This window comes from Enoplosus armatus, chromosome 8 (assembly GCF_043641665.1).
Source record: "Enoplosus armatus isolate fEnoArm2 chromosome 8, fEnoArm2.hap1, whole genome shotgun sequence".
NCBI lineage: Eukaryota > Metazoa > Chordata > Actinopteri > Centrarchiformes > Enoplosidae > Enoplosus > Enoplosus armatus.
Genome location: NC_092187.1, coordinates 22,895,320 through 23,169,984, shown reverse-complemented (window position 1 = coordinate 23,169,984; position 274,665 = coordinate 22,895,320). Strand labels below are relative to the sequence as shown.

The following is a 274,665-nucleotide window of genomic DNA, read 5'->3' as shown; positions in this document are numbered from 1 at the left end:
GGGAACGAACAGCAACAGAGATGTTGAAATACAAGATATGAACATAATCTACTAAGCGAGGAGACTGCAATTTTCACAGAAAGATTACAAAAAATAAAAGATGACGGCAAATGATGTACATTTAAAATAAATAAATAATAGAAATACATATTCATTGAATAGTGTAGCCATTTCTCTTATCTATGTTATTATTGCTGGTATATATTACCTTTAAATGTATTATGATTTAAAACAGACTTATTCTGACAACCGTCCTCGGTCGCAAAACAATATCAACATGATCAATAAAATCGTTTATACATTTAAACTGGTGATGCATGAGTTTAGCGATAAAGAATCACAGACATGAACATTCATTTTTTTTTTTAAAAGGAGCTCCATGTTTTGTTTTGTTTTTCTTCAATACATTATGTGGTGAAATGATGCCAAGAACAGAACGGATGTATTGATACGGTACATCAGCTACTGAACCGATCAGCGCTTCACTGCTTCCTCGATGTGCAGAACGAAGATCTGTGTACCAGGATGAGAAAAAACGAAAGACAGGTTGCTGAACAACTACCAGGAGTGTGCTAATCATTAGCTTAGCCATGCGTTTTTGTAGTCCTGTATACATGAATTAAAGAGAAGTGTCCACAGTCAAGTCTGATTGTGAAAAAAAGTGAACAACCTATATTATTTGGGTGGCTTTTGGCTTCATGTTTATTGGGAATCCTGAGGAGAAGTCTATCATCCATCTTTCCAGTCACGACAGAGGAACAGCTGATGAGACGACATCATCACCACAATATTCTTGCGGACATCAACAGGGCACAGTTTCTTTTTCTTTTCCTCAAAAGGTGGCGGCGGGTCAGCAACAGCATCACAGTACAGCCAGCAACCAGGAGACGAGTTCAGAGCGGTGCTAGGTCTTAATGTCTGCGGATTAGAAGAGCATCCGGTCCTCTCCATGCTTGGCTGGATCATCCTTGGCTGCCGCAGGACGACAGACTGTCGTACAGCGAATCGCTGAGCGACTCGGGGGTCTCCAGGACCTGAGGGCGGCTCGGGGAGAGGGCTTCCTCCGGCCGCTCCCTGAGCAGCTCCAGCCCGGCCTCCCGGCTCATCTCGGGGACGCTGGGAGTTCGATTCTTTCCCCTGCGGCTCAACCCCGACTGGGCAGGGACGGGCAGGCTGCCCGGGTCAACCACCCGGCTGGAGGAGGGGCCGCCGGCCTTCATGCTCTGACAGGATGCAGAGGGGGTGGGAAACATTTTAGGTCATGTGTTTCATCTTATGTAACGCCTTCAGGTGCAAAAAAAACAAAACAAAAGTGGGTTACAGAAATCATCCAACTGTGAATATTTAATATTCAGCTGATTAATAATTTCTAAAGGGAGAATGTGGTTCTGTGTTTTTACATTATGTAAGATGTGAGTGCAGATTTAAAAATGTTTCTCTACTTTACTGCCTGCAAAGTATTTTCAGTCTGTAAGTGACCCAGATAATTCCTTCTTGCAGGCTTCTGCCCAGCAGTTTTTCAATAAGAAAAGACAAACGGTCAAATAAAACACCTTCATTTGGGTAGAAAACCAGAATAATATCATGCAAAGTTATGACTATGAGACATATGAGGTGTCGTGTGCTGCACAGATTGTAAAGACCCTCAAGGCAAATGTGTGACATCAGGCTATATATATAAAATTGACTTGACTTGGAAAGAAAGCTTTCTTTTCCAAGTTATTACACATTTTATCACGACATCTTAAGCAGCGGAGCACTCCTCCCCTGCAGATTTGAGCGTGAAAGATGGACTGGATTCATTTAGCTTTAACTCAACCTACCCCTCTGAATGGTGAGCCAAAGGACACCGCCTCCTCCTCTTCCTCCTCCACTGCCAGGTAAACCTCTGCAGGTCCTGCTGGAGTCTTCAGGTTGGGGAAGGTCCAGGTCTTCGAGCGGGGGGAAAACATGTTCGCTCCGTGAGCCTCTTTGTCTGCAGAGGGAGCGATTAAAGACACGTGTTCATCACGCCAGAGGGATTTTCTCTTTTGGGTTATTTACTAAACAGAAACTATCAACCGGAGCTCAAACACTGAAATCTAAATAAAAATGTTTCAATAATCTAAAATGTCAAGACATTCATGTTGGCCTGAGGAGAACTTTGGAGATCATCCTGACTTTTCCTCTAGCGCCACCATGAGGTTGACATGTGGTTTTTGATGTCTAGATGTGGCAATAAATGACTACATATGCAGATGTGCTGAATGTTGACTGAATAACTACGACGGGGCACAGCGACTTCGACGTCAGAGGAGGTTCAGACTGTTCAGTCGGAGAGATTATAAAAACCTTGGAGTGTCTGGAGATATGCTTGTTTTGGGAACTGGTGCTGACTGGATTTTGTTGTTTAGGGAAGAAGATGGCAGTAAGGAGGATCCATACACGCCCCTTTTCGTGGCCTTGTTTTCTCGTATATATCTCGACTAGTGGGGGAAACATTATCAGACAAAAACCTACGTAGCCATTGTTGTGTAGCGTTTTGCTTCCCGGCCAATAAAATACATTCATTTTAAGACCACGGAAAATGAACAACATTCCCATCAGCCTGAATGGTGCATTTTATGTTAACATGCTAACACACTAAACTGAAAGACTGAAGTATAAAGTATAAAAAAATCTATTCAGTTCTCATGTCATGACTGGAAGTATGTAAAGGATTCACTATCACAACAAAGGGCTGTATCTGGAGGTTATAAAAAGGTTTTATCTTTTGAATATATATTTTTTTTTACTTTGACACGCCAGTTATTACATTTTTTTTTGGACCTCAACTTTTATTTACGCCTGATTTTCTTTACGATGAGCATCACAGCCTCACAACATGCTTGTTTCAGTGCCACGCTTCAGTCTGAGCTTCAGGAACAGTTTTCTTTAAACTAGCAATACAAAGCATCCACACCTGAGAAGCCATCTTTTATCTCGTGATAGAATATTTCCCTATTAAAACTTCTTGTTGTAGAATCACTGCTTTTCCGTATATTTGAGTGCAGTAGGAGCACTAAGAACTAAGTGACCACTAATCATTAAGTGTACATTCAGTGGTTTGTTGGCACCTTCGCGGATGACGCCTGTTGAGCTTCGTCCCTCCATCATGGAGCCGTACTGAATGGTGGGAATGAGCTGTTTGTGAGGCACGTAGCACTCCTCCTGTGACGTCAGCTCTCTGTCCAGGGTGCGGGCCCGACGCCCGGCCCTCCCCGGGGAGCCGGAGGAGTGGTGCTCGGCCCCGGCCCTCGTCTTGGACAGGCCCCGTCCCGCTGCACCGCTGCTGCAGTCGGGCAGGGGGAACGTGCCGATGCCGCTGTCCAGGGTGTATGTGGACGCACCAGAACCTGCAGAGGAAGGAGGGAAGAGGGAGACCCAGTGAGTGACTGTCGTGGAAATGTATAAATGAATGAAAGAAACGCTCACATAAATTAGGAAACAAATAAATAAATAAAAAAAGGCACAAAAGAATGAAGTAAATGTGTGTACATTCTACTCTTATGAGCAGATGTTTTATAAAGAGTTGTGTGATGTTTGTTATTCATATTTTGTCTGTACTGTGTTTCACTTTAATAAAATATATATAAAAAAAGAAGTAAATGAAGGAATTAATGAATTCACTATTTATTTCATCTTCTACTGCAGCCGCTGAATCCATTTTCCTCGGGGGCGTGGCCTCGTTTATTTACCTTTGATATGCTAATAAAGGTGTGAGCCAATTAATTTCCCCTCGTTATGCAAATTCTATGTTTCAGTCAAACCCTTGTGGATTGTTGCAGATTTGCAGCACTGGAAGAAATACTCACATCCTTTATTGACGTAAACGTAGTAATGCCACAGTGTGATAATACATTACAAGTTAAAGTCCCTTAAAAAAGCAGTATACATTTGATTTATCAGAAAAATATACTTAAAGTACTACAAGTAAAAGTACTCATCATTCAGAAAGGCCAATGTTTATTGTTAAATATTAAATTATTGGATTATTGCCGTCGTTTGTTAAAAAGGATCCTCATCAGCTTCTTCCTGAAGTCAGTTAACACAAAAACGTTCATGGAACAAGATCTAAACATTCACCGTTATTAAAGAAAGAGAAGTTAGTTGTTTATATTACTCCATATTAACTAAAATATATTTCACTTTTGAATTAGAAATATGATTGACAAAGAAAGATTGGCGTCTTTCAAATAATGCATTAATATGAATGTTTCAGCTGGTCGAAGCTAACATTAAATACTTTATATAATGCATCATATTTAAGTAGATTTTATGGTTTATATGTTAAATATTTCATTGCAAAGTAACTGGTAACTATAGCTATGAAGCATAGAAGTATAAAGTAGCCTAAAATGGGAATACTCAAAGTACAAGTACCTTAAAATTGAACTTAAGTACAATACCTGAGCTACTTTCAGTTTACTCACTGAATCCAAACACATCACCTTGACTACTGCAGTACTATCAACATGTTGCTGAGTACTAATCAGTAAAATGTGTTCCTGTGAATACACTGAGTATTTGACCTCAGTGTTTTAATGTATTAATACCCTAAAACACTGTTGAATTTTTATAGATTTATTTCTCAATCATTAATTTCTCACTCCGTCTGTGAAATTCTTTACGCATACATTCATTTATCTGCTTCCAGACTCCCCACACACACACACACATAACGCTCGTAAACCTTCAAAAATGTGTGATATCGGTTTCCTGGCAGACTCCTCTTACCTGCGAAGTGCTGAGAGTGAACCGAGTCAGCGAGGTTTTCATCTGATGTGATCTTGCCAATTCTGTCTGATCCCTGCATGAAAGAACAACGAGGCAGCAGATGGAGGAGTGAATGTGCTGAGAGTCAGCGCTTCACATCAGTATGCAGGAAACTACTCCAACAAATTAGAGGCCAAGTTAAGGCTTGAAAGCCGACACGATGTGGAACAAATGTTACTGTAACCCGAGAGCTTGACGCGTTAAATCAAAGTGTTTTTCATGTCCTCCTCCCCTGTCACTATTCTAAATGTAAAAACACACAGTGATGTAAGCGATGACGTACCTTCTCCATATCGTCTCGACTGGTGATGTGAGCGATGACGTCGCTCTGCTGACCGAACACCGGCTTGGAGGTCTTACAGTCGAAGGAGAGCCGGCGTTGGGGCACGCTGATCATGTCCTTCCCGTCCACTCTACATTCATCAAAACACAAACTCTCAGTTAAGATGCCTTTAACGCATGAAAACGTGAGCATTGTCCTTCAGCTTAGAAAGAATAGTTCAACATTTTGGGAAATACACTTACTCGCTGTCACGCTGAGAGTTAGATGAGAAGATTGATACCACTCTCTGGTTTGTCTGTACGGTAAATATAAAGCTACAGCCTGTTAGCTTAGCTTAGCATAAAGACTAGAAACAGCTAGCCTGGCTCTGGACAAAGGTACCAGCACCTCAAAAGCTCACTAGTTAACGAGTTACATCATGTTTGTTTGTTTAATCCGTATAAAACAGAGCCAGGTTAGCAGAGCAGGGCTAGACTTTTCTTCTTCTACGAGGTTTTAGGCATCTTTGAATTAATTATCTTCCTTATTGTGGTCTAATCAGTCCAGCTGCTCTTAAAAAACACAAATATACCGTTATATTGTCACACTGGCCTTCACCCACTCGACTTTCTTTGGTATATTTTCTGCATATTACTAGAATATGTTCCACCAACCTGTGTCCTGTTAATGTTGCTGTGTCCACGTCTGTTAATTGCCTCATGCATTTTTGAGTGTTGCTTAATCCCAATAATGTTGATTTATTTTTCTCCACACTATACGTTTCCCCGGTGATTTGGAAAGTTTAATATTGATTTGATTTTTTTGCTTCTTTTCTCAATTTGTCTGCCTTGTCGTTTCCATGGATACCTGACTGTGCTGGGACTCACATGAATGTGATATTTTTCCCTTGAATAACTAATCTTGAACTGGTGAAAAAGACTTCATAAAGCAGATCCTGATGATTACTGGCTGTACCTCACACAGAATCACTGCAGGCTAGCTGCTTCACCCTGTTTCCAGTCTTTATGCTAAGCTAAGTTAACAGTCTTCTTGCTGCAGCTTCATATTAACCACCACCTTGGCTACTGGAATATTAGCAACATGTTGTTAAATATGTTGAAATTAAACTATCTATCTTATCTATAAAGAATCATGATTTCAATGTTATTATATATTTTATCTACTTATTCTAGGGTTACACCTAATGATTACTTGATTAATGTATCGATTCTTTTCTCCATTAAATGTTAGAAAATAGTGAAAAACGTAAATCACAATTCCCCAAAGCCCAAAGTAATGTCTTTCAGTTGCTTATTTTATCCGACCAACTGTACAAAACACAAAAATATTCAGTTTGCAATCTGAAGGATCATCACAGAGGACCAAACAAATCAAGCTAATTTTCATATTTGAGAAGTTGAAACCAGTTAATTTGGGCATTTTTGCTTAAAAAGTCACTTTAACGATTATAAAAACAGTTCCTGATTTTTTCAATCAGTCGTTTTAGCCTTGATTACAGTACAGACATGAGAGTGGTATCGATCTTCTCCTTTAAGACTAAGCCTCATAATGTCAAGCTATCTCTTTAAAGCTACGGCTTGTTATTATAGCAGCCTTAGAATCCACTTGTCCTTGTTGAGTCCTCACCTGTTCAGCAGCTGTTGCATGAAGTTGTCCGAGCGCGCTCCCCTGTACATGACAGCCAGCTGTCCCTGAGCTTGGTCCATCACCACCTCACAGGAGTGACCCCTGCCTGACCTCTCCACATACGCCCTCTCCTCCTCCAGGGCCCTCCTCAGGCCCTCGGCCTTCTCCATCAGAGTCGAGATGTTCAGACCCTCCACTCCTTCTTTACACCTGGTGGCCATTTTCACAGAGTCCCGGCCCACTGAGGGGATGTTGATCTTCCACTCCTTCTTCTCGTCCTTTGCTTTGGTCGCGTCGGTCTTGCGGCTCAGCGCAGGCAGCTTGCTCTTCTTCAGGCCGAACCAGCTCGCAATGCCATTGGAAGCTTTCTGCTTGACCTCGCTGGCCTGCCCTCCTCTGTCCTGCTCCTGAAGCTTCAGCATGTTCTCCTCGATGCCCTTCATCACCTTCTGCTCGATGGCGGATTGCGGGCTGGGAACCGGCTGCAATGGCTTCTCCCCCTCAGACGTTGGAGGTCTCGGAGGAGGAGGTGGCAGGCTGTCTCCGTACATTGGATTCTTCTTCCCTTTCCCGCCGATCTTGGTCCTCTCCTCTGATTTGGACGAGTAACGTGGGGCCTCTGTGGGCTTCCCCCCTCTGTGGACGGACGGGCCCTGGCAAGGTTTGGACGGCGACTTTGGGGGGATTTTGTTGGGGCTGTTGCTACTGTGAGGACCAACACCTGGTTTAAGGTTATAGGCCAGATTCAGGGAGCCAGGACACTTAATGTTGTTGCGCAGTACCTGCGGAGCATCTGCGTTGGGGGACGGCAGACCTATTTTACTCTTGGAGACTTCAGTCTTGGTCACACACAGTTCTTGTTTAACCACCGCTGGACCAGAAGGCTGAGATTTTACTTCATACAGCGGTGATGGCCCTGGATACTTCAAACCAACACTACTAACTTTGGGTTTACCATCCAAAGAGTCTGTGTATTTTGAATGTCTCTGCTCCTCTTTATGGAGCTCCATGGGCCTCTCCGACGTCTTACTCCTCTCTTCCACGTAGGTGCCCTCATTCACCGCGTCGACCGGCCTGAGACCGACTTGTAAATCCTCAGAGCTTCTCAGTTTGCCCAGCGCCGCCAGTCTGTCTTTGAAGGCGTGGTGACTAGAATCAGCCTGGGCTCTCGCTGCCCCGGCCGAAGGCCTCTTGGGGATGGAAGAGGAGTCGCTCCTCCTGGCTGGAGGCGGAGGCGGAGGCGGCGGCTGGGCGACCTCGGAGCTCTGCACCATGATCTCCCTTACATCGGCCTCGTGTTTCTCTCTGGTTTGTGAGTAGTTAGCTCTGCCCTGGGCTTTGCTGAGGGCGGATGAGTGGGGCAAGCTGTGATGGTTAACCCACACTGGACTGTCCGAATCCTCTTCATCATCTGATGTGGACTCTGACGTGGACGAGGACGACTGCTTTCTCTGGGGAGGGGGGTTGAGGACACTCTCTGGTAGCGATTTAACGAGCTTCCTCTCACCACCGTTGGCCTTTGTTTGGGATGGAAGTGTGGTTCTTTTCTCGAGGCCCTGGCTTGGTTCCTCCTCTCTAGAGCTGGTGGACATATTACAGACATTTTCATAATGAGGGACCCTCTGAGATACTTTGGGTGAAGAGGAGGATGTGGAGGAGGGAGCGCCCATCTTTGAGCCAGCACTGGCTTTAGGTGCAGAGAGGCTGCTGTAGCTTATTTCCTTAGCGGGCGGGGAGCAGACGTCTTCAGGCTGTGGAGGGGACGTTGGGGCAGAGTGTGTGGCAGGGTAGGACTCAGACCTGGAGGGTGGTGGAGGGGGCTGCCTGCACCTCTCGGTGGTGGTGGCTCTGCGTGTGGGAACAGGAGAGTGGTACACCTCATAGTTGTTGGTGCGACAGGGGATCCTGGAGCTGCGGGTGAGTTGGGGGCTCAGACGGACAGCAGAGGTCGAAGCCTGAGACTTCTCCCCTGTCGAGGAAATCTTTAAGAACTTGAGCAGTTTGGACGGGGAGTTGATGGCGGCGGCTTTGACGTCACTGAGACAGGAGGGGCTGGGGCTGACGGAGGCACTAGCTCTCACAGAGGAGGCCTCCTGATGTGGGCCGTCTGTCTCTGGGACGGCTGAGGGGTCATTGGAGGAGAGTGCTAAGCCATTGTGAACCCCATCACTCGTCTCCATGTCACAGTGGGAGATCTGTGCTCTCTCCGTCACAGAACTGGGCAGGTGGGAGGTGGGGCAGAAACCAGTGAGCTCTTCAGAGGCACTAGCGTTTAGACAACTCTCAGAGCTATCCTGCTCTTGCTCCACTTCCATCACCTCCAGGCTTGGATCGGCCGTTTCTGCCATTGAGGAGTGGGCGGTGGCGCCTGCTGGTTGCTGGTGGGCTTCATTCTTGGTGCATTGTTTAGACGAGGGAACAGACTCCACCGTTCTGCCCTTACCGTGACATTCGCTTGTAGCAGCTGCAGGAAGTACATGGCTCTGGGTGGCGGAGTTGGCTTTTGAAGGACTACAGACGTGGTTGCATGGCTTTGGAGGACTGTCTGGGCTCCTCTTGCAGTGTAAACAGCAGGTGTTCCCTCCCTCACACTTCACTGCCCCGTCGCCGTTGACATGCTGGTGTGTGTCAGTGTCAGAGCAGGAGCAGTGGCAGTGTGTGTGGTGGGATTTGCACTGTAGTGGAAGGGGGTCCGCAGTGGCCAAAACAGCCTCTGTGGACATGAGCACCTGGCTGTAGTCGCAGAAAGACAAGCTCGCAGTGGACGGGTGGAACTTCAGAGGGTCCGTCTCCTCCATCTTGCGAAGGACCTCCAGGATGTGTGCTTTCTTTTTGAAGAAGGGGGACAGGGCCTCCATGGAGGCGGCGGGGCCACGAGGGCCCGGTGAGGCATGTTGTGTGCGGTAGCCGTTTCCCTTTGGACAGAAAGAGATTTCTATCAGCACGCAATTCACTGCCGACGCTTCAAGAGCCAAACAATCAAGTCCATCAAGACCTTTAGAGTGTGTGCGTACAGGAAGTGAGTGCAGAGCAGATTAGCTGTCTAAAGCACAACAGTCGAAATGTCAGAGCACGTTATGAAGTCACACACACAGGTGGGGATTGTGTGAGGCTATGATATAATCCCACTGTTTCACTCTTAATGCTTGGTAAAGATTTCCTGCGTGGGCTTTGTAATAATCACCTTGGCTTGTGCTTCGGTCTGTGCAGGCTCCACCTGTTTGGCCGAGTCATTGTGCAGCTGTGCATTGTAGTCTGGGAGTGGTCCCGCCTGGACCTGTAACAGGAGATTCATGAGGCAGTTATGATGACACTGTATACACTGCAGGCCATTGTATACACAGACAACTAGGAGCTGCATTGTCCCAGCATATGTTGGAACAATATAGAGCAGAAGTGAAAAGACTGAGATCCATTACTGGCTCTCCAGCGTTTGAACAAATGAGGCCGAAGTAAAAAAGGAATTAGCAGCTCCATCTGGTCGTAACGTTTGAGCTTCTTTACTGGAGTACTTCCATTTTATGCTACTTTATACGTCTACTACAGTACATTTCAGAGGCAAATATTGCAGTTTTTACTCCATTTACATTCATCTGACAGCTGATACAGCGGTGGAAGAAGTTCAGAACGTGTATGAAACATTTATGAATCATTACAGAAGATGCTCAGTTGATTTACCTGGTAGTGAGCAGTGGGGTGGTTGGGCAGTTTCTGCTGAAAAAGCTCACAAAGCGCTCTGTTCTGTCTCTCCAGGTCAAACACCAACATCTTCAGCTTGATGCACTCCTCTCTCAGATCCTGTTCAGTGACACATGACGCAGTAAGATAACTGACAGACTTCAGTCTATGATGCTACACTTATTTAAAATACAAACACAGGTGCAGAAATGAAGCTATTTGTTACCTTCTGATTTAGCAGAGCTTGGACCACGTGGTTGGCCACCTAATGACGCAAGAGAACATTATATTTTACACAATGAGTTCACATTTCTAGAATAACTGTAGACTTTATTATTATACTTTGTTTGTAAATTCATTTATATTCTGCAGCATGAACTCACCTCATCCAAGCATCTCTCATAAGCTTCTCTCTGACTCTCATTTGCCAACATCAGAGCAGAGTTTTCTGCCTGTGAGCAAAAAAGGTAAAAAAACAAACAATAAAAGTTATTGATGCACATTTAATTGTCCAGCCCACATGGACTTAGAAGACACCAGAAACACAGTTGCATCGGTGAAACATTTGTCAGACATGAACACAGTAGCTTCTTACAGATAACAAACAAATAAAATCAGCCACTAAAAAAAAAAGGTTCTTTTCCCAAAACACAAATGTTTTCACAATCGTCCAATAATTAAATAATCCAATAATTAGTCCATAAGGGACAGTTCAACATTTTGCAAAGACCAGTTGCCAGGCAACCAGCAGAAACTCCGACTTAAACAAATGAGACACAACATGTTCACTTGTGAGCTTTAGAGGCGTTGGTTACCTTTGACAGAGCCGGGCTAGCTGTTTCCCCCTACGTCCAGTCTTTATGCTAAGCTAAGCTAAGCTAAGCGGCTGCTGATTGTAGCTTCATACTTATCCTACAGACATGAGAGTGGTATTGATCTTCTCATCTAAACCTCGGCGAAAAAGTGCATTTCCCATCATGTCAAACTTCTCCTTTAAGACATCATATAATGAGCAATAAAACATGAAACAGAATCTCACCTAAATCTTGTAACAAACAAGGTTCTTTTCTCTTAAACCTGCCTTTTTTTTTTATAGCCAATGGCAGACTTTTAGTTAAATTCTGCTTCCCATAAGACTCAATACTGTAGAGACAATATGTTCGTAATTCAGGTAACCTTTTTCGAAAATTAAAAACATGAATGAAGCATCCTAAATAAAGAAGAAATAAAGTGTTAAACTTATATCCTATTGTTCCATTGTTATCCACTGGGATAAAAAACCAGAGTGACTAATAGTTCCCCTCGTGTGCAGGCATTTAAGATCTTGTGAATGAGTTGTATACGTTGACTGACAGAGGATGTGAGGCACAGAGAGAGTGACCATCACGGCAGATTATGTGTCTCACAACAGTCACGCTCAATTAACTACTTTTTTGCATTCATTTAAATGTAATTTGTGAGGCAGAGTGTGTTTTGTTTGTTTACTCACCTCCAGCTCTCTCAGTCGGTCCACGAGCTCGCTGCTGTTGTCCTCCAGGTAAGACTCCACGTCTCCCTCCTCGCCCTCCTCGTCTGAACCAAAGTCCTCATCACACATTCTCTGTTCCGTCTCATCAGACATTGTTCTCATCTGAAACACAGGAGGCGACGATGTAACTATCACCGGCACGATCTCTACAGCAATAAAACGTTTGCTTCTGGCAACAACAACAACAACAACAACAACACGGCAATAAACATCACCGGCTCTGCTTTTGCTGCAACAGCTTCTGTATACAGTTTCATACGCGTAATTGTTTTATTAAAATCACACAGTGTTTGACCCAGATCTGATGCATACACTAAGTACAAACAGACTTGTTTAACGTTGGTAGGAGACCTCACAATTATCCTGCTCCTATGAACTGATATGCAGTGGAGGAAGTATTCTGATCCTTTACTTATGTGAAAGTACTAATACCACGCTGTAAAAGTAAAAGTCCTGCATTGAAAATGACCAAACGTAGGTAACATAGCAGACTGAAAAATGACAAAACATTGTGAAAAAAGTACATTTTCCAGAGCCCAAGGTGACATCTTTAAATGTCCAAAACCTAAAAAGAGATTTCGTATATAAAAAGGATATAAAAAAAACCAGAGAAACGCCGCAAATCCTCACATTTCAGAGGAAGGAAAACTGCATATTTGCATTATAAATGACTTAATTGATCATCAAATCGTTTGTATCTGAATCGTCCTGCTGCAGTAAACCCCACCCGTCTGGTTCTCCAAGCAAACCAAAACAAACACCGGGGATACCAGTTAACTGAGCCGAGGTCTGCCTCACATCAGACACAGTTTCTATCTCCGAGACTGACGTTAACATTATTACCACCATCACGTTCTGGTCACACTCTGTTTACCTGACAGCCACAACATCAACAACACTACTTCAGAGTCTCGTCCTCAACATGGACAGTCCACATCGACAGGGCTAAGACACACACTCTACATCACTGTACCTACTGTATATTGAGGATTACTGAGCAAACACATTAATCCATCCATGCTGCATTGTTTCAGATACACGGATTGTGCAGACAGATAAGCCTCTGTGTTCATATTCCTCTGCAGCTTCAACCAATCCACAGCTCAAACTGCAGCACCACGCTGAGCGCACAGGCTGCCCGAGTCTGTGAGCACGCCACGCCGCAGGACATATGGCCGAGGACCAGTCTAGTAGGCATGGCTCCAGGTGTAGGTGTGTGTGTGTGTGTGTGTGTGTGTGTGTGTGTGTGTGTGTGTGTGTGCGTAGCAGAGCACTGAAGGGCCGTGAGGACGAAGTAGGTGTGTCGACGTGGACCCAAATCCAACTGTCACATCTTAAGGTGTCATTAGAGCGGATGAGACGAGCCTGATTCTTTGGCTGGAGGCCAATCAGGAACTTGGACAGGTGACACACACAAACAAACCGCTGAGTACGTGTAAATGAATTCAGAACCAGTCAAATATTTAGAGGGCTGGGTATCAAATGCTTTATACTTATTCTTTGATCAGACATTTCCTATTGATTTGTGTATGTTTTGCTGTGCTGTTTTTGTTGTGCCATAGAGCTCCAAAAACTAAAACATTAAAAACACATCAATGGGCCTCACTGTTCCTTCATTATATGAACACACATACACTGTTGACACAATCCCACATACACCGTCCTGCTGCCGTAAATAATAACTACAGCACTGAATGTGTATTGATCAGCAGCTGAAAATAGTCCCCAATAAGTGCACCTCAAACCTTCTGGTTTAGAAATATTTGCTAAAAAAAGTACCTGACCTGCTTTTTTGTCTATTAACACATCCAGCAGACATGAAGCAACATTATCGTTCATCTGAAGTCTGAAATCATCTTTTTGGTCTCCACCAACTCCTCGGAAAAATATCTGTCTCTTTAGCTGCTAAATGTTCCACTATGATCACCAGCTCGTCTCTACCTGTGTCTGTCTGTAGTTTGGTGCTGAGCAGGTCGTGTACAGTGAAATGCTCAGTAGACAGAATAACTGCAGGAAAAGTTGGTAATTAATCAATTATCTAAATAATTACTGATTCATTTTCTGTTCATTGACTAATGATTTAAGTCATTTTTCAAGCAAAAATGTCAAACCTTCACTGGTTGCAGCTTCTCGAAAGGTAAAAATTATCTTTTATTCCTTGCTTTTATGTTTTTTATAGTGCATTATAGATATTTGAAGACATCACCTTGGGCATTTGAAAACATTTCACAATGTTTTGATGATTCATAGACCAAAAGATACATCGAGAAAATAATCAGCAGATGAATCGGTAATTAAAATGATCATTAGTTGCAGTCCGAGGATCATGTTGGTACAGAAACTCAAAAGAACTATGTGTACACCGAGTACGAAACTCACTAATGGGAAACGTTCAATAGTTTCATAAGAAATCAGCAGAGAGCTGCCAGGCCTTGTGTAACTGGAGCTGTTCGCAAAGCGTTTACAGGAAGATTATTGAACATCGCAGGCCTGTGGATTCTGAACGCAGCACCATCCAAAGTGTAGGGAGCTTATTGAGCTGCCATTGACTGAACGCAGCCAAATCTACACGTATAATGGAGGGCTGATCAATGCGGCCCATCTAAGAACGGAAACAGATATTAGCCATCTGTTTGACCTTGGATACAGGAACGAGACACAGAGGTTATAAATACCAGCTTTTCTCTTCACTAATGCACATTAAAGCTCCGGGCAGCAGCGCCGAGAACCACGCACACATCTCTCCGCATTCACATGGAAATTACAGCGTGGACCAAAAGACAAACAAAAGTGAGGCTAAATATAACATGAAAATGTGGTTCTGCCACGGCCGCTGGTGCTGTGGTTCCTTTTGATGTGCAGAGTTAACGTCACAAGCCTCACTGGAAATACCACGAGAAAGAAGCGTCTCTTAAAACAAGTCGTGTCCAGTTTTATCCAGAATCCAACAGACCTTCACATCTAAAACAACCGCTGGATGGAAGTCCTACTGTCGTCCGATCAAAGAGCCGATCAACTGAAGAACATGAAGGGGTTCAGTCATTATTAATCACACTTCACTCCAGATTTCAGATCTTTGCACAGGCTTCCTGTGTGTCAAAGATCTTTAAATACTACTGAAACGTACCAGGGCTGCAACCAACTGTTAATTTAATCATCAACTCAAAAAAAAAAACAGCGAAATATTTTCCTAGTAGTTAGTTTAGTCCAAGGTGACGTCTTCAGATGTCTAGTTTTCTCCGACCAACAGTCCGAAAGCAAAACATATTCAGCTACATATGATATAAAACAGAAAACAGCAGCAAATCCTCACAACGGAGAAGCTGTAACCAGAGTCCAAACTAAATATGGAGAAGCAACGTTTAGTTTTTATGCACCACAAATCTGGAACAAACTCCCAGAAAACTAGAGATCTGCTTCAACTCTCTTTTAAATCAAAGTTTAAAGACTTTTCAGTTTTTAGTAAATGACATTTGGGAATATTTAGTCTCCCATCGCCTTTTTATTATCTTGTTTTATGTTTTATTTATCTTCAATCTCATTTGACTCTTTAAAAACCATTTCTCACCATCAGCATTTACCTTCAGTATGTCTTTATATTGTCTTGTGTTTCCTTTATAGATCTCGTCTTAAAGCCTTTTTATGTCGTATGTGCAGCACTTTGAATATCCTTGCTGTATAAAGTTGCTATCCAAAAGACAAGAAACAGACAGAGAGAGAGAGAGAGAGAGCTGCTGGCAGCTTTGTAAAGTGCATTATTGTCATCATGGTGGTGGTTTCGGGGCCTGTGACTGGCTTGAATCTGGGCACACACAGAGGCTCATTGACGGGGCAGAGGAGAGGGTCAATGTGTCCCAGTGGGGCTGCAGTGCCAGGGAGCTCCTTCCACAGAGCTCGGCTGGCAGACTCACAGCCGCTGGAGCCGCTGGAGCCGACAGAGAGAAGCCACGAGGGGAATGCAAAGAGAGCTAATGTTGCTGCTCTGCACACCGCACTGCCGAGTGCTGGAGGAGAGATCCTTTATTTAAGTAAAAGTGCTAATACCACACGGTAAAAATACTCTGTTACAAGTGAAAGTATTGAAAATGTCACTTAAAGTATTGAAAGTACTCAATGCCTGACTGTTATATTATTATATATTATATCATTAGATTATTATTACTCATGCATTAATGTAAAAGCAGGATTTAACTGTTGTAGTTGGTTGAGTTGGAGCAATTAATAAAAGGCTGCAACAAATGTTCATCACGGATTAATCTGCTGATTATTTTCCAGATGAATCGATTGATTGCTGGTTTATAAAACTTCAGAAAATAGTGAGAATTGCAGTCACAATTGCCTTCACAATGTTTGTTTTGTCCCCTAAAAATAAATTAATAAATACATTAAAATGATTACAAGCAGCAAAACCATGTAGTGTTCAGGCGTTTCTGCATGAGAAAAGATTATTAAATGAATTATTTCTGCTGTTCTTGAATAAACTACGGCACTTTAATCTACAACAAAGCATCACATTTTATAAGCTCTTAATATGTTTTATATGTAAAATCTTAAATTTATAACTACAGCTGTCACATAAATGTAAATGAGGTACAAAGTGGCACCTCAATTGTCTACTTAAACACAGTACTTGACTAAATGTACTTAGTTACATTCAACAACCATCACTATTTTGTTTTTATCCCTCCACTATGAAACGATGAAATATTCACAGGACATCTGTAGTCATTAAAAAATCATTAAAAAACAAATGCCCGTTTATGTGTCTATTCTGACAGGACCAGAGACTCTGATGTGGGCTGTGCTTTTATTCACGTCTCACGAGTCTGAGAGCGGCTTCTCTTATCAGACATTTGATGGACTGCAGTGATGAGAAAGTATTAAAGTGTTAAAGGATGTTTTATAAACGTCTAATGAAGAAATGACCCTGATGATGTCACAGTGATGTCATCAGTCTGCGTTACAAACTGGAGGTGTGGAGCTCGAATGAAGTGGGCATTTAGGACTGTGCAGGGATGCTCTAATAAAGGACACTGTCCAGTTGCATTATGGGAAATGTAGGATCCAGAGACTAAAAGTCAGGATCTCTCAGCTTCGGCTGCAACGATCTTTACCGTTGTTTGTTGTTTGTTGTCTCTTGTGAGTCTCCAAACTTTATGAAACTACAATCGCTGGAAGAATATTGCAAATTTGATATAAAAATAAAGTGTTTAAATTTAAAATAAAGAAGGTAAAGACAGAAGAAAGCAATTCAACGACAAATAAAATGGCCTCATAGGTAGAGCTGCAGCAAATGAGTTGATTAATTGATTAGTCGATCGACAGAAATTTAATCGGCAACTATTTTAATAGTCATCCTTCAAACTAAAAAGCCAAACATTTGCTCTCAAATGTGATGATTTAATGCTTTTCTTTGTGACACACGACATGAAACTGATGTCATCTCTGACATTTTATAGACCAAACGATTAGTTCAATCAATAATCATCAGTTGAGATACGATCACAGGGGAAGTGCAATGTATAATAAGTGTAATATTTGATCTTATGCATGCCCAGTGACAAACCATCACGTTTGTTCTACAGAACATTTGCAATGATGGAACCTGTGACTATAAAAATGAAGAAATATACCAGAGAACACAAGAAAGGATGCAGGAATTGACAATAAAAGAAGGGAAAAGGAAGAAGACAAATAGAAGCAAACAGATAAGAGTGAAGGTCAAAGTCAACGCAGAGCTTTTTGTTTTTGAAATCCACCCTTCTCAGAAACACAGCCACTAAAGGCGACACTGCCAAGTGTAAACAAAGTGCAGCGAGGCTCAGCGTTCACGGCTTAAAGCTCCAATCACTGAACAACAACGAGAGGATCATGTGTTCGCCCCTGAGCCAAGAGAGCATGCGGAGCTTTTGTTCCTCCTGAAATGACTCAAATGGATACCTGTGCATGAAGAATGTGAGCTGCGGGGACACTGCTGCACATTCATCTGCAAACAAATAAAGTGCAACTTGACACCTGGAAAACTAACATGTCGTCTACGGTAAATAAATAGCCATGTTGTCCTTTAAAGAAATTACCCACCAGCGACTGCCGCAAAGGTCGGATTAACTTTTCATGGGTGTATGTCACCGAGACAGAAAGCTTCTTTTATTTTCAGTAAAGAATCTACTAACAAGCCTGATGACACACAAGCAGAGACGTCCCATCAGAAGAAAGTTCATTTGCAACTATTTTGATAGATAATTTCAGAGTATTAAAAATACCAAACATCCCCCTGGTGGAGTATTTTTGGGCTTTGAACTTTTGGTCGGACAAAGCAATTTATTGATTGTGTGGACAGAGAATTATTTTAGTACTTGTTTCAGTCATTTACTTCAGTCTTCTTTCTGGTTCTAGCTTCGCAAACATGAAGATTTGCTGCTTTTCTCTGATTTGTATCCTTGTAAGCTGAATATCTTTTGGACAAAACAAGCAACTGAAAGATGTCACCTTGGACGCGGGGAAATGTTGACAAGAAACGAATAACTGATCAATCAAGAAAACAATCGGCAGTACTCTGCAGATTAATGGATAATCAAGTGTTTTTTTTCTCCAAATGACTACATAATGAACACACTCACCTGCGGTTTCAGCTCTCGTTATGATCCTTGAAGAGGAGTCAGTCTCCTGTCAGGCACCTCTGTCTCCCAACAACAAAACCAAGGAGCTGAGGGAGAGAAAACACAAGGACACATTTTAATAAATAAACTCCCAGCCTCCTTCTTACTGGCCAAAAAAAAACTAAAAAAACCTTCCTGACATCTTTGCCAATCCTGTCTTGAATCATGAGACAGAAACCACAAGATTTGGACGCGTGTAATGAGATCTTGAAAAGTTTAATGGCAGGAGTTTTGGGTCGCCGGATGGTTTGAGACCAATGTCACCTCTGTTACGGGCTGCGGTGGGGAAAGGCTGCAGCTTTCCTCCGATCTCCGAGTGAACAGGAAACCGGGAGGAGAGGAAGACGCTCCATTGCCCTCGGGAGATACCAGCGCTCGGCAGACGCCAGCCATGCCAAGACCACAAGCCCCCACTCCTCTATCTCGCTCTCCTCCTCTCGTCTTTCCTTTCATCTCTGAGTCATTGTAAAGTGTAATGAAAGAAAGATGGATGAATAATTCAGCAGACACAGCGTTTAAGAACTCCCCTTTTTATGTCCTTCTGATAACGCAGGACTGAAGTTTTCAGTCTAATGTTGGATTCCCCATTAACGTTCACTTTCCACAAAGGTTTCATTTAACACCTAAATGGGACGCCCTGTCTGCTGCAGCGTCTCTTCGGCCAGCGTTTTGTCTGATCACTTCAGATACGTTTAGGCGCCGAGCTGCAGCATTAACCCTTCATTTACAAAAGCGGTCTATAGGCTGACAGGGCCTGATCCTTTTAGATCTTGTCAAACTGAAATGGGATTAGAGGTGTTGAGCATCTGCCCCCTCAATCTGGTTTTTAATAGAGCAAGAGCAGATGATCTGGTCTAGCCGTGTCCTCCTCGGTACACCTGGTCCTGGGAAAAGAAACAGACCGTGATCTGTGATCCGTGTCATGAAGCAAAGATCACAAAGACAGATCACAGAGCTCAAAAATAAACAGCAGAAGAGACTTCGACGACTGCGCAGCACCAGTATTTATTTACCGAGGACAGACTTTGATTTTTGACGTGCTGGATGCTGAGAAAACGATGAAATATTGAGTGAATCAAATACAGGTTTTCAAAGAGGTTTGGTGAGATGCTGCAGATGAGGATGAGTAGATGAGATTTCAGGGAATGAGGGCAAGAAAAAAAAAAAAAATTTCAAAGGCGACCCAGCCGAAGCAGAGAGAAGAAATGCACAAAAGCTTCTTAAATCATGTCAGTCGCACTCTTGGGGATTTGGCATAGGCAAGGCCGTCTCAGGATATGTCAAACACCACCCTTTCCATCTGCCAATCTGGAAAGGCGCAGATTGAAGTTCTTGCTGTGTAGGCAAAAGTGTGTAGGCGGGAGATGTAAACAATGTGACAAAAACCTAAATCCGCACATGGTGGAATTAAACAAGATCGGGGAAGACTGAATCTTTCCCCCCTCCCCAAAAACAAATGTAGGCCAAAGTCTGGTATTTCTGCAGATACACCATTACCATGCGATTGTCTGCATCATTAATAAAGATGCAGATAAATATCAAAGAAGGAGGGGAGATGTGGGTGAGACAGAATCAGGCTGGCGGACTCCCTCTGCGCTGCTTCCTGTCTGATGTTTGGCTATACGAACCGAGACGAATCAAGCAATATTTGGGATGAGGAGCGGAGGCAGAGGAGAGGAGGTGGGGGAGGGGGATGGAGGAGGGGAGCTCCCTTCCCAAAAGGCCTGAAAGGTTGGATGTGCGCCATGTATGTCTGAGAGCAATCAAACAGAAACGCAGGGATCCTTCTTAAATCTGTGCCAGGCAACCTCCACACCCTGGGAGGAAACGCATCACGGGCGCTCCATCTCTGGAACAACACAAACTGTGTTTTTGTTTTATCACACATTCAAACCACAAGCAACATTTAGGCTGCGCTCTCCACCACCACCGTACACATTTGGCAGATTTATGACACATTGTTAGCGGCAACCAAAACAATCCGACATGATTCTATGTTGGTTTAAGCAAAAATAAAAAAACGACACTGTGTGGTTACAGTGCTCGGTTAGCTGCTGTTCCGAAAAATGTAAGCTAGCCCACGGACATTAATGCTAACCTAAACACACACACAGAGCAAATCAAACCTGCCCTAAAGAGTCCTCTCAAGTCCATTTATGTCAAGTCAACACCATAAAACATGTGTCCCTTCACTGTCACATCACATAATTCTCTTACAAGTAAAAATCTGCACTACAGCTGCTTTATTTTGACACAGAAACGCCGTCACAACTGGCAGACACAGCGAGAAGCCCTGAAACACCATGTCAGCTGTAAAAATTGAATCAGTATTTACAGATTTACAAACAACCCCCCCCCCCACCCACCCACCCACCCACCCTCACGGCTCAAGCACACATTTTGGGTCAGCTCACCTTGCTCCTGCTGCCTTTTCAGTCATCCAGCCAGTGCATCCAAGATCTCACAGCAGACTGAAATGTAAGGCACCAGAAGGGAAATAAAGAGAGCGACAGAAAGGCCACAACCTTACATTTCTGTTTTCCGGCTGCGGAGAGGATTATTCTCCCCCCTGTTAAAAGTGCCGTCACCCTGCGAGTGAGGCGAGGAAGCCGGTTTCCTCTACGCTACAGCTAGAAAAGGCCTGTCCTTGGGCATGTGCATTGTGTGTGTGTCTGCAGAGGCTGCCATGTCTCCCATTGTTCCAGGGCGAGTGAGGCAGGCTTCCTACCCCAATAGACCCTGCCTACTACAACAGCTGTGGACCAGCCCCCACCTCTCTGCCGCTCTCCTTATCCCCTCCTCCTCCTCCTCCTCCTCCTCCTCCTCCTCCTCCTCCTCCTCCTCCTCCTCCTCCAACTCCTGCCTCTCTGCCTGTGCTGCTGCTGCTGCTGCTGCTAAACATTAACCCTGCAGCTGCCGGCTCAGGCCGTAAAGAGGTGGAGAGGGGGGTTGTGTTTCAAAAGAGACCCTACCATGTAGCGGACAAAGGAACGTAACAGGGAGAGGATATCCGACAGCCAGGCTGAACTGACAGGAGTTCTGCCATTCAGTGGCCTAGATAGAAAACAGGCTCTGTGCTAAGAGGATTGTCTTTCTCAATCACAGTGGTGGTAAGTGTTGGACTGAGTCCTGAGAGACGCCGCTGAGGAGAGGAAAAGTCACTGGAAAGCAGAACTCATTCAGAACAGGAGATACAGGGCTGAAACTAACAGTCTTCTGACAATTATTTTCATGATTCATAGATAAATTTGGTCTATAAAATGCTAGAAAATTGTGAAACACGGGTGGCCATAACTATTTCCTAAATCCCAAGATATTGAATCGACCATCACATGTGACAAGTAGAGCTGAAACAATACATCAGGCGATATTTGCTCATTAAAGACATATCGGTATCAGTGTATGTTGGCCGATTAGTGACGAGAAACTGCAGCACAGAAATTAACCAGTGACGCCATGATATAGTTTGACCACCAGAGAGCGCTGACAAGGTGATTTTTACACTGTAAAATGTTATAACAATAAAACAAATAACTATTAGGGATCCAAATCTAGATTTTTTGTTTATAAAATTAGATACACACACACACACACACACACATATATAATTTAACTGATAATTGATTAAATGTCATTTTCTGAGCAAAAATTCCAAACATTTGCTGGTTAAAGCTTCTCAAATGTGATGATTTGCTGATATCTGATTGTAAACTGATTATTTGGTTTTTTTTGTTTGGACTGATATGATTGCATCATCTCGTGCTGTGGGAAGTTATAGCAGGCTCCCTTCACTATTTTATGTACTGAAATACCGAGACTGAAAATAATCGTTAGTTCCTAGATTAATCTGTTAGTTTAATCTGATGATTATTTTGTCGATTTATTGATTAATTGTTATAAAATAAAAGCAGAAAATAGTGGGAAATGCTCAACTTGATTACCTAAAACCTGTCTTCTATTTCAACCAACAGTCCAAAACCCAAAGATACTCAATTTACTTTTATCAAATGAAAAGGCCTCACAATTGAGAAGCTGGAACGAGTGAATATTTGGTATTTCTTTGCTAGAAAAACAAACTCCATTGATTAAACCATTGTTTGTTTTCTCCAACCGACAGCCCAAAACCAAAAGATATTCCATTTACAATCATTCATAACAAAGGAAAGTATACTTGGAAGAAATGGTTCCACATTAACGGACTTTGTGAATGAGTATCACAGCCGCGGCATGCTTCCACAATCTGCGTCGTGTCTAAACTGGTCAGCAGCGTTAAGGTTTTCTAAACGTATCTCAGCACAGTGTCTCAGTGTGGTTTATCTCTGCAGGTTTTCACCCCGTGTGACTCATCTGCTCTCCCTGTTAATGAAGCCACATCATCCTCATTCCCCCAGACATACCAGACACACTAAACCAAGTCTGATGACAAAATGACTGGGCGCCAAGGCAACAACAACAGGAGGAGGAAAACACAGGTTTCATGACTTGAATGTGGGAGGATAATACAATAAAGCAATAATGGAAGGCAAAACATCCCTGCGACTGCCTCCGAAAAACTTTTTTTTTTAAATAAATCTATATGTACTAATTTGAAAGTTGAGCGACTCCTTTTTCAAGTTGACCCTAATTGAGTAGACAAGAGACCTGACCTGAATCGAGTTTGCCCCACACCAGACTTCCTATAGTCAAAATCAAGTGCCCCAGGGTGCTCACATGAATGTCAGTTGTTTCAAGCTATTGTCATTTAGATTTGACCAAAACAGTCTAGCCAGTTTGACGAGTATACAAACGTCCCAGATTCGCAGCAGAATTTCAATTTCCATGTGTGACGTGAGAGCAGGCGAGCTATGCTCTCAAGCAAAAAGAAACTGATAAATACAATATGGAAGATCAGGGGAAACCCAAAAACCCAGCTGAAATGAGCAGACCGCCTTAAAAAAAAGGCAAAACTGCACAGGTCATCATGAATTAACCACAACAAAGACCGAACACACGGCAGACGCTGAGCTTCTCATCAAAAATCACCCAGATCAGAAGGAGCTTGTGTCCAGTGAGGATTTATCCTCTTATTACAAACACATATGGCAGCCCGGCCCAGTCTGTCCTCATGGCCAGGCCTCTAATCTGTGTCCGCCTAGTGGCTGAAAAAGAGAGGACCTGCATGTGATCATCACTGCTTCAATTAAAACTGGTTTTAAACGTTTACAAGTCATCTTAAAAACAGTTTGTACTATAATATTAATACAATGCTCTTCCAATGTAGGAGTGCGGGGACAAAATCCACAACCTCTGTATCTTGAGCTGATATGAGACTTCAGCAGTCCGAGTTAATCAAATCAAGTGGCTATCTGTCTTTTTAGTATCAAAGCCTTTGTGTTACTGTCCCTCCGCTAAAGCTCAGCAAGGAAACTAAACTAAAAAAAAAGGATGGAATATCCCAAAAATACGTTTTTTTACGCTTGGCTGAAGAGGAAAAGTTGGTGTATCGATAAAAGCAAAAAGTTACTTGAATGTTGAACGGAAACAGACTGGATGAATAGATCATGACGCACATGAAGCACGCGACACTTGAAGAGACGGAAACATCACATCTGCGCGACAATGAGACTTCCTGAAATCAATACACAAAGTAAACATAAATGTTTTCTACATCGTTTTTGTTAGTTTGATGTTTAACTGATGTTCTTTTATTTGCGTCATCTTGCAGCAACTCCTAATATTCTCATTACAGTCGTGGATTGAAACGTGTATTCATTTGCATTTCCTTTTGCCAATTTTCTGGAAATTTGTATAAAATTGGAAGTGGGATGGAAACCTGGTTGCTGACCAGGGAAACACAAAGAGAGACTTTCGTCTTTTAATATATTTTTGCACAGACTCTGGACAGTGGGTTCTGTCCCCCCCCATCTCTTCCATTGAAAGTATTTAAGAAAGTGATCTTTTAACAGCCAGTATGAACAGGAGGAATGATTACAGCAAGCAAAACCTGTTTGATTGTTCATATGGGCATGTCCGTATTATTTTAAGACAAGTGAACCTATCCTTTAATCACCAAATATACAGTTCACATGGAGGAATCTGTCCTGTTCGTCACACGGCAGCGCAGCACAGAAACAGTTCACTGCTCCTATCACCTGAAAACAGCTGAATGAAGGACGGTGGGGGGATTGTCATACCTCTGCTGTGTCAGACATTAACGCACACAGACATCTGTATGGCATGAATGGGACATTGAGGGACTCGCTTCCCTTCTAAGAAGGTCAAAGGCTGAACGGGCCGACATGACCTGAATGAGAGCCGGTCACATGGTCCCCTGGAGCTAACACAAGGCAATGGAGGATAACTCTCAACATAAAAGGCCTATTGTCACCCGCTCCGCCATCCACTTTCCCCCAAGTGAGGATCTTCACTAACTGCTCAGAAAACTCAATGGTAATGTGGACATAAAGACAGCCGGACATAACAACGTCAAGGGGGCAATAAAATGTGCGTCTTAATGGAGGGAAACTTGCCTGGAAACCAGCTGGATAGAACTTCCTACAGGCAGGCCGGACCAGGACATGTGACTTGATTTGAAATTCAAAGCAAACATCATGTAAAGCAGGACTTCACGCTGACTGACACCTCTTTATCAAACAAGAAATGTACTCACATGCAGCTCCTCCTGTCCCGATTACATAAGGTGACACGGGGAGGCATTCAACCCCCGAAAACAAAGAACAATATCATCCAAACAGAAAAGCTTGGAGCTGAAACAGTCGACGCAAAATTAAGCTCCAACAATTTTGATAATCGATTGATCTTTAAGTCATTTTTTCAAGTACAAAGCACCAAACATTACCAAGGTCAAGCTTCCAAATGTTTTCCCTCGTATGTAGTAAATGGGAAATTTAATATCTTCAGATTTTTGACTGTTGGTTGGACAAAACAAGACATTTCAAGGTTTTAGGAAACAGTGATGGACATTTTTCACCATTTTCTGACATTCTGTAGCCCAAACAATGAAACGAGTAATGAACAAAATGATCAATAATGAAAATAAGTACCATAACTTAATTGACAACTTAACGATTTTTTCTGTTTTTCACTACACTACACCACTACGTTACATCACAGTAAATATATTATTTTGAGACAACACAAGCGATATGAAGACAACAATCCTTCACTATTTTTGGACATTTTATAGATTAAACAATGATTCAAGAAAACAACTGGCAGATTAACCAACAGCGGAAATAACCGTTAGTTGCAGGCAGCCCTGGTAAAGATACAGAAAGCAACATTAGCAGATGGTCCACCGTTTCTGTTTCTGAAGCGAGGGAACTGTCAGGGAAATTCTGAATTAAGAGTTGTAAATCAGACTCATGGGGTACAAACCCCCATTGAGGGGCAGACAGTTTAATGGGTAGTAATGTGCACAGCTCCATGTGAGGATGGAGAGCTAATCCACCTACAAGAAATGTGACACTCCGGCCCGAGGAGATGTGCTGGGTCTACAGCTGGGGTTATAAAAACCCCGGTGGTGTCGGTGGAGGCCTCTGGTGTTAATTTGCATGAAGCCTCGGCTTAGTCGGACTTCATTAGAGAGTCGGGAATTTGTAGCCAGCGAGCAATCATCAGTGGCTGCCTTCGTACGCAAATCCAGGAGTAATTACCTTCACATGTACAGCTGAATCAATCAATAATCGATTAAGAAATGTTTAAATAAAAATGCCAAAAAAAAATTCAGCTTTTCCAGCCTCTCAAATATGAATATTTACTGGATGAGCAATCTCTGACATCAAACTGAACACCTTTTGGTTCATTTGACAAAACAAACAGGCATATTAATCAATTAATTAAGACAATAATCGCCACATTAATCCATAATGAAGATAGAAGTCATTAGCTGCAGCCCTATTCACAACTTCAGAGGTAACTTTCCTTTTATCGCAGTCTCATTCCAGAGCTACGGTGACCTTAATAAATCCCTCACATGTGAAAAGATTCAAAGTATGCTCTCCAGTTCATGTCTGCAATCATAAAAGCCCAGTAATGAAAACCATTTGTCGCGGCTCCTATAAAAGGCAGGTTTCATACCACTGTAAATACTCCAGAGAGAGGTGGCGTCCCCTGCCAACCAGACTACGAGCTGCGTAACCAGACGGCATTTTGTCCAGCTCCACACTACATTTCCATGTGTGTCAGCAAACATCTTTAATACCTGATCCTCTGTGAGTCATATTCGTACTAAACTACTGAACCCTGACATGCCTGGAAAATATGTGGAGGTTGAACAAGACATGCTGGTGAGGCCAGACAAGCTAATCCAGGTCACAAGCAGCCATCGTGTCCAGTCTATAGAGCTGCTGCAGCAGCAGCATCAGCGCACTGTATGACAAAAAGGTACCACGAAGCGAGGTTAGTGGGTTATCCAGTTATCTTTGGGCTTAACTCGCGTTTTCTGGTATCACAACGCTGGCTCACTTTCCAACATGGTGGATTACCATGGTAACCGGGATAGATCACCATGGTAACCTGCGCCGCACGGATCAAAAAGGTGTCGACAGCCCGACCACTGACCAATCAGCTCACTGGCAAAATGGAGTCATTGTTCAGACAAGAGGAGGACACGGAGTTTACAGTAAGAGACAGAAACACACAACCATGTTTCCACTTAGAGATATTAAAGTTTTACCCATTTAATTTAGTATAGTTGGGAAAATAACGTTTTATTTTATTCCAGAGTCCCTTACAAGATGCCTGACGTTAATTGCATTTCCATCCACCTGTTTTTAAGCACATTTTCAATTTGAGCATAAAAAGGAAACTACAAAAATATTGCAAAAAGGTTTTTACGCTTGGCTGAGGTGAAAAACTTGCGCTGATAAAAGCAAAATGAGACATCCTGGAGCTGCTAGCCTCCATCAGAGACGAGGAGTGGGCTACAAAGGGCTGGTAAGCTCACTTGTTTCTAACTCCACACCCCCAGATTGATTCTTTTTCAGACAGACTGGATAAAATTACAAGTTTTACAGGATGAGAAAAGAGACAGATTTTGATTGAAATTACTTAAAAAAGATATTTTGACACATATTTAGCTTGTAACAAGAGATAAATGAACATTTAACAGAAGACAAAGTATTAGAACATGGAAGAAGTATTTGTCATTTCAGTGTGATGATGTTTCTTGTAATTAATAACTCAGGATTAGTAAACGCAGAGTTAACCGAAGAAGCAGATAAGCAGCTATCCAGAATCACCAAAACCTGCCAGGTAATCTAAAGAGAGCCGGACTCAGTTGATCTTTGTGATACAGGCTCCAGGCATTCAGAGAACAATGACACCAGACAAGAGAAGGTGCAGGAGGAGCGTGAGTGATTTGGCGATGGCCACATCTGGCCACCAGCCGCAGCGGCTTAAACTCAACCAGGACTCAGCCGAGCCAGGCATACTCATCATCCACATCCTTTTCCCAAGGTCTGGCCAAGAGGAAGACCTATTTATGGTACAGAATAAAGGATAATATAGGGAGGCGGGGGGGGTGGGGGGGTTATATATGGAGATCCTTGTTTAAGCCTCCAAACAATCTGCTCTCCATCACACCAACAAACACGGCCTCCATGAGAAGAGATGTTTTTCAAGGCATATAGGTTGAGCTGATCGAGAGCTTTCGAAACAGGAAGCTCATGAGAGTTTGAAAACACTGAAGCACCAGCAGTTCACTAAGCACCTTGTGGGAGAGGGCTTAGGGATTGAAAAAAGGGTGGTGGTGTGTGTGTGTGTGTGTGTGTGTGTGTGTGGGGGGGGGGGGGTTGCTTAAAGCCCCTCAATAACAACTTTATTTTAAGACAAATGAAAATAAACTGCAGGGGTGCACAAAGGAAGACTGTTCAGCACAGAGGATCCAAGACAGCCTGAATATAGACTAAACCTCCCACTGTTGCTGTTATTCTTTATCTGCAAACCTTAATCCAAGTTATCACGGGTCATAACTCAAAACATAAATCTGACAGCAGAATCTAATAGATCGTGTCAGCATAAAAACTAAATCTTCACTTTGAATTAAGCCTTTTTTTGGGGCCAAACAGGACGCGGTGGGGACCCGGTTTGCTTGAATTGATTAAAGCTACATTCCAAGCCATATTTTCTTTGGCCAGACTGATGAATTGGATGTTTGTTACAGCTGCAGCAAGCTAAAGCAGTGTTTTGCCAACTTCAATGTTTGTATGACCACAGATTCCTCTGTAGGGTGGATTTTGAATGAGTCCTCCGCACTTGGTTGCGAGCTCTTTGCTCTCTTGCATACTATTAGGATTCCTCAGGTATATACAATCATGCATATTTAAGAGGCCACATTTGATAAAACAGGCTCCGATATAGTTTATGTAAAGATGTAAAAACATGTGACATATTCTGCTAATATTCTCATATACAAACAAATCACAACAGGGCCTGAGTTGAGGTGGCTGGGCTCAAAAGGGACAACGCAGGCAAAGATACATTCCTTTGATCTAAATATCTGCACCGTGTAAACAGTCGTGATGATGATGCTCTAAGTCAGCCCCCCCCCCCCTGCTGTGAGCTCTCCTGTATCGCGCCGACTCCGTGGGGTAATTGATGAATATTTTGCAATGCTAATGCAGGCTCCAGAAGTGCCTTTGCTGAATAACCATGGTAACTACAGTACCTGCATGCATCAGACAGCGGGGCGATACAATGCTGAACTGATAGCTGATAAGGAGAGGTCTCAGCCCCAGCCGAGCCTATCTACAAAGCATGGCCGTTTATGCAAAAGGGGGAGGGGGGCCGTAGTGGAGAGATAGGCCGACTGCAGGAGGCTCTGACCTGTCTGCGCACCCCTACTAGACTTCAAACTGACTAAATTATTGTCCCGTGGCTCTTTCCTCCCTGTAAAACTGGTGAACTGCGACCCAGCAAAGTGATATTTCACAGAGGGACTGACCTTGAGAGTCTGTAAGGTCTTTTGCTCCATAAAACTCACATTCTGCCTCAAGATGCCAGAGTCAGAATCACAACAGACACTGGCTGCTACGTAGAGCCGAAACAATAACCGATAAACAGATAAATCATCAGGCTTAGATTCATTGTTTCAAGAAAACATGCTAAATATTCTCTGGTTCCAGCTTCTCCAATGTGAGAATTTGCTGCTTTTCTCTCTTTTAAATAATTTTAAACTAAATATCTTTGGATTTTAGACAAATCAAGACATTTGAAGACATCACATTGAACTCTGGGAACTTTTTTTTCTTCTGTATATTGACATTTACACTAGACTAAACGACTAATCAATCGATGGAAAGAATAATTGGCAGAATAATCGCTCATGAGATTAATCATTAGTTGCAGCCCAAATGGTATGTGCTGCTATGTATATTTTATTGTTGATTTATCTGTTGACTAGTTTCATTAATCGATTAATCAAGTCAGAATAGTGAAAATCACAGTTTCCAAGACGTCTTCAAATGTCTTGTTGGAAACCCAAAGATATTTAGTTTACAATGATACGAAACAGAGAAAAGCAGCAAATACTCACATTGGAGAAGCCAGAAACAGTTTGCTTTAGAAATGCCTTAAACGATTAATTGATTATCAAAATGGTTGATATTCATTAGCTGTCGATCGAATAATAGACTGATTGTTTCAGCTCTAAACTGACACAACTGCGAAGAAGAAACTCTGAAATCTGATCGACTATGATTAATTGCCTAAAGGTCTCAGCGTTTTATTTGTTAGTTAGTGACAGAATGTGGATCAGTTGTACAGGTGAAGAAGAATTTGCTTGTGATGGCGCTTCCTCGTTTCACTTCCTCTGTGACTCCGGCTTGTTTGTCATCAGGCTTGTTTCTAGATACTCGCTTTGATCAATTATATAATTATAATTGACGAGTATTCGACTTATCGTTTCAACTCTACTATATGTTTCGTGGTGGACTGCAACGCCTAATAAATGATTTAATAACCAAAACCAGTTAACAGAACCAACAGCCAAATTAAACACTTACTCCATGCCACGTTTCCTCTCTATAATAAAGTCTGAAGACCGTATGTGGCGACTGTGTGAGCCGGCTGCAACAAGATGTGGGACACAAAGGCGTGCAGAACATCTGTGAACAATTAGAGGCGAACAGAACGAGCAAGCACTTATACTGCCCATTACACTTGAATAAGTCACTGGCTCTGCTTTTCATGATGTAATGCGGCACAGCTTGGATATGCAATCTCAAAGTTGCACCGGGACAGAGCTCTCACAAAACTTCAATCGAGCTCAAACATGGGCACACAGACCATAAATGTAATCTAGTGAGCGCAGAGTGGAACCACATTTATCTGCAGATCCTCCCTCTGCGGCTCTGAGCTCATTTCCCCGGGATGAAACGTTCACAGTACCGGTGGGTCCTCGTGTTCTTGACCAAATATTGTTCCTAATGTGACACATTGACTCTTAAATCCTCGCAGCCCCCGAAGCTCATGTTTAAATTCTTTCAGTTAGATGCATCAACTAAAACTATTCCAACAATTCCAGAGTGAAGTGTACATTTACACTGCTGCATTTTTGCCCTTGTGGTTGATTTTAAAGTCCCGCTCCACTCAAAAAATGTGTTTTGTTTATTCTTAGTTCACTTCACTTCATGGATGTTTGACAAAATGATTTAATGCGAACATACACAGAGAATGGACTTCTCAGTGAAGTAGGAGACGTCCTGTTTCCAGCAGTTAAACTTTTGAAATATTTGGATATTCGAGTAGGCAATATTAAAAAGGTAACGGAACTTGTTTCTGGAAAGACACACCAGACAAATTATAATGAAAACCAGAGTGTTGTACATGTCAGGAACTCCATTGATTTTACACTTCAAAGTGAGTTATAGGTGTTGGGGAGTAGTACTGCATAGGGGTGGGTGACAGGGCCAAAATCTACACTCACGGTATATGTAATATTATATACGGTATATATAGATATCACGATGCATTAATTGTTCTGTTTAAAATAACTATACCGTACCTTGCAAGGCAGCTGGATTTGCAAGATAACTCAAGAATCCAGCTCCCTGCTGCCACATATATGTGAAAAAAGTGATGTCAGTTGAGTCAGCGTGGGTTGGTCTGAAGACTACATTTTTGAAAATGAAAAAAGTCTGATGGTGTGGAGCTTACCAGACGTCTGTAGCCTGCTCCTCATCTCTGATTGAGGCTAAAGATACATTAGTCGCTACTAGCATAACACACCTGAAATCTCTGACCGAACTGTCAGCGGTCAGGTTGCATTGTGGGTAATGCAGGCACCAGGTTTTGACAAAGAAGAAGAAGAATGCGTGGAATAAATAAATAAATCTCTCTGGATCTGCTGCATCAATTTTGATCCTTTTTGTTTTAAATGTGTCCAACACCAGTGTTATCAATAAATCAGTGGAATACTCACGTCTGAAAAGGATCAATAAGTATAGAAGATCAAAAGTTTCTCTCAACAACTGCTCAAAAGCTAAAAAGACTATCGAATTCCTTCTTCAGGAAACTAGTCCATCACTTTGTTCCAATCATGAAGTCACTGTTTCAAAGGGTCTTTGTGTCATAAAGTCTACAAGGATTTCTTACATGATATACGGTATTTGTCTTCAATTGCCAAAAACAACAAGCTACAACATTACATCAACAGACAATTTGGAAAAGGCACGAGCGATACGTCATTTCTTTTCAAAAGCAACATTAGAAAAAAAAAAAGAAAAGCAGCCTGCAAACACTAAAAGATTCATCGAGCATTTCATAGGAGATCTTCAGTGAAACTTAAATATTTTACAGCCTGAACCCTGGCCATCTCTGTGAGCCAGTAATTCAAAAAGGGTTCAATCAATCCTTCCATCCTCATTTCTTCTGACCTAAAGTTTGGTCTTCGTTCAGAAAACGATGAGACAATGAAAGCAGCATGAGCGTATATCTGGCCTTAAACCAACAGGCACAGATCATTAAGCGTGGATGTTTTTCCCCTACAAAAAGAACTCTGCAACAGCTACACAGCATTATCTTAGACGTTTTAAATCCTGTTTAATCTCCGAACAGGCCAACAATTTATTAAGATTACCGGCACAAGTTTTATAGCCAATAAAATCCTCCACAATTTGAAAACAAACAAGAAACAATCCACTCCTCGTGACCAGAATGCCATTCAGAAAATGTGGAAGGTATTGCATTTACTGAAAAGCAGCATTGTTAAAAGTATGATCCAATAACACGTAGTCACTGCCAATACCGCCCCAATTAAGTTTCTGCACTGGCCAGATGGGCACCAACCCAAACCAAGAAACTATTCTGATCAATCGATTAATTGTTGAAGTAATTTTTCAAGTGAAAATATCAAACACTCCCTCGTTACAGCTTCTTAGTTGCGACAATTTGCCGCTTTTCTTGCTGCTCTTTTAATTACGCCATGTTGCGTACGAGTAGTGGGTGGAAACGCACATTAATTTTTAGTTTTTGGTTAAACTTTGTGTTACATGTGGATGGAAATCTGTCTGACGACTATTTTCACTTCCTTTTCCTCTCACTTCGTGGTGTTTGGTGCTCCCTGATATATACAGCTATCGATAGATATGTCTGCAACAAGCTAATATTGGCCGATATATTGGTGAAGCTTCTACTTTTCTATTACAAATAATAGTCAATTCAATATCTTGGGTTTTAGGAAATAGTTATGGCCTTCAGTGAAAAGTCTCTTGTGTTGTGGAAGTTGCATATATTAGACCATGACTGGCTAGTCTAGACTAGACAAGGTGTGACGCTTGTCTTTGACTCAGATTTAAGATGAGCTCAGAGAAACTTTCCTCCTTCAGCAGATGTGTTTGAAACAACCTTTCAGACGACACATATATTATTCTGCACAGCGAAGGGCAAAAATCCAGAAAGTGTGTGTGTGTGTGTGTGTGTGGGGGGGGGGGGGGGGGGCTTTAAACCAGCTGGTAAAAATAAACCCAAAGAAACTGACATCCCTGCAGACTAGTGGTGCAGTGTTAAAATTAAGGTAAAGTCTGAAAGCAGGATGCTTCATCCTCCACAACATCCCTGCTGCAGGCATGTTCACGTCTTAATTCATTCATAACATTGTGACTGTGAGGCTGATTAAAGCCTGGTGCCTGTATCACTGTCTCCAATCACAGCCAGGATTTTTTGACTAATGTCCTCAGTTTATTGCCTCCTCTCTGCATCAGTGTGAGATATATCTATATATATATATATAGAGAGAGAAATGTACCGTTAGTAGACTCACGCACTTCCAGGACTGAGATGACAGTTCCTTTTCCAGGTTCCCCTTTCAGGTTTCAACCCTCAAAACGAGGCTAAAACTGCGACAGGGCTGTTACTTCAGCTAGCATGTAACGCAGTTAAAGAAGAAAAAAAAAAACGTACTTGGAGAAAAGGGATATGGCTCAAGTGTGATTTTTTCTTTTCTTGGGACAGGCCCTCAAAACCTACACCGAAATGTGTCCCCTCCGACACGGATAACGCCGTTACGCCCTTGCGTTTCTCCCTCAAACACGGGGAAAACGTTGGGAACCAAAGGGGCGTTTAACGTTAATAACATGCTAAAACAAGCTAGCTACGTGTTTAGCTTTATATCCCGTTCAGACCTCCACTTCACCGGTGATGTTAAATCAATGAAAAGCATGCCAAACGCTCAGTGTCGGTATTCCAGCAAATATCTCGACCATGAAACGACATTTTCTGGGGTTTTTTTTTTTTTTTAAACTCACCTCATTTGGTCGGAAGACGACGCTGCCGCACCATGATTAAAAAAAAAAAAAAAAAGAGACAGAAATATGCTAGTTTTTCTTTACAAATGTCTCTAGCTTGTGCTCATTTTGTTAGCGGTGTCGTCCTCTCCCTGCAGCGGCAGCCGCTTTCTTTCTCCGCTCGGCGTTTAGTGTTTTGGGTTGAGGAAAAGTGATGTCATTGCATGAAATTGCATTACCCGCCCCAATTTTTTTCCTCTCTCTCTCTCTCTCTCTCTCTCTCAGAGGCTGTCCCATGCTGCCAAACATAACTTCACCATATACTTAAAAAGCTGCCTCTATATAGTGGGGTTTTTCTCTGTGCCTTAAAATATGTTTCTTCTGCACTGATCATAAATCTGTTCAGATCTGGATATCATTAACAAAAGTTCAACAAAAGTATCACAAAATAGTTTATTTGTGGATGAGACAAGAGGGGCCCTTTTTTTTTATTTAACAGACAAAGTGATGCAAACTATTGAGCAACTGACTAGGTATACTTTTAAGGCAATTTAACCAAATAAATACACCCACATGACAAACAGAAGTACAATCAATGAATGTATAGTCTAATACTGGAAATGGCCTGTGAAGTTCTGAATGTGACCTCCAGCGTAAAGTCAACTCAGCGTCACTCTTTGTGGGAGTGACACATGTTCTTTGCATGATGCCGCAGAGGTTGTTCATCTGGGAGCATCAACTGTAGCCGGGTCTCTCAGTGAATTATCAGTGGCGTCTTCTTCGCCTCCTACAACCTCTGACACCACCTAGGTGGAAGAACAAGGAAGTTAGAGAAGATTTGCTGCAGGTAAAGGTACAGGAGCTCTGTTGCTTTGGCTGAACAGGTGTAATGTTCAGCCAAAGAATGCTTTGATGAGTTGTGTTCTGCTGTGGCTGAAATTCCTACATGTTAGCGTCGAACACATGACTCATACAGTACAAGAATGTATTGCTGTCTTTGTTGACTTGCTTCAGTGGCGATGGTTGAGAGAAACGTGGTGAAATCTTTGTTCATCAATCAAAAACAGGGGTCCTGGATCACTTAGGAAAACTAATAAATAAAAAAACCTGATTACTCATATCCCTGTATGTATGACCTTAACAGTATCCTGGTTTCTGATAGTCTGCCTGCAGGTGTGTCTTGATTTCTCATCATCTTGTTCTGTACCAACAAAGACCAGGACCCTAACCCTTAACCCTCACTGTAGGCAGAGGAATAACATCAATGAATCAAACAACGCCGATCTCTTCCTGCAGAGCCTGCGCAAAAACTATTTTTGTCCAGTAAATGTCTGCTGTCAGTCAGCCTGGTGAAGACAGTTCTTGCTGCTGGTTCTGAGGACAGAGACGGCTGAGCAGAGAGGTCTCCGAGAGTCCGTCTGGATTGAACAAACAGAACCAGCAGTCTCACACACACTAAATGGTATTCTCTTATATCCAACAGGGGATGTGACAGCACAACCGGAAATATGTACTGAGGACTTTGATAATCTCTTACGTTGTTGTTGTTTGAACGGTTCTATTTGAGTTTTTAATAGTTTAATTATTGAATACAGTAGTTTAGTTTTTGATCATTAATGTTGATTAGGATGGGAGCACTGTAATTTCCACATTTTTTTAATAATGTAAATAAAATTGATTCTGAAATGACTCCAGCTAACTTAACGCTAGCAGTAAAAAGCATTTTTTTGCCCATTTTGTGCCCTTATACTGAGGGCAGTTCATGGTCAGCGTCTCAAACCCCTGAGCAAACAGGAAACCCACTGAACCATTTACCTCAAACTCACTTGCTAAATTGCCTTTACCCTCTTTTACCGGGACACGACCAGCTAAAAATGCACAGAAATGCCAGCTGGTTTATAAGTTTTGCTAGTTTTTCAAAACATGAGTGGCGCAGATGGATGTCATCATTCACAGTTTTTCCAAATCTGTCTAAAATAATAGTCTGGTGCCATACGAACATGGGAGGAGCTTTTGCTTTGCACCAATAATTCCTCATGTTCAGAGATCACTTCCTTACAGCTTCCAAAGTAACAGATGTGGAACAAAAACCCACAGTCCTCGTTCTGTGCAAAACATATATTCCAAAGTTTATTTGAGGCTCCAGCAGTCTGAGTCATACAGATCAAGTGGTTATCTCTTCCAAAGTTACTGTCTTTTTAGCATGAAAGCCCCTCTTTGTGTTTCACTGCTGAGCTCAGAGGGACAGTCACACAAAGGAGGACCTTCGTACTACAAAGACTGACTTTGGAAGATATCAACGTGATTTGATGTAGTCAGAGTGCTAAAGCCTCATGTCAACTTTAGATAAAAGAACAAGGACTGGATTTTGTCCCCCATCATTTAGACTGGAAGCACTGTTAGCAGAGGATCTCTTAACAGCCAGTATGAACAGGAGGAACAAAACTGTTTCAATATACATATGAGCATGCGAGCATGGTTTTAAGACAGCCTTGAAAAAAATGTGAACCCATCCTCTAAGTTACATCTTTTTTTTCCCCATTTCCATCATAGCGCTATGATTCACCAGTCAATCATCTCACAATCTGACAAGCCTTAAAATTGATATCATACTGACACAGATTGTGACCAAGACTTTATTAGACCCATCTCGCAGTGTGACATACAATGAAATTGTAGGATTGTTGTTGTTGCAGTGTATTGGCTCCATCATTCAAAAGAAAGAATCAAGATGACAAAGCCCCTAAATGAGAGTTAACCTGGTCGTCCATGATGGCATCCACATCTCTTTCTGAGAGCTCCTGTCCTGAGGCGTCCAGGTCAACCTGGTCTGGGTCTTCTCCAGTCAGGATGTCCATGGGGGCCTCAGCGATGGCTCTGATGGTCTGGTCCTCCAGAGCCAGGGCCGTGTCAAACTGTAGGGGGGACGGAGGACCCTGCATACCATCCCCTTCCACATCCAGGTCCTGTATAACAGGGGATATTTATGAAATCTAAATCTTCACATAAAACTCGTAGGAACCATTTGCAGTTATGTGTTTATATTTATGTTAAGAGCTCCGACCAGCAGGCGGAGTGTTCTTGTTTTGGAATAACTGATGTAGATTTACTTAAGGAGTTCAATGCGATCAGCTTCAGGCGGTGCTACTCTGTATGTGAGAGAAGCATCCAGCTTTTGACCGTGCTTTTCAACTTTTGATTTTCTACAAACTGGACATTTACTGGAAGGACGCATCTCAAGTAAATCTCACAGTAGCAGCTCCTGAGTGGCTTTTTAAGAGTTACAAATAGTCACTACACTTGTCGTTGTATTTCAAGGTGTTCTCACACCTGAAGTTCTGTTCATTTGGTCCAGACCAAGTGATGAATAGATACATTTTTTTTTTTAGTTCTGACCTGGTTTGTGTTCACACTGACTTTCAGCCATATTAAATGACAGTAATTCATGGATAGGACAGTTTTTGTGATCTTCATCCTGCATCATCAGTGCAGCACTCTCCTTTTACCATGATTACCAAAGGATATTGCATAAATATATAGATCACTCTTGACAATTCACAATCAGCAGATGAATTTAATAGTAGTTTAGCTTTTGAATTCATGCTAATAATTACATATTAACTACCACACAGCGGACAGAGATCCTCCTTTTCAAGCGGTCTCTGTCCGGTTATTTAGTCCGCACCAGGGCTGGGGTGTTCTCAAACCTCTGTTGTTTAGTCCGGTTGAATCAGACTCTGGGTTTTTTTGTTCGATTAGTTTGGCCAGATCTGAATCGTCAAGATCAATAGATCAATCGTACTCGAGTGTGGACCAAAACAACCGCACCAGGAAGTGGTCTCAGTCTGGTCACGAACGGAGTGGTTTGTTTTTGGTGGGAATGTGATCCAACTCAACTACAAGATGTACTGTGAAAGTTTAAACTTAACAGCTCCCGGAGGCAGGTGCCGTTTGATGCAGATGAGCAAAATCAACAGATGCTAGCATTTAGCTGGAGAATGAATGGAGGTCTGACCTGGACTAGCAATGAAATACATTGCTTTCTTCATATTTGGGAAGACGGGACCATCTTCAGGACCCTTTTCTGTGTTTACTTTCTTGCTCCTGCCCCAGACACGTCTAACCATTGAGTGGAGTGAACCCTGTCAGTCAGCTTTTAGTAACGTATTCGTAAAATAAACCGAACCAACGGGAAAACGTAACAAGTTTACCAACTCGGACCGGAACGAACCACACAGGCATACGCACCAGAGTTAGTTTGAACCGCACCAAATAAGTTACAGTAGTTGTGAAAGCACCCTAAAACACCAGCAATTGATTATCTAACAGTAAGTGTGGAACTTGACATTTTTTACAATGCATATACATTAGAGGAGAGTGGTAGGGGAACATCATTTCTACGTACATCACTGAACTCTAGGGGAAGGCTCTCTGTGGGCTGAAGCTCTGCTGCGCTCAGATACATGTCTCTGCTTGCAGTGGTGAGCTGCTCCTGTGGTGGAGGTTCCTGCTCAGGCTGGTACATGGGGGGAGGCAGGGTGAGGTGAAGCGGACAGCGAGGATCATCAGATTGACCCATGTGCACGGTTCGGTCACATGGGACATCTTTCAGGCCTGGACACATTTTGAAAAGCACCTGATTGCTGTCCTGGTAGATGTCTGAGTGTCTGGTTGTCAAGGACAGTGACACATGATGTCCACACACAAACACAAACAAGGACCACAAGAATCAAACAGATAAAGAAAACAGCTCCCGTCTTAAAAAGTAATACCAAATGCTGACCTGTGGACACTGTGATTAAAACTTTAGCCTCACAAGTTGCCAAATTAGTATTATTGCAAGTGTTACAATTATTCCTATGAAAATAATGTTGTAATTATTTCTCAACATAAGGCTACTTATTGGGAAGTTGCAAGAGGCTTGATTGTATTAAGGATATGCCTGAGTGGTTTTGTACAACGAGTTAGTGACTGTCTGGGCATTAATACTTTGCAGGGTTTGAACAGCTTGCTCACAATGCATCACTGGTGTTAGGACACTGTTTAATCACCGTCCAACTAAAATGGCAATTAGAAGAACACAAAGTCCAGTACTTGCAATAAAACTATTTTGTTGTTCTTAGCCGATACAGGGACTACAGTGTAAATCCTGTTGAATGAAAAATATGAAAAGCACGAGACAACCCTAAATGAGGGCAGGTTGGGAAGGGATTTTGTTCCTTCCAACTGAATAGATTAGCCCCTTTGTAACTCTGGGAAAAATCAACAGACCACAGGAAGGAGTTAATGTAGGCTCCCTTTGAAACCAACAGCTACTGCAAGCTGCTGGTCTTGATCGAGGCCATGGTGAAGATGACTCAAAGAGAAAGATGAAGGACAGTTAAAATGAACAGAGGACCTCAGCCAATATCTTCTTTCAATGAATACAGGAAACCCCATCTGTGGTTTCTTGTATGGAAACAGACCATATTATTGTGGTTACACACATGCTGAAAACATCATTGAGGATACGTGAGACACAGTGACGGGTCATAGGCAGGCAGGGGTTGGTACATCGGGTTCCCTCCACAAAGGAGATGCATTGCTCACACACTGTTCTTGTGTGTGGCTACAACAGAAAACAAGTGTTAGATAAGGTCAAAACAGTAAACTGGGGCAAAAAAATATAAACTATACACAGTATACTATAAACAGTATTTTCTTCACAACTATAATCATCCATAAGAACATTATCATTCCTGGATGCCATAAAATTGTCAGATGAAAAGGCCTATAAAAATGAAATACTCTGGGTTTCTTTTGAGTGTCTGCCCGAAGTGCTTCATGTGATGGGGTTTTCAAATCTTAATTCCATTCTCCTGCACTCAAATATGTTGAGCATAATCTCAAAGCCAAAAGTATGTATTATCCCCCATTTCACTGCAGTAATCAACAATCTTGAGGACACTACTGCAATCTACATCATCTCTTTCCAGAAAGAGTGCCTTAGTGAATGTGGTTAATACATAGAGCAGTGCTAGGCAAACGAAAGCTAAACTTCTCACTTTTACAGTTTCCGTCAAAACGTTTACATGATTTTCATGTCATCAGACTTTTTACCATCTTTCTCTAGTCTGGTAGTGAAACACAGAATAGGATATATTTTTTGCCATTCTACTCTCCAACCATTATGGGTAGAATAACGCTGTTGGACACCATTCTAAAGCAAACTGTTCTATGAAATCAATTTATTCTTACATTAATTATATTAAATTATTATTCATATAAAGACATAACATATTGAGAACAGGTGTGCCTGTTTCCAACATGCCTGTAAAACATTGGACCCCCCCCCCATGAACAATACTGGAAAAAAGCCCATGGCTGAACCTAATTGCTGACCCCTGTGCTATTTTCATAGGGACTACTGTATTTCTTCAGTAACAATGTTGTTCCAGTGAAAACTGTTCAAAACTGGGAAATTGTTTCTGGGAAGACAAACTGCTCTGGAGTTTAAAACCACAAAAACTCTGTGCACACTGGGGTGGCCTCAGAAGTTTCAGACATGGATATTATGACTTGATACCACACGGAGAAAGTGAGACTGTTTTAACTGTTAACATTAGTTTAAAGTCTTAAACGCTTACTAGTTTTACTACTTTATACTGTGATGGGGTCACACCTGAGGAGCTCCTTCTGTCACAGCCTGCCTCCTCTCCCTCAGCTGCCGGTGCAGCAGGGCTTCCACACCGTACCGACGACGGTATCGGCGCAGAGCTTTGAGCTTCTTCAGGTTCTCCCTCTCCTTCATGGACAGACCTTCAGGCCCGGTCAGCAGACTGCTCCCTGATAACAAACAAATACAGATATTGCTGACGGCTGTGGGGCCTTGTGACATGAAAGGGTGTGGGGATGATGTCCCCAAAAAGAACTGTCGAACAGCTAAGTAAACAAAGCAAAACATGTTTAGTTAGTAGCCAATTAGTTGTAAATTTACCTAGAGTTTCGTGCTCCACTTTGCGGTTGTGCAGGTATCGACGCTTTTTCTCCTTAAGCAAGTGCTGCAGGCGTTTGAACTGGTCGATGTAGAGGGACTGGAGCCTGATGAGTTTTTCTCGAGTGATGAGTGCCACCTCCTCTGCTGTGTACACTCCTGCATGTCTGCGATTTGCACAGTAAATAAACAAATACATTCACCTTAAAAATCACAAGGAAAAGTGCTGTGTCACAGCTCTATTCAACTCTTCAAACAAGCTCCAACTAGTCTGACTACACAATCATGAATTAAGGCCAAATGAAGACATCTTACAACATAACTGTATACAGTATGTGCTATATGTAGGGTATACTTTTTTTTGTAATTAGTATACATGAAATCAACAGTTCTGATCATTTTGCAGTTTTATACCAACAGCAAATGATAAAACACATGTGCCTTTGGACAACATAAAACTGCGGATTAAACCTCACACAGCAAAAGAGAAATGCTTTCACATGCTTTCATGTCAGTATCCAAAAAGTAAGATTCATACAACAGCCTAAATCCGATGAAATGACAATGCAAGTTTAGATTTAAAACTTGGAATGGTCAGATAATTCAACTTACTTCAGAGGATCCTCATGATCACTGTCAACGCTGTCAGCATCACTGTCAGGGTCTCCTCTCCATGTTTGGTCTAGTACCAAGGGAGCCTGCTCCTCCTCACTCAGACTGTCCTCATCTGTCCAGAGGGGGTGTAGTTAAACATTAAAATCATGTTCATACATTTTAAAATAAACTGCATGAGAAATCACCCCTACTATACAACAGAAGAACAGTCAATGCACATGCGATTAACTGCAATGTAGGTGTCTACAGTTGACCAAGTATTTCCCAGTCTGAACAAGACCACTTACCTAGAATACGGCTAGCTTCAGAACGGCCTCCGTCGACGCTGTGTGTCTCTGCACGGTTGTATCCACTAAGTTGAGTCAACAGTGTCTCTGGGGATGGACTGCAAGACGGCTTTCTCATCTGAGCTCGGAGAGCCATGGCATTCCTGCGAGCATGCTCAGCACAGAATGTCACTCTAAAGAACAGAGAGAGTCATTGGAGAAGAGATGTCAGAAAGCTGCTTGGATTTCTTAATAGGTGTCTTGCGTTTGTGTCTAATGTTTGCCTGGGATTGACCTCCCAAACTGAGACAGGTCATAAAGCTGAGGTCCAACTTGTTTCTAACCGTGGCTAAAAGATCATTAAACGCAGACTGTCCACCCACCCATCTTTCCTCTCGACCTTTGGTGAAGCATTGGGGCAGCGCTTGCCATTCTTGGCAGAGACGTAGCTGCACTGTTTGTACGGGGCATTCTTGTCCTCCAAAATGTGTTTGATGCAGAACTCCAGGCCGTCCAGACGGGGCTGAGAGCATGGTCTCTGGGTGAAGGAGCAGGCCTGGGGCTCCTGAGGACGAGGTGCCTGGGCCACCCGGTTCCGACTCGAAGGCAAAACGTGGATTCGTATCCTGTTCATTGCAAGTCTGCAAAATAATCAGAGCTGAAACAATTGATCCATTAAATGATAAGTCCACTGACAGAACAATAATCCAATTGTCTATTTTGATCATTGGTTAACAATTTGATTTACTTTAAGAACTTTACTTTTTATCTGTCTTATGACAGTAAACTGAATCTCTTTTGGTTTTGAAACGTTAGGTGGACAAAACAAGACTTAGAAAATAATATAAAATGTCTGTTGTATTTTCTTTTGACATTTTATAGACAACACAATTAATCAAGATGTGGAATATGGAGGTTAGGGCTGCACTAACTACAAGAAGACTAATGAGTAGCCAATGAATCAAAAAGTATTCTGAAAATCATGCCAATCAATGAAAACATTTCCATGATTCAGCTTCTCAAATGTGAGGATTTGTTGCCTAATCTTTGATATCCATGGTATTAATGATATTAAAGTGAAAATCTTTGGGTTTTGTACTATTGATCAGACAAAATAAGACATTTGAAAATGTCATCCTTGGGCTCTGAGAAAATACAAGGGACATTTTTGTGTTATTTTCTGGAATTTTATAGATAATAGGATTAATAGAGTAATGCAATGTGGAGGCTAGAGGTACACGAACTATATATTGCAAATAAAACTTGGGCTAAATCTGTGAAGATCACAAAGAAATGCCACTGCGGACGATGCTTTAAGCCGGGGCTTTAACGTTACAGGTCCGCGTGGCTCATTTAGCCATTTAATCATGAATTGGGTCCTAAGGTCAGAAATGTTTAAGTGTACTAATTTTATACAAGCAGGATACAAACAGAACTATATGAATTTACATTGATGAGCATTGTGTTTACAACAGTTGATCGAATATGAATTAAAGGTAATGTTATTCTTATCAAATAACGTTAATGAAGGCGGCGGCAGGTCAGGTGGCTTGTCAGATTCGACACTGATAAACTTTGGTATAAGTTAATATACATAATGTACATACACAACAGTCATAAATATAAAAACACTTAAAGACTTACTCATGTAAAGGAGAAAATGCTTTTATTGCAGATATAAATCAAGCAGAAGTACATTTCTCCGTCTTGCTCAAATCTAACCAGGCGCCACACCGAGCTTTAGCCCGCCTCTCTTTACTGCGTCACTCTTTCAGTTACGCAGTCGCCATCTTTGCTTAGCAGTTGCTAATGCTAGCCAACCGCTACTTTTCAAAATTTGCGGCTAAGAAGATGATTTTGCTGGCCGATGGCAACAGACGGTCGTCTTTCTCGATATCATCGAAATTCCTCGACGCCAGAAGATGAACATAATCCTCATTTTTTTGTTTATAACTGCTTACCTTTCTCTCTGTCGTCCAATCAAGTCTAGCTCCCGAGGCACACTACGTCGGTTTTCCTGCATTCTCCAATAACTACCACAGCCACTGCAGTCACAAACTGAGTCCTCCCACTCCGAGCTATGATTGGCCAAAGTTCAAGGTATTTCATTGGCCAATCTAGATGCCAATCAAAGTGGGGCACCAAACTTACAATTTTCTTTTACACCCACAATATTGCAGCAGTAACGTTTTATACATATAAACATGTAATGCAATGAGCGTTTTCTTAAAATATTTATTGACTTTAATTGATAATAAAGCAACCACATTATATCAAAAAGAACAGTGTTCACATATAACCTTTTAACTGAAAACAAAAAATCCCAAAACGTTTCATTTCCAGACCTGAGTGTCACTGAAAACACCAAGACGTGAAAAAACATGAAACTTATTGTAGCTATATGATTTTGCATTGTTAGGTTGCATGAGTGTCTTCCTTTTTTCTCACATATGGGTTTGTTTTGAAATGTGTGTCCTTTTGTCTGGCTTTCTCACAGCATAAAGTTAATACTTTTTATTGGAAGATTTGTCCAGATCGAATAAAACAATTTTGAAAAATGGCAATGATATATTGGACATCTATTAGTCTAACCATTATACATGTAACACTTTGTCAAATTGCATTGTAGGCAAACCTACTGAGATAAATATTCAGTGCATTTACTGTTTCCCTGTTACAACCAAGAGTTGAATAACTAATAAAACCTCTGCTGCCTGAGCAAGGAGCTGAACTCTTTCAGCTCATCTTCCATAAAATCAAGGGAACAAAAATATTTTACAACTGTATGGCTGATTTGTAGTACTGCATTACTGTGAACTGCCTAAAACAAATGAGTTTTTGATTAGAAACTGATAAAAGAAAGCAGGTAAAGAACAGTAATACTATACAATCAAAACCATATAAAGCTTAGTATTAATTAAATGTACAGATGATACCCGATTCTCTTACCAACAAACGGCACCTCTTACACTATTTTGCTCCAACACAAATTCATCATTAATTCAAATTAATTAGACAGTATTATACGTCATGCTCATGACCCTGTAGTGGAGGTATGTGGATAACCTGCTTGCAGTGTATGATTTACAGAACTAAAGAACACGTGCAAACATTTCTGATAAATCATGGCTTGTGGATGGATTATAAACAACAATCTGAAGCTGAAAATCCACCAATTTAGTTAGAAGGTATGGAGTCAAAAGACAACTTTAACATGATTAAATCTCAGACCAGCATGAATTGACAAGTGTACACTGGGGGTTTACACATTTAAAAACATCCCCAAAAGGAAATGCATGAATGAAAGACGACCATAAAGACAGAAAGATGGCATTTGATTACTCTTTGATATTGTGTATTTTTACTTTATTGTATATGGTGCTCGATATGGTCACCACAAAGTGAGCACCAGCAGAAAAACATGTTTTTTTCCAGCACAGTTTCAGGGTGACTTATCAGACAGTGGGAGCTGCTGATGTCAATGTCGCTTAAAATGTAGTATATCCATATATGCTGCCTATTTCTGTCTGTGTATTTAGCTGTGATCACCCTTAATGACTCTGAATAAACTGGTGACAGTAACATATCAGCATTAAAATCTCACATTTATTCTCTAGAGGGATTTTTTGTTGGCAATTCCTTCATTGTGACCATACCGGGTAGATATGTTTGAACTCTTAGATAAACATGTATATCCTTGGTATGAACTTTGTCCATTAGTGTAGTCATTAGACAACTGAATGTGAATATTTTACAACCATTTAAAACAATGACTGCAACACTCAAAATCTAAAAACAAAAAGTACGAGCTTCCTTAATTTACAACCTTTTTTTTTTTGCAACTTTTCATAACAAAATGTAAAAAATATTTCATGTATGTTTTAAACATTTTACAATCTTTGTACAAGTTTACCAAATAATGCAGGAAATAAAATAGCTAAACACCACGGGTGGGGCAATTTTTTTTTAGGTTATGGTGTTAAAAAAAAAGAAAAAAAAAAAAAAAAGACAAAAATATTGAAAAGATGGCTTTGGAGACATGCACTCTCAAACTAGCCTGTACAGTCTTGATGAAGAAATATCCCTCTGCCCAAAACAAACATTAAGGAAAACCTTAAAAAAGGTAGAAAAGGGGACTATGTATTTTTTAAAAAGCATTCAATTAATAAATAACATACTATAAAAACATTATAAAAAGACAATCGTAAGAAGACCTAACAGGTATGTGATGGAAATCTTTTAGTTTCCTCATGATTTCAAGACAATGACTTGCTCCAAAAACAGTGACAGTAAAAATACCAGGTCCCATCATCACATTTCACTTGAGTTAAAAAGAAGAGAAAAAATGTTATCTACACTTTCTTGTAATTTTTTTTCCTCACATTTTGCAAGCTTTTAAAGCCTCTCATTATTGCCCCACAAGTGAACTGTAAAAAGAAAAAAGGTTGAAAACTCATTTATCTCACCAGTACATTTCGCTGCTGTCACACTGACGCATATAAAAAAAAAGTTGAGTGAGTTAAAAAAAAAACAAAAAAAAACAATACTTTATGTAACAAGATGGATGTTTGTGATGTCAAGTACAATGTACACAATACGTCTCCTGATCAGGAACTCATTTGGGTAACGGCGGCAGTGGGGGAGGTGGTTCTGAAGGCAGGGGTGGGGGTCTAGCATTGTTCCCTCTGGAGCCACCGCTGTACCGGTACTCCCCATACTGGGATCTGTAGTCAAACATGGATGGCTGGGCCGGCTGGACCCCCTGTGCGCTCAGAAGTGAGTTTAGCATTTCAAAAGTGTCCTGGTACTCGTTCGACTGGGCTCCTCCTGTTGCACCGTGCCCATTAGTGTCCGTCTTGTCGCCTTTGGAGTGCGAATAGCTCCCTTGGTGGTGGGGAAGGCCCAGTGCGGGGAGAATGTCAGGACCTTGCCCCAGAGTTTGACCAGAGGAGGAAGACAGGGACGGTAGCTGGTAGAGATTCCTAGAGGACTTGCTGACTTTAGAGGCAGCGTGAGAGCCTGCTGTGGGATCTTGGGAGTGTGTCCTCTTACGTGAGGCAGAGGAGGACGAGGAGCTTGTTCTAGAGGAGTCGCTGGGTACTTTTTTGCTGCTTCCTACTGCCCCACCGGAACTAGATGAATGTTTGTGTGAAGAGGAGAGTGAGGCACCGCTAGAGGAGGAATGGTGATGGTGGTGGTGATGATGGTGGTGGTGGTTAGACCGTTCCCTGTGCTTGTCCCTGCTCTTGCCCTCCTCTCCTGAACTCCCCCTTTGCTTTTCAGGCACTCGTATTCTGACTTTGATGTCCTGTTCCTGACCGCGGGCGCTGCTGCTGTGTCCGCTGCCTCCTCCCCCAGCTAGGGGCAAACGCATTTTCAGAGAGCTCCTGTCATGCCTCTCCTTCTCCAGGGGGATTTTCAGAATAATTGGTGACGGGTTGGACATGTCAGAGGAGGAGGAGCTGGACTGCTGGTGATGATGCTGCTGCTTCTCCTTCCTCTGCTGCTGACCAATGAGAGCCTGGGCAGCGTTGGCATATTCCCTCTTCACGCTGGCCTCCATGTTCTCCAGCTTCCTCTTCTGGGCGGCCAGGACGTCTGCGTTCTTGGCCCGGTACTCACTCAGTGACACCTTAGCTGGGGCGTGAACCTCGTTGTTGGGCTGCTGCTGCTCAGATCCAGCCTGACCCTTCCCACTCCAAGTCTGAGCGCTGCCAGATGCACCACTGTCCTTGTCTCCCATGGATGAGGAAGAAGACGCAGAAGGTGGAGCTGAGAGACTCATCAGGCCCGCCACAGTGCTTTCTGAGGAGGCCATAGAGATCATGCTCATCATGGTGTCCCTCTGGTCACCCTCCTCTTGGACCTTTGGCTTGGCTTTTGGTGTCTGACCTCCAGCCTGGGAGCCAAGAAAACAGACAATCAAAGAAAAGCCAGTCAACAACAAAAGCACAATGCAGGATGTCTTGGTTGTACCCCGTAGGTCACAAAGGAGCAATCTGTACCTTCCAGTTGCGAATCCGTTTCAACCGGCTGGGTGTTTTCTCCAGAATCTGCAGGAACTCGTGTGTGAGCTCTGAAAGAAGTTATGAAGAAGTGAGTGAAGACAAGATCAGCTGGAGAAAGTTCAAGAGCCCTCAGAATCCTCAGCATTTATCAGCTTCATCTGTAACTTGTAGGTCCCTTTCAAACACTTTTTTTCCTGCTTGTACTTGGAATGGATTGAATTACGAGGTCATTGACAGCACATACCATCCAGCAGCTCGAGGGTAACTGTGGGATCAACATACTCCCACCAGTGTTTGCCGTCTGTAGAGACAGGGATCTCCCAGTTGGACCATTTGCAGGCAAGATGGATGCACACACAGGCCACAACGGGCGGGCTATACTGCAGGCAGAACGTGGTCAAGTGCAGACTATGTGGCAGGATACGTCCCGGAAGGCAACAAAAAAACAGAAACAGGAGGAGAAAGAACAGACATTCAGTATATTGAGTTTGAGGATTATACACAATGGCTTATGTTGTACAGTGAACTGTGGGTATAATATACCTGTTGGTGGCCATAAAGTATGACGTTTGAGCCAGATCCTTACTCGCTGGAACAACAATAGAACAAAAAAACACACTTAAAACCTGCTAAGTAACAATTTAACGGGCAAATTTACAATCATGCTGAAATACCCAAAGAGAATTTCACAAAATTTAAGAGTCAATGCTCACCTCTTACGAGCTGAGTGCACTTGACAACATGAGTATGCGGATGGTCAATGGTGATTTCAAAAGCTGTAATAAAAAGGGAGAAAAAGACACAAGGCTTGATAAATGAAATTCAGATGTCAAACTAATATATGCACCACATATAATTCAATCCAATTTCCATGACACAGATTATTTCCCATTCAGCAGTAAAGATTTAGTCCCTGAAAACCAGAAAATGATTACTGTTATACCAAACTAAGTGTTGCAGAAAATAATGTGGAATATCACTTTGCATGAGGTCTTCCAATAACATCCTGGACAATGTGAAAACATCAACAGATGAACGTGAAAAACATTAAATTATAAGTAATTTCCCAACTCTTGCTTCGTTGCACAACACAATTTGGGGTTTTCAATTAAAGCCAATGTCATCTTCTTCAACTGCCTACTTCCAAGCTCGACATGCTAAAAGCCAATGTTCAGAATAATGCAGCAATTCCTCACATAGTCCTCAAACAAATGGCTTAAAAATACGTAGACAGTAAAAAAAAGACAGAAATGTAAAAAGTTATGGACATCACAGAAACAGAAAAAGGAAACAATGGCGAAGAGCTGCTAAAAATGAAGCGTGAATGTCTCTTTCCAGTGCTGCTAACTGCTTATGGGCTTTCTGTGGACAAAAGTAAAACAGGTTAGCACTATTTTTATATTCACATGTGTTTCTGGAGGGAAATCAAGGGACCCAGATCTTCTTTCCCAACTTACCCAAGGTCTGGAGTATTATGCTCTCAAGAATGACCAGGTCTTGGGCTTGTTGCAGGTAGGCCTGAGGTTGAGAGGACAGGCACGTTACTCACTGGGAGGCCTCTATCCGTTGTCAAACATAATAAACCCACCTTTCATGGAGAGTTGAAGGAGCCTCACAGATAAGTAGTGAGACGATTAAAGCCACATAGACATCACATTACCTGGACGACTGAAGACCTACACAGACACTGGGATGCAATTTGTCTTTTGCGCTATGTTTTAAGCAGCCTCAACCTTAGAGATAGCAACAGCTCAAAACACTGTCACGTAATTGTACACAGTTAAAATACAATGTGAAAAGCAAGAATAAAGAATTAACAGATGGCTGTTAACTTTATCCCAAGATACATTACATCGAAAAGCATCAGCAATGAGGCTGCTATTTTGAAAATCATCCAGTCGATGGGAAGGAAATTGTGATGGTGAGTGTCACAAAGTCAAAAAACAAAACATTTAGTAGCTTAAAAAGGTGAGTCTCCCTTAATTTAAGTCAAATTGCTGCCACAAACGAAGGTTTATATCCAAACTGTTGCTTATGAACGAACACAAAATAATCAGTAGAATTAATCACAGAATATCAATCTTTACAAATTCCACCGATGAAATACATTCCCTTTAACCCGTATTACTGTGGAGATGAAATCACCACCCCATCAGGTAAATACAGGAGGAGACGAAGCACAGTTGCAGGCGATTTTCACTACAGCCCAACACTTACATCACTGCGTACATCTGGTGAAGGATCCTGAGGATTGAGGCATGCATGGGCCACCTTGATAACGTGTTCCAGCTTTCGGGGCTGCTCCTCAACCTTTGCAGCGAGGAAGAGTGCGGCAGGAGAAATAACCTGGTGAGGGTAAACAGAAATAAGTTCATGAGTTGACTGACATAAGAACGTGTAGTTGCATTAGGGACTTGAGGTTAGCATGACAAACAATACTTACATTTCTGTGAAATCTGGTGAATGACTGGACCATGTAGAATCGATGCATGTACACTATGGCTGTATTAATTGTAAGTTGGGACCTGATACATGGTAGTTAAGGAAAATGCAGCAGTAACAGTAATAACAGATCAAAACACTTGCATTAATTGTGTATCGTGAATATGACTGGGGTCAATGGTCTACACGTGAAATAACATAACTTTGGCTAATGATTCATATCACATCAGCCTAACATCGCATCAGTGGCAGAACAACAAAGTTGAAACCCCAGCTAGCTACACACATCAGTCAGCGGTTAGCCGGAAGAAGTTATTTTCAAATAACACATATAAATGGTTGACTCTAAGGACAAAACATGTAAAATGCTTACTCAAAAACACACTAAAACACATTGTTTCTAAAGAACGCTGTTCCACTCTACATGTTTTCCTCACTAACATGTACAGTAAGAAGCAATGCTAATGCTAACGTCCTGAAGGCCCGCCGACCACACAGGCCTTCATGGCCCCGGTTTAGCTTACTACGCCGCTCTCAGATAACGTTAGCTTGCTAACGCTGACATGGTAAAACCACAAACCACCACCTGAAACAGACGAGAAACATAAAAACAATCCAAAGGCCTTCGAACAAAACACAATAACAAACACCAGCTATGCTCTCGGTCCGACCGGCTTCATGAGAAGCTAAACTTCGCTAACTAACAAGCTAATGTTGGCTAGGTGAGGCGCAAGCCGTCCCTCGACAAAAGATACACATTGAGCCGCTGTCCCATGTCCTGGAGCAGGTTCGCTGCCTGTTGTCTGTAGGACAGTTCCTTGTCAGGATCAAGTCCAGCTCGCCGAGATGGGCTGTTGTCGATCTGTTGTCGGGTGTAGTACCATTTGTTATTACAGCTTGCAGGGAGAGAACGAAACGAAGCCGCCATCACTGAGAAGGACGATAGTTTAAAATTTCTGCGCGTCACAGGAACATACGTCACACCGGGTAGTAACGTCGGTGTAATTCCATTAATGACCAGCAGATGTCACCAAAACAACCTAGATGAGATTTACAGAGAGTTGTCACCATGATAATGTGCTAATGGAGGTAGTGCAAATGTAAGGTTATTCAAACATAGAAACAGTACAAGAATAATGATACTAAAATAATATGTTACTATAATATAAGATAAATAATATATGGAAAATATGCTTTAAATTGACTCTACCAGCCTGTAGGGATCAGATCCCTCTTTTCTGTCATTTTCCCATATGATCCTTTATCGGGGAAGATTTGCTTCAAATATCCAGTGGAAAAAAAGTTTAGGCCTTGTCAAATCCAGTGATGTCTGTTTCAAACTACTCCAGCAAAAATAGTTTTTTGGAGAGGTTTCTCCGGATATATCTTTTCATTACTGTATTAAGATGCTCTTTGCTTTTTATGATATTTGCAATATAAAACAAAAACGGTATTATATAATCAATCTTTTTATGAACTTATAAAAAGTAACATAACTTATTTAAAATACTTACTGAATGCAACAGTACATTCAAACTATGCAGCAGGTACGCAACCCTCTAAGAATATACTTACATTGTTTATCTGAACCCTTTAGTGTTATTTTCTTTTCTTTCTCCTCCATAATTCTCTGGTGATTGTGATTACATTCATCATGTTTCACAATTTAATACAAGAAAAGTCACAAAAAGAAGAAAAGACGACTTTACTCTCCTACTAGACAACCTACTGAGTTAATAAACTCTGACTTCATGTTGTTTTATTTGGTAAATATTATAATAAGCTTTCATGTCTTTTGCTCCTTCTTTGTCGTACTGAAACAACTTTGAGAGAATCTGAAGATCTGCATGAATCCATTAGTGACAGAGGCATCAAGTCTTCATAAACAAACTGTAAGTCACTTGCAAGTCTTTCAGGATTTCATCTGGTCAAAACTTGATAACTTGAATGTTTTTGGTTCAGTCAAGTCTAAAGAAACTCAAGTCTGCACCTCAGTGAGGCGCCACAGAAATACTTAATTTATTAAATGCATTATTCTTTTGATAATGCAGCATTGTTGATTTGTCTCTTTTCTGACACATTGTTGTTTTTTCACTTATAATATATAAAACTACTAAAAAACAATTATACAACCACTCCCAAATGTTATGAATGATTACCCTGAAAGTAGGCATCAATGTCTACGATATCAAAGCGATTACATATGTGACAGTCGTAGTACTGAAGACAATAATACATAAAAAAATTATTACTCCGATTGCAAGTAAATAATGAATCATATTAACTTAGAAAAATCTCCACTCTCATGAGCAAGTCAGGTCAGTGACTCTCTGTAGAAAACTCCAAGTGGGTAAAACAAAGATATACAGATAAATATAAATGTATGAATAAATAAAGAATCAAACAAAGCAGATATCAAAAATTGAAAACAATTTATTTTAAATCACAAAACGTTATAAAATGGACAGATAACTGAAGCAGTGTACCAGTGGAATCCCAAAAAGAAAATAACAGGCTATCTGAGCAATCAAAAGTACAATTAAATACACACAGTTAATACAAACAAGTGAGTTAAAATGGATTATTAGAAATTTTTTTATTGTTTTACTTCCCATTAACAGAAATTTTGACGACCAAAATGTTGATATTTTTGTTGTACAAATGTATTTCACTTTTTCCATTTCCACTGCCAAACTTTCCCATTTTCCTTGTTGCAACTATAATGAGAAGGACATTTTGAGATGACGGGTTAATGTTAGTTCCTGCATAATGTAAGAGTTGTACAGTTTGTTTTTGGTTTCTATTCTCATCCCTAACCAACAAGTAACCACTGATTTCTGATCTGCTCGCCACAACTGTAACAATCTAAAAAGCATCAAAATGTTTTAATTTAGATGTAAGACAACTTTTATCAAGCAAAGATTTGTTAGCTGTTACACAGGAGCTAATATTGCCCATGCATTGTATAAACACACCTCTAATTTCTATATAAAGACTGAGGGAAATGAAAAATAACATGCTTGAAGGCCTCCCAGGACTGAGAAAACAGTGCTCTAATTTACATTATCCACTGACTAACTCACCCATTTATTTATCTTCGTATTTAATTTTACTTTTGATTTACAGGAATCCTTTGGGGATCTCTGTTGTGCAGTGATGGAAATGCTTTACAAAAAAAAAAAAACCAGGCTCTAAAACAGTCACACATTTCCAAATCTTTCAGCACGCTTCATTTTCTTTGCCTGTAGAAAAAGAGATGGAAAACATCGAGATTAATAAACTCTTTTCCTGCACTGTGATCAAATATAACCAAATCAAACAACAAAAATACAAGGAACGGGGGAAAAAAACCCTACCTCGACATCGGCTGCACCAACTGCACCTCCACTTGTTAAGGCCCCGAACCTCTCCTTCCTCTTTTTCAGCTTTTCATCTTCCTCAATCTGGGAAAAAAAAACATGTCAGTATTTATTTAATTTCAAGTTTAGACTCCTAAAGGGGCAGAACAACGATCTGTCAACTTAACGAGTGTAGTTACACCGTCCACTCAACCACACAAACTCACCTTTTGTGAAACGGACGAAACGTTCATGCCAAATCTTTCTGCTCTCTTCTTCAGCTGATCGACGTTGACCTTAATGAGACACAAAAACATCCCAATTAACATCATCTCATTAACCAGAAGAACAAAGGAATGTGTCGACGAAATGACGGACACTTACAGGAGCTTTGCTGTTTGCAACAAGACCTGTTTGGGAGACAGTGGAAGAAAAATGTGGGGTGAGAAACAGCAGGTGGAAAAGTGAGACCTTTAACGAAGCCCTGTCTTTAGATAGCGTGCTGTTAACAGGAATTGTTCTACTACCACCGAATCTGATGACTGTGAAAGAAAATGATAATAAACTTCATTTTATAATTTGTTATCCAGAGTTCAGTGTTTCAAATCAAATTTCATTTATGGTGAGAAATCCCGGACAAAGAGTGATGTATTCCTGGGACAAAATAACACACACAAAATCACAGGAAACCCTTTAAACCTAGTCCACTTTTGCTTCAGTTAGAAAATATAAAGTCAGTTTAGTAAAGCAAAGAGTTACTACAGACCTGGAGAGGGACTTGAAGACTCGGTGGAGGAGCCAAACCTGAAGAAAAGGAGCACAATCATTTCAACATGGGTATGAACTTTCACTAAAGTAACTACTAATGCAGTAATGTGTAGACTTTTATTTTGAAGGGTACAGGTTCACCCTATTTTTCCTATCCTTTCCAAAGTGTCAACAACATATTTTTGTGAGTGAGTGCGTTTTAACAAAAGTGTAGAGTTTGTTCACTTTTACCAGCTGAATGTGTTGCACTCCTGTTATCTGTACTTCCTCTTTTTGTTCTGGACGTTTCTCTGAGAAGGAGTGGATTTACTTTCTGTGTTTTTGCTACATATGTCAAGCTAATTACTTTAAAGAAATGTAAAAAATGAATGTAGGGATATTTTTACTAATTGGAGCTAAAAGTTTTAATTATTTCCATACATAAATGTGTTCATTTGAAGAAGAGTTGTGGGGGGAATGGCAGGGCTGCTGTGTTTTGATGAGACCATGTTGGCTTGTGTGAGGCATTTTGAATTTGAAATGCAAGAAAGACCCTGTGAATGCTTTGTTTCTGTACGATTGCAGGTATGTGGATCTATGCACAACCTCTGGTTATTTTGGTTATATATTTTTGTGATATTAGTGAGCATTTAATGCTTTCTCCCTCCTGCATTATATTGTCTAAACCACTTAGAGGTATGTTACGGCTGTATGTGTTTCCCTGTGTTTGTCCCGGTTTTCCTTCTGCTCTCTAGCTCTTCCCAGGTGCTACATCTAACTCCTCAACAAGGTGCACCTGGCCTGAGATGGAAGTGCATAAAAGATCCTAACCAGCATCAGAAGGGAGATGCTTCTGGCATAGGACTGCTGGGCTTGCTGCCTCTCAGCCTGGGATTTCTTTCGTGCCTTTTGGTCGTCTTTATTTAGTGTCTTGGTTGTTTGTATGTATTAACGTAATAAATCCCACGGCTTTTGTTGTTTTAAAGGTGTCTCAGAGTGGTTTATTGGGTTGGTGGTGGAGTTTTGTTAGTCCCATAGGGCTGCCAAAGGGTGAGACGTAACAAGGTACAACTACTACACTCAGAAGAATCCTGGGAAAGTCTTACCTCGCTGCACGGATGGCCTTTTTGCTTTCGGCTGATGCAGGCAAGTTGAAACGTTCAGCTCTCTTCTGTAGTCTCTGCTCAACAAAAGGTCACATTTAAAATCAGAACACATGCTGCTGGCAGGCATGTTGGTTCTGCTGATGAATATTTGCAAAGGTGGATGCGAACATGTCATACGTACTTCACTGGCAGATGATGGAGGAGTTATTTTCACCACCTTCTTTTCAGTAGGTCTGAAAACAAAACAAAAAGTGGAATTACCAATGATTGATTGATTATGCTTTAGTGGTGAAAACTAAAGATCCATTATAAACCCGTATTTATCAATCTGGGGCTGACTATGTGATCTACACCACACCTGATGACCAATAACACCTCACATGTGAAGCCATGATGTACACACATACAAGAGTACTGCTTATAGTGTAGTCATAAGTTTACAACCCAAACTTAAAAGGAATAGTGTGACATTTTGGGAAATATGCTTATTCACTTTCTTGCAGAGAGTTAGATGGAAAGATCAATGTCTGTGAATCCTCGATGGAGATAGAGGTGGGAGATGGTTAGCTTAGCATAAAGATTAGAAAGAAGGGGAAACGGCTAACCTGGCTCTGTCCAAATTTAAAAAAATGCATTAATGCGTCGTTTGTAAAAAAGTATGTGGACTAAATGACAATAAACGTACATTTCGCACTCAGTAGACTCCTTGTCGTCTTTTACATCGTTGGCACTCTCAACTTTAGTGAAGTCCTAAAAAGGAAAATGGAAACATTTATCATTACTTCACAAAATGGTGTGATGAGGTCTGAGAGTGGAAGTGAAAGAGTGCATATGGTGAAAAATCAACAATCACGTTACCTCTGCATCCTCTGCCAGCACATCGTCAACGTCCACATCTTCCTCTGTGGGATAAAGACATTTCCCACCAACAGAAAGCAGAAAGAAAAAGGGGCCAGAGGGAAAGATCAGTGTTTTAGTCACAATATGAAATGCATGAAAGATGAACTGGACACACAGTCTCATTGTACAGCATGCGCTAACAGCATCTCACAGCAGAAACAATTCATCAGGCCCACATGTGACCATAACAAGAATTATTTTGGCATTAGTGTTTATGATTACAGTCCAGCCATCTGCATATTTCTACCATGTCTAAAGTGAGTCACCATGTGAAGGGTATTTTGTCTCACCGTGCTCCTCCAGATAGGCTTGCAGTCGGGCAATGAGTTCTCCTTTGTTTCCCTTGGTGTCCAGACCTCGGGCCTCACACTCCTGCCTCAGTTCAGCGAGCTAAAACAGTGAGAGAAACAGAAACAGTACTTTTAATGCACCATTTACCAACCTTGCTTTTCTCTTAACACTCTTCATTGGGATAATTTCATTAGTACAAAGCAGTCCCAAATAAAACTGCACACAATGGAAAAGTCAGCAACATTTCTGGAAAGCAATGTTGCTGACTTTTTCAAATGTTATCTTTAATGCTTTGAGCACCAGAATTGAAATGCGGTTCACCTTCAGTGTATTGCGTTGGCAGCCAAAATGATCTGCAGAGAGATACAGCTAAATGAGAAAATAAATGTTTGTGTTGTCAAACAACAATCTCACCACAAGAGATTTCGATTGTATCTCACAATCCTCCTCAGCAGATGGAGTTGCGCCATGCTGACGTAGAATTTAGGGCTGCAACTAGCAATTATTCTCATTTAATGTGCCGATTAATTCCACAATTAATCATTTGGTCTATAAACTGTTAAATAATAATAAAAAACTAAAGCTCAATGTGACGTCTTCATGTTGTTTTGTTGGACTAACAGTCCAAATCCCAAAGATATTCCCTTATCTATCACATTACTCAAAGAAGAGGATCACATTTGACCAGATGGAACTTGGTCATGTTGGCATTTATGCTTGAAAATGTGACTTAAAAGATGATATTAAAATAGTGGCTGGTTAATTTTCTGTCTGAGCATTTTAAGGACTTCTCGTCCATGTTGGCTTAAAAGTTGAGAGTTTAAAGTTCATTTTTGACTTTAGAAACAACGACGCTATAAGACACAGCGGGAAATACTGAAACATGTTTTGATGGACTCGAAAGCAGGAAGTGATTCGGTTTAATAACCACTTGCTATACTTTTGAGGTAACGTTAGAGGATGTGCAGTTTTCCGGACAGCTTAGAAACTCAAACGTGGAACAGACGGCGTTTTGGCGGGCTAATGTTTAGCTAACTTTAACTATAAGCTCGATGGAGGTCAAACACACCTGGTTACTAATGCCGTCATTTTAGTTAGACCGGGGACAGAGATGGCGGGACACTTTATATCTAACAACAGGAGCTACGTATATAGTTTGAATTCAACATTACACGTTTATCTGTTAATTTAAACTCGTTCCCAGCTGCCAGTTAACCTAACGTTAAGTATTTAAGTTAACGTTATCTCGGTATGGTTGGCTAGGTTAGCTTCGCCTCTGAATGAACAGCGTGATCACACGCCGGTTGTTAGCCTTCACACCCGGCGGAGACATTTTGTCCTTTAAACATTTCAGTTATCCGTAACTCCACTCGCTGATATAAAAACTAACAACGGCTACAACATAATGTTTACTAATAAACGCACCTAATGTATGTAATAAATACATATTTAAGGCACTACCTACCTTCAGTTTCTGCAGTTCTATCACTTCGGCCATCTTTCTTTGTTGATGTATTACTTCCTCCAATCACACGGGAGCGGCTCTACTTCAGAACGCCTCCACTATAACGCTGTTATTTCACAGCGCCGCCTGCTGGACAGACGGACACACTGCAGGCGTGTGGATAAATAGGTTTTCAGTACTCAGATCATTAGTAAGAGTACCAATACAGCAATGCAAAAATACTCTATTACAAGTTACTTACTACTGCCACACTAGTGTACATGCCTGTACTATATATGCTTTCACATATATAAGTTGGATCTAATCTAATGTAAAAAAGCGCTTCATTCAAAATCCTACTTAAGTAAAAGCACAGAAGTATTATCAGCAGAAATGGAGTAAGTATCAAAAGTAAAAGTACTTGATATGCAGAAAAATCTCTCTAACTGAGTCTCTGTAACTGATATATGATTATACTGTTACTATATACTGTTCAAGCAGCATTTTACTGTTGCAGCTGGCCAGGGTAGCCTATAGTTTATCCACTTTATTTACTGTTGTTTGGTGTTGCCCATGTTAGACATGTATGGACATACTGTATATAAAGTATTTATAGCTACGTTAGATTTCATGATTTTTCTTTCTGTGTTTTTCTTTGGAGGAGAAACGATGGAGACAGCGAGATGGTTCACATTCTTGTTGCTAGGCAACAAGGTGCTAAACATATCTAGTTGGGCATCATGTTGCCATCAGATGCAATACATGAGGATTTATCCACAAATTGTCCTTACTTTTGTGAGGAGTTAAGTAAGAAGAGTTTTATCATATGTAAAATGAGTGTAAAAATAGATACATGTATAGTTGTTGTTGATGTTTTGTTATGTGCAGTTATATCTATTTAAGGGTATGTACATTTTTTAACTTTTTAACTCAATAATATCTTATACATTTTTTGTTTTTACACGTTTACTTCACTCAAACCTTTGTTTATACCCTCACTTTTAACCTGTGTTTCACTTGCTCTGGAGCTGATGTTCTAAACTAATGTTGTTTTGGTTGTTTTAAGAGCTAAAAATCATAATCTTATCAATCATTTTAGGAGTTTCCTAAAATCCACAAACGAAAGCAGAGATAGGTTTATCATTCCAGTTTTTTAAACCTATTTCCTGTCCTGCAGTCAGGAAATGAAGAAGAACAACAAGATGAGGAGCCTTCTGGGTCTTTCCGCCTTCTCTCCGTGCTGCAGCCGGATCCTGCCACCTGAAGAAAGGTGCCATCAGATTCTCTGAAGTCTTCTAAGCAGGTCTGGGACCAAAGGGTCAGAGCGTTAGATGAGAAGATTGATACCACTGTCGTGTCTGTAGAGTAAACATGAAGCCACAGCCAGCAGCTGGTTAGCTTAGCGTTGCATAGAGACTGCTTTTTCCTGTGAAATACTGCAAAGTTTCACCTCAAGTTGAAGTTGAAGTTGAAGTTTATTGTCACATGTATAAGTACAGTGAAATGCTCCTCCTCTGGCCTATAGGAGTCTACGTGCTAGCTAGTAGGTTATTACATAGCAATATATAATAGTATTATAATTTGGTTTGGTTTTATTTTTCTTCCATTTGCCCTCCTTTGTTAATTTGATAAGATAGAACTTTATTTATACCGAGGGAAACTGATGTGCAGCAGTTGCAGTCCAAAGTAGGAAAAAGTACAAGTAGATCTGATATTGTACGTACTGTACATAGCTATATGCCACTTCTATGAGCAACATATGATCCGTTAACATTGTTTATATTTTGTATATTTCGCACTTTGCACTCTCTCCTACTTTCTTTTTTGTACTACTGTACTTTTTTTTTTACTGTATTGAGGTGGCATGTTACAGTATGCTTACAGTATTAAGGTTATGTACATACATGTTGAGGCCTGAAGGGAGTTAAAGGGTTCATGTTCAACGACAGATGGAACGGGTTTGAAAAGGATTTGCTGTGAATGCTGACATTGTTTTAAAAGAGGTTTAAACAGTGTCACAGTTTGGCATATGATATGGAGACAAAATCTTTCAACAAAGTGAGTTTATAGTTCTCGGGGGGTGGAAGGACAAAGCCGGATGAATTTAGGGAGTCACAAGTGCTTCAATAATCCTCATTAACGTTGCATTCCTCCCATTTTTCTCTCCAAGCACACACAGGCAGACTGTGTGACCTATTGTTCTAATGACACAGAAACCAACAGCTCCTCGTTACACTTTAATATTTCAGACTTAATATTTTATCACAGCATCATATTTAACTACAGTACATTTTCAGTTCATATAACTTCGACCTAAATAAAACACTTTTTCCATGATGTGGATTTGACGGCAGATAATCAGCAGCAGCAACTTGAATTTCAGAGTAAATCCGCACATAATTAGGAATAATTAGACGGGCAGCCCAAAAATGGGTCAGGTGATATTAACAGAGATTTAGGTGACTGTTCATATTGTGTTTTAAAGCACATGCTTTGGTGAAGGGCCCCAAAAAAATCAGGATACTTTAACCTCGTGATCTAAATACCATCCTGTTGTTATACTGCTTTAAACAGTCAAATTGATCACGTTTTCCTTAATTTTAGATATTTTTGTTGGTTTTTATTATACTACAAAACTGCCAAATCAGCATGAGAAAAGAATAATTACACAAGGTTGGTTTTATTGTAAAATATTCACTTTGCCGCTATTTCATGAACGTAAAAGTCTGGCTTTCAAAATGTTACCTAAGTAAAAGTACAGAATATTACCAGCAAAATTAACTTGATTATGCAGAAAAAAATCCTTGTGAGTATTATATTATTATATATTATGTTATTACTGATGCATTCATGTGCAAGCAGCATTTTTATGTTTTATCTGGTCAAGATGTTGTTACACTGTTGGGTAATTTAAATTAGTCTACAAAGTGCTTTGAAATATAAACAGTACAACATTTTCCTCTCTGAAATGTAATGTCACAGAGGTCTAAAATGAGGTGCAATATTTAGGTGCAGTACCTCAGTAAATGTACTAGCTGCACTCCACCACTGACTATATTCATATGTATATCACTGAGCTCGGCTTAATAAGGTTCATATTTGTGTTCATATTTATGTGAAAGTTATTTCTTTTGTTCCGTTTATGCACACTCGAGCATGTCTTGTGATTCAATCTGTGGCCACTCAAAAAGAGCATGTAAAATATTTGCATTTCTTATGTGATTATGTGGAGCTTTCTCTTCTGCATGTGCGACTGTAATCCCCGATACATGCTTTTACTGTAAATACACAAATCACAATCAGTCCAGGTGACCCTAAAATCTGATTGGAGGAGGAGGGTCTGTCTGTCTGCAGGGCGGCGCGAGGAAGGAGGCGTTTCTTCTCCTAATACACTATGTGAGGTCAAACAGCAGAGACTTTATAAAGCCTGTTTTCTGTTGCCTGGTGCTAACAAAAGGGATATTTCGTAAAGAGGAGGTGCATTCACAATGCGGACGTCTGTTGTTCTGTTGGTGTTGTTGGCAGCAGCTTCACACACGGTGGCAAGTAAGTATTAAAGTATATAAAATACAAATTTAAGATGTGTTCATCAGTTATCAGTTATCAGTGGAGGGAGTATTCAGATCCTTTACTGCAATATAAAAATACTCCATTACAAGTAAAAATTCTGCATTCAAAATGTCACGTAAATGTGAATAAATAATGTGTTATACTATTATATATTATTCTATTGGATTATTATTACTAATTAATGAGTAAGTAGCATTTTACTGTTGTGGCTGGTCAAGATGGAGCTCATTTTAACCCCTTTATGCACAATGTTGGGTATAACATTTTATTAGATGATCATTTGTTTTGTATTCAAAATCTTCATCTATTGTGTAAAATAAGTGAAGTGCAGTAAAAAGGACAATATTTCCCTCTGAATTGTGGTGAAGAATAAATATAAAGTATATTCTTTATCACAATTGTTCCAGTACAGTAGTTAAAGAACTTTCTTAAACCTCCATAAATTACTTTATTTTAAGACAATATTCAGTAAATTGGCATGTAGTTCAGAGTTTCTATCTATAGCTCTGTCAACCAAACCAAAAGTTTGGTTTTAGCGAGGTAACCTTTACGTTTCAATAAAGCACTAAAACCTTAAAAAATTGCTCTAAGATTTAATCGATTCTCATCAAATCAACTCACATTCTGTAAAAGTTTGGGTCTATAAGATCTGAGTCTAGTTCAACATCCAGTTTTACATTTTTTTTCCCATGACCTCTTTACTCGACCATGCATGAATGTAAGTGACACAGAACGTGACCTTTGTAAAGCAAAGCAGAGACTATTGATCTTAATCCTCTGATTCTTAAATTAAAGGATATGTTTTCAAGTCTGTCTGGCCCTGAAGAGTTGGTATGTTCCTACGTTACAGCCTTTTACTACCAAATTCCCAAACAGATGAAAACAGCATCTAAAGGACAGAGAAATACACGTCAAGACAGGCACAATTTATCATTTTGGCAGCTGATTTATTACAGAGATTATTTTATTTTTCATTTTACAATTCAGCTGTCACCATTCGCTTCCGAAAAGTTCCGCCATGTCAGATGGGAAACGTCGTGAAGTTAAACCACAGGAAGGAGGGAAAAAGGAGAGTGATTACTCTGAATAATAAGCTGAATTCATAACCACATTCAAAAGCCTGATTTAGCTGGTAATTCGCTCTGTTGTCTGCCATTATGTTTAATCCAAAATCAGCCCTGTGACTTTGTTAATCTGTGATAAAAACACACGCACTCCTGCACACACTCAGCTGAGCATCACATGAGAGGGATCGGAGGGATGAGAGAGAATTGGATTGGCAATAAAACACCCTCGTTTGGGCCTTGGTGGGCACCTTCAGTCACATTTGCCTCATTATGACATAAACGTTTATATAAAATATATGAATTTATGTAAAAGTTAATTTAAACCCAACTGGAATCTTTAACACTCGTATATGTTGCATTGTATGTTCAGCTGACCCGCTGTGACTCTCTAGACTTAGAATAACATTCATTTCAAATGTACCAATTGAACACTGTCTCTATTTCTACTATAATTAGCACCAATTTACACAGTTATTTGCAGTTTGGAAGTTATTAGGAAACTACTGGGTGTTGCACATGTATTTCAATATGTTTATTTTTGACATTTCAGAGCCCAAAAACCGCTTCACTCGCTATCCGTCATGGAACACTAAGATGTACCCAATCTGGAAAGATGGAGACCCGCGATACAAAGACTCCTGGAAAGGTACAGCTACTGAAATATTGTTGGCATAATCATAGATTATGATGTTATATGCTCATATATGCTCATATTTGGAACTTTCTCTTAGATAGTGACAGTAGAGAGCTGACAGGAAATGAGGGGAGAGAGAGATTGAGATGCATCAAAGGTCCCTCGGGACATTGTGATTACATGGTCTTGCTAAACCTCTAATCCTCTCAAAACAAAATGTCAGAATTATTTAATCAGAGGATCATTGAACATATCTGAAGGACCCGCAGACATTTTGTGTCCACTGTTCAGTGTTTTCCTGTCTTCTTCGTGCAGGTGGAAGAGTGAGTTTCAATGTAGGGAATGACTCACCAACTCTGACTGGAGCCAAAGTTACCTTCACCATTGACTTGGAGTTCCCCCACAACCAAAAGGTGCAGCCTGATGGGGACGTTGTTTGGGCTGAAGACTGCATAGTCAATGGTAACACACACACACACACACACACTCACACACAAACATTATGGTGAAATGCTATGTACATACCCTGCACAATACACACTTTACTGTATCTTTAGCCACGATAGCGGCACGGTTGTAATACCAATGTCCGTCAATCGGTTCACCACTTTAGTCCTCATGAGATAGCTCAACAACTATTGGATGGATTACCATGAAATCTGGTACAGATGTTCATGTTCCCCAGAGGATGAAACCCAAGGACTTTGGTGATCCTCTCAGGTGTCCTCTAGCGCCACCATGAGGTTGACATTTGTGTTATTTAGTGAAATGTCTCAACAAATATTAGATGGATTTAAGTTAATCACCATAAGTTTGGTACAGACATTCATGATCCCCTCAGGATGAATTGTAATAAGTTTGGTGATCTCCTGACCTATCTTCTAGCACCATCATCAGGTCAAAATCTGACTAATTCTATGATGTGTCATGCTAATATGCTAAACTTAGATGATTGACCTGGTAAACATTATAACTGTTTTGCATTGTTGTTAGCATTTAGCATTAGTTAGCATTTAGCTAAGTACAGCCTCAAACAGCTGCTAGCATGGCTGTAGACTCGTAGTATCTCAGTCTCTAACTGTCACAATGCGCTTGCTTCTTCTACAGGAACAAAGTACCATGAGTCTGAGCCAGTATACCCAACTCAGAACACAGACTGGGAGGCTGTTTTCCCTGATGGGACACCAGTTAAGAAGGACAAGAAGCCGGGCTATGTGTTTGTTTGGAAGACCTGGGGTGAGTGGAGCTGTCATCTCTTATCAAACGCCTCTAAATTATGTCTTTTCTGAGGGACACAGAGTCACTTATGGCACCTGCCATGAGCTGAAATATGACCCAGGACGGATTATGTATGAGCCTTATCATACGATCAGACATGTCACTTTGCATGTCATCCAAAAAGTGTCATATTAATAAAAGAAGAATTTTACACACTTACTCTGTAAGCTGCTTGTTGTTTATCCATCATGTGTACTCATGTTAGCATTTATATCTTCTTTTCAAGCTCTGACCCTGAACGCATCACACAAAAAGTTTTTATTATTAGATGAATTACATCAACATGATTTATAGATATTTGTAGTGAAGAGGCAGCAAAGTGAACTCAGGCTCTGGATGCTCGTTTGGCAGGTCAGTACTGGCAGGTGGCAGACGACTCCTCCTCCTCCCTGACCATCGGTACAGATGACATCCCACTGGGCTCCTACACCATGGACATCGTTATCTACCACTACCGTAGCAAGGAGAAGTTCATTCCTCTGGGATATGCCTCCACTCAGTTCTCTATCACTGGTGAGTTAGGAACTGTTTAGAAAACTAGTTTAAAAAAGCAAGACAAAATTATATTAAATTGCACACAAGAAAGCCATCTTTCTGTAATTATTTAGTTGTTAAAGTATATAATAAATCTCACAAGGGAAGGCTGAAATACATGAGCTGGGAAAAAAACTTTCCTTATTGTTGTACTATAAGCTACAAACTTTTGTTGAGATCATTATTTGGTGTTGTCCTCAGATCAAATCCCCTTCGCCGTCTCCTTGGACCAAGTGAACGACATTGTGGTCGGCGACATGCGCTTCGTCCAGAACAGGGCGATTGCCTTCACCATCACCCTCCATGACCCCAGCGAGTACCTCAGCAACGCAGACATCACCTTCAACTGGGACTTTGGGGATGAAAGTGGAGCCCTCATATCCAGAGAGTTGACGGTCACTCACACCTACATCAACTCTGGCTCATTCAAGCCTCAGGTGGTGATCCAGGCGGTCATCCCTGATAAGGCCTGCGACCCAACCAAGGCCCCTGGTCCACCTACTGATCAGAGCACCACAGGTAAGGAACAGATGCTGTAGTTACCGCACTTAACCCTGTAAAACCACAACTTCTACATTTCTATTTGTGTACAGATTAAACAAACAATTTATAACATGTTAATTAAGATTTTGTGTTTAGTGCTAACACGCTAAAGTAAGATGGTGAATATGGCAAACAATATACCTGCTTAGCTTCAGCATGTTAGCAATGTCATTGTCCCATGTTAGCATGCTAACGTTAGCATTTAGTACCGTAGTACAGCCTCTGGACAAAGCCAGGCTAGCTGTTTGCTTCCAGTCTTTATGCTAAGCTAAGCTAATCGGCTGTTGGCTCCAGCTTCATACTTAACACACAGACATGAGAGATATCGATCCTGTCATGTAACTTTTGAAAGTGACTCAAAAATTGTGATATCTTATCTAAAAAACAAACTGTGTCGAGATAGAGGAAGAGCAGTCATTGGTAGAAACTAGTACAGACACAGTTAGCTAGTAGGACCAGCATTTCTAGCAGTGGCAGTAGTCAAAGGAATAGCTGGACATTTTGGGAAGTACACTTAGTCCTATTCACTTTATTGCTGAGAGTTGGATGTGAAGATACTACTCTCATATCTGTCAATATGTAGCTACAGCTCGTTAGCCTAGCTTAGCATAAAGGCTGGAAACAAGGGGAAACAGCTAGCCTAGCTCTGTAGAAAAAAGTGTAAAAATTACATTACAGTGACTTCCTGAAGATGTCGTCACCACGAGGCCATGAGACTAGCAGAGACTGCCAAGAAATAGTCCGGCACATAAAATCCCATAACACTGTGATAAATGTCATTTTTACACTTTGGGTTTTGTACGGATTAAACAAATGAGATATAACATGTTAGTTAGTGAGCTTCAGAGGTGCTGGTAGGCACATTTTGGTAACTTTTGACAGAGTCAGGCTAGTTGTTTCCCCCTGTTTTCAGCCTTAATGCTAAACTAAGCTAGGTATATATATTCCTCAGCTCCACATATGTACAGTACATCTTAAGCACAGACCTAACTCAACAATCTTCCCTGTGTGTAGTGAAAGCTCCTGCACTGGCGACTGCTGTCCCCTTACTGGTTTCCACCAAAGCAATTGGTCTGAAAGTCAACATGGTTCCTTCGGACACCGAGGAGGACAACACTGAGGATGAGGCCTCCACTGCCTCCACTCCTCAACCTGCCCAGGAAGCACCCACCGTGGCCAAGACTCTCTCCCCCGTCAACAGTGTCATGCTAGCTGACAGTGAGGCACGGACCAGACTTGCAGGAGGTAACCTGTTTTGAATAGTTGCTTTTACATAATTGGAGTATAATTTTACCGGAAGATCACTTGTTCAATCCTCACCAGAGGTATTATGTGCAACAACAGCAATGTGTCCTGTTAAACTGCAAAATACTGACCGATTGCCAGATGAACCAGATAGGAGCATCGGCCGATTTCCTTAAATGTAAATGTGATGTAAATCTTCAAAGAAGCACTTCCATTGTGTGAAACAAACAGAGCAAGTGGACTTTGAATGAATCGCTCTATCGTGCTTCCTCGTTTGAATTCTGATTTGCATGCTGAGTGAGAGTGGTCAGCTCAAATGTTCTTACTTCATATGATTTATTCATAAATACTCAAGTAAAGTACCTTGAATTTGTACTTAAGTATAGTACTTTAGTAAATGTAATTAGTCACTTTCCACCACTGGCGAACACAAATATTCTGTTGTTCTACCAGGAGCTGTTCAGACATTCACTACTACCAACACAAATTATTTATTATTATATCAAACCATTATACCAAAATAAATAAATGATCTATTGTCAGTGTAGTACCTCCCTGCTGCTGTTCATTCTCACCAGGTGCAAAGCGAACAGTGACTCTGACAGGCCAAGCTACAGTGGTTGTAGTTGCTAAGAGGGACGCTGAAGATAAACCCTCTGATGATGACTGTGTGATATATCGTTATGGCTCCTTCTGCACTGGCATTGAGGTGTTTGGTGAGTTGCCTTTCATTAGTACTACGTTCATCAAGAAGTAAAGTGAAAAGCTTTGAGATGGTTGTGAAGTGAACGTCCTTCCCTCTTGTCTTTGTTTTCAGAGGGCATTGAAAAAGTAGAGATAGTACAGATGGACAATGCTGTGATGGCAACACCTGAAATGGACAAAAATGTTTTGGATATTACTGTTACCTGCCAGGGAAGGTGAATGCATCTGCACTTTATCAAATAATCCCTAAATTCTGTTTCCTTTAAAAGCATTTTATTGTTTATCTTGACTTACCGGAGCATCTTCTTTCTGCAGCCTTCCAAAAGAGGTGTGCAGCGTCATCCTGGATGCAGAGTGCTTGAAGCCGATTCACACGGCGTGCAACATGGTGGAGCCCTCCAAAGAGTGTCAGCTGGTATTGCGTCACTTCTTCAACGACTCTGGAGTTTACTGCATCAACGTGTCCATGGCTAATGACGTCAGTTTAGCTGCCACCAGCGCAAAAGTCAACGTCGACATAGGTACACAACATAACCACCGTGCAACAGTCCACAAATGTTGGTTGTTTGGTTCGACAACGCGGCACGTTTCTGTTTCATCCTGCTCACTGACGTCCTTGTTTCAGGTTCAGGTCTGTCCTCTCCCGGCACTATCGCCATGGTGTTGGGTGTCCTGGTACTCGTTCTAGCAGCTGGAATAGTAGCTTATTCTTACAAGTAAGATCTGACTTTCCTTGTTGATGTTAATTTCCTACTAATTATAAACAATCTGATTCATTTACTTTAAGGGATAAGTTCGGTGATATTCGATATATGTCTTGTTGTAAATGAATCCCATGAAAAGACCAAAACCAACAATTAATTTATTCAATAACAAGTGTTTCCTGTGCAGCCAAAGCCCGATATAGCTATTACCCTGCCCCACATAGATCCACTGTTGTCCGAAAATTATTAAAAACTCAGGCACTGTAGTTCATTTTGAGTCCTGCTAATGAATACTCACTAGAGCTCAAAGTGTGTATTAATCCACGGCTGAAACTAGTCCCCAACAAATGCACCACTTACTCCTGTTTGAGTAACATTTTCTAAAGACTACGGCTGTAGTGTTGCCCAGCTGTTTGAGGAAATAATCTTTTTAAAGTGTCTAGAATCAATCAAGCGACAAGCTGGTGAGCATAGGGGTGCATTTAGCAGCTAAAGAGTCCGACATTTCCCTCAGGAGTTGGTAAAGACCAAAAACAAAGCTAAAAGAGAGCGAATATTGGACTAAATAGGCCTTGAAAGGTGATATGTCAGTGTTCTTCCCACTGGCCCCAAGTGATAAAAAGTAATTTCATGCCGGTTTAAAAATGAAAGCATGTTTTCATGATATGTTTTTAAGATTAAGTCTTCTGTAGGAATGAATGGACTCAGGGCTGAGAGCCACAGATAGATTAGGAAACGTAACACACAGTTGGTTTTGGTCTTTTCATGGGATTTTGTGTAAAATAACCAAAATATAGAATATTACCAGCCGCATCTGTAAAGCACATGTAATTTAAACAACCTGTCTGGACTTTGTGCTTTACTCAACAGGCGCTTTAAGTCCTACCGTCCTTTGAAGGAGGACATGATTGTATCTGCAGGCTCGCAGCCCAGCCAGGCTCACAGCGGCTCTGGAGCCTCGATGTTCTGGACCCTTCTGAACAGACGGGGAGCTGTGGACAACTGTCCTCTGCTGCAGGACAGGCCGGTGTGAACCATCACCAGCCTCACACAACCGAATACAAAACCAAGCAACTTCTGATTTGCAAGTTACAGGCACGTGGGATGTCTTTTTATACTTTTATACAACTAAATGACAAATTCATGAGTGTGTAATATTTAGGTTTTCAATCAAAGATTTTCTGGAATTATGATATTAGCCACACTCTGATCTTTTGTATCTACTTTAAGCAAGTTGGTTATAAAAGTGTGTACTTTAATTTGGGCAAAACTGAATTTGAATGTTTTTTTTCCAATAAACTTTGCTCAAAACAGTTCTGTAGTCTTGTTTTACAGTGATTCATAACACTTGTACAGTATGACGCAGGACAGTTATTGATAAAACTGCTGCACTAACAGTGTAGGAGAGATAAGACTCCTTAACCCCCCCAAAATACTCTGGTGCTGGACTCATCCATGTTTTATAATCTACGTTTTATCCATCTATAGAATTGATTTATTCTCCCTCTATAGAATACATTAAAAATGCTCTGTGGTACAGACTTATGATATTCACAAATTCACAAATATTATACAGCTTCAGAATTCAGTCGAGACATTAACATGTTATTTTTAATACATTTAACATATATTAATCAGGTTTCCTGCATAAATCATGGACCCTAAATGGAAAAAAAACATTGGATTGCTGTTGAGGGCTCATAGTCACTTCAACGACTTTAACTAGCTTATTTAAAACTAAACTAAACTAAAGTTTATTAAAGTTTATATGTTGAATTAATAACACACAAACAAATTCACATGTCAGGAATTTTATTCTGAACAGCCAAACTGGTAATTTCAGGAATGCATTCAAGAACACATGGCAATCAATTGTTTCCTGTTTAACTAGTGCCTTCATGTCCTGTTCAATACTCCTCTCCCTCCTCTTCTCCCTCACCCTCAATGGAGTCGACTCCAACCTCCTCATAATCCTTCTCCAGAGCGGCCATGTCCTCTCTGGCCTCAGAGAACTCTCCCTCCTCCATACCCTCACCCACATACCAGTGAACAAAGGCACGCTTAGCGTACATCAGATCGAACTTGTGGTCGAGCCGAGCCCAGGCCTCTGCAATAGCAGTGGTGTTGCTCAGCATGCACACGGCCCTCTGGACCTTGGCCAGGTCTCCACCAGGAACTACGGTGGGTGGCTGGTAGTTGATGCCAACCTTGAAACCAGTGGGACACCAGTCCACAAACTGGATGGTGCGCTTGGTCTTGATGCTGGCAATGGCAGCATTCACATCTTTGGGCACCACATCACCACGGAACAAAAGGCAACAAGCCATGTACTTGCCGTGGCGAGGGTCACATTTTACCAACTGATTGGCCGGCTCAAAGCAGGAGTTGGTGATTTCTGACACTGAGAGCTGCTCATGGTAAGCCTTCTCAGCAGAGATAACAGGGGCATAGGTGGCCAGAGGGAAGTGGATACGGGGATATGGCACCAAGTTGGTCTGGAACTCTGTCAGATCAACATTGAGGGCACCATCGAAACGAAGGGAGGCAGTGATGGAGGACACAATCTGACTGATCAACCTGTTCAGGTTGGTGTAGGAGGGACGCTCGATATCGAGGTTCCTACGGCAGATATCATAGATGGCCTCGTTATCTACCATGAAGGCACAGTCAGAGTGCTCCAGGGTGGTGTGGGTGGTCAGGATGGAGTTGTAGGGCTCCACCACAGCGGTGGACACCTGGGGAGCTGGGTAGATGGAGAACTCCAGCTTGGACTTCTTGCCGTAGTCGACGGACAGACGCTCCATCAGCAGGGAGGTGAAACCAGAGCCGGTGCCACCTCCGAAGCTGTGGAAAACCAGGAAGCCCTGAAGGCCAGTACACTGGTCAGCCTGAGGACAGAGAGGGAGAGACAGAGATCACATATGAGATACAGTTACATCATTTCATTTGATATTTTGAATCAAAATCCTGATTTCAAGTTACCCACCAGTTTGCGGATCCTGTCCAGCACCAGGTCAATGATCTCTTTGCCGATGGTGTAGTGTCCACGGGCGTAGTTGTTGGCAGCATCCTCCTTGCCAGTGATCAGTTGCTCAGGGTGGAACAGCTGGCGGTAGGTGCCAGTGCGCACCTCATCTGAAGATACAGATTCAATGAGCAATGACTTGAGCGTTTGACTTGATGAAATCAAGAGGCAACTTTGGCATCTATATCTAATGAGAGTTACCGATGACAGTGGGCTCCAGGTCCACAAAAACTGCCCTGGGGACGTGCTTCCCAGCTCCAGTTTCACTGAAGAAGGTGTTGAAGGAATCGTCTCCTCCTCCAAGAGTCTTGTCACTGGGCATCTGTCCGTCCGGCTGGATCCCATGTTCAAGGCAGTAAAGCTCCCAGCAGGCATTGCCAATCTGGACACCAGCCTGACCGACGTGGATGGAGATACACTCACGCTGCGGAAGGAGAAAACAGGGAGGTTATTTACCTGTTTGTATATAGTTTCAATTTCCGTTAGTTCTGACACAGCTGGCTTTTACATGAAATAATTGTAAAATAACAATAATTGTAACATAAATGCATCTTGAAATTGGTAACATTCAGTTGCTCCCCCTATCTGAGATCAACAAGCAGTACAGCAGGAGGCACCTCCCTGCACCACAATCTGCAGGGGACAGAGATGCCTGACAGCAGCCCCCACCGAGGCAGGACGCTGCTATCGTCTTTCCTCCAGTCTTTTTTGTCCTCTTGTCTTTTCACCCCACACTCTCCCTCTGCCTTTGCAAGCATAAGCACGAATGCAAATTCCTTTGCGCGTGCACGTGAATCTGGAATATTCCACTTGCTCTCGTGCCTTGAGGACGCACAATCACAGCGGACGCTCTGGAAATATCTGCCCAATCACCACTGTGTCATTTGAGATCACAGAAATCTGCATGCAATCTAAATGAAATGATCAGTTTGGATGAAATCAATTGAGAGATGGCTGATTATTTAAAGGAACCATTTATATTTCATTGTCATGTTTAAAACAGAAGCTTTGTGTTGCATCATTTATGATGTTTTAATCATGGATGAGATTAAAAATAGATTTGCTGCTGTATCCTATGAATTAAAAATGATAGCTGCAATCTAATGTCTCCATCCACCCCCACCCAACCTGCCCCTCCCAGCGTTGGAACAGGGTAGGGCTTTTGTAAGGTGTCTTATTTTAGCATATTGACACATTAAATTAGACCAAAATAAAAATATAAAGACAAATAATGCTGCTGCTGCTGGTTTATAGAGAAACCCAGATGGATCCTCCTGACTGCCTGGTACTGAAGCCTGAATGCAGAAAGCCAGTGTATTGTTCTCATCTCCACACAATGGCAATCACACCGTGCCACTGCTGCAGATCAGTCTGTGCATCAACATCATTCCACTTTCATCCCTGCATGACCGCAATAATGTTAAAATGACGCCATGGCTGTAAAGCGCGTGAGAACGCGGAGAGGGTTAACCGGAGATAGAAACTCCTTGACGACGTTGTGTCATTAACAACCGAGACGCTGCATCACCTTCATCTCTACCTCGCAAAAATGTCTCCGACAGACGGATGAGAAAGAGAAAGGACTTACCATGTTTTCGTCTGAGGTTGAAAGAGGGAGAAGAGAAACGAGAAAATGTGAAGAAAAAAAAAACTTTTGCGTCGCGTGTTGTACCCAACGGGGTCGATGCAACAACTGCTGAATGGGAGGGCGGTGCAAGCAGATTTATACAGGCAGGGTCGGGGGTTTGCTCCTGTGCACTGTGGAAAAAAAAGACTTTACTACCACCATTTGGCAGTGCTGTTTAAACCAAGCTGTTCCGTATTTTTGGACTCAAATTTGAGCAGAATTATTATTGTTGAACCTGCTCTTAAAGTGCTTTGCAATTAGATAAATATTACTGGATGGTTGGGTTTTTATTTTGGATGTGATTAAGAACATGAATATTGTGAATATATGTGATGGGCCTTGTTGGTCATTCTCAGTGAATAAAGGGCCGGCACAAACAAAGCTAATTTATTATGCGTTCAGAGGAGTTAGCAAAGACTGCATAGATCTATTAGGTGTGGCAAACTGTGAATCAATGTGACACTGTCCCATTTGTGAGCTAGCCATATCCTGGTGTATATAAGCAAATTCTGTATACAAATCTGTGACTCTTCTTTGCAAGAACTCAATGCACCTGATGCACGATACATGATGCAAAATGGCTGAATGCTTCTGCTGCACAAGATGCTTCCATCTCACTGGAGCTGGTATCAGCTGGGCGTCCATGTTGCTGAGGCCTGCCATGGTATCCACCCGGCATGCCAGCTCTCCTCCCTCTTTGTCCCAGATTCTCTGCAATGATGTCATTCAGTGGGCTGATCACGTGGCTGCACGTCTGCCTCTCTCTGTGTGCCTCTGCTGTTCAGCTGGACTGACGTTAGGGTGTGCTTCCTCTGGTTCTGTCTTGTTTGAGGAACTGAAACTGCCTGAATTGCAGTTTATGTGACATTATGGTTGAACTAAGGCACTTGATATGTGCATTGGCTACGGTCCTTCTTCACAGTTTGGGTCCTGCAGGAACAACATTAAATCCTTTAAGCTGTTTTGAATCCTGCAAGGAATGACAGCCATGTGAAAAGAGGCTTGCATAGTGCTTCTAACATAATCAGCGCCTTCCAAGTCTACTACAAGCCTGGAATAACTCCTCAATGCAGTATGAACCCAAAACTTTTTTGTTACCCACCTTAATGTGGGAGTTATCATCATGTATGCAGCAGGGAAGTGAGGATGTATTATTTACAACCAGCTTTCTGTGGTTGCTATACTCAATAACTGCAGGGGATGAAAGAGAAGGACAGGAAGCAGTCATGGCTCCCAGCCAGGACTTCTTGAGAGAACATTCTCCACTCCACTCCCCTTCCTCCTCCCCCTCCTCCTCCCCAGCAGCTGTGAGACAGGGAGGGTCTGAGCAGCTGCACACCAAGAGGAGAGAGGGAGGATGGGAATGCTGGAGAGATGGGAGTGGTCCTCCATTTCATGAAACTGACCGCACTGCATCCTGCAAAGAGAGAATATGATACCCAGTGACAAGGCATGTTTTCCATCTGTCACAGCAGAGTCCATGTGTTCAAAGTCTTAATGCAGGTACAGTCAGACAAACTGGGCCATCAGATCAAAGAAGAAGGTTTTGGTGTCCTTATTTATACAGTATATATGATATATTCTGGTTGACTGGTGTGAGGCTGCAAGGGTGGGGCAGAACCTCACTGGGATACTGTTCTGGAGATCCAGTTAGTGGCCTGACATAATAATACTGACATATGTTTTGGTCAAAATACAGTAGACGTTAGAACATGGACACACAGACATGAACACACATACATAGAATAGATGATCAGTTAAGCCATTTGTTAATAGATCTAGATGTGATAATTGATCAGCAAGTATTATATCATGCAGTTGAGGAATGTAGCTGAGTACTGTACTCAAGTACTGTACTGTACAGTTTGAGGTACTTGAGTATTTCTATTTTATGCTACTTTATACTTTATTGTACTTTTTACTTCACTACATCTATTTGATACTTTGGTTACTAGTTAGAAGACTTAGATCACAAGTTAAGGTTAAACTACCAAGCAGTAGCTTAAGTAATAAAGTAATTATAATTAGCTCCACCTTTACCAGCGGCAGCATTAAAGTAATGAAGTTATAATCCAATAATATAATATGACTCTGAAATGAGCCATTCTGCATGATGAATACTTTTGGTACTTTCAGTATATTTTGATGCTAATACCTTTGTAGTTTCACTTAAGTAAAGTTTCGAACGCAGGACTTTTACTTGTAACAGAGTATATCTGCATTATTGCTACTTTTACTTAAGTAAATGGTCGGAGTACTTCTTCCACCAGTGTGTATCATTAAGTATAGTGGCAGGAGGAAATAGACAGAAATAGAGAAAGAAGGAGACTGGAAAGAGGTGTGGAGGAAAAGGAAATAGCACATTATCAACCAGCAGAAACAAGGATAAAAGAGGCAACTGAGGAACAGAGGGAGACGTAACTGCAACACACACATGAAAGCAATGTGTTGATTCGATGGCATCCAAAAGGACTGTGTTTGTGGCTGCAGGTAGCCAACTGCTGCCGTCACTATATATCAGCTTCTCTTGACTTTGCATCTTGAAATCAGGGTTATTTTAAGCGGCTACACGCTCTTCAAAGAGGTGTCATTTCTGCCTCTGGGACAACTGTTGTTACAGAGGTTCCTTTGTTGTTAGCAACCAAGCCGCTTAACTGGACTGTTAGTTTGCTGAATAACAATTTATGGGCTTTCTCACTGAAGGTTGAATGTTTCAGACAGACACAGAGCTGCTACATTCACCCACTAACATTACTGTCTCCAGAAAGAATGAGCTTTTATGTGAACAACAACTGCCTTGATGAAATGTGTGAACAAAAGAGCTGGCCCACACTGATGCCATGCAGAGGCCACACCCCATCATCCTCCTGACAATTACATTTTTCTTTTGGTCATCAGTTTTATAAGAGGAGGGCACATGCACTTGTAGGCCAGAGCAGACACAGGACATCAGGGTGAAAGATTTTGGAAAAGAGGTGGCTGAGGCGCCTCACATCCCCCCACAGAGGCAGCTGCACTGCAGCCCATTAATGCTGCCATTTAAGCTGGGTCACGTGACTACCAGATAAAGGCGGTCTATGTGGATACTAGGCTGTATCCAGGCAACTCCGTTATTCATTTCCTAGCAACGGTTAAATCTTGGGAGGGGGGCTGGGGGTTGGGCGCCTGTGGATCTCTGTGGCCTACATGTCCCTCATCTATGACAGGGCAGTTTGGCCTCTTTTATCTGGGACAGACTGAAAATATAATCAGAATACTGGAAATAAAATCAACTGCTTCTACTGCTCAATAAAATCCACAGCCATCACGTAAACATATAATATGTAATCTAATATGCAGAATGCTCAACAAACTGCATGATGTATTACAGGTATCACAGGAGGCTAGAGAGGACACATAAAGTGTGCCTAAAATATAACAAATCTACCTGGAAAATAGGTTTCAAACTACTATTTGCATAAACTGCAGACGTATATTTCTTGATATTGTCTTTAGGCTGAATGACACATTATAGCAGCATCCCAATTATTGTGGAAGCTTATGCAGTGTGGAAGGCATGCATGAGTGTACAATTTAGGCAAATGGTTACCCAGAAGTGCCAAGATTTGTGGGAAGATGACTGATGAAGAGTTGCCTGAGTAATTTAGTACTGGCAGGTGTTCTATATGTGTATGATATAAGATGCCTACTAAGATCAAAGAAGCAGTTAGTCTGACTGTTGACAAGTTGCAGGCTCGTTCAACTCTATGACTGTTGTTTGGATTCTGTCGTTGTTAATGTGGAACTGCATACAAGCTGTTTACTGTGCGGTGGACTAGAACCAGCGTGCGGGAAAATTACACAGCACTTTCCTCACAATTAGAGGCGCCATGCTTGTTGCGGCACAATAACCGGAGGATGTCGGGACTCGGGTGGGGTCTGGGAGGAGGTCTTTATAGCGAGAGGGGCGCTCATCCAATAGAAAGCCGCGGACAGCTTCGGGACCTCAGACTGACAGGGAATTGACCAATAACGGCGTAGCGGCCACCGGCGCCGGTGCTGCACTTGCATATATACCTCTGTCCATCCTCATGTGCGCCATTATCTCTTACATCGACCCCATAACTGTCGAATTGTAAGACTCTCTGTCAAGGAGCTTCTGCAACCCTCTACTACAACAAAATGGTAAGAACTTTTATGAAGTTTGATTAATATGCATATTTGAGGTGTGTACATCTTGCTTCCACTTTTTAGGAATCTGACTTGAGGGTGTCACGAGGAGAGGAGGGTATCAAAAAGACGATTAAAGTCACTTCAGCGGTCTTAAATAAGTACATTTTGGTTTTAAATGTGGTTATAATCTGAGGTTTGGTGCGGGGAGATGCTCTGGTCCAGTGAGTAAGTTCCGCGGCGGGCAGACTGAACACAAGATGTTTTCATGAGATTGCAGTGTGGACAGGATGAATAGTGTTAACCAGGCTTCAGTCCAGCCGTCGCCTCTGCGGTGCTTCACTCTCTCCCTCGGCATGACTAAGCCCCGGTCAGCGCTGCCCTGTAGCGTTAATTCAATCTACGGGCAGGGAGGATGCGCGTAAGTGGTACCCGCCTTCAGATGTCCCACACTCAAGAGAAACCCTACCCGTGGGGGAAGTGGATGAAATGCACTGTTAGCATGGCCCAAGTCATTAAATATTCATGCTAGCTAGCTGATGGACACTGCTGAGTTGTCCTCCTGGTAGCTGCTGCGCGGAGGCAGAAGTCAGGAGTAACAACATCCTCTGTTGTTTTAACGTTAACGAGCTTCACCTATTTTACACTCTCTATGGCCGGACTGAGCCTTTTCTCAACATGTCGGGGGGGGGTTTAAGTTTAACATTGTACGTTTTTACACGAATTTTAACAAACGTCATCTGTTGCCACAGTGACGGGCTTGTCGCATAGCAACGTAGTTCCAGACATGATGAGGTGCGCCAGACACGAGCCTGTCATTGATTGGTGGTGTTTATCAATTTAAATTTCTATTGCCAACAAAACTGAAGAACTGTTAAATGATATATACTTTCAGCAACAGACATTTTCTCCATAATACAGGCTTAATATGTATTTTAGATTATATCAAATTTCAATCAAAAAGCCCACTTCGTCATTAAGTACAACTCATAATAAGCCTGTTTGATTTATAAATGATGAAAAAGCTCAAAACAATTAAACTGAAATAATATTTTTCAGTGTATAATATGTATATACATATATATGTTTTATTTTCCACTGTGACAGGTCTAAATAGATACAGGTGAATGACCTCTCTTGTGTTTTTTCTTTCCACAGCGTGAGTGTATCTCCATCCACGTTGGTCAGGCTGGTGTCCAGATCGGCAATGCCTGCTGGGAGCTTTACTGCCTTGAACATGGGATCCAGCCGGACGGACAGATGCCCAGTGACAAGACCATTGGAGGGGGAGATGATTCCTTCAACACCTTCTTCAGTGAGACTGGAGCTGGAAAGCACGTCCCCAGGGCCGTTTTTGTGGACCTGGAGCCCACTGTCATCGGTAAGTGTCATCTCGTCTGGCTGAACATTAATTTTGGCAAATGAAAGTGAAATATCTAATTGGTAAACCTGCTTTTGTCTCCTTAGATGAGGTGCGCTCTGGCACCTACCGCCAGCTGTTCCACCCTGAGCAGCTGATCACTGGCAAGGAGGATGCTGCCAACAACTACGCCCGTGGACACTACACCATCGGCAAAGAGATCATTGACCTGGTGCTGGACAGGATCCGCAAACTGGTGGGTAACTTGAAATCAGGATTTTGATTCAAAATATGAAATGATGTAACTGTATCTCATATGTGACCTCTGTCTCTCCCTCTCTGTCCTCAGGCTGACCAGTGCACTGGCCTTCAGGGCTTCCTGGTTTTCCACAGCTTCGGAGGTGGCACCGGCTCTGGTTTCACCTCCCTGCTGATGGAGCGTCTGTCCGTCGACTACGGCAAGAAGTCCAAGCTGGAGTTCTCCATCTACCCAGCTCCCCAGGTGTCCACCGCTGTGGTGGAGCCCTACAACTCCATCCTGACCACCCACACCACCCTGGAGCACTCTGACTGTGCCTTCATGGTAGATAACGAGGCCATCTACGATATCTGCCGTAGGAACCTCGATATCGAGCGTCCCTCCTACACCAACCTGAACAGGCTAATTGGCCAGATTGTGTCCTCCATCACTGCCTCCCTTCGTTTCGATGGTGCCCTCAATGTTGATCTGACAGAGTTCCAGACCAACTTGGTGCCATATCCCCGTATCCACTTCCCTCTGGCCACCTATGCCCCTGTTATCTCTGCTGAGAAGGCTTACCATGAGCAGCTCTCGGTGTCAGAAATCACAAACGCCTGCTTTGAGCCGGCCAATCAGATGGTGAAATGTGACCCTCGCCACGGCAAGTACATGGCTTGTTGCCTTTTGTATCGTGGTGATGTGGTGCCCAAAGATGTGAATGCTGCCATTGCCACCATCAAGACCAAGCGCACCATCCAGTTTGTGGACTGGTGTCCCACTGGTTTCAAGGTTGGCATCAACTACCAGCCGCCCACCGTAGTTCCTGGTGGAGACCTGGCCAAGGTCCAGAGGGCCGTGTGCATGCTGAGCAACACCACTGCTATTGCAGAGGCCTGGGCTCGGCTCGACCACAAGTTCGATCTGATGTACGCTAAGCGTGCCTTTGTTCACTGGTATGTGGGTGAGGGTATGGAGGAGGGAGAGTTCTCTGAGGCCAGAGAGGACATGGCCGCTCTGGAGAAGGATTATGAGGAGGTTGGAGTCGACTCCATTGAGGGTGAGGGAGAAGAGGAGGGAGAGGAGTATTAAAAGGGACATAAAGGCACTAGTTAAACAGGAAACAATTCTTAAATACATTCCAAAAAGAAATGTTTGTCTATTAATTACCGGTTTGGCTGTTCAGAATAAAACAACTGAAAATGTCAGTTTGGATGTTAAGTTCCTGTGATATGACACAACCAGGATGGAAGTAGGTTGGAGTTTACTCTTTCAAGGGTGAGGAAGAGGAGTATTAAAAGGGACTTAAAGCACTAGTTAAACAGGAAACAATTGCTTCAAATTTGCATTCCAAAAATAAATGTTTGTCTATCAAATGTTAGTTTGGCTATGTTCAGACTAAGGAATCCAAAAAATGTCTGTTTTGCCCTGTCCTAAATAAATTTCCTGTAACGTGTGAAGTTGTCTGTGTTGTTAATATAATGACATAATGTAATTTAAGAATGAAAAATAACCTCTCGTCAGGAGTGATTAGTCTTCCAAAATCTAATTCTGAATCCTGGATCATGTTATGTAATCCTAAGGACGTACATTTAGTTTCAGTACACCAGTAAACATGCATAGTGTACATACAGAACCTGCATTCTGCTTCTTTGAAATGAGGGTTATAGTTCGTAGTTAAAGCTATGTTCAGCATATTTGAAATATGGCTGCCCTCTACAGATTCACAGTACTTTTTTCAGTTATGATCTTTGATTTATAAAGAAAACTACGCTCTGTAGTTGACATAAACCTAAGATTTTGACTCGTGGCCAATTATACACGTCTGCATATGTTCGTAAGTCAACCTTTATAAAAACAAATTGTATGAATGTTATTGCTGCAGAGCTCCTAAATGTATCCTAAACCTAATGACTAAGCCTTAATCTGTGGGTTTTATATTAGGTCACTGTGTATGACCCTAATGACACTATGTGGTGATTTAAATGACATCATGTAAGACTGCTATGAGTTAATGCATCAGTATCAGCCAAATACATGAACTGAGAGGAGGCTGCCACTCAAAGCTCTAGAATGAATCTTCAGAAGATAAGAACATTCGATCTTTTAAAATCATTTTCTTGAATGAAACAAGTCTCCTAAAGCTGTGTAGGTTCAGGGGAGAATCAGAGAGGTTCTGGTTGGCTCAGAGCTGAACCATTTTGGGTAAGTTTCCAGCTGCTTTATTCGGTCATCACACCATCTCAGGACCCACCAGCATCCATCCTGAACAGAGACAGAAAATGTAAGCTAAATAAATAAGAAAAGGATGTATCTCTAACTGTTTAATATTGGGTTTTTCCTTATTTATCCTCGTAACGTAAACCCATTGACCTTGTGACCCTATGGTTTAGATATGAGCGGTAGTTGACAGTCACTATTAGGTGAACAATCTAAAAAAAGAAAATGTATATTTTTAAGTAATATTCTGAATTAATTAAGTTTCTATACGATTGAAAATGACAGAATGGGTGGACTTTAAACTCTGCAGGTGGGTTTATTCTCCTCTACATCTATTTGGCTACAACTTAACCAACAAGTAATTTCATTGTGCAGCCCTGTGTTGTAGCATTACTAATAAATGTACCTTGAACCTTGGTTATTATGTAAGATATAAGAGGCATTTGTACTGTATTTGCAGCCTGCCACTGACCAGGTCATAACATTCATGTGGTTTCTATTCCCCACAGAAAGGAAACCCTGTTAATCCCCCTGGACAGCACACTGTATGAGCACACAATTTGTTTGATTTGGAAATACAATTTTTATTACTGCATGGCCCTATAGGAGTTATGATGCAGATTTTAGTTTTGGTTATGTAAACATAACTTGAAACCCAAAGTGGTCCGGTGGTTTCATTGCACAAGAGAAATTTGTTAACCATCAAACTTAGATTGCAGAGATGGTAATTTAGTCAGAATATCACTAAAGTAAATGAGATTTACAATAGATCTTTCATTCATTTATGACAATAGCATTTATAAAGTAGCTGGATTAGCTACAGCGTAGTATGGTGGCCTTAGACAAAACACAAGCAAATGAAAAAAAAAGATCTTCAACAATTTGACAACACTCGTGGAGCATTTAGAAAAGAAATGCTGCAAAGACAGAAAACACAACAGATACATAAACACACCCAAATACAGAAAACACGACCGTGCTGAGCTTTCAGGGCCACCGTAGTCTAGGCCTGTGCAGTATGAACTTGGAGGGTCTCCTCCTGATTTAGCAGGTTGGACAATGTGCTGGTTTACCTTGTAGGCCTACCGTCTTTACCATCATCAGAATAGCTCTGCCCTGATAAGACCAGCAAAAAGCAGTAACCATAAAAGCAACTAGCCTTAGTTGGTGTATTTTTACGTGGTTCCACATGCCGTTTTCACAGAGTTTTAAATTTCAGCCCAACCAACGATGCTATTTGAAATGTGGTATAAAATGTGTCAGCGACCTTTATTTTAACCAGGTAAGTTCCAGTGAGGCTGGAAACATCTTTAGCATAAAATGTTGCAAACAAAACAATACAAAATCAGATAATAATACTAGCATAAGGTTAAAAAAGGCAGGCAACAAATAGACACAATTAAGAAAGTTTGTAATTTAAATTTGCCAGAGATAGATCATCAATGTCATTTTTCTTTTTTTCTTTTTTTTTGCATTGAAATTTAATTGGATAATTTGAACGTCCTGTAATTTGGACAATAGACTGGACAGCCCTGGACCAAACCATCAACCCATCACAGTCCTCCTGCCACAGTTACAGTATGTGGTTGTTCTGGGTGTGAAACAGTTACTGCGGCAGACAGAGGAGGAGCTTTTGCACACTTCACCCCTCCTCCTGAAGAGGCACAGTGTGGTGCATCTGCAGATCAGCTCCAGACACCGCAGACCTCAGACGCAAACACTCCTCAAGCTTGTCTCATTACATTGCATAATATCGACAAGCCATCATGGTATGTAACATTTTAAATATATTTTTTTCTAGAGTTGTATTGTTTGAAATGCAAGTAGGTAGCTCAAATGATGTTTCTCTGATGTTACCCTACCTTACCCCATTTGTTAACACATGATGGCTGTATATTGTTTAATTGTCAATATGTCCACTGTTAGACAAATCAATTATTGCTGATTTTCATATTTAGGAAAATGCAGCCTAATGCGTTCTTGCTCTGCAAATGCCTGATCATTAAATCACAAGATGATTTTATGATAAGATAGAAAATGCCACCGACTGTATTCAAAACCAAGCCATCTAAAGTATCTCTATTTACTGTAACGAAAAGTAAAAATTCATGGGAGATGTCTATTGAATGTGAATGTGGCTTTTTAAAGAGACAGCGCCCTACAACATGTCTGACCTAGATAATCCCCCCTCCCTACAGTAATCCAGTAGGACATAGACACGGTTTTATGTCGCAGCAGACAGCAGCAGAAAATGCATGGCTTCCTGTTAAATAAATGATAGACTGAACCTCAGTCAGATATGCTATCATAGAAAATAGACTGTGGAACAATAAAGGCTTTTCATGCAAGGAGGGCAGAATGAACTGAGACAGTTAATGACGCACTGCTTTTTTCTAGTTCATTTAAAAGCTATCTGACAAAAACACCTGCTATTTTTTGGCTCCTTCATGGCATCGTGGTTTGAATGGCTCTTTTAAAGGAGGTATATTTTCTAAGTGTGCAGAAGGCTTGAGATTTAAAAAAAATCTGTAATCCAAATCTTCTTTGTCTGCACCCCAGCGTGAGTGTATCTCCATCCACGTCGGTCAGGCTGGTGTCCAGATTGGCAATGCCTGCTGGGAGCTTTACTGCCTTGAACATGGGATCCAGCCGGACGGACAGATGCCCAGTGACAAACCCATAGGTGGAGGAGACGATTCCTTCAACACCTTCTTCAGCGAGACTGGAGCTGGAAAGCACGTCCCCAGGGCCGTTTTTGTGGACCTGGAGCCCACTGTCATCGGTAAACTCTCAGGAAATATAAATTCTAAAAACATAGTTGCTTGCCCCCCGCCCAGTTGATCAAACCGTCCTATAATTTATGCTGATTCTCCTTAGATGAAGTGCGCTCTGGCACCTACCGCCAGCTGTTCCACCCTGAGCAGCTGATCACTGGCAAGGAGGATGCTGCCAACAACTACGCCCGTGGACACTACACCATCGGCAAAGAGATCATTGACCTGGTGCTGGACAGGATCCGCAAACTGGTGGGTAACTTGAAATCAGGATTTTGATTCAAAATATGAAATGATGTAACTGTATCTCATATGTGACCTCTGTCTCTCCCTCTCTGTCCCCAGGCTGACCAGTGCACTGGCCTTCAGGGCTTCCTGGTTTTCCACAGCTTCGGAGGTGGCACCGGCTCTGGTTTCACCTCCCTGCTGATGGAGCGTCTGTCCGTCGACTACGGCAAGAAGTCCAAGCTGGAGTTCTCCATCTACCCAGCTCCCCAGGTGTCCACCGCTGTGGTGGAGCCCTACAACTCCATCCTGACCACCCACACCACCCTGGAGCACTCTGACTGTGCCTTCATGGTAGATAACGAGGCCATCTACGACATCTGCCGTAGGAACCTCGATATCGAGCGTCCCACCTACACCAACCTGAACAGGTTGATCAGTCAGATTGTGTCCTCCATCACTGCCTCCCTTCGTTTCGATGGTGCCCTCAATGTTGATCTGACAGAGTTCCAGACCAACTTGGTGCCATATCCCCGTATCCACTTCCCTCTGGCCACCTATGCCCCTGTTATCTCTGCTGAGAAGGCTTACCATGAGCAGCTCTCAGTGTCAGAAATCACCAACTCCTGCTTTGAGCCGGCCAATCAGTTGGTAAAATGTGACCCTCGCCACGGCAAGTACATGGCTTGTTGCCTTTTGTATCGTGGTGATGTGGTGCCCAAAGATGTGAATGCTGCCATTGCCACCATCAAAACCAAGCGCTCCATTCAGTTTGTGGACTGGTGTCCCACTGGTTTCAAGGTTGGCATCAACTACCAGCCTCCCACCGTAGTTCCTGGTGGAGACCTGGCCAAGGTCCAGAGGGCCGTGTGCATGCTGAGCAACACCACTGCTATTGCAGAGGCCTGGGCTCGGCTCGACCACAAGTTCGATCTGATGTACGCTAAGCGTGCCTTTGTTCACTGGTATGTGGGTGAGGGTATGGAGGAGGGAGAGTTCTCTGAGGCCAGAGAGGACATGGCCGCTCTGGAGAAGGATTATGAGGAGGTTGGAGTCGACTCCATTGAGGGTGAGGGAGAAGAGGAGGGAGAGGAGTAGGCCCAATAAGTAAATTTGACATGAGAGTCTCATTCCTTAACAATATACACAAGCACAATATCTTGAATTTGTATTTAGATGTGTAATTTTGTGTTTGTTTTCTTAATGTATTGCTTATAGTTGTAAACAATTGATGGAATGGACTGTAAATAAATTTGGGAAACTTTGCAGGCCTTTTTGTTCTGTTTTTCATGCTGCACTAACATCTGTGAGGACTTGCCGTATGACACACCTGGTGTAGCTCTCTCACTTTGCAGTCTTTGTTCGTTACTCCATTAGATCCTTCTTTGCTCTTTCCTCCTCTTCCATCTGTTGTCTTGGGCCATTCCTCTGTGACTTACGAATTCAATTACAAATCTTTTTCTGACATGTGATCGGATTATAGAGAGCGAAATAACTGCCAAACACGCATGACAATACGACAGCAACATGGCCACATATCTTTGTGCATTGTTTTGCGATCAAATTTAGACTGAAGCATTTCTTTGTTCAATTATAGTTTAATATTTTTTATGTGTGTTGCAGTGAAGTGATTGAAATACAAATGAAGTGGAACAATTATTAATTATATGGTGACCTCTGGTGGTAGTGTTGTGTGACAAGAAAAGGCTCCAAAAACCAGGTCAAAAGGAGGTATGAGACCCCAGCTGGCTACATATGCTGGGCAGTGATTGTAATGGCAAATAGGCCTGTATCCTGGAGGACATTTTGAGATGTCGTAGTAGGAAAAGCTTGGAGACGTTGCTTTTTTAATTAAGTTGTGATTTCCAATTATTCAACTCATCAGTCAAACTTTTTTCTTTTCATCAAGTATTGCAAATATTGGAGGCTCATTTATACAGTAAACATACTTCCATAATTTTTATCTGGAGCAACAGGTATAGACATAAAAAAGGTAAACCTTTGTACAATGATAAGGGGGAACAAAATGGCATCCGGTCCGACTTTCAATTGATGGATAATGGTGGGTGTTTTTGAAGAATATGACAGTTTCATTAATAAATATGATTTGAGCTGCTCACTTAGTTCACCTGTTTTAAAGGCATCTACTGCTGTAACGATTCTCGTGAAAGGCTCTTTAGTTCACTCATTTCAAGGTGCAATTTAATATTCTGAATTATATTATAATTATATTACAAATTATAATACTCGTCTAAAAGAGATGAAATGTGGATTCATCGGGAAGGATGATAATGCAGGATTTCTGAATGACACGTTGATTTTGGCAAAATATTATATAGCCTACACAAGTCTAGATTTTCCAAATGTTCACCTTCCTTTATAGCACAGTCTCGTGGAAGTTCATTATAGTCTAAGTCTCTTAATTGTGTGGAAATAAAATATGCTCGGTGTGACTGATTTATTCTATCTTTCTATTTATTTTTTTTTATCATACTCTTTAGTTGGGTATATGTGTTATGTTCTGCGTCTCAGATTCTGGCTTACAGCTCTACCTTTTGGACTGCATCACTGGAGGGTTAAAGAGACGGCCAACAGCTGTCGCACCGTCGCGGCGGACCGGGACGCTTCAGCATGACGGAGCCGTGATGATTGATGTCATTTGTCACACCTGTGCTTTAACGAGAAGTCAAAATGTCCGCTTAAACAAAGGCCTGTTTGACGAGTGAGTGAGTGTTTTCGTTTAACCAATAGAAAGGGAGCTCGTGTGACTCTCAACCAATCGGGTCCAGCTGCGCCTTCCTTCGGGTACAGCGAGTATAAAAAGCCTCCGCCGAGCGAAGCGCAGCAGCAGCTTCTTACACAGGACTCCTTGTAAAACCATCTGTGAGAGTTAAATTTGTCTTTTCATCCTTATTTCGACCCGTTTAGACACAGCGTCAGGAAACATGGTGAGTATGGAATAATGGGAGCTTTTTGTTTTTGATTTAAGCAGGCTCACAACCCACATCAATTAACTGTCAATTTAAGGCCTATTGATTGGCATTAGCTAACTGAACTTAGCTTCCCCCTGAATGAAAAGTCTAATGTCAAGAGGAGTTGATAAAGTTTCATGTCTTATAGACATGAAGTTGAGGTTATTGGTGTTTTCTTTCCTATGGAAAGCCCCAGGCTTTAAAAGCTGCATGTGTATGACAACTGTGACCACAGCTCTGTCTGCTCCTGGCAGACTGAAATTATGTCAAGATATTCTCAAGATCATCATTTTGTTTTGCTTATGTGTAGAAAATCAGCTATGTTTTGTGTCTGAATACATTTTACATGGGTAAATGTGCAGCATGTGATGGGTGACTTGGCCATGATGTGGTATCTGGTTCTTCACAAAGGGTCCTTTTTTTTTTTTTCTTTTTTTTTCTCCCCCTTTTGGTTCCCCCTCCTTCCTTTTTAGACCTCAGCTTTTGAGTTGTTCTCAACGTGTGATGAATAATAAAACATCTAATTAGAAATGGTTAAAACATGGATGTCTAGCAAAAAAGTAATGTTACAAATTGCTTTTGCTTTCCTCCAGCGTGAATGTATCTCAGTGCACGTCGGTCAGGCTGGTGTCCAGATTGGCAATGCCTGCTGGGAACTTTACTGCCTTGAACATGGGATCCAGCCGGACGGACAGATGCCCAGTGGCAAGACTCGGGGAGGAGGAGATGATTCTTTCAACACCTTCTTCAGTGAGACTGGAGGAGGAAAGCACGTCCCCAGAGCTGTTTTTGTGGACCTGGAGCCTGCTGTCATTGGTGAGCTCATTAAACTATAAACTTTTTTTAAAATTTTTTCTCCCCCCCACCCCTGTCAATCTAATTTATGTTAATTCCCCTTTTTTAGATGAGGTGCGCTCTGGCACCTACCGCCAGCTGTTCCACCCTGAGCAGCTGATCACTGGCAAGGAGGATGCTGCCAACAACTACGCCCGTGGACACTACACCATCGGCAAAGAGATCATTGACCTGGTGCTGGACAGGATCCGCAAACTGGTGGGTAAATTCAGAGCAAACATTTTCAAATTTTGTTCTAGAATATCAAATTGAATCTCAGGTGATCTGTCTCTCCCTCTCTGTCCTCAGGCTGACCAGTGTACTGGTCTTCAGGGCTTCCTGGTTTTCCACAGCTTCGGAGGTGGCACCGGCTCTGGTTTCACCTCCCTGCTGATGGAGCGTCTGTCCGTCGACTACGGCAAGAAGTCCAAGCTGGAGTTCTCCGTCTACCCAGCTCCCCAGGTGTCCACCGCTGTGGTGGAGCCCTACAACTCCATCCTGACCACCCACACCACCCTGGAGCACTCTGACTGTGCCTTCATGGTAGATAACGAGGCCATCTACGACATCTGCCGGAGGAACCTTGATATCGAGCGTCCCTCCTACACCAACCTGAACAGGTTGATCAGTCAGATTGTGTCCTCCATCACTGCCTCCCTTCGTTTCGATGGTGCCCTCAATGTTGATCTGACAGAGTTCCAGACCAACTTGGTGCCATATCCCCGTATCCACTTCCCTCTGGCCACCTATGCCCCTGTTATCTCTGCTGAGAAGGCTTACCATGAGCAGCTCTCAGTGTCAGAAATCACAAACGCCTGCTTTGAGCCGGCCAATCAGTTGGTAAAATGTGACCCTCGCCACGGCAAGTACATGGCTTGTTGCCTTTTGTATCGTGGTGATGTGGTGCCCAAAGATGTGAATGCTGCCATTGCCGCCATCAAAACAAAGCGCTCCATCCAGTTTGTGGACTGGTGCCCCACTGGTTTCAAGGTTGGCATCAACTACCAGCCGCCCACTGTAGTTCCTGGTGGAGACCTGGCCAAGGTCCAGAGGGCTGTGTGCATGCTGAGCAACACCACTGCTATTGCAGAGGCCTGGGCTCGGCTCGACCACAAGTTCGATCTGATGTACGCTAAGCGTGCCTTTGTTCACTGGTATGTGGGTGAGGGTATGGAGGAGGGAGAGTTCTCTGAGGCCAGAGAGGACATGGCAGCTCTGGAGAAGGATTATGAGGAGGTTGGAGCCGATAGTCTGGGAGAGGAGGATGAAGGAGAGGAGTATTAAACAGACATGCATTCCCTTCTATTGATCTCTGATCTGTGCCTTTTCATGTCAAATAAAGTTTGTTCATTGACTGCACTACTGTTTGCTCTTAAATACACAAACACGCCTTCATTAATTGTTAGTTGGAATAAGCATTTTTAATAGAGCCTGCATGTTCAGTTTCTGTTGTCACTGAGTAATAATACTTTGTTCTAGAAGTTATTCTGCTCACACTAAGCCACTGTTAAACGTTGAAACATAACCTGCCTCACCTCGAAGACCTAAAATGCTTTGACTATAGAGATCCTGATGCTTCACTCACTTTAGTCACTTTGGGGCAGCAGCATTCAGGTGTTTGAACGCCACACCATGCTGAAATTTCAAATTGTTGCAGGTAACCTGTAGTTTAACTAAGTTACCACCATGTGCTCTTAGTATACTATTTGCAGATCTCGATTTACTTTTATTTTTGCTTTCAGTAAAAAAACTGACTGGTCTGGTTTGAAACGGGGATCCAACAGATTAATGTAATGTGTGGGATATATGGTGAAATGTAATCTAACATGATGGTACAGCAATATTACAGAATAGTAACTAAAATATGGTATAGTATGATATATAAATCACTTCAACAGAGACAAAGGAAAGGGAGAGCAGACACTGGAAATTGGGTGTGTTTGTGATTTGGGGGGGTGGGGCAGGGTGGTCCGAGTGATGTCACAGTCTGTGGTCTCCGCTGCTGTTGTACAGTCTGCAGGCAGTGGGCACAAATGAGCTTGAAGCGCTCCGTTTTGCACCCTGGTGGGGTGATCCGGCGGTTGAATGAACTGCCCATCTGCCACAGCTCATCACGGAGTGGGTGAGAGGAGTTATCCAAGGGTTTTATCTTCCCCTTCATCCTCCTCCCTGCCACTGACCGACCACAGAGCTGAACCCCGCCCCCAAAACAGATGTATAGCAGGGATTCCCATTTAATACAAATCCTTAAACTCGTGTTTTTGCTCCAGCATTATACAACTACTATGAAAAAGAGAAATATTTTTCAAACTGATTTCTAACTGATGCAAAATGGAACAATTTCTCAATAAATGGGGACCTCTGGTGGTGGTAGAGGGGGGATGTGAAACGGGTTGAGAGCACAAGGATTCATACATCAGGAAGAGGTTGTGATGGAAAGTAAAACCACCAGGTGCCAAAGTAGTTTCTTGGATGTCAAATATAACAACAAAACGATTAAAATTGGCTACCACAAAGGATGTTTTTATCTTCCAGTTTAAAGAAATACGTCATTGCAAGATTTTACAAGAAACAACATTGTCAAAATAAGAGCCTGGACTAAAGTACCTAACTGTATATAAAGTAGTTAAAACTAGCTCCGCCTTGACCAGATGCATCAGCAATAAAATGTAATAATACAATATACAAATAATAGCAGTCAAAGGGCCCATGTTTCTGTAGGAGTACTTTTACTTTAAATACTTAAATTACATTTTGATCACAATACTTATGTAGCTTTACTCAAGTAGAATTTTGAATGCAAGACCTTTAGTTGTAAGTATTTCTACACTGTGGCTTTACTATTTTTACTTAAGTAAAGGATCTGAGCACTTCGTTCCACCACTGTTACTCAGATGCTTTACCTAAGTAAAAGTAATAATACTACAGTGTAGAAATACTTATCTTATTCTTTTACCTTTATATTTTTACATGCTTGTTGTCTGTCAGATTATATGTTTAAAAAAAAATGTAGCACCATCAGACCACGGCAAATTCCTTGTAATGTATGTTACTTGGCAATAAACAGTATCTAATTCTGATTCTGATTCAAGTCCTGCACTCAGAATTTTACTTAAGTAGAAGTACAAAAGTATAAGGATGCAGAATGGCCATTTTCAGAAGATGTATGTTTTAGCATTGGATTAAAATGACTGATGCATTGATTTGTACCTTACTTTAATGTTGCAGCTGGTAAAGGTGGGGCTAATTTTATTTGTTGGTTATATTTTGTATTAATAATGTGAATCTATAACGTAATTAGTAACTGAAGTTATCAGATACATGTAGGGGAGTAAAAAGTACAATATTTGCCTCTGAAATGTTGGGGATTTGAAGTATAAAGTAGCAGGACATTTAAATACTCAAGTGAAGTACAAGTATCTAAAAACTGTACTTAATGTACTGTACTTGAGTAAATGTACTTAGTTACTGTCCACCACTGCTGAGTAACCTACTTCTTCTACCACTTTATGGGCTAAAAAAGAACAAAACAGCCGGTTTGAGGCGAAACAAAACACAGGAATCAAAAATCCGTTTGAAAGAGATTCACTTCCGGTCCTGCTGTCAGTTACTGACGCGCACGTATGCGTGCCCCACTTTCCTGCAGGGCTCGTGGCGTGTTATAGCGGAATTTGACCATTTCGTTTTAACCAATAGGAATCCCCCCATGTGACCCTCCCAACCAATCGGATTGAGGAGAACTTCTCCGCCGGGTGGGGGAGTATAAAACACCCCGCCTAGCAGACATCATCAGTTACTTCTTACACAGGACTCATAAAGGCCTAGCTGTGAGAGCTAACGTCGTCGCTTTCCTCTTAATCCGAACTCCGAAGTCCTCATAACTTCAGGAAACATGGTGAGTATGAAAATATAGCGTTCGTTTACTTACTATGTGTCGTCACGTGGTAGCCTAGTTTAATAAACCATTATCGTCAAGAAGCGGCATTAACTCAGTTGTCCATGTTCTAGCTTTAACTAATCAAAAACGTTTAAAGATGTAGGACGGCTAACCAAAATTCGTCTTCAATGGGTCGTTTTAACCGGTAAATTCAGTGTATCTCGTCAGGCCACAGCCCAGATTCAAGTTCAGTTGGGGGTGCCAGTTTCCGGTTTTCCAGTCTGCACAATGACCCAGTTGGCGAAGGTTAACGTGCTCTCAGCCTGAAACATTCCTCTGTTTTACCGCCTGTTTGAAGCGGCCTGGCCTTTATGAAACTGCCACCACAGGCTTTCTAAACGAAACCTATTCACTAAAAGCCTTTTATAGGGCCTTTATATTTGATCTCGAATGCAGCACATTGTGTAGGCCTATTTTTTATTGTATGAAAGTATAATGCGGCGCTTGGGTTTGGTCCACCACATAACTTTGATGGGAAAATGTGATCAAAACAAGATTCTTTGTTTTTCCTGAAGCACATATGTGTCAATAATCAGCCTCCTTGTGATATTTTCGTTTCTAAAGGCTTTTCTGTTCAGAGGGTAGATGACTGTGCAATATGTCATCAGGTGACTTTAGTCATGATGCTCTGGTTCTTAACAAAAGGGCCTTTTTGTCTTCCTCAGATCTTGTATTCTCTCTACAGCACTCGACATGTGATGAATAGCCTTCAGCATCTAATTGTTGCAATTGGCAAAAGAAAGTCTAATACGTTTTTCAGCCAACCAAGCCTTTTTTTCCCTTTTTTTTTTATAAATTTGTAATTTGTCAAGCTTAATTTTTTCTTTTCCACAGCGTGAATGTATCTCAGTGCACGTTGGTCAAGCTGGTGTCCAGATTGGCAATGCCTGCTGGGAGCTTTACTGCCTTGAACATGGGATCCAGCCGGACGGACAGATGCCCAGTGGCAAGACCATTGGAGGAGGAGATGATTCCTTCAACACCTTCTTCAGTGAGACTGGAGCTGGGAAGCACGTCCCCAGGGCCGTTTTTGTGGACCTGGAGCCCACTGTCATCGGTAAGTGTCATCTCGTCTGGCTGAACATTAATTTTGGCAAATGAAAGTGAAATATCTAATTGGTAAACCTGCTTGTGTCTCCTTAGATGAAGTGCGCTCTGGCACCTACCGTCAACTGTTCCACCCTGAGCAGCTGATCACTGGCAAGGAGGATGCTGCCAACAACTACGCCCGTGGACACTACACCATCGGCAAAGAGATCATTGACCTGGTGCTGGACAGGATCCGCAAACTGGTGGGTAACTTGAAATCAGGATTTTGATTCAAAATATGAAATGATGTAACTGTATCTCATATGTCTCTGTCTCAGAATCAGAAATACTTTATTGATCCCTGGGGGGGAAATTATACTTTTTATATTTATTAATTTATTTTTTAATAATACTCTCCCTCTCTGTCCTCAGGCTGACCAGTGCACTGGCCTTCAGGGCTTCCTGGTTTTCCACAGCTTCGGAGGTGGCACCGGCTCTGGTTTCACCTCCCTGCTGATGGAGCGTCTGTCCGTCGACTACGGCAAGAAGTCCAAGCTGGAGTTCTCCATCTACCCAGCTCCCCAGGTGTCCACCGCTGTGGTGGAGCCCTACAACTCCATCCTGACCACCCACACCACCCTGGAGCACTCTGACTGTGCCTTCATGGTAGATAACGAGGCCATCTATGATATCTGTCGTAGGAACCTCGATATCGAGCGTCCCTCCTACACCAACCTGAACAGGTTGATTAGTCAGATTGTGTCCTCCATCACTGCCTCCCTTCGTTTTGATGGTGCCCTCAATGTTGATCTGACAGAGTTCCAGACCAACTTGGTGCCATATCCCCGTATCCACTTCCCTCTGGCCACCTATGCCCCTGTTATCTCTGCTGAGAAGGCTTACCATGAGCAATTAACGGTGTCAGAAATCACCAACTCCTGCTTTGAGCCGGCCAATCAGTTGGTAAAATGTGACCCTCGCCACGGCAAGTACATGGCTTGTTGCCTTTTGTATCGTGGTGATGTGGTGCCCAAAGATGTGAATGCTGCCATTGCCGCCATCAAAACAAAGCGCTCCATCCAGTTTGTGGACTGGTGCCCCACTGGTTTCAAGGTTGGCATCAACTACCAGCCACCCACCGTAGTTCCTGGTGGAGACCTGGCCAAGGTCCAGAGGGCCGTGTGCATGCTGAGCAACACCACTGCTATTGCAGAGGCCTGGGCTCGGCTCGACCACAAGTTCGATCTGATGTACGCTAAGCGTGCCTTTGTTCACTGGTATGTGGGTGAGGGTATGGAGGAGGGAGAGTTCTCTGAGGCCAGAGAGGACATGGCCGCTCTGGAGAAGGATTATGAGGAGGTTGGAGCTGATAGTCTGGGAGACGATGATGATGAAGGAGAGGAGTATTAAACAGACATGCATTCCCTTCTATTAATCTCTGATCTGTGAGGTTTAATAATGTCAAAAATAAAGTTTAATTGACTGCACTATTGTTTGCTCTTTTAATACACAAACACGCCTTCATTATTATTGGTAAGAACACCTTTTTAATAGAGCAGTGTAGATTGTTCTGTCTGTAGTTTCACTAATTCTAAAAGCATGCTGCTAATGTATGTACAGTTCTTAGAAATAATTTATTCTAGAAGAACCGTTAATCTGATCTGCTGATAGACTGACTATAGATTATCTTGTTGCTCCACTCACTTTGGTCACTTGGGGGCAGTAGTGTTCAACAGATGCTTGAACTGCGCATCATGCTGAAATGGCAAACTACTCTAAAATTAAAGAAATGTTGCAGCCTGTAGTTGAACTACTAAATGACTAACGGCAGGAATTTTCAGTATAAGTTTGCAGATCTCACATGAACTAATTTAAGGTGTGAGAACTGCCTGAGAAGAACAGAGGTCTGACCCTCCGTCTGGTTTAAAATAGGGTGTGGTATTCACTGTGGCCCAAGGGAGGGATGGGGGGGTGTCTCATGCTGGCAGACAGGTGGTGTTTAAAAATACTTAGTTCTGCTGGTTCTAGACTGGATTTCTTTAATAAATACTGCATGGGAAAAAATATAAAGCCAAGAGAGGCAACATTATGTGAAAAAGGTTAAGATGCACACAATGCTTCTATACCGATTGACTCCCCAAAACATAACACATTCACAAGTGTTGTAAAAGTTTTTATTTAATTTGAGCTTTGTAATTTTGACCACGTTTGGCTACACAAATGCATTTCTTCAAATTCAGCAATGTTATTTGATTTCATTAAAGGCACTAAAACAGACAAAACAAAATGGCTTCCACATTACACTGACCCATATGAATACTGTTTATTGCACTTACCATTGAGTTCATCTGCCAGTCTGTCTCTTCTGTTATTAATGAATGCATTGTTAGATTAAGGACAAACTACTGGCCAAACAAATTATTCCAAATATGAGATAATGAGATTTATTAAAACTGTAGATTTTCCTTTTTTTTTGTTTTTGCATGAAAACAATGCACAACCAGTGTTCTCTGTGTTCATTTGCAAACTCAAAGGCAAAACAGTTTCAGCTAAAAACCTCTTGTTCTTTTTAAAACCCATGCACTAATGGGTAAAAGAACAATGGAGAAATATTAAACGGCACACTTGGTGAGTGCTCTTCTCAATGTAAGACATAAGAACCATTCTGTATTTTTCTCCATCTCACAATCACGAGGCAATCGGACTCCTTTGGGAAATAAATACATTTAAGGTTGCATATTTCGTTCGATCAAGAATCCTACAACAGAATATTTTTGAATGTGCACTTCAAAATAGTACAAAAATACAGACACATACACACAAAGTGCCCTCATGCGTACAAAAGTTGAAGTCATATTTGGCTCTAAAGCACAACAGGCCCTGAATATAATGCGGTGGAACAGTTTTCTACATGGAAACATACATGAAGAACTCGCACATCATCCCAACCCACCTCCTGCTGCTGCTATTGTATTATTATAATTCTGTAGATTGAGCAACCTAACTACAACATACAGTGATTGTTTTAAATAAGGTAAATCGCAGCCTTCATTTTCTACCCGCCTTTTCTATTGCAAAACATACACAACTCTCATTTAAAACCACCTGGGTGCCAAACAGCACTGTATGACAAACACCACAGGAACATACAGCACATACACAAAAGCTGTGGCACTCATAAGCTTCCTATTTTCCTTCTCTATTTGGTTCATCAGCTCCCAAACCAAAGCAGTAGTATGACAATTAATGCATATAAATCCCAGTGAAGATAGAAAATTTCACAGTGTAGTACACCACAGTCTCAAATACAGATTTTGCAGGATGCAGTTAACCGAAATGTAACTCATGATGCTTTGGACTCTTTCTTAAGAGACTGAAGAGCAACAAGATGAAAACAATAACCTGGCTTTACAGTAGCGTTGGAGTTGCAGTTTGCAGTATTTTCTGGAGCGCTGCTTGATACGACACATTTCAAACTCCTACTTAATGAATCTCGTGTCAGCTTTTTAACCACATTGCAGATAATTAAAACAACGACAGTGGCAGTTATCACTCCCTAATCTTTCACACGTCTGCTGCAGTTGTCAATCAACAATCAAGTTTAAGGCATAGTGGAGAGAATATTCAGTCTGCGTATGTTATCAACATCCCTTCAGCCGGCGACTACATAATACAAACAAACATATCTTGTGACGAAACGTACTCATCTACTGAGTCTAATCTGCCTGATTCTGTGTTGTGACAGCGAGTTAGTGTGTGTCAATTAATGACTGAACTAAATGCTAAATGTTGACACACTGTGACAAAGTTGAATTGAGACTTCTTGAGTGCCACCTTGCTTTCTCCAGTGTAAGCACTGAGCACATACTCTACCATGCAGCCCCCCCCCGACCTTTAACATACAAACATCATCATATTCAGATGTACTGAATCGTTTCAGTCATTCAATGTCCTTCAGCTTGTCAAACCTCTGGAAAGAGAGGAGCTTCACAGAGCCTCACACAGTCACACCAACAAAAACCTGTAGAAGAGCTGCGGCTGTCTGCGTGAGGCCTCGTTTCCCCCTCAGCGGTATCTCTGATCTCAGGTCCTAACTGAGGAGGAGGCACGCCGTCTCTCTCCAACACTGCTGGTGACCTGCAGCAAAACAGCATTTGTCCTGACTCCGTTCACTGTTTATTTAATTTGTGTTTTTCATTTTGACCCCATATTTGTTACCTGAGGTGTTGGACAATGTCTCATGACAAAATGTGTACGAAGAGAATTGCCAGGCCAATGTTGAGCAGGATGACCATGCAGATCATTATGGTGTTTGGGCCCTTGAAAAGAAAGGAACAAATGAGATATCAGCTTATGTTTGACCAAAATAAACTCAACAGTAAGACTTTATGTTTACTGTTTCACACCATGCGAATGTGTAGGTGGAGAGGAGGTCAGGGGGCCCAGGTCTGTTTGACGACACCTGAAGTTGCTCAACGCCCTCCATTCTTCATATGTGTTGCAATCTATTCGTAATTTATTGCGTTGGTCTATTCTGTACACACAACATCTATTGCATGTCTGTCCGTCCTGGGAGAGGGATCCCTCCTCTGTTGCCCTTCCTGAGGTTTCGTTTTTTGTGGGAGTTTTTCCTCATCTGAATTGAGGGTCTACGTACAGAGGGTGACATATGCTGTACAGACTGTGAAGCCCCTTGAGGTAATTTGTGATATTGGGCTATATAAATAAAACTGACTCCATAAAGGAATTGTTTTACATTTTGGGAAACAAGCTTATTCACATGTTTCTGAGAGTTCAATGAAAAGATCGATACCTCTCTCATATCTGTCCGTTAAATACCAAGCTACAGCCAGATGTTTAGCTTAGCTTAGCATAAAGACTGTGAGCAGGGGGAAAGCCTGGCTCTGTCAAAAGGTAAAATAAATCTGTCTATCAGCATCTCTAAAACTCTCGAATTAACACGTCATATCTTGTCTGTGGGCTTTAGAGGTGCTGGAAGATGGATTTTGTTACTTCTGGACAGAGCTTGGCTACCTGTTTCCAGTCTTTATGCTAAGCTAAGCTAACTGTCTCCTGGCTGTAGCTTCATATTTAGCAGACAAACATGATAGTGGTGTCAGTCTTTTCATCTAAATCTCAGCTAGACAGAATATTTCGTTTTTTTTTGTTTTTTTTAAACAAATCTTTAATAGGGAAGTGTAAACAATCTGTACTGGTACAGTAGTTTTAAGTATCCCTGTATCCTCCACAGTATGTATCCCTCAGATACATACTCTGGAGACCAAACAGCTCTCATGTAAAGAGGGAGAAAGAGATAAACTTTTGCAACACACCATTCCTTGATGCCTTGTTTCCCAACACATTTTAAACTGCATTCCAGCCTTCACGCTACATAAAGTAGCACCTCCACCAGAAAACTGTATCCATCACAATGAATAAATTGACTTGACTGGCCTTATCTTAAAGAGTGTATCCTCACAATGCAGCATGACAACATAGAAATAGAACAGTTACTTGATGGAAATAGAAGTCATAATGAAGTGCTTGACATTCATGGCTTAAATGATGTCCAGACTTTATCTTGTCAATGTCAAGCTACATTTCTCAGTCAAACAAGGCTGAAAGTTAAAAGAGTCTACAACGATGCTAGCGGTTCTGTGAGGCAGTGGTGCGTTCAGCTAAATGCTAATGTCAGTATGCTCGCATGGACAATGCTAACATGCTGATGTTTAGCAGGTATAATGTTTATCATGTTCACCATCTCAGTTTAGCTTGTTAGCATGATAATATTTGCTAATCAGCACTAAACACACAGTACAGTTGTGGAATGTAAGTAGTCTTGCAGGTATTTGGTCATGAACCAAAGCATCCTGAGGGGACCATGAACGTCTGTACCAAATTTCATGCTAATCCATCCAATAGTTGTGGATCAAAGTGACCAATTGACAGACTGACATTGCCAACCCTATAGCCACGCTGCTAACATGCCTAAAAATAATCAGTGTGAGTCAGTGTTTATATTTACTGTCTTACCTCCAGCTCCAAAGACTCTGCAGTCACCTCATTACTTGACACCATGGCCTTCAGTCTGGCTTCTGCTTTGGGATCCACCTTTGGGGCTGGTTTGGCAACAATGGGTTTGGCAACAATGGGTTTGGCTTCCACTTGCTTTGGTACTGTTTTAGGCTCAAGATTGGGTGCAGGTTTTGGGGACAGAGCTGGGCTGGGTTGCCGTTTTGGTGGTGGCTTTGTCTCTGCTTTGCTGGAAGGCCTGCTGACCTCCCTGGACTCCACTTTGTTCTCAGAGACGGACGGCACCCGTTCGTGGACAGATGGAGCTCTCTCAGTTTTGACCTCTGTGGTTTTAGGTTCGGGGGTGACAGCTTTGGAGGACACTTTGGAGGTGGGGCGCGGTGCTTCTTCTTCATCTGGAGAGATGAGGCTAGTCCTTAGAGGGGCAGCAGCGACAGGAGTGACGTCTGGAGCTTTTGCCTCGGAGTCAAACTTCTGCAGGGGCTTGATCTCCAGGTCAGAGCCCTGCTCATTCTTGTTGCTCTGGCGGCTGGGGGTGCGAGAGGGGCCACGACTGCTGGGGGCCCCTCCGCCCTCAGGTGCAGCCGAGGCGGGAGCAGAAACAGAGGTTGAAGGGGTAGTGGGGCGACTATTGGGCCTGCTGTTGGGTTTACTGCTTCCCTTACTGCCACCACCTTTACTGGTTTTGTCTTCATTCCAGCTTCCTGGACTGAGGAGTTTGGGGTCTTCCTTGCTGATGATGCCTGGGCTAGGGGAGGGGGTGCGGGCTGGGGATGAGCCAGGCATGAGGCTGTCCAGTTCATTCATGAGTGGGCTTTCGGGTGGTGTGGGCAGGGGCTCCTCCTCAGCCAGCAGCGGCTCATGCATGACGGTGTCTGCGTTCTCAATGCCCTCCACGACCTCCTGTAACACTCTCTTCTTCAGATACTCAGGACCTGTGAGACCGATTCAATTAGTATATTAGTGTTTATTATATCACCGAGTTCAGAGTCTCAATATAACAAGCGCAACGATGAACACTGTTCTCTGACATAATTATCATGGAGCTTTCCTTTCTGTCTCCCCCTACAAGATAAATTAAAGCCGACAACAGTAGGAAATAAATACTGGACGTCATTTTAGAAACTGACTTTTTAATAATCCCCTGCTATCAACAAACCAGACTAATTTCCTTCCACAAAAAATATCAGGAAATAGCTACTGGGGGAGAGACTTTACATCTTGGAGATCAACGTTATAATTAGGCCATTCTCTACCTTAACTACACTAACTTCCTGTGACCACAGGAAGCAGCTACTGGGGCTGTTAAAGGTAGCAACCCTTTTTAATAATGCTCAACTTCAATGCACATTTTCTTTCACAAGTTGGTTGCATTATGTTCACATTTCAGACAGAAGAAAGTGTAAAAAAAATGCCAAAAAAAAACCTTCATCACAAGATAAACTGAAGGAAAAAAAGGAAAATGTTTATGTCAAAATAAAAGTGAACTTCTTAATATGAAAGGATAAGGCTGCCGATATTTAAAATGTTATTATTGTCAAAAGATCTCATGAAAAGACCAAAACCAATAATGCATTTATAATCTCTCTCTCCATAGTTTCTGTTATTTTTAATTCATATTTACTTCCCCAAGATGATTTGTTCCTACTGAAGACGCAAATCTTTAAAAACAGGTCACAAATATATACTTCACTATATCTTTAAAAGAAAGATTAAATAGTGAATTTGTTGGGGACTATTTTCAGTGGTGGATTAATACACATTTGGTGCTCTAGTATCCAGTATTCAGTATTTGGGGCAGCTGGACAATTGAGTCAAGATAAACTACAGTGTAAGTGTTCATGGTAAAGAAGGAACATGTCAAACAGTGCAACAGTGAGGCTCATTTATGTGATTTTTAAGTTTTTAGACAATAATGGAGCTCAGAGGAAGAAGATATATCAGCCTTTAGATACACAGAAAATACTTGCTCATTGTTGGTTTTGATTTTCACGAGATTTGTTAAAAATAATATCATATCACCAGACGTATCCTTTAAAGTGTGAGGCTAAAGAGTTGTTTTTCCCAGTGCAAATAAACCAGATGGTGCACACGCTGACGCTGTATGTCTGTGTTGTTGTCTCCTTGGTGAGAGATCTTTCATGGAAGAATGCATAGCAGGACTCAGCCAGGCCTCGTCCATTTGTAGTGTTAGTCAGAGACAATTCGGGCAGCCACTCAGAAAACTGGATGACTTTCTGCCTGTGTCTGATTCGTTTAATCTCTCTGCTGAGGGAGAAGGGAAGAGAAAAAAGCAAGAGGCTCCTGAATGGCTGGGCTGCTTTTGTGTCAATGTGTGAGCGTGTGTGTCGCCAGACTCGCAATGAAACTGATATGATCCCTTCGACCCAATAAGATGTTCCTTTTTTAGACATTCAAATGCGACTACCCTTGCTGTGAGCCTCAGCCAAGAATCTGCTAGCTCAAGCTGCAGCGACACATTATAAACTAGATATGTGGATAGCAGCTATCAGTTTATATTTGTGGTTTCCTTCAAAACACATCATACAAATAGGAAGTAAGAGTTGATAATGTGTGTGATGTGTGTGCTATTTGTATTGAGACCACAAATATAAAGCTATTGTCTGTGGTGTGCATTTTGTGGTGCATTGAAGTCATTTGGGAAAGAAGGTAAATATGACTCTCCTACTGTACAAAAAAAATGTATGACATCCAATTCCAGGTGAAATAACTGCTTGAATACATCTAAGTCTGTGTTTTGAGTCATCAAGTCTTTCATACAGTTGTTCTCATACTGTATTATCCTTTTTCAAAGAGGTAACATGGTGTTAATAGCTCTAAAGTTGGTACTCTTCCTCTCAGATGAGAAGTTGATGTCCACTGACCTGGCTGGTAGAAGGAAGGGGACAGCTCTTTGGCCACCAGTCTGGCGATGCTGGACTCACTGTTGGAGGCCTGAGCAGCCTGTTCAGCTGCCTCTGACTTGGCCTTTGAATGGGTCGTCCTGCAGGGGACAGATGCAACACAATTCACAGATCACTGGTGCTACAACAGTCGTCCAGATGATATACTTTCATCGTACTGTTAGTGGCATGAGTTATAATCTCAAAGTAGTCCATTCATGCATTGAAAATAGCAACTGTGCTAGTATCTTACACTGTGCGTTGTTTCAAATTCATCAATGTGAGTTTAAAAGAAGAGTACAATACCACTCTTGAATCTGTCCGTTAAATAAGAAGCAACAGCCAGAAAGATGGTTACCGTAGCTTAGCATAATGATTTGAAACAGGGGGAAACTGCTAGCTTGGCTCTGTACGAAGGTGACAAAATGAACACCTACCAGAACCTCTAAAGCTCACTAATCAACATGTTGTATTTTGTTGCTTTAATCTGTACAAAAACACATTAACTATGAAAGAGTTCCAGCAGCTTGTCATTTTTAAACTTCATCTTTTTGTTTTCCAGTGTTTATGCTAAGCTAAGCTAACCAACTGCTTTTTCCCCATTTCCCAAAATGTTGAGCTATTCCTTTAACAAACTCAGCTCTCAGAAAAGAGCCTCAAACCACAAAAATTTAATGATAATGATGATCAGATGAGAGGTTGTCACCTGTGTTAGCAAAACTCTTAAAACCTCATACACTTCTGGACTATAATAACGGTTTAATGGCACAATTCTGCCAAACATAATAAGACAATACTGAAAATAATTATTCGCAGCTGCAGTATGACAACTCGTGTTCTCTGAGCCATCAGGTTGCTCAAGAAGAAGACTGAGATTTGTTGATATTGCAGTTGTAAAATTGGCAGAATATAATATCATGAAGAAAGTGAAGGGAGAGTGAAAGCATTTGCATTACTAAACTTTGTTTTACTTTTATATGATCTATTCTACAGTATATTATTTGTCTTTATGTATGTTTTAATGCACTTTGACCTTGAACTTGCCCTTCCTGATCAAACAAAGTATGGACCTTGAATATAGACCCTTAGAGATGAAGGCTTAAAACTGTTTAAGACTGACCAAAAATACCTCAGCACAGGGCATGTTTATAGTATTCAATCATGTTGAACTGAAGGCCAGGGGTGGGTGGCTGCTGGTCATATGGCTCATTAGTATTATTAGCTATCAAGAGAGGAGGTGTCCTTTTCTGCTGCTGGGCTGGGCCAGAAATAAATGATGCTTTTATCGCCTCCCAGCAAGACAATGAGTTATTACTGAGGTTCCATCATCACACATATTGCTATGTAACAGGGAGTCAGAGAGACAGAGAGGTGGAAACAAGAGAGACAAGTCACTGGAAACGTTTGGACCAACCGTTTAAGATCGGGAGGATTTACCCATAATGCAACACTTCCTCTCTGTGTTTCTCAAGCTTTCCCCTTTAAGTCGTTGAAGAACAGGAAACAGAACCAATCTGGACACATAAGTATAGCTAATACAAATAAAAGAGACAAACCAATAAACAAATGAAATACAACATAAACACAACAAAAACAAATAGTGGCCATATTTACTTATTATTATCATGTTTCTGTTTTAATAAATTAACATGACGTAGAGTCTCTAGCTGCTCTTTGAGGCTGTACTTCCCGCCACAGCGTTTCTTTGAGCTAAATGCTAACATTCTCACAATGCTAACATGCTGATGTTTAGCAGATATATTGGTAACCATGGTCACCACATTAGTTTAGCATGTTAAAAATAATCCTAACATTTGTTGATTAGCACTAAACACAGTGTCTGTAGCTGAGTGATTACAGGAGTGTCAGTTTTTCAGGTATTTAGTCATAAATAAATTATTGGACCAAAGTTATTACACCATGGGCACCATGAATATCTCTATCAAACTTTGTGCCAATCAATCTTGTTGCAGTAGAAATGTTCAACTGCATAATTGCAAACACTTGACCTGCTGGTGGCGCTAGATGAAAAGTCACTAAAGTCAGTAGGCTTCATCTACTGGGGACCATGAATGTCTGTATGAAATGTCATGGCCACCCATCCAGTAGTTGTTGGGATATTTCAGTCTGGACCAAAGTGGTGAACTGACCAGTCAACAGACTGACATTGCCCTCCCTTGAGCTCGCGTGGCTAAAACTGACTGCTGAGAGTTCAAAGCTACTGCTATTTGTCCCACATTAACTGGGAGAATTACTGATTGTGATTACTCTGTGGATACTTGACATACTGTAACTTTACACTGAGCTGAAAATAGCTCCCTGGTCCACTTGAAGACTCAGTGGGGAAGGTGCTTCCCACTGGAACAATTAGAGACTCCTGAGGTTCCCTGTTTGAGATAGATGAGCTCCACCTGTCCACACACAAGTCAGCACCTCCTCTTCCAGGAAGCCCTACGCCCTGTTCTCTCAAACCTCACTGTTTAGAAGTACACTGAAATCATTCATTAAAGGTGGAGTTATAATAACAACAGCTGCTATTTAGCAACAACTCCCAATGCAATGTCAATCTTTAAAACTAAATCATACCCCACAAATACAACACACACACACACACAAAGCTCATTGGTTCCTACTGAAGACATAAATCTTTCAAAACAGGTGACAAATATATAGTTTCATTTAAAAAAAAAGGCTCAGTAATTTTTGTAAAACAGTTGGACGTTTTTAGAAAATGTTACTCAAACAGGCATTTGTTGAGGACTATTTCTAGCTGTGGATTAATACACATTTGGTGGGATTGAGTCAAAATAAACTACAACGTGTGTTCATGGTAATAAAGTGACATGTCACCCAGTGCAACAGTGTAGCTCACTGATGTGTTTGTGATGCGTTCAGGTACAGTATTGAGTGTAGGTGACCTGTATTTTGGCAGTGCTCAGAGCCCATTGCAACCTGAAGTGTACTTTTATTCTATTCTGTTCTGTCAGGTGTCTGAATCGCTTTCTGTGTAGACGCTGAAAATACTTAGTAAAATAACTAGTAGCTCCAGATCAATGTAGTGGCGTAAAAAGTACAACATTTCCCTCTGAAATGTAGTGGATTAGAAGTATAAAGTAACATAAAAAGGAAGTACTTTTACTTTCCACCTCTGACAATCCAGTAGCCAGTTAAAGCATCATCAAACCCATCACTAAAAAGAATAAAAGTAGCTGAAAGATGGAATCGGTATCAAGATCTGTATCAATGCCTCATTAATGGTTCCACCAGCACAACACAAGTAGTGCTAACCATCACATGTCCTTGGGTGTGGAGTAAGAGCTCACCCCTGAACTGCACTGCAAAAGGAAAAACAGATTTAACCCTAAAATAATCAGTCAAGTTATCCAAAGGTAGATGCTGCGTTAGTGTGTATACAGTATATCATTAAACCAGTGCCACCAGGAATTAAAGAGCAGCTGGGCGCAGTGCTTCCCTGATGGAGCCCTATATTTGTGGAGGGCCAGCAGTGTAATAATATATCCTCCACTGTGGTTATAGTTGCTAAAACCGGCTAGCATAGCTGCTAGTAGTATGGTAGGTGGCAGAGCTAATATGGAGATTGTTTTGACTGATGATTCCCACCTGACAAGAAATAGTTCAGCTGTTGTGTATTTCTAAACATTTGATTCCAAAAAGTTGTGTTTTAAGTTTTCCTTTTAAAGATATTCACTCTCGCTGTGGGTCTTAGACCAGGACCTAGAAACAACCAAGACTGACCAACTACCAGAGTTGAATCTATCAATTCTAAAACTAACAGGTCGCCAGTGCAGTGATTTTAAATCTGTGCTCTCCTTCTGGTCCTGGTCAGCACACGAGCAGCTGAATTTTGTTGAACTTTTGATATAGTTGATATACGCCCCCTCCTACAACAGAACAAAAGGATTCAGGCCAACATTAGCCAGAATGAGCCTTTAAGTTGTATAATTGCTGCAGGCTGTGTCGGCCCTCCAGTGCTTCTCTGCAACCAAACATGACATTTGACACTGTGACCTAAATACCCTTTATGCTTTTAGGGCTGCCTTGAGGAGACACTTGTACTCTGAGGAGAATCCTGAAGAAACTTCCTGCAACACCCAAAGCTACGAGATCACAGAAGAACTTAATTTAGAGCCTTTGCAAATGTAAAAGCCTTTCTTCAAACAGGTCCAACTCTTCCTCTGTTTTGTAACTGTTTGTTTTTCGTCACGCTGCGGTTGCCTTGGAGACTGCTGATGGCAAAAGATATTCTGTCATTCAGGCATGTGCCACTGGATCTTTGTGGAGGGTCCTTTTCAACAGCAAGTGTGCGCGAGAGAGGGAGCGTGAAAGAGTGATTTAGTTTCTATAAAAAGACGACTAAATGTTTCGGAGTATAATTAAATCACTTTGCCAAAATACTCATACATTAAGAGCTAATTGCAACCTCATTATTGCAACATTGCTGAGAGGTCACAGGACTAGCTTCAGAGCTTTCTTCAGTTTTTCTAATTATTGATCGGTTATTTTTTCCTCTGTGACGTTATTTCTCATTAAGTAAGTAGCTCATAAAATCATGCTGCAAATAGTCCTGAGCTCCGGTCTGAAGTGAACTTTGTTTACAAATGTTACGCCCGGCCGATCGCACACAAAATGCTCGTATCAGCAGTACAGTATGTAATCCAAGCTGCACAACTAAAGCTAGGTGTGGTACATATATACGCTAACCCTTTATACCCAAGCACTCGCTTATGAGCTGTGTCATATTTATATCCGTGGAACCATTTGACACCAATGCTGACGCAAGACGGACCCAGATCTGTGATCTCTAACTGTTGTCGGCTAGCAGTGCAGCTGAAGCACACAGCGGGTGACAGAAACGCTCTTGTTGTGAACCATTGGATGAGTATTTCATTTTGCTAAAAGAGGTCAGAGGTGAGTAAAGTAATGAGCCTAAAGTAGGTGTGCAAGCAAAAATAAAGAGCCACTGCGATTCAGCAGAAGAAAACAGTCCGTGTGTGTGACTAGACAGGAAAGATGGGGTTTGGAGGCAGGGGGAGGGGGATAATCAGCTGTTGCATTCCCCTGTGATTGTGATACAGCAACAGTGTGCCTGTCCATATTTAGTCAGGGCTCCTCTGTGACCACAGGGCCCCCGTGTGTGCGTCATTTACACCCTGTCCTGCCACACAGGTCCTCCTTGAGCCAGCCCACGCAACAGAACAATGTCCACAGAGGGTCTGTGAACGCTTAGCTAACTGGACCTGAAGAGGCCAGGTCTGGCATCCCATGCGGTGCACAGGTTGTACATGTATTTTTAACTGTCGACTTCATCGCCAAAGGATCACAGAGTGAGGAAACTACTGCCAGGAACAGATGTGTCATGTCTCCACTGCTTATATAACAACAGATTTCTATTTAACGTGCAGCACCACTCAAGAGCGACTGTTGTTTGCAGTGTGGTGGCAAAAGTATTATCAATAAAATGTATTTAATGTATCAAAAAGCAAAAGTACTCTTTCTGAAGAAAATGGCCGCTGTGACTATACTGTATTATTAAAAATAACATTAGACTGTTAATACTGATGCATCAGTGTAACATTTTACTGCTCAAGGTGGAGCTATGATGAAGATATATTTCCTGTGAGGTCATGTTGAGCCTGCTGAGCCTGTGGATGTGCTGTAGGTGAGCTTAAAGCACTGATTCAATGAACACAGGCCCATAACTCTTATATGCTGCTTATCCTTGGAGTACAATATTTAGATTTCAATCTGCTTGGGACAGGGGTCTGCGGTCCATCAGTGCAAGTCTCACTGCTGTAAACACTGAGCTTATTTCAGGTGCTGAAGATGTGGACAAAAACACCAGCGCCTTGTACGGTCACATAAACTGAAGGTAGACGTGTGCACGCATACGAACAACATACGACGTAAGAAAAAACATGTTTCCCTGCAGTTTGACTGACTGATTTCATATGAACTGATTTCAGGATGCACTGTGATCAGAAAGAAGTTAAAATATTCTCATATTCACTTCCTTTGTCAGACAGGAAATGGTGGCCATTATTCACAATTAGCTCTTCGACACGTCACACTGATATATGCTCATGGAACTAGTCTGTCACTAAGTTAAAGGAATAGTTTTGGGAATTATGCTGGCGATATGAGTAGATTGATACCTCTCCCATTTCTCTCTTTTCAAACGGTGCAATCATTGCAAAAACTAAACTGGGAAAAGTCCAAACAACTTGCATTAAATCCATTATAGAAAACCACAATAGGCTTGAACATTTGGTTATCCAGAGTGTGAAATCCTGTGTTTCAAACAGTGTTTCTCTGAACAGCCACTGCACTCATTATTTCTTATCTGTAATACGGTATTAAATAAACATAATGGCCCTTTGGTTGTGTTTTCTATTATGGGAATTCTTGAGACCAGCAGCCAGAGTCAGTAAAGGGAGTTAGAGGCTCTGATTGAATAAGTGTCTCTTTTTATTGCCACTGACTTTCATACACTGCCCTTTGAGTAAAGCTAGCCACATGTTGTGCCTCTTCGTGTATTTCCATTACATTTGAGTCACTAAACATCTGTTTTCCTGAAAAACAAATACTCTGTGATCTTTGAAAAACCCAGAAGGTTTTCTGACATTACTTTCTGATGTTCTGATGATTCCTCAAAGACTCCTCTAATCATCTGGATAGAAAAAATATTCCATCTGTTGCACGACAAAAAGTATTTTAACACATTTCCCAAGATGTGACTATATTATACGTATCGAGGTATTTGTAAAAGACATGTGTCCTTTCTTGTTTTGTACAACACAAGAAAAATATAATAAAACATAATGTCCTTTTGTCAAGCAATAGATGGAATACTAGTTTTTGAGTATTTTGCAAATATAAATTCACCTGTAAGTGTTGTTAAGTGACCTTTGGGGTTTTTCAAAGATCATTTTTCAATTTTGTTTTTGAAATGCTTTTTCATTTCCTCGTAATATGTTGTGTTGCCTCGCATTATGTTTTGCTTTCCCTCTGATCCACGGCTGAGCTGTATTATGATATAGTATAATGCAGTATCTAGCTCTCTCACACATTGAGACAGACTGTGTAATTATGACAGTTGCCATGGGATGACAAAGCTTTGGCCGTCGCTGTGGTTGTGGTTATAGCCACGGCTGTGCTTTTGTTGTCATGATTGTGGCTGCGACACAGTTGTATATAATGGGTCTGAAACCATTCGACTACATGCGAGGGTTGTGTGTGTGCGGTGAGTTGACTTGGTTGTGCTGGCTGAACTGTAGCCATATTCATAGCATCATCTGGTCAACCACAAGTGCAGCCGTAGTCCGAGCATTAACCAGATCCAAAGCCACAGCTACAACCAGCACGGCCAGGCAGAGCAGCTGCAGCCGTGCTCACAGCTAGTGGCTGTAATACTGTCGCAGCTCGGCCTTTTAAATGGAGTAATAAGAAATCTCTCCTGTCTGTTGTATCTGCAGAGTGTTCCCCAAAACTGGCAGCGTATTATAACTGGACTGGACCAGCACACTAACTGTTCCTGTGGATCACGGGGAATGCAAAACTTATTGCAAGGGAACGCAGAAGAAGTTCACACATAAAATGACCTCTATGGCTCTGTAGCACCGTGACTCAAATGTAATAGTAATACATGAGTAGTACAAAGTAGGGCTGGTGTAAACCCTGAAAACAGTCCTCAGAGGAGACTGCTTGTCTTTATAAATATTTCCCTGATACACAGGACGAAAAAGAAATAAGGAGAATCATCTCTCATCACTCATCTGTTCTTACCTGGAAGCAGCAATCTCTGCTTTCTGCTTGGCGATGGCTGCAGCCCTCTGAGCGCCCTCCACCGCCCGCTCCACCTTCTGCTTGATCTTGGTTCCCTTCAGCTGGATCACCCTCTTCTTGATGGCCTTCACCAGCATGTTGTTCATGTACTTGCCCTCCTCCTTCCCTCCCTCGGCGAAGGTGGTGCAGCCATAGCCGTGTCTCTGGTTGTTGAGCCACTCTCCTTCGTACTTCAGCCCGCTGGACCTTTCGCTTATTCCATATCCTGAGCGCTTGTCGTTCTTCCACTCGCCCATGTAGACCTCTGTGGTGGTGGCGTCAATATCGGCCTCCACTGGTGGGAAATCCTCGGCTCCGGCCAGGCTCTCGTCCCCGATGCTGATGGTGGAGTTGGTGTCGCTGGCGTTGGAGCTAAGAGCTGATTCCGTCCTCAGGAAGCTGATCTTACTCTTCTGGCTGGACAGCGAGGTACTTGAGTCGGACTTCTTCAGTTTACCCAGCAGGGAGCCCCTGCGAAACAGGCCTTTCTTCTTGGGTTTCACAGCCTCCGGGTCCACCTGGAGAGTGAGCGCAAAGCCTCCGCGGGACGGCCCCAGCTGGGTAGGGGTGGCGACGGGTGTCTCCTCACCTGAGGCGTTGGTGGTGGTGATGATGGGGATGTCTTGCTGCAACACAGTGCCGTTGCTGTGCTCGCTGCGTAGGGAGGTCAGGGAGGTACGAAGAGGGGAGCGGACAACTGCTGCCATACCATAGGGGACGCTCTGACGGACCCCATAGCCGTGCCGCATCCCGCCAGTGAACTGACCCTGGAAAGTACCTGCAAACATCAGAAAATAGGGATTCATTTTTTTCTAAATGCACCACAGACAAAACTTTTTAGCTACTTTTTAGCCGTGCTAGCAGCCTAGCTCTAGGGATAGCAATGTCAGTCAGATGGTTGGTTGGTCCACCGCTTTGGTCCAGACTGAAATATCTCAAGAACTATTTGTTAAATTTCCATGGAATTTGGAACAAACACTCCCTGTACCCAGAGGATGAATCCTGATGATTTTGGTGATCCTCTGACTTTTCCTCTAGCACCACCAGCAGTCCAAAGTTTTCATTTGTGAAACATATCAACATCTACTGGACGGATTGGCACAAAATCTTGTGCAAACATTAATTGTTTGCAGATAGCAAACCATACTGTGTTTGGTGATCCCTGACTTTTCCTGAGCGCCATCATCAGGTCAAAATTCAGTCTATCTGCAAAACTAATGGCACTCCCATCAACCTTACCTGTGCTAATTAGCAAATGTTAGCATGCTAACACACAAAACTAAGGGGCAGCATGTTAGCATGCTGATGTTAGCATTTGGCTCAAAGCCCCGCTGTGCCTAATAGCCTCACAGAGTGGCTAGCATGGCTATAGACTTTTAAACATGGCTAGCTAAAACTATGGAGTTTAAAATAGTTCCCTCCATATAAAACTACCTGCACTTTCATTTCTGCCAGATTGTCATGGCTATCTTTAGTGTGAAAAGTCTCATTAATTTATGCCCCCACTGACAAGTCATGTTGAAGTCTGGTCAACTTAAATTGACATGTGTGTGGATTATAGTGACAGCTAGGCCTCAGCCCGTGAGGCCAGGAGGGCACGGGGCTTGTGGGCTATTATTACATCCCGACATCTGGTGCTATCACGTCCCCTGCTGCAACTTCCACCAGACTAGGCTTAAAGCTGATGAGTCAGCTGTTAAGGAGGGGAACCACGGCTATTGTACAAGCAGTGATCGCGCCAATCGGTTGTATTTGTTTAACTTATTTAGTTTCCTCTGCACAGTCAAACGGATGAGCCGGGGGATATCGATGCACCAGAAGCTTCCAGAGAGTATCTAAGGATTAAAAACTTCTCTTAAAATGTTCAGGATTGTTTGTAACCTTGCTTTAGATAACCACTTGGTGTGGAGGAATTTCATTCAATCTAATCTAATCTGGCCGGCTAACAACAAACTCTTGATAAAGTTAATTTACTCAAGTATGCATAAGTATTTGATAGTAACTTTACCTACAACAAAGTGCTCCTTCCACAGTAATCCATCAGTGCTATAAGACAATAATAAAATATATAATAATATAACACAGAGAGGCACCATTTTTCTGCATAATCAGTCCCTTGCTTTTAAGACTTTAAGTACATTTTGCTCGTGCATAGTACTTTTACTGAGGTAACATTTTGAATTAAGAGCTTTTTCTTGTAACCGAGTATTTTCACATGTCAGTGTTCCTCCTTTGACTTAAGTTAAAGATCTGAACACGTCTTCCACCTCTGCTGACGATGGTGTAGTTTAACAAAATGGAAAGATTCCTGTGGGGTTTGGTTCCCAACAAGCTTTGAGCACCTCTTGACTGACAGCAGCAGAGTGATATTTTCTTCTGGTTACACGCAGACATAATAAACAACCGTGAGGATCATCGGGCTGTTTTCTCCTCAGTGATTTGTCTCCACGTCACCTGCGATGAACTTGGTGCAGTGGACCATGTGGCCACACTTGACTTGAGGGGTTTTAGACGGTCCTCTTAAAAATTAGCCACAGTTGTATTTCCATCTTATGCTACTAAATACTTTTTACTCCACTACACGTATCTGACAGGTACAGTAATTAGTTACTTTGCAGGTTCACGTTTTAGATGCACAACATTTGATCAACAAAAAATATATTGTGTTTTTATAGATCAAACTGCCCAACAGCATATAAGTGGTTAAAACTAGCTTCACCTCAACCAGCTACATTAAATACTGCATCAGTAATAACACTCCTATATAAATATATATATATATATATATATATATATATATATATATATATATATAATAACACTCTGCATAACAGGTACATTTACTTTGGATGTTTGTTTGCTGATAATATTTTTGTAGTTTTATGAAAGTGAGATTCTAAATGCAGAACTTTAAGTACAGTACTACAAATCTGAGGTACTTGTACTTTACACCGACAAGGGTAATTTTTCTGAATTATGAATACTTTTACTAATGATACTTTTCAATGCACTTTTACTTGCAATGGAGTATTTCCATATGTCAGTATTGCTGACCTGAATGCTTCCTCCATCACTGCTGAGATCTGCAGCTACAAGTTTAACTCACATTTCCAGATTTCATTTACTCAAGTACTGTACTTAACCTGCTTGTACTTTACTTGAGTGTTTCCATTTTCTCCTACTTCATACTTCTACTCAACCACATTTCGGAGTAGTTAAAATTAGCTCCACCTTTATCAGCTCCAACATTAAAGTGATGAACTCATTAATACATAAATAATTACGTACATTACTTTTAAATGCTCCATTCTGCATAATGAGTACTTTTACTTTTGTGATGTTCATACTTTTGTACTTTTACTTAAGGGAAATTTTGAATGCAGGCCTTTCACTCAAGTATTTTTACACTGTGGTATTTTTACTTTTACTTTGTCTAAGTAAAGGGTCTGAGTACTTCCACCACTGGTGTAATCACAGTAACTTAAAGCAGAGTACAAAGTACATTTACTCAAGTACTGTACGTAAAGAACAGTAGATCTTAAGGTACTTATTTCCATTTTATGCTACTTTACACTTCTCCTCAACATTTCAGAGGAAAATAACTCGTAACAGAGTATGTTTACACTGTTACTGCTACTCTGAGTACTTCTTTGCAGTATAATAAACTCAACAGTCTCGATCAGTAAATCTCACCTCCATCAGCATATGTCTCTGTCCCATATCCGTCCTGAAGCCCATTATTCCATGTCCCTTCGTACTTTGCTCCACTGCCAACACTGATCCGGATCCCATATCTCCCCTTGAAGCCATGAGTCCATTCCCCTTTGTAAATCCAGTGTCCTTTGGTCTCTAGTCCCAGACCGTGACGCTTCCCCTGCGACCAGTACCCCTCGTAGGTGTTTCCGCTGGGCCAGGTGTAGACTCCCACCACCTCGAAGCCGTAGTTCCAGGAGCCGGAGAACTCGCCCTGGCCTTTGGGTCCGGTGCAGATGCCATGGCCGTGGGCTTTGCCCCCCTCCCAGCCTCCGCAGTAAGCCCCGCCGTCGTCGAACTCAAAGCGACCTCCACTCATGCCTCACCGCAGCCCAATAACACCGACCAGAGAGTAAAGTTTCAGTCCGTTACCTGGCTAAAGATGAAACCTCCGTCGGTCTGCCTTCACCTTCACCTGACATCAAACCTGCTCGGAGGTGTCCTCGGTGCGCAACGTGCGGTGGTCTCTTCTTGTGGAGTTGGTTTGGGGATTTCTGCGCGTGTCCATGAAGCTCCGGTGCGCACTTTTACACTTTTAGAAACTTTTTATTTCGTTTTTTCTTCTTCTTCTCTTCCCCCCTAGTTGTTGTCCTCTTTCACTCCGGCGTCTTCTTCTTCTTGGATTCGTGGATTTCACTCATCAATCTACAGATTTCCTCCAGAACAAATGAAGCTGTGTTGCAAATTTTGGATAATTAAAAATCGAATTGTTTTCTGTGTGTTTCATGTGTTGACGAGCCAGGGATCTTACATGGCTTTTTTAACCAGGTGGCCACAGAGAAAAGCCCCTTTCCCCCTGTCCCTGCCACCCAGCTATCTCCCGACAGTCGCTGCTGTTGGAAATATTTCAGCAGACCTAACAAGGCGACCAATCCATACACACACACCCTTCCAAAAATACAACCCAATCCTTACTCTGCTGCCTGCAAGGAGCCATGCCAGAGTCTTGCCACCTCGGGGCTGAAGTACATGCCATTCAGGACACTATAGGTTTCCCCCCTGCACACACACACACACACACACACACACACACACACACACACACTGAGCACGCCCAGTTAATGCAGTTTGAACATAATCGTTCTCTAATAGGCTATTTAGCTTGATGAAAGAGATATCTGGAAGTAGATAAATCTCATTCATTCCCCATTGATGTTCCTGTATGGTCTCATGGATCTCCTGGCGTTATGTCAAACGGGATCAGGATAATATTTCTACAATATCCCAAAAGGACATTAGAGCCTGTGTGTCTGTGGTTGAGGTTATGATAACTTTATTTAACAGTATATGTAGCCCTGTATGTATATCTGTTATAGTATAATTCTATATTTTGTATATTTTGGGATGTACTTACTGTTTTACATTAACAATTGAAGCCTAAATCGACAGGATGTGTTAATTTTCATAAATAGTATTTAGAGTTAAAGTCTGCTGGATAACTACATGAGACTGCTTGCAAAATATACAATACATTGCAACCAATTTAATTTCGAAAACAGTGGGAATGATGTTTTTCATTATGGGGCAGTATTTGTTTTTACTGTCCTGCACTCTCTTCACTCCCTCTGCTGGGAAACGTCGGTAACTGCATCATAAATATTTCTATTCCCTGTAAACTTTATGAGCAGCCCTGGGAGAAGTACTCAGATACTGTACTGAAGTAAAAGTACTAATACATTCATGTAAAAAAAAAAACTCAATTAGAAGTAAAAGTCCTACTTCAGGAAGTACAATCAGCTAAATATGAGCCTATTTAAAGGAAGCAGGAAATGTACTCGTTCTGCAGAAAAAACAATAGAGGATGCTGTTGGAGGCTAGCAGCTCGAGGCTCCATTAGCTGCTACTAGCATAACACACCTGAATCCGTGTCCGACCTGTCGACGGCCGAGTTGCATTGTGGGTAATGTAGGCGCCAGGTTTTGACAAGGAAGAAGGAAGCTTAGCATATGCCTTCTTTAATATAGTAAATATTGTGGAATTAAAAGTATTTCCCTCTGAAATACTCAAGTAAAATACAAGTATTACTCACTTTCCACCACTGAAATTATAGGCCTACACACATGTTGACATCTCCTTTTACTTTTAACGCACACACACGTCCAGAGGTTCACCCCGGCTCTGGCCCTGCAGTCTACAGCCTCCATGTCCTTACACGGAGCCGCTTGACCTTCCAGTGAAACGCTCCCTCCGCGGGTTTCCACCGCGCATGTTTGTGCGTGGCTCATCATGTGATGTTATACGGTTACACGCTGGTTTAACTGTAAAGCAGCAGCATGCTCGAGTAAGTGGCTGTTTGCATATGGATTCAGCTGTGCGGTTGTTGTTTTTTTGGGGGGTAAATCTCAGTTTTCAACACCGGAGCTGTCCGAAACTGACGGATGCTGCTGCCGCGTGAACCGACGATGCTGAGCTCGAGCTGCTGAAATCCTCTCTCTCTCTCTCTGTCTCTCTCCCTCTCCCTCTCTCTCTCTTTCTGTCTGTCTCTCTCCCTCTCCCTCTCTCTCTCTGCCTCTCTGTCTCTCTGTCTCTCTCTGTCTCTCTCTCTGTCTCTCTCTCTCTCTCTGTCTGTCTCTCTCTCCCTCTCTCTCTGTGTCTCTCTCCCTCTCTCTCTCTCTCTGTCTCTCTCCCTCTCTCTCTCTGCCTCTCTCTCTCTCTCCCCCCCCCCCTCTCTCTCTCTCTCCTCTTCTCTCCCTCCTCGCTCCTCTCCTCCACACGCACAAAACGCTCTGTCATGGCGTCTTCCAACCATGTTACCCCCACCAACTGTAGCTGGTGGCCCATCTCAGCCATGGACGAAGACGGCAAAATCACAGACGGGGAGGAGTGCGAAGAGCCGACGGCAGAGCTCAAACCCTTCAATAAAGACAGGCTCGTGCTGTACCACTGGACGCAGTCTTTCACCTCCCAAAAGGTAAAAAAAAAAAAAAAAAAAAAGGAAGCTTGAAAATGGAGGTGGCTCCACGTCTCTGCATGACATGATGCTTCAGCCTGTTTGTTATGATCAAAGCATGTTTTTCTTGTGCATGTTTGTTTCTGCACATACCTCCGGAATATGAATGTGATCCTGCAGCTGGGCAGATCTCCCATTTGAGACGTTTGGAGGAGCGCTGCAGCATGGGGGCTCGTTTCCTCGACATGTAGCAGGACTGGTGGTCAATATTCAGATGTCTCTCACTCACCACTGCATGAAGATCACCTTTCATATCTTTTCAACAGCTTCCACCTTTTATTCACACGGTGAAGCTAGTTTGTCTCCTTACGGCTGGTACAGTGTGGTTACAACCTATGAGCTCTGACACATGACAACCTAAATAATTGATTAAAATGATGTGCAAAACAAACCTAAGGCCACCTTCCCCCCCCTTCTGCAGCTGAATCAGACCATATGTTGTTATTGTAATGGCTTCTTGAAGTCTTCCTTCGGTTACCTTGGCGGACACTCACCTGTGCCTTTCCTGTTGTCTTTTAGCTATCAAGCTATTCAGAACTCTGAAAACAGACATGATGGATTCACCATAATAACCAGTATGAACAGTATGTATATCATTTGTATATCCACAAGGCTTTGCTTCACAAATAGCATGTTCATTAAAGGAGCACCCCGCCGACTGAAAACATATAATATATAACGTCTTCTGTGGCTCTGTGGAAAACAACCCCTGTGATGTCATAGTGATGTCATCAGGGTTGTCAAGATTAAATGTTTTTTAACAGTCTGTGTTTCAAACTGGGGGGCCTGGAGTGTGAAGACATGGTATTTTTAAGGCAGGGAGGATCGAATAGCGAATAGTCAGGAATAGTCCTGACGTTAATGTTAGTCTCTGCTCCATTTGTCTTTTAAAAAAAAATGAAACTTGCTTTTGGGGGTTTACTTTAAGACAAACTTGGTCCGCGACAGCAGTTGCTAGCAAGCAGAAAAAACGTAGCCTGCGTGGTAGCTTGGTTTTGTCCACATCCATTAAATTCATGATCACTCTCTCCTCAAGTAAATTTCCCAACTTTTTACTTTCGTCTACAAACGTTTGGTCCTCTCCGTCCTGCCGTTATTAGCCGAGCTGCAACAATTAGTTGATTAATCGTCTCAGTCATTTTTAGTGCAAAAAAAATGCCAAATAGTAGCTGGTTCCAGTTTCTTGTCTTTTTGTCATATATGATTGTAGATTATATACAGATGGGTGACAAATTAAAGGAAAAACCAACATGTTTTAGTGTGGAGTGGCTCTCACCAGAGACAGTCACAGACATCACTGAATGGATTCGTAGAAAGTTCATGTTATATCATTTTGTGTATTGGTGATGGTGGTGGAGACCATTGTCTTACACATTGGTCCAAAATCTCCCACAGGTGTGAAACTGGGTTGAGATCTGTTGACCGTAAAGGCCTTAGCATTTGATTCACATCATTTTCATAATTCAACAAACCATTCAGTGAGCCCTGGTGCACGGAAGCATCTGCGTTTGATATGTTTCTACACTTTTGTATGTTTCTGTTTTGTACTGTGGTCGAACAAAACAAGAAGTTTAAGGACGTCACTTTGGGCTCTGGGAAGCTGCGACGATCGTTTCTCACTACTTGTTTTACATTTCACGGACTAAACTCTTAATCTATAATGCAAGTAACGGCTAGTTGTGGCTCTGGTGATTACAGACATGAACTAGCTGTGACCTCTTGACGAGAACATGGACTGTGGGCTTATGGGAAATGGGGTTCCTTAAAGGCTGTTAAAAAACTGAAATATTAAATAAACAAAGATGTAAACTTGTGGAGTGAACAACACGACGTTTAGTTATTTGGGTTGTTACAAATCTCAATGGGATTTTGAATGAGGTTTTATTACTTTAGTAACAGTTGCATGGTGGGAAATGTAGGCTCCCGTGCTTATGGAGTTGACCCCTACAAGGGACTACAAGTCAGGATATCTCAGCCGCCGCTGCTTCGATTCTGCCTGTTCTGTTTTTAAATCTGCTTCTTGTAAGTTTCCCATAATTCATTTCCCCTTTAGAAAAATGCACATTCACTGTTATGAAATGACAATTGATTCATCTCTTGTTCGTTGACCTCCATCTGTGCCTCCTGTGGACTCCACTTCTACTATTTTGATAAGTGATTAATCGTTGGAGTAATTTTTAAAGCAATAATAGCAAAAGGTTTCTGGTTTCAGCTTTTCAAAAGTCAGGATTTGCTTGAGTTTTTGACTCTTGAGAATAAACAGAGCGTCTCCTGAGTTTTGGAACAGATCAGACGAAACAAGCACCTAGGTTTTTAGAAAGTTGTTAAGTCATTAAACCAAACGATTAATCGATTCATCAAACAAATAATTGTGGTTAGATATTCCTGTCATAAGAAGTGGCTCACCATCCCTGCATACAGCCCATCATGTACTCAGAACAGCTTTAGCTCCGTCTTTACCAACCGGAGGATGGTGCTACGGTATTTTCCTCTCCACTGTAGACCAACAACCTTGAGTTGCTGCTCAGTCTCATGTCGGTACGTCAGATATAAGACTCTATTGTTGGCTCACAGCCACTGAAGTCTGAGCTGCTGATTGTGCCGGTTGTCACTCAGCAGAGGGTAAACACCAGGCTCACTGTCACGATTATCACCGTGATCCTGGAGCTGGAGTGGCTGAAGTGACTTCACGATCATGTGTGACCGTGCTGTCAATGAACAGACTGCTTGGCATGTAGTAAAACTGCAGTACAATTGTGGCACTAGATGTGCACAGAAATCATGATTGTATGTATTTGTTGAATTGTGAATGGCATTTGTTGTTATGCAAGCTGATGCTTTTAATGGCATTTTGGGGGGTGGCTTTTATGAGATTAAGAGGCCAAGCACTAGGTTGTCGACTCCACCAGAATTGAACTGAATATTTTGTGCCTTAATATAACACAAATTCTCGCAACGTGATCTTGAAAGATAGTGTTATATTTAGTCAATCTTGTGTGACGTGGGAAACGCTTTTCCTTTCTCTGAAAAGACAGAAATGAATCCTAAAGTAAACACTTTGACAAAGAGACACTGAGCTAAGTGATAATGACAAAAGAGTCACTTCTCCAACGGATCAACGTTATCAATGTGAAGACAATAACGTCGTTAGATGTTCAGGGGGATCATTTACAAGTGTGCGTATGCCTCAGCAAGTTCCTGAGGAAAGAGGGAAGCTGTGCTATTGAATTTCTCCTGCACGTGTTTTTCCTTCCTCTGTGTTTATAATGCTTCACGACTAACTGCCACTGTAACTGTGCTCCTATGGCCTGAAGTGGGCCATACAGTATATCTACCTCACATGAGTGATGCATTGTGGGCACAACAGATATGATAGAGACAGATGGAGCTTGATACTCTGGCGTAACAGCACATTTAGAGGCCAGCTTCACAGATCAATACAGCACTGGCAACCTCAAGGCCTGCGGGTTGGAGATTTACACCTTCAATACACCGTTTGTGAGACTGTAGCTGTTTTCTGTCTGTGTACAGGGCGGTGCGTCAGGCATCTGGTCAGTCGTTTAAGAATTAGCTTCATGTGGTTGTTTGTGTGAAACTATGTGAGAAGTTGGTGGAACTTCTGCCGATTCATAGAGTTCAACAGACAACAACACTTTTTTTTTGGTAAAGCCAAAAAGTACAGGAACCGCTCATTTGATCTTTAATAATGTGTTGTATTTTTTAAGTTTATCATGTGTTTTATATGTAAAATCTTAAACCATTGACTGGTCACTATAGCACATAAATGTAGTGCAGTAAAAAGTACAATGCTTCTCTCTGAAATTTAGTGGAACAGAAGTATAAAGTAGAATAAAATGGAAGTAAATGTACTCATTACTTTCCATCAGTGTTAACAGACTAACAAACGTAGTAGTAACATATATTGTTAAGTAAGAGGAGTTTATTTTGTGGCCTCCGGAGCAGCTGAACTACTTGGCATCATTACCAAGCAGTGACTAATATTATTATATAACAAACTCTTGTTGCAACGGTTACTGTGTTATTGTGGGCGTCACCGAGGGACTCCTGGGCAGTGTAAGACTGGGCCCTGAAACATACAGCAGTGTTATATAGAAACCCTTGATTTAGTGTGCGGCACTGGTGGAGATGTAAAAAGCTTTTTCATTTATTTGACTTTGCAGCTGCATTCACAGATTTGTTCCTGCTGTCTGAAGCTGTGGTCCTCCTGTAATTACTCTGCTTGTGTTACTAAATCATTCAGTTTTATTTCATTACGCCATGTCTGGCCATGTTCAGCAAAACTCCCATTTTGCCGTTCCTCCAAAGCAGCCAAATGTAGCACTTTGTACCCCAAGAGTCATCTCTGTTCATTAATCTTATTCCCACTAATAGCTCTCTGTGGACCTTGGCTTATCCTTCATCCCACCAGCAATGGACGCTGACTGTCCTGGAAGGTCTTTGCTCAAACTCGAGCATGCTGTAAAGCATCTCATTATTTTGCCAGACCACACAAATATTTCAGCTGAGCCTATTTGTTAAGCTTTGGTAATAATGCAATAACTCTTTTCAACAATAGAAGAAATGATATTTGTTGAATTTTGTTGTGCAATGTTTTTGTTTTACTTCAGATGAAATGGATCATCAGTCTTGTTTTTATGTTACCAACAAAATGTCCCCCAGTTCACATGTTTACTGATTCATTATAAAGGAAACGGTGTGGTGTGTTTAGAGCGCACACGAAGCTTTCTCTGCTCTCGTCACTTTTTTGTAATAAATTCATGCTTTCAATGTCTGATGTTTCCTGCTCATCGTGTCGTGCTGCGTGTGCTTGTGATTGCAGGTGCGTCTAGTCATTAATGAGAAGGGTCTGGTCTGTGAGGAGAGGGATGTGAGCTTGCCGCTGCAGGAGCACAAGGAGCCCTGGTTCATGAGGCTGAACCTGGGGGAGGAGGTGCCCGTCTTCCTCCACGGGGAATCCATCATCAGCGATTACAACCAGATTATAGACTACCTGGAGAAAAACTTTGTGGGGGGTATGGTACAATAATTATGTGGTTCCCATCTAATGATGCTGTTTCTCTTTCTCCTCTTAACTTTCAACTTTGATTTTAAAAGCACAGACAGATTAACCCGCTGTGAGGCCTTAATAAGTCTTCTACATGGACCAACTGGTGAGAAAGTTGACATTGTGCCTGGGACATGTAGCTTTAGCTTCAGTCTTTCAGTACCATATCATGTACGCAGCCAAGTGTATATTTAAGACCCCGTTGACAAGATTCTTGTTTTAAAAGTCAGCTTGAAACATTAAAAAGTCATTCGGTGGCAGCGTTTTCAACCCACTCATTGACCTCACGTAGCGTTAAAATCTGCCAGGGACAGCTGTCGTTTTAGGTGTTTCTGACTAAACATGAGAATCCTGCTTTAGCTCACTTCTGTCTGAAATCAAGGACTTGATTTAAAAATGGCCGAGAATATAGAAGCACCCGACAACATATTCGGGCCCTCTAACAGGCCGTGGTTTTACTGTCACATTTGTGAAACCAACTTGCCATTAACTGATTTGATTTGATCGGGTTTTTGGGTGCCTGGTTCGCCCTGTTGTTAATCCAGCGTTGCTCAAGATACGGAACATGTCAGGCTGCAGTCTCCCAGTGTGAAGCTGGGGTAGCAAAGACAATTGGAACCCGTTCGAGGCCATCTGTCGTCGTCCTTGTACAATGTGTGTCAGTGTGTACTGTACTGTGAAGCTCGGCAAGTTGTTGCAACAGTGTCTTTGCACCAATGTCACCAAGATGAACTCCCCTGATTAGATCAGATGAAATTGGAGTGATCTCTTGGGTGTGTGTGTGTGTGGGGGGGTATTCATGGCAGCCACAAACAAGACACCGACACAAACGCAAAAGCGAGAATTTAATGATTAAACAAGCAATTATCAGTCTAACAAATAAATAAGTAAAGTCAATATGTGAAGTGTGAAATTACTCTGATTCAGGTTTAACAGCCATCAATGTCGTCTGCTGCCTTTGTGGTTCTGAGAGTAAGCAAACGTCACGATGCATACTCTTAATGCTGTTGTCTCGGTGTGTTGCGTGTTATAGTATCTGAGACATTATGTCGTTATGTAATGTCCTCAAACCAGTAAAGGCCTGCAGGATGTCGGCTAATAACTGGAGAACTCCCTTGTCTTTGGTTTAGTTTGTGGTCACTTGTTCGGAGCAGCGATGCTTGAAGGCTTTGCAGAAGATCTGGTTCACTGCTTGCTCAGTAATGAAAGGCTAGAAGGCAATAACTGACCCTCATTCAGACCTGTTCATTTGAGCTATTTGATAGAGTGCTGCATGCAGGTAGTTTAATTCATTTCTTTTGGAACAAGTTAGTCTGAAGTCGTACTCGAATCTGCAGCTTTCAATATTTTGTGTCCAGGCGTAATTAAAGTTAAGGTGTATTTGTTTTGTATGTTAAATGAATCCACCGCATGTTTTAAAACCAGACCTCAAGCTGAACATGCTTTTAGCCAGAAGTCAATCTGCTGGATAAGACTCACAGACATGCTTTCTCTCTGCGTGTAAATCCCTAATGAAGGCTGGCAACGTGGGCTGCAGCTGGCCTGGAAAGTGCAGATGTCTCAGAAAAGAGACTCTTACACCAGTGCAGAGCAGCGAAGTGCCGACTCAGACTGCTTTACAGCGTTGTTGAGATGCAGCAGAGCTCTCTGTTTGTCGACTCACAACGATCAAACAATCGGTGGCTCTTATATATATTCTGTAAAGTGCACCACTGACTCCAGGACAGTTTGAGCATGTTCGTCAGAAGGGTTTGGCTCTTAGTTGCTGATGTAATATTTCCACCACCGTGCTGCAGCAGACCACCTAGAGGACCACTGCATGGCATGCCCAGGTCGGCATGCCGGTCCTGGGACTGATTACTCAGCTTTCTGGAGCTCTGCCAGATGCGGCTCCACCCTCCACAAGCCTCTCCATTGGCCCGAACGTCCTCAAGTGGCCAACTGACTATCAGTGTCCTGTCAGCGCTGCCGTCCTTGCGTTTGGCTGGCTGTGACCCAGAGATAAAAGCTCACTCTGCTCCGCTAACCTGTCTCATCCTTAATACTGAGTCTCAGCAGCAGGTCATTAAGTTGAACACCATCCCTCCCAGCCGTGCAGCATGTCGCAGCCTGCTGAGTAGAATTAGGACAGCAAAACATAAAAGCTGGTTCCCTCAATAGTAAGGAGTCGTCATTTTGGGAAATAATCTTTACAAAAACCCAAGTGTAAGAAGTTGTTTTATGGCGGAGAGTTAGATGAGATGATGGATACCACTCTTATATCTGTCTGTTTAATATGTAGCTGGAGCCAGCAGCCAGTTAGCTTAGCTTTGCTTAGCATAAAGACTGGAAACAGCTAGCCACGCACCAGCACCTCTAAAGCTCACTCATCAACATTTTATATCTTGTTTGTTTAACCTGTACAAAAATCGAGGTGTGAAAATTACGATTTGCTGTCATGTGCCAGACTATTTATTGGCTTTGAGCAGTTGCCAGGCAACCAGCGGAACCCCCTGTAAAACAACAAATTTGGGGTACGGATTAAACAAACAATATATGTGTTAATTAGTGAACTTTCGAGGTAGGTGCAGCCAGGCTAGCCGTTTCCTCCCGTTTCAAGTCCTTATGCTAAGCTAAGCAAACCAGCAGCTGGCTGCAGCCTTATTCTTAAAGGGACACTAATTTTACTCATCAAGACCAGATTATTAGTGATGAGGAGTACTACTTATCCAGTGAAAACAGTTGTGTAACGTTGTTTTTCTGGTTCTGGAGAAGCTTTGTCAAGTTTGAGAAATAAAATCCTGACTGATGCGATCAGAGTAATCTGAGCTCGGGCTCGAAGACTAAATGTCGATATATCTCAGCCTCTGCTGCTTCAGTTTTGACCGTTTTTCAAATCTGTCTCACACCTTCATGAAAGTTCAATATGAAAGCACTAAAGCATCCCTTTAACAGACAGATACTGTATCAGAGTGGGGTTCATATTCTCATCAACTCTCAGCAAGAAAGCAAATAAGCGCATTTCAACTATTCCTGAGTGACAGCAGATAAATAGAAACAGAGCAGGTTAGTCGGGGATTGGTGTTTAAGTTTATGGTGTTGCCTAATTAACCCGTGTGTGTTATGAAACTGTGGCCTTGTGTTAGTGTGCATATTGTGTTTTTGTTCATCAGGATTGTCCTTGAATTTCATTTTATGGGATTAAACAGTGTTTTTTTTTTATCTTAAACCTGTTTACTTTTCCACTCAACATGAATTCTGAGAAGCTTGTTAGTCTCCAGGAGGGTTTTTTTTTACCTCCAGATTGCTTCAGTATTGTTTAAATGTCAGACTTTGTGAAACGTGACCGGTGGTGTGTTACAAAGAGCGAGGGGTGTCATCTGTTACCAGGTTACCATGCTGCGCGTCTATCTGACAGCAGTTATTTTGGGGATGTGTAACAGTAAGCTTAATAACAGTTGCTTAGAAACCAGGTGTTCTGGGAAGTTTATGAAAATATACCAAGAATACCAGCGTGAGACTGTGCTCTAGATATAATTTTATTGTTTTGTTTACACGTCATGTGGAACCTGTAGCCAAGACCTGAGCTGCATTCAAATGTTTTGTCTCTGTTGCTGTTTTCACATCGGTGTTTCGCCCGTAGACACGGTGGCGCAGCTGATTCCTGATGCAGAGTCGCCTCTCCACGAGCGCGTGCAGCAGTACCGTCAGCTATTGGATGGCCTGCCCATGGACGCTTACACACACGGCTGCATCCTCCATCCGGAGCTCACCACCGACTCTATGATCCCAAAGTACGCCACCGCAGAAATACGTAGTAAGTGAAGCCAGCTCACCGTATTGTGTAGGCACGATTGTTTATAAGTCTGCATTAATTACAAGAAGAACACAGTGGAAGTGCTTCACTCAAAACAGAAAAAAGTATACAGTATTATTTTTTTATTATACTGTATACTAGACAAACATTGAATCAAATGCATTTTGTAATTCGACAGATAAAACCAATTCCAGTAATATAAAAAAGAAAAGTAGTAAAGTAAAATTTTATAATTCAACATTTTGGGACATTAGTTTATTTGCTCTCTTGGAGCCTCAAACATGTTACTCTTACACTTCAGCTTTTGAACAGATTAAAAACGATATAAAACATGTTAATTAGTGAGCTTAAGGTGCTGGGAGGTGGTTTTTGTTATCTCTGGACTGAGCCATGCTAACAGTTCCCCCCTGTTTCCAGTCTTTGTGCTAAGCTAAGCTAACCACCAGATGTGAGAGTGGTGTCAATCTTCTCATCCTCCATCCTCCATCCAGGGTCCTGCCTGCTAACTAAGGACTCAGGACTCTGTAACACCTCTGCCAGATGATCTCAAACTGTCTGGCGTCTCAGTGGAGAACGAAGCCAGAACCCTGAAAAAAGAACAAAACAGACTGAACTACAAATTCTAGCGACTGAATCCTCTCGAGTGTGTATAACACACAAAGGCACAGCGTGTTCACAGAATCATCTCGTATTGTGCATCCATGCAGCATGATTTAATGTGACATGTGTTCTGCTGCATTTCACACACATTTAACATCCTGAGTAGATGCATGTGTGTCTACAGGTGTGTGTGGTGTTAGCTTTTTTGCATGTTAGCATCTCAGAGATTTTCTTCTCATTTAAAGTGATTGTTTATTGGCAACAGACGATGAATGTACAATGTGTAGAATGACAAGATAGATGCTATTTTTGTTGTATTTTTATTTCTGATACATAATATAAATAGATTTCAGTGTTTTGAACTCATGAATCTGAACATTTACAAGCTCTCGAGGTTGAATGAGCTTCAACTTTAGGACCAACTAGTCTTCCAAAGCAAAAACAACAGACAGGCATTATGAATGCAAAGCTATTAATCTCCCTTGCAGCATTTTCCACATCACCGGCAAACAAATCCCTGCTTTTATGAGCACGACGTGATTAACATACTGTGTAATTTGACGCTACTCAACACCAAAAAACCCTTAACGCAGCAGATCGTGGTGATGCCAGGTTTATACATCCCAACAGCTGATATCAGGCCTCCCAGTAAGTAATGCTGTCGACGTGTAAATGAAAGCGGAAAGGAAATTCTGCAGCAGAATTAATTATCCAGTTAAACTCTGGTCAGTCGGTGTTGTATCTATAAAATCCACCTGATGGAGTATTTAATGGAAGGCATCAGTGATGTTTGTGTGAAATTATCCACTTGTGTTTTATGTGAAATGATTTTTCCCATTAAAAACAGCAAAATGAGTTTTGCAATCATGAACTGAAAATTGTAAAAATATCTAAGGGATGATTTTTTTTCCCTGTTTTCACAAATGTACACTTTAATTAACAAAAAGGCCAAACGATTTCCTGAAACAGTCACTGTAGTTTTTAGCAAACTTTACTTAAACAGGAGGAAATAGTGCATTTGTTGCGGACTATTTTCAGCGGCGGATTAATCCACATTTGTTGCTTTAGCAAGTATTTCCGACAGCAGGACGGCGTATGTGGGATTGAGTCAAAATAAACTGTGTGTGTTCATGGTAATGAAGGAACAATCAGTGTAACAGTGTGGCTCATTCATGTGTTTTTAATAGTTTCTGGACAACAATGGAGCTCTATGGCACAGAGGAAGAAGATACAGATATATTTATATATATATATATATTTTTAGATATTCAGTGTTTGGTCATTTGTAGGCAATAAGAAATAGAATATCACCAGACTTTAACACTATGGGCTTATATAAACAGTATGTACTACAGATGACAGCATGAGTGTCTCCCTCTGCCCTCAAGGGACCATGAAGGGAGCACATGAGATAAGAAAAAGCTCTCTAATGATCTAATGAGACAGTCAGATAACTCCTCAGAGGCTTAAACACACTGATCCCGAAAATATGCAAGAAACACTGTGTTGTAAAGTATTAAATGTAAATAATATATACAGTTTAAGACTGATCTATGATTAGATGTTTAGATTTGTTCACCAAACAGTAGATCAAGACACGGTGTGTGTGTGTGTGTGTGTGTGTGTGTGTGTGTGTGTGTGTGTCTTCAGGACACCTGGCCAACGCTGCGACGGAGCTGATGAAGTTGGACCATGAGGAGCCTCAGCTGACAGAACCGTACCTGTCCAAGCAGAAGAAGCTTATGGTGAGTTTAAGTGTGCATTAATCTGATTAAAAAGTATTCATCTATTATTGTTCTGATGTTGTGATGTTGTACATAACCCCTATGAAATTAAATTAATTTATGCATTACTAATGATGGAATCAAGGTTTTGTAATGGGATTTAGGGGATAAATTAACTAAGGAACAATTACTAATTTAACTATTAGTTTCACAGTCTAAGGGCTTTTTAATGGGGTAAAACCTGCTTAAAATGTACCAAATAATATAAAACCATTACTTAATTTGTACCTTAAGGGCGTTTACATTTTAATTTATGTGAAAATTCAGGAAATTCTAACGTGGTTTACCCCTTAAAAACCCCTTAATCCACTCAGGAAAAACCCATTTAAAACCCCTTAATATATTAAAGTCCATTCATTTATCCATTAATTACACCCAGATATGGGATTGACCCCTGAAATACCATTTTAATTGATTGGTTAAGGTCCTTATAAGTTATAAACTAAGGGGTACCTGTAATATTTTCTAAATCCAGAAGGCCTTTACCCATTTAAATCCTTAAATATCATTAATTTGCACCTGGAAATATGTCAGACCCATGAACTGCATGTAGGAGCACAGAATTATAATGAAGGAGATAATATTTTGGCCACTCTGTTGGTTTATTTACCCCCTTAATATTTTGACTGACTACAAGTCAAACGTCCGTCTTTATTCGGGTTTAACAGTCTCATATTATTTCATTTCCCAAATTGTCTTGGACCAGATAATTGAATTTCCAAGTCTGAAGCTGAGGGGAATTGCATCATGAACAGCCTTCAGCAGTTTCCTCTTATTACGCTACTCTGCAGCATGCAGATCCTGCAGCACTGGCAGCACGTCTGATGTAAATACAGTTTATGTTCCCTGGAGGAAATATCCGGGGGTACTGATTTGATTTCCATCTGTTACAAAATACATATTTTACCATTTTACATTCTGCTAATAGTGGAGAGTGAAAAATATGAGAAAGAAACATGTTGTACACGATGGCAGGCTGAAAAAATTAGAAAGCAACAGCTGTTTCACCAGCGTTAATCTAGGAACGGCAGCGTGTTGATTGGTCGGTTGGTTGGTCCACTACTCTTAGTTAACGAGTTAGTGTTTTTTAATTAGCACTTAATTGTGCAGGTATTTGGGCTTAAACTTGCTGTACACATTAGAATCAGTGTTGGACAGCACTAGATGAAAAGCTAAGGGATCACCTGCAAGTCATCCTGAGCTGAACATGAAACATGGAAGCCATTTCTTTTTAATTCTAAAAACATATTGTCTTCCAAATATGTTGGTTTGCACACAGAAACGTCTCCGTCCAGGTGACGTGGTTTCACTCAGACACTAACGCTGATGTGACAGGTGACGTTCATTAAAGTCTGTCATGATCCAGTGTTAGGGGGCATGTTGGAGCTGCTAAACAGGAGCATGTCAGCCTTTTAACATGCTGACATGAGCTCAAGTGCAGCCTCATATATCTCTGTTAATGTGGCTGTAGACTTGTTTGTTTCTGCTTGGCTGTAACACATCAGTTATTTTAAATATTTTTTTAATCTAACATGGGGACAAAATCACATGCAAGCACTGAGGGTCATACATATTTTGTGTTTATTAACATTTTATTAGTGAACTCTACAAATCACCATGAGTCACTTTTCTTAAAGCACTTGGAGAAAAATGAAGTCCATATTTTAACTCCATAATTTTACCTTAAGTATTTCCAGCTATGCATCCTGATGTTTCCTTTTTTTGCCTTTTTTAAAATGATTTTCAGGCGAAAATCTTGGACCACGATAATGTGAATTACCTGAAGAAAATTCTGGGGGAGTTAGCCATGGTTCTAGATCAAGTGGAGGCTGAACTGGAGAAAAGAAAACTAGAGTATCAAGGTATGTCCGAATGATTATTATCTTTTATCATAACGGCACCGAAACATGTTTCCAACAGTGTTTTTATGAAATCTTAATTCCCTTGCAGGTCAAAAGTGTGAGTTGTGGCTATGTGGACCTGAATTTACACTAGCTGACGTCTGCCTCGGAGCCTTGTTGCACAGGCTCAAGTTCTTGGGACTTTCTAAGAAATACTGGGAGGACGGCAGCCGACCCAACCTGCAGTCCTTTTTTGTGCGTGTGCAAAAACGCTACGCTTTCCGCAAGGTCTTGGGCGACATCCACACGACCCTCCTGTCGGCGGTCCTACCCAACGCCTTCAGGATGGTAAAAAAGAAGCCGCCGTCCTTCTTCGGGGCCTCTTTTCTCATGGGCTCGCTGGGAGGGATGGGCTACTTTGCCTACTGGTATTTAAAAAAGAAATACATGTAGTGAATGCCCTCTTGTTGTGTTAAATGTCTGTGTATTTGTGTGATGTTTCAACTTTTCTGTAATGTTTTATGACTGCAGGAAAACATAATGAATCTATATAGAGAACACTATTACTTACCTGGGTGAACAAAGAATATTAAAACATTCCATAATAAGAAATTCTTGACAGCACATTTTCTGGTAATCAAGGCCTTCATCAAGTTTAATTTCTGGCAACTTGCAGCTTTTGTGCCGGCAAGTTCTTGTTTTTAACTTTTGTTGGAGGCATGCATCGGGTCCACTTGTTCTGAAAACTTAAAGTAGAAACCCAGATAAAAGGTCAAACACAGTAACACCAACAAGTGTTAACTGACCTTCGCATGCCACTATTAACATCATTACTCATACCTGCTCTCCACTCCTCCATCAGCCTGAGGTTTAACCAGTAAAACCACAGGAAAATGTACATGACAAATACTTTCTGAAAAGTGCTGTGCTGCCAGAAACTGCCACATGAAATGATGAACGGATGGAGGCAAACTTTAAGGGAATAGTTAGACATTTTGGGAAATGACGTTCTCGCAGAGACTTAGATGTTTAGATCGCCACCGCTCTCATGTCTGTCTGTCGAATATGAAGCTAGCTTAGCGTAAAGACTGGAAACAGCCTGGCTCTGTCCAAAGGTAACAAAATCTACCTACCAGCACCTCCAAAGCTCTCTAAACAACATTTCTTTAATCCGTACAATAACACGTTTGTTCCTCTCATGTATTACCTTTATTTTCGAGTCACAGCGCAAATCGCCCAATTTTCCGAAAAATGTTAGCTTAGCTTAGCATAAATGCTTTAAACAAGGCCCCGGTTTGCCCTAAGTATTTCCATGATGCTCTTTAACCATCTGGATGCAAAAAAGATTCCATCTGTCGCAAACTAGAAATGACATACGTCCTTACTCTGTTTGTAAAACACAAGCAAAATATGAATCTATTATATTTATAAACAGAATATTTCTTTTATCCAGATGGTTAGAAGAGTCTGAGGATTCTGGAAAGTTCTTGGGAACAGCGATAAGAGTTGTTGAATGATATTCTGGGTTTTTCAGAGTGGATGTTTAGACTGTGACTCGATTGTAATTGTAATACATGTCAGGCACAGACGGGGGCTAGCCGTTTCCAGTCTTTATGCTAAGCTAAACTAACAAGCTGCTGACCGTAGCATCGTGTTTAACAGACAAAGACGAGAGTGGTATCGATCTTCTCATCCGACTCTCTGCAGTAACACGAATATGTTCATTTCCTAAAATGTCGAACGACTCGTTTAACTAAGTGAACACCCTACACACAATAAAACACAGAGACACACGTGCGCTCAGAGTCAGTTTATTTAGAGCACCACACACACACACACACACACACACACACACACACACACTGGTCCACTGTCACTCTCTTTGTCGCCGAGCAGGAGCTCAGGTGTGACAAAACTTGGGTGTTTGAAAAGTTACACTTGGCTGAACTGGTGGTAAAATTGTAAATTCTGCATCTATGGCACAATAGTGTTGCATTAGGTTTTAGGATGTATATTTCATTGCATGGGTACTTTCTTGTTGTGTAAGCGTTTCGTGACGGGTGGACACTGAGGGTGTTGTGTCGCACCAGAGGCAGAATTTATGATCACTACCCAACATCAAAACCACAGATTTCTAAATGTCCTGTTGCTAATTGTAACCTTTGAAGCACCTGCACTGTACAGTGTGTTGGAGATGGTCCCTCAGCAATACTGAGCAAGAAGAATCACTGCGGCTTGTTTGTCGCCGACTCCTCCTGACAGGTGCAAGATTGTTTTTACAGATAGATATTTTTAATTATACATCGTCTCATTTATTTTACCGTGCCGAATTTCTAACGAGCTCAAAGGTTAAATAAGGGGAACAGGGGAGGAGAAGCTGACTCGTCTGAAGGCTTAAAAGAAAAAGCCCCCCCCCGGCTCGCCTTGCCAGCTGTCTCGTTTGTTGATGCAGTGTACTTTTCTCGCTCCACACTCGGTTCACCCTTAATGGGAGCTTTTCTGCTTTTTTTTTTTTTTTTTTTTTTTTTGTCCCAGTCAGACCTCCAGGGTTTGACATGTTATAATTCTGCTCCTTAACTGTGCGCTCTTTAGGTTTAACTCATTCATGTGAGCTACTGGCTGGAGTTGTAAGCTGCTTTTGGTTTTAAGGCTGGTTATACAGACAGACATTCTTGCAGTGAGGACTCACAGTGCAGTGTTTCTTTCCATCATTAAGGAGGATAACTGTCAAGCCTTGGACAATGAAGATAACTGACCTGAGTTTTTCCGGTTAGGATGCTCCCTGTTTTCTCCTGCTTCAGGAACTCGTCTCTGCAGGTGCTGATTAGCAGCACACTGCAGCTGTGGCAGAACACGTTGGAACCAAAGACGACGATCAATGCTCCTTTAATAGCAGCGTCTCCCCGCTGCGTCACATCTGATAATAAATCTGATTTTTCATTTAGGAAATTAAAGCTCCAGTTCATTGTGTCCAATGTCATGTTTGATAAGGAGAGCGCAGTATAGCCATATAGATTTAACTGTTTGGAATCAATCCTGTATGCCTGCAACGACATTAGAGATTATGCATTAAGGGAAACAGGGAGGTTATTTGTTTTCAAACTGTTCTTGCATGAGCAGCAGTGATGTAAATGGCACAAAAGACAAGATTTAAAAATATATATCTGAATTTTGAAGCAAGCGAGAGGACACAAGAGTGTAAAGTACCATCTCCTGTTTGCTATTTAATCACAGAATTCGCTTCATTGTTATTTGTGTTGACTTTTTGATGCTCAAACATTCACATATTTTGTTAATTGACAAATATCAGATGACAATAACTTCGGGTGGAAACGACAAGAAACTTCACAACCAGCCAATAACTGTTGGTACATTCTGATTAATGTGAACACACCTGTTGCTTCTTCTGACTGAAGTCCTGCTGCCTGAGGGGTTGGATCTGTACTTCTTGGAACACACAAAGAGTTCAAGTCGAGAAATCCTAGTTGTGATTTGTGGCCATTATATTTCACTATAGTATTTTTTTATTTTTTACTTTTTATTTTTTATATTTCTATATATGCATTTATTTATGGTGCTTTTTATGATGTTTGTTCATAAGCCTTAATTTATTCAGTTGCCATCAATGAGAAATAAATAATGAAAATGGAATACACACATTCTGGTTTTTATTTGACCAAAGCCCACCATGTTCCCATCACTGTAGAGCTTGTAATTGATTATTTGACACGTCATGAAAATGCATGCATCAATGCTGGATGAGTTACTTGTGACATTGTTATAAATATTCTTAAAAACACTGCTGTGATTAACACATACCCAAGTTTCCCAAAATTCCCCACTGTAGGATGAGACTGGCATTATTCTACGTTATCCTTACTGTCAACAAATCCCATGAAAAGAACAAAACCATCCATGTTTTTACAACTTTCCTACCCCGTCTGTGGCACTCAGCCTCGAGCCCATCGGTTCCCACTGAGGACGTCAATACTCAATAACAGGGCACAAATACAAACTTTCAGGTTTTAAAAAGCAGTTTCCTAAAACAGCTGGGTGCTCTAGTTTTCAGAAATTGTTGGGGACTATTTTCTGATGCTGATTAATACTTGAGTATTTGAGTACTTGAGTAGTGCAGTGCCTGTGTTAATCATTTCTATGTTTTTAATAGCTTTTCGACAACAATGGAGCGCTACGGCACAGAGGAATAATATATATTAGGCTTTGGCAATATTTGACAAGACTTGTTAGTAGATTAAATTCAGTTTTGGTCTTTTCATGGTGTTATTGACAATAAATAAAACTATCTGCTATTTGATAATTGATTAATCGTTTCAAAAGCCACACATTCTCCGGGTCAATTGTGAGGATTTGTTGCTTTTCTTTGTCCTACATGATAATTGAATGTCTTCGCATTGTGTACTGCTGCTTGGACAAAACAAGACATTTGAAGATGTTGCCTTGGGCATTAGGAAATAATGATAAAAATAGTTGATATTTCCAGCCTTAACCGTTAAAAGGATTTTAATAATAATTTCTACTTGCAGGGCTGACTTACAACTACGTATGATGAGATGTTGAAATTATCTTTATATCTGCTAGTCAAGCTCTGCGTCCTCTGCTCAAACCTTTCATATAGTGTAGACACACAGTCACGCTGACCCCAAATGGACAGCTCATTTAAACAATACAAGTAGAATGAAATGTGGGCCCACTGTAGTTACTGTCTGATCAGATTTTGTTCTGTAGGTAGTTTCCTATAAAAACAATGAATAGCTACTGTACATTGGTCTGCAGAAATACACGTCATCAGTGCTATACAACTGGAGCTGTAAACATTCTCAAGTGTTCATCTAAAAACTGTGATTACTCTGAGTAAAGCACTATAAGGCAACAAACTGGGAGACAATGGTGTAGCATGCGAGCCACAGAGGCTGACGGTGAGAGGCTGAAGCTGGGCAGCAGAGCAGCGTCTTGCTTTTATCTCAGATTACCAAGAGTCATTTCTGGAACAGCAGCTGCCAAACACCATGGAGGAACTGCAAGCCAGGCATCCTGTACAACACGACCTTTCTGTGAGGAGGGAATAACTTAAAATAACTTAAAATAGCTTAAAATGGCATCGCCAGCTTGGACCCAGAGGCAGATAACATTGACTGTAGTGTGCTGTTCGGAGGATGGCAGCAACATTAGCAACAATGTTGTACAGGAAAGTATGACTGCAGATTAGGCGTGTTGTTTCTGTTCTTTTGGGTGGCGCTGAGGGGGGAGTCCTGGTGACAAAGGTTTTAGATACCAAACCCGATACGTCAGATGCCACCCCAACAGGCCGCATATGGTCCCTAGCAACTTGTGAGACGGATCATGGAAGTAAACAGAGGTGCAGGCGAACATCCACACCCATATGATCACGATAAGATTCAAAGCCACGTAGAGCAGGTTGAGGACCATCCTGGGCAGTGCAGAGAGACTGGCCGTCTTCAGGGAGGCCATAGGGGCCGTTTCCTCCACGATGAAGAGAGCAGAGTAGGCCAGGATGAAGGAGTGTCCCGAGATGTCATAGCCGTGCCAGCGGAAGCCGGCTCGTCTGCAGCTGGCTTTGGACGTGAACTCCTTTTTGATAACATCCATGGTGTCGGTTTCAAAACACGAGCCGGTCATGTCCTCAATGTAGAAGAAGGTCTCGGTGCAGATGTACCAGACGGCTGTTGCCACCGCCAGAGACAGCAGCCGCCGGCCGAGGAAGGTCACACTCCTGCTGAAGGAGGAGTTGGAGATGAGGAGGAAGGGCGTCAGCAGCAGCAACGTCCAGCCCCAGGACACTTTGACAAAATACCTGTATGGAGGAACAGGGCACTCACATTAACCCTCTGGGTATTAATCAAGTTGTTTACCCATCTTAACCTGTCTAACTATTTACCACAAAATCCACATTTTTCTTCATGAAAACTCCATCTTTAACAACACCAGCCAGCCAAAAGACGACCAGTATTCCCGCACTAATTCACACTGGAAGACAATTTGTTCAACAGTAGTAAAGTAGGGTACATTGTAGGGCTGCGACTACTGATTATTTTCATTATTGATTAATCTGCGTTTAATTAATCTATTCATTTTGTCTATAAAATGTCAGAAAATAGTGGAAAAATGCCTTCTAAACTTCTTCAGAGGTCTAGTTTTGTCCGACCAACAGTCCAAAACACAAGGATACTCAGTTTACTATCATGCAGTATATATGATTAAATATAAGAGTATAACTATGCACCCACTGATGATTTGTCTGCTAAAGCTGGAGTACACATGAAGGAGAAACATTTGGATTTGTGGAAAGTAATTACTGTAGATTTTATTCAGAGATGTAAAGAGAGACTATGTTACTGCTAGAACTAGGAATGAGACAATGCTTTGTATTTTGCTAAAATGCTAAGCTAATGTTAGAGTGGATAAAAGCCTGTTCATGGCAGAGTAATGACCTAAAGTTTGCTAACATTTGCCCAACATTAAACAAGCGTCATCAGCATAGCAAACCGCTACAAAGCCGCAGCTGACCTTTGACCTACATTACGTTAGCGTTGCTAACAACATTACAAAACAGTCCAGAAAATCTGAACAATTCTCGATGGTACTTTCACCTTTCTGTCATCAGCAGCTCACCTTACAGTAAGCGACAGGTGTGCCGGTGAGCTTCAATTCACCAGTTCTGTTATCTAACGTCAGCTAGCAAACAACATACTGGCACTACTTACACATTCAGGGCATTTCTGCTGCTGCTGAAATATGTCTGCGGGACGAGCTCCAGCTCTTTCAGGATCGATCCCACGGCTGAAATCAGTAAGAATATCCAGTGGAAGTTTTGACGGACGGCTGGTATCCTCCAGAGTGCCATCAAATTGTCCACAATGACATCCACCGCCGCCATGGTGACACCACTGACCAAACGAGACGGGGCAGGAGTGACTCTGACGTCACCGCGGCTCAACCAATGAGGTTTCGGTCGGGTCTTCGCGCTCTTCTTCTTCTTTTGGAGTTTTAACGGCGGTTGGCTTTTCTTCTTCTTCTTTTTTAAACGGCGGACCGCAGGCCGGTAACTTCAGGTGCATACCGCCACCTACTGTACTGAACAGTGTACTACTGTATACCAAATCAGAGTGAACCGTTGTTTTGTGACCCCTATTATATTATATTATATTTTATTATATTATATATTTCAATAGATATATAAACAAATAAAGGAAGCATGCACCCAGAGACACAAGTATTTCCCCAAGCCCTCAATCAGAAGCAGGTGAACAAAACCAGTGGTTGAATGTAACTGGATTTGTCCTCTGAAAAACACACAGTTCCTCAAAAAGAAAAAGAGGGTACAGGAAGGAGAAAAAACATAAAGGAATTCATGCACATATGCAGCAATCAATATTAGATTAGAACTAGGTTATGCATTTATGTTTGAACTATTTCACTAACATTTCACTGTAACTCAAACTGTCTCTGTTTGTCACCTGCAGCCCAATCCACATTCCCACACAGCCTCTCCCTGCCTATGATAGATTTACTACCACTGCAACATGTAATGTACTTTATTATCATTTATCTGAAGTATTCTTGCCCAGAGAAACAAAGCAGAATGTCATTTGTCCTGTATGTCCTTTTTGTTATGTTGGCAGTAACTGTAACTGAAAGTCAGGGAAAATACGAGTCAACAATCAGCCTTAATTAAACATGATTATTTCAAGATGTGGAGGGATGGTTGTGTCCATAATCAGACAATCAGATTTCCAGACTTCCAACAGAAATTAAATAGAACCGGGTCAAGTCTAATTCACACGTGATTTATTGACCGCTCCATTATGGCTACAATTACTAGACACTGAGATATGTGTATAAAAGACATATACATAAAAGAGAATACAGAATTCTTCAGGATCATTGTTTGAGCTATTTTAAAGTATGAGAGACGAGAGCTACGCAGACAGACACTCTCACACGCTCCTCTCTTGCTCTGGTTCATGTTTGCTCAGACGGAGTCTTGTGCTGTGGCATGTGGATGTAAGTCAGGGGGTCACGCTGTCAGGTTTTATGGCTCACGCTGACCTCAATGCAAGAGGTCAAACGCAACCACACTCACAGGCACAATGTGGACAAATTGAAATTGTTGAATGTTGCAAATAGTTGAGGATCTGACTGAATAACAGACTCACTCATGAAGACTAGCAAACTGAAAGTCAAAATCTAATTAATTCATCTTTCTCTTCTGAAGACATTTGTTCAAGCTATAATTGTGTATGCGCTTAATTAAGGTGATATTGTTTATATGTATTCCTCTAACTCCACCTTAAACCTCTTGGTGTATGCGCTTCATCACAGGGGATAAATCCATTTGGTATCTTACACGAAAAGGTGAAATGTTTCTGTTAACCAACAGAAGGGAGAAACTCTACTGGAACAACTACCTGCATGCATTCATTATAATGTCAGGTTACAGGTCCATTTTAACTTTAGTTGTGCTGCGTGTTCAAACAAAGTTTGGGAAAACTTTTAAAATACTGTACTCCTTAAAAATTAAATCACTTAAAAATAGACATTATACTCTTGCAATACAATACAATTGAGTCTCTTATTAGCTTCAAATATGTAAGTATTGCACATTTTCTTTATCAGAATGACCCTGAATGAAGATTTATTTGATGTGAATAGCTGCATTCAAGATTTATGATGGATTATATACACATGTAGACTTTTAGGTGTGCCTAAAAACAAATGCCACAAGATGCATTTTGTCAGCCTCAGCCTGGAACAAGCTACAGCAGGAACTGAGGCTGTCCAGTAGGATTCCCCTCAGGGATTTTAAACTACTTTTACTTCTACTTTGGCACTTTTGCAGCTGCCACTTTCATGATTTGTGTTCTATTTCTGTCCCTGTATTGAATGTCCTGCCTGTCTGTAACTTTGTGTTGTATTGTTGACCAGGTCTCTCTTGAGAATGAGACCCCGTGTCTCAGTGAGATAACCTGTTTAGATAACGGTTAAATAAATGAGAAATAAATCAGACTTCTGATTACAGAACAGTAACACAACTAGTCAGTGACATCTCTGAGGGTTTTGGTGAAACTGACGGCAACTATGAGCTCACAACAGTCCCACAACCAATAAATCAAATTGATAAAGTAAATCAAAAAAGATTTAGTAAAAGTAATTTTTGCTCAGGTTTTACACAAATCAAACCAAGTCACTAATATTTCTAGCGTCATGGGGTCAAGGGTCAACTACTAGAGTGTGAGTAGTTCACTAAAGCATCATAACCAATAAATAACACAAACAACTACTGATGAACTATTAAAGCCTCAATTGCCATAAATAAGAATGGGACACACCCACATTTTGATGCTGGTGCTTTCATCACCATTTATTTATTTATTTATTTATTAAGGACCAGGGCTATTAATATGTTGATTTACAGCGAGATAGACCAATCTGTTTAAACAGCAGACGGGACTGGAACTGATCAGGTTAATGTGGAGCTAATGTCTACTGTGTGTGTAAATGATGTGTTGTTGTGTCTTTTATTATTTGTTTTATATTTATCATTTGTCTTTACTAATGCTGTATATATTGACCTTGTGCACATGTCGCTCTTGAAAACGAAATCTTGCTCTCAACCGCTCTAATAAAGGATGATTAAATAAAACACGACAAAATAAATAAGATAATAAATAAATGTTCACTGGCTGTGTGTAAAACTCAAGATATTCCACAGCGATGGAGATGATGACTCGGAGCAACAGGCATCTTGACTCTTGCTGAGTCAGCACGATTTTAATGCAGGAACATAAATCTCCCCTCATAGCATCTGATGGCAGGACAAAGTTTGTCCTTGATCTCTGATTTGGCAAACGCCTGATGTTTGGCTGATTGTTCTTCAAACACAGATGCCAGACTGCAAACTCTGGCAGGAAGCAAAAAAATGCTTCTTAATTAAATTTCTTCAGATTTATTTTTATGCAAGACAAAACATTTGATGCATATACTAAAATACAGAAAATGGTTCACAATTTGTGTCTATTGCTGCTGGACTGCAGATATCCCAATGTGAACATGCTAAGAGCAAACACTGAAGGGAAACTCTTTGAGAATGAAAATCTCAAGCAAATGTGAGAACGGGGGTGAAACCTTAGAAACTCTCCTGCAGACATCTTGGCTGGTTGATCAAAAGGTTGAAGCTTCGCTGTGCAGAGTGGAAAATGTTGCTGTGAATTATTAAAACAAACTCTTCAGACTGAGGTCGTTCCAACACAGAGGAGGAGAAGCAGCTCACTGACTGTTCTGTTTCACTGTCCACCTGCCTGCTGACACTGCAGAGAAAGGTGCTTATTGTAATATTTATACTCCTTTTTTTTTAATTTATATGTACTTCTCAGAGAATTATTTTGGGGAAATGATGAGGAAACACAATTAGATTAAATTAATTTTGACAGATTTTATAGAAACACATGAATCCACAGTTTAAACCTGCATTAATGAACTGTTTTTGCCACTTGAGGGCAGTGCAATTCATTTGTTGTGTGTTTCTGATGAATGTCCAACATTCACCCTCCTTTTAGCTCTGTTTTGGTCTCCGCCATCTCCAGCTCTTTAGCTGCTAAATGCTCCACTAATATGTTGGTAGTGTGCCGTCAGTTTATGAGAGATTTTATCTGCAGAGGCTAGAAAGCTTTGACAAGAGCGGAGACAGTGAATAAAAACAGTAAAGTCGCTGGAAAACCAAAACAATGAGCTGAAAGACGCTAAAACACTGAGCCATAATAATCTCGGTGGGTTCATCGCTACGAGCGTCCCATTTTAAACATTGTCATTTGATCCCTTGTTGATATAAAAATATTGATTAAAGCATGAATCTTCTTCACATGTCGGCAACAAACGTTCCTCTTGAGCTGACACAGTTTTATAGATTGTTTAACACTAAACACTAATTCCGAGGGCTGTAATTCAGGTGTAAGTACTGGAGTTTTGTGGTACTGTTTCCCTGCGAGAGGCACCAGCTGCTGTGCTGTTACTCAGGCGGAGCTGAAAGGCCCGGCTGACACCTGAAAAGCTCTGGCTCAGGGTCCTCAAATACAGTTGGTACGAGGTTTGTTTTATGTTCCCTCTCGGGTAAACACAGGAGGCCACTGAGTTCTCCTCTTCACCTTTCAGACACGACAAGGTCACAGTGAGCTTTTGTATGCAAGCGCCCTGCAGTGTCTCGAACCAGACAGATGATGTCATGCTGCAGGGGGTGAGGGAGGGTCTCCGGGAAAACCGTCTGGTCTGGTCTGGTCTGGTCTGGAGAATCATCCTCTCCCACATCCTGCAGATGTGGATATTTCTGTATTTTCAATATAGAAGAATAGGAAATTGACTTATTTCAATTCTTTTGACTGTGTGTGTTTAAGAAAAATAAACTAAAGCTGTTCACTCACCACGGCATTAACACGCATATGTCTCAGTAATGATTCTATCACGGCACCTTGGCTGTGGTCGAATAGTCAAAAAGTTACGTCCTGTGTCTTTTCCTTAACACTCTTCCTTGACCTCGATGGAAAACGTCATGAAGTCAAGGAAAGATGTGAAGGAGGCCACATAATTATGCACGTTTGATGTTATTGACGTGGATGAGCGGCTGAATAGTGCGTCACTTTAAATGTTGCTGCTGCTGCAAGGAATCGTGGGACGGCGTTATCTCCTTTCCTTTTCGTAAAGGACGGTCCAGTGAAATCTATGCTGCACCTTTCCTTCAACCAGCTCTCATCTCAGGGTCATGTGACCAAGCAGTCCAACCCAACAGGATGGAAAAAATGGACTGCGATGAGATTTGGTACAGATATTCATACAGTAAAGAGAATTAATCCTAAGGAATTTGGTGACCTCCTGACTTTTCCTGTAACGTCACCAGCAGGTCACTTATTAGTAAAATATCTCCTCATCTACTTGATGGATTGGCACAAATTCTTGGTTCCCAGATGATGTATTCTGATGACTTTCTGTGGATCTCCTGACTTTTCCTCTCGCGGCACTATGTTTTGTGGATTTGACAGAAACTATTAGATGGATTGCCATTAAATTGTGATGTAATTTTACTTTTTGTGCCGTTATCAGATCAACATTTTTATTTGTTTTATACTTTTGTACCCGCAAACCCAGTGGCTTTCCCATCATTGTCAGCTGAGATGAGAGCTTAGTTGAATGTTTATGCCAGAGTGCCATTTTCTGTCCTTTTAACCTGTTAAATTCTATATGGAACAGCCACATTTCCACCTTCTTTCTATGTCAGAGGGAAGCAGCTAAGTCACTGAGTAAATTTACTTTCTGGCTGCACCGCTTGACCTTTTCCTTTCCTTCAGATTTTCATATTTTCCAGCAGGAATTTTCCAAAACGTTTAATCCACAAGGGCAGTACTCCTCAGTCAAACACCCGACGCTCTCTCCACCATCTGTCACGCTGTCTGCACACCACCACCAGTTTAATGGATCTGTTTTATATTGCTGCTCAACGTTTCTCCCCTCTTTGATGTGCGATGATGGAAATATTAACTATGTGACAGAACTGACAGGCATGTGGCCATTGCTAAATTTAAATGTCTCATCCTACAAGTACAAAAGTTGTCTTTCAGCGGGGTGAATGATGCTCAGACAGCCAGCACCAAAGATACGACTCTAAAGATGTTTGACTGAATCAGGCTGGTGGAACATTTATTAATAATAATACCAGTGAAAGAAGACATGCAACTCTTAATAATAAAGTATAAACACATATAGAATAAAAAAGCACTTCGTGTTGATGGTCGGTTGCAGACAGCGAGGTGGTCCTGCAGGCGAGTGGAAAAGCAAACCGGTCAAGCTCAAAGGCCAACGACAAGATGTGACCCCCAATTTTAAGTGAACCTTAAGTGTTGCTGACCTTCTGTATGCCAAAGGCCCTCACAGCCTCTTTGATGGAGCCCTCTGTGCATTTTAGACACAAAGTCCCAAAGTCTGACAGCACTCTGCTGAGCCTGTGTGGAAGCATACTGCAGGCCTTTGAAGGGTCGACTTCAGAGAGCTCACCTGAGCAACCAGGTGAAACTGGAGGATTTAGTCCAGATATCCTGATGTTTTAAGTGACATGTTGTGTTGAGTTACTTGTTTAGTATGTACTGTATCTAAATGTGAGTGATATACTGTGTAATTATGTATTGCTGGATGTGTCCTGTACTATTTTGTGCATATTCATTTTAGCCTGGCATCATCAGACCGTTCCACATCAGCTATATTTATTATGTATATATGTGAACATTGGCCACCAGCAACAAACAGAATTCACAGTAATGTAGTCGTGACCGGTGGTGACTGTTTAGCCACGCTAGCCGCTCTGGTGATGGCAGCGATGTTCAGTTGGTCCACCACTTTGGTCCAGACTGAAATATTTCAACAATTATTTGATGGATTGTCATGAAATGTTTTACAGACATTCATTGTTAGATTCTCTCCCTCCCCACCACATTCCCACTTCCCAAAACCTGTTCATTGCCACTCTCTACCTGTTCACCAGAGCCACTCCCTGCTGCTCTGCAGTATCGTGTGTCTGCGTATTATATATTACTGATGTATGAATTGGTGTCATGTCGGGGAAAATGTTGCATCTTTTTGATTTGACGTGTCAACTTACAACTTCGTAACCATGTTAAACCAACACGGATCAAGTTCCTCGTCCATGAACGGTGAACTGAGACTCTTTGGAAAAGTTAAAGAGTTCATTTGATTCTGTGCACACAGAGCTCTTCAGAAATCGACATTTCTCACAGTCCATGACATTTCCAATTATCTCTTACACATTGCAGAAGTGCGGGTGGGCATTGGTTGGTTAGGAACATATCATTTAGGGGCACTGGCACGAATAAATAATTGCAGTGGGTTTCCAAAAGGTGCCAATGACATGATGGTAATCAAAAAAAATAATTTCATAATGGCTCCATTTGATCTTGTATCCCAGCTTTCATTTCATGTTCCAGTTGTTCCGCCGTGTCTGAGCTCTGGCCTCAGGGATCTCTTTGACCCCAGTAGCTGCAGAGCCAGGTGGTGCAGTGTACCTTGGCAGTGTCCTCCGTCTCTTGTTAGAGTATATTACACATGGCAGAGGATCTGTGGCCCTTCCTGGAACCAGCAACAGCTGGAGATGAACGCTGACTCTGCAGCCACTTTTCTCCCTTTTCTTTAATACAGCGCGCTGCTGCGTCCTTCCCCGCGGCGTCCTTATTTAAACGTCTTATTGTGTTTTATTGAAACAGCTCAGGGAGGTCAGGGGGCAGACAAAACATGTGCTCTTGCAGAGGTGGAATGTAGTAAAACAAGTACATTTACTCTAGTATAATTTTGAGGTACTTGTACTTTACTTGAATATTTCCATTTCAAGTGACTTTATACTTCTACTCCGCAACATTTTGGAAGCCATAGTTGTACTTTTTAGTCCACTACATTTATTTCCCAACATTATTTATTAGTTAATTTTCAATTTCTGATTATAAATACAAAATATAAATCAACTATCAAATTACGAGGTGTTATTATGGATTAAAGTACCCGGTAGTATGTAAAGTAATTGAAATTAGCCCCACCTTTTATTTTGAAACGGAACATTCTGCACAATGAGTATTTTTACTTTTGGTACTTTAAGTATATATTTTGAATGCAGTAACATAGTAACATAGTATTTTTATGTTATTGCTACATAAGCAACTCACTATAATGTAGTTATAAGCACTTTATAAACGATGTGGTATATAAACACATAATGAATGACAATATAATATAAAACAATTGTAATTATATAAAATATGTCTTCAAAATGATGTTGAAAATACTGTTAAATACAATTAAAATGTCCCTATAGCTACTTTATACACATACTGTGTTATAAACAGTTTATTATATGTTTATAAAGTGCTTATAAATGATAAATAGGATGTGTTAACATAAAGACTTCTTTCATGAAACAAATCAAACAATCACCAGTAAAATATTTCATGATTGATTTTTGTTCTGAAAGGCAATTTCCTGTAGTAGTGATTTTCTCTTCAGTCGAGGAAAAGAAAGAGACAGACTTTTAGGAAGGAAGAAGAAGAAGGAGGAGAAGAAGAAGAAGAAGAAGGAGAAGAAGAAGAGGAGGAAGTGTACAGGAGGGTTCATGCGTCAGAAACCCTCTCGGCACAGTTAAAACTCTCTGCCACACAAGACAAACGGGCTTGTTTGCGAAGGCTCATGCTGATGTGAGTCTCTGCTTCTCTGCTCTGTGAAAGGATCCACTGATGAAGGTACGAGACTCTTTTCCTCCTTTTCGGTAACGAATGTGTTGTTTGCTGAGACAGTTGACAGACATGTGACTTCAAGTTCTCCTCATATTTATTTATTCATTCATTCAGCATTTTTGCAGCAATACAAATATTATGTTGTTTATTTTCATTTGTTTGTTATGAAAGCTGTGGATAATTACTGAAGTATGAACACTTTACTGAAAGCTCAGTTTTAATATCAATAACATAACTTCCTTCAAACTAATAACACATTGCATATCGTTGACCCTCTCCCATTTTTTAGCATTTAGTATTTTTTAGTGTCATTTTTAAAAGTATTTAATTGTCACACATAGTAATATCTGATGATGTGTCTGATGAATCGAATGAGGAGCTGAAGAGGGAATATTGTTTCAGTTTGAGGTGGGAAGCAGAGACACGTGTTACAGTAAGATACAGTGCATTGGACTATTTAGCATGTTTGAATAAAGGTAACGAGCTGTAAAACAAATACAATCATGCACAAATCTCTAAAGAAGTATAACTGTTTAAAGTGTTATTTCATTTTTGATGTATTTCTTAAAGGGATATGTTTATAATAACAATGGATAAAATGACTGAATAAAGTGAAAAGGTTTCGCGTATGGTGACGGACCCACAGAGAATTGAGAAATTTCACTGGGCTGTGCAGCTTCCCTCAGCTCTGTGGAGCGTTTTAGCTCTTTCAACTCATTGTTTTGGTTTTATGAAACACAACGTTACTGTTTTAGTTCACTCAGCGTTGTTTCAGTCAGACAGACTGGTGAGATATTTTTCTCAGGAGTTGGTAGAGACCAAAAACAGAGCTAAAAGACAGTGAATATTGGATTTAAATTCACTTTTAACTGTGATTTTCTTGCTCCAAGGCAATGTTGTGCAGTTCGACTACTTGTTAGGACAAGTGTTCAATTATGGAGATGTAATATGATGTAAGATTCTTTCTTAATGAATCTGAATGAATACAAATTAATGAACCACCTGTTTGGATATTTTCCATCTAAAACGAGTTGAAATCAGCACAGAGTGTAATTATCAATCTTTCATTGATTTTCACTGCCTGATCATGATGTAAACTGGTCTCCTCCTCAGAGTTGTGCAGGGACGTGGTGCAGCTGCAGCCTCCTCCTCCACAGGGCTCACATGGGTGCTGCTTGTGTTCAGCTCCTGTTGGCTGCCACCCTGTGGACGATGCCTCGCATGGGAGCTGCTGCTGCTGCTGCTGCTGCTGTGCTGTCGAGCTCCGCAGAGCCGCTCAACACGACCAGGGCCGGAGCTGAGACCCAGGCTGACTTCAGGGGGCTCTCGGGAGCTGTCGGTGGGCCTCGCAGTAGACGTAAGCGAGCCATTTCATCCAGAGAGATCAACGCCCTGCTGGATTACCACAACCGAGTCCGCTCTCAGGTCTTCCCTCCTGCTGCTAATATGGAGTACATGGTGAGGAAACACGGGGCATCAGACCAGGGACAGGTGGTAGTTTGGGTTTTCGGTTTTGATGCAGAACACACACTAGAATACATTCATGGATTGTGATCGAAGGTAAAAATAAGTGTTAAATTCGTGCAGATCAAACACATGAGAGACAACATTAATGTTCTGTTTGGGGTCCTCGAGACCCAGAAATCTCTCATCTAACTTTTCACCTTGATGCTTCATGACCTGTCCTACATTTATGTTGTATGATGGTGTTGACAGTACTATGTACACAGCACTACCACCTCCTAAATCCCAAATAAATGTATATACAATATACTCTGCATCCAAACAAACTGATAGAGACCTTACCTTGATACTACAAGTAACGCAAAATAACAACAACAGAGAGCAGATTTGTTGTTGTTTTCTTACTGAACCGAGTGAAATGAACCCTGTCTCTCTCCCTTCGTCTCTGTCTTTCATGGCTCTGCAGCTTTGGGATGAGGGACTTGCTAAGTCAGCTGACTCTTGGGCTTCAAGGTGCGTTTGGGATCACGGTCCGACACAAGCCATGAAATACATGGGCCAGAACCTGTCAATCACTTCAGGAAGGTAACGCAGAGCTCCGTACAAAGAATCGGCTCTTGGTTTATGGTCTTAACATGAATAATGACTGAATGTGTGTTGGTTGTGACAGGTACCAGTCCATCACTGACATGGTCCGGTCCTGGTACGATGAGAGGCACCACTTCTCCTACCCGAACAGATGCAGTGGGTCTGTGTGCTCTCACTACACTCAGGTACAGTGGCTAGGTTCATTTTGTGCATTCAAAGAGAGCTCAGAGAAACTCCATGTTCCCAAAGAATCATGTCTAAACTCACCGCTGTAACTATGATGCAGTATAATGATAATAAGGACTAAATGAACCCTCTCTCCGTGTGGAGTTCTGCACTTCTGCACTGAACTGAACACCGAAGACTATCAGTGCTGATTCCCCCAAAGCATATTAGGAATTAGTTTTATTTTCCTCTTATAAGGAGGTTGGGCAACAGAAATTAAGCACATCAGGCTAATAGCATCATCGGATCAAATGTAATTTGATTATTTGAAATCCAGAAGTGGGATGAATCCAGTTCACTAATTTCATTGGCCTTAAAGCCATTTATGTAGCAGCTGTTTGTTCAAAAATTGTTTACATTTATGGATATAAGCATGAAGATGTGTGCTGTGTTTCCTCTCAGATGGTGTGGGCGAGCACCAACAGAGTGGGATGTGCTATCAGGAAGTGCTCCAACATGTACGTGTTTGGGAGCACCTGGAGGGAGGCGACGCTGCTGGTCTGCAACTACTCTATAAAGTAAGAAAAACTTAAAGGAATAGTCACTTATTCACTGTCTTACCCAGAGTTAGATGAGAAGAAAGGAAACAGAGGGAAACCGCTAACCTGGTTCTGTTCAAAGGTAAGACCGACTGTTGGCTGTAGCTTCATATTTAAGAAGTGGTATCGTTAAAGTGGTAATGATCTTCTCATCTGACTCTTTGCAATAAGGATAAGTGTATTTCCCAAAAAGATGGGCCTGCCCTCGCTTAGTTGAGTACTTTAAAATCGAGGTGTACATTTCCGAACAGGTAATCAAATTATCAAAACCTCAACTCACATGATGTGAACCCGGAGCTTTGGGGACCAGTCTTGTCTGTACTATATATTGTGCAGTATATCATAATATAAATGTCTTGGTGTTTCTTATTCTGACATTATTCTACAGCACCATGAACACACACACTAGTTTATTTTGACTCAGTCCCACAAACCGCATTCTGCTTCCCCAAACACTCACGAGAGCACCAAATGTGGATTAATCCGCAGCTGAAAATAGTAACAAATGCACCATTTCCTCCTGTTTGAGTAATGTTTGCTAAAAACTACAGTGACCAGCTGTTTTAGGAAATCACTGAGCTTTTTTATGTATTAAGGACCCGTTTATAGACGCACTTCTTCAGTAGGAACCAGTGTGCTCGGGGCTGAGAGCCACAGACTAATATACACTAATGCAAGTCTTATCTTTTAGTAGGTATTGGTCCTGAACATGTTAAAAACAAATGCGTAACAATGCCTTAAAGCTAACATCTTGTTCGCTTGTGTTTCAGAGGAAACTGGGTGGGAGAGGCTCCCTATAAGAGCGGGAAGCCTTGTTCCGTCTGCCCGTCCAGCTACGGCGGCTCCTGCTGGAGAAACCAGTGCTCGCCAAACACAAAGCCCAAAAGATTTACAAGATACTGATTTAAATGTGTTTTTAATGGAAGAAAGAGAGAAAATACAACATGATAATCCATGTAAAGTCTTCAAGTTTTAACCAACACAAGGGCTGCATAACAAGACAGCAGAAAGTGATGCAGCTGTCCAGTTACCACTAAGTAAAGGGTTAGTTTCACACACAGGTGAGCTGATGTAGTGGTATGAATGAATCCACATGTCACTAACAAAAGAAGTAACGTTCTCTCATTGGGTGAAGTAGTTGCCTGTTTTACTTCTACAGAGAGTTTTTGCACTTATTGATGAATTTGTTGGTTTGAGGGACTTTTGAGAGGCATTGACCAAAAAATGAAGCACTTTTGTTGTACAGATTGTACTTACTGTAACCTTAGATGTGTTATTGATTCTCTTTCTAACCTGACTGAATATTTTTCTCTGTTCAGTGTAAAAAAAAAACAGTCAAGTCGTTACTGCAGTAAACCCGGGTGTGTTTAATTCATGGTTGTCTGTTTACCTGACTGAACATTAATTAAGTTATAAATAATTGATGAGGCTGTACGTCCCCATAAATAATCTGCTGTTCACTACTTGTGTTTATTCACTGCTGCTGCAGGACATTTTCTGTCCTGCATTTCACCTCATTACGTCTCTCCATTCAGCCCTCGGAGACTTTCTCTGCTATAAAACAGGAGACTAACGCAGCTTTTATGGTCTGAAATACGAGGGAATCAGCTGTGCCTCCCAACCAATTCATGAACACACACACACACACACACACACACACACCATGGCCACTAACAGTAAACATGTAAAATATTTGATATGGAAAACATTTTCACCCAGCAAACAAAGAAAATTCCACTTTTAAACACTTTATATAAATTACTGGCTGTCTCCAAGTTGTCATCACCAGTCAATGCCTCCACACACACTTACACACGTAATTAGAAACAGTTCAGACATTTTGGGAAATAATTGTATTTGCTTTCTTGCTGAGAGTTAGATGAGAGGATTAATACCACTCTCACGTCTTTGCTACAAGCTACAGCCAGGGGACGGTTAGCTTAGCTTAGCATAAAGAATGGAAACAGGGGGAAACAGCTAGCCTGGCTCTGTCCAAAGGTAACAAAATTGCCTACCAGTACCTCTGAAGCTCACTAATTAACATACTATATCTAATTTGTTTAATCTGTTCAAAAATGTAACTGTAAAAACAACAAATTGTGTGTTCTTTCCTGAAGTCTTGCCACAGTGAAGTTGCCGGCCAAGAAATAGTCCGACTCCCCGACTGATGACCTGTAAAAGCACAACTTGTTGGTTTTCCTTCGGTTTTTGTAAAGATTAAACAAACAAGTAGTAACGTGTTGAATGTGAGCTTTAGAGCTGCAGGCAGGCAGATTTTGTTTGGCTAGCTGTTTCCCCCTGTCTCCAGTTTCTATGCTAAGCTAAGCTACATGACAGCTGGCTGTATAGCTTTAAATCTAATGCACTGATATGAGAGTGGTATCGACCTTTTCATCTAACTCTCTGCAAGAAATCAAAAAGGCCAAACTATTCACTGAGAGACCAGAAAAACACCAGTATGTGATAAATTCTGAATGTTTCTTAAAATAGATTTGTCAAAGTAAATCATGTTAAACACCATCATTATTTTTGAGAATGACCTACGATAATATGTAGCATGCAGCATATGAAGTGAAACAGGCGTGAGGTTTCTGCGGGGAGACTGTGTAAATAACACTTTAAAATTAGATTGTAGTGGGTGTCTTGCTTTCCACAGGTGATTCAGGCTCAATTCTACATCTGACAGCTAAGCGACTTTTTCCCCGTCAGTCACAACAAAACTGATGACGTTACTCACAATACATAGTTTGTTCGCTGCCTCCCTCAGTACACCCTCCACTCCTCTCTGTCTTTTATGTCACTCCCCACCCTCTCGCTTTCTCTCTCCTTTTTGTATAAACTCAGTTTCTTATTCGACGCTCTTATTCGCTCCTAGTCTGTTTCTGGAGAAGCGGCTGTTTGGTGATGAGAAAGACGGAAAAGCACATGATAACTTTATGTCTATTTGAGTTTCTATCATCATGTTGCCTTAGTTACAGCTGCTATATAGATTGGTGTCCATACGAGCCTGGTTACTGTTTAACCTCCCCACCCACATTTGCCCAGATTAGGAAAATCAATAAGATAACAGCGGCAACACCGGCCTTACCTTGCACCAACAACACCCTTCTCACACTACAGCAACCTGCGGCAAACTTCCACATTTTACACCTTATGGTGAAGGAGGAAAAAGTGGATTTAAAACACATGCTTGAGAGGTGTCAGAGGACGACATGGTCAATGTAAACACACAAGTCAGTTCAAGTATGGAACTTCCATTTGGTGAGTACACACTTTTTTTGCCTTTTTATCACAGTGACTTAAAGGTAGCTGAGTGTGGCAGCTGCTTGCTTTTTTTCTTTCGTTTCGGCGGTTTGTGCAGCAGCAGGCGTTTGGCTCCACAGCTCAGCTGGATCACAACAGATTCAGAGTGGAAATATCATCGCCATTTGTGTCTGCCTTTTTCTCACGGCTGTAATCCAGGAGGTGTGTCAGAGATATGGAGGTTGTTAAAAAGGCCATGGGTGCTGGGCCTGATGGTGATGATGGTGCAGAGGTTTAGGGATGTCAGAGCAGAGTACATCGAGTCGAGGGTGATTTGAAAGGATTGAAACATGATGTTGTTGGTGCAGCTGCTACAAGTAGGAGTGCTGAGAAGCTGTGCTGCCGGATGAAATCAGATGTATTTTTATTCTCAGTGGTAGAAGAAGTATTTAGATCCTTTCCTTAAGTAAAAGTGGAACTACAAATGGTATGAAAATATTCCATTACTTAAGTAAAAGTACCAACAAAATGTGCTTAAAGTATCAAAAGTAAAATTATATTGTTCTGTTTTCATCACTAACAAATACATGTAAGAGCCTTTTAATGTTGTAGTTCATCAATGTGGACCCAATTTTAGATATTGTATACTACTGGGTAGATTAGTAGTATAGTACTGCATCATAACATGTAAACATATCACATTTCTTTTAATGTAAAAAGTAACCCGTAACTGTAAGTGTAAAATATATGTAGTGGAGTAAAAAGTACAATACTTCTGAAATGTAAAAGAGTAAAAGTATAATAGAACGGACATACTCAAGTAAAGTACAAGTATGTCAAATTTGTACTTAGTTACTTTCGATCGCTATTAATTCTGGACCTGCGGTGCTGAAAACAATCTTTCTGTTGAGTAAAAGTAACTGTGAAAAGCTAAGATGAAACTTTGTTGAAGCTGACATGTTGTTATGGCAACAGGATGTGATGCTGTACAAACACGGTGAAGTCTTTTAAGACACACAGAAATCCCCATCAGTCACATCTGTCTTCACACTGCGCCTACAGGCCACATCTGTTCCCTGTGTGATGTCTGTCCTCACCGTGCAGCCTCTCACACCAGCTCTCAAACGCAGCATGGGGGATTTGTTTTTACCCCCTTGGTCATTCATTGAATGATTTGCATGTCACAGTGGGATGTAGAGATGCAAATTCATTTTCTCTGGCCAAATGAGAGAAAAAAAAAAGACTGTGGCTGAACAGTTGGTTTGTCTTTCAACAGATGTTGCTGTATGATCCACGTTATTCTGTGGAGCTAAAGAGTGACGGGTTTCTTTTTCTGAATAACTCCACGGTTAAGTGGTGTTATAGCTCATCTTAGCTTTTACAATAGCTATATCCTACACCACTACTGCATCAGTCCATTACTGTCACTCCTGCTAAAGGCCCGGTCACAGGAAGTGGCTCTGCGAAATTCATCTGTACGTCTCTTACTTTGTCAATAGCGAGGTGCTTTTTTTTCTCTTTAGCCAGTTTGTGACCCTGTATGTGATCAAACAGTCACAGTGACTTTTAACATGAACTTGATCTCTGAAAGACTTAATATATCGTAAAATAAGATTAAGAATATAAGTAACTGCAACGCCAAATGTTTGGTTCCAGAAGTTTGGCTATTTGGCTATCTGACGAGCTAACCGCTAACCCATTAGCCAGCCGGGAACATGCTAGTATCAGTTGCACTCTGTACTGTCCCGTTTACCCCCCCCCCCCCCCCTCATACATTTTGTTCTCAGGAGTGTACATTTGTAGACATTGTTTCATTCACGATGTATTGAAGGTGGATAAAAAGCTCTCCAAGCTAACAAGCTTGCTAAAGTTCGCTAGCTCATTCGCTGACTGTGTGAACAATTCACACAGTTTATTCAAAAGATGTATTTGTACCATCAACTCTTGTCTCTTAACAGTCTGAAAACCATTCCTCTTTTGTGGCGCAGTTTAAATAAACAGCTAAAAAGCCATTTTGGACTCTTGCATTTTGTTTCGTCAAAGGTCGGCACTGTTAGGTCGGCACGATATCCCACAATCAAAGACACAATGAAAAACAATTAATTGTCATTTAACATTTCTCATTTAATTATGATGCAGTAAATGCAGACATAAAAAGGGACTGTCTGTGCATTTTGTTTTTGTTTTTATTAGGCATTTTAAAACTTCCATAATAAACTACCACCAATTCTAGTAATAACATCCACACATTAAACATAATGATTGCCTTTAACAGAGTTACTCAATTCTGAAAGGACCAACAATGATCCAACTAACAATTATTGTCTGTGTATCCAACGCCTGACAAATCTTCTTCCTCTGTGCCACAGATCAAAAACACATCACTGAGCCTTACTGTTGCACCGGGTGACATATTTCTTCATTTTGATGAACATGGACACTAGTTTATTTTGACTCAACCCACATACACCTTCCTGCTGCTGAAAATACTCACAAGAGCACCAAATGTGTATTAATCCGCTGCTGAAAATAGTCCCCAACAAACGCTCTATTTACTCCTGTTTGTGTAATGTTTACTAAAAACTACAGTGCCCAGCATTCTTAGGAAATTATTGAGCCTTTTACAAACTTGAAAGTATATATTCATGACCTGTCTTCAAAGATTTGCTGATATACTGATTGACGGACTAACATATTGTTTTTGGTCTTTATCAACTTTATCCTTTAAAATGCACGTTATAAAAAGTAGTCAAGACTCGAGAATCAGCGCCTGCAGAGGATGCATGTTATTTTGGCTGTGTTTAGTGTACTCATTGTGGCATTTTGGTTATCATATGTCCCTGATTTTCAAAACCAGTGATAATTACATTTATCTCTGATTAGACATCTCTTTCATCCATGACCACCTCAAGCCAAATTACCAACTGTAGCAACAATAGCAACATTTTCTGTTTACCCACTACAGTATACGCTCAACAAATCTTCCAAAACCAGGACATTTATGTTACAAATACATTCTTTGGCAGCTGCCCACACTAAGCTTCTTTTTGGCCTTGATCGGGTTATACTATGCTTCTTTGTCCAAACAAACTGCAAATCAACATTCAGTTTGCTTCAAAACTGTGCTGACGTTCAGTCTACTGCAAGCATTACAAATTTAACACATTTCTATGTCATGTACACTGAAAGACGTCTTGTATTCACCAGCAGATTACAGCTGCCTGTTTAGTATAAAAGCAGGTGTGTTGATGATTTAAATAAATTCTACAAAAGCTGAGCTATTTCTGGTACAAAACACCAACACAGCAAGCTGAAAAACCTGTTAGCAAGTTAACTTACAACATAGCTCATACAACACACACACACATACAACACACGTGTCAGACACATGGGATTAATTGCTCAACGGTCGCAGCCCGCTGCCGGCAGAATCGCTTGGTGAATGTAAACATGACAGCAGCCGTTCAGCAGCTCCTCTGCGGATATCTGTCTGCAAACTCACAAACACAACGTCTTCTTATCGAGATGCGGCATATACTGTATGTTACATGGTAGCTGCTGTGTGGATCGTGACGAAGGTTTGTCATGAGAAAACGTATATATACAGTAACTAAAATGTGTTAAAAATGGATGCACTGCAATGCATTTATTATATAAATAAACTGTTGACAAAACAATATTTAAATACTGACGTGAAAAGTTTGAATTGACTAAGAAATCAGTTTGAACTGAAGACAGTGGTGGAAGAAGTACTTCCAGTATCATCAGGGAAATTAACTAAAATAGTAAAAGTAAAAGTACTCATTATATGTGATGTGTTTAAATATTAATCTGTTCAGTAACTATAAACCTGTCAGATAAATGTGGTGGAGTAAAAAGTACAATATTGGAGCAGAAGTGCAAAGTAACACTCAAGTAAAGTACAAGTACCTCTAGTACTTGTAAGTATCTTTTCATTGAAAGACTTCCTACTGTTTAGTGACTGAGTCAGTCATTATAACAGTTTACATCTGTAGAGCTGATATACTCTCAGGAAGCATGGATGGATTATTATGACAACAGGCACATATTATTATTATTATTATTATCAATACGTTAAGGTCCCTTACTACAATACACACCCTCTCTCACTACACAGTACTAAGCTATACAAAGTATTCAGAATGGCCCAAAAAAAACTTCAAGGCCTTTGGCTCAAAATGTGAAATTTGATGATGCATCAAATAAATTCATCATTTTTGGATTAAATCACATTATAACAGACCGTATGTGATTTCCGTAAACTGCTGACAGATTAAATCCAATTTTGCAACATCTACAAGAATGCAGAGGTTTATTTTCCTTCATGTTTGTCATCTGGATGAACTGAATGTAAACTCAACTTAGTGTTGTAACAAAGTCTCTGAAATAATTTACTATGAAATATTATTAAGAATATAAATAACTGCAGCCGTATCGAAGGTATTAAGCTTGTGTTGTAGAAAAGTTGCAGCACAGTGTCCTGGTTTACAAATCACTCAGCTAATGAAGAAATTGAATCTGTGCTGTAATAAAATATCTGGTGTTTAGCAGAGGCAGGAAGCCCAATTAGCTTGTTTGGAGGGAGGGTATTACGCACTGTTCACTTGACACTATTAATCCCGGTGTTCAAGTCTCCAATCAAATCTCATTGTGACAGGCATTAGGGGATTATCCCTGGGTGCTGTGGGCCCTAACAGCCGGCCCGGTGGCCCCGGCAAACAGCACTATCCAGTAACAGTGGCCCTGCTTCTCCTCCCAGCCTGCCTCAGCCTGGCCGGGCCTGAGAGAGCCGCTGAGGCTCATGGGCCTTCGCTCAGCTGGCCGGCTCACTGTCAGGGCTCGGCCTTCAGAGGGATGTATGGCCAGGATGGGACGCTGCACTTCACCGACCCAGGTAACGGTAAAGGAAACAGAGAGAACTTTGAGAATGAGTAGTTGAGTATGTCGAGTATTTCAGGATCGAGGGGGGGAACAACAAGCTGCTGTTTGTGCATTAAAACCATGGAGCTGTGGAAAGTAAAGCCGCTGGACGCTAACAGACCAAACCTAGAGCTGATATGGAAACGAATACAACAGTTTTATGTGTTTTACTGGTTTACTGCTGCCTGAATCTGTCAAAAGAAATGTTCTGTAGATGTGTTTTGAGAGAGGAAAGCTTTAAATGTAAAAAGAGCTGCTTCATCGAGGAAAAACATAGACAGCGGATTCATGTATAATGCGTTAAAATATCTTTAAAACTCCAATCGTTGGATTTTATGTGATATATTTTGGACCCGGAAAAATTCAGAGATTCAACAGTTTGAACAGGATGAAACATCTAGTATGAGCTGGTTAACTGAGCAGTGAGTTGAGTGCGGACTTGTGCTACGTGTCCACACGATGGCAGCAGAAAATAGTGATTTCATATTGCCTGACTGACAGTGGTAGAAGGCAGAATATACTGTGTACTCAAGTGCAGTTTATAGGTACTTTACTTAGTAGTAGAAAGGAACAGTACATTTCCTCATGTACTTAACTTAATCAACTTAACTAATTGAACTTCACTTCAACTCCCCCACATTTATCTGACGGCTTTAGTTCTGACTTATTTTCATTTCCCGTTTGTAGCTGTTCAACATATTAAAATGAGCTCTGCCTTGACCAGCTACAACATAAAAATACTCTTTACACGTTCATTTAATGTTAAGTTAACATAACAACAAACCAAAATATATTATATCATAAAACTGACAGGAGCTTTTTTTCTGTATAATGAGTACTTTCACTTTTGATACTTATGGTATATTTTGCTTGTAAGTATTTTAATATTACAATATTGCCAGTTTTACTTAGTAAAGGACTGCAGAGGGTTTTTGAATGCACATCTGTATTTTGCTGACATTTTTACTCTTTGAATGTAGGACTTTTACTTGTAATGGAGTATTTTTTTCATCGTGGTGTTGCTTCTTTTATTTAAGGAAAAAAGGGATTTGAATACTTCTTCCACGACTGTTGACTGGTCTGTGACATTAAATCAAAACTGAGCGCGTGATCAGACGACAGGACTTGGTTTGTTCAAACAGAACGAGACCAGAGGAGAGCAGCATGTGACCTGAGCAGGTCGAAAGAGAGGAAACACTGAGGAAGATGAGCTGATGACGTGTTTAACGTGTCCGACCAAAACATAAAGAGGCATCAGTGTCACAGATGTGTCAAAAAAAAATCACAAATATTTAGAAAAATGTTTCAGTACTGATCAGATTTCAATCTTGGATGAAGTCCTCTTTGATTGAGGCCCTGCGCTGACAGGATAACATTGAAGTCCTGAATATTTAGTGCCTTGTTATTCAAGCTGTGGAGGTTAAATGTCTATTGATTGGCTGACGACTGAAGGACCTACAGAGCATCAGAGAGATAAAAGTACTCAGAGCAGAGCTGCTGACAGAGGTGATTGGGCCAGGAGTCAAAATGAATTCTCAGCAAAACAGAGTTAATGATTACAGAGCCTTATCATGCACTGTGATTGATTTACGTCTCCCATGGGTCTTCGTGTTTATTGATGCAATTGTTTACTTATTTGGTGCACAGAGGCTACTTGAGTTTTTCAGTCTGACTGGATGTGAAACAAGATGGACCATGTTTTTGTAGATTAAAGGTTTGAATCTTGAGACTATTTCCTTCAGCTTGAAACACTACAAAGATGTGCTGAAGGGTCATTTTGGCCTGAGAAATACATATGTGACACGAGTGATTGTGCATGAGTTAGTTCCTGTAAGGATGTACAGTAGCTGCACCCCAGAAAGAAAAAAAAACATAATATTATATTCTTCTCCAGCTGCATACCTTCCTCATTTATTTACCTAAACTGTTATCACCCCATAATACTGAGATACTTAACAACTGAATAGCCACTTGCGGTTTATCATTACCCTGAGGCCAAATACTCATCATTGCTGAAGACGATGTGACTACTCTTCATTTGATTTCAACTTTTTGGCATTTTCAATTTATTGAAATCACCTTTATAAAACACAGTTAAAGGATGAAAGCAAAAAAGAAAACATCTTACAGCACATTTCTATCTTTTTAATTAACATAGAAAGGCCTCTTAAAGGAGCTGTTTGGCAGCCTGATTACATTACATTGATTACATTTGTCATTTCAGCACAAACACCCTAACAAATTATGTGCCTAACACCACGACGGGGGATGAATTGGCTTTGGTTAACAAGGTCTGAAGGCCTCTGAGGACAGATTAGCTCCACTGGAGGTATAAAGTGCTATTATTTGACAGGAAAAAGGAAAAATAAGTTATTTAGCTGAGCTGAATAAAAGCAGTTTCCACTATAAAAGCAGGAGAAAGGTACAACACAGTTTGTCAGACTATAAAAAAACCCAGTAATTTGATCCTCACAAAAAAATCTGTGTCATTATAGACAATGAAAGTAACTGACAATATTCTGGTGGCACAGAAAATATGATATTCCCGCGGTCAGCCACAGGGGCTTGCATAAGCTGTGTTATTTGCAGATAGTTATCTGTTGACAAGGTCTTTGCCGTGACACTCTACTCACCTATCTCCTCCATCTACTGCCGGAGAGCAGAGCAGCAGCCTTTTTCTGCTGGCCTCAAATCTGCTGCAGCCAGCACATTGTCTCCTTCTGTTTTACTCTTATCAACATCAACACGCTCCTGGATGTGCTTTACAAACACTCATATTTCCCCTGTGGTGTAGCTCTCAAAAAATAAGTCCCCAGACAGTGTATATTCCACATATTATTATCTCCTCCAGGCCACCGTGATCGTCTTTTTTTCCTCCCAGCTGCTGGCTCCTGTATTTTGATTTTACTGAGTTGCTTCCCTGCCGCACAGCCTTTGAGATCGGACTTGGGGAAATGAAATGTAGTCATTGAGGAGAAGGTACAAATAGCCAGAGGTTGCAAATGGAGTTTGGTCAGTGGTCGGAGATTCCTATTCAGAAGATAGACAGGACTTTGTTCACAAACTGGAGTTTGAAGTTTCAAAGGGGAGAATCACAAGTGTTACATCAGGTCTCAGCGATCCTTTGACTTTTAGCCCCGGGGCAGGAGTTTGGGTGACTGATTATAAGACAGCACTCTGTGGTCCATCACATTTCAACATGGCAGCCTCCCACTGTTTTTAGCATGTATTTTAACAGTTAGGCAGTTGTTGTCAGCTGCAGCCATTAATATTTACCATGTTCTTAGTTGAGAGTGTTCGCATGCTGACATTTGCTAATTAGCATTAAACAAAGTATTAGTATGAATATAGTAGTAATGTCATTCGTTTTGCAGGTATTTCGTCAGAAATCAAAGTACTTGACAAATTAAGATTTTGACCTGATGGCAAGGAAAAGTCGGGGGAATCATCAAAGTCACTAGGATGGTTCAAACTTTCATGATATTTCAGTCTGGACCAAAGTGCGGGAACAACTGACCGATACAACTTTATCCATGTTGCTAGCGTGGCTAAATATTACATGCATTGTCCATACATATCATTTTTCTTGCAACAAACATTAAAGGAATAGTTCGGCATTTTGGGAAACAGCCTAGCCGAGAGTTAGATGAGAAGATTGACACCACTCTCATGCTTGTGCGGTAAATATGAAGCTGCAACCAGCAGCCAGTTAGCTTAGCTTAACATAAAGACTGGAAACAGCTAGCCAGGCTCATCTGAAGCTAACAAAATACTCATACCAGCAACTCTAAAGCTCACTAATCAACGTAATCAATGCTAAACAGAAAAAGTCACATTGTGGTTTTACCGGGGCTAGCTGTTTCCCCCTGTTTCCAGTCTTTATGCTAAGCTAAGCTCACTGGCTGCCGGCTTTAGCATCTAACTCTTGGCAAGACAGGGGATACAAGTACTCCCCAAAATGTCAATCTATTCCTTTTCCCCCCAGATAACAGCAGGAGCTGAAAGTTTCATCTTCAGCAGAACTCATGAACACATGTGCTGCTATAACTATATTCTGCTCGTATTCGTTGTGTTTTATGGCCTCCTGCACGTGTCAATACAGCCCGTGTACTGAGGGAATGTAGGTACAGTATGTAAAGATGAAACCCAGAGAAAATGCAGATAAGTTATGGGAGAATTTCAGGCTATCTAACGCATCAGAACAGTTTGTCAGTTTGTGATTGAGAAAGCTGTAACCGTGCAGATTATGTTTTACAGTCCTGTATATGACTGTTCCTTGAGGAGTTCACAGAAATTTAAGATGGGGGCAGCGATAAAAGCACTTTAATGACACGGAAGATAAGATTTGCTCTGAGTGACTCATTCATAGCTCCACACTGATTCTCCCATCCTCACCTCCCCTCCCCCTCTGCTCACTCGCTTACTGCCTTGAAATAATCAGCACATTTCTTGAGCAAATATGGGCATTGCAGAAGAGCAGCGCGGATCGAACGTGAAGAAATGTTGTAATGGATGACCTCTGCACACACAAGTGAAACAACACGCTCCAACTGAGCTGCGTTTGATGCAGAGTAATCATCTGAGAGCATTGCATGAGTGTGTAAAAGACCTGCTAATAATGTTTTGATCATATGGGCGTAGTTTCCGTTGAGTTAATCAGGTTGTTAAAGATCCGAGCAGCATTTACTTACTCAAAGATTAACGAATGTAAATCTATGATCATATCTGACAGTTTAGTTTCTGTAGGTTTAATCACATGTAGATCACTTCCATTTTCAATTCTGATTGGATTACTGTAACAGGGCTTTTTTCTCAGTACGTAATCATTGAAGAGATCATCTCAGAATCACGCTCAGGAGTCTGCGGGAATGTTATGGTGTTTGCCCGCTGGAAGAAAAATTATTTTATGAGCACCCAGTATGACTTGAGTGCATGGTTAACAAGTTCACCTACACCGGGTTTAGTGCTTCTGAGGTCTGGCTGAACTTGGGATCGTTGACCTACTGCTATGTACTGGCACTTTCTCTTCAAATACAAGGCTACTGTTTGCTGTGTGACATGTAACTTTGCGCAAGCAGAGAATTTCGTTTTTTGAAAACAATTGGTTGGATTCAGGATGGCGAGTTACAAAAGTCACATGAGAAAACCACCCAAAAAGACCCGAAATGTGTGTGTTTTTTGACCAATGTCGGATTTCATGTGCAAGAAATGATTCTAGCATTTTAGTCTCATTTATAATATGACATGTTTTACTCCAGACTGGAGTCTAACAGTCAGTGAATCATTGATATCACAGTATAACATAGCTGTAAACACATCTAATGATTTATGATTACACACATTTACTTATCACTCATATTGAGCTTGAAGGTTCAGTTCAAATTTCTAACTCAAGCGCCTCTTACTAGATTTTATTTGTTTTTTTTACTGAGATTTCATCCATATCTCTTGGCCTTCATAGGTGGATGGAGTTCTTATTAATATTGAAAGGATTTAGACAGAAAAAGAACCGTATTTATGAATTACTTGACTACGTTTTGACGACAGCATGCAGAGTATTAAACCTATGCTGGTCTCAAGTACGCTCATCTGACTCATGGCCAATACACACATGATCTGCTGCTAAAAAAATAACCCTGTTATTAATGTTTAACCATTTTAATGATTTAAGATGTCTAATACTTTAATAAGCTCTTTTATTGTAATCAAGAATGTCTAATATCTTATTTTGTGCAATCTGAAGCACTTTTCTTTAATCTCCCATTTAGCATTCATAAACTGCTCCCAACATTTAATAAAGTGTTTATAACCGCTCATAACATAGTTATAAGCCAATATAAGAACATTTTAAGTGTTTATTAATGTAATAAATAATATTACATATTAGTTGAGTTATAGTTGTTGAATTAACACTTAAAAATGGCCTTTTGTCAGTTTAAAACTACATTATAGTGTGTCATTGTGTTATAAACTATATATTTAGTGTTTATATACTGCTTATAAACACTAAATAAATGGAGCTAAAATAAAGTTTTACCCGTGAGAAGTGTTTTAATTCTGATTGACATTACATGTGAGAATATTTGTTGATAGTATTAATAATGTTTTTCATATAGGACATAATGATCCTGGAAGTGTCAGTGTTTGGGCTCTAAACACAAAGTGGGTCAGATTTGCATCCGTACTCAACAATTTATGTTGTGTTTAGCTATTAATTTCAACTTTTCTGCTCGCTTGCATGAATTTTTGATCACAGCACAAGCTACAGCTGACTGAGGCTGGTGGGAGGCATGTCCTCTACAGTCCACATATCATATCTTGCAGTTTGTTAGTTAGTGTGACTATAAATATACTAAAGACCAGCTTCACACCCATTTGTAACCCTGTATATGTGTTTATTTCCCTCCTAAACACACTCAATTTGCCACATACCTCCAGAGGAATCACTGCAACACATCATTTTGTTTTTGGTTGATTTTCAAGTGATTGATTTAGAGGGGCTCATTCTAATTAAATCCTTTGAGATCCAGTGCAACTTTTATTTTTCTAAAATGATCCTTAAATATGCTCTGAGTCATCAAGGAGCAGCTGCCTTTCCAACAACAGGTGTTGAGCTTTTTGGATCAGCCTCACGTGCACCTTGCATTTTAACAAACAATGAAGTCTTTTACGTAAAGGCATCACTTTGCTTTAGCAAGAGTTATTTCTCCCGTTAAGTATGCGAGAATTAACTCAGATTTACCAGCGGCGTATTACACACAGAAGCAGATATGATCTGACTAATGGGTTTCCTGAGATGGAAGAAGTATTCATATCAAAGTGTGTAAAAATACTGTGCTACAAGTAAAAGTCCTGCATTCAAAATGTACTTGTACACAAAAGTATTATCAACAAAATGTACTTTAGGAATCAAAAGTGAAAGCACTCATTCTAAAGAGTGTTGTATTATTAATATTATATAACTGCATCATCATTATTGATGCATTAAACACATAAGAAGCATTTTAACGTGGTAGCTGGTGAAGGTGGAGCTAATGTTAAACTACTTTATATATTGTTGTGTAGTTTAATCTTTAATAATGTAGCATAGGTCATAAAGTTACCATATGTTTTGTAAGTAAGATTAATTAGCAAAGTAACTAGTAAATATAGCTGTGAGCTTTACTGAACGACTTCCGTTTGAAGTGATTTTGAACATTTTTTGTTGGAAAGTCACAGATCTTAATCTTTTAATATTGAATATCTGTCAACCAAATCCAATTAACTATTTGTTTATCTTTTAATTCAGGCTACAGTAACATTTCATTAAAATATAGTAAAATTAGTAGAGCAATTTAAATCTGTTTTTTTTTTTAAATAGGACCTTTTCTTCTGCGATGGTTTCCTGTAATATGTTGTATAGTGTGCTGTAGTATTTAGTGTAATATCTGTCCAGAGGAGCGTCACTATGGAAGGAAGCTTTTTGACAGACTCTTCTCTCCAGTGTGAACTAAATACTGAAGTTCAGGTGCAGTTTTTTAAACTTCTGCTTCACCTACAAAATGTCACTGAAAGAGAATCAAAAACAACTACAAACGCTTTGCGTCTCTTCCAGTCTGGGCGTCTTGTGAAGGCCCATTGTCTTATAATCATGGCTTTCAATACGATGTGTCCCTCTCAAATGTAGAGGAGTGGAAGTATAAAGTAGCATAAAATGGAAATACTCTTTGAAACTACTTTAATAATTGCACTTTCTTACACAGTACTTCACTTTCCACCACTGTGGGTCTCCCTGCAGACACATGAAGCTAAGCTGCACCTTCATTTGGTCTTGGCTGCTTCATAATGTGATGTGGGCACCGGTCATTTGTGTGCATGTGATGACAGCATGCTACAGAAAGTGTTGGCTATAAAATAAACTGGTTTAAAGTGGTGGAGGAGTGATTTGGCAAAGCATTGACCTGATATGGCTGTCACGGAGGAATTGTTAATCCATTACTGACAGAGAAACAAGAAGAGATGGTAGATATCAAAGTCGTGATATCTCTCCTAAAAAAAAACCCAACAACCCTGTGATTCGCCATTGAAAAGGACTAGTTAACCATCAACCAGAGAGACACTCCACCTCTCCTCTGGTTAGCGGCACGAGGGAAGGAGGAGAAGGAAGCGAGCTCTGCTGTCAGTCACTGGTCTCCTCTCTGACACCAGTAAGTCCCCATCACACTCAACTGGGCCAGGGAGCGACCTTGTTGCTGGGCGGAGCTAAGTTAAAAAAAAAAAGGGTTAGTGGAGGTGTGAGGGGGTGTGAGAAGGGAAGGAGGAGGAGGAGGAGGAGGGGGGCACATTAGCTTCTTGGACAAGTCTTTCTGCCCCACTGTCAGGTAGTTGAGAATTTGTTTGTCCAAAGCTCTGGCAGACATGGACATGGCAGACTACAGCGAGGCTCTGGACCCAGCCTATACCACGCTGGAGTTCGAAAACATGCAAGTGCTCCCCTTGGGCGCAGGTGAGTCACATATATGCAACTCTGGCGTTGAACTTTGAAACTTTTACTGATTTTAAAACTTTGGTCAGGAGAGGGACGGAGAGTTCTGGCTTGAGGTGATAAAAAGGGGTCATCTGTCCATCTGCTCCTGCTGGCAGAGGGATGATCCCGTGCAGTGGTCTTCTTTTATCACCTCTGGGTGCGACAGTAAAACATTGAGAGATTTTGATTTTACGAGACTCTGCTCTATTCTCAGTGGACTCAGGTCATTTGGTCGAAGTGATTTGAACCTGTTTCAGCTTGTGGAGTGATGTGGTGTCAGACTGATTACGGTGGACTGATATTCATCCTGTGATGAAGCAGAAGTTTGAGTATCGTGATCATTCATCTCCTGTTACAAACGGTCTGTTCCCACAGAGTCGAAAGTGAAGAATAAAGGCTTCAGGTTTTTTTTTAGAAGTGCTTCCAATGACACCAACGTATTTATATATGCAGTCTCCCATGACGTCTGGCTGTGATCCTGATTCAGAAATTCCCAAAGAGGCTTAAAGAAAAGGAAGCTTGACTGGGAACATTACTTACCACTCAACTTTTTCACCACTTACATGTTTCTACTTTAAACTTATAACAATGTCTGTTGAGTCAGCCTGCCATTTTAATCTATAGCATGTGTCACGACGTGATTGATTGACCCAGTCTGGTGACTAAAAAGAAAACTGTCTCCAGTGATTGCCTTTTCAGAGGTAATCAAGCCGACATCAATTATGCTCTGTTGACTCTGTGTGAGCCACTCAGGCAGGTAACAGATCCTCGCAGGTTCTCGTGAAGGCTGGTTTTGATCAGCCGTCAGTGGAGCTGATCACTTCACACCTTCTCAAATCAAACCAGCTTGACAACCTGTCGAGTAGAAACACTATTTTACAGCCTCTGAACATATTTCTTGATGTTTGTTGACTCTTTTATATAAAAACACCCTGTTACATGTCTAATAGAGATGAACTAAAAGCCTGCTGACCTCACGAGACATTTCTTTCTCCCTCTCTCCTTGTGTCAGACTCCTCACCAGCTGAGAGCGCCAACATGAGCGTTAGCGGCCACCTGGGGGCGGGCAGCCTGTGTGCCATATGTGGAGACAGAGCCACTGGCAAACACTACGGGGCGTCCAGCTGTGACGGCTGCAAGGGCTTCTTCAGACGCAGCGTCCGCAAAAACCACATGTACTCGTGCAGGTGAGGACTCATCTATAACCAAAGAGAGAGAGAGAGTTTTCTGCTGCTGTTGATGTGCCACTGAAGCAAAGCATTGCACATCGTGCCCGTGGAGCCAACTGAAGAGAGACAAAACTTGATTCATAATTGATTCTAAGGCTGATAGACTGACCACAGGTCACGTGACATCTTCAAATGTCATGTTTTGTTGGTCCAACGATCCAAAATACAAAGATATTCAGTTTACTATGAAGAAAAGCATCAAATCCTCACATTTGAGAAGCTGGAAACAGCAAATATTTGGCATTTTTGCTTTAAAAACAATGTTGCAGCTCTAATCGCTTCACTCATTCGAGTTTCTCTTTTGAGTCTATGACGGCACAAACTCATTCCACTCATTTTCCAGGTTCAACAGACAATGCATTGTGGACAAAGACAAGCGAAATCAATGCAGATACTGCAGACTGAAGAAGTGCTTCAGAGCTGGCATGAAGAAAGAAGGTAGGAGCCTTTTATCTCTTCAAAGCAAACTGACTATAATCTATAAACTCAATCTATAGGTTTTGGGTGAAAACAACAGTTTTCTTCTGCCTGACAAAAACAGAACTTCCCATTTAATCAGCAAATCACTGGCAGAGGGTGAGCCGTCCCCACCGAACAGACACGACTGGTCTGAGTGTGTTGCAATCCCCATGAGAGTAGTACTTTGTTAATGTTCACTCAGTGGAGCGCTGGAGTCTCTAACCAGCTTATGCTGAGCAAACATTTCTGAGCAATAATAGCCATATACTGATAAACATGACAACCTTGAAAGATGTATTTTACTTTTAAATGACTGTGTGTTCTTTGTGCAACAGAGAAATGGAGACAATTTAAACGTTTTCTTGGGTTTTCAATTTATTTAACTGTATGAAAATGGCACAAACCAACTGAATGTAGCTGCAGCAGTGATGATGCTATAAATGTGTGTGTGTGTGTGTGTGTGTGTGTTTAGCTGTGCAGAATGAACGAGACAGAATCAGCACCAGGAGATCCAGCTATGAAGACAGCAGTTTACCATCTATCAATGCACTCATCCAGGCAGACGTACTGTCAAGACAGGTAAGACCTACTACATCATTTTTGGGAATCACACCTAACTATGATTAATTGCCTGTAACAAGGCATCAAATGATTTCATACCCCTGCACTGCCCTGTCTAGATCACCTCCCCTGCTCCTATACTGAACGGCGACATAAGGACAAAAAAGATCGCCACCATCACAGACGTGTGTGAGTCCATGAAACAGCAGCTGTTGGTCTTGGTGGAGTGGGCCAAGTACATCCCAGCCTTCTGTGACCTGCCCCTGGATGACCAGGTAAGACTCATACACAGACACAGTGTACATAGTGGTATAGACACTCTGGTCACTCATCAACCAGTCTACTCAAAACCATCGTGTGGGCGGCAGGAGCACACGGGTATAGGCTCAGTGACTATGTTCTTACTAAATAGATTAAAATGTGGTAGGAAAAAAAGGAGAAACATTAAGAAAATCTCAGAGGACCAGGAGGGTTTTTCATCACTCAAAACCTCAAACTCTTCAACCAGAGTGGTTAATGTATTTTAATTCTGAGTTAGAATATGATGAGCGGGTTTCAAAGTTATATGCATAATCATTAACAGTGTGATCACCGGGCCTTGGTAACTGATTTGCTGATGTTATATCAGTGAGTGTCTTCCGCCAGGGATTTTCTCTCTCCTCTCTTCAGTGAGCTTCAGATGAGAGGACTTTTTGGAAAGAGATAGAACTGAACAATAACAAAGCATTCAAATTAACATTTGCAGAGTTATTATCCCACAGCTGATGAGTAAATTAATTCACTGTATTTCAGGTGGCGTTGCTGCGAGCTCATGCTGGAGAACACCTCTTGCTCGGCGCTGCAAAGAGGTCCATGCTATACAAAGACATCCTCTTATTAGGTAAAACTGACACATATTACCATTACTCATCATCACCCCCCCCCCCCCCAAAAACAGTTTCTCATCATGGACTAAATTCTAATGCAGTGTTTTAATCTCCCCCTAAAATGTGGTTCTCCTGCAGGAAATGACTACATCATTCCCAGAAACTGCCCAGAGTTGGAGGTAGGCAGGGTAGCCGTGAGAATCCTGGATGAGCTGGTGCTTCCCTTCCAGGAGCTCCAGATAGACGACAATGAATATGCCTGCTTGAAAGCCATAGTTTTCTTTGACCCTGGTACGACTACTGACTAATCTTTTGGATTGTGTTTGCTGATTTTCAAGCCATTAATATCAGTGAAAAGTTCAAAAGCTGAAGAGAGTATTCTAGACACTGTATGAAAAGTTACAGCCCATTGACACACTTCTCTGTGTAAACACCCCTGCTTTTATTTGGCCACAGATGCTAAAGGTCTGAGTGACCCTGGAAAGATCAAGCGGATGCGATACCAGGTCCAGGTCAGCCTGGAAGACTACATCAACGACAGACAGTACGACTCCCGGGGCCGCTTCGGGGAGCTGCTCCTGCTGCTGCCGACGCTACAGAGCATCACATGGCAAATGATTGAACAGATCCAGTTTGTCAAGCTCTTCGGCATGGCCAAGATCGACAACCTGCTACAAGAAATGCTTCTTGGAGGTGAGCTCTTTCAAATCCTCTGTAACCAACCGTGGTGGAACTTGACTTCTGAACTCGAAAGCTTTGGGTCAATTTACAGAGATGACTGTGACATTAATTTTACAGTCGTATACGCTAAATGAAGACTGACTGTACATTTGTGTGTTTTGCCTCTTAGGTTCTGCCAATGAGGCTCCACACGCACCTCACTCTCTGCACCCTCACCTGGTTCAGGAGCACCTCAGCAGCAATGTTATAGTGGCCAGCAACATGGCAACGTCGATCCATAATGGTCAAATCTGTAAGTACAAAACACATTAGTTGAAAATGTGCAGAGCACAACTATCTAACTAATTCTCTGTCTTTAGCTTAAACGTAGTGTTTTTCTTCTTGCTACATGCAGTAGAAGAGGTTTGATCAGTGTGCTCAGAAGCATCAATCCGAAAAGTGAACTACAACAATGATGTTTTAATCAACAGAGAGTGTCAAACTTTCCTCACCCAGCTCCATGTGCAGCCTAGTCAGGTAGCTGGAAGGACAAACAGGCTTGGCAGAATAATCCTCTAAATTCTTCATGGAAACTAATCTGGCTTATTTTGTCAAAGAGAACTTCTGTTATTCTTTCTTAACATGTTTAATGCTCTGAGAAATTTCACAAAAGTGCTTATTCCTTATCTGAAAATAATGTTGCCCTACGACATGTTATACCACAGAATGGTAAATATACACCTGCTTGTGCTGCAGTTTCTCCCTCTGACTCGCTCCTGTTCCTTTGTGTTCTACTTTTCAGCCACTCCTGAAACCCCAATCCCGTCTCCGCCTACTGCCTCCAGCTCAGAACATTATAAAATGGCTCAGGGGGTCATAGCCACTGTGCCCAAGCAGCCAACCTCCATCCCTCAGCCTACTATTACAAAGCAAGAGGCCATCTAACAATCCTCTTAATCCTTATTCCTTCAGTTTTTTTTTTTATTGTGTTAAACCAGGGTCTTTATATGTAAGTTTATACACAATCAGCATTGAAGCTGTTAACTTGACTGAAACAATAAAGTAGCCGAATATATAGAATGTAATTGCAATTATGTCCCTTGCAGATTGTTGTTCTTCTTCAGGGATCTATTTGTTCACACATGCAGCTGCAGTTGAGCTCCACAGCTCAGCGAAGGCCAGACAAAACTAGAAGCATCAAAACTATCCAGTCATGCTGTTGTTCTGTAAGATCGACACGTAGAAAGACGTACATTGTTGTATATATAGTTTATTATTGGGTAACATCACTTCCTTTAGCATGGCCTCGGTGTGTGCAGTAAGGCTTATGTTAGACATGGTGGCGTGATCATGTCAGTATTTAATGAATGTTACAACAGGCCTTACACTGTCATGTATTTAGTGTTGCACAGTATTTTATTTTGTGTTCATTAGTGATAAAATGGTGTCAACTTTCCTTCAGGAACTCAGAAAAAAATAATGTTATCAAAACTAAAAGAAATCCCTTGAATGAGTTCAGTTTTTTGGGGTGTATTCTTTGACAGGACTAAAATATCTGTGGTTTGTTTTATGTACTGGAAAATTTATATTTACAGTAGTAAAATTTAACAAGTTGAAATTTACACTGAGAAATCTTGGTACATTATGGTGAAGTCTGCTGTGCCACTTTGTAAAAGTCACAGGCAGACACACCGAGGAAGTTTCCCAATGATATGTTGTATTGGTTTTTAAAAAATATATTATATTTTTTGTTTAGTACTTTATCGTGGTTTAACTGATGGAATAAATTGTGCCTTGTAACCTGTACTGCCTTACAAAAACAGGCAATGTTTCGCCTTACAATGTGAAGATGATTTAATAAATCTCAAGGTCTATTTTTACATTGCATTTTCTGCAGACTGTATTTTTTATTATAGATGATTATGATAAGATTTTTTCTGAGGAATGAATGGGACTGGGCATCATCTTAATAAAGAAATCAGATATGTTGTAAAGTCCCTGGAGGAAAAAATGGGTCCAACGTGGCAGTGTTGGTTGTTCACTGATAGCCTAATGCAATATGGTGCCTCAGACTGATAAAGTGCCATAAAATCATTATAGATAGCACTGATTCAAGACAGACAGAGAGAGGAGGCACCTCGACGATTCATTTCTACATTCTGAAGGTAATTTAATACTGATGTGCTGCATTTAGACTCAACTATAAGTTGACATGACGGAAGTTTGACTTAGACATCAAGTGGAAGCTTCAAACTTGACAATCATCCTCAAAGATAACCAAAGTATAGAACTTCTATTCTTACCGAAACACCGAACACTTACATAAATATGAAGACATTAGATAGATGCATTATTTTTAAATATTCATTTTCAAACGTGAAGTAGAAACAGACCTGTCAGATCTCGAGACGACGTGTTGCCCATAGTCCAGTGACAGGGATGCAGGCTGAGCAATATGCAGGCAAACTCTGCCACCTACCGCCACCTACATCTGTCTACAAAATATGTGCAAAAGAAATGTAGGCCACATCAACCCTCTGTTACATATAATTGGATTGATAAACTAACTAAATGTGTGTAGGAAATACAACTCCACGCAGTAAGCATGAACTACTGCACCCTAGGCTATATTTTTATCTTAATGTCATCATGTTCTATCGTAAAATGCAGGCCTAATGCTATAATGTAATATCAGTGATCAATGAAGCGTGAAGAAGAATGACTAATTATGTTAGTTTGCAAGGTGTGAGATTCAGGTGCACTCAAGCAGTGTGAAAAGCTCACGTAGAATGTCGTGTTTGGTTCAGCAAGTAAAATCTTGCAACGTCACTTGTAAAAATAACGTTTTGGAAGAACACGTTTTTGAATTAAAAAAAGAGAGACTAACAGAACACCCACTAAAAACTATTTTACAACAAAGTCAATTGTTTCACTTTTGAGTGCGCAACACATGATTTCAGCTAGTTTCCGAGGGGCACTTGAAAGCAGCATAGCCATCAAAACAACAGACGCACGACGCGACTGCTCTGGCGCGTCACCAGCGCATCACATGCTGCATATGGACCAATGAGTGGGCGTCGTTTCTTTACCCGGAAAAAGGATTTTCCTGACAGGTCGGTTGTGATTTTTGACACTGGTTTTGGGTCGTCGCAGCTGTGTTTTTGATGACATTTTATCATTTGCCAATGGATGCTCATAAAAGGCATCTATGTGTGTCATAGACGGTTAATGTTAAACGCATTTTTGGGGTTGGTATTCAGTCATTATTCTGACTTTAGTTCTGTCGCATCGGCTCTGCTCAGGACCAGGTTATATTAGCCAGTCCGTGTCGGCTGAGGCTCTGACTCATTGCTAAGTAAAACATACCGTTAGCATGTTTGCACTGTTGAGATGTTGTAGGGAACTCTGCTGCTCTTCTTTGGTACTACTGAACGTTTCATTTCCAATATCTGTTGTCCGATTCAGGTAAAGTGATATTAATGGATGTAAGCTGTGTGTGTGGCAACTGCCAGAAGCTAACGTGACAGCCCAGAGCCTAGTCTGTCTTTCTCATAGCTCCTATGGTGCCTCTTGTGTGTTGCTTTCCAAACAGCTTCACCCAGTCAGTCCATGGCTGATCAGCATGAGTCCATCGATCTCAGGTCTCCCCCAGTGGACCCATCAGCAGCTGCAGGACACAGCTGGTTCCCTGGACCCCCTCCACCCATGTATTCCTGCACCCTGACCCCTGAGCTGGTGGCCAAGGCGCGGGAGGAGCTCCAGGAGAAACCAGAATGGCGTCTCCGGGATGTCCAAGCGCTGAGAGACATGATACTGAAGGTTTTGCTTTATGCTTTTTTTCATATAAACATAAACCATCTCATTCCATATACCAGTAAGATTAAAGACTTTGTCCCTATAACTGACTCAAATTCTCAGACTTGTATTCTTTGATCGCATATTTACTGTTTTTAAGTCATACGTCATAAGTCATAGGCAATGATCTCGGACAGCTGTATGTATGACTGACAGAAGGCAAGCAGGCTGATTTGTAAAAGGCAACAAACCTACAAGATAATTACATACTGTGTACACATACAAAATTAAAATAATTGTCACTATGAAAATTATGGAGACAGATCTTCTACTCTCTGACTTCTCCAGCCTGTGGGTCTCAGTCCATTTCTTCCTACTGAAGACATAAATCTTTAAAACTGGGTCATGAATATGTACTTTCTTTTTCAGAAAAAGGCTAAATCGTTTTGTAAAACAGCTGAGCACTTTTAGTTTTGGGGAAATAATACTTAAACGACAGTAAATGGAGCATTTGTTGGGGACTATTTTCAGCCACAGACTTTGTGCTCTAGTGAGTATTTATGGCAGCAGGACAGTGAATGTTGGATCGAGTCAAAATAAACTACAGTACTCAAGTTCATTGTAATGAAGGAACATGTTCTCACTGCTCACTGTTGTGTTTATTGAGGAACGAGATATATTGAGCTTTAGATAGACACTTGCTAGTAGGTCAGTTCATTGTTGGTTTTGGTCTTTTCTTTGGCTATAAAAATATAGAATATCACATGACTAACATTCATAATATTGCCATTATTTTGTCGTGTTTTATTTTGTTTTCTCCCACGTCATGCTTTGTTTTCCCGAGTGTAGCTGAATTTGACTGTTTTTGTGGAGCTCATATTTCTTTCGCCCGACTCTGCAGGAACAGCCCAATCTCAGGACGAGGCTGGACGACGCCTTCCTCCTGCGCTTCCTGCGGGCCAGGAAGTTTGACTATGACCGTGCCCTGCAGCTGCTGCTCAATTACCACGCAGGACGTAAGGCTTGGCCAGAGGTGTTCCAGGACCTGAAGCCGTCCACGGTGAAACACGTCCTGGACCTGGGCTTTCTCACTGTCCTGCCACAGCCAGACCCCAATGGAAGATACATCCTTTGTCTCCGGCCAGGTTGGTGTCAGCTTCATCTTCCTTGGAGAATTCAGCAGTTTCATAATGAACAAACAATTCTATAATTACTGTTTCCATTTACCTGTCACATCATTCAGTAGACCTCAAACTCTGGGTGTTTTTCAAATCTCTTAAGTGCATACTGTATGACTAATCGCCAGTTACTGATTATTCTTCTGGGTCGGGCTTTACTCATGATGTGTGATTACTCAACTCAATCTCCTTTTACAGGAAAATGGAAACCAAATGATTATCCGTTTGTTGACAACGTGAGGGCAATTTATCTGACTCTGGAGAAGCTGATCCAGCCGGAGGAATCGCAGGTGAACGGTATCGTCATCTTAGCCGACTACACCGGAGTGGGCATGTCACAAGCATCCAATCCAGGCCCGTTCCTTGCCAAAAAAGTTGTCAGCATCCTCCAGGTGAGAAATCTAACATCTTATGATCTGATGACACTTTTATGTTTGAATTAAATGTATTATAAAATTAAATCAGAAAAGTACTGTCAAATTGTAATTTTGATTTGACACAGCAGTAAATATGAGTGACTGTGTGCACATGAGATTAAAACCTTGAGCACTGCCTGTTGAGTTTTGTCGTGACTGCAGGGTGTGTAATATTTATATAAGCACACAAAAGGCATGTGAAACGTTTGACAAAGACCAGCTGTGACTGTTCTGAATGCAGCTTCTCTTCTAATTCACAGGATGGGTTTCCAATCAGAATCAAGGCCGTTAACATAATTAACGAGCCCAGGATTTTCAAAGGCATCTTCGCTATAATTAAGCCTTTTCTGAAGGAGAAGATGGCAGAGAGGGTAACTATTGTCCTTGAATTGTCTCTGACTCATTTGTTTCATGTGCTCCAAAATAAGAGTCTATTTTCATCTGTATAAAAGGAAGGCTGAGCATTTTCAACTTTGCAATGTGAGCAGTGAGAATGAACCAAAACAGTAGATTTGTGAGTGATACGGCTCCGTAGAGTTGAAGGGGAACTGCTGGGTCAGGTGATAATTCTTTGTGGGTTCATTAATACGAGTGACACCTTTCACATGACATGAGAATATTATTTGTAGCCACTTTAAATAATGAAGCTGATGGGGAGGCAGACACTAACATGGTATCTGTGCTGTCTCCTCACTCAGTACATCCTCCACGGTTCAGACCTGCGCTCTCTGCACCGGAACATTCCCCGGTCGGTCCTGCCGGAGGAGTACGGCGGTACCGCGGGCCAACTGGACATGTGTGTGTGGTCGAGACTGCTGCTGGACTGTGAGGAGGAGTTTATAGTGGAGTTCTGCCAGCCGGATCCACTAGAGGGCGTGGTGCTCCCAGACTCCATGCTGTTTGAAGGCGAGCAGGCCAGCGGGCAGGACGACGACACCTTCAGGGGGCTGCGCTCTCAACTTTACTACTGTTACTGATGCAGACTGTAGGTGCAAACACTCCCATCACTGAGAGGACATTCTCTGTTTCGTTTGAAACATGTGTGTAGACTTTTACAGGGCAAGTTGCCAATATTAAACATGATTTATTTTACTAACTAAGCAGCACTATAATAGATGTATAGTCTTTTCTAGTTTACACGTAGCCCAGCATTCGACCACTCGTTCAGAGGCAGCTGCAGGCTCCGGCAAAGAGGCTTTTGACATGAGCAGATGCATGTTTAGCCATTATAGGTGGCATTAATGGTGATATGGTGGTACTTAAATGTTAGGTTCACATTTAGTAATAGTGAGGCGCCCAAATGTACATTGACACAAGTTTTGCTTGAGGGATGTGGGACAAAATCTGCTGAAGCTAAAATGAGGACTCAGGCAGCAGTAGCAGTTAGACAAATCAAATGGGCATCTTCTTAAGTTACTGTCTTTTTAGTAAAACAATTCCCTCTTTGTGTTACACTGCAGCTCAGCACAGAAACACTGTCTGGGGAAACAAAAAAGAGGGAAGTTCATTGTTAAAACACTAACTTTTGAAGTTACCCGCTTGATTTGGCTAACTGAGAAGCCTCATATTAGCTTCAGCTGAACGTTGTGATACATTTTTTTCCTGGAACGAGGACTCTGGATTTGTCCCCCATCTTTTCTGTTGGAAGCATGTTAGGAACAGTCGGTATGAACAGGAGGAATGATTACAGCAAGCAAAGACACTGTGTTTCAATGTGCATATGGGCATGTCAGTATTGTTTTAAGACAGACATGGAAAAATGTGAACCCATCCTTTAATATCTTTCCACTGAGGAAGAATTCTAAAAACAGCTTCTCAAACTCACATTTCTTCCGTTTGTTTAGTATCTGCATACCGGCAGTCAGTCGTATACTGGCCATAAGTGCTCTGTCTGCATGGTTACATCGCCCCACAACTCAACAAAAAAAATGGAGACAGTTTTTGTGTATGTAACCCTCTAATACATTGCCTTAAACTGTTATTAATCAGTAGATTTTCCTATGTATCATGAATCATGTTGGATTTGTATGTACCAAAGCAATATTCATGTATATTCTCACCAGGGCTTGTCTTACATAAGAGTGGAAGTACTTCATTGTTAGTAAGTGGAAATAGATGGCTGCTGTGGCTGAGAGAAGTGATAATGTAAAAGATTTTATTGGTAAATGTTTTTGCTGAATATCTAACTCACACACAGTATTTCAGGGCCTTTTGTGTAGTTGATGATTTAGTTTCCTGTAGTCTGAATCTTATGAGAGGATTATTTTTCTAAATTCAGATTATCTGCCTTATGTTTTTTTCTTTTTTTTTTTTTTTTAACCTTTTTTGACCTGTTTGCCTGTGTTTCATCACTCAGTCTTAACACAGGGCCATTACTGATCACGGGAGTCACATGGGGCAGAGAACATTCAGTCCTGACTATAGACATCTGGTTTGCCAAATTTGCCAACAGGCCATGTACAGAAATACAATAATGTTGGATCTGTTTTCTTGCGGTACCCCCGAAGCTGACTTGAATAATTTCATTGTTTTATATTTTTTATTTCATGCATGTCTGTGACTATAAGCTGTATTGTGTTGCAGGATATTTAGCGCTGGTAGTGAAGACAGTAAAGTAAAACTCGAACGGAGAAAGTGCTATTTGTGTCTTGTTTGTGCTGTGGATGCTGTTGTTGGCAGAGGGTGGTGGTATGCTGCAGGCTCTGGGGAAGTTGTGGGTATTTTCACAACATAATTGCGACCGACTTGAGCAGCGTTTCCCAAACTGGACTTGTGGGTCCCCAAAGGCAACAGAAATACAGTAGTGGAAGAATCTTTCACTTCAGTAGAAGTAGTAATACCACAGTGTAAAAATACTCCATTACAAGTAAAAGTCCTGCAGTCAAAAATGTACTTGAGTAAAAGTATCTGTACTTAAAGTATCAAAAGTAAAAGTCTTTATTATGCCTTATCCTTTCTCCTTTAAACTTCATTATATGTCAGTAGGGCTTAACATGGGGTTCAGGGATCAAGTGACTATAGTGGATTTCAGTTAAGTGGGTCATAATAGAAAATATGGTAATGTATGTATTTAAAACAATGAAGAGCTGTGTCTTACAGTCATGATTAAAAAAAAAGGTTTGGCAAGCGAGCCTGCTGGTTACATGTTGGAACATTTCCAACATTTACACACAACTCATTAACTTGTTTCTTTCATGAGATTTTGACTTTATTTTAACTCCACACAGCCTACACGGTTGGTTATTGTTAGTCTGCTGTTTCCATGACATTCATTTAGAGAACACAACTCTTTTTTTTTTTCTTTTTTTTTAATGCTGTACACTCATGTTATATGAGTTCATAACGAAACAAAATGGGAAAAAAAGGCAGATCAATTAAAGGGGAACTTCATTTTACACATGAAGTTGTTTACTCATCCCAACCCTGATGACGTCACAGTGATGTCATCAGGGTTTTATCAGAAAGCCTGCATTGCAAACTGGAGGTGTGGGGTTTGAAAGAAGTGGGCATTTAAGAGGCAGGGGCAGCTGTAGCCCCAGTTTGTGCCTCTCATGGAGTACCATTACAGTCCAGTCACAGACCTAATCATCCGCTTCTCTGAAAAACATTTACACGGCAAAAACCCAGAAGGTCGTTTGACAGCACTTATGTTCTGAAGGTGTTTCCAGTATCCTCAAAGACTCTTCTAACCATCTTGTTGAAAAAAATAGTCCACTTTTCATGAGCTTAGAAAAACAGCCCTCTTTTCAGCTTTGAGACGATGCATTTTGCAGCTAATCCGAGAGGGAGTTTTAAATTGTTTATTTGGTGTAAGAAGTAGGAGAACAGATAACGGAACATGCAAAAATGAGCATTCCCCACTAAACTTGTGACTCGCAATATCTGTCAAAATAATCGCAATATGTATATATATATATATATATGTAAATATATTTATTTTTTTATACATATTGTTCAGCCCTAAAATGGAGTGAAGTAAAAAGTACAATATTGCCACTGACATAAAGTGGAGTAGAACTATAATGTTGGATAAAATGGAAATACTCAACTGAAGTATAAGTACCTCGAATTTGTACTTAAGTACAGTACTTGAGTAAATGCCACCACTGGCTACAACCAACACAAGAAACATCTGGGGGTTCCCTGCGAGGAAATCTCATCAGTTGGGGTGTCTGGTGGTTTGATGTGCGGCTAAAATAAAGCTGCCGTGACATGAAACACTACAATGAATCATCCCCAAAAAAAACTAAAAAAATAAATAAAAAATGCAGTCTGTGAGAGATTGATCTTCAGGGTGCAGTGTGGCGTTGGCTCCAGCCCACAGAGGAGTGGGAGCCTCCACAGGCTCGCTCTGATTGGCTCAGACAGGACTAACTCCATTTTGGAAAACAGCTGTTTGAAGACACAACCTTTTTCTCGTTGTTTGCCGACGGTACCCTGATAAAAGAAGCCCCGCATCCAGGCTTTAAACACACACTTCTCCACAGAGGGGTTGTTCCTCTGCATATCAGCCTGCCTCAGCGTCGGCTCAGTCCGGCCAGCGTGCTGCGTTTTTCTGTCCGTCTGCCAGGAAACTTAACTCGGGCTCCATGGTGTTAAATTTCCATTGTAACAAGTGGATAACAGGAGGCGACCCGACCAAGGTTAGTGGCGGTTTTTTCTCCTCTCTATTGGCGATGTTACTGCTGTGTGTTTACTGTGAATTTACGTGCTTTAAAAAAAAAATGGCAGTTACAGTTTGAAGTGACCAACGGCCGCGAGCTGCATAGTCACGAAGCGACGGTTTGATTTGAATGAGGCTTTTTTCCCCCCCGGCCAGCACAGCGATTAACGGTAGACAATACATCTTTCTACGCAGAGCCGTTAGTGTCCACTGTACACACGCTGACTCTGCCTCAGTTAACGTCTTGGTTAATGTTGAATTACATTATGAACGTTAATGATGTTCACATTTTCTTTCCCTCGAATGGCATTCAAGTGTGTCCATTATGCTAGCCGCCTGTGTGTGTGTTATTGTGCGTGTACAGTTTAAAGGACTGGCATGCCCGTCCTTCCCACACATTAGCTGCTGCATTCAGTTTAGCTAATGACAGCCTGGATAGCTTTTTGAAAGCTCTCATCTCCTCTCATCGACTGTGCTTTTTTTTTGCTCTGTCAATGCACCCAGCCAACCAGCCAGCCAGCCAGCCAGCCCCCCCAGCCCCCCTGTAAACACAAATCAACTTCGTCTTCTATCTCCTTACTCGATTAGATAACAAGGCAGTGATGACAGCAGGGGTTCTCAAGCAGTAACCTGTCTGCAGAGAGAAGAGGGAACATGTCAGTCCAGTTTTTCTGGAGGTGAGCAGTGTAAAATGACAGGGCTGGATGGAGATTCAGCAGCAGCAGCAGCAGCAGCAGGCTGGTGGGGAGCAGCTTGGGACCCCCCACTTTGCATGAGTGTTGCTGGGCAAGTGCCAGCGTTACTGGGCATGGGCACTGGTGAAGATAAACACTGGCTTCTTGCCTGCCTGTGGTGGTTTGCTTCACTGTCGACTGGCTGTCTGACTGAAACCAAAACAGTGAGCTCAGTCAGTGCACGGTTATCATGTAATCTAGATATTAAAATGCCATACCAACAATTCAGGTTAAATTAAAGTGTTGCTATATATATATATATATATATATATATATATATATCTACACATATAAAAAACAACCAGCCTTATTTCAGACTGGTGTCAGCAAACAGAGCAGGATTGTGGCATGTCTCGACAGGGACAAGCTTAAGGAAAACAGGGTGGAACTGTGATGTGTACTGATTTGGCGTTTCATGGCTCAGGGAAACTGTTGCACGCCAGGTGACACTTTCAATTCCACATTTTGAAAAGAAAAACAGGCATCCATGTGATTCTGGGTCCAGGGTAAAAATATAACATGAAGGAGTAAAGCTAGGCTCTTATTTTTCTGCTAAATGTTTTCTCTAGTAATTAATCTTTTGGCTTGGAAATGTCAGAAAATTGTGAAAAATGGCCATCACAGTTTCCTAAAGCCAGAGGTGATGATATCAAATCCCTTGTTTTGTCTGACCAACACTCCAAAACCTAAAGAATATTCACTTTAACAAAGGAAACCAGCAAATCTTCACATAGAAGCTGGAAGTTGGGAATGTTTTGCTTTTTTGCTTGAAAAAATGAAGATGCAGATTATATTGACTAATCATTTCAGCTCGAGTAATATAGCAAACAAAAACAAATGCACCTCATGTTTGCCCAGAGCTCCAGCTAAAGGTGAATCTGTCTGGCCATAAGTCAAATGGCGACATCATTCCTGGACAAAATTTTGACATTGAAGAGCGTGTCATTTCTTTTCATATTGGTGGCAAAATGTTGTAGGAGATGAAGGCACCTGATGAATTTAAGATAATATTTTCACTGTATCTGTCTCTTGTCGGATGATATGGCCTTCTTTGGATTAGCTCTCGACTGCCTCATCTCCTCCCTTTTTACCAGCTAACCAAACATGGTCTGTTATCCTTCAAAATGGGGGGGGGTGAGGGGGGGGTGAGCAGCTAGAACAGAGAGCGCAGTGATGCAAGAAAACCCCAGCCACTAGAGAGACACACATGCCCCGCTGACCTTGGACAGAACCCTGCAGAACCGTCCCTTCTGTGTTTCATATTTACTGAATCAAAGCAAGTCTGCGTGGAAGAAAAGACGGACCACTTGCCATTAAGATTGTGCTCATGTTCTGGCGATTATGAAGGCTCGCCCTCAGGGGCCTTTGTGCGTTATGCGTCTTCTAATCTGTGACACCGGTTATTGAGAAAGTGTCCAGATCATGAGTAATCAGGTCATGCTAGTACACTTATGATTGTCTGCAGTGCTGCATGACCAACACTGTTCTCCTCCTCCAGCTCCTTCAGTAAATAGAAGTCGTATCTGCTCCTGCTGAGGGCTGCCAACAATAACATGATTACCCTGAGAACATTTGGACCCCTATATCCCTGTGATGAGAGCCTGCATTAAGTATACACGGCTGTGTGGTTGTTTTTCCGTAAGTGGTCATCAGATTTTCTTTCCTGCCGGACAGCTTTCTTTTCACTTGTAGTCCTACTGAAGGTTAAATGAGATTTTCTTGATATATTGTACATAGATTATTTCATTCCTAGTTTGAGAATACTGTCCTTAAATGGGGAATCTGAGGCCGCTGGATTCAAAGCCTTTCTGCAACAAGGACGCGACATTACGTGCTTTAGATAAAAATAGCAATCTATTCTCAGAATTGGTTCAAGTGCCTTCTAGATTTCTTTGAGATTATGTCCACAATCAGTCGCCTGCCCAGAGACCTTCCCATGTTAAAGATGGCAGGGATGAGAAAACAACGGTCTGTAGCTGAGTCCGTAACAGTGCAGCAGGGTTTTGGTACTATGTGAACACACTGCTCAGGGTCTATTTTTGTATGCGTCCCTCTGTGTAATCATGGGTTTAATGTGTACATATTTTGTGGACAGGGATTTGTCAGTTCAACTGCGTTGACCTCCAACCACATTCTTTGCCCTGTGTGCAGAGGACTTAAGCTCTTCCCCATGAGAAGAAAATGAGTGCCATCACCCCTTTTCAGTGTCTCGTGTACCAGACAGAAAAGGCTTTCTGATATACAAAGAAGTGCCAGACCACTGAGAGACTCGGCTTATAAGACTGAAATGATTATATACTCTGTGTAGTTATAAAATATCAATGAAAGGTGCATATGAACTTAATCAGATTTTTTTGTCATTCTTTTATTGGAGGCATCATTTAATTTCCCTGTTTTAATATTTGTTTAATTCTTTATTTTATTATAAAGACTTATTTGATATGATTTTATGGCGCTGTAAAGTGGATCATTGATTATCTTTCTGACGATTAATAATGATGACTGAGCTATCACCACCTATGATGGTTTACAGGTGCATTTAATGAAATAATGATACAGGCGCTATAAATAGCCACAGTCGTGGGTATTTGGTCGTGTGTCATTATCGCTGCTCTGGCTTTGTTGGATGAGATGTGCAGATGTGGGACACTTGGTAAAATCGCACTTGTGATTTAACAGGTCTAATGAGTGGTGGAACAGGCTGTAGTATTGATAAGAAAACGGTTGATTAAGGGCATGTCTACACCTATTCAGGGCTAGAGGTATGCTTGTCTACCGATTTTACTATGTACCACGGTGAAAAATACTGGTGGTAACAACGCCGCCAACAATTTCTGTGAGCAAGGCAGCTTGTGTGCGTGGCTCCATCTACTGTGGGCACGACCTTCCACGAACATTAGCTAGCCAACCTACTGAGGTGCAGCTAGTTAATGGGTGCTGAGTTGTGATGTTTTGATAAAATCCAATGGAAATATGATGAGAATGAATTTATGTATTTCAGGTCTGATCAAAAAAAGTTGGATTAATATTGTGATAATGCAGTTTACTGTGATTTTTGGCCACAATAATTATGGCATTAAAATCTGACTCCAGCACATCCGTACTTATGGCTAACTGGCGGTGTGGAAAGGAGGCATGTACACCCAGGTCCAAAAGGATTGAGATTTATAAAGCAGAACCATGCGTACACACTGATTTATAAATCTGACGAAAGAATACATAAGGAGTTTTATTTGTGAATCTACCAAGAATTGTATGCACCTGTTGCCTGGAGAAGTGTAGGGCTGCAACTAACGATTATTTTCATTAGCAATTTATTGGATTATTATTTTCTCGATTAAATATAAAACATGAAAAAAACATGAAAAAATGTTCATAATTTTATGGAGCTCAAAGTGATGTTACATCAAATGCCTTGTTTTGTCTGCAGCAGTAACAAAAGCCAGAGAAGAACAAGTATCGAAACCTCATATTTCAGAAGCCGGAACTGTCAAATGTTAAATTACTAAATAGTTGACAATTAATTTTCTGTCGATCGATTAATCGTTGCAGCTCTAACTCTGCCCAGCCTTTGTTGTTTTGGCAGATTTGATTGTGTATTGATAACTGTATGAAACATTGATAGACTCGTAAAAAGTTTGTAATTGTTACTTTACGGAGAACAGCTTTTGTCTTAAGGAGGCGGTCGAGCTTGCGAGCAGCTACATGAAGATAGAAACACTCCGGTGGACCAGTCTGACCAATGCAGGGTTGCATGTTAAAGATTGAGACGCATGTGAGCAAAAATATTTTGTGTTTGGGACACACTGAACATACCGACAGACAGCAGAAAAGACGAGTTATTCTCCTTTAATAGTTCGAGAAGTTTCTTTGGATTGGACCTTTTTGTATGCTGTGAAACCGGGTCACCATTGAAATACACTGTAAACACTGTAAATACAGACTGACCACAGCCTCTGCAAGGGATCAAACTACAAAATCATTATGCCCGCAGGGAGAAAGAGTGTGTCATACAAAAAAGATTGTGGAGCATCACTTAAATGTTTGGATTTCATTCCAACTGAACATTGGCACAGGAAATAGTTTACTGATCCAGCCAGTTTAAATGGCTTAGTCCAAAGCCCTTATAGAGCGGTGACCAGTGTGGTGGGATATACTGCAGCTGCCCGCGAACCCTACACACACTAAGTGGCTGTAGGAAATGGATGGATGTTACAAATCCATTAGTCCATTTTTTATCGTTACTAATATTTGTAAGACCGACATCTATTTCCTCATGTATTCTCTCTTCCTGATAATTGACATTGTTTGGCGAGGTTGCTCTTCAAAGTGGCAACGCATCTGTTTTTCAGCATCGAGCCAGTTGATTTAATGTAGCCGAGCCGAGTCACACCCTCTTACTTCAGCTGCGTTGGCCCACAGCATCAGCATACATTTCACAGATAGGGTCGAGGTGTTGAATAAACACTGTTTTGAATCTATTTGCTGAGAGAATTTTTAATCAAGCCTTATTATGCAAATGGATTCTCATCCATGTGAATTGGTTTGGAAGTAAAATAGACATGTCCTTTTTTGGCCTAGCAAGTCGGTGAAAGATGATTTGATGAGAATGTCTCTTCATGAAAAAATGAAAATGTGCTTTAATTATTTTAGATGGAGTGGCCCATTTCAAATCCCATGTGATGTGCTAAAATCGTTGAACTTTAAAAGTGAAGTGACAGAAAAATGTTTTTGCGGATAAAAGGAACAACATGACCGTCACTTGTTTGTGATCTGCTTCATGCTTTGATTTGATCCGCTTTGGGAATTCTTAGGCTCCGTTTGCTTTAAAATATTTGATTGTTTTTTCTGAAAAGGTTTTCATGCAAATCACAGGGGAGAGGAGACGATAAGCTATGTCGATAGGAGGTCACTCACAGGAACTAGAGAGCAAATTATTGACTGTCATCAAAATTCACTTGACAGTGATATGTTTAAAGTATATCCCATTTCCCATTAAGATGCTAGAGGAAAATCTAATTCATCCAATGTTATTGTTTCATGGCCTGTAGTAAAATGCTGCATGATGACTGAACAGTATTTAGCAGAAGGCTTTTAAAGACAGGAATTAAACTCTTGTACTTGTACTTTACTTTTTATACTGCTACTGCACTACATTTCAAAAGAAAGTATTATATTTTTTTTACTCCACTATATTTATTTGACAGCTGTAATTACTTTTCAGATTAAGATTTTACATACAAAACATTGCCTAACCTTATAAAATATAACGCAGTGTTAAACATTAAACCAGGTTTCCCAACCTTTTTTTGGGCTTGTGGCCCTGGAAAAAATGTCTAATTGGGGCCCCTGGTCACATTGTAATTAGCGGTTATATCAAAGAGTGAATTCTCCTCTAAACTTTTCAGATGGTTTTATTTGAATAACTGTTTAAGGCACAAAGAGGTACAATTATCCAATATTTTACAAAAAAAAAAACAGTTGGAGAAAAGACAGAAAACTTGAATACAAATATTTGTGTCCTTTTTTTGGTCTTTCATCTCTCGTTAATCATCTGACGACCCCCTCAGATTTATCTTGTGACCCTTTGGCCCCTAGGCTGAGATCTACTGGATTAATCTACCTAACAGTATGTAATGTAGAGCTGGAAAGAGTAATCGATGTGTCACTTAGGTGATTGACACACTCAATCATCAAAGTTGTCTTTCCATTCAAAAATAGCAAACATTCACTGCTTCCAGCTTCTTAATATGAGGCTTTGATGCTTTTTCTTTATCATATATAACAGTAAACTGAACATCTTTGGGTTTTGGACTGTTGCAATTTAAAAACATAATTTTTAAAGTATTTTTACATTGTTGCATTGGTACTTTTACTTGAGTAAAGGATCTGAATACTTCCTCCACCTCTGTTGACTGCTGTGGTATCACAGTAGGTTTGGTACACATTAGAACAACTGATGGTGTTTGTCCTGTACACCAACCTGAACGATGGTGCCGTTATCTAGATCTAGAGGAAAGTGCAACGATTGCCTCGGCTGTTTTTCGTGTTTGCTCACGAGGAGGATTACGTATGTGCCTTTTTTATCCCCGTCAAATTGAATCACATGACGCCCACATCCTCCTAGACTTGTGGGAGAAAAGTGTGATGATGCAGCTGAGTGGAATTACTTAGCAAGCCTCAGACACACCGTGGTCGTCGGTACAGGTGAGTGGAGCGACTTGTGTTCTTCAAGTAATTTTAAATGCAGCATGAAGAGCAGTTGTGGTTAGAGTAATCAGATCTCTGGCTTTGTGAGCGAGCAGTCTTTGGCTGAATTCTGTCGTGTGTTATTTTATTAGAGAGAGGATGGGGGGAGTTGAGGGAGTTGTGGGTGAAATCCCTCCAACAGGTGGTGCAGAGGGATGTAGCCCGCAACCAAATCATGTATTCTGTTACAGATTGGCTAAATGGTTGTGCGCTGCAGCAAAGCCGAGGAGGATGTATTATGTTTCTCAAGTTCTGAAAAAAGTAATGAAAACACTGGAGGGATATTTCCTTATTTAGAAAGCACAATAAACATATATGCATTCCTTCCCTGAGCCTCTTGTCCTCCCTCTTTTTCCTTTCGACATCCTCATGCTTTCTCTCTTTTCCTTGTCCTCAACTGCTTTCCATCATCACCTCCTCACTCTCATCACCCTTGTCTCCATACCTCCCTCACCTCCTATCCCCTCATCTGCCTCTTGCCCTCGCTTCGTCCTCCTCCTCATCAACCCAAGGGTCTTGTTCAGCCTCCAGTGTGTGCGCGCAGAGAGCCTGGGAAAAGATAGGACATAAACAACACAGCAAACAAACCACCTGCTTCCTGCCGAGGTCTCGTGTTGTTAAATGTGTGGACGGAAATAGAACCGGGCAACCTTGCAGTAGAATTAGAATAGATAGAATGGACAGTGGGAGGAAAATCACCGACCAGCACAGCAGTTATCTGCAGCACATCGGCCTCTTCATTATAGGTGTAGATGCCGAGCTTGGTGACACACGAGGGCATATGGGAATGGGGACGATGACTAGTAATTGATTAATTGGTTAGTCAGTCGACAGAAAATTAATCTCCAACTGTTTGGACTGTCACCTTGGGCTTCAAGCAATTGTGATGAGCCCTTTTCACAATTTTTGGACAATTTTTAGACCAACTATGAATCTATTTTCTCTCTGTTTGCTCTATAAAATACCATAACACAGTGAAAATGCCCCACATTATTGAAATACAGTGGCTTGCAAAAGTATTCAGCCCCCTTGAACTTTTCCACATTTTGTCACGTTACGACCACAAATCTAAACATATTTTATTGGAATTTTATGTGAAAGACCAACACAAAGTGGCACACAATTGTGAAGTAGAAAGAAAATTATATATGATTTAAAAAAAAATTTACAAATAAAAAACTGAAAAGTACGGTGTGCAAAAGTATTCAGCCCCCTTTTCTCTGAGTGTAACCAATTGCCTTCAGAAGTTGCCTGATGATTGCTGAATGATCGAATGTTGACCTAATGACTAAATAGAGTCCACCTGTGTGTAATCTAATCTGAGTACAAATACAGCTGTTCTGTGACGGCCTCAGAGGTTTGTTAAGAGAATATTGGGGAGCAAACAGCATCATGATGTCCAAGGAACACACCAGACAGGTCAGGGATAAAGTTGTGGAGAAGTTTAAAGCAGGGTTAGGCTATAAAAAGATTTCCCAAGCTTTGAACATCTCACGGAGCGCTGTTCAATCCATCATCCGGAAATGGAAATTGTATGGCACAACTGCAAACCTACCAAGACACGGCCGTCCACCTAAACTTACAGGCCGAACAAGGAGAGCACTGATCAGAGATGCAGCCAAGAGGCCCATGGTGACTCTCGACGAACTGCAGAGATCCACAGCTCAGGTGGGGGAATCTGTCCACAGGACAACTATTAGTCGTGCGCTGCACAAATCTGGCCTTTATGGAAGAGTGGCAAGAAGAAAGCCATTGTTAAAAGAAAACCATAAGAAGTCCCGTTTGCAGTTTGCCAGAAGCCATATGGGAGACACAGCAAACATGTGGAAGAAGGTGCTCTGGTCAGATGAGACCAAAATTGAACTTTTTGGCCTAAATGCAAAACGCTATGTGTGGCGGAAAACTAACACTGCACATCACTCTAAACACACCATCCCCACTGTCAAACATGGTGGTGGCAGCATCATGCTCTGGGGGTGCTTCTCTTCAGCAGGGACAGGGAAGATGGTCAGAGTTGATGGGAAGATGGATGGAGCCAAATACAGGGCAATCTTGGAAGAAAACCTGTTGGAGTCTGCAAAAGACTTGAGACTGGGGCGGAGGTTCACCTTCCAGCAGGACAACGACCCTAAACATAAAGCCAGGGCTACAATGGAATGGTTTAAAACAAAACATATTCATGTGTTAGAATGGCCCAGTCAAAGTCCAGACCTAAATCCAATCGAGAATCTGTGGCAAGATCTGAAAACTGCCGTTCACAAACGCTCTCCATCTAATCTGACTGAGCTTGAGCTGTTTTGCAAGGAAGAATGGGCAAAAATTTCAGTCTCTCGATGTGCAAAGCTGGTAGAGACATACCCCAAAAGACTTGCAGCTGTAATTGCAGCAAAAGGCGGTTCCACAAAGTATTGACTCAGGGGGGCTGAATACTTTTGCACACTGTACTTTTCAGTTTTTTATTTGTAAATTTTTCTTTTAATCATGTATAATTTTCTTTCTACTTCACAATTGTGTGCCACTTTGTGTTGGTCTTTCACATAAAATTCCAATAAAATATATTTCTGTTTGTGGTCGTAACGTGACAAAATGTGGAAAAGTTCAAGGGGGCTGAATACTTTTGCAAGCCACTGTAAGTAGTAGAATTTCCAGCCAAGAACAGACATAAAATACATACAGCTTTCAGAACAACATTTCTGAAATGGTGATGTTTTTTTTTTTTTTAATGTGTCCTTTCAGCTTAGAACTTTTCCAGACTCACAGCAGAGTCACCCAGATCTAAATATTTCCAATTTGGACGTAGCACCTTTTTAAAAAAAAAAAAAGAAAAAAAAAAAAAAGAATTACAGCCACGTCACATCCTTAACTTCCAAAAATCCCCTACAGCTGCTTCACACACTCACAAATCAGTTTGGCAAGTACTGTGCAACTGTTCAGACGTGTTGGTCTCAAGGAACATTCATTAAAATGTTCCTTGTTGTTATCTTGAGTGACAGGAAATGTTACGTACGAGTGCTATCTGTGTTCGTTTTTCATGTTCAGTCATTATGTTTCTCCCGACACATTTGTTTTCGTAACAACACTGCCTGTGAAGACACTCGACGATGATGAGACTCTAAACGGTTGCGATGCCATTTGGAGATGGAGATGTGATAATGATTTTTTTTTTTTTTTTGTAGGGGGGGGTGTTTGTAATAACAGCCTCATTTTGGAGTCCAGTTAAAGCACCTGCTCCTGACTCAGCTGTGAATCATGGGTGGTTGATGAGACTCAGTCACACCCATCTTATTCCCACACACAAACACACACACACACACAAACAAACACAAACCAGGGGATTCCTTATAGCTCGAGGCAGGGCATGCTGCTACAGTAGACTCAGTCTCATATGTCTGGCTGTCTGGCTACTCGTCTCCGCTGCCTGTAAAGCGTTGATCGATCACAGCTTATTTGCAATTTTTGGGCCACAGGGACAGTCACACAGAGGACGCGGTGTTGTACATCTAACACCTCTGGTAATGTAACCTTTACTCACCTCCAAACATGGATATCCGATATCTGTATGCGATCCTGTTACTTTGCTGTGGTTCTGTTTTGTGTGATATCATTATGCACCGGCTCTCTCACCTCACCAACTGGTATTGATTGACTGTGCTGTTGCTAAGTGAGCTGTGCTAACAAAAGGGAACACGGCCTGTAATAGAAGTATTGTCTGTCTCTTCAGTGTTGTTTATAACTCTATCTTGCCATCTGTTTAACAGGGGAGGCGACTTAGTAGATGAACAAAATCAGTTTGAGTGCACGGGCATTTCAGGTTCCTTGTTTGTGCTCGGTGTCACTGAGGGGAGATCTGTCTTAAATTACACATACTCAAAATGTTGTATATGTGTTTTCTATTGTCAGCATTACTTTTCAGCTGCAGTAATCACTGTGGGTTGTGTTTGGTGAAATAACTGGAAGTCATGAAGGACTTCCTGTGCTGGTCATGTGAGTGTGATGTGGTCATTTGGGTGGAATGACTTGGTGAAGTCACAGTATATATTTTTAAAGGAATAGTTTGAAATTGTGAGAAACAGGCTTATTCGCTTTCTTGCTGAGAGGGAAGGGAAAGGGAAGATGGTTGGAGGATGGAGTCGTGTCGTCACTGTGAGGTATCCAGGCAACCAGTGGTCATTCCAGGAAGTGACAGCACCCGACCAAAAAGTAGTCCAGTGTAACACGATGTAACGGTCAACCTCAGCCAGACAGACCCAGCAAGATAGTTCAGCAGCCCCTTGATCATCAGGGGCGGGGTTTAGAAAGTTATGAATGGGGGGGCCAGACTGGGGCACACTTTTAAAGAAGGGGGCCCTGGTTCTTGGCAATAATAAACTGTACATTTTTAATATTTAACTTTAAACATTCTAATATGAAATAGTAACTCCAAATAGCCTACAGCCATGGTCAGATTACCAAAAAACAGACCCCTAAACACAGACATGTGAAACGCCCCCCCCCCCCCAAAGAGAAATGTTTTTGCATCTCTTTGTGGTCATTTTGTGTCTCTTTTGTAGTCGTATCGCTAACTCTGGTTAGGCTCTGGTCCAGGGGCTCCTGGCTCTTTACCCAGTAGGGTCTGTTCAGTAGTCTTGCTAGTTTGTTAAGTGCACTTTTTGAATAAACATAACACTAACATGTTCATAACGAGGACATTTATTATTTATTCAGATTCCCTTTACTTGTGTGGAGTGCTGAGCTAAACAACACAACTCAGTCATATCTCTCATGAACTGGTCACAGTTACAGTAGCATTTACCCACTGGGAGAGAGGACCAGTGAGTCAATAAACCTACACCTGGATATATGGCACGTAGAATCACACACTACACAGACCCTGTTACACCAGCATGTAACGCTCCTTAAAACTACAACTACATTTTTACTTTCTTTTCCTCTGGATTAAACAAACGAGATACAACATGGTTCCACCGCTTCCAGACTTTATGCTAAGCTAAGCTAACCGTGTTCTGGGTGTAGTTTCATATTGAACATACAGATATGAGAGTGGTATCGATCTTCTCAGTTAACTTTCAGCAAGAAGGTGAAGAGTATTTCATCAATGTCAAAATATTTATTAACTCTTGTTTAAGTGATCGCTCTGCTGGAAGGCGTATCCTGTACGGAACAACTGCCACCAATGTAAGAAGTTAAAGGTAGTCCAGAACTATTCCTGCAGGTTAATCAGGATCACACAGCAGCACCATTAAACAGTTATATAAATCACCCTTACTGTGAATATGACAATTGATTGTGTAGAATATGCAGCATTACTTTCCAACATAAATCCATTTTGAAAACAAATGAGATTTATCAGGTAGTGTTTTTAAAAACAGGAAGATGTCCTGCACACTTTCAGATTTCAGAATGAATTGAAAGATTAGTTTGCATCACAGGCAGTATTGTCAAGTGGTTCCTTTCATATCTTCCCGGCCTTTCAGTGGATACGGTGAACACTGCTTCATCTTCCTCTCATCTTTCTTCTTTTCCCAAAGGTCCCATCCCTCTGTATTACCGCTCGCTATCTGTATGTCTCCTCTAGGTCTCATCATTCACAGATACAACACATTGTTGAATAGGTGTGCGCTGTTATATAAACTATAAAAACCTAATAACCCTCTCACTTCGTCACTGACACCCAAGTGTCGGGTGGCCCACAGTTTTCTCCAGTTGAACATCAGTAACTGTATGTTGTTTTTTATTTTTGGCCATTAAAACTCCTGTAGTTTGCTTCAGTCTCTTACACAACAACCATCCTGCTGTTAAAAATGTGGGAGGGATTTGTTTATTCAAATCACTGTATTGATGATCAAATTAAGAGTTAAACACTACAACATGGTGGTGTAATGGACTTGATGTGTAGTATTGAAGAAATCTCTCCACTCGTCCAAGAGTCTTCATTCGTTCATTTTACTGACGATATAAGTGACGTCGACGTCTCGTGACCTCACCGACCGATACTGATGGTCATTAAGAGGATGAGTGGTGAATCATTCTTTAACAGCAGCTTCACCTGCCTCATTGATCCCGCTAACCTGGAGAACAAAGCCAAGAAGACCTTCTGTACATGGACACTTAACCACACAGGTTGCCTGTAAAGTTTGTAATGGATTTTTCTAACCACCAAGGCTCATGTTGCTTTAGTACCTCCCTGCATCTCTGACCTTCTAATCCCCTGAAGTTTTTGTAGCAGGGAGCAGATGGTCCATCCTTACTCCTGGTGAAGGCAAAGAATGATCAGGCCTGTTTTTTAAAGCCATCAACACTGTGGAAAACGTGATTCTTCAGTCGTAAAAAACCTGCTGGTTACTTTAGTTTTGCATTTAGATTCATTTCCATTTTTTAAAAATTGAATATCTTTAAGTTTTGGACTGTTGGTCGGACAAAACAACATATTTTAAGACGTCTCCATGAGCTCAGGGAAGTTGTAACGGGCATTTTTTTGCAGACATTCTATAGATCAATCAATTTGATTAAGAAAATGATCTGGAGTTATCTCAGGGCACAATGAAAATAATCGTTAGTCGCAGCCCTACTCAACATGCCAGCAGTCAACACCAGAGTGGGTATCATTTTAAGTAGTTCGTATGTTCAGCACTGAACTCTCATGAGAGTCGAATGCTGGGAATTGATCTCTGAAGTGCTCCTAGTTGTGAAGTGAGGAATCACGACTGTAGCTGCTCCTCTGAATGCCTGCTGAGATAATCTGTCCAGGCTGGATTGATTTTTGATTTGGCTGTAGCTTTCTGAAGAAGCAGCCTTGCCCGAGCCTTTTGTTTTATTCATTAGTTCACTCAAGACTTTTCCACAGCAGCTGATGCTAATAGCCTTGGTCAGGCTTCTTATCTCCTGTTCCTCGGCTGATTCATAATGCCTTCAGGCGGAGGAGCTCAGTACGCTCATTTAGGATGGCAATTATGTGAGAGTGGCAGTGATCATTCTCAGTATCTGCGCTCAGTGAAAAGGAGATAGAAAATTGCATTGAGTATCCAGTGTTATCAGTGATAATTCTGCATGTCTGACAGAGAAGACGGAGACTTCTACTGTCACTTAATAGTAAGCTTAAAACTTTAAAGTGCCAGCGAGAGAGGTGGTGAAAACCAGGGAACGTTGTCACAGTGTAAGCTGAAAAGCTAGCTGTTTAGCAAGTTGCAATATTCACTTCGCCAGGGGAAATTAGGCCTTCACAGCCAGCCCCAGGTCCCATAAGAAGAGGAAGGATATGGGGCAAATATATACACCCAGTTGAATGGACAGGGCTTTTATTTATTTATGAGAGGAAGGCCGGAGAGGAACAATGCTAATCCCGACGAGGAAATACAGCTCCCTTGTGTTTGAAGTGGGCTCGTTGTCAACCAAGCAGCTGCTGACATCATGTGAACAGACAGTGCCCAGACCACATGTGAGGGGGGCTGAGAGGCGGCGAGCAGGAGGGCAAAGAGCTGAGGCACACTAGTGTTATGGTGCTCTCACTGTGTAACACTTAGCACTGAGGGGTGAATGGATTTGGAGGAATTTGTCTGAAGCAGTTTGGGTCTGCTTTTACTTGTTGGCACCCGAGAGAAGATGAAGCCACTCTGATTACTTTGGTAAGAGACAGTTTTGTTGTTAACTGTTTGCTTTTATCTTTTGATGCACTGTCTGACCACAAGAGCTGTAAGAGCTGAGAGTTGTTGAGTGTCTGTTTAGTACTGCAAGTAGATAAAAACTGCAATTTATTTCATTATAAAAAGCAGGCGGGTTTTATTAGAGCTGAAACCATTAAATCGATTAGATTAGAAGATTTGAATGGTCTGTTAATCGCTTAAATCATATTTCAAGCTAATATGCCAAACATACTCTGGTTACAGCTTCTCAAATGTGAGGATTTGACGCTTTTTCTCTGTCTTATATCATTTCAAATTAAATATCTTTGGCTTTTGGGCAGTTGGTCAGACAAAACAAGACATTTGAAGATGTCACCTGGGACTCTGGGAAACTGTGATGGGCATTATTTTAGGGCTGCATTATCGATTTAATCTGCAGATTCTTCTCTTGAGTCATTGATGAATCCTTTTGTCTATAAAATGTCTTTGCCTTAAAAAGAACTAAAATGATTATTCAATTATCAAAAAAGTTGGCAATAAATTTTCTGTCGATCGACTTATCAATTAATTGGGCAATAGTTGCAGCATTGTTGCATTGTTTACTATTATCGACCAAAAGATAAATCAAGAAAATAAACATTAGTTGCTGACTTTTCTCGATCCCATCAAACGTAAAGGCTGCACTTAAAGGCAGTTCATCGAGTGTTTGGGGTCGAACAGGAAAAGTTTAGTTGCCACAAGAGGAAGATGAAACTCATTCTCATCAATAAAGGCAGCAGAATTAGTCGACATGCTTGACATTGGTTGTGTAGACGGCCCTAATGGATGTTGAAATCAACAACGAAGCCAGCCTTTGTGTGGGTTATTGCAGATAATGTGAGTTTATTACACACAAATCAGGTTTAAAAGGCTCCAGCGGGATGGTAGTGAGCCTGCCTCTCTAATGGGCCCAGTGGAAGTGGCTATGCTGACTCATATTCCCCCAGCGATCTCAAGGGCTTTTGTTCCTAATATCTACATGCCAAAACCTCTTCTGTTGCGTGTCACCTCGCCCAGTGTGGTCACTGTTCATGTTCAAACCCGTCATGAAGGAAGCCTCTCTCTGCCTACAGTATGTGCAGCTGTTTGTGCAGTTTTGTTTCGCTTTCATTCACAATGAGGTTATAGTGCTGTTTGTGGAGATATGACAATGCAGCTCCTTTCTCTCCGAGTAGAGGAATTGCCAGAATTTGAATTAGGATGTGTTCCTGAAATAACTTTGCAGAGAGAATCCCCCACATTGGAAACGATCCACACATACAGTGCAGAGCAGGAAGGAGAGCGAGGCTAAGCTGAGTTCAGCTCACGAGCTGAGCTTCAGCGATTTCCCTTTTGAGGATTGAGTTTTTATTGTCCTGAGTGAAAATACACACCTGTGACATTTATCTTGTGGTAGTGATTCCCAGCTGCAGCTGTGTCGAGTTTCCCTCTGTATACACACCCTGGCCTTTCACATAAAGACGCCCTTTTTATTTAAGTAGGGCATGAGCTTTAATGGCGTTACAAGTCATAATGTCTGGAACGTGGTCATGAGATACTGTGAGATTTGAGTGAGAAACGTGTGAATGATGTAATGCTGGCATCATATATGTAATAGGTCAAAAACATTACACATAGAATATGCCTTAAAGGGACATGTACATATGTATATGCTGTTTTATAAAGAAACATGTAGGGTTAAGTGGCAACAAATTTGATGATTGATTAATCATTTGTCAAGCAAAAATACCTAAAACATTTACAAACTCCAGCTTCTTAAATGAATATAATTGTTCGTTGCCACTCTGGATGAAGATTGTTCTTTCATTCAGCTCAGTAAACAAGAGCAGTTCAGTCACACAGACGGTCATCAGTCTCTTACAGATCATCTGCTTCCAAGTCATTTTGCATGTTCATTTGCATTATACAAATTACAGCAGGTGAATAACATCAGCCTTTCACTGCGTCAGTCAGCCAGTTCATCATCAGCGCGCTCTTTGCAGACATCGAGGATGAAGTGATTTTTTTTTTTTTTGAATGCAGCAACATTAAACTGCTTCTGCCACAGCTGAGACCAGACAGGCAGGCAGAGAAGAGTGTAAACACATGCTGAAGAGCAGGAGGCTGAACACCATCACCACCATCATCGTCATCCCTCCATGGAAACCTGTTAATGATCTCATGGTAGGATTTGATCCACATGCGCAAGCGAGCCGACTAATTAAACAAACAAATGGCAATTAGATGGGGCTCCCATAAGCCACATAACAACTGGGCCAACGGAGGAGAAAAAGGCAAACACAACACGGCACACAAATTAATGTCATTGCTGCATTAGATGCACAATGAGTGCCGGTTGTTTGTTTTAATAGTCAAAGATAGAGCTTCCTTCAGTCTATGTAGAAAATGCATTGATTTTGTTGTTTTTATATGTTTTTATATTAGTATCATGATTGGAAAGAGTGCAGTTTGTTATCGCAGTTTAAAGGGATAGTATGACATTTGTCAACAGTATTAAGGCTGCAACTAATTCTTTTCATCATGTTATTTTCTTGGTGTAATGGATTAATCATTTGGTCTATAAAATGTCTATATATTTATATATCACAGTCCATAACCAAAATATATTCAGTTTACAATGTTATAAAACGGAGACGAGAAGCTGGAAGCAGAGAATGATTGACGTCTTTGCTTTAAAACTTAACCGCTTATCAAAATAGTTCCCCTTTCTTTTTCTGCGGATAGACTGATCAACTAATAGTTTTGGCTCCGAACAGTATCGTTAGGCATCGTCAGTCACATATCAAAACCCTGTCAGATGTTACCAGCAGTTTGTCATTATTCCCATAAGCTGACTGACCAACGAAGCAGCTGTTATCAATAAACAGTATGGCGTAGTTGTTGACTGTCATGATTTATATTTATAAGTACACCACAAATGCAATGTCTTAATAAAAGTGAGTTAAAATTGTCTGTTTTTCTGTAGAAACCTGGCAAGCAAAATATGGCTTTCCTCTGACTGACTGGTTAAAAAAGTTTAATTTATCACAATCACAAAAATGGTCAGAAAGAGCGCAATTGGATATTTTCCTAAAAATTGTTCAGCACTAATTAGTAGTTGGTGAAAGCCTCAGTTGTCTGAACTTAAGGCTGTGGAGAAGGTATTACTGTAGGTGTAATTATGAACCTGTGAGACACCGGCCTCCCACGGTGATTTGGCTCTCTAATGACTGTACAGCCTGGCTATCTAGATGACAATCTTATCAGAGGATCACACCACCATCTGCAGTCTGGAATACAGAGTGGCTCTTATGTTTAGTAGAAGCACTCAGGGAAATGCCAGCAGCCCAGAACTCACTGACATTTCCTGAGCGACCGCTCTTACCTACAGGGGCTTAAAGTTTTGCCCTTCACTGCAAATTTCCCAAAAAGCGTTGCCTACGTCTGTGTGGCTCGTGACCTCTCGGGAAACGACCCTGGGTGCTTCCTTTTTTGGCATCGCGCAAGCACACTGTACATCAGAGAAAGAAAACAATTGTGGGACCTTTTTTTTCTTGAATGACAGTAAAAGAATGTGAGTGAAAGAGTTTGGGAACAGACTGGCCCCGGGTCAGCGGGTCATGGCTGTGTCTGCCAGCTCGTTTTTATTCCTCTCTCCATTCTTTTTCTCGTTTCCCTTCGAGACTCCCACCCCCCTCATGTTCCTTAAAGATTCACAGCAGCTCAGCTGTTCTGTCGTGGCTGAAGTGTTACATGCTTTATTAGAGGGTACGTCTGCAACTGTAATGTAATGCTGCCCATGGACAACAGTGGGGTTTAGTAGGGGAGGAACAGCTGTGACGACAGTTACAGTCTGATAAAGTGTCTCTAGGTTTCCTCTTATTTTCATCGGAGTATTGCTTCCTACTACTGCTTTCTTATCTTTTCTATTCTTTTCATTTCTTTTCTTGAGCAGTCTTACTTTTTGTCCTCTTCTCTCTGAGGAATTACCAGCTGTATAGTGTTTTAGAGGTTGGCAGGATCCATGACCTAGTTAAAAATGGACTGAGAACAGGAAACAGAGGAGGAATGAATGGCTAATGGGAGCTCTACTTAGTTTTTTGCTGGGGCTCTTTCTGGCCCCGCCTCTGCCTGTCCTTTGAATGGTTTCAAGCTCTTTTACTCTTGCTTTCCATATTGATCAGTGCTCTTTCCATCCTTCCGCCCTCTCTGTTTTTTTCCTAAATCTTTGCTGTGTAAAGTACCTTTAGGCTAGACAAATGGACTTTAGTAGAGGGGTATGACTATGAAAGTGAGAGCCCTGAGAGATTTGGAGCAGCTTTTTGTTTTTCCTGATTTAATTAGGACAACCAATTAGCACAGATGTCAGTGGTGCCATTAATCGTTGTGCAGAAATAGGAATGGCAATTATTATTACCTTCATTCTTCTTTTTATTAAATCTCTCACAGCTGTCGGCCTTTCAGGTTGTGGAAGTGCTTCTGAAGTGCCCCCTTTCTGCCCACTCTCTCACTCTGCATTGGTCATCCTCAGCTGCCTCTTAAATAGCTCAGCACTGTGGATTTTTTTCTTTTTCTTTTTCTTTCTCTAGTCAGTATTCCTGTGTATCACGTTGATTCTACTGAAGTAGAAATTCACAGGACACAGTGTAACGTCCTCCCACGGGTCCTGCAGACCATTGAAGGAAGACAGCAGGGTGATTTATTTGCTTCTTGCAACACCTACGCAGCCGCCTGACTTCCCCCTCCTCCCTCTGGCAGGTGTAATGAGAGCGCTGGTCATGGACAGATGATGGACGTGGAGACGTCGTACTCAGACTTCATCAACTGTGATCGCACAGGCCGCAGGAACGCAGTGCCCGACATCGCAGGGGAGGGGGAAGGAGCGGCCAGCACCAGTGAACTCACCAAAGACCTGGCAGAGATGGACCTGAAGGCTGCAGGTCAGTAAACCCACATCTGAATACATACGTGCACTGTGAGAAAGCGGAGGAAATACTGCATGCATACATTTGTGCACCTGGAGCCGGTTTCACAAAGATATTTTAGACTGGTCTGTAGTCTTAGGCCAGTCTTAGTTTTGCTCTTATATTAGTCTAATGCAGACAGTTTAAAAGTTGAAACTATTGAGTTGAGTATGTTTATAGTTTTGGAAACCCTTCCTTTGGAAAGTGCTGCAGTTCTGTGAATAATTAATGATTAATTAAGCTCTGAACATTAAGCTCCAGTGTGTTAAGGAGACGTGATGATGAATCAGGTGTACAGGTGAGTAGATTATTCAACTATTCACCACCACCACTACTACTTTCATGGCTAGTGAAGTACGGTTATTTCCCCCCAAATATTACAAAATTAAAATGAAAAACGGACTTATTTTAAGCCTTAAAAAGTTAACCCCCGGACCCCGAGGCTAACTCAGGACTAGGACCCATGTCTCCATGTTAACAGTCAGTGACATCTGCTAACCAAGTGCTCAAAATGACAAATGACAAGCAGTGAAGACATTGAAGAAACTATCTTGATAAGTACTGAGCATCTCAGCTCTGCTACTAGTCTGCACTGTTATTGGTAGTTTTTGTATTGCTACACTCTTTGCTGAATTTCCCTCTGAAATGTCCTTGTAACTGTTGAATTCTTCCAGAAAGCAAAATGGTTTGACACAGCTGCTCAGTCAGCCATGTTTTCTAGTTTGAAAGAAGTATTCATTTACCAATATTCGTCCTCCTGAAGATGGTCAAGAACTAGACTAGACTAGTTTTGTCTGTGAATTAAGACGTCTCTCTAAGTCTAACTATGAGTTTGATCTAAGCTATAGTCAAAGTCTATCTTTGTGAAACCAGCCCCTCAATGCACCAAAATATTAACATACCACCAGGTGGTTTTGTTCAGCTTTTGGTCTCAGGGAGATTTGATTGTTGTGCTTTGTTGCCTCAGTGTTAAATGAGTCGTAACGGCGGCACAATGACAGATAGTCCTTGCTTCCTCTACTCTCAGCAGAGTGTCAAGTTGTTAGGAGGAACATGTCTGAATATGACGCAAACGTTCCCAGTCTGACCATTGTGTGTTACATGGCTGTTCTTGCTGACTTCCGTTTCTGTAAGTGTCCCATGACATGATAACCAATCTGACTGCTGTAAATCAAACCTTTCTACTGCTGGTCTGGTGGGAAGCCTCAATGTTGGAGATAATCCCATATCATGCTTGACACTGTGTTGCTACAGGAAGTTGTAGTTCCTTCCTCAGGATTCTCATTATTTTTTTCTTTCTGGAGCCTGAAAGCAGATTTATATCCTGCTGTTAGGAATGCCAAACCACTTTTGAGCTTGATAATGAGCACTATCTTTGACTGATTTGTTTGCATATTGTTTCCCATGTTTTCCTCCAGAAGGAGACCCGGGGGCCTCCCCAGCCCCTGAGGCAGAAGGCTCCACCAGCCAAGATGCCCAGGGAAGTGGAGGCCCGTCCTAAACTCAGCCGGAGACCGAAGGTGGGGGGCAGAGCCGAGGAGAGACGAGTAGAGAGGATGCAAGTGAAAGTGAAGAGACATGGAGAAAAGAAAGAGAGGGTGTTTATTGGTCGTCCTAACTGGACACGAGGACACGTTCGCTCACTGCCGGCCTGTTTGGAGCTTCAGCGGCCCAAATGTACGCCTTTTCATTGGATCAGATTGTAACGTGGGGAGCAGAACGGAGGAGAAGTGACAATTGAGATGCTGCTCTTTTGCTTCATACTCTGTTAGTCATTTATATCCCTGACGAGACAAGAAAGCACAGAAACTTTGGATTGATGTCTGTGTAGATGGACTGAGTTGAACAGAATTCATTTATAACACTCGAAACATTGTTCCAGCCTAATATGGAACCGTGTCATGGAGGGCGTATTCATAATCATCTGTTCGTCATTTTCTTTCTGTTCGCGTGTTTGTGACCCTCTTGTTCAATTCCATCGTCAAGTCTTTTCTTTTTTTCAGTAAACAAACATAGTCGCCATTATACTGTCGTGTATGGTCTTCATATTTATTGCTTAATGTTCAGTGATAACTTTGTGATAGCAATTTTCTTTGTGTAATAAAATACTTATGAATTACTGTAACATTTGTATTTTATGTTTTCAAGCATGATTATCTTTTCCACGCGAGGCAGTTTGCAGGTTCCTGCTGTATTGAACGCTGCAGGTTTAGGAGCTGGAAAGGTGGCGAGTCCCAGCCAACCGGGATTAACGAGCTCAGCGCTGAGTTGTTCCAGAGCCATAAATATTACTGAATGCAGCTTTTGTGTACATTAGGATGGCCACAGGAAGCCAGTGTTTACATTTCCACGTAGTATGGCCCTAGTGTTCCCATTTATCTCTTTATCCAATAAAGAAACAGAGGACGACGGAGCAGTTTATCTGGAAAGGTGTGATTTTTTTATTTTTTTTTTAGCAATCTCTTAATGTCAGGCTTGAGCTAAGTTCCTAAAGATGACTTAATATCACAGTGAAGATACACGTAAAGGCTACTGTAGATAATCAGCATAAAGAAACAGACATTTCAGAATTGCCTTTTATTATAGTCAAAGATGCTTTTCACAAGTGTCATAAATGTGTCTGTTTATAAGTGGAAAAATTAAATAAATATATATCAAGAGAATTGAGTAATTACCAAATGCAAAACCACACTATAAGTCAATTGTGGTTTGCCCAGCTCGGTGATGGTTGTGTGCCACCTAGTGGTCAGATGTAAGGCCAGACTTGTGGTATTGAGCTGTTTTACCTGATGTGTCCTGCAGTTTTTCGAGTGGAGGATAAAAATATACACAAATATTGACACTGGATTCCCTTACTTCCCCCTTAAACCCAACCATGGATATTCTCAGTAAACCGTATTTTCCCCATAAGTTCTCAGCCTGCACGGCTTTCAATTATCCTCCACCACATGCTTTCACCCAAAGATGTTCAGTACGCTGTAATCTATAAGCTATGACAGATGAACAACTAATAACCTCCCTTATGCTTCCCTAACTGACAAAATGTTACTCCTTGAGTGTTGAGTAATTATGCATCAAACGCTTCCCTGGTTATCTTCATGAAAACAGGGTGTAAACACAAGATGAATGTTTCCGGAGTTTTCATATAACAAAATCTGCTTCATAAACGCAAAACACTTGCATGCCCGTGTTTTTGCACCTTGCAGATCACATGACATCCTCTGGAACTGTAAATTAAAGTATTTATCGTATCTAAGTACTTAGATGGAATACTGGAAAAAAAACCCACAATGATGTTCAGGAGTGAAGGCAGCAGCCAAATGATAATCAGCACATTTGATATATTATTCTATAGGCTTTATGTCTGGTTATAAAAGAGGAAAATAAAAGACATTCCATTGTGTCGGGTGGGGAGATTAAGGGGTCACAGCGATTTGTCCCTGGGTCAGGTTCCCCCTCAGACTTCCTCGTCAGGTTTAAAAGGCAGTCCTGTTTATCATCCCATAGGCTTCATACAGTCTGTGGACGAGCGCTTTCTTCTCCTCCTCAGGCAGGAAGCTCGACTTTGCAGAATTGATGTTCTGTATGAAGAAGAAGTCAGTGAGATACACATTTAGTGTGTTTCCAAACAGCGTATCAGTTCATTTTTACGGACTAGTTAAGCAATTGGGGAGATGTGCTTGTTCGCTTTCTTGCCGAGAGTTAGATGAGAAGATGTTGTTTGTATGGTAAATATGGCGTTACAGCCTGTTAGCTTAGCCAGTCCAACCTTTATCTTTAATACAAAGATGTGTCCACTAGAGGTCTCTTTAAACTGAACTGACTTCACTGCATCACCATTGTCTTTTATTAAAAGACAGCGAAATCCACAGCAACAATTCTGATGTGAGAACTTTTAAAAATAAGTGGCTGCAACACACTGAACCTTATTGAACTGAAGGCAGCAGGACGGTGATACAATCGCTTATCTTAGAAACAAGTGAGGGAACTACACAGTCAGTGGCTACAGCAGACCGTTAGCTTAGCTTAGCATAAAGACTGGAAACAGGAGAAAAGCCACTGCTGCTCGCAAGGCAAGTCACTGCTCCCAGTCAGGAAATAGTCCAGCACATTGCCCGCTGTAAAACCACGTGTTGTTTTTACACTTTGGTTAAACAAAGATACAACCTGGTAATTAGTGAGCTTTAGAGGTGCTGATGGGCTGATGTTGTTACCTTTGGACAGAGTCAGGCTAGTTGTTTCCTCCTCGTTTCGCTAACCGGCTGCTAGCTGTAGCTTCATAGCTACAGATATGAGTGGTATCGACCTTCTCATCTAATTCTTTCCAAATAGTCAAACTGCTCCTTTAATGATCTACTGCAAACCCAGTGGAGCCTTTGTGTGGAGGACAACTCTTCACACATATTAAGAATTGTAATTATAAAAGGGATCTGAGGCGTTTCAGTGGCACCTCTTTTATGTAAGCTTTTTTTTTCCAGCTTTAATTAGCAACTGAGAAAGGCATTGACATGCAGAGGGCATCTACACCCAATGCTATAATTTCAAACCACATTAAAATGCCTTCATCCTGAGAATCACTGCTGTTATTATTCATGCATTTGATCTCACCACTCGTTTGAATTCCTCCTCAGTGAATCCCATGTATTTGTACGCGGTGCTGTAGTCAAGGTGCAGGGTGGAGTTGAAGATCAGAGGATCATCTGTATTCAGGGAGTAGTTGGCCTTGTCCTTTCTGAACCTGCAGAAAAGAAAATGGTGAAACAAAAATGAATTAAAATCTACTTTAAGGGAGGTTAATTACCAGACCAGTCATGTAAAATAAACGCAGCTCACCTGATGGCAGGATGCTTGGTGAAGTCCGGGTTGCAGGCACCTGTCAGCTTACTGGAAACGGGACACAACTGCAATCACAACAGCACAGGCAGCACTGAGAAACCTTATCACTGCAGTCTTTCCTCTTCCGGCTGTGATACTTAAAGCTCCACTAGGGGTCAGCGCATCACTGTGTTCCTACTGGTAGGTACTGTAATAATATGTCAGTCAACTATGTCACTATAATCACCTGTCAAAACGATCCCACTTTCTATCTGTAAAGATCAAAATGATCAGTGTGTAATGATGAAGAAATAACCTTGTTGGTGATGCAGCTTTTTGATTAATTCGGGACAGTTCCTTACCTCAAAGTGCATGTTCTGAGCCAGCAGTTGTCTGTACAGGCTTTGGTCCTCCAGGGTTCTGTAACCGTGTCCAACCCGTTCAGCTTTCAGCACTTCTACAGCCTAAAATATCAGACAGGGGTCACGAGATGGACACTAAAGGTTATAAACCACCCCAAAAAAAAAAAAATCCTCCATGTGGTACACGTCAGCAGAATCTGCAGGCTATTTCTAGAGGCACACTCGCAACTGTTGTGGCATAGCTGAACTGTCACTTTGAGGGATGGCTTCCTTAGAGAGAGGCCACTTATTATGGCAGCCACCGTCCAGCGAGACATACTCTCGTTTTACACTAAAGGGGTTGACACTCAGCAGCTGAGAGAGACACAAACTGTGAAAAATAATCACAGTATATGTGTTTTTGTACTTCTTCGTGCTTTTGGAATTTAAAGACCCTCCCAAGCTGCTCCGTCACAGGCTTCAGCCTTCAACAACAAACGTAAAACTCGTCTCTTCCTGTTTCTTCTGGATCTCTGCCTCCAATAGCCGGTTTGTTCATCCCTATTGTTAGTGCCTGACTTCAGTGTTTAGTTTAGTTGCTGTTCCACTGACGTTCCACTGAGCTGCACAATGAGGACCATTAAGTTCTCAGATGACTCCACCACCCTCTTTAGAAATGTCTCATGTTATTGCTGAACAGCTCACCTCCTTCACCACAGTCGGCGGGCCCACCTCTCCTGCGTGTACTGTTCTGTGGACGCCACAACGCACCGCTTCCTGTCAACAAAATCAATCATCAGCAACCAAACAAGCTCAGCCAAACATCTGGCTTTCACATCTGCGATACTGCAGCATCTACTGAGGTGACTTCTATAATTTAGACAGGTTTGATATACATTTAAATAAAGAATGAAATGGATATTTTTACTGCATGTGAAAGTAAATACAGGCCAGACATCCTCCTGGCTTCATCATCTGTTTTCATTTTAGCATTCTTAACCTTGGACACACCAAGTGTGACTTGCCTAATCTGCACTTGGGTATCTAGAGGTCACGTAGTTATGAAGATAACCATCAATATTGGGGTGGACTCTGTGCTCTGTGAGTTCTGCTTCTTGTTAATAATTGAAGCACGCTTTCATTTCTTCCATCAATATCGATTCAGCTTGACAGGATTTCAGAACCTCTCAGCACTTTGAAGAGTGAAAATACTTTTCTGGAGAACTGAGCAATATGTATAACACACTGTAGTCTTATAATAACTCTAATAACGTGTATTTATATAATGATTATCAAAACCAGATATTTCACAGTGCACAAGTAAAAATTAAACAGAAAAAATACACATGAGAAAAGTAAAGGTCATATACACAAACACACATTATGTTTCATACAGACGTATACTAATGATGACCCTGATGGCGTCAGTCTAACAGTAAAGTTGTTCTATATGCTACAGGTGTTGCTGGAGCTTTGACCTCTTCAGACTTTTTCCCTTCTCTGTGCACCTTGACAGCAGGTGAAGCTGTGCCAGAAACCCCTACTCTGCTTTACATACACATACTGACCTGCAAACACACATGAATACACACATGCAGAGAAAACTAACAGAACAAAATAATATTATAAAAAAAAAAAACGTTTTGATAAAAATACGCTTTCAGAAACTATTTAAAACAGCGTACTGATTTAGCTAATCTGAGTTGGTGTAGTATAATTATGGACAAATCATTATAATATAAAGAGGATAAGGAGCTCGTCAACTAAACGTCTGCAAATACTATATGCAAACCTTCACAGCTCGGGATTACTTTGATTTTTATGGCCGGTTTGTGAATTATTGACAAACTGTTTGCCTCAAATGACTTTTGACTGGCTGTATTTTTCATTGTCACACAGGTTGGTGCAGAGAAAGTAGGAAAACAATCTTCAGTGTGTACCTTCGTACACACACACACACTCTGTCTGCATGTAAACCCTGGTATGTTTGCCATCTCAAGTATGACTGAGGGGCAACAGACTCATAGACAAAGTATTTTCATGTGGTGTTTACTGTCCACCTTTGCACCTCTACAGTATTGCTACATTAACACATGCTGTTGCGGAGGGCACTAACCCTCACACGACTGCTCTGTGAGGTATTCTGCTGTTAGTTGGTGGTTAGTGTTGCCACAGTGACAAAGCTCAAGACTGTTTGTTGTGGTTCTAGCGACCAGATCGCAATAGACTGTGATAAATAAACTGCGTCTGACTAAAATACAAAAATATCTAAATGTGAAGTAACAGAATACCAAAGCGAACCGAGTTACATGTCTATAAGGACAATTAACTTCCACCACTACTCATTTTCACATTAGACTGAAAAATGTATAAAATATAAGGGCTGAAATATTATGAACTATCCCCATGCAAGTAATTAATATTAGGTCAGACTTGGTCCACGTCCAGCGCCGTAGTGTATTAACTGATTAATCTGCCACATTCATTACGGTCTGACAGGCAAAACTGATTACTTTCGGTGGTATTCTCTGAATTAATCAATAAATGCTGGCTGAAAACCAAATTGGATTTTTCTGAGAAGCCTCAGAGCTTAAAAAGGAAATTAGTTTGTGAATATTAGATGTTACTGCCATACTGTGTTGGTTACAGATAAAGACGTTTAAGTCCTCATCTGTTTGAGACAATCCTCTGACAGTTAAAAAGAAAATCAGTGTAGAAAAGTAAAACTGTCCATCAGCCGTAACACCTGAGCTCAAACCTGTTTCACTGAGCCAGAGCAGCAGATTAACAAGCCGACTCTGGCCCGAACCTCGAAGGCATTGTGACAATAAGTAAATCATGTAGGCACACAGGAGAGGAACATGTTATATAAAACATATTTCAACATGACTTGACAAGACAAGGCTCTGTGAAGCTATGCTGATCTCAATGCTGATAGTTTAGTGCAGGGCCTTTCTGCCAGAAAGTCTTTCTAACATGTGGTTAACGTTGTGAAATGGTTGCAGTTAGGTTAGCTTTAGGAAAAGATCATGGTTTAGGTTAAAATGATAAGTCAACGTTGACTTGTGGTTTCACACGGGACACGAACAGCAATCTCCTGGGTGGAAGTCCTGTCTGTCTGTCAGAAAGGCTTTCTGGCAGAAAGCCTCTCCCACGTGCCCTGAGCAGGTCAGGTGTCAAGTGTCACGGCTTCTGCACACTGCACAGATTGCTGATAGGTTAATATGCAACTTCCCAAGTAACAGCTGAGGGACTAATTGGTATAAATGAACAAAAAAATGGTGAACCAATTTATTTTCAGATTTTTGTTGAGTTGCGTGTCACTGGTTTGGTGTGTTAGCATGCTAACATTTGCTAATTGGCACTAAAAACAACAACTACAGATGAGGCTGATGGGAATGTCGATAGTTTTGAGATGAAAAGTTAAGAGATCACCAAAGCTGGTATAATTCATCCTCAAGGGGACCCAAATATCACATATCACTTGAATATATATGAGGCTCATGGTGGCGCTAGAGGAAAAGAGAGGGGTATCTTTTCCACCACAGTCGCCAACATACAATTGAGCGTATCACATTAATACAGTAAGTGTATTCAACCATGAACACACAACATGTTGTCCCAAACCATCTAGTAGATGTTGAGATATTTCAGTAGACAACTGATAACTTTGACCTGCTGGTAGTGCTAGATAAAAATTCAGGGGAGAGCCAAAGTCATTAAGCTACGTCGTCTGAGAACCATGAATGTCTGTACAAAATTTCATGGCAATCCATCCAATAGTTGTTCAGATATTTCAGTCTGGACCACTGCCAAAGCAGCTACAAGCCATCCGTCCTCTCTGCATAACACAGAGCTTCAAATTCTTGGGTTCGAATTCAGGATTCCTGAAAGTTGCTGGTGTGATAAACTACAGCCATGTTTCTATCAGCCTGCAGTCTGTGGGAACAAGACTGCATTCCACAACTGGGGCTGCAAAATCATTTTACAACCTCAATACATTATCAATATGAGTTATGCTCACTGTACTTGAACACAAAGGCAAGTAGTCTACTTCTGTCTTCTGAAATCACAGGCTTCTTCAAAAAGCCTGTTGAAGCAGGAGCTGAGCATGTAATTAAAGTACAAAAAACAGAGACACACCTAACCATTAATCTTGTCTGTCTGTTGGTATTCCGTAGACGTTTCGACACACTGACCTCATAGGCGTTCATGTGTTCTGGATTAGCTTCACAGTTGAGTGACTCATCACCTGCCAGATCAATGCCAACGACTCCCTCGTGTTGATATTTCTTACACAGCTCCACGACATCCATGGACCAGCCTGGAGAATTTAAAACAGCACATATATTACTACACAGTTTGGTCCAGCCAACTCAAACACACACACACACACATGCAGATGATGTGTGGATGAAATGCGATGATACAGTCAAAGCATTGCGCTACATCCATCTGCATCAATCCACATGACGAGCACAAGAAAACGTTAACCAACCTGCAGTAGTCACTGTATTTGTCTGGCTGACATTAAGCAGGTTCTTAACAGAAGAGTTTGACATTCTGGGAAATGTGCTTGTTTGCTTTCTTTCCAAGAGTTACATGAGAAGATTGATACCACTCTTAAGTCTGTACGGTAAATATGAGGTTATCTTAACGTAAGCAGTTGACAGGCTAGCTGTTTCCCCCTGTTTTCAGTCTTTATGCTAAGCTAAGCTAACCGTCTCCTGGCGGTGGCTTCACATTTATCGCACAGACATGAGAGTGGTATCAGTGTTCTTGTCTAACTCTCGGCATAAAAGCGGATAAGCATATTTCCCAAAACTATTCCTTTAATTAGCTGCGTCACATCTTGGCTTTTATTACTGTTTGAAAACATAACCTACTTTTACAAAAGCTATGTACATATGCTGCAATTCCCCAGACAAATAATAAGAGTATTCACAATCAGAATCACAGAATCTAGATTCATTTGTATACAAGTTTATATTAGATAATGCACTGAAACATCAGGCTGCATACAAAATCGGATATCCTCCACACAGTGCGTTCAGGTAGTCTCTTACATAAAGACGTCTGTAATCAGGGATATTACAGACAGAGCGTGTAAAATACAGAATGGCAGATATGAATTGCACTTGGCTGTTGAGTTACACAGGAAACAGCTGCATGAATGGAGCAGAGCGGATTCGTCAAACAGTCACTGTTGCTGCTGATAACAGCAACTGCTCATCTTACCACAGTTACTTTTATAGATTATAGACTGTAAACATCTGCTGTTATTGGTATTACTACTCTTCCTCCAACTACCACTAATGGTACCAATATACCACATATTGGTACTGTCCTGTGAAAACCATGTGTTTCCAAAACAACAACTTTTCATGAGCGAAGAAGACATTTTTCAGATCGTCACATGGATTCTTTTAGCCATGCTAGCAGCGTGTCTCTGGGACGGTCATACCGATCTGTCGATCTTTGTTCCAGAGGGAAATATCTCAAAAACTATTGGATGGATTGCCATGAAACTTTGTAAAGACATTCATGGTCCCAAGAAGGTGAGTCCTGCTGACTTTGGTGACGCCCTGACTTTTCCTCTAGCGCCACCAGCAGGTCAAAGGTATAATTTGTCCATTACTTTGGTTTATGACCAAATACCTGTAAAACTAATCACATTCCCACCAGATGTACTTTGTGTTTAGTGCTAATTAGCAAATGTTAGCATTCTAACATGCTAAACTAAGATAGTGAATGTGGAATAAACATTACACCTGATAACATCAGCATGTTAGCATTACCATTATGAGCATGTTGGCCTGCTGACGCTAGCGTTTAGCTCAAAGCACCAAAGGCTGCATGGCTGTCGACTTTCAGCTTGTTAAATGGTTTATTTGGCTTAAAAAGTACAAGAGTCTTCTCAAGCCATGAAAAAACACTTGATGAAGATACATGGCTTCCACTGGATGACGACAATATGTAGCATAAGTTACAATAAGAATAGTAGGGATTTATAAATGTGTAGACTTTTCTGAGTGCGTTGTGTGTTTCCGTGGTGCTCCTGCTCATTGTCTAACAATTGAGGCGGAGCTTTGAGACTGGACAGAAGACAGTACAGTAAGGAACCTTATCTCACAAGGTTGTTTGGGCAGACAGGAGCATGAACAGTTCATTACTTGGCATGTGGCGCATGCAGCATAGAATGGACCTGGCTTTGATTTTGAAGGCCTTCTCCCCCTCGCTGAGGCCCTTGTTAACCAGGCGCACCACCTCGTCTGGGCTCAGGTCACCTCTGAGTGAAGAAAACACAGTGAAAAAGAAAACACGCCATGAGCCAAACTTAATATATTCCTCCCTGAAAGACCAACACAGGTTTCACCAAAGCCTGCAGCTATTCAAATAAAGACTTACTCTTTCTGGTCCCATGGTATAGGATCCACTTTGGTGTTAGCCAGAAAATGTGGGCTGTATCTGACCTCAACATAAATCACTCCCTCCTTGGCTTTGTCCTCAACGAACTCATAGGCTATCCTCTTGATGGCCTCTTTGTCTCCACTGAAAAAGAACAAGAAAAAATACAAAATGGATGACAGGGCCGCTCAGATAAGCCCTTATCTCAGTGGTGCAAATAAAACCATTAGCCACCGCTAATCCATCATCTAAACTATGATGGCTTTCAAAATGAGCAATACAAGTATTTACTGTTTTACTGATAAGATACAGTTCACACAGTTCATGCTATTTTGATGATTAAATAGTCATTTAAGTAATTTTTCAAGCAAAGAATACAAAAAATTCCTTTGCTTTTTCTTTGCAAATGTGAAGTTTCGCAGCTTTTCTTTGTCGTATGTGATAGTAAATCTGAATATCTTTGGATTTCAGACTGTTGGATGAACAAAACAAACAATTTAAAAATGTCGCTTATCACATTTCGCAAGCCTTTCTGACAGAAAATCAAGAAATGAATCATCAGCTTTGATTGATGAATATTACCATTAGTTGCAGCCCTTTGGCTAAGTCAAGGGGAGGATCCAATGAAAAGATTAATAACATTTGAAAGGGTCTCACTTTTCTATAAAATCTCCACACCCCCAAAAACAGCCCCTAACCTTGTGACTATCACATTTTACACCTAAAACGTTTTTGCCTGTGTGATTGTGCTGCATGACAATACAGAGGTGAAGTGTTCATACATCAGGAGAACCGCAGCTCCACTTCCCTCTTTCCTTTAGACTCAGCAGCACACTTTCCGTCCCACATCACGTGGCGGACAACAACAACAACAACACCGCTTCCAGCATTTACACTAACGGTGAATGCTCATCGTACAGATCTGAATGCCTGTTGTTCTCCAGCATCCTCTCATCACCCCACCCTCCCCCACCCTTCAAACATACACCGCCACTAAGCTCGTACAACAATTCTGCACGAGCTAAACTCAGCTAGCAAGTTCCCCATGGTGTTGAAGCCATACTGCACACAAGGCTTTCAAGAGCCTTGATACAGAAGGGTCCATTCAGCACAATTGGGCGCTGCAGTCCAGCCACTACAGACCGTCATTGTTGAAAGCTTTCACGGCCATTGAGTATCTGAAAGACTGTATTTGGTCTTTTCTTAACGGTTCAGCCCTGTCACTGGAGGACTAAATATAAGACAGAGTGACACCGGAAAGGCTCCCCTAACAAATTCACCCTCCTCTTAGTTTGGTTGCCAAGGTGACACTTGATCTCTCGATAATGATGTGTTCCTGTTCTGCATGTCTGGCATTTAAAATCAACCCTCCCCCAGCCCTCCTCCTCCCCCCATCATGCTATAGAATTACATTACTTATAATCCTGCTGTGTCTTTCAACCCAGCACCATCAATCACAAACTATACCGCACACTCTTCCCACAGTCTTTGGATGCGTCGTAATTGTATAACCTGCATTACGTGTGATAACAAACTGCGTGACTGCACTTTGACCCTCATTGTAACATTCCTGTGACACTAATGAGGCGGACCCTGACTCTTAGTCACTCTAATCTCACTCTTTGCAATTCCTGTCACCTGCTCAGCAAGAAAACACCTTTGGTAATTATGAAACTGAATCGCTGAAGGCGACATGTCAGCACTTACGCAATCACGTGCATGTACTCTGCGAACTTGCCCAGGAACTTGGTGAGGGTTTCAGGCTCCTGGACGATAATGATCTGTGTCATCTCCTCCACGGTATTTGTTGGCAGATAGATGCCGCGCCTCCTGGAAAGAGGAGATGGAAAAACAAGAAACCGTTCAAGGACAGCAGCATAAAGCTACTTTACCTTTTTTTGCACTGCTTACTTGTTGAACAGAGGGCTGTTTGATGTATTGAAGCCTGAGCTTTTGACTTGACAGCTGAATTATTAATGAAAAAATAAATAAAAGGAGCCCCTGAAACTATGCTAGGATTTATTTAACCTATTGTGATATTATATTCTGAAAATGCACATACAGATTTTTACTGTAGAGCCCCACCGATACTGGCTTTTTGAAGATTTAAAGCTGCTTTAATCTATATTTCTATATTACCAATGGGTCGGATGACTATGTATAATGTGAAAGTGATGAATCACCCGACTTTAGGTTCTTTCAGCTCATTGTTTTGGTTTACTTTCATGTTTCTCGCACCGCTCTCATCACACCTCAACACACCTGCCCGAGCGATTTATTTTACTTTATCAGTTATTAATGATCAGAAGTTCAGCTGATCAATAAAACGGGCGAGGTGGTGTTTCAAACCACACAATGAAGTTTTCTTATCTTCTTATCTCTCTAAACATGTGCAACTGAATCTCAGTGCAAACACTTCAAATCTAAAGTCAATATTGAAGAATTCTAATAAAACGGAGAGCAAATAAACTCACTTGGCAACGTCAAGAATAGTCTGCACCCTGATGGCTCCATCGAGGTGCACGTGCAGCTCAACCTGTGGAGGAGATGATGAATAATTAATCAATCAAAACAAGTTATTTTCAAACAGATGGATGTATATCTATTGCTGTATATCTGAGTCTGACTGTGGTTTAGAAAAAAATGCCAGATGTCCAGTAGTGTTATAAAAGAGGGCAGCCAGAAAGAGAGAGAGAGCAGTGGTGCTGAAGTTCAGTGTTTTGGCTGCAGCCCATCATGAATGCAGTACGCATGACTGAGCAACCAGCAGTGAAAAGGCCACGGGTGCCAGAGGAGGGTCAAAGACGAGTTCTGGCTCTCCTTCCAGCGCCGAGAGCCGTGATTCATTCCGGCAGATGACACCAATAAATCTACGCTTCTCCTTCAACAACTGAGGCCTACACGGCGCTCATCCGTCAGGGTGAAATTTGAATCACAATTTTCCACAGCCACAGACATTTAATCCTTATTTCTGGGAGTGATGATGAAGAAGATAATGAGCACGGTTATGCTAATCAGCCCTAAATTAAATCTCCCAAAGTGCACCAAAAGAAGCAGCTGGAAGCAGCCCCCTTAATATTAATATTGGGCATTCGTTTATGCCTTGTACTGTTTCCTTAAAGGCCCTGAAATCTTACTTTCTCACTCAGCTTCTAACTATGAGTGCTGGGAAAATTAAGTGGCAACTATTTTGCTAATTGATTAATCCTTTGAGTCCCTTTTCAACCTCGATGTGATGATTTGTTGCTTTTCTGCAGCTTTCAATTGATTTCGTTTTTCAGGTAAAAATGCAAAAAATCCACAAATTAAAAGTGAGAATTTGCTTAATATATGATAGTCACCTGAAAATGTTGGGACTTTGGACAAATAATCCGCACTTTTAATTTCTTTAAATCAAGTCTCTTAATCAGCAGATTAATCAATAATGAAAATAATTAGTTACGTCTTTACAGAACAGTTTTGGTTATTTCACATGAGAGATTTCTGCTCGTCGCACTGCTTTGAAGTGGGCGGGGCTCAGTCGGAAAAAGGTGATGTCACATACGTCCACGCACCAATCGGGTTTTAGCAAAAATACTGAATCAAAATCTGAGGACACACCACACCCACACAGTCCTGACGAAGCAGATGAGCTGAATTTACCTCTTAATAAATAGTACCTAAAGATGATATTTTAAAACTTTTATATAGAAATAGTTAAGATTCAAAGCTTTCAGGGGCTTTAAACAGATTTGTTCAACGACTGAATGTAAAAGCACAATCAAACGTCCGTCAGATAAAAACTCTTGGATCTATAAAGTTTAAGAAAGCAGTCGATGAGTCTGCTCAGCTCAGCTTCATCCGGCTGAAAACTCGAGCCCATCTCATTTCAAATTAGACTCAAGGGTCCGATGTCATCAACATCTGTTAAAGGATGAATTTGGAAATATGGTAAAGGTCAAAACACGAAGGAGCGATCAGGGTGCAGACATATACTCTGCTTAAATAAATGAAGTTTGGTCATGAAGTTGCTTTAAACTTAACTGATATTTAATGAGTTTATAAAATGATTTTTTCTGAATGCGCCCCCCCCCCCTCTCTCACTGGACATGAGAAAGAAGACATGTTTTAATCCTAGATCCCGCCTGAGCAGAGAGTAACGTTCAAAACAGCTTCAACTGAGAGATTATATTAACAGTCAAAAGCTGAAGAGAAATCATTCACACGTCATTATAACTCAAAGGAAATGTGCCAGATTTTCAATGGAAAAACAATTAATGAACCTTTTGGAGTTATTATGGGTTTCAAAAATGCAACAGTATGCGTTCAAAATGTGGATATCGTTTGTAGAAAAGAACTACTTCAGCCACCAGCGTTCAAAACACCAAATGTTTCTGAAGCATTATGATTAAAGCTGAAACCACAAATGTGAAGAAGCTGCTTTTATCGTGTTTTATATCATTGAATATTTAATATCTTTGTGTTTTCGTTGGACGACACAGAACATTTAAAGACACTAGAATTAGAGGGTAAATTTCCACTGTTTGTTTTGTTTTTTTTTGCCTTGATAGTGACAGGTAGAGGCAGACAGGAAGTGGAGAGAGAGAGAGGTGTGATGTACAGCGAAGGAGACGGTTGCACTGTAACTTTTATTGTTACTTTTACAGAAAGTAAAAGCAGCTGCGTCCATCTGTGGGACAAATGAAAAAAGGTCTGGAGATCAGATGTTTACAACATGAAGTAAAGTTTACTGAAACTGTTTGAGTGTCTCTGTTGTTTACGTCTTCTTTCTTTGGTTAAAAGCCTGCGTGTCAGTGACACTGCAGCATCAGAGCTGCTCGCAGCTGGTTAACTCATCTGCAAGGAAATCCTGCGGCAAGTCTTTCAGTATGCACAGCACTTCCTGTAGTACATTGTGGTGAGTTATATAAGTCAGCAGTGACTGATTCGATATGTGTACTGTATGTTGTATCATATCTAACGATCTGCTGATTGATGATCGATCTCCAAATTCCAGTTGTGACTCATCAACGTTTTAGCTTCTGTCAGATTTAACTTTTTAATTGTGTCAAACTTTGTCATTAATAATCCGATGCAGAAGAGAAACTCAATGACAGCAACAGTTTTGTCAATCTAACTAAAGATTAGCCGACGTGCAGCTATTTGGATAATCGATTAATTGTTAATGTCATTTTTCAAGCTTAAAAATACCAAACGTTCCCTAGTTTAAGTTTCTCAGTTGTGATGATTTTCTGCTTTTCTCTGTTCTATATCATTGTAAACTGAATATGTTTAGGTTTTGAACTGGACAACAAAACGTTTGATGTTTAATAAACAAAGTGATGAATTGATTAGTCGAGAACTAAATATTGTTTGGATTCTGGGCATTTTTCACTATTTTCCGGCATTTTAAAGACCAAACAATCAATAGATTCATTCAGAAATGAATCAGGAGATTAATCAATAATGAAAATACTAATAAATAATAAATTAGTTGGAGCCCTACTATTACTATTACATGAGCACACACTGTTTAACCCTGTGGCTACTATACCGTGACTAATGTCAGCATATGAAAGGTGGATGGCGAACTGCTGCAACAGACAACAACCACAAGGAGTGGTATCGATTCTACAACAGCAAATTAATATTTAATCTCTGCAGGCAGCCGGCGTTCCCCGAGGTCTCTCCTTTTACAATTCATGATCTCTCACCAACACACACACACACACACACACACACACTGTCACACTGTGTGGCAACAGAGCCCACGTCTCTGTGTGTTTGTGCTGTATGAGTCTTTACACCTCGCTGTCTTTTCTTATCAGCCGTCAGCTCCTGGTGCATGCTCAGTCAGCACCAAGACTCCAAAGGGCACTATGAGTATACTTTCCATGCATGTGTGCCAGATGTGCATGTCAGACTTGTCAGAAAGGTACATTTCACTTCAAGGCTTTGTTACGCAAGCCAGGTGTCTCCAAGTGTTTTCTGTGTTTCAGTGATGAGAAGCTCACAAGAATTAAAAGTGAATCCCTTCAATCCCACAAGCATGCATGCAGAACTGACTTAGAACAAGCTGTTAAACACCAGGACCCCAAGTTCCAAGAAATCTGCCTCAAGTCTTCCTCTATGAGGCGTAAATCACATTAAAAAGTCAAACGAGCGTGTGTGGACTGACTCAGTGAAAATCTTTGAAAGGCTGTTTTCATTCATCGCAGCGGTGCAGGTTGTTATGTCTTATTTAAAGCCGGGTAGTCACATGTCAAACTGCAAGCTGTGGAGAGGCTCTTCCGTGTTTTACTACGAACACACACACACACACACACACACGCAAAGATAACGGTAAATAATAATCAAAATATAACAATCATTTGATTCATTTCTTTATATTTTTACCCATTCTTCTTCTCCTTCTTGTCCCTTCTTGTCGTCACAATACTCAGACAGCCTTTACGCGCTCATACGTGCGTAAAACCAGGAAAATGTGCGTCCGTCAATAATTCACCACATTTCCATTTAAATGATTAATGCTCACTCTACAGGGTCCCGGCTGACAACGTACCTTGGGCTTGTCGAATACCACTTGTTCAGGGGAGAGTTCGGCCATCGTACAGAGTCTGCTGCTGCCGCCGGTGAGCCTGCTGGTGCACAGAGAGCTGAGGACTGGCGAGCCGACGCTTATCGCAGCTCGTCTGACTATTATATGCATGGCTCCTGACATGGACACGCCTTTGTTCAGCCAACGGCAAAAAGCACCGTCAAGTGCTGTCACTGAACAGCAAACTGGGAGGCCGTCGGGACTCGCAGGCTGCGCGGTTCACTGTGCATTAACACATATAGACTCCAGCAGGTAGAAGGATTAACGGCCCAGCAGCTTTGCGGCCATGTGATGAGAGCTTTACCGCCGGGCTAATGAGTTCTGTCAAACCGTTACACAATGAAGCATATTGTATTTATGTTAAGTAGTCTGCATGCAGGCCGGGGAACGAGCTGAAATAGAGATTTTATAGATAATTTACTACAAGGTCATTCATTTGTACCCAGAACGCCCTGAATACCTTCTGTTCTCCCCTTTGAAACCCTGCTATCTCCACTGAACCACTACCCTACTGGTTCTAGGGATCTTTTGGGGGTCCTGGAGACCTGGTCCTCTTTAACAACTAAAAAAACACAAAAAAACACTGTTATATGACCTTGTTATCTCATGACGTCTATGCTTGTAAACATGATAGATATAGAAAATGATGTATTACTTCTATTTGGACCACAGCTGTAAAACGTGGTTATATATTGTATTTGTTTAAGTGGGAGTTCGACCTCTCAACACCAAACAACAATTAGTGGATTAATCAATTAGTCGATTGACAGAAAATGAACTGACATCTATTTTGATTATCAAATAGTCTTGATGTTATTTTTTAAACAAAAATGCCGAAACATTTGCTTTTCAAACGATGCTTTTGTTTGTCGTTCGTAGTAAACTGAGTGTCTTTGGGGTTTGGACGTTTGACTCTGGGAAATCAAAACAAGACAATTTGCTGACATTTTATGAACAAAAATATTGACTGATTAAAAGATGAAATAATAGGAAGATGAATCATTAATGAAAACAATCGTTAGTTGCAGCCCTATAAGTAACATACTGTACACTTCTTTGTTTTCACAAACAACAGGAATGTTTATTTGTTCATGCACACCCTGTGACATTTCCTTATTTGCTGTAATAACAATGTTTCAAGGTCCATGTTATCTGTTGTCACCACCAGCAGAAGTGCGAGACCAGCTTGAGGCAAAAGGGAGGTTTACCACTTCAATGCTTTTCTAAATATTTGGTTTTATTGTTATCATTTGTACATACACAACAGTGAGGCCTGTGGGACTAATAAAGCCAACATCAACTAAACATGACTAACAACTCCACAAGTCTGAGATCAGCGAAGTCTAAGCAGCTGTTAACAGTTAAAATGTCACGCTTGTATGTTGTTTCTTCTGCTTTGGCTGCAGGTTTGAGATTTAAACCAGCAGGGTCCTCTCCTGAATATCAGCACCAAGTCTGTGCGACTTCAACTCTTCAACTTCCACTTCCATCGCCCAGATGTCTGTTGTTTGCTGACAGAGGAAACCTTTGGCATATTTTTTGAAACACAGAGAAACAGCTGCAGAGATCCCTTTCAGAAATGCATTCGTGGGGGTCCGTAGCACATCTTCAGGGATGTTTCGAGCTCCTTCTAGTGTCCCAGTGAACTAAAACATCCCTATATATCTCTCGTCAACGGTCCTTTGTTTTTCTCAAAGGATCAGTCACAAAAAGCAATCATGTTTTGTGACAGATAGTTGGTTATATCAGTTTCAGTTTCATCTGCTGAGGTTTTGAGTTTCCAGTACAGCTATTAGTTGTTCAAATTAATAAAGATAAGGGTGATTGTGTAAGGAGTGACTCTTATCGGAAAGCCTTGGTTTCACTTGTGCTTGCAAAAGACTTTGGTATCATATTTAAAAACTTGCCCCACAGGCTGTAAAACTATAAATGTGTAGTAGTAGAAGACGCAGTGTCTCTGTCACAATACCTCAAATCTTGCCAGCATTCACGAATGGTGTTGTAGTGTTTTATTCAAATATTGTGAAGCTGCTGAGCAAATATGTAAAACGTACAAAAGGAAAATAATATAGCATATAGCTTAAGTTTGTTTTAATTTAAAAAAAATGCACATAAATGTCAGTTTTCATATTGTTTTTACACATTTACAGTACAGCTGCAACACATCTGTCACACTTTTCTGGAGCCTCAGGAAAGGATCTCTATGCAAGAAAGTTTTCAGAGGAAAAAACACCTCACAAGGTCAAGACTCCCCCTGTTTGCTTTCTGTTTCGTTGGCAAGAAGCAAGACATTTCTAACTGTCTCCGGTCTTTGTCCGAGAAGACCAGAAGTACAACAACAAATGGAGCCATTTAATTGTTGGTGCTGATTTTTGAGGTAAGCTAACGTCTCTTGGCTGTAGCTTCATTTTCAGTGTACAGACATGAGAGTGTTATCCATCTTCTCATCTCGTCTGCAATAACTGCATTGACCTGGCAATGTGAGTATACGCTACTTCACCAATTTGTGATCGAACATCTCATCCTAACACCATGGACATTAACATGCTGCTCCCCTTTCAGCCACACTGATGTTGGGCGATAAGGCCTGGCTCATCCCAAAGGTGCTGTTAGGGTTGTGTAGGCCAGAGGTCTTACAAAACCTATTCTTTAAGGACTTTGCCTTGTGCTCAGGGCCATTGTCATGTTGAAACAGGAAAGGGCCTTTCCCAAACTGTTGCCTCAAAGATGGAAGCTCACTATTGTCATACATATAACTAAATACTGTAGCATTAAAGAAATACAGTAGTCTGACGTTTTGGGAAAGACACCTATTTGCTTTCTTGCAGACTCTCTTGTGTTTGTAAGCCAAAGTTGAAGCTACAGCCAGCAGCTGGTTAGCTTAGCTTAGCATAAAGACTGGAAACACGGGGAAACAGCTAGCCTGACTCTGTCCAAAGGTAACAAGATCCAGCTCCTGTAAAGCTCACAAAGTAACATGTTATATCCAGCTGTTTCCCACTGTTTCCAGTCTTTATGCTAAGCTAAGAAAGCAAACGTAGCGCATTTCCCAAAATGTCGAACTATTGCTAAAGATTTCCTTTAATTGGTGTTAAAAAGATCTGTAACAACAGGCTTACCCAGAGTCAACTTTACTAAGCAGAGAGTTGTGGCAGCACAGTCAAATCCCTAGTGATCAGTCCTAGAAGCACTTCACTCAAAATGACCGAGTGGCAAGAAAACGGAGAAGACTTGACAGCTTGGTCGGTCAGTGGTGATGTTAGTGGACCCCCGGTCTCCAAGAGCTCTTTGGCTTGTTGAACCTGTCAAAGCTGTCTGAGTCTGTGGTGGCCAGTGCTATCCTCTGTGCTGTTGCATGCTGGGGCAGCTGGCTGAGGGTGGCGGACTCCAACAGACTCAACAAACTGATCCGCAAGGCCAGTGACGTTGTTGGGGTGGAGCTGGACTCTCTGACGGTGGTGGCAGAGAGGTGGATGCTTAAATATTGTAAATGTCTATATTTTTATTTTCTATTTCTTATTTTTATATTTTGTACATACTTTTAGTTATAAATTTTTGCTACTTTCTACTCTGTCCGTACAGCAGAGACTCTGGTCAAGGACAAAACTTTCACCAGGCCCGTAGCCCCCCCCCCCCAAAAAAAAAGATAAGAAGGACTCTGAGCTGGCCAGCAGGTGGCACTGAAACATAACCTAACTAAATAACTACTGTCTGTTTTGACAATTGAAGCTTGGTGGTCTGGTGGTTTAGCCCAAACTATGAAAACCAGCCTCAAACCAAAAGTACACGAAAGTATATGAACACTTTCAGCCATATAGTGTTATGCTATCTATCTATCTATCTATCTATCTATCTATCTATCTATCTATCTATCTATGCTGTCATGTATGAGGCCCAGTTTCAGTCCCTGACCACTAAAAACACATTGTCTTTTCATCCTCCATCATATCAAAGCAGTATGTGTCCGCCTGTCCTTTCATCTACAGCACAGCATCGATTTCTTCAGTGGTTTTCAAACACTGCACGGAGCTTTTCAACCTCTGTCACATCAGAGCAGCGTGAGCTGGAGGAGGAGGCTGAGTGTCTGATGGACATTTCACAATACTTCCCTCAGATCTTCCCACGTTCACAAATCAAAGCTGTTTTCATACAAGGCTACAAATGTAAACACCTTTCTAATTGCAGTACATAATACATTTGCATTGTTCAGTTAATATTACACTATTTACACCCACTATTTAATATGAAACTGAAATGTCCGTATTTTATCTCCATATTCTGTCCAGTCCAATAGACCTTATAACAATGATGGTCTGTAGAGCTGAAGGGAACTGCAGTACTTCTCTGTCAGTTCATCGACCAACCCCTCTCACATTACATGCAGCCATTTCATCCTGTTTTAATATAAAAATGTTGGTTAGAGCAGCTTTAAATATATTAGAAATACTGGAATCAGCCTGTAAAATACTGTGTAAGTCACAATAGTAGAATAAACTACCCAGGTTTCTAAAACTAAACTAAGAAATAAATAAATAAAATAACAGATATAGAGGATTGGGCCTTGTCAGTATACCAGTACGTCAGTCCCTAGAACTGGCTCACCTAAATGGGACGCTCCCATTATAAATGTTATCAGTGCTTTCAGGTTGTGACGTGACGGATAAGATCTATCCCAAGAAATCCAGATGGTGTGTTGATTATTGTGTAAAATAAGACGGGTTGCACAGACTTTGTGTAACACTTGCAGCATTAGTTGGGTAAAAACATACAGTATATTCTGTAATTTTAGCAATAATAAGAAAAAAAGAAAATAAAAACACTGTGTCTCACTATGTGAGTCACAGCTGAGCCACTAGAGGTCACTTTGACCACATAAAAAAAGCCTCTGTTCAGCCTCTGGTTCACGAGCGAGTGGAAAGTATTCTTGTAAGTATAAACCCTCCTCACTGTCTTACGAAATCTCTCAAAAATCTCCAAACGGATACCTGGCCTTGTTTCTGAAATGTTGAGCAAAATGCAACCAGACAAAGGAATTTATTCCCTACATCCAAAATGTGGACCAGACAGATCCACTTGCATAATGAAACCAACTGTAGCCCACCCGTCTGCCTTACAGGTGATTTACAAGTAGTCTATATATAACCGTATATAATTTGGACTGAGGAGAGGAGGCGTTAGAGTGATGAAGATGAAGAGATGTTTGGGTCAGGTCATCCTCATCTGTCTGCATTTTGGATTATAACATATTGATGGCAGCAAGCCACATCTGTAAGCTTCAGGAACCGGGATTTAAAACTTTAAAAACATCACCAGTAGAGCACCTCATTACACTTTCACACACACACACACACACACACACACATATATAACACAGGAAGTCAGTAAAAATCATTCCAGGAAATTGATCTAAAGAAAATCTATAAACATTGTGAAAAGTTACAGTGCGTGCTTGCGGACTGTTTCCAAATTACCACTGGGAAAGTAACAGCACACCCGGACTACTCCCACAGTTTGGCAACTGCAACGTCATGCCATCACTGAACCATTTCACCTATAATTCAGTTAAAGAGCACTGTGCCGTGTCCAGGACTCTCTGTTTATCTCAGACACTGATGTTGTTGGTGTTGTCTCTTTCCTTGTTAAGAATTAGGTTTGTGATGCTCCCACTGGTTCCCAGACAGCAGATTAAACTAATCAATCATGCAAACGTCTTCTTTCTAAACTTAAACGTTCCTCTAACATTCCTTCGGTAGTGTGTCATATGCTTGTACTCTCAGACGAATCCCGTCACGAGTCCACAGCTCAAAATTATGTTTTCCAGTGCAGTGTAAATGTGTCTGTAATAACCCGCCTGTGTTTCAGATGTCTCCAGCTGTCTGCAGGATATATCTTCCCTCTAACTGAAGTTAGCACATTCGCAGCTAAAAATATTGACACCGTGTACCATGCTAGGAAGTGGTTGCCTTGGATGAATTGAATCCTTGTTTCTTATTTATTTGTTCTCATTTATTTTTAGTAACAGAAGCTAGAAATGAATGTGTTGTTGGTTTAGGTGTGTCAACGAAAGCGGGAGGCTATTTCCACTCTGCGTTGCTGCAATCAGCTCTCCACAAACACCTCCTGAACCCGGACTTGGACAAAAAAAGAGTTTACATAATCGTGAGGATGATGAGTCAAGGTTTTTTTTTTGCATAGAACATCAATGGAGGAAAAACAAGACTAAGAATCTACAGCCACACTGGCGGCTCTGTGAGGCACAGTGGTGCTTTGAGTTAAATGCTAGCGTCAGCGTGCTAACTTGCTCACAATGGCAATGCTAACGTGGTGATGTTAAGCAGATATCATGTTTACCATGGTCGCCATATTAGTGTATAGTTAGTCTGACTCACAGGATGTAGGCTGTTGGAATAAGTCTGCCATTGGCCGACTGATATCATTTCATATCAGATCGTCATTCTCCTCCCCTTCCACTATCTGTGAGTCACCGTTTTGCAAGGGCGCCATCACTGCATCCTGGGTCTAGCATCGCCCAAGACGATTGTGACTGGTTTAAAGAAATACAACCGAGCCAGAGCATTTTCTTCCCCAATCCCAGAATGGTAATGGGTTGAGCCAGACCTTTCTCCGCAGTGTGGAGGTCTGGCCATGCAGGACTAGATCAGAGTAGACTTGATGATGGTGTTAGATAAAAAGTTAAGGGACAACCAACATTTTTTTAATTCATCCTGAGGGGGACATGAATGTGAGGACATGAGAGTTTATGGAAATCCATTCAATAGACGTCCACACATTTCACTTAAAACCACATGTCAAACAAACTGTGGTGCTAGAGGACAGGTCAGAGGATCACCAAAGCCATTAGGATTTATCATCTGGGAACCATGAATGTCGGCGCAAAAGTTTAAGCCAATCCATGTAATAGATGTTGATATATTTCACTGCATAAGTAAAAACTTTGACCCGTTTGTGGCGCTGGATGAAATGTTGGGGGCTCACCAAAGTGAGTATGGATTCATCCTCTGGGCACAATGATTATCTGTAATTATGTTAATTGCAATCCATCAAGGAGTTGCTGAAATATTCTCACTAAAAAACAAAAGAAATTAACCTCATGGTGGCAATAGAGGAAAAGTTTGAGGATCACCAAAGTCTGTAGGCTTCGTTCTCTGGGGATCATGAATGTCTGTAGACAGTTTCATAACAATCCATTCAGTAGTTGTTGAGATATTTCAGTCAGGACCAAAGTGGTGGACCGACTAACAGACCAACAGAACAACATTGTCATCTTTAGAGAAATCTCAGAAGAGGAAGAGATTCAAAGAGATCCCTCCTCCCATTATTACTGCACATATTGTACCTGTCCTAACCCCCTTTTTTTTCAGCACCATAATTTGAGGTCCCCCAGTGCAGCTGTCATGATGAGTGGGTGTGAATGAGCGTCTGGACGGTCTGTGCTTTCCTTTTGTCGCTGTAGACATGGCAGTGACCTCAACCCCGTGTACGTCAGAAGGTGACCTTTGGTCAGGATGATGTCCTTATTGTCGGCTCTGGGTGTTCCTGTGGCAGCACTGTGGGATTTTCACACATCGAGCTGGAATGCCTGGAATTCTAGGTGTCATATGAGGGAAAACATTTTGGCTGCGGCCGGAGTTATCCATGTGGAAGTGTGTGTGTCTCCTACTGTAGGTGCTTACATCTGGACCACATCTTGACACATTAATCATATAAATGGCAGTAATATGCACAAAGAACTTATACAATCAGTTCCTGACAAAACCCCCTTTCTCTTGGAAGTTTCCATTTTGTGTTTTTCGATTCTGTTCTAGGACATTTTTAGACTTTTGGTGTGTTGAATTTAGGTAATTACCGTGTTTAGTCTCTGGCTGAGTGTCTAGGCGGAATTTAATCATGTCTCAGTTTGCTTTTTTTGGCTATATTTAGACCTCTCATTACAATTTAATTTGTATGTCACGTCATATAACAGCTGTGCACCTGCAGTATTTCCTCTGCAGTTTCACAAGAGCGCGTTCAGAGGAAAAGCCATCTTAGTGGTGAAAGTACTTTTGCTGCTGTTCATTATGTTATGTAAATGTTGAGCACACTTTCCAATTGTTCTCCCCTTCCTCTTGTCCTTTTCCTCACTATTAAAACTTTTATGACCGAGTTGTTTAAAGGTGCACTTCTTCCACTTGTCAGGCTGCTGCCAAGATTCAAACAGCACAAAAATGACAAGTCATTTAGCTCTGCCATTTGATTTCAAAGCCAATATTAATGAAAGGTGCTATTATGACTTTTAAACAAACTTCACATCGATGTCCTTGTAAGAGGAAACTATTTGAGCTGAGGTGTGTTGAAGGAGAGACATTAAGAAAGACGGAAGAGAAGCAGACTCAGTAAGCTTTTATTGTGTTTTGAATGGATTAGGACAGCTCTGTCTGTGACCTCTGCAGGGTGTGGTGGTGATCCAGTGATGCCCCTCCTCTCCAAAATCCTTACTGGAATAATGAGTCAGTATAACTCAGTACATCAACATCATGAACAGACTACAACTCACACATGCTTCTGACTCAAGGCTGCAAAGCTGGACCACTTACACGCTGTTTGCTATTTCTGATTGTTCCAACAGTCACGGCTAATCTGCCCTCTTCACTGAAAGGATACCTGCAGATCTGGCAGAGCCAACAAGCCAATGACTGGAAAACCTTCAGGAACACATGGTGCCAAAACCTCAGACACCAATTACCAAGTGAACTCGGAGCTGCCCCGCATGTTATGCATGTGTCAAATATTGTCCTGGGAAAAGATTTGAGTATTATTTGTGTCTGTTTCAGCCCACAGCCTGTTTATTCTGAGTCACACTCAAATCAGTCACAGCTAGTTGGCACCACCCACACCCACGAATTGGCAAATTTGAATATTGTCTGGGTTTGCTGAGGTCGCAAATGTTGGTACGACAATTATTATCAGAAAAAGCACAAATCTAAAAATGTGTAGGGTAGGCTTTTAGCAGGATGCCTTTTGTTTGTTAAAAGTACAAAAGTAAAAGTATGGAGTATTCAATCTGCTTTGTTTTGTAGATAAAAGTAATATTTTTTTAAGTAGTTCTCAAATATGTGGTTCCAATGCCAGCACTGATTTCTATGATTTTAGTTGTTCAGCCATTCCATCAAATGAGAAACAAGATGGTAAGCAAAGCACAGTTTCACCTTGCATTATTCACACAAATTTGACCGCTGGACTGTTTGTATTTATTTGCAGTAGCTCTAAGCTAGCTAGCAACGTACACACCAACCGTTTCTGTGGGAAGCCAGTAGGATTCATCCCCTGGGAACCATGAATGTCTGTTTAAGATTTCATGGCAGTCCATCCAGTAGTTGTTCAGATATTTCAGTCTGGACCAAAGAGGTGGACCTTGAGACAGACAAATTGTTGATCTCTAATGTGACCGACTCTAGATATTCAATCAGCAGCTGTTACTTTCAGACTTCTGTGAAACAACCTGTACAAAAATAAATATCGACAAAGCAGAACTGCACGGTTTCACATCTGTAAATGTGATTTAAACACTGCCACTCTGCGTATCATTCGGTCTGAATGTCCGCTGAGGTATTTTTGGGTTGTTGGACAACTTTTCTGAACATGTGTTAGACATTTCTGCTCCACAGTGACAGATTTGGTAGAGTGATTTTCCTTTCTTTCAGCACTTAGATCACTGCATTCTTTTCTAACATTTACAGGACGAATAATATTTTCATTACTTTGACCTGCAGATTTTGCATTCGTGAATCAACAAGGAATCCAATGGGCTTTTCCTACATACCATCACATACCAAAACAATATTAGCCCAAACTGAATGAGGGTCATTGTACAGGATTTTGGGGGTTTCTTCAAAAGTGTCCACTGTCAGTGAGAGCGATACTTTACTGTCTGGGAGCTCTCCAACATCTGTCCGCTCTGGAAAAAATGTGTTGAGCCTTCTCTGCCTTATTGGTTTGAATTGGCAGATACTGTAGGATTTCACTATGACTGATACTGGCTGCAGTTGTTGATGTTATGACTTGGCTGAATCCTTTTCACACAGTAGTTAGATAGATCAAGCATAATTAAGCTAGACTAGCGGTCTATTCGTACAATGTGTCAGTACCAAGTATATTCAGGATCATTCAAGATCTGTTGCATTCACAATCTAAAGGTTTTTTCTTACAAAATAATGGTCTAATAAGATTTCAGTGATACAATAGTTTGAGATCTTCTTCCAAACTGGCATATGTTATAGTGGAGTTGTTGCCTATTACATTGCAATCCTTCCAGCCTCTGTCATTCTTGGAGAGCATGGAAAACACATGGAGCGGTGGCCAGGAAAGCATCATTTTCAAAGAAAGCTGAATTTGAGGCCGTGCAGTACATCCACACTGGCCGGCCACCTGGAGCCCACCTGCCCCGGGACACACATACTTTCCTCTTCCCTATCTTTCTGTCTGTCTCCTTCTATTTATAACTCATCACTGGATGTCTGTACTGCCCACCCAGCTCTGTGAGAAATGTCTGATGTTGAAATCCAGGAATCTAGTGTTACTTATGACTGAATCCCTTAACCATGAATGGCTTACTTTCTGTTTCAGTGACTGCAGTCTTTTTGCTGTGGTGTTTAGATTCAGGCATGTTGTAGCTATGACTTCATCCTTGAAACATACTGTATGTACGTGAGTGTAAGGTAAATATTTCTGTAATGTCGTTTTATACATTTCTAGCCACACTAGCTGCTGTAGGATGGATTGCCATGAAATGTGGTACAGACATTCATGGTCCCCAGAGGATGAAGGCTAATGACTCCCTCTGACTTTTTATATAGCGCCACCATGAGGTTGACATTAGTGGTTTTGAGTGAAATATCTCCACAAGTATTTGATGGATTGCCATGAAATTTGGTTCAGACATTCATGCTCCCCTCAGGATGAATGGGTGATACCTTAACTTTTCTTTTAGCGCCATCATCAGGTCAAATTTTTTTCCCAGTACTTTGGTTTATAAGTAAATACCTGAAAAACGAATGACATTCCCATCAACCTCGGCTGTACTTTGCGTTTAGTGCTAATTAGCTTATAATAGCATTAGCTCAAAGCAATGCTGTTCCTTAAGTAGAGACTCATGGAGCTGCTAGCATGGTTGTAGACTCTCAGTCTGGGATAGTCACAGACAGATGCTGTGTGGGTTAACAAGGATACCTCTGCAGAAACTATTTAATAATGAAGCAGCTCAGCTCTGTTCTGTCTAATACAAGATGCGTCCTTGTGGCCTTTGAGGACACTCTTTGCTTCCAGACTCCTATCTGAATTCTCTTCAAGCTTCTCTCACAATAGAAGAGATCATGATGATTCGAGTTCAGAATCATGCTGTCCTCACAACATGGAAACCAGAGGGAAGAGAGGGATTTAATCTCTTTTAAGTCTGGCTGAAGTTACACATTAGGGTTTAAGAAGTATTTTAAGTTTTGGGAGGAAAATTTAAATTGTGGGAATATCTGCTCTATATCTGTCCTTTCAAAAGATCAGCTACTATATGCAACCGACCAGACAGCGAAGCAGCAGCCTGTAAAAACATCAGCAAGATAAAAACTTGTCGACTTAAATCGGAATCGTCACCACAAAAGCCCTGGCGGTTGTTTGACTTGTTAGACAACTGGGCTAATGTATTTTTTCTCCCCTCAGCTCGTGTTGAGCTGTGTAAACTTAGAGCGCCACAAGACTGGAAAGAGAGGGAGGAGAGGAAAAAGAGGGGAAAGACTTTGGGGGTGGAGGTGTGTGAGTGTAGTCTGGAAGTGGAAATGGGCAGCAGGGAGGAGGAATGTGAAACATTTCTGATGCTGGTCCAGAGGCTGTTTACACGGTAGTCAGCCTGTGACATCAGAGTCCAGACTTTATAAATGTCAGCAGGCGCAAGAATGAGCAGTTAGCAAACAGCTGCACTGGTCGCACCACACCGCCACACAGGTTAGTGAGACAGACCGAGCTCCATCAGCAACACAAGCCCCCATGGACCGACTGCTGTGCGACTGCGTGATAGCTGTGGCTGTACTGCTGTGTGTGGCTACACAGGTGAGGCCTGTTCCTGCTTACTTCACAGTGCTTTGTTCTGAATGAGATGATTATTTGGTGCAATGAAGCTGATTTCCTGTGATTTTTATTGTTACAAGATTGATAAATATTGTTGAGGATTTTTTCAGTCTCATTCATAAATTATAGTTGTTTTGTATATTTTTTTATGGGTGGAGGAGCATCATCTTGTCTACCCATGATTCTAAAAAGATTAGAGTGATTATAGTCACCTGGTCTGGACAGAAATAAGGGAGGGCTGTAACTAACAATTTTAACTTTTTAATATCAGTCGATTCTTTTTATGATTAATTGGTTAACTGTTAGGTCAATCGAATGTCAGAAAATTTACTTTACTAATGAAGTTGCTTGTCTGGCTAACAATTCAAAAGATATTCAGTTTGTTATCACATAAGAAAAAGAAAAGGGAGAAAATCCTCATATTGGCGAAGCTGGGACGAAAGAATTTTTGGCATTTTTGCCTAAAAAATGAATCAAAAGAGCGAGAAACGGTTGTCAAAATCACAGATTCCTTTCATGTAATTAACTGACAAATCATTTCAGCCCTAAAGATCAGCAAATTACCTTTAATAATAAAATAATGTTGACATAACTGTCTGCATTTTCCTCTTCCACTTCCAGTTATCATCTTGCTCTCTGGTTTAAAGCTGATTAACAGTATTTAAATAATGTGTAATGTTTGTATTACAATACAATGGCATTATCTTTTTGGGCTGTGAGTGAAAAACAAGTGGTGGACTGTGTTTCTACAGTGTCATAAAGCAATGGTGGGATTTTTCTGCTCCTGTTAAGTGGGACTATGTTTCTAGATCTCGCCTGTGTTTTGGCTCCATCAGATATATGTAATTGGAAACAGTGGTTTGGCCTGACAGTGTTGGATTCGTGCAGTTTCTGAGAATACCAATAATATTTTCTTTACTGCTCATGTGAAAATATGATAATTGTGGTGCTGGTGCTGGTAGATGATAGATGATAACAATGATGTTCTAGTCTTTGCTCTGTCATCCTCTAACCTGGTCTCATGTGTGTTGTTCCTGCAGGTGTTGTGCCAGCTGTGTGACAGGCCCTGCCTCTGCCCTAGACCTGCCCCGCAGTGCCCCTCAGGAGTCCCACTGGTGCCGGATGGATGCCGGTGCTGCCAGGTGTGTGCCCGGCAGCAAGGTGAGCCGTGCACTGAGATGTTTCCCTGCGACAGCCAGAGACGACTGCAGTGCGACTACAGCGCCAGCTTCCCCGGAGGCCCTGGGGAGTGTGTCAGTGAGTGCCTCTTCTACAGTAACAAGCAAACAAACCAGACCCATGTCTGTGTGGGCAAGACAGAGCGGAGGACATACGGCCTCAGTCAGTCTGCATGAGCACAACAAACAGACAGTTAATGTTTAAAGTCTGCTCAGCAGAGCGGGACGGCCTGCCGGGCGGCGCTGCTCTGCCAGACACTCCAAAACGTTTCAACTTCTATTTCCAGGACTGCTGTTGACACATTTCCTCTAATGACTGTCCTTTGAGGATGATAGATTGCAGAGACAACACTCGTGGATTGAAAAACAGACTCCTCAGTTTCTCAGTAGAGAGGCCTGGCTCCCCATAAAACTGCATAACCATGGCCAGGGACAGCAGCTCCTGTGTCCTCACCGCTCTCTCTCATTTCCCTCTGCTGTGTCCTCCTGCATCCACCTAATCTAATCCTTTCACTTCCTGATTAAATTTCCCACATCAATCCAAGCTGCAGGTGCGGTAGAGGAAATTAAGACGGCGTCTGTGCTGTGTGTCTCTTGCAGGTCAGGAGGATCTGGGCTGTGAAGTCAACGGCATCACTTACCGCGAGGGCCAGTCGTTTCAGCCCTCCTGTGACACATACTGCCACTGCAGAGGTGGAGGGGTCAGCTGTGTGCCAGCTTGCCCTCTGACTGCCCGTCTTCCCACTCCAGACTGTCCCAACCCACAACACATCCGGCTACCCGGGAAATGCTGCAAGGAATGGGTGTGTGAAAACCTCGAGAACACAGTCATTCAGGATGCCATCACAGGTAAACTCTACGGGGGGGTGGATGAGTTACGAGTGTTAAATCAACCCTTAAAGGAGGAACACATCAAACATCCTCCGATACAGGCCTTAATTTACGTTTTAAAGTCGATTTCTTACCAGCAGCAGTAGTGAAATACAGAAGAAGCTTCGTGGTAGACTTTAAAGGAGTTAAACATTTTAAGAAATATGCTTAGTCGCTTTCTTGCCAAGAGTTAGATGAGGTGATTGATGCAACTCTCATGTCTACACAGTAAATATGGTTAGCTTAGCTTAGCATAAAGACTGGAAACAGGGGGGAAACGGCTAGCCTAGCTTTGTAACAAACAAAGGTAACAAAATTTGCCTATTAGAGCTCACTAATGAACATGTTATGACATGTCTTTTTAATCCGTACAAAAACCGCAGTGAAAATACAACAATTTATGTTTTTTACCTTTGGACACAGCCAGGCTAGCTGTTTCCAGTCTTTATGCTAAGCTACACTAGCCGTCTCCTGGCTGTAGCTCCATATTTGACGGACAGACATATGACTGGTATCGATCTTCTCATCAAACTCTCTGTAAGAAAGCAAATCAATATATTTCCCAAAACGTTGAACTCTTCCTTTAACTTTTATCCTGACATCAGAGCTGGATATTTACAACATATTTTCCAGCGTCAGGCCGCTGGTGCCTGATGCAGATTCACATACAATATCTAATAACTGGATTTCTCAGCTACAAATGTTGCTCACTGATGATCAGTCCATATGGCAACATAATTCTGCCTTCATTTATATGAGGTTTGTCACTGGTGGTCATGTCTGGAAGTTTTTACTGGATCATTTTTGCATTAAACTGGGGTGTGTCTGGCCAAAGGAAAACTCACAAAGCCCAAATATAACCCACATTTCTCTGGAAAAGTCAAAACATATTTTTCTTTCCCAGTCACCATGTCTCCTAGTTTCATAACAACAACCACAGCTGTGTAACAATTAAACATATGAAACCATGTAGAGACTATTACTCCATTAGAAGGAAAGTGTGTGAGGGTGTGTGTAAGTGAGAGGGGGCGTTAGGGAAATGAAGCCACTCCGAAAACATCTGGAATTCTAAACACTGTTGGAGTCAAACAACAAATGAGAGCAGCAATGGAACATTTTGTTCTTGAGTACAAAACTTGCGAAGTCATTCCTGAAGATCAGATGATTATTATGACTTATACATGTCCGTTTTGGGAGGAACAAGAATTTGCTTTGGATTTTTATGTTCACAAAAGTCCAAAGCACTAGATTAGATTTGAATTGGACGTTTTTGTGGGCAAAAAAACAATCAGATGAGACATTAAAGTTACTGGAGTCACTGGGGTGAATGAGTCCAATCAGCATCTAGTTCAGTGTCGAGGTTCTTAAACTGTGCGGCTAAAACCTGCTATTGTGCATGCTGCAACATGAACTGTGAATCTACTTCTTACTCTAGTCATTGTTTTATTTGGTTTCTTTAGCCATGAGACCTGTCAGGTTGTGGCCAGCTCTCCCGAGGAATCATCCTCTAAACAAACTAGCAGCACCTGCCCCCACCTGTATAGAGCAGAGCACCCAGTGGAGTGCCTGTTCCCAGAGCTGTGGGGCCGGGGTCTCCACACGGGTTTCTAACCAGAACCCAGCCTGCAAGCTGCAAATGGAAACTCGACTTTGTAAAGTGCGGCCTTGCCATCCAGCTCAGCCTGCCTCGAGGAAACCCATGGTGAGGTCACATTGTGATTCCTTTTGTTTATTTCTACTGACTCCATGTTGTCAGGTTGAAACAACAGTTATGTGTAACCACTTTTCAAACACACCTAAATCATTTCATTGCTTACTGGGATTTTTTCCCCCCTGACCTTTGTGTGTATGTGTTTGTATGTGCATGCTATTTTCCCAGTGGGGACGGCAGGGGCGGTGCAAGGCCAGCTACACATCACCGGGCCCCATTCGGCTCGTTCACCAGGGCTGCTACAGCACTCGTGCCTACCAGCTCCGGTACTGCGGACTGTGCACAGACTCCCGCTGCTGCACGCCTTACCAAACCAGCACTGCTGAGGTGACCTTCCGCTGCCCCACCGGCAGACTGCTACAGCGAGCTGTGATGATGATCCACTCATGTGTTTGTCATAACAACTGCCCATACTCACCTTACAGTAACCCTGCTCTGTGGGGATACAGGCCCTGATCAGCCCGTATGAGCACTGATTCATTCAGAACAGGAAGACTTCACTGACTGACTCGGGGGCCGGACAGCGAGAGAAACCTCATGTATCACCAGGTGGATCCACATAGGCATCCTCTAATCAATGGACCTTGATAGATAAAATGATAATTGTAGATAAAAACTGTGATTGAGTTGGGATGAACGTTGATCTTCACACATGTTCAATCTCTATCTGCACTCCTGCAACTCCTTTTTACTGCTACACCCAAGCCACCCATGGGAAGCCATTATGCTGGTGGCTTTGACCTCATTCAAGAATCACAATTATTTGGCAAATCTAGAGAAAGCAAGCAAGAACACTTCATTTACAGTATATAGCACTTTTTAATGCAGAAGTTACAAAGTGCTTTACAGGAAGAAGAAAGGGGAAAGGGGGAGAAGACAATGTATAAAACAAGGAGAAATAAGTGTATAACCCACAAAGTAAAAGCTATAGAATTAAGAAAACAAGTGGGTTTTAAGAAAGATGTGCACTGATTTGCCTTCTCTGAGACTTTTCCTCTTAGAGGTCAGAGGGCACAACGACTCCTTTAAGTGCGGAGGTGCCTGGTCATGTTTTGCCTTGTATACTTCATTTTTGTTAAAAGCATAGCTGCAGAGTTCTGGACCATTAGCTGAGGCTGCTGAACAAGACTACACGGTAGTCAAGGCGTGATGCGATAAAAGCATGTTTGACTTTTTCCAAATCTTTAGCTTGAAGCTGGGATCTGATTCTTGCTGAAAATTAAGGCTGGCATCAGAAGTAATCCCAAGATTTTTTCACACTGGTTAAAATGGTTTGGGCAAGTGGGCCAATTAAATTTGAGTAATTCTGCATAACCGTATCAGGGCCACGAAAAATAATTTATTGTACTTCAAACACAGTTTTTTGAATAATGAATTGAGGACATTTGGCCATTAAAGACATATTTACACTGCTAACCAGCATTATATACGTCTTTAAGGGCGAATTTGACTTAAAAATATGTGTTAGTATGACCCCAACCTTTGTGTTGACAGATGTTGTTTCCTGACGTGAGCAATGCAACTTTTAACTTGTACAGTTTTGTTTGTGTGTTTGTAGTCAAATGACATTGCACTTAATTCTTAATTTCTGTTTTGTTGTAAATAATTCTTGACAGATGTCTCTTATGTATAGTGAAAAATGTTTCAATATTTTACACATGTCCTGCATTTTTACTCTCAATGATTTTTGTGTCCCAGATTTATTCTAGATTATTGAGAGACTGTAGCTTTTTATATACCTCATCCCAACATTTCACTTAATCAATAAGTAACATACCAGACCACAGAGACTAAAGACTAGTCTAAAGACTAGTATTACTAGTAATGCAGCATGCACTTTGCCTGTGAAGGCTTTTTCAGTCAGACCACACGACCTTGTTACACATCCTGACATCTACTGGACAAAAGGACGTACTGCTGAGACTGAGAGCAGTGCAACAGCTTTATCATCAGAACATAAGAATACAGTTTGAAGTGAAGACTAGAGGTGAGCCTCAGCCTTCACCTTTGAGGTTTGCTTCAGACCACGTGTCTTGTCCCTTTTTGCATGACAATCCTTATCAGAGAAGGGATTTTTGGCACAACTTCACCCGCTTCCAAGGTGCATGGAGAAAGCAGCAACACTTGTAGTATACAGAATAACTTTTCAACTTGTGGCCTTCATCAGGGTCATCATAAAACACATTACAAACAACACTGTTGAACATTTTAATGTCCTTCGTAGTCACATACAGTGCAGGAGATCCTCACGTTCCCTGGGGAGAACCTCAACACAGCCATGCTCAGCCCTCAGTAACTCCGGAAAAGAAGAGAGTCCAGCCCCTCTCAAGGAGTTTGGTTCCAGACCCAGTGCTGTACATTTAGAGGTGAGCCCAACTACATCTAGTTCGCACTGCTCCACCTCCCACACTGTCTCTGAAAGAAGACGTTCCACATCCCAAGAAGTAGTCTTCAATTTATGCAGGTATTCAGTCACAAAGTATTGGAAACACTGAAATGTTGGCACAAGAGGACAAGTCAAGGGATCACCAAAGTTATTACAATTCATCCTGAGGGGAAAATGAATGTCTGCACCACATTATATGGCAATTTATCCAATAGTTCAGAGGTTTTCAAACTGTGAGAAGACACGCCTCCCCAGAGTGCCTGTCTCTAATGCACACTGCAAACTATAAAGTTTATTCATGAAACATTTTATTTTCTTTCTGTAAAAAACTCGTCTTTATCTTGAATCTATAAGCTGGCTTTTAAGGCTACTGATGGTGTGTAAAATCTAAAAATGTTAGAAATGGTGCTCGAAGCAGGGGCTACTACACTAGAGGTAAATGTACAGTTTCCATTTCTCATAAGTTATCGTCAGAGGAGTCAGAAATAGGAAGTAAATCTACATGTGAGGCCCCACACAAAAGTACAACCTGTAATTGTAGTCTTAGCTGTTACTTAGGCTTCAGCATGGTTTCACTTCAGATGACTTTGTGTGACGAACCAGCCAACCACGATCATTTCTCAGACACTGAAAGGTGCAGAAACTCAAATCTAAAATGTGGTGGCAGGGGCTTGAAACAGGAAGTCTTCTCTGAACCTCCCATGCTGTGATTCAGTTGCTATCTGAAGATACGACCGAGACACTCTCCAAAAGAAGGAACAATACTAACTGCAGTCCAGAAGAAAATGATTAACACATCTTGTCCTCGTGTCAGCTTTGATTTTACAGGCAGATTCCTGCCTCCTGTTTACATCATAGTATTCATCGTTGGTCTGGTAGCTAATGGATGGGGACTGAAGTCTTTGCTGCACAACTGGAAGAAACTGGGTAACGTCAATGTTTTTGTTCTCAACCTTGGACTTGCAGACATTTTGTATCTGCTCACAGTCCCATTTTTGGTGGTGTACTACTATATGGGGAGTAAATGGATCTTTGGAGATACATTCTGCAAGATGACAAGATTCTTCTTCAACCTGAATTTATATGGCAGCATTGGATTCCTTACTTGTATAAGTGTGTACAGGTACCTGGCCATTGTCCATCCAATGAGAGTGATGGGAAGAATAACTCTGACTCATTCTGTGACTATCTCAGTCACGGTTTGGCTGTTGGTGGGCGTTCAAAGTCTTCCAGACATGTTTTATGCCAAAACATCTGGAAACAAGCCTGTAAAATGTTACGATACCACTTCTAAGGCCTTTGTCGAGGATTACCTGAAATACAGCTTTGGACGGACACTCACTGGGTTTTGTATCCCATTCCTCATCACACTGGGCTGCTATGGACACGTGATTGCCGTTCTCTGCCGCACAAATACCATCGACAAGGTATTGAAACAAAGAAGTTTGAAGTTGTTGTTCATCTTGATTCTTCTCTTCTCTGTTTGTTACATCCCCCATCATGTATTCAAGAACCTCAACCTCTTGTCAAGAGTTCTGTCCAAACAGAGGATATGCCATGAATGGTCTGATGGAGTCTACATTGCTCATCAGATAAGTCGTGGCCTTGTGTGTTTGAACAGTGCTCTCAACCCTCTGGTTTACCTCCATGGAAATGAAGATATTCCTGCTCGGCTCAGACGACTACTCCAGCTGTGACGCGACGGTCCATCGCCCCTGGTGTAAATTGTCTGATATGTGAATGAAATTGAACAATTGCATTGCATCATCTGCCTCTATAACACGTGCATTGTACTGGGACATGGTTTCAATCTATCACATTTACACAAAGAAGCTCAGATTAAAAAAAGAAGATTCACTTAAACTGTGCTGAAAATGTCACTGTTCCATTTCTGAGAGAATTGGATGTATTGTGGTGGGGAGGCTCAGTACTGTGCATGATCTGTATGGTGTTGAAAAAGGAAGTTGAAGTGATAACGTGTAAATAAACAGGATGTAAATTGCATTAGCTTCACTGACTGCACCACACCCACTTCAGCTGCACATCAAAGGGATTCTCTTGAAAACCATAAAAGAATAACGGCAGATTTATGTGTCAATAGTGGTACTGGCATGTAAGGTATGTATAATCCCTATCAAGCACAATGTGCCTTCAGAGGAAAGAAAGGCACATTAGAGATGTAAACAACTATGTCAGCATTGCTGTACAAAATCCTTCCAACTTTTGTATTTTTGCTGTATGGAAAAAGTAATAATTTAGAACAACCCGCTGGTTGATTAAGCCCTTTTAAAACCACAGTACAAATTTCCTCTGTCACAAGTGAAAGTCCTGTTCTTTTGCCCTCAGTAGTGGAAAGACGCAGCGAGCTAAACACACTTAAGGTTGAAGAAGCAGTTGGCCTTTTATTGAAGTTTTTACTGGAAGCAACTGCGAAACAAATTCAAATTCAATGTTGGTGATTACAAATCAGAAAAACGTATTGTAACAAGACTAAGAGTCTATAGCCATGCTAGTGGCACCGTGAGGCTGTGCTTTGAGCTAAATGCTAATGTCAGAATGCTAACAAATGACAATGTGAACCTACTGATGATAAGCAGGTGTAATATTTATACCAAGTTCACTATCTTAGTTCAACACGTTAGCGGGCTAACATTTGCAATTAGCAATAAACACAAAGTACAGCAGAGGCTGATGGGAATGTCATTAGTTGTGCAGGTATTTAGTCAAAACCAAAGTATTGGACAACGTTGAATTTTGACTTGATGAACAGTCAGGGGATCACCAACGTCATTACAATTCATCCGGAGGGGGGTTTGAATGTGTATGGCAACTTTTATGGTAATTCGACCAACAGTTGTTGAGATATTTCACTCAAAACCACAAATGTCAACCTCATTGTGGTGCAAGAAGAAAAGTCAGATGTTCACCAAAGTCATTAGGATTCATCCTCTGGGCATTGTGGATATCTTTTCATAGTAATCCTTTCAAAAAATTGCCAAGGTATTTTAGTGAAAGCCAAAATTGTCAACCTACTGGTGGTGTAAGAGGAAAAAGTCAGGGGATAAAAATGATCCAGTACATTAACAAGGAATCTGGATTCAGAAAACAGTACTAGCGAACTAGTGAACATAAACATAGAGTACACAAGACCAATCGTAAAAAGAGTAAAATAAACAACAATAAACTAACAGTTACTTGAGATGTTGTGTTACCTGAGCGACAAATTAGCCTCAGACAGCTAGTACAGTGGCTAGCTGGGTTAGCAGTAGGCTAAACCAATTGCAGGAAAATTAAATTAAATCAACAATCACAAAAATGTTGCAATAGAAAGAGTCCCTCCAGATAACGCTCCAACAAGGAAGTTTAGGGAGCAGGTAAAAGATGCCTTTCAATATTTGCTCAGTCACAGATCTGACAAAAAACATATAAGTCACCATTTTGACAGTTGTATTATTACTGGTAAGCAGACTTTTACTGTTGTAGCTGGTCAAAGAGGTGCTAATTTGAGCTACTTTATATACTTTGGGCATTTCATAACAAATCATATCTTAAAGGCCGATCATATACAGTTGTCTATTTACACATCCAGCAGACACAACAACATTAGCATTTATTTGAAGTCATGTTTTTGGCAACCTGGTGAATGTAAGTCGCTCTCCCTTTAGCTTTGTTTTGGTCGACTCTACTAATGGAAATATTTGGCTCTTTAGCTGCTTTATGCTCGGCCATGTTCACAAGCTAGTTGCCAAGTCTGTCTTTCTGCCCTGGCTTTTCCATAGAGCTGAGGGGAAATGCAGGGTCCGGTGATAATTCTCTGTGGGTTCATCACTACAAGTGACCCCTGTCATTTTACACATATTAGCCATTTAATCTACTGTTATTATATATACATAACTACAGGTAGCAGCATAAACCTGATAAACCTGCACTTTGGAAGCTTAATAAGACCTGAAACTTAATACAGATGTAAACAACATGTAGAAGGAATGAAGTGGCATTTTACACCTTAGAAGAAAACATGCATCCTGTGGTATAAGTTTATCATTGGATCGACCCATCTTGACTGATCACATCTCAATTTTCTGTTTAATCCCACAACGATAAGATTCTAAGAATAATGAAACGTTGAGGAAGCAATCTTTAGAGTCAAATTGCGACAGCTACGTCAACCATTCTGGGCACCAAAGAATATTTGCTTTGCAGTATTTTCTTCTTTTCAGGAGAATGAATAACACATCTTGTCCTCGTGTCAGCTTTGACTTTCAAGGCAGATTCCTGCCTCCTGTTTACATCATAGTATTCATCGTTGGTCTGATAGCTAATGGATGGGGACTGAAGTCTTTGCTGCAGAAATGGAAGACGCTAAAGATCATCAATGTTTTTGTTCTCAACCTTGGACTTGCAGACATTTTGTATCTGCTCACAGTCCCATTTTTTGTGGTGTACTACTGTATGAGGAGTAAATGGATCTTTGGAGATACATTCTGCAAGATGACAAGATTCTTCTTCAACCTGAATTTATATGGCAGCATTGGATTCCTTACTTGTATAAGTGTGTACAGGTACCTGGCCATTGTCCATCCAGTGAGAGTGATGGGAAGAATAACTCTGACTCATTCTGTGACTATCTCAGTCACGGTTTGGCTGTTGGTGAGCGTTCAAAGTCTTCCAGACATGTTTTATGCCAAAACATTTGAATACAAGCCTGGGAAATGTTACGATACCACTTCTACGGCCTTTGTCGAGGATTACCTGAAATACAGCTTTGGACGGACACTCACTGGGTTTTGTATCCCATTCCTCATCACACTGGGCTGCTATGGACACGTGATTGTCGTTCTCTGCCGCACAAATTCCATTGACAAGGTATTGAAACAAAGAAATTTTAAGTTGTTGTTCATCTTGATTCTTCTCTTCTCTGTTTGTTACATCCCCCATCATGTATTCAAGAACCTCAACCTCTTGTCAAGAGTTCTGTCCAAACAGAGGATATGCCATGAATGGTCTGATGGAGTCTACATTGCTCATCAGATAAGTCGTGGCCTTGTGTGTTTGAACAGTGCTCTCAACCCTCTGGTTTACCTCCATGGAAATGAAGATATTCCTGCTCGGCTCAGACGACTACTCCAGCAAGCTCGTCAGATGTTCAGCCGTCTGTTTCTGTCAAACTCCAGCGATGTGTCTGTGTCACAAATCACAAATTAAGTTTAACGGAAGAAAAACATGTTTAACAGTAGCATTATATTATACATTATAAACATTATACTGTATATGCCATAATTGTCTTTCAAATATCTATTTCCATGTCTATATTACGTTAATATTCATGCTATGCATTTCAGTAGGTAGAAAGAATGACTCATAAATGTTGTTTTTGTATTATTATTGTTATTATTATGTTAATTGTTTTATACAAATGTGTTTAAGTAGCGTACAGGTTGAATTATCTGACTTCCAGTTAGTTATTGGGACTAAACTTTGTAACTGTTGCAATGAGGAGGGAGACAGAAATGGAAATACAGTGCGTTGATGATGATGATGATGATGATGATGAATTCAAATGTTAAGGGATTCTTGTATTTATCACCATGCCATATCATCACCACTAAATACTTATTTTATGTTTGTTTCAAATAAGATGTTTGAATTTGTGCATGAGATTGAATATGTATCCACATTCTTTATGATCACAGAGGTGGTGTATCGTATTATTATTGTATTTGTAGACAGGTGTCAATAAGCAAATCGAGATGAATAAATAATATTTAAAATGTTTTAGAAATGGTATCTTAAAAAAAGTTCATGTTGGTACTTTTTGCAGTTCATTGTGAATTTAAAACTAGAAACTATTTAAACCATAGTCCGTAAAATACATGTTTACTGTTGTTTTGATAAAGTTAATTGAAATACAAATACATTCACTTACCTTGGCCCTGTTCTTCAAATGTGGCTTAACTATGATAAGGTTGTCTGATGTTGATTGCTGTTATTGGTTTCTATGCCGTTATACGTTACGTGTGCATTGATTACTGACGGTGGCTGATCAGGCTAATTATCAGCTAATTGGCAGTATGCAGTAAATGTTTCCCCTTTATGTGTATTTTTAAACTGCTCTCCTAATTAAACATGATGCGCTTGATGGTGTGAAAAAGTTTTTTTTGGATTGGAAACATTGCTCTCAATGTAGTAGCAGCACATGTTACTGTATACTGGTAGCTAAAGCTAAAACTAGCTTGGCTTAAGATAGAGGTTTTGGTTGATTAAAGTGACTGAGGAGATGTTTCTCCCGCCTGCTGCAGCTTCGTTCTGAACTGTAGAGCTGAAATCCACTGACTGCCATTCCTCGCCCGTTCTCCATCTTTCCCTTGCCCGTGCTTCAGGTGACAGTCCATGGATTTTTATTTTTAAGGGCTTTGGAGTTAATGTAAGAAGTGAGGGCCCCTTAGTTGAATATTGAAATTTGGTAAATAAGGGGTTGAAGACCAGGCTGGGTCAAGCCATCTGACACACTGTGTTTAATCATTAAATCCTGTGGAGCCTTGCAACAGTAGCAGTTACCCATGATTTAATCACTGCAATGTTGGCTGAGCGCAACAGTTTATTTTGCCCAACTGGTAATCGAACATTTTGCAGTTATGCATTTATTTAGCCGTTGTATTTGTGACTCTGCAGTTCCTCAGAACTCTGTGGAACATTTTAGTGTCTTTACTGTTGTGGTTCACTATCACTGTTTACAACAACTGCGTTTCCAGCTGCAGCAGGCAGCGAAAAAGCTTTGATAATCCACTGTACGCTACCTGCTACCTGTCCAGCACCAAAGCTATACAGGCAAAGTTAACAAGTAGCTGGTGAACAGTGGAGCATTTTAACAGCTGAAGAGAAAGATATTTCCCCCGGGAGTTGGTGGAGAGCTGGAGGGAGGGTGAATGTCACCCTTCACTTCTTGTTCTTGTTTGTGACCAAGTACCTGCAAAACTAATGACATTCAAATGAGCCTTAAATGTTAGCAAGATAACACAGTAAACTAAGATTGTGAACATGGTAAACATTTCACCTGCTTAAAGGTCCCATATTGTAGAAAGTGAGATTTCCATGTCTTTTTTAGGGTTGTTCGTCTCATTCTTGTGAATCTCAGGAACACCTTGAGGGAATTTCTTCAAATTTGGCACAAACGTCCACTTGGACTCAAGGATGAGCTGATTAGAATTTGGTGGTCAATGGTCAAAGAATTGGATTTTTTGTGTTCAAAGGTCAAGGTCACTTGTGAGCTTACAAAACCCGTTTTTGGCCATAACTCAAGAATTGATGACCATATTTCACAGTTGGTCGGACGCTGAATGGGTGACACTTTTGAATCAAAGGTCCAAAGTCACTGTGACCTCAAAATAGGTCTTTAGCCTTAATTTAAGAATGAATTGAGTCATTCCAGATTTCACACACATGTTGACTGGGACGACACAATAAGTAAACAATAACTTTTCACAGTATCGGCTTTCCTCCATCTTGTCCATTCTGCCTTTCACTTCCTGCCTCATTCTGACTTTAGAGCGTCATCTTAATCACGTGACTGCAAACATCGTGTTGCAGCGCGCCGAGCTAATCAGGATCCTGTGAGTGAGTTTCACCTGCAGCTCAAAGAGGCTTCACATCTAAAAATGCCAGGAGAAAGCAAAAGCACCACATTTTTTGTAGCTATACTCTCTAAGAATCCATCTTTACGCCTGTTTGGCCAATGCATCTATGATAATCCTTCATTAATCCGTTCAACAATGTATATTCACTGGAGCCAAACATATGTATTATCAATATAGTGATAACTTACACTCATCCAAAAAATACACGTCATACCTTTTATTCAACTCCTTCAGTATTCACTACTTATATTATGTGAGTCTGGACAGACATGGATGGAAACTGCAACTTGACTGGTTTGTGGAGGCGGAGGGTGGTAATTCTGGTTTATCTTTGTGCTTATCATGATGTTATTGCGAAAACGTGTTCAAATTAAACAGGAAATTCAGATAAACCACAGCTCTTAGCGTGTCGGGTGTTTATTTTCAGACCAGGTTTGTGGGGAGGTAATGATCACATTCCTTTATGTTGTTGGGGGTGGGGAGACCCAGTGGTGTCTTGGATTAAAACCGTGTCTCATTAATATGCTGTAAACAGGATTGACATTGTATTAGTTCACTAACTCTGACGAGCCTGCATCAACTACAAATCACTGAGGAGATGCAATCTCTGATACAGGGCTTTTAGCATTTTACACCTTGCATCTTATTTTACTTAGTCCGTGTATTGCACCACCACTATAATCCTGAAAACAGTGTTTTATTCAGGGCCTTTGCAAAATGACACTCCAAAGTGCAAATCATTGAGTACACTGGACTAATCTGTTGTTTTATTTTTTAAAAAGTTTGATAAAGCATTGAAAGGTTGTGGTCTCAGCAGTATAAAAACACTAAGTAAACATCTTTGAAAAGAAAGTGTTGAAATCCACAGGAAGTTCTGTGTCATCATGATTGATGGTTGACATGATCGACAGAAACCTTATCTCACGTAACATGACGCAGTAGATGGAATGAAGTGGCATTTTACACCTTAGAAGAAAACATGCATCCTGTGATATAATTCTATCATTGGATCGACTCATCTTGACTGATCACATCTCAATTTTCTGTTTAATCCCACAACGATAAGATTCTAAGAATAATTAAATGCTGAGAGGAAGCAATCTTTAAAGTCACATTGCGACAGTTTCGTCAACCATTCTGGGCACCAAAGAAAGCTTTGCAGTATTTTCTTCTTTTCAGGAGACAGAATGAAGAACACATCTTGTCCTCGTGTCAGCTTTGACTTTAAATACAGATTCCTGCCTCCTGTTTATATCTTTGTATTCATCGTTGGTTTGGTAGCTAATGGATGGGGACTGAAGTCTTTGCTCTACAACTGGAAGAAACTGGGTAACGTCAATGTTTTTGTTCTCAACCTTGGACTTGCAGACATTTTGTATCTGCTCACACTCCCATTTTTGGTGGTGTACTACTATATGGGGAGTAAATGGATCTTTGGAGATACATTCTGCAAGATGACAAGATTCTTCTTCAACCTGAATTTATATGGCAGCATTGGATTCCTTACTTGTATAAGTGTGTACAGGTACCTGGCCATTGTCCATCCAATGAGAGTGATGGGAAGAATAACTCTGACTCATTCTGTGACTATCTCAGTCACGGTTTGGCTGTTGGTGACCGTTCAAAGTCTTCCAGACATGTTTTATGCCAAAACATTTGAATACAAGCCTATAAAATGTTACGATACCACTTCTACGGCCTTTGTCGAGGATTACCTGAAATACAGCTTTGGACGGACACTCACTGGGTTTTGTATCCCATTCCTCATCACACTGGGCTGCTATGGACACGTGATTGTTGTTCTCTGCCGCACAAATAACACTGACAAGATACTGATACAGAGCTGCTTCAAGTTGTTGTTCATCTTGATTCTTCTCTTCTCTGTTTGTTACATCCCCCATCATGTATTCAAGAACCTCAACCTCTTGTCAAGAGTTCTGTCCGAACAGAGGATATGCCATGAATGGTCTGATGGAGTCTACATTGCTCATCAGATAAGTCGTGGCCTTGTGTGTTTGAACAGTGCTCTCAACCCTCTGGTTTACCTCCATGGAAATGAAGATATTCCTGCTCGGCTCAGACGACTACTCCAGCAAGCTCGTCAGATGTTCAACCGTCCACCTCCAACAAACTCTGGTAGTGTGCCCATGAAACAAATCTTAGCTGAGGTTTAACGCAAGAAAAAACAGTTTACCAGTAACATGTTAAACATTACTCTGTATAAATTACTAAATGTTTCTCAAAAAAGTCTCGTTGATATTTGTCGTCTCATCAGAAGTAATGTTTTGTTTGTAATATGCAGCTCATGCACACGCTGAACCATGAAGTTTGCAAACTCAACAAGCTTTCCTTCATGCTAATATTTAATTACGATTATTACACTGTTATAGTGACATGATGGGGAGCATAAAAACAATCGACTCATGAGACCTTCCCCCAGAGACGAGGCAAGCGATCAAGCTAGTGTGAGCATGTATTAAGGCAGCAAAGCGAATTTACTGCTGCAAGTGAGTCTACTTAGATCATAAAGGCCTGTGGAGTGTTTTCTTTGAAGCAGGGACCACAGAGGGGTGGTAGAACATAAAATATTTGATGTGATGGCAGATTGATGTGTAGATATTGGTACTGGTATAGTATTTATAACCCCAGTCAAGCACAGTGTGCCTTTTTAAAAGATGTAAATGACTATGTCAACATGGTTCTGTAGAGTCTCTCAAATTCCAGCTTTGGTGATTTTAATGTGTTGGAATAAAAATCATTGTGATTAGTTTGCCTCTTGATGATGAAATCCCTTTTAAAACCCAGTGGATTGACTGAAAGGTGTCTACCTGGCCGTAGTCTTAGCATTCCTGAACCAATACAGTACCAGAGCTGTAGATGTGATCAAATATAGAGTTGTAGAGTATTTTTGAGATATGAGCTGGACTTGACAGCAACTATCAGCTTGTTGCATAATCAAACATCTGGCATATTTACTTATTATCAGGCCTTTAACTCCGACTGTGGCTGAATATTAAAAACCAAGACTAAGAGTCTCCAGCTGTATATATACATACATAGTTATGTATATACACACTGTATATATAAAAATGAAATTCTGTTTTAAAATGTATTCTGTAAATATTTCTTAAAAAATTTTTTTGATTTTGTCTCAGTGCATTTTTTATAATCGGCTTTCTAATTTTAAATGTCACATCTATTGTAATTTTGTGTTTGTGAAATCATTTTAGTTGCACACCACATTTTTGAGCTTGCAAAGTCGATGTTGATGAGCTTTAATCAATGGTATTAGTTATATTTTTGTAAAACAGTGGACCATAAATTACTGTTTACAACGATAAAGTAACAAAGTGTTAAGAATTAAGTATTCATGTAAGTATAATTGTGCTTTTTGAATGAAGAAAATTGTGATTTTACATGTAAAAAAAAAAAGTTTTAGATTAATAAAATAATAGTTTCACTAAATCTGTAAGTCTGAGTATGTTTTTAAAGATTGTTCAGAAAGGTTTTGTGGGTGTTTTCTCTCTGAAGTAAGAACTCTACCACCAGAGGGAGACTCTTACCTTCCCATTTGTGGGAACGAGGAAATACTCCTGTATCACTCAAACTTTTTTCACACTTATACGTCGTGAACAATATCAGGCACCTTCATGTAGTGCTTTTCAAATGAAATGAAATGAAATGAGTTATGAGCAGTGGCTGTGAACAAGCAATCAAATGGGCAAAGCTCACATGCATGTGCAGAGATGTTGCTGTGTTCTCAAATTTACTGCTGAGACGACAGGGCTTCAAATGGGAAGTCTTTGAACAGATAGTAGGACCTGTCGCCTCTCATTAGACCAGTCATCCACAGAGGAAAAGGTTTGTACCAACTTCTCTTCAGAAGACAGAATGAATCAAACCTCTTGTCCTCGTGTCAGTTTCAACTTTGAACACAGATTCCTGCCTCCTGTTTATATCTTTGTATTCATCGTTGGTCTGGTAGCTAATGGATGGGGACTGAAGTCTTTGCTGCACAACTGGAAGAAACTGGGTAACGTCAATGTTTTTGTTCTCAACCTTGGACTTGCAGACATTTTGTATCTGCTCACACTCCCGTTTTTGGTGGTGTACTACTATATGAGGAGTAAATGGATCTTTGGAGATACATTCTGCAAGATGACAAGATTCTTCTTCAACCTGAATTTATATGGCAGCATTGGATTCCTTACTTGTATAAGTGTGCACAGGTACCTGGCCATTGTCCATCCAATGAGAGTGATGGGAAGAATAACTCTGACTCATTCTGTGACTATCTCAGTCACGGTTTGGCTGTTGGTGGGCGTTCAAAGTCTTCCAGACATGTTTTATGCCAAAACATTTGCATACAAGCCTGGGAAATGTTACGATACCACTTCTAAGGCCTTTGTCGAGGATTACCTGAAATACAGCTTTGGACGGACACTCACAGGGTTTTGTATCCCATTCCTCATCACACTGGGCTGCTATGGACACGTGACTGTTGTTCTCTGCCGCACAAATAACACTGACAAGATACTGATACAGAGCTGCTTCAAGTTGTTGTTCATCTTGATTCTTCTCTTCTCTGTTTGTTACATCCCCCATCATGTATTCAAGAACCTCAACCTCTTGTCAAGAGTTCTGTCCAAACAGAGGATATGCCATGAATGGTCTGATGGAGTCTACATTGCTCATCAGATAAGTCGTGGCCTTGTGTGTTTGAACAGTGCTCTCAACCCTCTGGTTTACCTCCATGGAAATGAAGATATTCCTGCTCGGCTCAGACGACTACTCCAGCAAGCTCGTCAGATGTTCAGCTGTTTGTTTTTGTCAAACTCCGGCCGTGTGCCTGTGGCACAAACTGCAGATGAAGTTTAACAAGGGTTAAGACATTAACATGAACTGTTTAATAACAAATAGCTCAAACGGCAGCTCTTGTGAACTTTGTCATGCAGCTGTCCATCACAACTAGTGGTGGAAATTGACTACAATGTGAATTAAATTGTCATTCTCTGCCTGGATATTACTTTCGCTGTACAGAGTTACATTTTTGATCTTTGTGTTTGCTATGACGCTGTTGGCACATGCTGACAAATGTAAAAAAAAGTTTGTGGATTGATAGTTATCACTATGTGGTTTGGGCTGCAGAAACCCAGTGCCATTGTTTCAAAACAGGAAGTAGATAGTGCCCTACAAATACGCGATAGGCAGGATGTCTTTTATGTATGCTATAAAGAGTACGGTCTATTATATGAAAAGTGTCCTGAGATAACTTCTGTTATGATTTGGCACTATATATATACATACATATATGTATATGTATATATGTGTATATATATATATGTACTTTCTCAACTTACAGAATCTATCAAATCACCTGCATTTTGAGGGATCTGCTGAAAGGGCTGCTGTGCTATAAGCAGAGAGAGTACGGCAGTTCTTTCAGAGCCAGATAGAGTGATAATCATGTCATGGTATATTAAAGAATAATTCCCATCTATATCAGCCTGGTTTTTCATAGTTTTGGCCACCATTTGATAACTCAGCTGCTGAGATCTGAGAACTCGGTGACACCACGAAGTCCGTCAGGGCAAGAAACACAAGGATTTGGAGCTACTGCCGCCCCACAAATGCCAGTAATTATCCCTCACTGTGCAGGAAAACGTATTTTATTTGAACTGGGGAGTCAGCCGGAAACTGTGATGGATATTTACAACAGAACCTGAATGATCATCTGACTGCTTGTTTTTCTCGCTCCGTTGGACTTCTTATTAGTGGCCACATTCCCAGATCCCAGATCCCTGTTTGTTACATCCCCTGTCTTGTATTCAAGAGTGGATATGCGGATATGCAGTTTATATAATAACTCTGTAATTGTTCCTCATATTTATTTGTAAAAACTTTTTGTTTTTAAAAACAATAAATTGTCACCAATCCTACAGTTTTTATTTTTGTAACTTTTGTAGTCACAGGCATTGCAGTATGCAAACTAACGATAATGAATCACCAGAAAGGTGGAAAAACCACAACATTGTAAAACTAATTTATAATGTACTTTAATCACCATATGTGAAATTTGCAAAGATCACAAAAGAATTATTCTGGAAATTGGTTGTTGTTGTTTTTTTGTACAAAGACATCAGAGAGAATATGCTAATAATTTGAACATTTTAAAGCTATTATAGAATTTCTGTAGAACAACCCCCCCCCCCCCCGATATATTCATATCCGGTCTGTAAGTTGTTTCCATAGTTTCTGTATCACTGTAAATTACTGATCTGTTTTATCTCCCTCTTATCATCATCATCTCCAGCTTGCTTCATCATGAGGTTATTAGTTAGTCATTCTTGGACTTGGATGTGGCCTTCTTGGTCCTTATCAAACATCCAATGAGACACCCACAGGAAAACCAAACTAATGCGATGATCAGCAAACCTAACGCTACAAAGACTGCCATCACATCTAGACTGTGATAAGCATACCATGGCAACTTATACGACTCAGTGCGTAGATGTGCTGCGCCCTTGTGCTTCATGACGTACTCCATCCAGAAAATGGCACTGTCTATGGGTTTTATCGGTTTGTCGAGATGAAGCTGTGACAGTTTGAGCATATTCTGTTTGTACGGCTTTTCTGAGTCTAGAATATTCTTCAGAGCACTTGTCAGAGACTCAACATCCAAGGCTGTCACTTCAACAATCTCACCCACCCCCCGGGCCTTCATACGCACCATGTTGTCATACTGGTCAAAGATGAGAGGAATGCCCAGAACTGGGACACCATGGTAGATGGCCTCGTAAATTCCATTAGTGCCCCCATGCGTGACAAAAACCTTGGTTTTAGGGTGACCTAGTAAATCATTTTGAGGCAGCCATTCAACCAGCATGGTGTTGTTTCCCAGAGTGATGGGTCTTTTCCCGATGTGTCTCCACACAACCTTCTGAGGGAGGTTGGAAAATGCTGAGGCGATGATCTCTGATATCTCAGGGCCGAGGTCACCCAGCAGGGTCCCCAGAGTCATTACGACCACCCCATGTTCACCAGAACTCTGCACAAATTCCTCTAAATCTGATGGAAGAGGCTTGGAGGGCTTACCCTGGAACCCGCCGATGTAGATGACGTTGGGCATGGTGGGACGAGGGAACTCGAATGTAAAGTCAACCCGCATTAGCCAGAGATCAGCTGCCTGCATGAGAGACATGACGTTGACATCAGGTCCAAAGTAATGATCGCACACAGCCTGGTAAGGAGGATTTGAGACATAGTGGTACATGTAAACTAACATGCCGTGACGGATTATATTATTGAGTCTTTCGAAAAAGTCCATCTTGTCAGAGTTTTGGGAGAACAATTCGGGGACGTAGGACAGAGGAGAAGGAGCGATGGCGAAGTGGGCCTCTCCGTTGAAAAGCCAGCGCACATTGAAAACCAAGGGAAGCTGGAGATAGTGTGCCAACAGTACTCCACCTGGAAATGCAGGGTCAGTCAGAAAAAGGTCATATCCAGTTTCCCTCAGCTCCTTAATTAGTGTCTTATTCTCAAAGATGCTGATGACTAATTTTGCCACAACTTGCTGGTTCTCCCTTATCATGCTGTAAAGGTTCATATAAAAGTCCAGGAACGCCCACAGTGAGCCTTCACTCCGACGGATCTCTATTGACTTCTTCAAGAAAGAGTTCATGAAGTCTTGGCTCTCGATGTTTTGGGACTGTTCCTGGGTGATGGTGATGGAGGTGTAATGGGGTGAGAATTCGGAAACGTACCAGCTGGTGGAGGAACGTAGTACTGTTATTTGATGGCCCCGAGAATGAAGCACCTCCACCAGGATTTTCATGTTAAGCCAGTGGCTCCCATCTACAGGGTAGAGCAGCACTTTTCCACCGTCACAAGTGGAGGACAGAGTAGCTGAAAACAGCAGGACGAACGCGAGAGCTGGATATGACTCCATCACTGTAGAAGAGACACAAAAATATTTACAGTTCACATAATGCTCAAGCTGCGGAAGAACTCCACACATTATCTCCCAAATGATTTCAGAGATGTCACATTATGTCAATGTGTCAGCAAACAATTGCCCATTTACACATCCAGCAGACATGGAGGAACATCGGCAGGCTTCCACCTTGTCTGCTTTGAGATAGACCAGAGGTAAAAGGACAGTGGACGTGGAATAAATGCTAATGTTGCTCTGTATCTGCTGGATCTTTTCTAACATGTTTGCATTACAGTGGGTTAATCAGAACCTCTATGGGCTCGTCATTGCGAGTGACCTCATTCACACAGTACAGGTGGTCATATAGAAAGAATTGACAAGTGGACTTGCAAAAAAGGTGTCACGTGCTGTAAAAGTAATGTTCAGAATTACGTTTCTGTCAAATTCTTTTTTTTTTCTTGCTTCCCTCTTAATGTTTATACGTGTGACAGTATTTGTGCTCTTTGGCTCAGAATAAACATTTGTCAGACGTGAACTACATGTGTCTACATGTCTTTTAAACCTGACAGGGGTGACTTAAAAAAAAATCAATGTGTGTGTGCGGGCGCTTGTTCAAATGCCTGATGAGGCCTATATGTTATATCTTTTGCCAATGCCTCATGGTGTTCTCAAGTTGGTCTTTGCCCAACACTTTTCCCCCAGATGTTTTCAACAACTCTGCATCTACAACATTGTCTTGAATCTGTGTGCGGTGTGTTTATGTTCGGCCTGCCACTCAGTTTGCCTTATCTTTTCCAAATCTGCTGCATTTTGCTCTTTGTCCAGTGTCTCAGTTTTCTTTCCTGGAACTGTTAAGTAATGTTCAGCACCAATTAACCAAGTCAAAGTCCTTGTGCACTTGATACAGTTCTGTATTATCTAAGCATGAAGTCTTGTTATAAAGTCTTTAGAGTCTGCACAGCAGGTTATTAAATGTAAAATATCAAAAATATAAAAATTTACTAGACAAAGCAAGATTAAAGTAAACAGATGTAACATGACAAACGCTTTTCAGAATCACATCTATCTTTCATCTGCTCTGAATATTTTGTCTACGTGACACACAATCACCACATCTTAAATTGTAATTTAGGGCACAACCACATGTTATTGTGAAATGCAGTATGTAGAGCAATGGCCTGGATGCACTACCTGACTGAGCTGTAGTGTAATCTCAGTTTGAGACTGAGTAACATCCAATGTCAAATTAAAAGGGGCATGAAAGCCTTGAAAATAAATTCTAATTTGTAGTTTTAAATTGTCTTTCTGCGAGATGTTTATTAGCAGGAGTAGTTTGTTAAAGTAAACATGCAAAGCTTCTGCAGCCCTGTTTATGTCATGAGACAAACCGTGGTGCGATGAAATGCCTCTGAACAATCTTAAAATAGAAGCCACCTTGTCCACAAAAAGTTAAAAACTTAGCACACAAGCAGTGTGTTAGTTTGTTAGTAAAACAGCTCCTCACCTCAGGCCTCTGACTCAGCAGCTTCTCCCTCGGTCCAGAAAGAATCCAGTGTCTCATGTAACAGCTGAAATGCAAGTGAATGTATAACTCTACATGTCCCTGACTAACCTTGTCCACTCTCCTGCCTGCTGCAAATGTAAGCATGCGGAGGTCTCCTCTAAACCCTCCCAGATTTTTTCCCTGTTGGGGCTGTTTTGCTTCTCTGCCAAAACGCCATCTGGATGTCATTTGACAAACTTCCAGAATGCATTGTTTCCCCACTGAGTGGATATAAAGGGTGTAACTAAGGTTATCTTAAATCTTGATGTTTGAGTTTCAAATCAGCTCGAGAGTCCCAAGATGCAAAGGCAAACTGGAACAGAGGAAGAGACTATATTAAATAGGATCTGTGTTATTTTAACCCAGAGGTTTTGCAACTCTCTGCTCTGAACCACATGGTCTTCAAATGTTTGGATGGTTCTTGTAGGTATGATTTTTTATTTTTTTTCCATTCACCGCCAAGTTGGTTAATTCAGAGTAGCTTACTCCTATTTCATGTCCAAAATCATTTTTAAAGGGGAACTCCGCTGATCCATCATCCACATCAGTACTACTGCATATGTGAAAACAGTTATAAAGCCTTTTGACTGTGCTGCTGGTGCATGCTATTCTCCCACAATGCAGTGCACAAAGGGAAATGGAGGAGTTGCTCACAGCTGGAAAAGAAAACAAAAACAACAAAAAAAACAAACATGTTGATGTCTGTTTAAAAATACACCATGTTTAGTATGTATGCTGTCTGGTTTGAGTACACTTTATTTTGTCACTATTGTGCCATTTTCTGTTAGAATACAAATAAAATGAATCTACTTCACCATGTTATACCAACTGCTTGAACAGTATACTGTTTACCATATTTTACAATTAGTATGTACTGTGAAGAGCATGCCATATGTCTCCCACAGACAGTATATGTATATATATATATATATATATATATATATATATATATATTTTAGCCACCATGACTGCTCTGTACTTAAATACGGCAGTGCATTATTTCCAAGTCATGTCTTCAGCAACATCAACGTCCTCACCTCTGTTCATTAAACATGCACTGTGAGTGATTGTGGTCTGTAAGCAGAGGTGTTGCCATTTCTCCTCGTGTAACAACAATCACCTCCTCAGTGACCTTTGCACTTGTTATGACGCGCCCTCTGAGCGCTGCTTCTCCCTCTGCATGTGTGTATGTTGTGAACTCTCGCCCTGGCAAACATTAAAGGACAAGCCCAGTCTGCTGCTATCATATGTCCATGTGTCGTGAAAAGAGAGGGCGGGGGTGGGTTAAGAATACTTTGGCGGAGGGGTTTAGTATCTTTAAAAAGAGTGTAAGTTCTGTTGCCTCTGGCCACATAATCCAGTGTGTCGATGGTCTTTAGCCGCTCCGCTGGTTTCTTCATTGGAGTGTAACAGCAAGATGGAGCTTCCCCAGCTGGAACATTTGAGGCTCCGCAGGTGTGACAGCGCAGGTGAGATCACGAACGTCTCTCTACAGAGAGCATGCCATACAACAATACACAGAAGAATCCTTGCAGCAAGGTTTCTACTAATACGTGACACATGCAGGCACTAGATATGTTCATACCTACCGAGTGCAACACAGATGTGACAGAGTAAAAATAGACTCCATGAGTCATGTAATGCTCTGTTCAGAGAAGCAGCTTCACAAGTAGTAGGTACATATGATTAGTAAGAGACAAACAGGAAGTTAAGAGAGTTGCCTGGCTTGCCTGCTATTTGATGGACTTAATTGTTGCTGTTCTAAATCCCTCTCACTTGCTTTGTTTACAGGTAATAAATGTTTTGCAAGACACACTTACATGCATGAGTGGTAGCGATGTGGAGTGACTTTACGAGACAGTAAAAGAGCCAGGTACCCTGACCAAGTCCTGCAACTCAAAAGATGTCATCTCTGAGGGACAGTGTGTTATTTCATATGCAGAGTCCCAACTCCAATCCCCCGCGGCTGTTTTTTGGGAGGACGTGCTGAACTCCTGCCAGGCCAAACGCCCACTAGAATAGTATGTACCTTCCCTTAATGGTCGAGCTTATCCCAAAACAGGAAACACTGGCCAATAGTGGCTATCACTGCCCTGCTAATGACGGCCCCAGAGTAACTGCCTGTTAGACTTTGAACAGCGGCCAAAACTGAGAAAATGATGTTCCCTGTTTGTTAGCGTCAGTGAATGAGATGTAACTAATTGATAATAATTACTGAGCTTTAGAGCTTTCCAAAAAGCAACTAATGTGCAGAATGAGTGCAGTGACATTTACTACTAATACTACTGTACTTTTACTCCATTCTTCTTTTTATTAATGCCAACTTTACTGAGGTGAGTTAGATTATCAGCTGAATTCACAGCAGCACATTTTCCACATGAACACAATATCAAATATTTTTATAGAGTCTGGGGAAATGACTAATTTGTTACTTTTATTAGGGTAATGACAATTGAATAACTCTTAACAATAACTGTCACTTCCTGGAGAATCATAGATTTATGGTCAAGGTCTAAACTGCCCTCTAGTGGTAAGAAAGGAGAAGCTCCACTCCACACCGCTCAGTTTGATAAACAAACTCTGTGCTCATCTGAATTCATGAGAGGTTCCCACCTCTGTTGTACTTGTCTCACATGACTCTGTTGCTCTTTCTCTGACTGAGAAACCAGCTGTGTCACCACAACACATGCACAGAACGCAGGATTTGGATGCTCCTGTGTCTGAGACATCACCACAGATTTTGGCAGCTCCCCTCGGGCCTTTTTAAACCACGAAACAGACGGAGAGGCAGACAAGCAGCATGGCCTCAGGTCCTCCCCCTCCTGCCTACCAAGTACTTCTCCTTAGCAACAGTCAGCTGACCTGCAGTAGGTAGTGTTCAGTGAAGCACACACATGCACACAGATCACAGAGCTGTGCGCCTCGGTCGCTCACTCCTCCATCTGACATTCAGGCCTCATGGCTCTCACCATCAACACAGAGCAGAAAAAACTCACACAGACTCCTCTGCTCAAGATCTGGGTGCCATGGATGGGCTGCAACCTGAACCGCAGGAGAGGATGTAAGTGCAGTGAAAACCCGGCTCAGCTCGAATAGAAGATTACGTATTCTGTCTTGCTGCTGTTTGTTCTGCTACTTCTTCTGCTTTAACTCCGTTCTTGTTTCAGCAGATGAAGCTAGCGTGTGCTTTAACACTTCCAGGGGTCGTAGGTGTGTTTCATACTGCCTGTGCTGACTGTTGCTTCAGGACTGAGCTCAGCTTGGGAGATACAGGTAGGCAGGCAGCAGTCTGAGAGACAGAGGAGTCAGCCATGGGATGACAGCCAGACTGGACCAAACCAGGTCTGAGTTGGCTCTCTGTTCAGTGTCTGACGTGGTCCTTTGAGCATTTTGCTGAGGCAGCATAGTCCATTCATAATCGAACAGCCTGGAGGCTGACACTCTCCCCCGACCCTGTATAGACACACACAGGCCATCCGGGTACTTTAGGGGGTACAGCTAACTGGCAAGCAACCCTGCAGTCTGCCTTATAAATTACTGGCTTTTTTTTTAAACCAAGAGACAGACAAGCATGCAACAACTGGGTCATGACTGGGTAAGAAACACACAAACGCTGTGAGAAAATCAAAGAATCTGTGGTTATACAGTGGTGTCTCACCTCTCTAAGGGTCCTTTTCTTCACTGTAGCTTCATTAAATAATTGTTAGCAGTGACACAGTTTGAACAGAAGATTTGTCCGGTAAGAATAACGGTGTTATATCTGGAACATTGATTTGTAACCATCTGCAGGGAAGAGACTGACATTTTAGCTCACTTGGAGATTAGTGTTTTGTTCTTGTTCTCGCCATATGGCGCAGTACACTGTGCCGCTCTGGTTGTTTCTAAGATGTGACGACCTGAGGAGGAGATGCATCTGATGAGTAAAAGTTGTTCTTCACTATTTGCAGATGATTATTTCATCGTTTCAATTTGTTTGTGTGTCTGTTTATTAGATTTTTTTTTTTTTTGTGGTTGGACAGTTTTCTGTGTCAAGACGTGCTGCCAAATACAGACAGATAAGCCGGGTGACTCACTACACTTACAGTTTGCAGACATTTGAGCTTCACCTTGGAGCTCTTATTCTCTCTCCTAATGAAGATTACCTTGGCAGAGACACATGTCTGCAGCACAGAGCCCCAGAGGGTTGTGCGTGACTCTGGATTGCATTTAACCATTTGGACAGGAGGCTCCTGCTCTCCTGCTGAATGACACATTTGCAACAATAACGCCCATTTCAACATCAGCAGCATTCAGTAACCTTTGCTTTATGTTATTGTGTGTTTCGTCTCAGCCTCGGTGCCTCAGTTCTGTAACTCTCCTACCATGATTGTGATGGTGGGATTACCTGCCAGAGGGAAGACGTACATCTCCAAGAAGCTCACTCGCTACCTGAACTGGATCGGAGTCCCTACAAAAAGTCAGTTTCATAGTGAGTCCTGATCATATAAATGTATGAAAGTGTTATGAAGTTATTAACCTCTCTGTTTCCCTCATCCAACCAGTGTTTAACGTGGGCCAGTACCGCAGGGAGGCTGTCAAGATCTACAAGAACTTTGAGTTCTTTAAACCTGATAATGAGGAGGCCATGAGGATCCGCAAGTAAGATGATAAATGTCAAAACACACAGTTAGAATAATGAGTCGCCTAATGCGAAACGTTGTAATGTGTAATAGTCATTTGAGCTCTGTGAGTTTTTATATTCATTTTTGATTCATCGTTCGCTCATACTGTATGTTGCAGTTTTTGCTCTTTTGCCCATACGAGTGTCGCTTCTCTCTCAGGGCCTGTGCAGCAGCCGCCCTCAAAGACGTCACCGCCTACTTCTCAAAGGATCAGGGACAAGTAGCCGTGAGTAAGAGGACAACTGAAACTGTCCCTCTAATCGCAACATAACACACAGATCAATTATTGATTTTTACTTATCACTTCCTCAGTCAGGTCTCACTGAGATTAAAGGACCACTCTCCTTGTACCCTCCTCTCCTTAAAGATCAGCTTAGTCATCAAGAGTTGTATAACAGTTGTATAATGCCTGCTGTGGCTCTGGAGGAGCTTTGTTAAGTCATAGTAATATCATCAGGTTATCACAGTTTGGACTCGGAGACTATGACAAAGAGTCTGCGTTACAAGCTGTGGGTAGGGAGCTTAAAAGATGTGGGCATTCACTAAAGGTTAGAATCCAGGATATGTCAGCCTCTGTGGCACAGATAAGACCATCCTTCTTTGAATCCGCCTCTCATAAGTCACCTCATTATGCTAATTTCCTGCAGTATCCCTTTAAGGTTGAGATTAAGGTCATTTTGGAGAGGAGCGTCTTTCCGGCTGAGTCACAAAAGAATACATTGATTATTGCTATGTAACAGTAAAAAGAGTTGTTTAAAGAGAAAAAAAACATTTTATTAAATGAATCATTGTGCAGTCACATGTCCCAGCAGGCAGCTGGGGACATACATGATTAAGCAGTTGTTTAATAATTAGCAAGTGAGACAAGAAATTATATGTTTATGATTTATTGAGTCTCTGTTGTCTTTATCTCTTTATTTGTTGTAAACTGTAGTATATAGAATATTGTTATGTTTCATGTTATTTATCCATGCATTTTAATCCATAATATAAAGAGTGTAACGACATAATATGTGCTCTTATAATTCGGATGCTTGATTCATCATTATGAATAGTGTAAATGTACTTTATTTGCCAATATTATAAGAATGTAGGCTATTAATAACACCTGGGTCCTGTCCCATCCAGGTATTTGATGCTACCAACACCACCAGGGAGAGGAGGGCAATCATTATGAGTTTTGCGAAGGAGAGGGGCTACAAGGTGAGTACACATGTGGAAGTTAGACATTTTGAGAAATGTGCTTATTTGCTTTCTTCTTGAGAGTTAGATGAGAAGATTGATACCACTCTCAAGTTTATCCATTCAGTTTGAAGCTAGAGCCAGCAGGCGCTTAGCTTAGCTTAGCTTAGCATAGCTAGCCTGGCTCTGTCCAAAGGTCACAAAATCCTCCACCGACCAAGACCTCTAAAGCTCACTGATTAACACGTTATATCTTGTTTGTTTAAGCTGTACAAAAGTGACAACCAAACAAGCTGTTTCCCCCTGCTTCCTTTATGCTAAGCTAAGCTAACCATCCCCTGGCTGTAGCTTCATATTTAACAGATAGACATGTGAGAAAGAAAGAAACTGAAACTATTGCTTCAAAGATGAGATTAAAAACACAAACACATGGAAAAATAACGAGAAAAATAAAGGATATATTTCACAGTAATTTAATAAATTGAACTTTTGAATGACTTCTTGTACGCAGGTGTTCTTTGTGGAATCAATCTGCGATGACCCAGAAATCATTGCAGAGAATATTAAGGTCAGTCAATGATGTGTATTTGTAAACGTAAATGTTTGCAGAGGACGGGATGTAGTGTTCTCAGTTAAATTCAAAAGCTTTTCTTTCTTTTCCAGCAAGTGAAATTTGGGAGTCCAGATTACGTGGATCGGGACGTAGACGAAGCCAAGGAGGACTTCATCCAGCGCATTGAGTGTTACAAGGCCAGCTACATGCCTATAGACGACGAGAAGGACAGGTACTGACCCATGATGCTTTTCTTCGCGTGAGTCTTTTCCCTTCATTTCTGACAAATTAATTTCATGGTTTGTTTTCCCCAATGCTGACTTTTAACAGGAAGCACTCCTACATCAAGATCTTCGACGTGGGCAGTAGATACCTGGTGAACCAGATCCAGGACCACATTCAAAGCAGGATTGTCTACTACCTCATGAACATCCACGTCACACCCAGATCCATCTACCTGAGCCGCCACGGAGAGAGCGAACTCAACCTGCTAGGCCGCATCGGTGGAGATTCAGGCCTCTCCCCTCGAGGACAGAAGGTGAGAAGATGCAGATACAGATCGAGTTGAATCCTTTTAAAACTGTAAACAGTACAAACACATTTTAAAGCAGTAAAAGATGAATTCAGTTTTTGAAATTCACAAATCGCACTCGTTGTCTCCAGTATGCCAACGCCTTGGCGGCCTTCATCAAAGGTCAGAATATCAGTGACCTGAAGGTGTGGACGAGCCACATGAAGAGGACCATCCAGACCGCTGAAGCTCTGGAAGTCCAGTATGAGCAGTGGAAGGCCCTCAATGAGATAGACGCTGTGAGTTTATAAAGTACATCTCTACATTTTAAAACATAATCCCTCAGACAAAAACGTGGAGGAGGCTAAGTTTATATTTCTAGAAGATGTTTTCAAATCTTGTGTCAGTTGAGTGAAATAGAGGTTGCATTCACACTCCAAATTATTGTTATTTATGTTTACTTTTTCTCACTAAGGGTGTGTGTGAGGAACTAACCTACGAGGAGATTCAGGAGAATTTCACAGAAGAGTTTGCACTGAGAGACCAGGACAAGTATCGGTATCGTTACCCCAAGGGGGAGGTAAGTGCCCCCCTGAATTTATTAACGTGTTATTTAGCCATTGAAGTATCATTGGGGATTTTTTTCAGGAACACACTGTTCACACTCGCACAGCTGCACACACATTCAAACCTGGAACCCTCCCAGTTCAACCACAGTCTGATCTGTTGGTCCACTGAGCAGTTTGGGGGGGGGGTTAAAGGAATAGTTCCACATTTTGGGAAATACGTTATTTGCTTTCTTGCAGAGAGTTAGATGCGAAGATTGATACAATTCTGATATTTGTCTGTTAAAGCTTCAGCCAAGAGACAGTTAGCTTAGCTTAGCATAGAGACTGGGAAAAAAAGAGTCAACCGCTAGCCTGGCTCTGTCCAAACTCCGGTTGTGGTTTTTATGAGGGGTTTTGTTGGGGACTATTACTTGGCTTCACATGGATGACAATACTCCAGGAAGTCACTGTGTTTTTTGAATGTATTAAACAAACAAGCAGCGGTGGAAGAAGTACTCAGATATTTTAAGTAAAAGTAGCAATACCAATCGACATTTTTACTACTTAAGCAAAAGTATTAGCATCAAAATACACTTAAAGTACTAAAAGTAAAATGTTGATTATATTTTGCATTAATAATCAAAATCTGCAAAATAACAAGTAACTAAAACTGCCAAATGTAGTGGACTAAAAAGTGCAATATTTGCCTCTGAAATGTAGTGGAGTGAATTGTACTAAGCAAGTATAGTACTTGAGTAAATATACTTACTTACTTTCTACCACTGCAAAGGAGATATAACGTGTTAAATAGTGAGCTTTAGACGTGCTGGAAGGTGGATGTGTTGTTCCTTTTGGACAGAGCCAGGCTAACTGTTTCCCCCTGTTCCCAGTCTTTGTGCTAAGCTAAGCTAACTGTCTTTTGGCTGTAGCTTCATATGTAAAAGGCAATTATGAGAGTGGTATCAAACTTCTCATCTAACTCTCACCAAGAAAACAAATAAGCGTATTTCCTAAAATGTTGAACCATCCCTTGAAGGGCCTTGCTCAAGGCGCACTTTCCCCACCCAGACATATTCATTATAAGAGAATCTGAATAAAGTCAGGTGGGTCGGTTGATACAGTCTACGTGCCCTTGTGAAATGGACTGAGAAGGTAAGATAGAATGACTCTGGCTGAATAATTGATGAACTCTTCAGTTATTTTTGTCTCTTGTCCAGTCTTATGAGGACCTTGTCCATCGTCTGGAGCCGGTCATCATGGAGCTGGAAAGGCAGGAAAACGTTCTGGTCATCTGCCACCAAGCCGTAATGCGCTGCCTGCTGGCCTATTTTCTAGACAAACCTGCAGGTACAGAAATCCAGGCTCAACTGCTGCACAGACCTCTTCTCTGTGATGTTGTTTCAATACCACAAATAATAATCTCATTGTCCTCCCTCTGAAGATGAGCTGCCTTATCTGAGATGCCCCCTCCACACGGTGCTCAAACTCACACCAATAGCCTATGGTAGGTGGTAACTGCTTGAACGTATGACATATCCAGTCTATGTAAATCTTTCCCTGACAGTCTGGCTTTTCCTTCAATTGCAGGGTGTAAAGTGGAGCCATTTTTCCTCAATATCGAAGCAGTCAACACACACAGAGAGAGGCCAGTGGTAAGTTTCCACAAGCGCACATTTGCCCTAATAGATACTTAGCTTTGCCAACTATTGGTCTGCGGTACATTACACACGTCTGATGGCAGGCAGTAATGTTTTGTAATTTGTATGTATTGATGATGAATGAATGTATAGTGGTGAGGGGTGATTAGAAACAAAAAGTAAAAGTGAAAATCACCTCCTTCTCAGGCCTTAAAGCGAGACTACGTGACTTTTGGAAAATTAAGTATTGCAATATCCCTCTACTAATGAAAAGTTGAATTAATAAGCAATAAGAGACTCAGACGTTTTGCTGCTGCAGCTTCACTTGGTTTATGTACTACATACTAATAGTAGTTAGTATTAAAAACAATCAACACACAAAACCACCAAGATCTTTCTGAAGCTGTTTCACCACAACCCACAATTAATTATTTATTTTTCCAGCTGTGAGCTGCTTCTCCATTTCTTTTCCTTGTTGCATTGTGGGAGATTAGTGTCCATCAACAGCACACTCAAGAAATGTACTGTATTTTGTATGGTGTCTGGTATGAGTGAACAGAACTTTTCCTGTGTGAACACACTATATACTAAAAAACCTCCTTAGAATTAGTGTTTGGATTATTTTTTGGGAGCTGCAGAAAGTCTCACTTTAAATGGACTCTCAGTATTTGCGTTGCTGTCGTTGCAGAATGTCGACATCAACAGAAACCCTGAGGACGCTCTGCTGACTGTTCCTGACCACATATAAAATGCTGTTTTGTTAGAGAAGGACTACAATTCATGTGAAACTGGATGTGTTGCTAATTATTAGCCTCACTAAATATTAGTGGGGGGGGGGGGGTACGTTAGGCAGCCTGTTTATTACATGAAAACAACACTACTGAAGCACATGGCCTCCCCCTGCAGTGACTGTGAACAACATGTCTGTGAAATGTTCCTGTTATCCGACTAGTTTGCTTTTCTCAACATTTTCAAAGAGTCACATTGTTTACAAATGATTCAGAGAAAAAGAAATGCACTGTGTGTTGAGGCTGAGAGGAAAATACGTTACAAGAAATATATATATATATACATATATATATATGTATATATATGTAGGGAGGTTGTCATTTGTAACTTGGGCCTACATGCACATGTAACTGTTGTACAGATAACATAATGTGATGTTGATGATCTAATTATAGAGGCAGGAATCAGCACCACGGACAGCACCCAAACAAACAAAGCGTTGTGTTGTAGATTTGGGCACCTGACTGTAATGTTTGTAATGTAGATAAGACGAATGAAATAATGTAAATAAAGTAAAACCTCCAACATGTCACAGTGCAGAAAATAAACTCCCTTTACAAGTCAGAGACGTTTCGGTGTTTGCTTGGCAGCTATGTTGCCTTGTTGACTCTCCCGCAGAGAAGCTTAAGGTCAAATGAACTGACTGATTCCCCAAAAGACCAATGTACTGTTCCTGTCAGCCAATAATGGGACTTTATGAAGGAGCACTCAAGGGAAATGAAAACTCGCATTTGGGGGTAATTTAAGGAATAAAAGTCAGACTGGAGCATTTTTAGGAGCACTCCTGCAGAGAGGGGGAGGAGGAGGAGGAGGAGGTGTTTTGGTAAGGGGGGTGTTTTCCCCAAATAGCCGAGCAGGGGTTAATAATCCCTCATTTCTCATGCACCTCGGTGGCAGCAGTCCGCGAAATTTCCAGTATGCGTGAACACAAGCTGGGAGCTGCTCCCTTCAACACCAGCGGGACTCACGCAACTTTCTGACTGAACTTCACGCGTTATTCGCCGTCGTTTTCTGTCCGCAGCACCTGGCGGATGTTCAGCTCTCATCAGAACATATATATTTATTTTTGTCACTCTCTCTGCAGTGGAGCCGTTTGAAGGACTTCGCCTTGTGTAAAATGTGAGGTATGCGCAGCGCGTCCTGCTGTACGAGCTGCTTCAGTCCCGCAACAACAACAGCGTGAGACCAACTTGCTTCATCTTGGATCCTAAAACCTGAATTATTATGGACATGATGAACTTAAAGATTCAGTGCTTTCTAGTGTTCTTCACTGTTTATGTGCAGGAGGGATTATCGAGGGATTATGAAGCAAACTTTGGAGCAGATATTCTTTTACAGGTATTCATATTATTGTATTTATATTTTTCTTTTTTCTTCTTCTCAGTTTTGTGTCAAAAGTCATTGATGGCTGGAATTTATGATACTTTCTGAAACACACCCCTCTGTTCAGGCTGGATAGATAGGAACAGTAACAATAATGAACTTTATTAAACTTAAAAACTAAGAATAGCTGCACCTCAATCACACATATTTGGTAGAACTATTGGTCTGAAAATTCTGGTGTGTCCATGTTTCCTAAAGTGATTTTTTTTTTCTATAAATGATATGATTTTTATGTTTCCCCTATAAAGCCTTTCCACTCCTAAAGTTATTTGTTTATGTTAAATTCCCAGCAATGACCATGATATGTGGTAATGTATTGACACAGCAATGACTTGTGTGCAAAATTAACATTTGAGACCAAACCGTGCAGCCCTCACTGGCCCTGCGTACAGTGAAAGCATTTATTTCCAGTTCCACTTCCCCTCCATTCATGAATGGCTTTGATTCAGACTATTTTGACACAAAATCTTGACCCAACCCTCACACAGGCAGATTGTGGAGATTACTTCAAAAAGGAGGCATTTTGAACAAACTATGGAACTGATAAATGCACCATATTGGCCTCCATCTGAAGCGCTTATCAAACATTTTACTGAGCTACCCGTGCACTCGACTGAGTTGCTGCCTTTTTTCTTTTCCAGAGAGTGAAGCGTCAAAGCAAACCAACAAAACCAGTGGTAAGTTTGTGCGTGAGTTGCTGTCATGAAATGTTACGTAAGATACTAAATATTCATCTAATTGTTAGTAAGATTTGAGCTTTTAGGTTCTCAATTTCTTAACGCTTGTGAAACATTTATTATATCTATAAATGCCTTTTGCATGTGATAGCAGATATGAAATAAGTGACTCATCCAAAATTAATACCTGTTGACCTAAATAACAGCTGTTTACTTTGGTTCCTGCCCTCCGTTATACAACTACAGACAGGGAAACAACCATCAACACCTCTCAGGGTATCATCAGTAGCTGCACTGTGGTTTCCCCTCAGTTTGCTTCTGTGTAGCAATCCCCCTGAAAACATACAGTAATTCAGTTTGCGTAGCACAAACCACAAGCTCTCCTGAATGCCGGTGAGCTGGAGGGCTGATGTGGCTCTCTTCCTCCTGCCTGTCGCCTCGACCTGCAGTAATGTGGCCTGCGCTGACCAGATTGGTCTCAGCAGGCGCCGGCGTTACCCGAGTAAACAAGAGGAGGACAGAGACGCCATGCAGGGAACTGCTTTGTGTTGTTTCGTTGACTCGTCAGAGCGATGCAGGGCAAACTGTGACATGGGAGGGGTGGGGGTGGGTGGGGGAGAAAAAGTTAGGAGTGAGGTTTATGATTTCTTTTCCCTACACGTCAGTGGGTTTAAGCAAGCATCCGTGGTCGTCTGTTACAGTCACATCAGTGTATAAATGTGGCATGAACCCCCAGTTATGATCTGCTGACTCCGGTCAGGTAAATAAGTTTAATTCAGGTGACAAAGCTGCAAAATCAGCCTACCAAGACCAACTTTCTGGCATTCAGTGGATCACAATGATGTGTCCTTCCTGGTGAATTCCTCCGAACTCTTCAGTGATTTATACATGTATTTGTGATAGCTGAAGGTGACAGACTACCATGTGAGGTGTTCAGTGGTGTCCCGCTATGCTGTTACCACAGTCCAGAGTTCTGTATGGAACCAGCTCCCCATCACCAAGGAGGCTGCCTTTGAGGTGGACCTGCCCTCCTCTGCCTTCATCTCCAACTTCACCATGTAAGTCAGTCCCTCTATCACCTACATTATACACATCACCACTTTCTGCCTTTGTTTATTAGTGTTTTTGAGTGTCTGTCTCTCCATTTCCTTTTACTTCTAATCTCCAACATCACTATGAAAGTCAGGACATGCAACCAGTCATTGTCACTCACTTGCTGTGTTTTGGATGATAACATTTTTTTTAAATCACAGCTCAAGTTTCCACACCTACTGAGTCAAAAGTATTGAAGTCGGCAGGGAAATATTATTTCTTGCCTGTAGAAATAATATTTCCCTGCTATATGGGGAGAAATAAATAAGAGTAATGCTCTCGTTAAAGGGCAGAATTCAGAAATAAAACTTCAGAGGAATTATGTCAGGAACTAGAATTCCGGTACGGAGGAGACGCATGATTTGATTACTAAGAGGGTTGCTGACCACTCTCCTTCAAAAATGCTAAATATAAACAAAACAAATAAGTCAACATCGCAGGCCAAACACCGAGGCTGGAGCTGGATTTGGGAGCGGAAGCAGTTCAGGAGGAGGGGGAACCTGAGGGCAGATGAATACCAGGCTTTGTGAATGGAAGTCAGAAAGTTAATAGAGAAAATGACAGGAGTTTGCCCAGTCTCCCTTTTCTCCCCTGCACAGTTTACTGAGGCAGCCTGCCAGTTCAGATACGCTACACACACACACACACACACACACACACACACACACACACACACGCCTGCATCTGCTGCATGTATGCGTGCCTACATGGAGGTGGATGTAGATTTTTTAAGTATGTGTGAGTCTGGAACTTGTACAGATTTTTATAACCTTCACGTCTCGCTTTCACTTCTGTCTTTCACGCACACACGCTCACTTACACTTACACATTTTCACACGCACACTCAGAACACGTACTATACAGCCGTCGGCACATCACCAAATACCAAGAGGGGAAAAAAGCTGCGGCAAATGTGTTGCGTTACTTCTCTGGCATTTCTGTGTCAGAAACTAAGAACTCTGTGTTCTGTGTGCAGGTCACTGATGTACAGCCATTCCTGAACCCCCTCAGCCAGCCACACATATAAATACAAGCGCCTCCATTTTTCCACTCTGCTCTCTCTCTCATGCCATTCTGCTCTGTTTCTCAAACAAGACCCGCTTCAAGCCTGCGGGTTTATTTTAGTTAGCCCTTGATGTTTTTTTTTCTTTGGATATATTTGTTCAAAGGACTTGACCTTAATTTAGCACCTCGTCATGTGACATCAGTGGTCACCGAAGTCTAGGAAGTGCACTGTGTGAATTGGATCCCACTTTTGAGCGGCGGTTTTGGTTGGGATTTTGCTGGGTGTAGCACATAGCGGCACTCCCTCGGAGCGTCATGGGCCTGCGAGATCTCTCTTCATTAATGCTGTTTTCAGAGGGAAATTACTCTTTTCCACTCGCCCTGTTTATGACCCCCACCTCCCCTTCACATGGTATGAACTCCATTTGTAAACAAGCATGATGTTTGTGAAGCAGCTTTGTGATCACTCTGGAAATACAAGGAGCAAAATAAAGTAAATCATACTCAACAACTCAATGGAGGCCAGACGTGCTTCTGACTGAAATATAATCCGAGTACTGTGAGTCACACAGAGAGCTTTTTCTTCCTATTTTCCCCATCAGCACCTCCAACGGCAAGGTGTATGTGGCCCAGGTGAAGGAAAGAGCTGCTGCCAGGAAAATTTACGATGCTGCTAAGAAGCAAGGAAAAACAGCCGGGCTTGTGGCTACCAAGTCAGTCCCAGGCAACATTTGTTCTTTTGTCTTTGACTTCCAAAAATACAACTTCTTTCATTTGCAATGTCATGCTTGCATGTTTTCTTACACTTTCTAAAACAGTTTTTTTTAATACTGGGAGTGTTTCGTCCCTTTTGCTCTGCGGTGTTCCAGAGAGAGGGAGATTGAGAAGTTTCGCGTGGCAGTGAGTGTCCCGTCCGGAGCTCGGATGTTCTTCTCCCTGTCCTACGAGGAGCTGTTACCTCGTCGACTCGGCCGCTATGAGCTCAGTTTGGGTCTGAGGCCGGGACAGCCTGTGCAGAACCTCACGTTAGATGTCAGTATATCAGAGCGGACAGGGATCAGTTTCATCAAAGTCTTTCCTCTCAAGACAAGCCGACTGCTCTCCAACGCTGCTCAAGGTAAAGTTATTACCTGTCAAGATATATTTGAGATGGTTAATTAGCATGAGCAACTTTCAAAGAAGAAAATCAACTTTGAATGCTCTTGTCAAGCTGGTACAAGGTAAAAGGTCAAAGCTTTCAGGAATCTCAAGAGAAAAGTTGGTTGACTGTAGAATGAGGCAGTATTCACTTTTTTCACGAGTGTTAGATGAGAAGATCGATACCACTCTCATGTCTCTACAGTAAATATGAGGCTCCAGACAGCTAGTCTGTCCCCGTCCAGGTAACAACGTCCTGTCGTCACCGTGAGGTTGCCAGGGAACTCCAGGAAGTCACTGCACCAAGTCAAGAAATAGTCCGGCACATAATCCCCCATAAAACCACAACCTTTTTTTTACACTTTCATTCATTGTTCAGATTAAACAACATAGATATAATGTTGGGGGTGCTTTACCATTGCACAGAGCCAGGCTAGCTGTTATGCTAAGCTAAGCCAACCAGCTGCTGGTTGTAGCTTCATATTTATTGTGACGGACAAGGTGGTATCAATCTTCTCATATTTCCCAAACCCCTAAAGTATTCCTTTAATGGAAATTCAATCACTGAATCATTACTTCAACCATTTTTAATTACTGCTACGTGGATTTAACCATGTGCTGCTTTCCTACAGGCGATGCAGACGCTCCCGCCTCCACTCACGTTGAGCGCAGCGGTGGCTGTGCTCGAGTTCGCTACAGTCCCACTCTGCAGCAGCAGAACGGCATCTCCTCCAAAGGTCTTAACGCAGACTTCATCATTCAGTATGATGTGGACCTCAGAGACCTCATGGGTGAAGTCCAGGTCAGGAGTATATTCTGTGCATGTTTGTCACATTATGAAACACGGTAAACAGTAAAGGTTGCCTCCCCCCCCCCCCCCTTTATTCTGTACTTTTGTCCTCTCTCAGGTGTATGATGGCTACTTTGTGCATTACTTTGCACCCAGAGGGCTTCCTGTGGTTCCTAAGGATGTTATATTTGTAATTGACATCAGTGGCTCAATGATAGGCACAAAGATAAAACAGGTAAAGTGGACAAACCTCACGGACTCCCCATGGATAGGACTACACTTCTGAGATGAGAAAACTAAAACATTAAGAATATTCTGCAAAGAAAATGTAGAATTTCTGTCAATAATTCTAATCATTTCTGTCAGTAGACCAAGCAGGCCATGAGCACCATTCTCGGGGACCTTAGAGAGGGAGACCACTTCAATATCATCACCTTCTCAGACAAGGTTCACACTTGGAGGAAAGGACGGACGGTGCGGGCAACTCGGCAGAACGTACGAGACGCCAAAGACTTTGTGAAGAGGATTATTGCAGAAGGATGTGAGTTGAAATGTGATCCTGTTTGAGCTGTGGCATTGCAGTCGAAGGTGACCATTGTGTTCTTTTTCCTTATTTTTTGTTCGCTCTCTTCATTCAACGCTGATTGTCCCCATTGCTCCACTCTTTTATATCAGGGACCAACATCAACGCAGCTCTGCTCTCAGCTGCTCAGCTCGTCAACCCTCCAACCTCTGCCTCTTCCAACCACCTCTCATCCCGTCGAGTCCCTCTGGTAATTTTCCTCACTGATGGGGAGGCAACCATCGGAGTAACAACTGGTGACACCATCCTTAGCAATGCCAAGAAGGCTTTGGGCTCCGCCTCTCTGTTTGGTCTTGCCTTTGGAGACGATGCAGACTTCCTCCTCCTGAAACGCCTGGCTCTGGATAACAGAGGAGTGGCCAGGATGGTGTATGAGGACACAGACGCAGCCTTGCAGCTGAAGGGCTTCTATGATGAAGTAGCCAGCCCTCTGCTATCAGACATCCAGCTGTCGTACCTGGATGATCAGGCGTTTGACATCACCCGCTCCATGTTCCCGAACTACTTCCAAGGCTCCGAGTTGGTGGTGACTGGGAAGGTCAAACCAGGGGTCAAGGACTTAAAGGTGTCAATGTCCGCCACTGATTCAAAGCAACGTGTCAAGGTGGAGAACGATGTGTTGATATCATACGCAAAGGGGAATGGGAGTGCAGATTCACTATACTGCTCAGCAGGCTTAGAAGGAATCTCCAGCTTTGTGCACCGTCTCTGGGCGTATTTCACCATCAAAGAGCTGCTACTGGCCAAACTGAACGCTACTGACCCTGCAACTCAAAGGTTACTGGCAGACAAGGCCACCAACCTATCCCTCAAATATAACTTTGTAACACCAGTCACTTCTCTAGTTGTAGTTAAGCCAGATGCAGATGAAGCAGGTCAAACCCCAACCACAGCAAAGCCCACCACCGCAGCCACTATAACCACGACGGCAACGACCACTGCTACCACCAAGATATCAGCTGCTGGTGCTGCGAAGAAGCCCAGTTCACCTACTAACCCCAAGCCTAACAAAACAAAACCAGATCCTCCTCAGCCACCTCCAAATACACCACAAACTAAAAAAATCTCATCACCAACTTCCACCGTAAAAACAGTTGTTTCACCGTCCAAGAAAACCACAACAACCTCAAGTCCCAGTTCTGTCAAAACTGCCCCAGCACCATTCTCTGGTAGAAAGCCCACACCTTCCCAAAATGAATCCAAAACCGCCTCTCCTCCCCCTGCTGGTAAAATACCCACCTCTCTGCTTAATGCTCTCAAAACAGCGCCACCCCCTGCACCTGGAAAAGTCTCCACCGCCAAGCCCAACGCCTTGAAAACAACCACTCCCTCAACAACCACCACAATGTTAACATTCACCACCAGCACCACACCTCCACTCAGTTCAGTCAGGACCGACCCTGCACCCCTGCCCGGGAGACCCCTTAGCCCACAGCCCAGTACAGGGAGCACAGCCCTCCCCGCTGTCAAAGTGACTGTGCCCTCCACGGAGGCAGAAAACAGCACCACATCTGCTCCAGGCGTTCCTCCGCCTGAAATCACCACCGCTCTGCCCGAGCTGCTGCTCAGCTCTCCGACCCCGGCACCGGCTCCGACTGAGGAAGACAACGACACAGACTCAGAGGCGGACCTGAGCATCGCCACCTTTGTGTCAGCCACCTTCGCCCCCATGCCTGGTGTAACAGATGGCCCACGACTGTGGGAAGCAGCAGGGCTTCTGGGTAAGTTGTGCACTCTGTTTTGTCTGTGGTTAATCTGCGATCATAGCCTCTCTGTGCCCCGAGGAGTTACAATCTGAATATTAAGGGTGCAGACTTTTGTACATTCATTGTTAATTGAATGTTCTTTATCTCTCCACTAGATGTCTCTACTTTCATTCAGAGGAAAGGTGAAACTGAATTTTCTCTTTTAATGACATCTTATCTGGTAAAAACGAATTCAAGCATAATAATGTACTCTGACAGCCGTTTAAGTATAATATACCATGATAATCAGCTACCTGACAGCATTGGAACTGAATATAAATCCTGTCTTATGTTCTGTCTCTTATAGATATTGACCTTGTGAAGGGTGAGTATCACTATTAACGCTTCTTATCCTGTTGTTCCCTGTAAAATCACAATTCCTTGGTGAGCAGCAGATTGTGTCCTGAACTCAGGTTCTCATTGTTTGCTTCCCAGACTACGACGCAACCTACGACTACGACTACGATCTCAACTATGATGCCTGTAAGTTTTAAATGCTCATTAGAGGCGATCCTGTACTCTAGTTGCTACTCAGGCCTTAAAAGTTTCATGTCAAAGATGTTTTCTGACTTATTTTTAGGGGATGATACTGCAGACACAGGATCATTTGGTAAGTATTTAGTGGGTGTTATTTACAGCTGCATGTCTTAAATAATGTGTCATTTATTGTAGAGACACTCCTTGCAGTACCTGTCTAGTCCTGTCGTTGGTTTCAGTGCTTGGGAGTGAGGAGGATTGTCCTTTAGTTGAATGTCTTGTGCTTTTAGAACCTCCATCCAGATTGAGCACCGTCCGGGTCTTCTCCTCATCAGGTCCAGAACCTGCCTTTTATTTATTCGTTTATTTGTTATTACACCATCATGGTCATTTGAGTGTTTGTTTTGTTGTATTAATGCTCATTGTTGTCTGTTGCAGTTGATGGAGATCCTCATTTTGTGGTCCAGCTGCCAAAGCTGCATCAGAACCTGTGTTTCACCGTAGACGGCAGAGCCAATGATGTTCTCAGGCTGTTAGAGGACCCAGAGAGAGGTATGCTCAGAAATAATATCTCTCATTTCAGTTAGGTGTATGAATATACATGTTTTTAATATCAACTAACACATGTTACTACACAGTTAGCGTTGAGTTTATTATTGCTAAATGCATGTTCCCTTTCCCCCCCAAGGGATCATTGTCGATGGCCACCTAATGGGGGCTCCCTCCAAGCACGGTGTAGAAGTCCGGTCCCGAACCTACTTTGACCAGCTCACCATCTCCTCGGCCACAGGCGGCTCCGGTGACATCACGATCACCCTCTCGTTGGACGCTGTAGTGGTGGAAGGGGAAGGGCGGGACACCCTCCCCATCAGTCAGCAGGGATCAGCGACGAGGCAGGGTGTGACAGTTACTGTGGACAACCATCGGAGCTGCTGGATCGAGCTTGCCAAGGAGGTGCGGTTCCTGGTCCTGTTCCACCACTATAAACACCCCAGCTACCTACAGATGGCTCACCTGGGTTTTTACATCATAGATGGGCGGGGCTTGTCTGCTTCAACACAAGGCCTACTGGGTAAGCACACATGTACACATACACTCACTGTCCTTCAGTGGTGGAAGAAGTACTACAACAATGTAAAAATACTTTTTTTTGCAAGTAAAAGTCCTTCATTCAAAGTCCTACTTAAGTAAAACTACATAACTGCCAAATGCATCAAGTATCAAAAGTAAAAGTACTCATTCTGCAGAAAAAAGGCTGCTGTGACTGAGATGAACTAATATTACATATGACATTATTATACTGTTTATATTGTTGCATCAGTAGGAGCATTTTACTGTTGTAGCTTGTTGAGGTGGTTCTCAATCTAGGGGTCGGGCCCCCGCCAAAGGGTCACATGATAAATGTGGAGGGTCATGAGATGATTAAGGTTGTAGGAAAGAAAAAAAAAAAAGGTTATGCAAATGTGTACAAATATTTTAGACTTTTTTCTAATCCTCTGAAATGTGATAACGGGCCCCAACTAGACAGAGCTTTTTATAAAAATGCTTTGACTAAAATGTTTAATCGTTTAATCTTGTATTTTATACGCATTTCATTACACGTGAAATCTTAAAAAGTAAACTTAAAAGTAACTAGTAAATACATGTTTCCCTCTGAAAGGGAGTGGGGCAGAAGCATAAAGTAACATAAAACTGAAATACTTCTGTTTTATACTTGTACTTGAGTAAATGCACTTAGTTACTTTCCACCACCGCTGTCCTTTCTCTGTCTACAGGCCAGTTTCAGCATGCTGACATGAGTGTAACAGCGGTGAAGGATCATCTGGATGGAAGCGCTCACAAGGAGGCAGTCTTATCGAGGGGGGTCCTGCGCTGGGGATCAGAGCACATGCCAGTCACCTTGCAGGACAAGTCCCTGAAAGACACGGTGCAGAAACGCCACACAGGCAAATGCTGGGTGGCGCCCAAGGCCGAGATAGAGAGACTCCTGGGTCATCCATACGAGAGCTACGTGGTGGATCGTGTGTAATTCTAGCTGAGTCGGCTCCACCTCGTTGCCTCTCTGCTGCTCAGCTCAGGTCTCAGCAATTATCACGTCACGGTTATTGAACAAAGCATGAGCGAGAAGTGGGACTCCGTGAGGCTAAAATGACACGTTGTCTCTGAATGAGACGGTCTAATATTCTGTAAGGAGCGTAAGGAAACACAGGAGGAGGAGAGGGGGTGACAGATTACAGACTGCAGTGAGAGAGAAAGCTGCATATACAGGAGTAATGAGGACATGCGGTTCGACAAATATAGCGACGGGCTGAACGATGCTGTTGTTCTCCATCATTGAATTTGTATTGAATTCAAGATCTGGGTTCTGTATCTACGAGACGCAATGTTCTCCTGTTCGCATGGCAACCACAACATGTCCAAATTTGTGCTGCAGCAGTTTGCGCTTGCTCCGAAATGTCTTGCACACAACTTCAAAGATTATTCTTATATTTCATCATGGAATGATTATTAGGCAAAGTCAGATTCTTCTACTTAAATTAATTAAAATTGTATCATTCTGTAAGTTGTATTTTTTTAGTCCAAATGTATATAAAATATTATTGTATGTAAAAATAATCACCCCCCACAACAGGTTACTCGCCTGGATGCAGTGATTGCGTCTTCAAAAAAGTAACACAAAACAAAATCCAGGTCTTTCCAGGTTTGCCATGTGCTTTTTATTTTTCTATCATTTCATTCATAGTTTAATTCATTTTATTTGTTACACAAGACATTAGGCATTGTTCACATACTAGTGATCAAACAAGGACAGTTAAGTTTTCTACTACTCAGCCTGAACTAATTATTTTGTCAATTTCAAGGGATATTGTCAATAGTGGTTTCCAAAGGCCAAACTGGATGGAAATTAAAACAGTACAACCACACATGAGGCTTTTGTTTTCAATAAATAAAAAAAGAGCGGACAGTATTTGATGCTGGGGGCAGAGAGGGGGGGGGGGGTGAAGGCTTCAGATATATCTATGTTCAAAGAGTAAACAGTATTCCAGTTTTGATCAGAGAACATGTTTCCAGGATGAAGACCACACACAATGTTGAATGATGCACAGTGTGAAAAGTGTTGTGACTGCACAGCTGTTTAGATTCTGATTTCAGCTCCATGACTGACTGTTATCCTTCCATCAAAACCTGTTTCTTAGGAATGCCAATAATCGTATTAAATCATGATGCAACACTGGAATGTTCACTGAATTACGGTGAATATAACACATGACACAGCAGATAACAAACAAAAACAAATAATTTTGGTGTGCATCACTTTTTAAAATCCATTTTTATCATCAGAACATAATCTAAGAGCATAGCATATTCAGCATTGGACATAAACCTTTCCACAACACATCAGTGAAATTCAAATAAATAGAGCATAACAATAAGACACGTCAACACCCGAATCACGCGATAACTTCGTTTGGAGTTGTTAAGGGATTTGTCGTGGTGGTTAAAGTGAAATTGAACTGCTTCAGTATTTAAAAGGAAACGATCAGAGCGTCCCATCTGCTTGTTGTCGTTGTTCAACAAGCCAAGCCACAGATCAATCTGGCTGTGAGTGAGCGTGCGCTGCAGCGATATGAGGAACTGCCTCGGCTCAGGTGTACAATAACAGCCCTGATTTGGTAGGAAACAATATCCCTTCTATCGTATTCGGTCAGATCTGCAGAGCAACATACGCTACAAACTGTACTTTTAACATTGTCAGCAACTTTAGCCAATAACAGCGACACCATTTTTGGCACAAGACTGACCTGCCACTAACGGTTAGTTCAAACAAAGCAGCCATTCTGTGAAAGGGCCCAAACATTTGAATAAGACCCCAAGTTAAGGCTACGACCAAATAAAAGCATCTTGGTTCATTCTTGTGGGGCGGCACCTGTAACTGTGGCTTCACACCTTTGCTATGCTACAAAGTCTTTTTAAAGTTATGGGAGCACCCAGCTTTTCCCTCTATTTAACAACTACAATTTTTCATAGGATTTAGTCCCTAGGGGAATTGACTCATCTAAATGACATACACAAGGGTTGAAACAACCAAGACACGATCTGGTGCTTTCACTGTGAGCCGAAATTTCAGTCTTCACCCTCTTCACTCAAAGTGAAACTTTCCAAGCGTCAAATCCAAAACATTCCCAACATACATTCTTTTCCCCCGTGGCACACTTCCCCGCCAACAACAAGTATAATTTGCAATAATCTGTTGTTTTTCATCACTCATTCCAAATCTTCCAGAATACTAAAGCCTCGCCTAACACTAGAAAAGTCCTCTCCATGCCTCTTTTGCTCCTGACATTCCCTTTTTTAATGATCAACTTGAAGACCACAGTTTCAACCTCAGATCTGTAAACTTCATAACTTCAGCCAGTGAAATGTGCACCAAATATATAGAAATAAAACTCTTCAATAATTTAAAATGTTAGAAAGTAAACTATTCAAATTCAA

At 41.5% G+C, this 274,665-nt stretch overlaps 26 protein-coding genes and 1 non-coding gene across 35 annotated transcripts; 17 read left to right on the top strand and 10 right to left on the bottom strand.

Moving 5' to 3' along the window:
• Positions 1 to 958: 958 nt before the first annotated feature.
• On the bottom strand, positions 959 to 12,011 carry nckap5l (NCK-associated protein 5-like). The gene is made up of 11 exons (XM_070910990.1): positions 11,871 to 12,011; positions 10,765 to 10,833; positions 10,608 to 10,646; positions 10,382 to 10,501; positions 9,888 to 9,980; positions 6,704 to 9,618; positions 5,078 to 5,207; positions 4,756 to 4,828; positions 3,096 to 3,374; positions 1,824 to 1,975; positions 959 to 1,223 (listed from the first exon to the last, which is right to left on the bottom strand). Exons 1-11 carry the CDS (start codon positions 12,009 to 12,011, stop codon positions 963 to 965), a joined length of 4,272 nt encoding a protein of 1,423 aa, XP_070767091.1. The 3' UTR covers positions 959 to 962.
• A 22,750-nt stretch (positions 12,012 to 34,761) lies between these two features.
• kansl2 (KAT8 regulatory NSL complex subunit 2) lies at positions 34,762 to 44,165 on the bottom strand. Of its 2 annotated transcripts, none has more exons than XM_070910323.1 (10): positions 44,109 to 44,165; positions 42,531 to 42,805; positions 42,169 to 42,341; positions 41,879 to 41,993; positions 41,270 to 41,433; positions 40,955 to 41,118; positions 39,805 to 39,901; positions 38,699 to 38,952; positions 37,053 to 37,259; positions 34,762 to 35,099 (listed from the first exon to the last, which is right to left on the bottom strand). In XM_070910323.1, exons 2-10 carry the CDS (start codon positions 42,779 to 42,781, stop codon positions 35,016 to 35,018), a joined length of 1,509 nt encoding a protein of 502 aa, XP_070766424.1. In that variant the 5' UTR covers positions 42,782 to 42,805; positions 44,109 to 44,165; the 3' UTR covers positions 34,762 to 35,015. The 2 variants fall into 2 exon arrangements, with proteins under 2 accessions (XP_070766424.1, XP_070766423.1); XM_070910322.1 differs by having other exon boundaries at positions 42,531 to 42,788; positions 44,109 to 44,162.
• On the bottom strand, positions 39,505 to 39,638 carry LOC139289597 (small nucleolar RNA SNORA2/SNORA34 family). Its single transcript, XR_011597466.1, has one exon. It is a non-coding gene; the product is annotated as a small nucleolar RNA SNORA2/SNORA34 family (small nucleolar RNA).
• A 2,569-nt stretch (positions 44,166 to 46,734) lies between the features above and the next one.
• Positions 46,735 to 51,525, bottom strand: ccnt1 (cyclin T1). Its single transcript, XM_070910718.1, has 9 exons — positions 51,353 to 51,525; positions 50,599 to 50,680; positions 50,373 to 50,501; positions 49,613 to 49,673; positions 48,869 to 48,931; positions 48,699 to 48,744; positions 48,400 to 48,563; positions 48,153 to 48,223; positions 46,735 to 48,046 (listed from the first exon to the last, which is right to left on the bottom strand). Exons 1-9 carry the CDS (start codon positions 51,523 to 51,525, stop codon positions 46,763 to 46,765), a joined length of 2,073 nt encoding a protein of 690 aa, XP_070766819.1. The 3' UTR covers positions 46,735 to 46,762.
• Positions 51,526 to 53,012: 1,487 nt separating this feature from the next.
• Positions 53,013 to 58,482, bottom strand: sarnp (SAP domain containing ribonucleoprotein). Its single transcript, XM_070910441.1, has 11 exons — positions 58,445 to 58,482; positions 56,979 to 57,078; positions 56,647 to 56,690; positions 56,474 to 56,538; positions 55,970 to 56,021; positions 55,789 to 55,862; positions 54,702 to 54,739; positions 54,320 to 54,345; positions 54,163 to 54,231; positions 53,954 to 54,040; positions 53,013 to 53,839 (listed from the first exon to the last, which is right to left on the bottom strand). Exons 1-11 carry the CDS (start codon positions 58,475 to 58,477, stop codon positions 53,798 to 53,800), a joined length of 630 nt encoding a protein of 209 aa, XP_070766542.1. The 5' UTR covers positions 58,478 to 58,482; the 3' UTR covers positions 53,013 to 53,797.
• Positions 58,483 to 61,911: 3,429 nt separating this feature from the next.
• pmelb (premelanosome protein b) lies at positions 61,912 to 69,736 on the top strand. Its single transcript, XM_070910812.1, has 12 exons — positions 61,912 to 61,969; positions 63,611 to 63,706; positions 64,010 to 64,156; positions 64,802 to 64,930; positions 65,324 to 65,485; positions 65,708 to 66,025; positions 67,064 to 67,294; positions 67,873 to 68,010; positions 68,112 to 68,214; positions 68,315 to 68,520; positions 68,625 to 68,715; positions 69,574 to 69,736. The coding sequence occupies exons 1-12, from the start codon at positions 61,912 to 61,914 to the stop codon at positions 69,734 to 69,736; spliced, it is 1,842 nt and encodes a 613-aa protein (XP_070766913.1).
• Positions 69,737 to 70,533: 797 nt separating this feature from the next.
• LOC139289593 (tubulin alpha chain-like) lies at positions 70,534 to 73,334 on the bottom strand. Its single transcript, XM_070911230.1, has 4 exons — positions 73,317 to 73,334; positions 71,930 to 72,152; positions 71,690 to 71,838; positions 70,534 to 71,591 (listed from the first exon to the last, which is right to left on the bottom strand). The coding sequence occupies exons 1-4, from the start codon at positions 73,317 to 73,319 to the stop codon at positions 70,611 to 70,613; spliced, it is 1,356 nt and encodes a 451-aa protein (XP_070767331.1). The 5' UTR covers positions 73,320 to 73,334; the 3' UTR covers positions 70,534 to 70,610.
• A 5,415-nt stretch (positions 73,335 to 78,749) lies between these two features.
• LOC139288365 (tubulin alpha-1A chain) lies at positions 78,750 to 80,525 on the top strand. Its single transcript, XM_070909642.1, has 3 exons — positions 78,750 to 78,885; positions 78,972 to 79,120; positions 79,214 to 80,525. The coding sequence occupies exons 1-3, from the start codon at positions 78,765 to 78,767 to the stop codon at positions 80,192 to 80,194; spliced, it is 1,251 nt and encodes a 416-aa protein (XP_070765743.1). The 5' UTR covers positions 78,750 to 78,764; the 3' UTR covers positions 80,195 to 80,525.
• Positions 80,526 to 83,030: 2,505 nt separating this feature from the next.
• LOC139289582 (tubulin alpha chain) lies at positions 83,031 to 85,468 on the top strand. Its single transcript, XM_070911215.1, has 4 exons — positions 83,031 to 83,091; positions 83,882 to 84,104; positions 84,200 to 84,348; positions 84,442 to 85,468. The coding sequence occupies exons 1-4, from the start codon at positions 83,089 to 83,091 to the stop codon at positions 85,417 to 85,419; spliced, it is 1,353 nt and encodes a 450-aa protein (XP_070767316.1). The 5' UTR covers positions 83,031 to 83,088; the 3' UTR covers positions 85,420 to 85,468.
• Positions 85,469 to 87,886: 2,418 nt separating this feature from the next.
• On the top strand, positions 87,887 to 89,412 carry LOC139289586 (tubulin alpha-1C chain-like). The gene is made up of 3 exons (XM_070911221.1): positions 87,887 to 88,109; positions 88,198 to 88,346; positions 88,437 to 89,412. The coding sequence occupies exons 1-3, from the start codon at positions 87,989 to 87,991 to the stop codon at positions 89,409 to 89,411; spliced, it is 1,245 nt and encodes a 414-aa protein (XP_070767322.1). The 5' UTR covers positions 87,887 to 87,988; the 3' UTR covers position 89,412.
• A 2,495-nt stretch (positions 89,413 to 91,907) lies between these two features.
• LOC139289434 (tubulin alpha-1C chain-like) lies at positions 91,908 to 94,574 on the top strand. Its single transcript, XM_070911041.1, has 4 exons — positions 91,908 to 92,022; positions 92,899 to 93,121; positions 93,208 to 93,356; positions 93,526 to 94,574. The coding sequence occupies exons 1-4, from the start codon at positions 92,020 to 92,022 to the stop codon at positions 94,501 to 94,503; spliced, it is 1,353 nt and encodes a 450-aa protein (XP_070767142.1). The 5' UTR covers positions 91,908 to 92,019; the 3' UTR covers positions 94,504 to 94,574.
• A 2,628-nt stretch (positions 94,575 to 97,202) lies between these two features.
• jph2 (junctophilin 2) lies at positions 97,203 to 113,943 on the bottom strand. Its single transcript, XM_070910566.1, has 6 exons — positions 113,565 to 113,943; positions 109,833 to 110,649; positions 102,012 to 102,130; positions 99,127 to 100,061; positions 97,312 to 97,412; positions 97,203 to 97,230 (listed from the first exon to the last, which is right to left on the bottom strand). The coding sequence occupies exons 1-5, from the start codon at positions 113,941 to 113,943 to the stop codon at positions 97,332 to 97,334; spliced, it is 2,331 nt and encodes a 776-aa protein (XP_070766667.1). The 3' UTR covers positions 97,203 to 97,230; positions 97,312 to 97,331.
• Positions 113,944 to 116,355: 2,412 nt separating this feature from the next.
• Positions 116,356 to 130,113, top strand: gdap1l1 (ganglioside induced differentiation associated protein 1-like 1). 4 transcript variants are annotated; one of them, XM_070910701.1, is made up of 7 exons: positions 116,356 to 116,535; positions 118,526 to 118,534; positions 121,415 to 121,607; positions 125,262 to 125,435; positions 127,686 to 127,780; positions 129,567 to 129,681; positions 129,770 to 130,113. In XM_070910701.1, the coding sequence occupies exons 1-7, from the start codon at positions 116,356 to 116,358 to the stop codon at positions 130,111 to 130,113; spliced, it is 1,110 nt and encodes a 369-aa protein (XP_070766802.1). The 4 variants fall into 4 exon arrangements, with proteins under 4 accessions (XP_070766802.1, XP_070766801.1, XP_070766803.1 ...); XM_070910700.1 differs by lacking the exon at positions 118,526 to 118,534; XM_070910702.1 differs by lacking the exons at positions 118,526 to 118,534; positions 125,262 to 125,435.
• A 4,160-nt stretch (positions 130,114 to 134,273) lies between these two features.
• fitm2 (fat storage inducing transmembrane protein 2) lies at positions 134,274 to 136,576 on the bottom strand. Its single transcript, XM_070910787.1, has 2 exons — positions 136,404 to 136,576; positions 134,274 to 135,493 (listed from the first exon to the last, which is right to left on the bottom strand). Exons 1-2 carry the CDS (start codon positions 136,574 to 136,576, stop codon positions 134,884 to 134,886), a joined length of 783 nt encoding a protein of 260 aa, XP_070766888.1. The 3' UTR covers positions 134,274 to 134,883.
• Positions 136,577 to 144,974: 8,398 nt separating this feature from the next.
• On the top strand, positions 144,975 to 148,693 carry r3hdml (R3H domain containing-like). The gene is made up of 6 exons (XM_070909894.1): positions 144,975 to 144,980; positions 146,088 to 146,432; positions 146,905 to 147,023; positions 147,109 to 147,211; positions 147,654 to 147,769; positions 148,561 to 148,693. Exons 1-6 carry the CDS (start codon positions 144,975 to 144,977, stop codon positions 148,691 to 148,693), a joined length of 822 nt encoding a protein of 273 aa, XP_070765995.1.
• A 15,651-nt stretch (positions 148,694 to 164,344) lies between these two features.
• On the top strand, positions 164,345 to 169,200 carry hnf4a (hepatocyte nuclear factor 4, alpha). Its single transcript, XM_070910239.1, has 10 exons — positions 164,345 to 164,459; positions 165,493 to 165,667; positions 166,053 to 166,147; positions 166,641 to 166,747; positions 166,849 to 167,004; positions 167,522 to 167,609; positions 167,734 to 167,886; positions 168,052 to 168,288; positions 168,446 to 168,568; positions 169,058 to 169,200. The coding sequence occupies exons 1-10, from the start codon at positions 164,372 to 164,374 to the stop codon at positions 169,198 to 169,200; spliced, it is 1,365 nt and encodes a 454-aa protein (XP_070766340.1). The 5' UTR covers positions 164,345 to 164,371.
• Positions 169,201 to 171,356: 2,156 nt separating this feature from the next.
• On the top strand, positions 171,357 to 174,746 carry ttpal (tocopherol (alpha) transfer protein-like). The gene is made up of 6 exons (XM_070911031.1): positions 171,357 to 171,368; positions 171,848 to 172,074; positions 172,952 to 173,195; positions 173,427 to 173,620; positions 173,905 to 174,015; positions 174,343 to 174,746. Exons 2-6 carry the CDS (start codon positions 171,865 to 171,867, stop codon positions 174,619 to 174,621), a joined length of 1,038 nt encoding a protein of 345 aa, XP_070767132.1. The 5' UTR covers positions 171,357 to 171,368; positions 171,848 to 171,864; the 3' UTR covers positions 174,622 to 174,746.
• A 3,295-nt stretch (positions 174,747 to 178,041) lies between these two features.
• pkig (protein kinase (cAMP-dependent, catalytic) inhibitor gamma) lies at positions 178,042 to 199,981 on the top strand. 3 transcript variants are annotated; one of them, XM_070910832.1, is made up of 3 exons: positions 178,042 to 178,287; positions 197,686 to 197,867; positions 199,313 to 199,981. In XM_070910832.1, exons 2-3 carry the CDS (start codon positions 197,714 to 197,716, stop codon positions 199,390 to 199,392), a joined length of 234 nt encoding a protein of 77 aa, XP_070766933.1. In that variant the 5' UTR covers positions 178,042 to 178,287; positions 197,686 to 197,713; the 3' UTR covers positions 199,393 to 199,981. The 3 variants fall into 3 exon arrangements, with proteins under 3 accessions (XP_070766933.1, XP_070766931.1, XP_070766932.1); XM_070910830.1 differs by having other exon boundaries at positions 199,310 to 199,981; XM_070910831.1 differs by lacking the exon at positions 178,042 to 178,287 and adding an exon at positions 185,231 to 185,248 and having other exon boundaries at positions 199,310 to 199,981.
• A 338-nt stretch (positions 199,982 to 200,319) lies between these two features.
• ada (adenosine deaminase) lies at positions 200,320 to 216,143 on the bottom strand. 2 transcript variants are annotated; one of them, XM_070910100.1, is made up of 11 exons: positions 215,997 to 216,143; positions 211,930 to 211,991; positions 211,163 to 211,285; positions 209,456 to 209,599; positions 209,221 to 209,336; positions 207,247 to 207,371; positions 203,753 to 203,824; positions 203,069 to 203,170; positions 202,725 to 202,792; positions 202,500 to 202,629; positions 200,320 to 201,472 (listed from the first exon to the last, which is right to left on the bottom strand). In XM_070910100.1, exons 1-11 carry the CDS (start codon positions 216,141 to 216,143, stop codon positions 201,368 to 201,370), a joined length of 1,194 nt encoding a protein of 397 aa, XP_070766201.1. In that variant the 3' UTR covers positions 200,320 to 201,367. The 2 variants fall into 2 exon arrangements, with proteins under 2 accessions (XP_070766201.1, XP_070766202.1); XM_070910101.1 differs by lacking the exon at positions 203,753 to 203,824 and having other exon boundaries at positions 215,997 to 216,060.
• Positions 216,144 to 228,065: 11,922 nt separating this feature from the next.
• ccn5 (cellular communication network factor 5) lies at positions 228,066 to 232,427 on the top strand. The gene is made up of 5 exons (XM_070910851.1): positions 228,066 to 228,128; positions 229,187 to 229,403; positions 229,925 to 230,173; positions 231,655 to 231,896; positions 232,074 to 232,427. The coding sequence occupies exons 1-5, from the start codon at positions 228,066 to 228,068 to the stop codon at positions 232,359 to 232,361; spliced, it is 1,059 nt and encodes a 352-aa protein (XP_070766952.1). The 3' UTR covers positions 232,362 to 232,427.
• Positions 232,428 to 235,076: 2,649 nt separating this feature from the next.
• Positions 235,077 to 236,295, top strand: LOC139289240 (P2Y purinoceptor 1). The gene has a single exon (XM_070910797.1). It carries the CDS (start codon positions 235,077 to 235,079, stop codon positions 235,986 to 235,988), a length of 912 nt encoding a protein of 303 aa, XP_070766898.1. The 3' UTR covers positions 235,989 to 236,295.
• Positions 236,296 to 238,515: 2,220 nt separating this feature from the next.
• LOC139288395 (P2Y purinoceptor 1-like) lies at positions 238,516 to 239,496 on the top strand. Its single transcript, XM_070909675.1, has one exon. The coding sequence runs from the start codon at positions 238,516 to 238,518 to the stop codon at positions 239,494 to 239,496; it is 981 nt and encodes a 326-aa protein (XP_070765776.1).
• A 3,616-nt stretch (positions 239,497 to 243,112) lies between these two features.
• LOC139288394 (P2Y purinoceptor 1-like) lies at positions 243,113 to 244,099 on the top strand. Its single transcript, XM_070909674.1, has one exon. The coding sequence runs from the start codon at positions 243,113 to 243,115 to the stop codon at positions 244,097 to 244,099; it is 987 nt and encodes a 328-aa protein (XP_070765775.1).
• Positions 244,100 to 245,816: 1,717 nt separating this feature from the next.
• On the top strand, positions 245,817 to 246,803 carry LOC139288393 (P2Y purinoceptor 1-like). The gene has a single exon (XM_070909673.1). It carries the CDS (start codon positions 245,817 to 245,819, stop codon positions 246,801 to 246,803), a length of 987 nt encoding a protein of 328 aa, XP_070765774.1.
• Positions 246,804 to 247,808: 1,005 nt separating this feature from the next.
• On the bottom strand, positions 247,809 to 251,479 carry LOC139288392 (UDP-glucuronosyltransferase 2B20-like). The gene is made up of 2 exons (XM_070909672.1): positions 251,363 to 251,479; positions 247,809 to 249,875 (listed from the first exon to the last, which is right to left on the bottom strand). The coding sequence occupies exon 2, from the start codon at positions 249,871 to 249,873 to the stop codon at positions 248,263 to 248,265; it is 1,611 nt and encodes a 536-aa protein (XP_070765773.1). The 5' UTR covers positions 249,874 to 249,875; positions 251,363 to 251,479; the 3' UTR covers positions 247,809 to 248,262.
• Positions 251,480 to 252,794: 1,315 nt separating this feature from the next.
• Positions 252,795 to 261,241, top strand: pfkfb1 (6-phosphofructo-2-kinase/fructose-2,6-biphosphatase 1). 2 transcript variants are annotated; one of them, XM_070910996.1, is made up of 14 exons: positions 252,795 to 252,870; positions 255,732 to 255,857; positions 255,943 to 256,039; positions 256,222 to 256,288; positions 257,191 to 257,265; positions 257,756 to 257,812; positions 257,908 to 258,029; positions 258,128 to 258,335; positions 258,461 to 258,607; positions 258,784 to 258,888; positions 260,074 to 260,203; positions 260,298 to 260,360; positions 260,444 to 260,508; positions 261,182 to 261,241. In XM_070910996.1, the coding sequence occupies exons 1-14, from the start codon at positions 252,819 to 252,821 to the stop codon at positions 261,239 to 261,241; spliced, it is 1,374 nt and encodes a 457-aa protein (XP_070767097.1). In that variant the 5' UTR covers positions 252,795 to 252,818. The 2 variants fall into 2 exon arrangements, with proteins under 2 accessions (XP_070767097.1, XP_070767096.1); XM_070910995.1 differs by lacking the exon at positions 252,795 to 252,870 and adding an exon at positions 254,360 to 254,462.
• Positions 261,242 to 262,506: 1,265 nt separating this feature from the next.
• On the top strand, positions 262,507 to 272,306 carry itih6 (inter-alpha-trypsin inhibitor heavy chain family member 6). The gene is made up of 17 exons (XM_070910994.1): positions 262,507 to 262,620; positions 263,307 to 263,342; positions 264,246 to 264,400; positions 266,042 to 266,152; positions 266,309 to 266,556; positions 267,209 to 267,378; positions 267,485 to 267,601; positions 267,736 to 267,907; positions 268,042 to 269,670; positions 269,811 to 269,837; positions 270,002 to 270,019; positions 270,130 to 270,177; positions 270,275 to 270,304; positions 270,462 to 270,506; positions 270,610 to 270,723; positions 270,860 to 271,243; positions 271,947 to 272,306. The coding sequence occupies exons 1-17, from the start codon at positions 262,507 to 262,509 to the stop codon at positions 272,198 to 272,200; spliced, it is 3,672 nt and encodes a 1,223-aa protein (XP_070767095.1). The 3' UTR covers positions 272,201 to 272,306.
• Positions 272,307 to 274,665: the final 2,359 nt, after the last annotated feature.

Excerpts from the sequence above, each read along its gene's own strand:
- nckap5l (XM_070910990.1), bottom strand. The coding sequence starts at position 12,011 with ATGAGAACAATGTCTGATGAGACGGAACAGAGAATGTGTGATGAGGAC. Across the intron at positions 10,502-10,607 it reads AAGCTCTGCTAAATCAGAAG|GATCTGAGAGAGGAGTGCAT; the intron begins GTAACAAATAGC and ends GTCACTGAACAG. Across the intron at positions 5,208-6,703 it reads ATGCAACAGCTGCTGAACAG|AGTGGACGGGAAGGACATGA; the intron begins GTGAGGACTCAA and ends TGATGAATGTAG.
- kansl2 (XM_070910323.1), bottom strand. The coding sequence starts at position 42,781 with ATGAACAGGATACGAATCCACGTTTTGCCTTCGAGTCGGAACCGGGTG. Across the intron at positions 41,434-41,878 it reads GATCATGAGGATCCTCTGAA|ACATGCAGGAGTGTACACAG; the intron begins GTAAGTTGAATT and ends TGCAAATCGCAG. Across the intron at positions 41,119-41,269 it reads AGTGGAGCACGAAACTCTAG|GGAGCAGTCTGCTGACCGGG; the intron begins GTAAATTTACAA and ends GTTTGTTATCAG.
- ccnt1 (XM_070910718.1), bottom strand. The coding sequence starts at position 51,525 with ATGGCGGCTTCGTTTCGTTCTCTCCCTGCAAGCTGTAATAACAAATGG. Across the intron at positions 50,681-51,352 it reads ATGGGACAGCGGCTCAATGT|GTCCCAACTTACAATTAATA; the intron begins GTATCTTTTGTC and ends ACCATGTATCAG. Across the intron at positions 48,745-48,868 it reads GTGCACTCAGCTCGTAAGAG|CGAGTAAGGATCTGGCTCAA; the intron begins GTGAGCATTGAC and ends TTGTTGTTCCAG.
- sarnp (XM_070910441.1), bottom strand. The coding sequence starts at position 58,477 with ATGGCCGAAGTGATAGAACTGCAGAAACTGAAG. Across the intron at positions 54,740-55,788 it reads AAGGCCATCCGTGCAGCGAG|GTTTGGCTCCTCCACCGAGT; the intron begins GTAAGACTTTCC and ends CCTTTTCTTCAG. Across the intron at positions 54,232-54,319 it reads TTGCAAACAGCAAAGCTCCT|GTCAACGTCGATCAGCTGAA; the intron begins GTAAGTGTCCGT and ends TGTCTCATTAAG.
- pmelb (XM_070910812.1), top strand. The coding sequence starts at position 61,912 with ATGCGGACGTCTGTTGTTCTGTTGGTGTTGTTGGCAGCAGCTTCACAC. Across the intron at positions 68,011-68,111 it reads CACTGGCATTGAGGTGTTTG|AGGGCATTGAAAAAGTAGAG; the intron begins GTGAGTTGCCTT and ends CTTTGTTTTCAG. Across the intron at positions 68,716-69,573 it reads ATAGTAGCTTATTCTTACAA|GCGCTTTAAGTCCTACCGTC; the intron begins GTAAGATCTGAC and ends TTTACTCAACAG.
- LOC139289593 (XM_070911230.1), bottom strand. Across the intron at positions 71,839-71,929 it reads CCTGGAGCCCACTGTCATCG|ATGAGGTGCGCACTGGCACC; the intron begins GTAACTCTCATT and ends CTGTATCTTCAG. Across the intron at positions 71,592-71,689 it reads TGGACAGGATCCGCAAACTG|GCTGACCAGTGTACTGGCCT; the intron begins GTGGGTAACTTG and ends CTCTGTCCTCAG.
- LOC139288365 (XM_070909642.1), top strand. The coding sequence starts at position 78,765 with ATGCCCAGTGACAAGACCATTGGAGGGGGAGATGATTCCTTCAACACC. Across the intron at positions 78,886-78,971 it reads CCTGGAGCCCACTGTCATCG|ATGAGGTGCGCTCTGGCACC; the intron begins GTAAGTGTCATC and ends TTGTCTCCTTAG. Across the intron at positions 79,121-79,213 it reads TGGACAGGATCCGCAAACTG|GCTGACCAGTGCACTGGCCT; the intron begins GTGGGTAACTTG and ends CTCTGTCCTCAG.
- LOC139289582 (XM_070911215.1), top strand. Across the intron at positions 84,105-84,199 it reads CCTGGAGCCCACTGTCATCG|ATGAAGTGCGCTCTGGCACC; the intron begins GTAAACTCTCAG and ends GATTCTCCTTAG. Across the intron at positions 84,349-84,441 it reads TGGACAGGATCCGCAAACTG|GCTGACCAGTGCACTGGCCT; the intron begins GTGGGTAACTTG and ends CTCTGTCCCCAG.
- LOC139289586 (XM_070911221.1), top strand. The coding sequence starts at position 87,989 with ATGCCCAGTGGCAAGACTCGGGGAGGAGGAGATGATTCTTTCAACACC. Across the intron at positions 88,110-88,197 it reads CCTGGAGCCTGCTGTCATTG|ATGAGGTGCGCTCTGGCACC; the intron begins GTGAGCTCATTA and ends CCCCTTTTTTAG. Across the intron at positions 88,347-88,436 it reads TGGACAGGATCCGCAAACTG|GCTGACCAGTGTACTGGTCT; the intron begins GTGGGTAAATTC and ends CTCTGTCCTCAG.
- LOC139289434 (XM_070911041.1), top strand. Across the intron at positions 93,122-93,207 it reads CCTGGAGCCCACTGTCATCG|ATGAAGTGCGCTCTGGCACC; the intron begins GTAAGTGTCATC and ends GTGTCTCCTTAG. Across the intron at positions 93,357-93,525 it reads TGGACAGGATCCGCAAACTG|GCTGACCAGTGCACTGGCCT; the intron begins GTGGGTAACTTG and ends CTCTGTCCTCAG.
- jph2 (XM_070910566.1), bottom strand. The coding sequence starts at position 113,943 with ATGAGTGGAGGTCGCTTTGAGTTCGACGACGGCGGGGCTTACTGCGGA. Across the intron at positions 102,131-109,832 it reads GCAGAGATTGCTGCTTCCAG|GACGACCCATTCAAAGGCCA; the intron begins GTAAGAACAGAT and ends TGTCCCCTGCAG. Across the intron at positions 97,413-99,126 it reads CAGAGTCTTTGGAGCTGGAG|GGCCCAAACACCATAATGAT; the intron begins GTAAGACAGTAA and ends TTTCTTTTCAAG.
- gdap1l1 (XM_070910701.1), top strand. The coding sequence starts at position 116,356 with ATGGCGTCTTCCAACCATGTTACCCCCACCAACTGTAGCTGGTGGCCC. Across the intron at positions 121,608-125,261 it reads GGAGAAAAACTTTGTGGGGG|ACACGGTGGCGCAGCTGATT; the intron begins GTATGGTACAAT and ends TTTCGCCCGTAG. Across the intron at positions 127,781-129,566 it reads CCAAGCAGAAGAAGCTTATG|GCGAAAATCTTGGACCACGA; the intron begins GTGAGTTTAAGT and ends AATGATTTTCAG.
- fitm2 (XM_070910787.1), bottom strand. The coding sequence starts at position 136,576 with ATGGCGGCGGTGGATGTCATTGTGGACAATTTGATGGCACTCTGGAGG. Across the intron at positions 135,494-136,403 it reads AGCAGAAATGCCCTGAATGT|GTATTTTGTCAAAGTGTCCT; the intron begins GTAAGTAGTGCC and ends TCCTCCATACAG.
- r3hdml (XM_070909894.1), top strand. Across the intron at positions 146,433-146,904 it reads CTGCTAATATGGAGTACATG|CTTTGGGATGAGGGACTTGC; the intron begins GTGAGGAAACAC and ends ATGGCTCTGCAG. Across the intron at positions 147,024-147,108 it reads CTGTCAATCACTTCAGGAAG|GTACCAGTCCATCACTGACA; the intron begins GTAACGCAGAGC and ends TGGTTGTGACAG.
- hnf4a (XM_070910239.1), top strand. The coding sequence starts at position 164,372 with ATGGACATGGCAGACTACAGCGAGGCTCTGGACCCAGCCTATACCACG. Across the intron at positions 166,148-166,640 it reads AGCTGGCATGAAGAAAGAAG|CTGTGCAGAATGAACGAGAC; the intron begins GTAGGAGCCTTT and ends GTGTGTGTTTAG. Across the intron at positions 167,610-167,733 it reads CAAAGACATCCTCTTATTAG|GAAATGACTACATCATTCCC; the intron begins GTAAAACTGACA and ends GTTCTCCTGCAG.
- ttpal (XM_070911031.1), top strand. The coding sequence starts at position 171,865 with ATGGCTGATCAGCATGAGTCCATCGATCTCAGGTCTCCCCCAGTGGAC. Across the intron at positions 173,196-173,426 it reads CATCCTTTGTCTCCGGCCAG|GAAAATGGAAACCAAATGAT; the intron begins GTTGGTGTCAGC and ends CTCCTTTTACAG. Across the intron at positions 174,016-174,342 it reads AGGAGAAGATGGCAGAGAGG|TACATCCTCCACGGTTCAGA; the intron begins GTAACTATTGTC and ends CTCCTCACTCAG.
- pkig (XM_070910830.1), top strand. The coding sequence starts at position 197,714 with ATGATGGACGTGGAGACGTCGTACTCAGACTTCATCAACTGTGATCGC. Across the intron at positions 197,868-199,309 it reads GATGGACCTGAAGGCTGCAG|AAGGAGACCCGGGGGCCTCC; the intron begins GTCAGTAAACCC and ends GTTTTCCTCCAG.
- ada (XM_070910100.1), bottom strand. The coding sequence starts at position 216,143 with ATGCATATAATAGTCAGACGAGCTGCGATAAGCGTCGGCTCGCCAGTC. Across the intron at positions 202,630-202,724 it reads ACCAAGCATCCTGCCATCAG|GTTCAGAAAGGACAAGGCCA; the intron begins GTGAGCTGCGTT and ends TCTTTTCTGCAG. Across the intron at positions 201,473-202,499 it reads AGGAGGAATTCAAACGAGTG|AACATCAATTCTGCAAAGTC; the intron begins GTGAGATCAAAT and ends TTCTTCATACAG.
- ccn5 (XM_070910851.1), top strand. The coding sequence starts at position 228,066 with ATGGACCGACTGCTGTGCGACTGCGTGATAGCTGTGGCTGTACTGCTG. Across the intron at positions 229,404-229,924 it reads AGGCCCTGGGGAGTGTGTCA|GTCAGGAGGATCTGGGCTGT; the intron begins GTGAGTGCCTCT and ends TGTCTCTTGCAG. Across the intron at positions 230,174-231,654 it reads CATTCAGGATGCCATCACAG|CCATGAGACCTGTCAGGTTG; the intron begins GTAAACTCTACG and ends TGGTTTCTTTAG.
- LOC139289240 (XM_070910797.1), top strand. The coding sequence starts at position 235,077 with ATGATTAACACATCTTGTCCTCGTGTCAGCTTTGATTTTACAGGCAGA.
- LOC139288395 (XM_070909675.1), top strand. The coding sequence starts at position 238,516 with ATGAATAACACATCTTGTCCTCGTGTCAGCTTTGACTTTCAAGGCAGA.
- LOC139288394 (XM_070909674.1), top strand. The coding sequence starts at position 243,113 with ATGAAGAACACATCTTGTCCTCGTGTCAGCTTTGACTTTAAATACAGA.
- LOC139288393 (XM_070909673.1), top strand. The coding sequence starts at position 245,817 with ATGAATCAAACCTCTTGTCCTCGTGTCAGTTTCAACTTTGAACACAGA.
- LOC139288392 (XM_070909672.1), bottom strand. The coding sequence starts at position 249,873 with ATGGAGTCATATCCAGCTCTCGCGTTCGTCCTGCTGTTTTCAGCTACT.
- pfkfb1 (XM_070910995.1), top strand. The coding sequence starts at position 254,360 with ATGGCTCTCACCATCAACACAGAGCAGAAAAAACTCACACAGACTCCT. Across the intron at positions 255,858-255,942 it reads GATCGGAGTCCCTACAAAAA|TGTTTAACGTGGGCCAGTAC; the intron begins GTCAGTTTCATA and ends TCATCCAACCAG. Across the intron at positions 260,509-261,181 it reads CACACAGAGAGAGGCCAGTG|AATGTCGACATCAACAGAAA; the intron begins GTAAGTTTCCAC and ends CTGTCGTTGCAG.
- itih6 (XM_070910994.1), top strand. The coding sequence starts at position 262,507 with ATGGACATGATGAACTTAAAGATTCAGTGCTTTCTAGTGTTCTTCACT. Across the intron at positions 270,178-270,274 it reads CGATCTCAACTATGATGCCT|GGGATGATACTGCAGACACA; the intron begins GTAAGTTTTAAA and ends ACTTATTTTTAG. Across the intron at positions 270,507-270,609 it reads CCGGGTCTTCTCCTCATCAG|TTGATGGAGATCCTCATTTT; the intron begins GTCCAGAACCTG and ends TGTCTGTTGCAG.